The sequence below is a fragment of the Monomorium pharaonis genome, chromosome 6 (genome assembly GCF_013373865.1).
Source record: "Monomorium pharaonis isolate MP-MQ-018 chromosome 6, ASM1337386v2, whole genome shotgun sequence".
Lineage (NCBI taxonomy): Eukaryota > Metazoa > Arthropoda > Insecta > Hymenoptera > Formicidae > Monomorium > Monomorium pharaonis.
Genome location: NC_050472.1, coordinates 26,393,416 through 26,681,773, shown reverse-complemented (window position 1 = coordinate 26,681,773; position 288,358 = coordinate 26,393,416). Strand labels below are relative to the sequence as shown.

Sequence of the window (288,358 nt, the reverse complement as noted above, 5' to 3'; positions counted from 1 at the left end):
AACTTTATAGAAACATGTTGTATGCGTCCCAAACTATATGAGAATTACGTTAAAATAAATAGATCTGTCGATATTCGATGAGCACTTGACGTGTAGCCTTAAAAATTCAAGTTTTTCGGGCAAAATAATTGTTTAAAAAATGTTATAAATAATTATAACGCCCGAACTTTATAGAAACATGTTGTATGCGTCCCAAACTATATGAGAATTACGTTAAAATAAATAGATCCGTCGATATTCGATGAGCACTTGACGTGTAGCCTTAAAAATTCAAGTTTTTCGGGCAAAATAATTGTTTAAAAAATGTTTTAATTAATTATAACACCCAAACTTTATAGAAACATGTTGTACGCGTCCCAAACAATATGAGAATTACGTTAAAATAAATAGATCTGTCGATATTCGATGAGCACTTGACGTGTAGCCTTAAAAATTCAAGCTTTTTGGGAAAAATAATTGTTTAAAAAATGTTTTAATTAATTATAACACCATATCTTTTTAAAAAACTATTGTACGCGTCCGAAACTATATGAGAATTACGTTAAAATAAATAGATCTGTCGATATTCGATGAGCACTTGACGTGTAGCCTTAAAAATTCAAGTTTTTCGGGCAAAATAATTGTTTAAAAAATGTTTTAATTAATTATAACACCCAAACTTTATAGAAACATGTTGTACGCGTCCCAAACAATATGAGAATTACGTTAAAATAAATAGATCTGTCGATATTCGATGAGCACTTGACGTGTAGCCTTAAAAATTCAAGTTTTTTGGGAAAAATAATTGTTTAAAAAATGTTTTAATTAATTATAACACCATATCTTTTTAAAAAACTATTGTACGCGTCCGGAACTATATGAGAATTACGTTAAAATAAATAGATTTGTCGATATTCGATTAACACTTGACGTGTAGCCTTAAAAATTCAAGTTTTTCAGGCCTAATAATTGTTTAAAAAATGTTATATTTAATTATAACGCCCGAACTTTATAGAAACATGTTGTATGCGTCCCAAACTATATGAGAATTACGTTAAAATAAATAGATCTGTCGATATTCGATGAGCACTTGACGTGTAGCCTTAAAAATTCAAGTTTTTCGGGCAAAATAATTGTTTAAAAAATGTTATAATTAATTATAACGCCCGAACTTTATAGAAACATGTTGTATGCGTCCCAAACTGTATGAGAATTACGTTAAAATAAATAGATCCGTCGATATTCGATGAGCACTTGACGTGTAGCCTTAAAAATTCAAGTTTTTCGGGCAAAATAATTGTTTAAAAAATGTTTTAATTAATTATAACACCCAAACTTTATAGAAACATGTTGTACGCGTCCCAAACAATATGAGAATTACGTTAAAATAAATAGATCTGTCGATATTCGATGAGCACTTGACGTGTAGTCTTAAAAATTCAAGTTTTTTGGGAAAAATAATTGTTTAAAAAATGTTTTAATTAATTATAACACCCAAACTTTATAGAAACATGTTGTACGCGTCCGGAACTATATGAGAATTACGTTTAAATAAATAGATCTGTCGATATTCGATGAGCACTTGACGTGTAGCCTTAAAAATTCAAGTTTTTCGGGCAAAATAATTGTTTAAAAAATGTGTTAATTAATTATAACACTCAAACTTTATAGAAACATGTTGTACGCGTCCCAAACTATATGAGAATTACGTTAAAATAAATAGATCCGTCGATATTCGATGAGCACTTGACGTGTAGCCTTAAAAATTCAAGTTTTTCGGGCAAAATAATTGTTTAAAAAATGTTTTAATTAATTATAACACCCAAACTTTATAGAAACATGTTGTACGCGTCCCAAACAATATGAGAATTACGTTAAAATAAATAGATCTATCGAAATTCGATGAGCACTTGACGTGTAGCCTTAAAAATTCAAGTTTTTCGGGCAAAATAATTGTTTAAAAAAGGTTTAATTAATTATAACACCCAAACTTTATAGAAACATGTTGTACGCGTCCCAAACTATATGACAATTACGTTAAAATAAATAGATCTGTCGATATTCGATGAGCACTTGACGTGTAGCCTTAAAAATTCAAGTTTTTCGGGCAAAATAATTGTTTAAAAAATGTTTTAATTAATTATAACATCATATCTTTTTAAAAAACTATTGTACGCGTCCAGGACTATATGAAAAATGCTTTAAAATAAATAGATCTGTCGATATTCGATTAGCATTTCACGTCTAGCTTTCAAAATTCAAGTTTTCCTGGCAAAATAATTGTTTAAAAAATGTTTTAATTAATTATAAGCCAATATTTTTCTTTTAAACTATTGTGCGCGTCCGGAATTATATGAAAATTACGTTAGAATAAATAAATCTGTCGAAATTCGATGAGCACTTGACGTGTAGGCTTAAAAATTCAAGTTTTTCGGGCAAAATAATTGTTTAAAAAAATGTTTTAATTAATTATAACACCATATCTTTTTAAAAAACTATTGTACGCGTCCAGGACTATATGAAAAATGCTTTAAAATAAATAGATCTATCGAAATTCGATGAGCACTTGACGTGTAGCCTTAAAAATTCAAGTTTTTCGGGCAAAATAATTGTTTAAAAAAGGTTTAATTAATTATAACACCCAAACTTTATAGAAACATGTTGTACGCGTCCCAAACTATATGACAATTACGTTAAAATAAATAGATCTGTCGATATTCGATGAGCACTTGACGTGTAGCCTTAAAAATTCAAGTTTTTCGGGCAAAATAATTGTTTAAAAAATGTTTTAATTAATTATAACACCATATCTTTTTAAAAAACTATTGTACGCGTCCAGGACTATATGAAAAATGCTTTAAAATAAATAGATCTGTCGATATTCGATTAGCATTTCACGTCTAGCTTTCAAAATTCAAGTTTTCCTGGCAAAATAATTGTTTAAAAAATGTTTTAATTAATTATAAGCCAATATTTTTCTTTTAAACTATTGTGCGCGTCCGGAACTATATGAAAATTACGTTAGAATAAATAAATCTGTCGAAATTCGATGAGCACTTGACGTGTAGGCTTAAAATTCAAGTTTTTCGGACAAAATAATTGTTTAAAAAATGTTTTAATTAATTATAACACCATATCTTTTTAAAAAACTATTGTACGCGTCCAGGACTATATGAAAAATGCTTTAAAATAAATAGATCTATCGAAATTCGATGAGCACTTGACGTGTAGCCTTAAAAATTCAAGTTTTTCGGGCAAAATAATTGTTTAAAAAAGGTTTAATTAATTATAACACCCAACTTTATAGAAACATGTTGTACGCGTCCCAAACTATATGACAATTACGTTAAAATAAATAGATCTGTCGATATTCGATGAGCACTTGACGTGCAGCCTTAGAAATTCAAGTTTTTCGGGCAAAATAATTGTTTAAAAAATGTTTTAATTAATTATAACACCATATCTTTTTAAAAAACTATTGCACGCGTCCAGGACTATATGAGAATTACGTTAAAATAAATAGATCTGTCGATATTCGATGAGCACTTGACGTGCAGCCTTAAAAATTCAAGTTTTTCGGGCAAAATAATTGTTTACAAAATGTTTTAATTAATTATAACACCCGAACTTTATAGAAACATGTTGTACGCGTCCCAAACTATATGAGAATTACGTTAAAATAAATAGATCTGTCGATATTCGATGAGCACTTGACGTGCAGCCTTAAAAATTCAAGTTTTTCGGGCAAAATAATTGTTTAAAAAATGTTTTAATTAATTATATCACCTAAACTTTATAGAAACATATTGTACGCGTCCCGAACTATACGAGAATTGCGTTAAAATAAACAGATCTGTCGATATTTGAATAGCACTTGACGTGTAGCCTTAAAAATTCAAGTTTTTCGGGCAAAATAATTGTTTAAAAAATGTTATAATTAATTATAACGCCCGAACTTTATAGAAACATGTTGTACGCGTCCCAAACTATATAAGAATTACGTTAAAATAAATAGATCTGTCGATATTCGATGAGCACTTGACGTGTAGCCTTAAAAATTCAAGTTTTTCGGGCAAAATAATTGTTTAAAAAATGTTTTAATTAATTATATCACCTAAACTTTATAGAAACATATTGTACGCGTCCCAAACTATATGAGAATTACGTTAAAATAAATAGATCTGTCGATATTCGATGAGCACTTGACGTGTAGCCTTAAAAATTCAAGTTTTTTGGGAAAAATAATTGTTTAAAAAATGTTTTAATTAATTATAACACCATATCTTTTTAAAAAACTATTGTACGCGTCCGAAACTATATGAGAATTACGTTAAAATAAATAGATCTGTCGATATTCGATTAACACTTGACGTGTAGCCTTAAAAATTCAAGTTTTTCAGGCCTAATAATTGTTTAAAAAATGTTATATTTAATTATAACGCCCGAACTTTATAGAAACATGTTGTATGCGTCCCAAACTATATGAGAATTACGTTAAAATAAATAGATCTATCGAAATTCGATTAGCACTTCACGTTTAGCCTTCAAAATTCAAGTTTTTTTAACAGAATAATTGTTTAAAATATGTTTTAATTAATTATATCACGGGAACTTTTTAGAAATTTATTGTACGCGTTCGGAACTATGTGAAAACTGCGTTAAAATAACAAGCAATATTACCTTTTAAAAAAAAGGTAAAAAAAGGCGCCAAGTGTCTGTGTGCGCTTCTAAGAAAAAAACTATTATATTAGATAATTATATTAGAGAAATTATTTTATTATTCTATTGTTTTATTATCTTATTGTCTGCTGTACAAAAAGAATGATATGAAGTAAATGCGCCAACTATGCGTCAACATTGAAACGGAAAAAAGATAGACCAAGTACATAAACGCGTGCTTTCAAAAATAAATTTAAGATCAATACAATTAGCTAATTATATTTAAAAAAAGCCATTAAATAATTAAATGATTATAATCAACCAACAGGATTATAGAAAAGCAAAAACTTGGCGTGCCCGGCTTGCATTTTTTCTATATTTTCAAGACTTTATATTATTGATATTAATAAATATATTCACAAGAATGCGATTAATGTGGCTTGGGTTTTGTTTTACTATCTATCAATTTTTGCTTGATTATCAGTTATTATTGATAACATTTCCATTTGTTAAATAACTTTTAGATAGACTTTATAAGATTTTTTTAAGTCTTTTTACCAAATATATTTGGCTAATTAATCTCATTAGATTTTTAAATGTGTTTATGTTTTTGATGGGTTATCATTTTATTATTTTATTTGTACAAATAATTTAAAAAATTTTTTAATAGATTGTATAAGATTTTTCTAAGTCTTTTTTCAAATATACTTGTCTAATTGTATTGATCTTGTCCCATTTTCGAATGCGTTTATGTACTTGACATATTTTCTTTGTAAAATTATTGATGGGTTATCATTTTTTCATTATTTTATTTGTACAAATAATTTCTATATTTTTATTGTTTAACATTAATGGTTTATTGCGATTTAACGATCCGGGACGCCAAGTTTTTGCTTCACTATAATCCCGTTAGTTGATTTTAATCATTCAATTATTTGAATGTCAAGCCCGTTTATTATTAAATATTTTAATAAAAAATTATAATAAATAAATTTTGTATAAATATTATTATAATTGGCGCATTTATTCATTAAGACAATCTCGACAACGACTGTAAAGTAGCAACGGGTCGATTAATGTGTTAGATTGCCATTCAAAGAATTTTAGTATAATTAATTAATTTTAGTTAACAATAATTGCGTACTCACGCACGATCATTTTACTTATTCAATTATATATTCCTTATTCTATTATATACTTTTTTTTCTTTTAAATTCTGTTTTGTGTCTCATTCTCTTTTTCAAGATAGGATTATATAAAAATGTAACATTTATATGATGTACAAAGAAAAAAGAAAAATAATTAAAAAGACTCGAAATACCTAAGCCATAAATCACATAAATTATAAATAAATAAAATAATTGTTAAAAACTAACTTGTTTAGAATTAGTTAATATTAACTTAACTAAGTAAAAAGTTAATATCTTTTCAAATTTATTATTTTATTTTTAACATTAAAATTTTTAACTGTTTTTACTGCATAATATAATATTAGTATCATTGAATAAAAAATAAAAATAAAATTAATGTAATTCTAAAAATATTTTTATCAGGACGACATTTACCTTTTTCGTGAGACCGAGTCGTCGATGTAGTATCAGCGCAAAACGGAGATGTGGAACTGCGTAGCCTCGATAATTTTACATTCTCTTCTAAGGGCTGAGTTGGCACCTTTGTTTAATTTGCCACTCTAATGTCTCTCTTCTCCATTGTTTTGTCTTTAGCCCTTGCAATCTTCACCCGTTACCCTGGGCAGGGATCCTTGGCAGGTGCTGGCTCCCCGGACCAGGGAGCCCCTGGAATCTGCGGTGGGCAGGGGTTGATTCAATTCCCCTGATAGGACTATCCATAAGGAGTTCCTACCCGCTACCCGGATGGTATAATACAAATATAAACAAATCCTAAAATATATTACAATCGAAATTACCTATGTATACCTATATATAGCTATATATAGGCAAATTCCAATAGTATTTCTACCTATCATATTCGCACTTTCAAATCAATTACACGCGCTTTCCGTTTGTACAATTATTATTACATAGTTTATATATTATAACGCAGATTTAAAAAATTATACATAAAAAATTTAATTATATTTATTATTACTAAACTTGCGATCTACATATTATTGTTAATATTTCATTTAATAATTTTAACTATCGAATTATGTCTCCTTGTTCCCGCTTACATGTACAACATACTTCTTATGTATGTGTGTTTGCCCCCCCCCCCACTTTTTTTTTTTTTTTTATAGAGGAGGAAATCTTCAAAAGACTCTCCGAAAGACCAGGAGAGTGTAGGATTCAACGGAAGGCACGTCGGACGAAAAGCCTCACCGCCGCCTACCTACTAAAACCTCCTCTTTCCTATAACATGACCTAACAGGAAAAGTCTGAAACAGATGGATTTCGACCAAAGATCACTCAGAGACAGGCCCTTGACGCGGATAGATGCCAGAGACACTCATCGCGGAAACGAGAAGTGTGGAGGCATGAAAAAATAAGTCGCGAAAATACGAGACGACGTAAGGCGCGCGGCGAAATAAGATTTAGTTTCTTAAATTTATTTTTAATTATTCACGATTTTCCAAAATATTTCATTCTATTGTGCGTTTATTACGAACGTTTCTATTTTTTTATTTTAGATAAAAACAGCTGAGAATAATGAGCGGTATTACTTAATCGAGTTGTATCGTGAGAATTATCAGAAAAGCCCTTTTAGTCCATTTACATGAACGGCACTCCCGAAGCAAACGCACGACGCGACGAACCGGCTGCTGTTCGTTTATTTTTATTTTATTCTATATTTATTATCTATTTTATTATATATGAGATTTAAAATCATATACAGCAGTATTAGACAAAGATTAGATGCCCAGAGACACTCTTCGCAAAGACGAGAAGTGTGGAGGCGTGGAAAAACAAGTCACCAAATCACGAGACGACGTAAGGCGCGCGGCGAAATAGGTTTTCGTTTCGACGACCGCCCAGAGACAGGCTATCGACGCGGATAGATGCCCAAAGACAGGCATCGAGAACGGGAAGGATAACAGGATTGCGACGATCCGCCCAGAGACAGGCTCTCGACGCGGATAGATGCCCAAAGACAGGCATCGTGGAAAGGAGACGTGTGGAGATATGGAAAATCACGAGACGACGTAAGGCGCGCGGCGAAATAGGTTTTAGTTTCGACGACCGCCCAGAGACAGGCTATCGACGCGGATAGATGCCTAGAGAGATTGGCATCGGGAACGGGAAGGATAACAGGATTGCGACGATCCGCCCAGAGACAGGCTCTCGACGCGGATAGATGCCCAAAGACAGGCATCGTGGAAAGGAGACGTGGAAGTATGGAAAATCACGAGACGACGTAAGGCGCGCGGCGAAATAGGTTTTAATTTCGACGACCGCCCAGAGACAGGCTATCGACGCGGATAGATGCCTAGAGAGATTGGCATCGGGAACGGGAAGGATAACAGGATTGCGACGATCCGCCCAGAGACAGGCTCTCGACGCGGATAGATGCCCAAAGACAGGCATCGTGGAAAGGAGACGTGGAAGTATGGAAAATCACGAGACGACGTAAGGCGCGCGGCGAAATAGGTTTTAATTTCGACGACCGCCCAGAGACAGGCTATCGACGCGGATAGATGCCTAGAGAGATTGGCATCGGGAACGGGAAGGATAACAGGATTGCGACGATCCGCCCAGAGACAGGCTCTCGACGCGGATAGATGCCCAAAGACAGGCATCGTGGAAAGGAGACGTGTGGAGATATGGAAAATCACGAGACGACGTAAGGCGCGCGGCGAAATAGGTTTTAGTTTCGACGACCGCCCAGAGACAGGCTATCGACGCGGATAGATGCCTAGAGAGATTGGCATCGGGAACGGGAAGGATAACAGGATTGCGACGATCCGCCCAGAGACAGGCTCTCGACGCGGATAGATGCCCAAAGACAGGCATCGTGGAAAGGAGACGTGGAAGTATGGAAAATCACGAGACGACGTAAGGCGCGCGGCGAAATAGGTTTAATTTCGACGACCGCCCAGAGACAGGCTATCGACGCGGATAGATGCCTAGAGAGATTGGCATCGGGAACGGGAAGGATAACAGGATTGCGACGATCCGCCCAGAGACAGGCTCTCGACGCGGATAGATGCCCAAAGACAGGCATCGTGGAAAGGAGACGTGGAAGTATGGAAAATCACGAGACGACGTAAGGCGCGCGGCGAAATAGGTTTTAATTTCGACGACCGCCCAGAGACAGGCTATCGACGCGGATAGATGCCTAGAGAGATTGGCATCGGGAACGGGAAGGATAACAGGATTGCGACGATCCGCCCAGAGACAGGCTCTCGACGCGGATAGATGCCCAAAGACAGGCATCGTGGAAAGGAGACGTGTGGAGGTATGGAAAATCACGAGACGACGTAAGGCGCGCGGCGAAATAGGTTTTAATTTCGACGACCGCCCAGAGACAGGCTATCGACGCGGATAGATGCCTAGAGAGATTGGCATCGGGAACGGGAAGGATAACAGGATTGCGACGATCCGCCCAGAGACAGGCTCTCGACGCGGATAGATGCCCAAAGACAGGCATCGTGGAAAGGAGACGTGTGGAGGTATGGAAAATCACGAGACGACGTAAGGCGCGCGGCGAAATAGGTTTTAATTTCGACGACCGCCCAGAGACAGGCTATCGACGCGGATAGATGCCTAGAGAGATTGGCATCGGGAACGGGAAGGATAATAGGATTGCGACGATCCGCCCAGAGACAGGCTCTCGACGCGGATAGATGCCCAAAGACAGGCATCGTGGAAAGGAGACGTGTGGAGGTATGGAAAATCACGAGACGACGTAAGGCGCGCGGCGAAATAGGTTTTAGTTTCGACGACCGCCCAGAGACAGGCTATCGACGCGGATAGATGCCTAGAGAGATTGGCATCGGGAACGGGAAGGATAACAGGATTGCGACGATCCGCCCAGAGACAGGCTCTCGACGCGGATAGATGCCCAAAGACAGGCATCGTGGAAAGGAGACGTGTGGAGGTATGGAAAATCACGAGACGACGTAAGGCGCGCGGCGAAATAGGTTTTAGTTTCGACGACCGCCCAGAGACAGGCTATCGACGCGGATAGATGCCTAGAGAGATTGGCATCGGGAACGGGAAGGATAACAGGATTGCGACGATCCGCCCAGAGACAGGCTCTCGACGCGGATAGATGCCCAAAGACAGGCATCGTGGAAAGGAGACGTGTGGAAGTATGGAAAATCACGAGACGACGTAAGGCGCGCGGCGAAATAGGTTTTAATTTCGACGACCGCCCAGAGACAGGCTATCGACGCGGATAGATGCCTAGAGAGATTGGCATCGGGAACGGGAAGGATAACAGGATTGCGACGATCCGCCCAGAGACAGGCTCTCGACGCGGATAGATGCCCAAAGACAGGCATCGTGGAAAGGAGACGTGTGGAGGTATGGAAAATCACGAGACGACGTAAGGCGCGCGGCGAAATAGGTTTTAATTTCGACGACCGCCCAGAGACAGGCTATCGACGCGGATAGATGCCTAGAGAGATTGGCATCGGGAACGGGAAGGATAACAGGATTGCGACGATCCGCCCAGAGACAGGCTCTCGACGCGGATAGATGCCCAAAGACAGGCATCGTGGAAAGGAGACGTGTGGAGGTATGGAAAATCACGAGACGACGTAAGGCGCGCGGCGAAATAGGTTTTAATTTCGACGACCGCCCAGAGACAGGCTATCGACGCGGATAGATGCCTAGAGAGATTGGCATCGGGAACGGGAAGGATAATAGGATTGCGACGATCCGCCCAGAGACAGGCTCTCGACGCGGATAGATGCCCAAAGACAGGCATCGTGGAAAGGAGACGTGTGGAGGTATGGAAAATCACGAGACGACGTAAGGCGCGCGGCGAAATAGGTTTTAGTTTCGACGACCGCCCAGAGACAGGCTATCGACGCGGATAGATGCCTAGAGAGATTGGCATCGGGAACGGGAAGGATAACAGGATTGCGACGATCCGCCCAGAGACAGGCTCTCGACGCGGATAGATGCCCAAAGACAGGCATCGTGGAAAGGAGACGTGTGGAGGTATGGAAAATCACGAGACGACGTAAGGCGCGCGGCGAAATAGGTTTTAGTTTCGACGACCGCCCAGAGACAGGCTATCGACGCGGATAGATGCCTAGAGAGATTGGCATCGGGAACGGGAAGGATAACAGGATTGCGACGATCCGCCCAGAGACAGGCTCTCGACGCGGATAGATGCCCAAAGACAGGCATCGTGGAAAGGAGACGTGTGGAAGTATGGAAAATCACGAGACGACGTAAGGCGCGCGGCGAAATAGGTTTTAGTTTCATAAATTTATTGTTACTTATTTACGATTTTCCAAAATATTTCATTTTATTGCGCGTTTATTACTAACGTTGCTATTTTTTTATTTTAGATAAAAACAGCTGAGGATAATGAGCGGTATTACTTAATCGAGTTGTATCGTGAGAATTATCAGAAAAGCCCTTTTAGTCCATTTACATGAACGGCACTCCCGAAGCAAACGCACGACGCGACAAACCGGCTGCGGTTCGTTTATTTTTATTTTAATCGGCGACGAGACTATTCGATCGAAACACTCGGCTTCATCACTCATATCCATCGTTGACAGTAATGCTTACTGCCTCGTAACGACCCGATGGCAAATCAAATAAAAATATAAAGTTAAAGAATTTGAACGCATTAAGTTCAATAAAACGCAATGCCTCTTGCAACCAGAAAGAGGCTAAAGAGAAAATTTAACTATCAGACGAATAATCAATCACGATTACAAGATGAAAAATTGAAAATTTAAGGCAGAGACGTTCTCGATTAATCGCTGATTATTTTTAATTACCCCTAATTATTAGTCGCTCAATTTGTAATATTTAATTGTAATTATTAATTAAACAATTAATTGAATTTTGTCTAATACTGCTGTATATGATTTTAAATCTTATAAACTTTTCATCTCAATTTTGATTCGTTATTACTTATTATGTTTATTCTCAAACGCTATTTCATGTAAATGTTCAGAAATAGCGATGTGAGGTTCAAAGAGAATACTTAAATAATTTTTATTAAAATTAATACGATAATTTTATCTTATTTATATATTTAGTTTTAATGAAGTTTTAATGAAATTTCTTTATCTGTAAAAATATATACTTTTTAAAAATTACATTATTGCTTTATTTTGGTCTACAACAAGAGAATCTTGGTGCTAAATAATAATTTTTCTGTAAACTTAATATTTGTAGCATATATAATCCGCGCCGATTAATCAGTCTTAAAACAGTTATTAGTTAAATACTATGATGCACTAAATTAGCTCGGTGCTGTGATGCATCTATAAGGTTCCCCCCTTTCCCGAATTATTGCGAATAATTTATTGCTAGAAATAATTTCTTAGTCAGGATGACCAGTCCTGACAGAGATACTATTTTTTGCAATACTATAAATAGTTTATTGCGAGAAATAATTCCTCAACCAAGATTGGTCAGTCCTGGCTAAGGTATGTATTATTTCCCCAATAATTAATTTACAGCTTTTGCGAAAAATAACACCTCAATTAGAATGGCCAGTCCTGATTGAGGTATTAGTTTTTCGCAATAATTATTGCCAATAGTTTAGAAAAAGAAAGAAATTTTATAGATGCTCCTGAGTACCGATATCTAAGTAGTAGGGGTGTTTCAAGATTGAAAAAAGTGGCGAATAGTTCATAACCTGGAAATATTAAATTCACTAAAAAATATATAATTAAAAAAATATTTCTATAAATTGTTCTTTGTCAGCGAAAATTATATACGCTACAAATATTAAGTTTACAGAAAAATTATTATTTAACACCAAAATTCTCTTGCTGTAAACCAAATAAAGCAATAATGTAATTTTTAAAAAGTATATATTTTTACATGTAAAGAAATATCATTAAAACCTAAATACATGAATAAGATAAAATTATTAATTTAAATAGAAATTATTTATTCTCTTTGAATCTCACATCACTATTTCTGAACATTTACATGAAATGCGTTTGAGAATAAACATAATAAGTAACAACAAATCAAGATTGAGATAAAAAGTTTATGAGATTTAAAATCATATACAGCAGTATTAGACAAAGATTAGATGCCCAGAGACACTCTTCGCAAAGACGAGAAGTGTGGAGGCATGGAAAAACAAGTCGCCAAATCACGACGATCGTCCATAGGAGCCATCGACGCGATTAGATGCCCAGAGACACTCTTCGCAAAAACGAGAAGTGTGGAGGCATGGAAAAACAAGTCGCCAAATCACGACGATCGTCCATAGGAGCCATCGACGCGATTAGATGCCCAGAGACACTCTTCGCAAAAACGAGAAGTGTGGAGGCATGGAAAAACAAGTCGCCAAATCACGACGATCGTCCATAGGAGCCATCGACGCGATTAGATGCCCAGAGACACTCTTCGCAAAAACGAGAAGTGTGGAGGCATGGAAAAACAAGTCGCCAAATCACGACGATCGTCCATAGGAGCCATCGACGCGATTAGATGCCCAGAGACACTCTTCGCAAAAACGAGAAGTGTGGAGGCATGGAAAAACAAGTCGCCAAATCACGACGATCGTCCATAGGAGCCATCGACGCGATTAGATGCCCAGAGACACTCTTCGCAAAAACGAGAAGTGTGGAGGCATGGAAAAACAAGTCGCCAAATCACGACGATCGTCCATAGGAGCCATCGACGCGATTAGATGCCCAGAGACACTCTTCGCAAAAACGAGAAGTGTGGAGGCATGGAAAAACAAGTCGCCAAATCACGACGATCGTCCATAGGAGCCATCGACGCGATTAGATGCCCAGAGACACTCTTCGCAAAAACGAGAAGTGTGGAGGCATGGAAAAACAAGTCGCCAAATCACGACGATCGTCCATAGGAGCCATCGACGCGATTAGATGCCCAGAGACACTCTTCGCAAAAACGAGAAGTGTGGAGGCATGGAAAAACAAGTCGCCAAATCACGACGATCGTCCATAGGAGCCATCGACGCGATTAGATGCCCAGAGACACTCTTCGCAAAAACGAGAAGTGTGGAGGCATGGAAAAACAAGTCGCCAAATCACGACGATCGTCCATAGGAGCCATCGACGCGATTAGATGCCCAGAGACACTCTTCGCAAAAACGAGAAGTGTGGAGGCATGGAAAAACAAGTCGCCAAATCACGACGATCGTCCATAGGAGTCATCGACGCGATTAGATGCCCAGAGACACTCTTCGCAAAAACGAGAAGTGTGGAGGCATGGAAAAACAAGTCGCCAAATCACGACGATCGTCCATAGGAGCCATCGACGCGATTAGATGCCCAGAGACACTCTTCGCAAAAACGAGAAGTGTGGAGGCATGGAAAAACAAGTCGCCAAATCACGACGATCGTCCATAGGAGCCATCGACGCGATTAGATGCCCAGAGACACTCTTCGCAAAAACGAGAAGTGTGGAGGCATGGAAAAACAAGTCGCCAAATCACGACGATCGTCCATAGGAGCCATCGACGCGATTAGATGCCCAGAGACACTCTTCGCAAAAACGAGAAGTGTGGAGGCATGGAAAAACAAGTCGCCAAATCACGACGATCGTCCATAGGAGTCATCGACGCGATTAGATGCCCAGAGACACTCTTCGCAAAAACGAGAAGTGTGGAGGCATGGAAAAACAAGTCGCCAAATCACGACGATCGTCCATAGGAGCCATCGACGCGATTAGATGCCCAGAGACACTCTTCGCAGAGACGAGAAGTGTGGAGGCATGGAAAAACAAGTCGCCAAATCACGAAACGACGTAAGGCCACCACAGCATTCAGCCGCCCGATGAATCGGAGCGTTACCGGAGTTACCACGAGGAGGTAGCTGGGTGACTTGGTCGTGAGAGGCTTAGTGGACCTTACGAGAGGTCTTTATTGCGCATCACTCCCCGACAATGATACCCCCCAAGAGTTTACCTAAAGGAACGTCCAGCCTCCGTGACACCCATACGACGTGGTTCTCAGGCCACTAGGATCTGTGGATCCCAACAACGAACACCAGCCCGCCGCACTGGACTTCGTAAAGCCAGGACAGCTGTTAAACCTTCGCTGCAAGGGCACGTTTCCTTAGGAGAGCGAGAGTACATGCTTACTCTCTGACTACATTAGCTCTCCTTCGGGCAACTTGCAGTATAGACGCAATTGCGGCACTCTCCCCGAAGGGACGCCACGTACGCCTAGAATAAGAGCTCAGAGCAGTTCAGCCACAGGCTAATAAACTACTCCTGCTCCGACTGGGTCGTTGGTCTAGTGTACTTAGTCCGAGTTAATCTCAGACACAATGCCACGAAAGAACGCCGATCAGGTCTACTCAAGAGAAGGACGCGTCCCGACCCCGAGCCCAAAGAATCCGCAGAGCGGGTATCAAGAGCCCGAGAGGAGCGCCTCCGAGTACCATTGTCAACTCCCTTCTTATTATAATGCTTAATCTTAATATAATGCTACATATCACTGATATAAATTTTTAATGTATTTGTCACATCTACTAATAAGAAGGAACCCTTAAGATATAAATCCATTTTCGGTTGTGGCCCCTGCATTCAAGCCCTCGGGGTACTAAGCCCTCCTACGACGACAAGGTCGTACTTGTCCCTCCACCACCCCCGTCGATTCTTAGTCGACGGTCCCCTTTTCTTTAAATGTGTTTTCTTTATTTTATTGTTATTTTTTGTTACATAATTCAATAATACAACATAGTAAAATAAATTTACAGCAAATGCATAAAGAATACAGTATAATTTTACAATATATTTATTACAATTTATATAAGCTAGAATTTATTTTATATCAAATATTAAAAATAAAATTAATAAATTACATATTATAAAATATTTTACAATACATTTTACAATATATTTTCACCACATTACATAAAAGCGACGTAATAAATACAACAATATTAAAATTCACCATTTGTATTAAATATTCTGGTATTGAAGAATAAAGATATAAACAAAGAATGAAAGTTTAGAAACAAAATTAGAAGAAAATTAAGAACAAACATTAAAATATTTAGAAAATATAAAGTGAAAAGTATATAAATTTAACATGCTAATTTAATAAATTGTGATGTGTTATCGTATATCATGTTCTGATTTTCTGTAATATATCGGGCATTAGTATATAATTTTTAATTACATAACATCATAACAACAACAATCATATAATTTTTAATTACACAGATTGTTTCTATAAAATTAAAAAAAGCATTTACACGTTGAATTACATAAATTTATATCTATTTACATAGAGTATTCTGCTTATCCGTTTTCTATCTATTTTCTAATACCTATTTATTTTTTACATATTTCTATATATTAATATTTCTACCTATTCGTATGATTAATTATAGCGGCTGTTATTACCCCAGAAAGAAATAAAATTTTAAAAGGAAGTTTAAAACATTTCAAGTTTATAGTTAAATTTAGTTGATCGGCATTTATTTTATTCTATTTTAGTTATTTGACGGAATTTATCAGAGACGAAACGGCGCGCAGTTTCTAATTGTGCGCATACGTGCAAGATACATTATATATTTTTTATTATACTTGTAATTTATATTTGATGATGTTGAACACATACCTAACCCTCGCCGAGACTGCGACGGCGTCGAAAAAAAATTATTTAATAAATTAAATATGCATGATAAGTTAATGTATATCATTCATTCAGGATTAAATGTTAAATCCTGATCTGTTTTAGTCAATCCACTTTAAAGCAATAGATCCATGAAATAAATATGATATCTAAATGTTATTTATTATTGCAGCATTATAGCAAACATTTCTACATTATATATGAAGTACAATTTTGTCACAGATCTATTACTCCAATTTTAAAAGTTTATTCATCACTCACCGATCGATGCGCAGCGGCAGAGATATTCAGCAACGTCGCTACGATGATTCTATAACAAACAAATGCAAAGTCTAAATTAAACCACAACAGAAATAAACATTTAATATTGAAAAAAAAAACGGTTTGCAACTCTGTACTTGTGTTCATTAAGTACAAATTAAATTCAAATTAAAACAGAGCTCGCGACTATTAATATTAGATGAGAGATAATTGTTACGGGTCTAAAATTTTTATTTTTCGATTATTTATATAATCATTGTATAATCAATATTTTTCGAAAAAAAAAGAAGAGTTTATAAAATTAAAGTTGTGTAAAACTTTACGTGACGTTATATTCTTTATAATTTATCAAGGAAAAACCGAATAGAAAGAAAACTAATAATTCTATGCAAATAATAATCATACTCACCCCAAGGTTGCTCTGCCGGGGCCCGATGCCCTTCCTGGACCTCCTCCTCCTCTCAGAACAGGCTGTCCTTTTTTGTCACGAGATACTCGCGAAAAACACTCGCGAGAAACACTCGCGATTATTAAAGTTATAATCGCGCGAGGACTAATTAATCGTCAAAATGTCTTTTGCGCGACATCCCAATGTGTCACCCCACGTTTATAACTCCCACAATATGATTTCCAGTTCGGAGAATGCTCCGTGGGATCAGCACCTTGAGTCGACGAGTACGGATCACAACGGAACTAACACGAAACGTCAAGCACCGCGCAGAAGAATACAAAATTACAATCGTATTAAGATCGTAATTAAGAATTCTCACTGTTTCTCACTGACAGCGTCATGCGGTTTTACCAGCGTTTAGGCGTATCCATCGGTCCAGCTTAACTCACCTCGTACGCGAAGCGCACTTGGTGCGAGAACGTCGCAAGAAGCAACGCCTCCATGAGCATCCCATACTATCGAGACCTCGAAAGTGCCACCCTCGAAAGTATCTCTCGAACTAAGAAATCATTCTAATGGGAGTTATGCGAAAAGTCCTTTCAGTCCTTTTGTTAACGGCACTCCCGAAGCAAACGCGCGACACGACGAGCCGGCTACGGTTCGTTTTCAATTCAATCTGTCGGCACTCCCGAACCGCGTTAACGCGGCGCGACGAATCACAATTTTACAATCGACGACGTGCAATAGGTGCAATGGGTACAGTTAGCTTCCCCCATAGGCATTCAAGCCCTCGAGGTACTGAGCCTTCCCACCACGACAAGGTCGTACCCGTGGGAAGGAAGATTTCTTCTGAACCTCTATGCAAACTTTAATTCGCTTAGAAAAGAAAAAAAAACGAATGCCAACCATATATCAGACTATCACTGTGAACCAAAAGGATATAGATACTTGAACAAGTTTTTTTACCAAAATATTTGACGTGTAATATGCATAGATATTATAGTCATGGCCATAGATATTGTAGAAATAATTAAACGCCAAGTAATCTATTTTACATTTTATACATTGTCTGATAAGTGAACTTTATGGTTTTCTTTATTTCATAGAGCTTTGTTGCAACCTTACATTTTAGATATCACAATAAGCGGAATTAGTTTATAGCATTAAATATTTATAACAACGATCATATCGAAGCAGATATTTCGAGATTCTCGAAGAAATAACACAATATTATTAATGATTAAAAGATTAAGCTGCGTGCGAATGAGCTGTTAAATTACGAATTATTTAATTCGTAATCCGCTAAATAATAATTCGCTAAATCCTCGCCAAATATTTTCTTTGTATTTTAATTAAGTTATTGCTGTATATTTACAGCAGTACTCGAGAATGCTTTGAAAAAACGTTGTTTTTTATAGAATATGTATGACAAATTAAAAAAAAATGATTATGTGAAAAAAATGAAAAAACAATCCTTCAGATATCTGACGTTCAAAAAAATTATTTTTAGTAATTGAGATCCGGGAGCGATCCGTTTATCTGACAGGGAAGAATCTTTATATCAAAGTAGAACAAATTTTATCAAAAGGATCAAATATAGAATAATCCAGAATTTTTAATTAAACACCCGAGATGTTAGTGCTAATAATGAGTTGTATTATATAATGCAATTATAAAATAGGACGAATCGCGGAAATTAGAATTTTGTCGCTTGTCATAAATGCTCGACTGTCCGTCTTTTCACTGTCATTGCTTGCGATCTTTTGCCTATTGTCTCGCGCGTTTCGCAGTCTATCCCTTCCTTCGGTCAAAAATCGTAGATAATAATACGCAGCCTCAACGTATTTGTACAATTATATTACTCAAATAATACAAAATATGATTCAACCATTGCGTTAATTTTAATTTTACATACCGATGGATAAAATTAGATCTTTTTTGATATAATTTGATCTATAATTTGATCCTTGATATAAAGATTCCTAGCTGGGTCAAAATATTCGCACGCATATGGAAATGTAAGATGAAAAACTTTTAACAACTGCGTTTATCGAAATGTGTTACTGCCAGGGCGATCCTTGAGATCAATGATGTTAGAAGAAAGATTATTTGTTAATAATGTCGAGGCCTGGGAGTGATCTACTTAACTCACAGTTACCGCACGCACATAATTATGTAAAATGAAGAATGTTTAACAAATATTTTTGCATTTTGTACTGTTAAATGTACAACTGCAATAACAATGAAGCATCCGCGCGCACATAATGTATATAGTATACTATTAATTCTTATCATAATTTTGCAAAACACTTTTGCAAGAATAGTTTAATTGGTTTCAACCGGTTTTGTATACGAACTTTAACTTCGATCTTGCATACTAATCATGTTTTACAAGTATGCATTATAAGCATTTATACTTTATGGATATAGCATGAAACATAATCAAATAATCGTAAACATATATAACACGTAAATGTTTATGCACGTTCAGACGGTGGTGGACGATCGAAAAACACTACTTGAAACGACGGGATAAGGTTCGCTCCAGGTTCACTCAGGTTCCTCTTTGATAATAGCTTCTTGAAGTTTCGTCGAGTTTTGAAAATCAAAACTATACACGAATTGATGATTATATTATCATCTTCAGTATTATCAATTAGATATTATCAATCTTTAGTAAAATTATAACACCTAGCAACAGTCGATAAAATCACCAACGAATTTACTGCCAACTATTATTGATACAAAAAAAATTTAATTTTCTAAAAAATTAAATTAAAATAAGTAATGGCATACATTCTCAATTAAAAATTGTTATTTTGAGTTGTTAAAAGCAATTAGATTTGTGAAATTTTACTGTAAAGAAGCGCTCGTAACATCTACGTAATTGGTATCACATGGTATCGTAAGGTTATCCCTAGTTACGCTGAAGCTCCTTCCTATAATTATTAAAAATGGGTAATACCGCAGCGAAAATAGAAACAAAGTCGGAAGATAAGAAAAAACTGAAACCTTGCTGCGCCTGTCCTGAAACCAAAAAAGCGAGAGACGCATGGTGTGTAATACAATTTTTACAAAATTGTTCACGATTATAGGTTAAGAATGTTGCTGTTTCATTTATTGAACAGAACTTATTAATTTATATTTTAATACAAATTCATCGACGATGGTTATATATATTTTAAGATTGTGTCTAAAATTAATCAAAGAAAACTAATATTTATTTTTTCCGTAAAATATTCTATATATTAGAAGGCTTTGTGTCATAAAATTGTGTCTTATTGTTTTAAGTATTATAGAGAAAGGGGAGGAAAATTGCGGCGATCTCATAGAAGCACATAAAACTTGTATGCGATCAATGGGATTTAACATTTAAGACATAGAAGAATAATAACTCCAAGATGTCTTTGTTCCAAGGAGCCCCAAGAACATACCTAAGAACAAAGAATCTAGAGAAATCTCAGGTTATAAGCATATTTACATACTTAGGTACATATGTCTCTTTGTAAATAATTTTCAGTTGAAACTTGATAAAGAATAAAGTATTATATATTATGATGCTACAAAACAATTTAATTTAAATAAATTGGTTTTGTTTTGAATGAACTTCTAAGAACATGATGTAGATGTTACAACGTAACTATATGTAAGAAATAAAAATCATACTCATCTTTTCAATAAAATTTTTTCCCCATTTATTTTCATCGAAACAGGACGAGAGTATAATGAGCAAAGCCATATTGGGAATTCTAACAAAGCATATATTTTAATTTAATGTGTAGCTATAATGTGAAGGTTTTACTCCTGCATAACAATTCCACAGCTTAATTTTCCTGAACACTCCAAATAATGAACAGATTCTTAAATCGATACATGGCGAAATCTCTGATACTATAATATTTTATTAAAATTTATCGGTTTCGATAGTTTTTTTTTTTACAGCCAGTCAATAATGTTATTGCGATGTGGTCCTACTGGGCTGAAAGACAAAACTTGCATTTGACTGGTGCACCATAAATATCGAAGCTATAAAACAACGTGGTGCGACATTTCCGCAAGACATTGCGTCCTCCCATAGTGTCGCAAATATATTTTTAACTATAATAAATAGATCTTAGATATATCAGTACAATTTATGAAATATGATAAGTGTAATATAATAAGAATTCACTAAAACTCATATAATCGTCAAGTGTATAATATAAATAACAAGTAATGGACTTTTTTCATCTATCCTCTCATTCACAGCATTGCATTGGACTTACGAGCTAAGACATAAGTAGCCTAAAGTCGATTGGATAATTAAATAGAATATTTATAATTAATATGAAAGTAGTTGTACTTTGTGTGGGCAAGTGAAATACGATATAACGAAGAGTGTGCAGATGATAATATATATATATATGTGTGTGTGTGTGTATGTGTGTGTAGTATATATATAATTTATGAAAATGTGGTTTTTTTTGGTCACTTTTGCAGACACTCCAGATTCCTTCATAGAAATGTTTTAGCAATCAAAATGCATCAAAGAATATCTTTCGTATTGTTATATAAAATTTGTCGTAAGGTATACACCGTACGGCTCTCGGCACTTTTTATATTGACTAAAAGTCGACAACGCTTTGATGGAAATCTTTGTCAGATTGTAGGATGTGGAACGAGACAAGTGCTGGGAACACCGTGTTGTGATGATTCTGGAGCGTTTCCAAGAGTGCATCTATTAGACGTGAATGATTAGCGTCGTATTGATAACAGCATCACAGCTACGAAAGTCTCAGTTTCTAAGCTCTGCCACGGTTTTTTCGATGGTGCAACCGATCGGTACAAGACGATTGGTCGACTAAGGATTAGCACAGCCTGTTCGGTGCGACGAAAATTGAGCAGAACATTTTGGACAAGAAATGACAATCGATTTAACACTATCATTCTCACGGAGGCCTTTATCACCTCCCGTTTGTTTCAATCTGATAATTCTCTTTGGAAAAATTTACACGCACTTAGTACGACAAATTTTTAGTTAAGATTAAGGACTTTCTCCATTCAGAAATAAATACTCGTTTACAGCGACGCGACGAAGAGCCTTTTTTGATATTTAAATACTAGCTCCGCAAAATTGTTCACCGCGTCACAGGCTTCGCACGGGCACAATGATTTCGAGAAGTCAGTCCATCGTTAACGGCTAAAGAGAGATGCAAGAATATATCGTTAAATAATATGATCTGCAATCTATATGTAATGTACTACAATGGAATAAGTCTGCTAGCAGTAAAAGAACATAGGACATCGCGGTCACGTAATTTGAAGGATGTCGGATAAGATTGGTTTGAGGCAGTAGTCTATAGTCTTTGCCCAAGGCTTGATCATTTCTCGGACCAGCAACTCTCACCTGTCTTGAGGAACTCGCATTGATCGTAACACTTTACTTTGCTGAAATAAAAAGAAATAGGCGCGAAAAGTGAAATAAATGCGTCGTAAGTATTATTAATAAGAGGTTTTTCGTATTATTAATAAGGCATTTATATTACCTGATACTGCGTTTCTGTATCCATAGTGCCGGTTACAGCCACAACTTGATACTGTCTGGCTTTCATTGCCGCGGTGGACTTTCGTATGAGTCTCATCGCGCCGGGCGCACTACTCGTGCTATTGAAATATGCCATTTGCGCCGGGCTATGACTCGGATCCAGCACCAGCATGGTTATTGAACCGTCTCTTATCTGCTCTACGCCCATAATCGTTCTGCTGTGTCCTGAATTTATTGACATTGATTGTGTTAGTTTTGCTTTCTAATTTCCGAAAGATACGTAAAAAAAACATTTACCTTGATGTTGAAGATAAAGAGGTGGTTTGAATTCTTCGCACCGTTGAAAATATTGCAGGACCCAATTAAATAACTCGGGATGGCCACCATCCGCGCTGGTAGGTCTATGAAAGTCCACCAGTTGACACCTGTACGAAGCCAGGGAGAGAAAAGTGTGCGTCATATGACTTGACGAGCAATCGCGATTAAGGAACTTACTTTATCCTCAAACTAGACAGCAGCGTGAATACCTCCGTGGCGCCGATCCACTTCCTAGTGTTAACGAGTTTACCGCCGAGCTGCTCCGCGCCTTGAATATCAAAGCCCTGTGCCCACGCCCACTCGATCATCTTCTGCAATCTCGAGATCGACGGCATAGAGCTGCGTAGAGGATTCTCTGTAGAGCTGTTGCCACCGGCTCCCGAGCTCCATGCTTTGTAAACTAGATCATTGTATCCTGTGTGTTGCAAGAGAGACGAGATTAGCATCTGCATATTTCTGTAACCACAGCCCCAGCCCTTATCGCCATAAGTTGATGCATAATGGTCCACAGTGGAACACATCCAGGTATTTACTACGTTACTGCAAGCCTGACTAATGGCTCGTACTTTCGGGACCAGCCCTACAAGAGAGCAAATAATGTTGCAAAGATTCTCAGATAAGGGTTCTTGGCTCTTTGTACAATTTACATTGCAAATCGTCGTTCTTACCGCGTGTACAAGAACTACCGTCGTCGATACCGCTGCTCTCGGCGACTCTGAGCTCGATCTGCCTCTCGAAGAAATCGGCCACCGTCATTTCGCCCGCATACACAGCCCGCTGCATATTGGTGACACTTTGTTCTCTAAAGTTACCCTGATTATCCATACCATACTGCGCCCTGAGCATCTCGAATTCACGCTGTTCGCGCAGTTTTCTCACTTCCTTTTCTCTTCTCTCCATATCCTTCGCTAGCATACGATCGGTCGACACGTCCGGTGTCATGGGCGACGGCGTGCTCTTCTTGTTGAAGTGTTCTTCGATGTGTGCCATTAGGTCGTCATTATTTTTAAATAATGTACTAAGACATACTGGACAGGCAGGCGTTGAGTCACTACCGACAGTAGCTGTATCGGATTGCGAGCTTGTTCCGTTTGCAGGACTAACAACAATAAATTGTCATTAAACATTGTCATTAAATTATCTCATAAAAATACTACTTAAAAATATATAAGTAAATGTGTTGTACCTAAGTATATCTTTGTGCTCAATATTGACATGTAATTCAAGATCAGAAGAATTTGGAAAAGACGTAACGCAAAGAGGGCAGTTGAAGACTCCATCCCGGGATGGCGGCGATTCCGGTGGGAAGGATGGCGAGGTGAGATCAAAGTGTTGGCGATTGATATGCTCTTCGAGCCTCAACGGACTGTCGGAACTATAGGGGCACATTGGGCACTCTTGCACTGGAAGTTTTGGGGAAGCGTGCGAGCGCAGTTGCAGATTTAGGCCTGAACGCAGCGGGGAACCTTGACCCGCCGCACCTTCCAACACTAAACAATAAATCATATCTTGTTGTTCTCATTCACTTCCTGGTTAAAATTTTTCTTAGAATTTTTGTACAAATTGGACCACTTTGTACAAGTACTAAAAAAGTCTACATCTTTTCTTAAAATTTTTGATATATAGAAATTTTACTCTAAAATAATTGTGCAACTCTGATATTTTTGACAATCTTGAAAGAAGTTTTCACAGGTGTGTCCTCATAAACCAATACAATTTGAACATGTGTATATTCGTTACCTGCATTGGCATTGTTACTGTTGTTATTATTGTTATTGTTATTCATGTTGGGATTCGCCACTTGGACATCTGACTTCCTCGACGACTGCTGTTGTTGCTGCAGCAGCTGCTGTTGTTGTTGCTGCTGATGTTGCTGTTGCTTGATGCGCTGCGCCAGAGAGCTGCCCCAACCGTTCTGCAGATGAGGTGGTCGCAGGGACATGGATGGTGAGAGCGCCCTGCACTCATCACGCCTGTTGTGCTCATCCATCAGCGAGTCGTCGTCGATGAATGCCATCATGTCACTCTCCGGGGTGCTGTAAACATATACAAGCGATAGCGATGATCTCTACCTGCAACGATGTTTATATATAGGATGCCGCGAGTACTGTCGTCGCCAAGTATCGCGAGTATCGCGAAGTATGTTTCAGTTACATTTCAGTCAACAAATTCTCCTCGTGTTCCACGACGCGTTGTCGCTTCCTCGCCGTTGGCCACATGAATAAATTCTGCCCAACTACGCTGACACTCGCACTTTTCGTCCTATCTTGTCGAGACGGATCCTGCAACCTCCTCATACTCATCCTGGGACCCCTGTACATTTTGTTGACGATGACACAGCCAATTACTGTATTATTCGATTCGGTGTTGTAATAAACAGGTACTTAAAGCATTCGAGCTGTGATTAGCTGTGATTGCTTCGTTTACTCGTTTGGCGGGAATTAAAATGTTGGTAACGTTGCGAGTAATTTACCAACGGTAACTTTATTACCGATAATGTCGATTTACTGGCGCGTCGGTAAATTGTTAGTAAATATTATACAAATTTATTATTCGAGCAACACTCACGTCAATAAAATGATAATATCAATATACAATAATCGTTGGTTATCATATATTATTGTAGAGAAATCTATATAAATATATTTGTATTTTTATCTATAAATGTGAACATCATCGGATTTTAGGAAAGTTATTGATCAGTAGTGACATCTTTCGTTTAATTTCGCAATTTATTTATCTCGGTGTTTAAATTACGCGTAATTTATCAAGTAATCATCACAAATATGATTTTAGCTGATCGAAAATGTCATGAGTGAAGGAGACATGTGGATAAATATGATCCCCGAGTTACATATTGAGATTTTTAGTCGAGATTTTTGCAACACATTATTTAATAAAGAAATGTATATTTCCAATCTATTTAATATTAAACAGATGCAGCGTACAAGAAGCATAATTAGAAAAAAATGTTACTTTATACGGAAAGAACAATTTTGCTAAAATATAGAAAATAATTACGTTGAATCATTATCATCATTTATAGCAATATCATCATACTTAAACATTCGATATTATTTTGATAATCCTGAATATAAAATTATTCTAATCTGCAATTAGATAAAAAATTTCAGATTCGAGTAAAATTGGTCTTTCCAAATGTTCTTTTGCATCAAACGCACCTCGGAGTCAAGTAGTCCAGGTGAGCGCTATTGACGTGAACCAACATCTCCGTGGGCGAGATCTCGCCCAGGTCGCAGAACGGGCAGTTGGCGGCGCCCTGGAGATGGTACTGCACCATGTGCGAGCGCATCTCCTCGTCGTTGAAACCCTCCAGGCCGCAGATCTCGCACGTGTAGTTCATCTCCGGCGGTTTGCTGGACGCCATTTTCGAGATGTCCGAGGTAGCGGCCTTCCAGAACCTTTGCCAGAAGATTCAATCAAACATCATTAAAGAGGAAACGTGCAAGGATGTACGGCGTCGATCGACTTACCGCCGCTAATAAATTTAGCACCGATTAATCGCGCGCGCTACCCGACGACGACGGGTATTAATTCGACATTTCCGTCCTGGGGTTATTCGGGATAAATAATGAAGGAATGGTAACGGCAGATCGAATAACAATCCGATGGCAATCTCTATGTAAATACCGTTCATTTGCACCTGACTCTATTACCTATATTGATTGAAATTGAAAGCAATAATAAATTTTATGTACCGCCTATCGCAATTCACACACGCTGTATAGTGAAAACAATTTATTATATATTTGTAAAACAAACTAAATAACATTAACCTTTACGTGATTTTTATGTACATATTAACATTAAATAAATAAGAAAAAGTTATGTAAGTAGAATTGTTGCCAGTTATCCAATTCTTTTTTCTCATCCCTTAGTTTTATCCACTTTGGCCTATTCTTCTTCGGAAGAGCGAAGAAGAAGTTAAATAGAAAACGTTTCCGGAGAAACATTTCCGCCACGATCGAACGAGAGGCAGGATAACGGAACGAGGATGAGGTTGCGAGTCGTAATTTTTAAATCCATTTACAGCACCGCGATAAGTTTACGACAGCCAGTTTGACACGCGACTTTAATTAGCTTCTTTCGATAATCGAACAACCTCGGGATCGGCAAGCAAATCTGCAACTTCCGGATAATTTGTTCGTGTCTTCCGGAATCGATTCCACGAAATTGATCAACATCAATTAGATTAATAGCAGAGAATTAATAAAAAAACTCGATCAAAACTTCGTTCGCGCATATTCTGGAATAAAATATCGAAGACCAAATTTAATTAGATTGAGTGAAAGGCGAATCGCTATAGATCGAACCGTTTAACACGCGCACTTTGTGTAACACTATCGATATATTTTAACTCCGAAAGCACCATCAGAGTAGAAACAGTCGTTTCGGCTCTTCCTGAGCCTCTAAAATTTACGGTGGTGTAAAATATACGAATGTGAACACTTGGGAAATTTTATCGAGGCGACATCGACGATCTTTCGCTTTTCCCTCAGGAGCGCAATCGAACGAGGGTCCGCATGAAATTAAGTTCGACGCGATACGCTAGCAACATAATAATTATATAGCGAATTGCAATTAATTATTCCCAAATTCTTTTCCATATGGACAGTGTCTTAAAAGTACACGGCAATCGATACGGAATTGAAACGCGATTGGGATGATCGCAGCTTCCAGGTGATCTACACTACGATCGGTTCACTGTCGGTGGTGTAATCAACGGTCGGACTGGAAGCACTATCATCATCATCATCATCATCATCATCATCATCATCATTATTATCATCATCATTGTCCGTTCACTCGAATCGAATCACGCTACAGCTAAGGGCTTCCTCTCACCTCGGCGATTTCACCCCCACGGCTGTCAGCCGCGCGTCGTCTAATGCCGTATCGCGACGTCGTCGGTGCGGCGAGTTAATCGATGGCCTCTCGCCAGCCGAAGGCCAGCTACGGGTCCGCGGCAGTCCATAACTCGTTTCCCGCGACAGATGGAAGACCGAGTCTCGCGATCAGCGGCGACGGCGGCGGCGACGGTGGCAGCGTCGTCGTCGACGCGGCCACGACGACGAGGACGCGTGTCTAACGTCGCCGCCGTCTCGCGTCAGCGGCAGCGGTTGCGGACGAAGGGTGAGAGAGGAAGTCGTCGCGGGTCTTTTTATTTGCTCGCCCTCTCCGGTGAAACTAGGCCATCAAGTGAGAAAACGGTCGCCGCTGTAGAGTCGAGTTGACCTATTTCCATGGGTACGCGTGCACTCGGAAGCCGGATCGTTCGCCTTCACCTTCGTAGCACCCGAGGGGGTAAACTTCCGTCCGTCCTTCCTTCCTGCCCACCCGGCGCTCTTCCGCGCTACACACACACTTCTCGTTCGCTCGTTCGAGTTTCACTCACCGAACTGTCGGATCGATCATTCGCGCTCTCCTCGTGGTAGGCCCGCGGAAGCGGGACCGCCGATCGCCTAACGCGCCGCCCCGTCACTCGGCTCCATATGACAGCAGCCAGTTCCGTCCCGTCCGTCTGTCCGTCCGACGATTTTACGACTCGCTTCCCCTCGCGCAGGTGGTACCCGCCACCCGCTGCTGGTCGCGCTCCGATGCCACCCCCGGCGACGACGCTTCCAGCGCCGCTCGGCACCCTACGTCGGGGTACGCCGTCGATAACGGCGGTTGTCCCGCATGAGGGTGGCTTGCGAGAAATCCGACACGCTATACCGGCGAAACTATCGATCGTATAGTTATAGTAGAAATATTAATTTTGACTACATTAATTAAAAAATCTTATCGTTTTAATAGAAAATACGTGCAACACATACAGAGAAATACTCGTATATAGAGAAAAGATAATATTTCTTAAAAACAGAAATAACAATAAAATTTAGAAAAAGTAAATGTAAACTAAAGAGCGTATCTCTTCTATCAGATATAATGTAATTGTTTCTATAATATTGTTTTATATTCTGTAATAATTAAAATTCAAGTAATAAGATCGTTCAAAATATACTCTGAATCATAGTAATTTAATATTTTTAAACTTGAAAAGAGTATAAATTAAGAAATGCAAAAGTTTATCTTAATCATCTTAAATCAATGTTACTTGTCAATTTCAAGTCAAATAATATAAATGTATTTTAAAAGCATTAACAAGAAGATATTCTTTATAAAAATGACTATTACTTAGAAGACGAAAACTAAAAAAATGAGTAACTTTTTCTCAGCCTGAGAATGATATTTTTCTGTGCGTAGAATTAATATTTTTTCTGTCTGCTATACGTGACACTTTTTTCCAAACACTTTTTAAACGGAGAGACAATTGTATAACGGGAAAACGCTTGCGTACGTTTCAATCGGCGCAATCTCCGGTGCCTCGAAGAACGGCGGCGCTCATTGTCGCGCGTTCCAATTCTTTCGATTGTCCCGTCGTGGTATTGTCTTTCCACGCTCGAACTTTCCGTAATGACAAGTCGGCGCAAAAGAAGCCCCGCATTATCCAAATAGCGGAACGAGACGAGAGATTGTAGCTCTCCTGCGTCTCGCTTTGGACGACGATGCTGTGCCGCGTCGTCGTCGGGGATGGTTGGCGCGTCGCCCGCCGTCATTATCTTCCGCCCCGGTCGCCGATGTCGCGGTACAACTTCACACAAACGGGCACGCCGCGACGCATCGGGATTCCGCGCGTGACACATTCGCGCGCAGGGAATTGGCTTTCTCACGCCCGCGACAACACCCGTCTTTGCGCCTCATCGACATGCAGCCGACGACGACGGTCGCGAGATACCGAGGCATTCGACAAACGTTTACCCCTTCCTCCGCCCCTATTTATTCAGCCTCTTTCTTCCCCACGATAAAGAATAGATGATCCAGAATGAACTGAGGGGAATTTATCTGACTTCAGTTTTTCGCTAAATAAAATAATCAATTTTACGCTATAACAATATCCTGCATGATACCATGATTTTAAAATATAATCAGTATTTTACAATGCGTTTTTAAACTTTTGTTAACTTTTTATATATTTTTAATGTGTCTTTTAACGTTTTATTTTTCCGCTATCTCTCTTATCTCGCTCAATTTACTCTAAAAGTAATTTGTTTATTCTAATGAAAATTTTTTTCTCTTTCGCAGTCTTTGTAGAGACATTATTATATTTAATTTGTGAACAAGAGAAATTACGTGACAATCGGCGACAATTCTTTCTCGCATTGACGATCAAAATTCACGTCCCGCCCGCTAGATGCATACAACGCCGTCCAATTAGCCGACGCGTCTGCACGAAGATTAATTAATAACCATTCCGAGTACTTGAGCGAGTTAAATCGAGTCCGACCAAGTCCCGCGTTGTACCGGGCTGTGTTCTTGGTATTAGATCGCTCCGATAGAAAGATCATCGAGGATGTTTGTCTAAAGACTCTAAAGGGAATAAATAGACAAGTTAAATAAAATGCAAAAAAAAAAGAAATAAAAAAGTATTCATTATTTTGTAACATAAATATTTTTCAATACAATTTTAAAGACAAATCTAGGTCGATATCAAAATTCAAAAATTATCTTTTCTTTCTAATTATTTTGTACATCATACATGACTAATTAATAGGATTTCTTGCCATTTCGTGTGAAACCGCATTACAGCATGTCAGAGTCGCTCGTCGTTAATATGAAACGACGTCAGTTAATATGAAGCGATCTTCACAAATTAGCTGCATCCTCCCGCGTGGAGTAAGGATCCTTATGGTACATCTCGTTCGATAAGGTTGAACCGGTATGCATTCGCGGCGACTCCGATCGCGTTCGGCGATCGACGAAACTGGTTTCCCCGGAATTGGCATTCGCAAACGGATTTTTGGTAAGACGCTCTCTCGAATCTTCGTCGAGTAATTGCGTCCTCGCACGTCTTTCCTCGAACGTCTCTATCAGACGATAACACGAACGCACGGGGATCGACGGAATTTCGAGATCGACATCCAGGCGACGAGTTCAAGCGGTCGCAAGCGGAAACAGAACGAATAGTCCCGTGGACGGGATCGATCCGGCCGTCGTTGAAACCCGTCATTTAATTTTGATAAGCAAGTCACCGGTAGTTTGATGATCGATCTTTCACGGCTAGTTTCGTTCGGTTTCCATGAGCGAACATCGCCGGAGGACTACATTCTTACGCGTACCAATCGGCGATCGCCGGCAAGCGAGACGACTGATTCGTTGTCGCGTCGTTACTCATTGTTAATTACTTATGCGCGACAGGTAGGTGGTGTGGATACTCGGATAAGGTAAGTCCGTCCGGTAGGCACGTCGGAGGTCCATCCGAGCTGCGGTCCAGCGCTTGAATATTTATACGATAATGCGCGATTAACATAGCGGACGTGCCTTGGGAGAGCTTCGATCGCGTAACCGGTCGCCCGGTTTGCTTTACGTGACTGCTGAGTGTCAGGAACCGACTCGGGACTGCATTTGTACTAGGAATCCCAGAAGAATAACGGACAAACGTCCAGTTTTCGAACCTGGTGTCGAGAACGTAAACTTCTCTACGAAAGTAGTTCCTGTTATCGATTGAACAGTGTTATGCTAAGAATATGTTAATCCGTAAAATTAAAGAAACAAGATATTCGTGGCTGGAATAAAATTGCGCATTTTAGATTTAAATTACTTGAAATTAGTGGGGCAACTTACTTTTGCATAACACCCGCCAATTGTGCAACGCAACGTAGCAAATGACACACCGCGCTGCTGTTATTTACATCGGCGCGGTAGAATAACGGCCTCTCCCCTTTTAAAGGGACAGAGCGTAAAAAGGAAAGAAAGAGAGAGAGAGAGAGAGAGAGAGAGAGAGAGAGAGAGAGAGAGAGAGAGACGAGATTAAAAGAGGACCGAGAGGTACCGCGTGGACCGACCGGTCGTCCGCTGCCCACGTGCGGATTGAAGGCGATTTATCGGCGGAATAAATTAATAAATTACGCTCCGAGAGTCCGCTCCGATCGGTCAATCAAATATCCAGAGACGATGGGGAACGTGTCTTCGGACACCATCGGGGACTGGTGAGGTATCGATAAAAAATGGGCAATCCTCCGCGGTTCGGACCTCAGATCGCGGTGACAAATCGCGAAGCGCATAGAAAAATGCAGGCTACGTAGTTCGACGTAACAGTTGTTGACCCCGTTTAATTGAACCGTAAAACTGTGCAACGTGCTGGTAGATATAATCGTGAGTGATGCCAGGGCCTAATCTTATCTGGCGGAAGAATCCGTTTTGTTCGGGACGAACGCGAGGGCGAAATGTTGGTCTATAAACACGCGGGATTATTCGTACGCGGGACGTCACGTTCTCTCGCCGACGCGGCGGAGCATCGATATCGAAAATGTATTACGGAGATTTACTTGGCGGCGTTATCAGCGGAAGTCACTGTTCCAGGGTTATCGGCTTTCCTCCTTCTCGGAAATACAGTGCGCCCCACTCGAAAGCGAGGCGCACGAGACAGCACAAATGGACCGCGGCGACATCAGATTTATGGGCGCGGACTGATTTTCGTCTGACCTGCGTGCTCTCGGCTCGAGACGGATAAGCATTCGAGGAGAGATACTGCAGCCGGAGAACGGTCAAGTGGTCCATTACGTCCTCTTTTACTCTCTTTTTCCTTCTCGCATCAACGGGGCGACTTTGCTACTTGCCTGCGTAACAAAGAACTCACCACGAGAACTCGCCGTTAAGGAACGTAAGGGCTAGGGGAAGGAGAAAGAGGAAAAGAGAAAAAAAAATACGGCGCGGGGTACCGTGCGGGTATACAGTCGAAGATGTCACAATAGTGAGTTGCACCGCGTGACAGCCGTACGCGCCACGCGTTTCTTCCCTCCCACACACACGCAATTCCTCTCTCTCTCTCTCTCTTTCACGCAATACGCACCGCCGTCGCTCCTTCTCTTGCCCTTCCCCGCGCCCTCGTCGTCCCCAAGTCCCCCGCCGTGTTGGTGGTGAGCCGGGTCCCAACTCTAACTCCTCGTTCGTTTCTTCCTCTCACCCACTCACTCAGTAAAAAGCTCAACTCGTGGCACTTACGAGCCACGAGAAAAGCTCAGTCGCTCGCGAGCTGCGTTCGAGTGCACATCTCGGTCCCTCGTGCGAGTGCCACGCGTGTCTCGTCTCGACATGTGACTCTCTCGCCCTCCGTGAGGCTGCCCGACGTCTTTTTCTTCTTCTTTCTTTCCTTCCTCTTCCCTCCTTCCTTCTCTCTTTCTCTTTTTTTTTTCTCTATTCACGGTGGAACGCGCTTACGGTGGTGAGATGAGGTGACCGCGTTACGCAGGGATTCGGGAGAAGGGTGGTTCACATACAAGGGTGCACGAATCTCGAGAAAATGCGCTGCTCGATGATAACGCTGATGATAATGGCGGTCGCGACGATCCTCGTGCCGGCTGCTGGGAATCCTTTCCTCGACGCAGCGCAAGGTAAATAATTATTCATCCTTCTTCCACGCGAGATTTGCAAAGAAACAAATTAATCAAACGGATCTAGATAAACGGAAAGACTGACGATTTAATTTTTGTAATTATAAATGAACGAGTGATCGAGTTAAAATTAAGAAGAAAATCGAATTCCAGATGAACGAATAAGTGAATTAAATGTATAACGATCCGGTGCTTCTGCTAAGCTATAAATTTCTAATTCATCTGTTTTCGGAAAATACGGATTATCCTAAAATCAAAAATTTCGATTGGAAAACCTGCCGATAGAGACTACAATTATTTCAATTCATAGCAAATATAATAGCGAATATTTTAATTGAAAAATGGTTAATGGAATTATCAAAAACAACGCTTTTAATGTTAAAATCGGTAGATTCCATTAAAGATATATTATTAAGGTATTAACTACAAATGTGATTGAATTCGAATTTGAATCGAATTAATTCATAGAATACATAAATTTGTATCAACATTTCGTAGATCTATATGTTTAATATTTAATAGAATTTAGAACAGAATTAAACATTTTTACGTTCCTAATAAAGTGCATTAAAATACTATCACTTCAATGGTAATATTTCAATTTATAGAATATATATATGTATTTAATGCTCATTTATTATTATAATAACATCTTATACGCTTAAATATAAATTTTTACTTAATACATCATTGTAATTCTTCTTCTAAAACTCTTGCAATTAATTCTCTCGTCTATTAAAAATAATATATAAAATCGTTGAAAACACTTTATTACGTTTAAATTAGCGTGTAATGTGAATTCGGCGAAATTTGATTCAAATTCGATTCGATTAGATTCGACTTTGTAAATACTTGATTCGTATATTATTAACTGTAATTTTTCTTTCGCTCACGAGAACTACTTTTTTGACGATGAGTTATCATATCGCCAAACGGACCGCCGATTATATTTTTAAGATCGCCTGGCGCGATTCTGTCGCACGTCTCGATGGTGCGCTTCTGCGCGGCGTGCGCAAAAATATGAGCCCCGGGACAGATTCATTGAACCCATTTCTCGTGTGAGAGCGTTCGTCATCAGAGGGCAAGAAGATATCAACGACAACTTCCCGCCACATGTGCGCACACGAGCGCCTTCGCCGCTCCTCCTCCAATCTCTCCTGCGATCCCGTCCCGTCGCGCTGATTTTTTCCGTGCCTGCTTGTGCACCCTGTCTCACCCGCGCGCCGCGTGGCGATTTTTAATATATATATCTCTCTCTCTCTGTTTCTTTCTCTCTCGCCTTGCTCGAGTTGGAAACTTCTCCCGAGAGCTGGAGACTCGGGATAGAATTTTTTTATCCGAGCCGAGAACTTTGAGTTCTCACAGATCTGTCGCGCGGCAAGCTCCGCTTCCTTCCGCGACATAATTACCCCATTAGAATTTCTCCGGTCGACACTTAAAACAGTTTAATCAAACATCTGTTATTTATTTATTTTTTTCGTAAAAACAATTGAGACAAGACTTCTCGTTTGCATTTGCGCCTGTGACGACGCATACGTTTATCCTTGAATGAAATAAATGCTGGGAATTGCGAAAAGAAATTGAGACTTGTTTGCAGATGAGAGATCCTGTAAAGTTTCTTTGATATAGAGATTAAAGAAGTGTGAGCTCAGAACATGGAATACCTACTTAAAAAAAAAAAAAAAAAAAAAAAAGAGCACTCTTACTTGCCGCACAGTCGACCTGTGTCGCAATTATCGCCGGCAAATATATACAGGCTAGCGCAAGATAACGTGAATGTTAACGATATTACGCATGTTTTCGCATTTTGTCCTCGATAATCGTAAATCTAGCATGATCTCGCACGAATTGCACACTCCCTCGTCTTTAATTATTTTTATCGAGTTGAAATGTCCCGTTTTCTGAGTAGTGGCGCATTTTTTTCCCCTCCTCTTTCTCTCTCTCTCTCTCTCTCTCTGTCTCTCTCCGTTCCTACATCTCTCTGTGGTCCCTTTAATCTTTCCTGAAATTTACACGGTGCACGTGCATGCGTGCATGTGAACAAGGTGTCGCTAACGGTCCCTGGCCTCTCCACCTTCGGCCCGGCTCGAAGGCGTATTTGCGCGTATGTACAATAAGAGAAAAGAGGAGAAGCATACGTATAAGCGGAGGCATTGGCAGCATAAGTGTATTCACAGAGCCAAAGGTGATAACGCGTCTCGATTCTCCCGCTCACTCGCAGTTCGTTCAATTGCACTTATCGATGCGCAATGGGGGGAATAGCGCGACTCGTGGTACAATCTAAGTGGACTAGTGTCTGAGAGAAAGAAATTCTACGCGCATGGGGGCTTTATAAAATCAAACATCCCGCATTCAAGTGTCGAATGTATAAATAGAGGACGGAAACTGATTCTCCGCTCCATTCACAGGCTGAATTTTATCTTAACATCCTTGTCTTCAATTCCAGCCTCGAATCGAATTTTAAATTAGATTGCAATTTAAAACGCTTAGGGCGTCTGTGAATGTAAGCGCGCGGGGTGAAAAATATTACGGCATTATTGGGTCGTTCTCATAAATCAGCCGCGATAGATCTTCCATTCATCATTCACAGCTCTTCCGTTCTCAGCGCATTCAGCGCGATACCGCGTGTAAACAGCGATGTAATAGACATCACCGACAACGACGCGGATGCAATTTACATGGAACGCGAATTGCATCCATGTGTCGCAAATGATTAACACGTTACGCGTGTCGGTTTTGACGATTACGCAGGAACGCAGAAGCAATTTATTTACACGACTGGAAAATGTACGTAATCCGTACATATCTGCTGGCACGTGCGTTACAAAATTTTGCCGCTTGATTTATGACTACACAGCACGCGCGTGAATGATTATAAGGTCCGTACAGCGTTACGTAATTATTCTATCCTAATGATATACGGGCACGACACCTTTGCCGTGTTGGAGAAAAAAGGGAGATTGAACGTTGAAGGAAAACAGCAATTCGATCCGCGTTAATAAAATTTCACGTGTTTTCCTCTTTCTCTCTCTTGCTCTCTTGCTTTTTTACCGCATTAATTATTTTCTCATTTATTATGACTTCTAATTTTATTTTATTTTAATTTCCATTTTCATTTTTATTTTTGCTTATGTATTTCTTAATTTTTATTATTTTCCTTTTTGTTTTCGTGTATGTGTGTGCGTAACTTCTTTCTATATTGATTGATTTGTTCTCTACTCTAGGACACTCTGTCTGACTCTTTCTGCCAACGATATGATTTAACGTTTATTACGTTATTATTGCGTGAGATTGCAACTTTCGCGCGTTTGCATAAATAATGACACAAATTATTTGACGGGGAAACGGCTATCGCGACTTTTTAACGACTCAATCGCGACGACTGATAGAGTAATGCTAAACGTGCCGCTCGCAATCGTAATGACGCCCATTGGGAATTGATCAGTTATGGGGAATGGACGGGGAGAGAGGGGGGGAGGCGTGCAAAAACCTGCCGGCCGGTGATCGTTTTACAGGGACCGCGTAAAAGGCGACGGCGGGATAATTGGCAGCTTGTCGCATTACATACGTACGCACGTAATCCGCGCCTTTTAACGCGCCGAGGCCGAGAGTGTCGATCATAATGATTCCCGGGGTGTAAATTTGACGCGCGGCGGCTTCTAGGCGCGTAAAACCGCTTGCCGGCCATTCGACAATGTCGAGCGTGTAATTTTCGCGCGCGTATCTCTCTCTCTCTCTCTCTCTCTCTCTCTTTCTCTCTCTCGCAGCGATTGGAAATTAGAGCGGCGGCGACGGCGGCGACTTACGCAAGCCGTAATATGCATAATGTATATACGAACGCGCGCACCCACAGTCGCACTCACTCGCCGATCTCGCCGATCGAAATCGATATTCTTAATTAGCCATTAACATCCGCTCATCGCCGCCTCCGATACGCCCTCGTGGACCGATCAATGCATTATTATGCGTCAGCCTATAAGTTTTCCAAGTAATTCCGATACTAGCAGATCCGGGGGAGTTTCGCGACTAATGGCGCTCAATGAGCCATTATACCTTACATTAAAAGCGCTGCGCTGCGAGAGCCCACATTAAAAAATTACATATTAATTTCCTGAAATTGGCACACGCATTATATCAATATTGATTATACGAGTTTGCAAGCGCGAGACGAAATTACATACTGTTAATTCATTATTGCGAATAAATACAGAAATTTCTGTTTCGTAATTACGTGTGTCGAGAAGAGGTCTGAAAAAATTATTTATACCGGTTTCAATTTTTCATCTTAATGCCGCCACCGTGTGTCTTTGTATAAAAGTTTCGTAAGTTTCGTACACCATCACCCACGTACCTGATAATTTTCGTATCGATTGTATGTACGTATATCACTCATTTGACGACCGACAATTAAATCGACAGCACGCATCAATTCGGCATTTAAAAGTATTTTGAGAACACGTGTTTAATATCGCACGTGTGCTGCAGTATTTTGGTTGATCGAACTCTCTTAAATCTCTCGCAAAGGAGATTTCTTTCTTTCTCTCGTTTCTTCTTCTTCGATTGGTTTCTCTTTCTTTTTTTACGAGCGGACCTCCTTTCAACAAATTCGACAATAAAACGCGATCGAAAGCGTCGTCGGTAAACAGCCGCGATATCTCATTCCGCTCACGTAATAGAAAATAATAAATGACAACGATTAGCTGTAATAATGATTATCCGCAAAATGGTGATGTAAATATGGAAATGAGAGAGGGAAAGGAAGAAAGACAGTGACGGTCGGGGACGCATGACGAAGCGAATGCGAGAGGAGGCGACGGCTTGGGCGAGCATGTAAACTGCATGTTTTCTTCGAGCGTGGAGAACTTCCTTCGATTTGTCTCTCTTTGTATAGTAGCGTCACGTACAACCGTGAAGAAAAAAATTCAAGATTTATAGATTAGTATAATTACGTTTGTAAATAAACGATATTATGCATTGTTACATTTATTATGTGAATGAAGCGTTAATTATATTATATAATTGCTGACTGTATAAAATGTGCATCAAAATTAATTTGAAGTAAAGTAATATAAAGATAATAAAACAATTCCAAATTATTATTATCTTTTTTAAAGTATAATACTTGTTGTCTATATTTTTACTTTTATACAAATATTCAATATTTAACGAGAGAACGTAAGTATATACAACGAATCAAATATCACCTTCTCCTACAAGTACAATCTGATGATGCATTAAAATTGATTGACAGAACGATAAAGACGTGAATCATGGTGGTTACAGTCATATATACTATATCAATTTCAAAAGATAAATTGCGCGTTCTACAATGTGAGAGACGTTGATCGTAATTAGGGAGGATTTTTTGTGAATTCTACGGCGACACCCAATGGTGTTCTCCGGAGGACCGGTTGTCGCAAACTTTTTGCCGGAAGGAAAAAAAAGAAAGGAAACAGCAGACCTCGAGGGACAGACAAAAAGAGAGAGAGAGAGAGAGAGAGAGAGAGAGAGAGAGAGAGAGAGAGAGAGAGAGAACAAACGAAGGGGTTAAAAGAGAGAAGGATTGCCAGAAGCCTCCGAAAGATTCTCCACCATGAAGATTACTTATATGTACTTCTCCGTCGATATATACCCGTTCATGGTGTATAACTGCGCGAGAGGAGAGATAAATAAACACATAAAACCCCGTGACAGCTTCACGCCGGATAAAAACATGTCGAGAGACACGTATCTCTCGATTCCCTTCTTCTTATCTTCCCCGTAACCCTTCTCCCCGTTGCCGACGGTCCCTGCGTTGTCGATTTCCTCCTTCTCTTTCTCTCGTCTTCGCGCCGTAAAATGCACCGGGCTTGCTCGGGCGCGAGTTTGATGACTGTATTAATTACGTATAGTACAATTTCTCCGGCCCCGGTGCGCGCATCGTTGCTGCCTGCCAGCAGCATCTAATTATGCCCTCGCGGAGTATTATATCGCGTCTACACTCGCGGATAACGACGCGTATCGTAATTGCCGATAATGGCAAAACAGATTGAGAAGGTATATGGATTCGCGAAGGCCGAGAATTGATTATGGGCGCGATTAATGAGTGTCAGCCGGATCGGCAATGGACGGACAACGTCTGTTATTCGAAGAATAATATTCATTTTCAAACCCAATCCCATTTAGTCTCTGCAAAAGAATTCATTCATCTCTCGTGAAGATTAAGCATTCAATTTCGTGAGAACATATTCCTCTCGACTTGTCTCAATTCTGTCTACTTTTACTCGCGATCGAAGAAAAAATTGTTTCTCTATTTAAAATCCCTATTTGCAAAAAGAATTGGCACTTGTATTAAAGCACACAGAAAAATATGAATCTATTATATTTATTGCAAAAAAAAAAAAACAATTATTACTCAATTAATTTTTTTCTTCTGAATAATGGTTATCAACGGTTTTAATTGATGATTGTAGTTTTAAGACCATTTATCAAGAAGATATTCTTTGCAAAGATAACCGCTACATGAAAGAAGAAAACTAATAAAAAATAAATATAATTTTGAAGATGAGATACTTTTTTTTTACCGTGAGAATGATATTTATTCCGACTGTATGATGCATTCGCAGTTTTTGCGAAGAGCTTTTCCTGACTGTCTTGAGTCAGCGTGCGGACAAGTCATATCCGTTGATAGCAGTGTGGTGGAATTATGCGGAGTTTTTTTTTCTTTTACGACGATGTCGCAGCCGAAAGACACAGCTGCGAATGCAGTTACGCGGTCGTGTTGTACGCGACGGCGGAGCCGGGCAGCATGCGCGAGGGAACGAACGAATGTTGCACGACACATTCCCGTCGATCGACGTCACCTCGGGTCGCTCGTTTAAATTCGTTAAGGAAACGCGCGCGCCTCGTTCCGAGAAGGATTCGCGACGAAGCGGAGAAGCGTCGTCGATTCGCCATAAATTACGCGTGCGGAGACGCGCTTATTGTCTCGGGACACGCGTGGACCAACATACCGATCTAACCGATCGTCCTCCGAGCGGACAGGATGCTATCGGACACGCAGGACACATAAATGATATCGATACGTAGATGTGTATTGCACAGATAACGCGATGCATTATTAATATCGCGATCTCGACTTTAATTATACCGTCTGGCAGTCGGGGAGACTTGTATTACCTTCCATCGCGATTATTAATATATAAATAACGATATTTTTACGACGTGGAGTCCCGTTAGAGAGGTCGGTTTAGAAGCTGTTAATGCAAAATCGTATGCACCGCGTATAAATTTAGACGAGCCGTTTGAGGATTACGGCGCACAGACGGATTTACTGCAGATGAAATCTGTCATTATCGGCGCGGGGCATCAGCGGCGCAAAGTGTGTCTGTGCATTAGGCGCGTTCGACGTGGTTAAAACGGTGTTTGAAAAACAAAGAGGAGAAAAGCGAGAAACAAAGCCGTAGAAAAAAACGTTGAATTAAATTTACAACACGTCCGCGGAGGCACAGCATTATAATCGTGCAACGTGTAATTCACGGAATACACGAGAGACGAACGTGCGCGATGATCGTTCTCGGAGAGATTCGCGAGTGTTATATTGTCGCAGGCGGTTGCGTTTCCTATTTTGTTATGCTAATGTTAGGCGAGACGACGGACGAGCTCCCCCGTCTCATCGGGCACATTAATGGCGTTTAAAATGCCACTGGTCTCGCTCTCGTGGAATCCTGTGTTAGTCAAATTAAACGGTCCACTTTATTAGGCGCTGTTTGCCACTTCTCGGCGCGCCATCCATCGCCGTCGATTCCTCTCCACAAGTCTATTTTTATTACGTTAATTATACACTGATCAACAAAATTATATATCGTATATGTAAATTTGTGTCAAAATTTTGCATAATTTCCAATGTTGCAGAATTCCATACTTTCGAATGAATTTTGGCAATTTCAATTATCTTTTTTTTTTCACAAAACGGCATAATCTTAAAGCTTAACCCGTCACAATAATAATTTTTTATGCAGCTTTGCTGCATTACACCTGCTGTGGAAAAAATCGCGAAGACTTTTTGTTACTTGCATATTATAGCGGGATATTTTCCCTTTATTTTGAGTGATTGTTCATTGCTGTGATTTTAAAAAAATGCTTTTTAAAAAATAAAAAGATAATAATTTTTCGTGGTTTTGTACTTATTTGAAATTATGCAAAATTTTGACACAAATTTACGTATGCAATAATTTTGTTGACCAGTGTATAATCGAAGAATTTTCTTTACAAAAATCAAATAAGTCCATTTTTTTAATTTGGGTGAAATCACATCTTGAACAATTTTGTTCTGGCAAAAATCATAAACAGCTTGTTCTTTTTATAGTTTCAGAGAAAAATTACTGTATTTATACAATGGAATCTGAAGATATGGAAAGATTTTATTTCTCGAAAATAATATTTATATGTAATATTTTTGACTTGTTTGGATTTTGTATTGGGAAACCTTTCGATTTCTCCCTCGTACTGTTTCTTATCTTATCAGAATCCGAATATTTTCTTTCTACGTACGTAAATATTCTTTCTTGGATAAATTTTAATGCAGCGTCTCTAACTGTTCTGTATTGCGTTTTACAAGACGCACGATTTGAATTGCGTTCGTCGATCCGATGTTTCCCGTCAAAGTCACGAACATTTCGGCTTCTCGGGTAGCGCGCAACGGGTGGGATAAAGTGAAGGGGGCCCCGCAGTTTAGATCGGTGTAAACGCCGGATGGCCGCGAACGACGCCGGCTATTTTTGTGTCGTCCGCAACAGGAGCCACAAAACGGCGCGTTTAAAGGCGCGACGCACTTGTCGCTGCGAATTTCACGTGGAAAACGTCAAGGCCCTTTGCGGCGAGGATTCGATTAAAGGCCCGTCTTCGAACGACCCGAGACGCGAGTTTTTACGATCGGCGAGGTAGTCGCGAATGCACTTGCATGCGTAATGAGTAAGAGAAAAAAAAGAGGAAGGGAATAAAATAAAATTTCCGAGTGCGGTCGAAGTCACGAGGCGATAAACGGGCAGAGTGGTAAGTTTCGACACTCTATAATAGTAACCGCGTTGAGAGAGCGCGGAGAATATGACATTCAACCGCTACAAATCATCCGTGGCTGATATATTTTAGGAACGGACGTGAATAACTCGGTGACAAACGGATAAGTGCCAGGTGTCGGTGACCGAAACCGATATCTAGCCAAACATTCGTAATTTATACTGTAATAGGAGAACGTTCCTCGAGACCCTCAAACACCCTCCTGTTTGCTCGGAAATGCAAACGATTCCCCCTAGCATGATTGCATACTCCCCATTTCCCGACGATATGGCTGCAATTAAATAATATTCTTTGGAAATGTCGTAAAGTTTAAACGATCTCGCATTCTTTAATTTTACAAATGAATACTTCGAGTAACGGTTCTGGAACTTATTTTATACTATAAATAAGTCAATACTGTTCAATTTTCTTTGGAGATTATATCGATTGTAAAAAAAAAAAAAAGAATTCGCTCCACACTTGTGTACGTGCACGTAATCGGAATCGAACGATTCTTCGAAATGACGAGAGAAAGGGAGGGCGAGACAGTCACAATTTGCTGTTAATTGGTATCTATTAGCTTCATTGTAACGCAGTGTATACGTGTCGGCGACCCTTACGATTTCGGTCGCCATTCAAAGCATCCCCCCCTCCTTTCACACGACTCACTTTGATCGAACCCGCATGTTAACCCCGTAAAGTCGTTAAAGATCTTTCACGTCAAACGTCGACACGCTGGGAGGAGCCGTTGACAACCATTCACGTCAGAAATGTAGAAACAGGAATAAGCGCGTGGTGCATTACATATGATTACGTCACAATCGAGGCGCTGTAAGGGGAACGAACTGTCCGAACGAATCGAAAATCAATCTTTCTCTCGAAATGACATGCAGGTTCAAAATTCATCGTTAAATATGGAGGAAGGTTCTCAGAAGAAAGGACGGAATATCTTGCTCGATTGTTCGATCCAAGTGACGTACCGGACATTTCCCCTCCCGGTCATTTAATAATTGAAGACGTTGAGAAGAAAGGGGACACGGAATGCTTCTCGACTGCACGCCACTGCAATCGCTAGATGGAACGGAAACTTCAATATTTAAGACCACCAACGAGAGAGAAACGTCCGCGGCAAACGTCTTGACTTTCTGTTCTACTTTATTTTATGTTCTTTTAAAAAATGTTACGCAAATACAGTCGTTTCGCCGTTGTTGCTGTTATTTGGTGAATGCAAAATTATCGCGTTATAAAAATGTAAAGAAAAACATTGTTAAATATTAAAAAATCAAATTTAAACCAATTGTTTGAGTTAAATATAGTATTTTTCAACTTGCATATGTGTCAAAATTTATTATTTTACAAAATGTGCAATTAAAAAAGCAACTTCGTCTAATTCATTTTTAGTTTATTTACTTAACTTCAAAGTGAGCAGCGTTCATATTAATGTATGCAACTGGTAAATAATTTGAGTCAAATTTAATATTTCTTAAGTAAAATTATAACTCTATTATAATTTTAATTAAATTAACGATATTGAGTAGGAGCAATAGCGACCTATTGGAATAATTTTTGAAAATAACTTGTCAAATTGGATAGAATTCGACACTAATTAAACAGCGTGATCTCTTGTAATTTTATACGGATAAAATAATTCAGATAAAAATAATAAGCGAGAATGCGTGTGAGCTCCGATCTTTGTAAATCAGGGTCTTCAAATCTAAACTGTATGTGAGGTCCCCCGGGGGTCCAAAGTTTTGACACTACGTACCTCTTGTGGACCCTTGAAAACGGATCCTTTCTCTTCCTCTCTCTCTGCCACTCTTATGCTGACGTAATGCAGGACACGCGTCTGTTTCGTGTCGGTGGAAAAGCGGAGAAAAGGTTCTTGAGAGCGTGCTCGAAGTTCACCAGATTGTATATTAGTTTCCATCTGTTTTCTTGAATGCGTAAAGCTAATATCTGTCCTTCTGTTTCTGTTGCAGAGATGTCCTGCTGCTCGCTGGCTGCTGGATCCTGTCGAAATGTATGCTCTAAGGTATGCATTTTTAATAAGTATGATAATACACATATAACTGTCTTAATATTTTACATTGAAGGGGAACGGTCGTGATCACCGAGCGATTCACAAAATCTAAAATCGAGATTGTAAATTCAAAATTAATAATCGAGTATAAAGATGCGCTTTTTTCATCGCGATAAGAAATCAACCGTGACCCCCCACACCGCGGAATCTATTAATTATGCGCGGGAGGAGGAACTCTGTGGGAATTTCAAAAAGACAATCTTGATAGCCGTAATCATCCGAATGCGATATCGCGCGGTTGATAAATATCCGTAGACTGAACCCGAGACGATAAAGGACACGAAGTATGTCGTGTCCGCGGATATATTAGGATCCGGAAAATAAAAGCGGAACGGTAAGGGGGGGAGAGAGAGAGAGAGAGAGAGAGAGAGAGAGAGAGAGAGAGAGAGAGAGAGAGAGAGAGAGAAAGAGTGGAAATGGATAGGTGAAAAAAAACGAAAAGGATACCTCGTTGCTTCCTTCGATGAGGGTTTCTCGACGTAGGGTGCGTCCCGGCTGTAACTTCTTTAAAGGTGACTGCGGGGGCCTCCTCTTCCGAAGATAATATCGGAGACAACGCACACACCGGGTGCCTGCTGCGAGATTTACGCGGGACCCCTCCTGGACGCCCCGCGGGCTCATTCATACGCAAATATTACGAATTGACGCGTTGAACACGGTGGACGTACCCGCGTGTTATCAATGATATCGTGTCTCCGTGCAGTTTATTCGGCAAGGAGTAGGGAGGAGAATGTCAGGTAACGTTTCGTTGATTTCTGATTACGGTATGGCGCATATGAAAATATATCTTGTGTCCAGGATATTTTATTGCTGCGGAGATCGCGATGTAAATTTACTCGCGATATCAATATGTTTCGAAAATTCACCTGAAAATAAAGAAATAAAATCAGTTGTGAAAATTACAGAGATATCGAGCAGAATTTCTTATAAAAACTTTTTGACATGACTTTTCTTGCCGTTCTTGGTTTCTTACATCTCAATGCACGATTAAAATGTGAGGCACGAGGCAACGCGAGGTGCAGAAAAACTTTGAGAAAGCTGTCTCTCCGGATCGTCTTGCTTGACTACAGATGAGCGTTTCCTTCTTGGCCATTTAGCAGCAAAATAACCGGAAATCATGACGAAAGCTCCGAGATATGTGACAAGTTATTCTTGAGATGGACAGGAAACACGTTTCTTCGTCGAGAACACGTGGTGATTTTTTTCTTTTTATTCGGATCAGCTGTATTTTTATTGCTTCTTCATCTGCAACAGAAAATCTATTTTTGACGAATTAATCCAAATTATCATAAATATTTCTATTAATGTAAAAAATTTTGTAACATGTAAATTTTGTTAAAGGTAATTCCAAATAATATATTTTTATATTAGAAAAATAAATCAAAAGCATAGTACGTTTCAAATAACTTTCAATAACTGATAGTATTTTTAATCTCTGCTAAAGCTGGCGTACGTACAATGGTTCGTTGTATATTGAAAAGAATTGCAAATGATTGATTTAATTAGCCCACCGACACCTCACAGTCGTTTGTGGCATCGTTCGGGAGTTCGGCAAATGAGAGCACGGAGCAAATTATGAAAGCTCGTAGCTCTATTTCGGTATCTTTTGATCTCGGCTTTCGCTCGGAGGCCGTCTGATTTATCTGGTCCGAGATACATCGCTGTTTCAAAGTAACGTTCAACATTTTTGGGTTTTGGCGAACGACAATATTTTATAATGTCAATTTCAATCGCGATATTGAAAACAAAGAAACAGATGTATTATTTTTCATCTCGTGATATTTTTCATAATTCATTATTATTCGAGAATTGCTTTATTAAATATTTATGCTTAGCAGAAAATATAAATTTGTTATCATTAGGATATTTCTCGATGTCAAATACGCTGCAAAAAATTTGCCAGTTGAAAATACAACCCCGTTCAACGTGGCGACGTGACCCGGCTGCGCATACCTCCCAGAATATACCGCGACGGAAATACGTACGTCGTTTTCTCAGCCTCGCATCACTTTCACCTCTAACATTTACAATAGCCTAACTAAGTAGAAATATTTTGCACTTATTGAAAATTATTTGAAATGTACTTGAAAGGTTATTTTCAGTTTATAAAATCAATTTGTTTTTGTACAGTCAATAGAAGCGCAGAGACACCTCGAATATTTAACATAGTTTATTCATAATGCATCATTATATTAATCAAAATGTAATGCGATTTGGTCAAAGCTGTGTGTGCAAATTAATTTAAAAAATTATTGCTACTCTAAAAAAATATACATGAACAAGTGATCGATGATTTACGTTTTGCGGTCGAATGTGACCTTTGACTGGGCCTATTGCCAGCACCCGTCCGGACCCAACACATGTTGATGGATGGTCGTAACTCTTGACCATGATGGACATACCAAGTGGATCCGGCGTGTCCTCGCGGAGAACACCGATTGAATCCGGAATGAGGACGAAGCACGCGAACGATATCTGGCTCCCTAGAGCAATTGTCATTCAGCGACGGGCAACAGGAAATCGCGGAGCCCGCGCGTTGCATTCGTGTCCTTTATTTTTAATAGCCTCTAATGCGCCGTATCACATTTCGAATTTGGGAACTCCTCGACTGACTCGATTCGGTTAAAGAAGTTAACGCCTCGAAATCCAATTCGTCGGAATGATTTACACATTTATGCAATACGTTTCTTTTCTCTCTGTCGCTACTTTATTATCATTTATAATATTTTGCCTTCCAAAATGTAATTTTAGATTTCCGAGAGACATGACTTTCTGAAATATAATTCTTACTCATAACCTTTCTTTGTAACTTTATCGCAACACGTATGCCTTCGTTAAAATAACTTTGTTCGCAATTTCATACAGATATCCTTGGTAGTCCTGGGCGCAGAGATCGAAGCAAGGGAAAACGCCACTCAACGTCTACTGGAGTTTTGTTCCATGGAGCTGGTGAGTTACCACATTTTTATTCCTAAGATTCGATCCCACGCGATCGACACCCGCTTATTCTCTTCATTCAGCTCAGATCTAGATCGGAAGCCTCCCGACAATGGGCATCTTAAACGATTCAGGATGTTTGTAACGCGATCCATGTTTCTTTATTTCACGGTGACGATTTTATGGAAAGATGATCTCGGGATTCGTGATCGTGCAATCGAGCGATTGTGCCACTTTACGTTTTTTCATCATTTTCTTCTTTCTTTTTCTTTTCTCTTTTTTGTAACTATCATTCTTCACGTTCGAATCTTTTTTTTTTTTTCAGTTGGATTTTTGGTCCTGCGTGAACACGACGTTAAATGGTAAGTATTCTTCTAATATCTCTAGTTACTCAAGTGTACAATGTTGCCACAAAATATCAAAGGATTCGAATTTTTATAGAGCTTAAAAGGAACGAAAATTGGACGGGTCGAGGATGCTGCCGTCTCGCTCAGAATCCAACATGTCGTACGACCTGTGCTCTGTCCGGTTCCACAAACGATTTAAATGAATCCTGCCGACCGAGCGACGAACCTGAGTTTTTCTTCTGTCTAGAAAAGCGCGAAGATGCCGAACGATGCTGCAGCAATGTCTCCAATGACACGTGCAGGGCCATATGCAAGGATATCTTTTACAAGCCTGGCAAGCAATCTAGCCTGAAGCTGTACAGCAGCAAGGGTTGCTTTCATCAGGTCCCTAAGTGCCTGAAGAGCGTAGCCGAAGTGAAGCATGCCGAGGATCCAAAGCAGCGTTAGTTAACATTTCGTTAGTTTACATAAAGGATCAGGATTTGATTTACATCAAGATAATTATCAATAATTATCGAATGTTAGTCCTGTAATTAAAATAGTAAATATGTTAAAAAAAAAATATCGCATTTTTTTAATTATGAAAATATTGTTCTTATTTTTTTAAGACAAAATTAATTAATCTATTTATATATTTTAAATAATCGACTAACTCGACAGCGAACAACTGTTTATTAAAGATATTTGTTATAAATTTTTGCTAATTCTGTCTCTGCAGATTTGCATTGTTGTGAAGAAGCGACGACTCCGGTGTGCCTGGACACGTGTCGCAAAACTCTTCACATCGCGACGACTGACCAGGAGATCATGGACGCTCTGGCGGAGAAGTGCAGTCCTGTGTTACCACAATCGCCAATGTGGAGTTGCTTGTTGAAATCGGGCTCGACGAAGCCGACACGATTACCCCTGGATGCTGGTAAGCTGGCGTGCTGCACGAAAGCGACGAGGCCCACTTGTCAGAGTTTGTGCTGGCGAGCCTTTCAGGCGGACTGGGAAATCGCCTGGAAACAACTGGACGCACTGTGCCTCTCATCCAGTTTAGAAGGTGAACTGAGAAGATGTCTCGAAGACGCAGATGACTCCTGCGAGATGGGCTGTTCCGGGTTGTCTTACTGTGCGCGGTTTAACGACAGACCTACGACTTTGTTTAGGTAAAAACCATGAATGCGAATAAAATCTGGTTACGTCAATAATTTGCAAATTCAGCGATTTAGAATTGAGTGTCAAAATTCTGATAATTTTTGATGAGTTCATAAATTAAATTTCATCAAAATTAATTCTAATTGACTAAAATAAAAATTAATGTTTCTTACGAAACTTGCGCTTGTCACAATTAAATATTTAATTTTTTGTTAGAACGTGCACGACTGCGGCCGACGAAGCGGCCAAATGGGAGGCTGATCATTGGTCCCGAGGAGATATTATTCGCGGATTAGGTGTGCCCGTACGTGTCGCCACTTCCTGTCCGGTAGAGACTCTACGTGCAGTGGCTTGTCTTCTGCAGCTGCGACCTTGTGAAACTAGAATCCATGAGACGCGTCTCTGTCGCGAGGATTGTTTAGAGCTGATGGCAAGTTGCGTGGACTGGAGCGCGGTCACTGGACCTCACACGGCGGCTACTTTGTGCTCCAAATTGTCGCCGGGCAGACCGGATGCGCCATGCGTCTCGTTAAGACCGTTTCTGAACAATCCGCAAGATGACGAAGCTGTGGTCCATCCCGATGAGGACATCACGACACCCTGCAAGCGGAATCCTTGCCCGCAGGATCAGCTCTGCGTGCTCCAGCCGAACGGCGCCAAGATATATCGTTGCGTGCCGGCCTGTTCCCTCGGCGAGATGTCGAAGCAATTAGTGCCGGTCGGATCCTGGATCCAGATTCCGCGATTTGATCAGCAGGGTTGTCTAAACATCTGCCAATGCACCACACGCGGTCTGGAAAAGTGTCGCACACTCAATTGCTTCAACTTTAAATCTTGTTGGGTGCACGATCGTTTCATTCAACACAAGGCCAACTTTTATCTCGAGTGCAATCCCTGTCATTGCTTCGAAGGTGAATTCACGTGCTCGAAAAGGAGCTGCGGCGAGCTGCGAGCACCGTCTTTACCCTGTGACTGTCCGGCTCATTACGTTCCGGTCTGCGGCAGGTTGGGCTTTACCTTCGCTTCCGCCTGCTTGGCAAAGTGCGCCGAGTTGTCAGCCACCGAGGTGGAATTCGGAAGTTGTTCCAGCAGAGATCCCTGCATATCCAATCCTTGCGATAGCTCGGAAAGATGCGTCCGTAGACCCAGAGTCTGCCTGTCTCGTTTGCACAAACCGTGTCGGCAATACGAATGTGTGCCAATAGATTGTAATTTGCGCGATGAGTCCAGCGGACCAGTCTGCGACCGGGAGAATCGTCAATATCCTTCCGTGTGTACAATGATCCGAGCTGGAGCTACCCTGAGTTACAGGGGACCTTGTCTAAAAGGGTGCAGCCTTCGAGGTCCGGTATGCGGCATCAACGGTGAGGTTTATGCTAACGAATGTGCGGCTTGGGCCGAAAGGGTCGTTGTGGATTACCAAGGGCCTTGCGTCGCTGTCGGTCTCATAGGAGATCAGGCAAAACCTCGTTGTAGCGACGCCGTGCAATGTCCCACCTTAGAGGAACCGTATTGCATCGGAGTTACCCCTCCTGGTGCTTGTTGTCCCGTCTGCGGAGGAGCGGCAAGATTGTTCTACTCGAAGAAACAGGTGGGTACTCTTAAGATTTCTTGCAGATTTTCGAATTATCCTTTAAATTAGTATTGTTCCGAGATATATTTTTTGTAAGTTACAATGTCGATCAATTCGTATAAACTTTTAACGGATTGAGTTTTTTCTGATTATCTGTTTTGTTTTTTTTTTACAGCTGGACAGAATCTATTACATGATGGATGAAGAAGCCGACAAGGACTCCGTCACCTTAGAGGCTCTCCTGGTCGCTCTAAGTCGCCAATTACAAGTGGCGCAATGTGCTGTTCGTGGCATAATGACGCCCGATCGCGATATCTTTATCGTCGTACAGCCCGTTATCAAGAAGTTGTCGGCGCTGCAATTGCGAGCTTGCGTAACGGAAACGGAGAAGCTCGTCACTAGAATTTCGGAGAGAAGTCCTCGCATCGCGGCCGAAGTTCCTTTAGGTTCGCTGACCAGAGCCGAAATAGTCCACGGTTACGTTTCTAGTGCCATGAAAATTCGTGCTTGGCTCGCGACGGTTATCGTTACCACTTTCTTGCTAAATATTTTATCCTAAATTACGATCACACGCCAAAAGGAAAATAAGATCCACTATATTCTGACAAATTCGAAGCATTTAAAGATATATTTCTTATTGATTGCGTGAAATATCAGAGATTTATTATCGTCATCGAAAAGTAGCTGCAATTATGAGCGATTAATCTGCCTTGTTTCTGGCATTGAAAGTTTTTACCTAATCGCGATGTCATTCGCGGCGACGAATGTCTACAGCGTGTCTCGTGTCTGTGATTCTTCTAGTGCCTTCTAATAGCGTACTGCAGAATGTATTTTTAGTTATCAATTAATATTGCCAAAGAGGAAAGAGTATATAATGAGAATGGATGTACAAAAATATAGAATTTTCTGTGCGCGTAATCCGTAATTTCGTTGCGGGTAATAGAGAATGCTCATTATAAATTATAAATAAAAAGACTCTTCGTTATAATTCTTAAGTTATATACGTATATCAGACTACGTATTGATCGATATACGTACAATAGCATATCGTGTGTTCATATATGTGATTTTTATGCAAAATTTCAAAGTATCTTTCAAAGAAACAATCTTATTCTCTTGAGTATTGTTATTAGTTTTTTTTTAATTGGTAAAGTCAATCTCAATTTTAATAAGTATTCAACTGCTATGAATGTATGATTTTTTTGGTGTATGCTGCACAAACATGGTTTTACGCTGTTGAGCGTTTGAATTTTTATTATAGAATAAATTAATACAATACAACTCTTTAAGGAAACAATGTGAGTGCTCGCATTTTATTTATGAATATGCGAAAACTTGGATTGCCTGCAGTGGTTTGTGCCAATGATATAAATAATGCTCTTACAGACGTTAAGTATATTTTGTTATTATATTGTCTGTTAAAGACAGTCAAGTTTTGCATGTATAATAAATTTCTAAACTTTTACCATATACATCATGTGTATAGCATGTTATTATTCTTGTAGCGCACCTTGTCAAAATGATCCCAAAATTTTATAAAACTTTGTATCGACCTCGCGATGCGGTGTGAGCGCCAGACGCTTGTAGTTTGATGAGTTCTTCTTTAATGAGTCGAGATACTTCTGCCTTGGCCTTGCTGACCGCTAGTTCGCTCGTCGATTCTATTGCCAAGTATAACTTTCTCTCGCCTTCAGGTGGCGTTTTTCCAGGTGCAATATACGTTCCTCGTACTGTCAGACCCGCCTCGGAATATTCTGAGATCTGAGCAAGAGCCTCCTTGCTCGTGACTCGCCATCTCGCTTGTTGTGGGAAGTCATTGATCTCAAGCTCTTCTTCATACTTGCGGAATGTCTGCTCACCTGGTTCCACGTCGCTTTCTACGAGATCTTCCTCGCGTGGCTGATAATTTAATTTAGTATTCAGTTTCGCCGCTAATTGCTCCGCAACTGTCTTTGCCTGTGTGGAAAAAAAAATTTATTTACAATAAAGTTACAGTATACAGTAACAATAAAACGAAAATTCGAATTTTACCGTAATGAGATTTGTAGGTCCTGCACCCTTAAGTATAGCTTCTGCTGCTTGTTGAGTAGCGCCTTTTGCCTCGGCGCCCAGATTCTTGGCAATGTTTATCTTTGATGCTAATCTTCTGGCCAATTCCAGCTTATCAGTAGCACTAGGTATCGGTTGACCGGGTACGGTAATATTGGTCGCGGTCGGTTTGGCTATTTCACGAACTGTTCGCTTAGGCGCGAGCATACTCTCGATCTGTTGATCAATATCATTTTCTATATCCTCGTCGTCGGAATCTTGTAGTCCCAAGGCTGCTTTCTGAAATTTCTTCTTCTCATTTGCCAAAGCGGCTTCTGATTCGTCGAATTTGAATCCTTTGCCACTAAAACCACCTCCGGTATGAACTTTCTTTCCATCCGCGGCTTGACGGGCTTTGTAACCTTCCCATAATTGACGTAAAGGTTCTGGAACGGGTACACCCGCCAACTCGTGCGCACGTAAAATATCGCCGGCATAACGTTCTTGTTCCGATGTAATAAAAGTATACGCGTATCTTAAGAGAAAATACATCGTAATAAATTTAAAATAAAAAAAGCATTTTATATAAGAAATTCAAATTTTTTATATAAATTCAAAGATAGCTGTCTTACCCTTTATTTCCGGCTCGACCAGTTCTACCACATCTATGCACGTAATCCTCATAGTGATTAGGGCAATCGTAATTGACAACTAATACCAAATGCTTGACGTCTAAGCCTCTAGCGGCGACGGATGTGGCCACGAGCAATTTTGTTCGTCCTGCTTTAAAGTCCAATATGGTTGAATCTCGATCGCATTGATCTATACCGCCGTGAAGGGACATGCAAGAATACGAAGCCTTCATAAGATCCTTGAGCAATGTATCTGCGTTCTCTTGCTTATCGACGAATATAATAGTGGAGCCTTTGTCTTGATAATGTCCAAGAATTTCAAGCAACTTGTAGAATTTCTGATCTTCCTCAAGTACAACGACATGCTGTTCCACATCCTTGCAAACGATGGAACGTCCACCGACCTGTACCTCGACTGGTCTCGTTAGTATTCTCCTAGCTAACGCCTCCATTTGTCGCGGAAACGTCGCGCTAAATAGCACCGTTTGTCTATCCGGTCTCACATTCTCCATAATACGCATTACTTGCGGCTCAAAACCCATGTCAAACATTCTGTCAGCCTCATCAAGCACTACATATGTTACTCGACGTAAATTGGTCACTCGTCCGCTGTTAGCAGCAAGCATGTCGATCATCCTTCCTGGAGTGCATACAATGATTTCAGCTCCTCTCTTAAGTTCTGCTATTTGCTCGGAAATGCCAGTTCCACCGTAAACGCACACGTGTGAAAGACCCAAAGATTTTGTAAATTTTTTCGAATCTCTGCCGATTTGCATGCATAATTCTCTGGTTGGTGTCATAATCAACGCGATCGGTCCGTCACCATCAGCCAACGGTGGCTGATCGAGTATATGGCGAAACATCGGCAAAAGAAAAGCTAGCGTTTTTCCGCTACCTGTTTTTGCAATACCTATGAGATCGCGACCGGACATGATCGCTGGAATTGCCTGGCATTGAATGGGCGTTGGTTTCTCATAACCGAGTTTCTTTAACACTTCTAATTCTTTTTTTGTTACACCACATTGCGCCCAAGACTTGATGGGCTTGGGACAACCTTTTCCTTTTACTCGAATGCCTTCCAATTCTTCCTTGTACACTTCCACCTCTTCTGGTGTCATTCTTGCTGCAAGTATATATTATATATATATATAATATATGTAATATTTATTCACATATATAAACACAGATCACTTAAAAATATATAGTCATACCAATTTCAGGGACTTCAACGTAGAAAGACTTTCGAAATGGTTGGTACTCTGTTGTAGCATGATCAACTTTAGCTAATTCTCGCTTTTGTTTGTTTGCTATGCCAGCTGCGGTTTCGTGAAGATTCTCACTCTCTTCCTCGCTCGAATATTCCAATCCATCTTGATTCTGTTCAATCAATTCTCCTTTCTGTTTCTGCACTTTCTTCTTAGCCACTCCAGTCACAATGACAACACCACCGCTCTGCGACGCAGAATTAGTGCCATTGTTGGCATTTTTTGGAGCTTTGTTGTCAAATTTATTTACTTTCCTAACTTCCTCTTGAACCTATTATTAGAATCAATTAGATGTATAGATAGAGTCGACTTAAATATACAAATTATAGCAATACTTACCTCTGCCATAAAAGCATCAAGTGGATCAATCTCCTCCTCATCTTTTACCTCTTCTTTCACTTCCTCAATTTCTTCTTTTACACCTTCCTCTTTTGCATCTTTGTTATTCTGTACCACAGGAGTCTCTTCGTCACTATCATCCTCAAGGGACCATTTTTTCATGGGTAGCTGAAGATTTGCCAAAATAGATGTCTTACCGTCTTTTTTGGTCGCTTCTAATTCTTTCTTCTTCCTTTCTGCACGCCATCTTTCTATTCTCTCCCTTCTTTTTTGCATTTCTAATTCCAGCCTTTTTTGCTCTTCCTCCTATTATATCAATTGTCATATATAATGCTTGTGCTCTACTTTATGTAATTTTTTAAGACTTACCTTGTCCAACTTTGTGTGATCAAAAGGTAATTCCTCATTGTCCCCCTTGTCTTTATCCTTTCTATCGCGTGAGCGAGACCTGTTTGATCGTTCTTTGCCAGAGCGTGAGGATTTCGAGCCTGTAAGACGCTTTTCTTTACTGTCTCCACTAGCATACCGAGAACAATCAATGTTAATTAATTATTTTATGTTACAATTATCATCAAAAACATCTGCCATAAATTTATAAACAAAGAAGAGAGTGTGAACACCATAAACAATTGTTTCAAATAAATGAAACTTCTTTTTTGAAAATATACCGTTTTCTCTCGCGATCTCTATCCCTGTCAGAACGCTCTCTTCTATCGCTCCTGTCTCTATCTCTATCTCGTGAACGACTCCTCCGTTCTCGATGTCGTCCTTTATCTCTGTCTCTTTCGCGCTCCCTGCTTCTGGATCGTCGTCGTTTTTTCTCAGGTTCGCCCGATCTCGATCTCGATCTCGATCTTGATCTTGACCTCGACCTTCGCCGGTGGTGCCTGTTCCCACGCAAACAATTATATGTTAATTAAGTTCATTTAACGAATCATCCGAAATAAAAATGAAATGCGTATCATAACCTCAATTATGAGTGTCACTTACTTGTCGCTACTTCGCACCATGTTCGATTACAGATCTGTTATATTATTGTATTTAAATACACACAAACCTTTAAAACTCTATCGCGCACGCATTTATTCTTTATATTAATTAATATTCATGAACGTTAATTTAGGAAATATTGGAACTTAGCTCCTAACCGCAACCGTTTGTTTCTATGGTAAGAGTGGGTAAGAGCAGAGAGCACATTTTGTGCACATAGAGGCGCTGATGGATGGAAACACCTATGCCTAGGACCGGTTGGTTGTTCCAAAACTTCTTTGTAAATTTACCTACCAGGTAAGCACGTGTCTATCTTGGGCTGTTTTCCTTTTAGGGAACACAATCGACACAAGTATTGTTCTATCTTTATTACTCATTGAACATAAAAAAAGATAGAACGATGCTTGTGTCGATTGTGTTCCCTAAAAGGAAAGCAGCCTTGATATATCTTCATTTCTTTTTTAAATAAATAAAGACAAACATATATTTTTCTGATAGGTAAGTTTACCAAGAAGTTGGAACAACCGACCCCTAAAACGACGGGATGACTCTTAGGGTTTCTCTCTGGTATTTCACAAAGTACGAACTTGACGTACGTGTGTGTATATATATATATATATATATATATATATATAAATTCTTTATATCGGTATATATAAATTAAAAAATGTATATACCTATGCTGTATGCGTGTAATAGCGCGCACGCACGCACACGATGTATACACGCCACATAACACAAACTAAATTATATGTAAATTGATTCTTCGATTTCAGAATCGAAGATGAGATCAGATCATTAGGTGATGATATCCCGAATTTATTGCCAATGTGTAATAAGGGTAATTTCGAGACGAGTCATGTGACTGAGATGGTTTAATTCTCGCAGTTGTTGCAATACAAAACTGAACTCGATGTGGCTGAATGGTTGATGATGATAACTGGAACGCAGAACGATACTCTGCAAGGACTTGGTTCTAAAATCGCATTTGCTTTGCAAAAGGTAATTCATCGTATTTTAATAATTACATACTCGGTTCTACACGCATATAATCAATATATACTGCCTTGAATTGGCATTATGCCTCTTGGATCTTGGCAATAGCTGCATCCTTTTATTGGTGTATGGTGGGCGATACTCACAAAGCACTAGATTGTTGTGGTAGAGTTTAGATGACACTCTGAAGGATATGGAAGATATACTTCTCGTAAACTTGGCGTTTTTACTCAGTTCACAAAATTATTTCCACGAGGCTCTTGAGATCGCTCAGATAGCGCTCTCAATAGCACTCTTCATAATCAATCATTACATTGTTGCTAATCTTTATGCTGCTTTGATAAATTAAATATTACTTTATTAGATACAAGTTATTATACAGCTGTGATCAAAATATCAGGCATCTTAAATTTTTTAAAATATTTTTAACTGCAAAGGTTAAAGCATAAATACAGAAATTAAAATGTGAATTATTCTTTGTTTCAAGAATCCTTTAAACTTGTGTTGTAATGCTAGTAACCAATAAAAAATAATTAAAGTTGGATGCAATACATTATTCGTAACACCGTTATTGTTACTTTTTTGTTGATAATATGATAATATTGTTACATTTTTATGTAACAAATTCAGTTTACTTTTATTGTTGTTTTAACTCTGGTTGGTAGTCTTTTAAATGTTTAAAAATATTTGGTACTTTTTATTTTAAACTGTATATTTTGATATACATTATTGTCAATGATGAAAGTTTACTCTGTGTGTGTGTGTGTGTGTGTGTGTGTGTGTGTGTGTGTGTGTGTGTGTGTGTGTGTGTGTGTGTGTGTGTACACACACACACATATATAAAGTCAACTACAAATTTTTAGTTTTTATTGATAGAGAAATTGAAACGCATTTCGAATAATGACATTAATCTTTAAAAACAATGTTGATAAAACATTGTTTTTAAAGATATAAAATATTGATAAAACATTGTTTCGATATAATTTCCGCGTTTACAAATTGCGTTTAAATTTTTATAAAGATAAGTATATAAAAATATTAATGTGAATTATAAAGAATTAGAAAACAATTTTTAGATAAATTATTAGATAAATTTTATATAAAAGAAAGCTTATATATATTATATAGTTTGGAGTTTTAAGTTTCAATATTAATTTTTAAATAATATATTTTAAAATTAATATTTTACTTTAATATCACAAAAAGATAAGATAAAGAATCATTACTTTCTAAATAATGGTATTAAATTATTTTTTACCAAAAATAACGATAACGTAGTAACGCATTATTTTTTTAAAGTAACATTTCTAATCTTGAAAATAACCCAAATAATAGAATTCCAGATGAATAAAAAAATATTTTTACGTAATAGTTTTGGCCTTAACTGTATAATGAAACAGAGATTTAACTATTCGTATTAACTAGTATTTTTTTTACAGGGTGACTTCGAGTGCTGCAAGTTTCTATAGATTTTCGCTTGAACTTGACCCAAATTTTGAGCCTGCTATTACAAGGTTGCGAGTAATACTATGTTTTTTATTATTTGATGATAAAAAATTCGCAATGAGTGAGATATTGCGAAATATTTTATAATACGACTTTTTACAAACTGTTAATGTGAAATAATTTGATGACAGTGCCTTTTTATGTTAATACATAATATTTAAAAAATGTACGTAAGTATTAAAAACAAGGAAGAAACAATTATGTAGCAACATGACGCTACGTTATTATGTGTATTACAAAAAATTTTAAATGAAGGGAAAAAATAGTAATGACAGATATTTAATTGTTAAATTATTACAGAATTTTATGGACTGATAAGATACTTATATTTTCACATCAAATTTTTAAGTTTAATATTTCAGGATACAAAACAAATGAAAAATGAGCACTTTTAGATGTATTGTTTATCTGTTATTGTAGATATTGTTTATCTCATATGAATGTGATAACTTCTTGTGATCATGAAGCAATATATTATTAAAATGTAAAAACCATTAAATAAAAAATAAATTTTGCAATGATTTGACTTATGTTAGTAAAATTACTGCAATAGTTGCTGATCATTAGTGACGGTTTGATAAAAATTTTAGAATAATAAGACTTTAAAATAATAAATTGCAAATTGATACTTTCTAGATTTAATTTTTATATAGATTTGATTAAAATATTTTTTACTTAAAATGTATTAAGTTTTGTAAGTACATATATCAATTTACTGACTAGTGTAAGTATCAGTTTGAATCTCGCGAGGCAGCGAAATAAAGGTCCAAAAGTCTCTATATAATTTATAGCAGCACATTACGAATTATCATATGTTAATCGATACTTTTATTATTCATATTTAACCCACTCATTATTCATATTTAACCCAACAGTCAATAAATCATATATATGAAGTATTTGTAAGTTGATGCAGACACTTTTGGTATGAAATACGATAAATTTTATTGAATCGCCCTCTCATTAATTTATTGTATAAATGACAGCGTAAATATATGTCTTTTAATCAATATAATTTTATTTTTGAATAATAGCAATTTTTTTCTAAATCATATTGTTTAAAATCTATCGTATTTAGGTAAAACTATCCCTACTTTCGATTTAAATTATACATTTTTTATTGTCAGAATGTTAAAGTTTTCTAAGTTTTGCATTCTAATTATAAGAGCAAAATGTATTGGATATTTGGTATTAGAAATATAAAATTTCAAAATATAAGCTTTTACTTTTGTTCACATTATGAAATTATTACTATCTACGAGATCTGTTCAGCATTAGAAAAATACGCCTTGCCATTGGAATTAATTTCTTATTTCTTGTTTCAGTATTAAAAGATTCTAATATGCTATTGCAATTATTTTTATTTAAGGCGTTACAAATATTAATGAAAAGTATTTAATTAATCAACTTGGTGATAATTTTCTTTTAAAACAGCAATATTTTATCTCTCATCACATTTATCACATAACATTTTGTTCCACATGTACATGATATATATTCAAATAATTGATTTAATAAAAATTCACTCACCGATTGCTGTCGCTGCTTCTGCTGCTGATGCTGCTGCTGCTGCTACTGCTACATTTCTTTTCCGGTTTTGATTCTGAAAACGTGATAAATATTATTCCTAAACTCAAACACAAAAACAGGTAAAGAAATGTATCACTTGAAAAAATAATATTATTTAATACCGAGTCGCTCGATCCATGGATGCCGCTTTCTGCTGACATCAGCCTGCTATTCTCGAATCGCACATTAATAACGATCGCCTGATACTTTATTCGGCACTCCCGATATTACGGATAATATATCTCACACGAGTAAAACGTAAACTGCGCGCGAGAATTTCACTTGGCGCGACCGTTACATTTGGAAAAATACGTTAAAAGTACGGCACGTCAAGACACTGAACAGAAGTAAATCAATTCGCTCTCAGAGTTTTGTATCTCTAGCTGTATGATTGCGCGACGACTAGTAAAGTTTTAATTATTATTGGCACGATCGACATTCTACGACTAGTCTAGCACTTCACTTAATTCGCACTCGCGATACCGAACGTATTCCCTTCGAGCAAACTCTTTGGTCGAATGCGCACGCGAACACTTTACACGAAACTAAAGGCAAACGCACGATGCCGCGCTTTACACGTGAATACTCTGTTACGTTACGATCTCACAAGTCTCACACACACATGCCTCGCGGGTCGTCTGTTAGCGCGACGGCATTCTAAACACAACACCGTACCTGCGCACGATGAATTCTGAACGCGAGACTGCGCGAGACACGCACGAAATCAACGGAACGTCCGTCCGATGCGTCCGACCGGCGCTGGAGCGCGGAGCAACATGGCGGCGGCAGCGGCGTACGTGACTCAGCGGTAGTCGGCGCAGGCGCGGCGGTCAACCGCCTAGCAGCGCCGAGTGGCGCCGACTAGCGCCGAGTACCGCCGAGTCTGCCTGCCAGCAGTCACGTACGCCACTCCAGCGCCGGTCGGACGTTCCGTCGACTCCGTGCGTGTCTCGCGTTCAGAATTCATTGTGTGCAGGTACGGTGCGAGGTCGTACGTAGCCGAGGTCGTGTTCGCGTGCGCATTCGAGCAAAAGGTTTGCTCGAAGGGGATACGTTCCGTACAATATCGCGAGTGCCAATTAAGTGCGTTACTAGTCGTGCGAGCATACGAAATATAAAATTATCGAAACGAATTTATCTCCGTTCATTGTATCTCGACGCGTAATTTCAATTTATTTATTAGCAATAAATTAGTAAATGAATATATAAATGAATTGTTATAATTTATCTCGATTTTTATAGGTATAAAATGGTATTAGATGTAATTATTGAAAAACTATCTCCAATTCGCAAGGATACATTAAGATTAACTAGAGAACTCGCGTATTTGGACGAGATTTTGAAAAAAGGTGCTAAAAAAGCTCGTAACAAACTGTTGGACAAAAATTAAAAAAAGTTTTACATAACAATAATATGCCGGATGTGAAAAACATAATATTGCAGAAATTGTGTAGAACAATTATTTATTATTAATAAATTATTCGTAAAAAATATACTAATTTTTTATCTACAATTATACATACCTTGATATACTTAATTCGGTTTATTATCTCATGTCAATAACTAATTTGCCTCTTAAATAACTTTGCTTTAATCTGTCATATGCCTGTGAGAAATCTTGGAAAGCATGCTGAACAACAGGCATGATCTGCAAATGATAGAATATAAGATAAAAAATCTTTAATAGAATAAACGCGCGTCAGAAATTCTCAGAACACACCTCTCCGTTTTCCACCAGCTTCTGGAGAACATTGATCCCTGTCTGGGAAGGCATAAAAATCTCCATTTAACACAGCTTTTGTTTCACACATTTGGAATATTAAATTTTAGAAGATCCCCATTCCTCGCCATATCCATAATCAGCCCATTATGATCGACATTTTTTTAAAAGAGGCGAGTTTAATGGTATATAAGTATCGTGCGGATATCCCTTCATTCTGACATGCTCTGGTCCTTGATTTGCACAATCTAAGATCATGTCGTATCTGCATGAAAATAAGACAGTTGTATATATATTGCATTTATTTCAATACAATGTATTTTAGTTTACAAAGTTACTTACGGTCCTTCTGAACTAATTTCTGCGTCGGCACTATCTTGCTTGTAAACATTGACAACATCAGCACCTAAATTCTGCCGTATCTCGACAGTGTCACTACTGCAAGTGCTAATTACCTTAAATTTAATATTAATTATTTATATGCTTCATGTGTCACAGATCTTAATGTAATATATGCAATAAAATATTTACACGCATGTTCCAAGCTTTCAACAATTGTATAGCCAAGGTACCAACACCTCCCGAGCCTGCCGTAACTAAAATGCGTTTATTCAGTTTTGTAACTATTGCTGTTTTATAACATAGCCCACCTGTTATCCATAGTGCGGACCATGCGGTCAGTCCAGCATACAGAATACTTGCAGCCTCGATATAAGACAATTTGCAGGGACGTGGATTAACTTTGTGAGAAAAACAAGTATTGCTTAACATGATTGCAAGTTATTTGGCTTGATAAATATTTAATATATACATAAATGAAACGTGTCTTACTAAGTTACTGTCAACGACAACGTAATTCGCGTGACAGCCCTGGTGAAAATGTAAAATCGGTAAGTCGAATATAAAGGAAGAGGAATAAAAGCGTTAGCAAACCTTCTACGAAGTGTACATTGAAACAATGAAATGTAAAAGAAGTGTTAACGCTTCTTTTACATTTCATTGTTTCAATTTACACTTCGTAGAAGGTTTGTTAACGCTTCTATTACTTTCCCTTTACATTCAACTTACGCTCTTACTCTCCCTTTACATTCGATTTACGCTCCAACTTTACATTTTCATCAGAGAGCCTTGCTGTTTGATCGGAATCACTCCCCAAACTTTCTCGCCAAGCTTGAGTCTGTCCCCTATAGCTAATCCTTTTGATACAACTACTCCTGCAAAGTCTCTACCTAGTGTCAATGGCAAATCCATTTCTTCAAATGTTCCAAAGGCCAAATTCTTAGTTTTCCATATGGTATTTAAAAGAGTATTGCCGTAACCATCTGTAACAAAATATATACTTTTTAATCATAATTCTTAAACTATACAGAATTATATGAGTCTTTTACTATAAAGTAGCAATTAAAAATTAATAAAAAATCTTATTAAAATACTATATTGTAGCACATAAAGTACCAGTCATCACGACGTCAATAGGATTCACACTAGCGGCAGAGAATTTTCACCAAGACGTCAGCAGGATTCATGATCACTGGCATTCTGACGTTGGAAAGTTTTAAGCCCTCCAGACAGTTATATGAATGTATCTGCCAAGCTTGCATCTTGTTATCTAGGTTTTCGTTTAAATCGGCCGACAACTTTGATAGAGAACGAAAATGTATCGTTCGAAAAGTGCATCTCAATCTCATAATCACCGTTTGTAGCATCTCTCTTGCTAATATGACGCTGAACTAATTTTCTTTTGCGAGTCTCTACCGAGTGAATATTTATATGCCTTTAAGATGCTCTTCAGATTTTTTTTGTTAGAGAAAAGGACATTGGCTTGCTTTATTGCGACCAGATACCCTTAAAATTGCTTAAAATGTTACAGAAATCGGAGGTTATAGAAATACGTAAACACAATAGGGTTTTCTAGGTTAGAATTCGTGCTCACTTTTGAACTCTTGACTGTGATACAAATTCTTATGCATTTTCAGAATTGCATAGATGATAAAAATATAGAATTGTATAGATTATAAAAAAATCATCATGATGATGGAAGGGAAAATTGCGTGTCATTGTTTATATCATCAATCTTAAGATTGATTGTCGGTCTCTCGACCTGTCTCGGCCCTTTGAGAGACCGGCAGTATATACATTCATTTCTGAAATTAATAATACTACGTAGCATAAAACGTCGATGATTCGAGTCTGTGCTAAGAGCTGTTGCTTTTCATGCACGCGAAATTGAATGTGCAAGAAACGGCTATCATATAATTTCATTTACGATTACAGAGCGAACAACGAGGCCACTCAATTAATCAGCAAGCGAAACCAGTATCAATGTTGCATTAAAAAGCGCTAGGTTAGCTTGAAAAAATTGATTGTAAATTCATTGTTGTGACAAAATAAATTGGAAAACTTCCGAAAGATTTGAAAAAAATTGAAAAGCTCGTTGGCCATTTCAGCAACTCAAGAGCTTATGGACAGTCATAATAAATTTAAAAAAATCAAAAAATTTTTTAAAGTTTAATCTAAAAGTATAACATATTAGAAATTTTCCTTGAAAGTTTCAAGTCGATCCGATTAATATTCACGAAAATATAAACCTTTATGTGATATGAAAAGCTTGTCCATGAACAGAGGATTTTATTTTCAATGATTACATCTTATTTTTACGAGTAAAAAATAGTCGATTTTTTAAGCAAAAATCGTATAACTTTGACTTTAAATTGTTGTTATTTCGTGAAAATTCCATGTTTGTTTAAATCCTTTGTTCAACGACAACAGAAAGTAAGGTACTGACAAAATCCGTTTGGTTTTTTGATTTCATATCAATGAAAAAATTATTACGTATTTTACAGATGTTACTCTTTTATACGTAAAAGTTTTTAAATAAATAAGCTCATTCAGGTAAAAAAAAAATTTACAAAAATTTCTTTTTATCGCTTTCCTGACTGCTCATAAGCCCTTAAAAAAAATATATATTTTTACATATACATATTAACTGCGAAACGTTGCTGAAATACGTATTGTTTTCGAGATCAGAACACAAATCGAGCGTTAATAACGCATTTCATGGGCTATCCAATTCTGTGTTGACCTGTAATCTGTGTATTTGCATTTGGCATATTATTGTTTTAATTTGAAGTATTCATCGCTTGCCTGAAAGTAAAATTTTTTTTCGATATCATACGATTACGATATCTCGCGTCGAAATCTTATATTGTTTACAACTCGTCTTCGACGATAGATTTACAGCAAGGATTTCTAGGAAATCGCATTCGGCAGTTTAATTTCGAGTGTCGACGCTTGTCCGAATTGTTTTCCATAAAGAAAAGTTTTTGCCTTGGCAATGGCACTGGAACGCGTCGCGAGGCATATTTTTATTTTCCTGGAAATGCTGATATTCAAACTGACCAATCAGCTACTCTCCCCAATTTGTCCCCCCTCCACTGTAGCGAATGACTCATCAGTCCCATCGCGGATACGCGGGAGTGAGGTTGCGTTAGGTTTACGCTCCGCGATCGCGCGTTTTTTTCGACCGTTGGAAGTGAATATCGCGAACAACCGATGGTCGCCTTAGTAATTTACTAATTAGTAGTGTTTGTTAGTCCGCGCAAAGTATGAAAAACAGAGCAACATCGCGTGAAATGCGTAGAAAATATTCCGTAGTGCGATGTGCGTCGCGCGCCACACGTCGTGTCTCGGCTCGCAGTGTCCGTTGATTATTCAAAAGTGATTTCTTGCCCTCTTGGTATCGTTGATATGTTAATTGAGATTTCAAAAAACAGGGCTTTCGAGGTTTGCTCGCGTTTACGTTACGGTTACGGTCAGTCTCTTTTTCTCGAAAAGTGCGTCCATACTAAGGTGACCTTCGCGAGCCGTTTGCCCTTCCTATTACTTCCGAGATTTCGCTAGATACCTCAGTCCCGTTGGAACAATGTCTGAAATCATATTACTTATTTCGTGATCGTTGCATTAATCTGTTCATCTATTGAATATCGCGAATACAACGGCGATTAACTTGGTGTGTTTCTCAGTCCGCGCAAGGTATGGAAAAAAAGCGACGTGTGTGAAGTACGCGGAAAATGTTCGTTAGTATGAAGTGAATCGTATGCGGTCCGTACGTCGCGTTTCAGTTTTTGTCCGTTGCTCGTCCGAAGATGGTTCGTTCGTCCGTTCTTTTTCGTTCCGTCTATATATCAATCGAGATCTCAAAAACGATGCTGGAGCCGGACTTGTGTCTTATCGCTAGTTTTTATTCTCTCGAGAAATACATTCGCATCGAGATGGCCAGCGTGTCGTTCTCTCTTCGCGTTGCTCTCAAACTTTCGACGTGTGCACTTCGCTCCCGTGGAGTCTGCGAAAACGGAATATTTATCGGAATACCGAGTGCTTTCGTGTTTTTTTCGCCTTTATTTTACAAGTGGAATATCGGGAGTGAATCGAATTGAACGTCGAACGATCGTTCCGTGCGTTTTCCGGTGTGCGCGATTGTCTTGGTGATAATGGAAGGAGACAAAACCGGAAGCAGAGAGAGAAACGGAAGGAGACAAATCCGGAAGCAGAGAGCGACGTTATCGGCTGGTGAAGTGAGTTTGTTCTGCCTGTTTATTTATTGTTGATTTTTGAGTATATGGGACTCTTGAGCTAATAGTTGCTTCGTAATTATAGAATAGTAAAAAATGTGACCTTTTATTTATTTATTTTTTAAAGCCTCTGCATTTATAAAATGTAAATCTCGAGCTACATAGTTCATAAATCCCAAATACTCTTTTTCTAAATTTATTAATAATATTGTTTAAATTAATACTTCAAATTGATTTTCTAATAATTGTATTACTACACTTTCACGTATGTCGATAACCCCATTGGTAACAATGAAATCACATGGTCATTAACCGATCGTGCAGATAAAAATCTTTTTTACATAAAAAAATTTTTTAATGCAAAAAAAGGCATTACTAGATTTCCAAATAAAAATAAATAAACAGTAACGTTTAGCTTAATTTTATTATTATGAATTAGTGTTGTTTCCTTGTTCGGTAAAGTAGCGCCAAGTTCTTTTTACATATTTTTTATTTTAATTAATTTTTTTATTTTGTACTATTACTTCTTTAATTCTTTGTGATTAAATTTTGTGTTCCATTAAAATGTATTTGAGTTGAAATAGAAAAAATCTTATAAAAATGAAAATAGAAAAATACATATCTATTATTTGAATTGCGTTAGAACATACAATTTAATGATGTCATTATTTTTAAGATTTTTTTTTAAGTTATTGGATTTTTTGTTACAATAGAGTTTTAATTTTTTTTATTGAGAATCTCTGTCACATACAGGATGAGTTTTAATGGCTGTCTTAACTTTTTACCATGAGAGATGGAATTACCAACTGTAATTTTAGTACATGTACGGCATTTGCACATGCATATGTCGTACATGTTGGTACTAAGATTGCAGTCGGTAATTCCATTTCTCATGGTAAACAGTTGGGACAGCCATTAAAACTTACCCTGGTATACTTAGCATCTTAAACGGTCAATAACCATGCGATTTCATTATTACCGATGCGATAATGTAGAATTATCAATATATATGTATATGCATGGAAATATAATAGAATTAATATAAAATTAATTTATATAATATAAACAATTTTATTGTAACAAATTTTATAAAATATTTACATAATGAAATTAATTTAAAAAATATTTATTACAAAATGCATTAATATATAATTTTTGTGATATTTATTAATGAAATATATTCATAATTAAGAGTCATATATAAAAATATATAATTTTTGTGATATTTATTAATGAAATACATTCATAATTAAGAGTCATATATAAAAATATATAATTTTTGTGATATTTATTAATGAAATACATTCATAATTAAGAGTCATATATAAAAAAAAATATTTTTTGTAATATTTATTAATGAAATACATTCATAATTAAGAGTCATGTTATAAAAATAGATATCGGTATCGAGCTAAAATTATTGTCGTAAAAATGTATATTTTTGTAATAAATAATATTGTTGCTTGGTTTGTAATATTCGTATTGTATTATATTATACTATGTATTTAACATTATAAAATATTTAGTAATCTCTCGGGATTTAAAGTCGAATTATAGATCTAATATTAAATTAAAGAGAGATTAGCTGTAGTAAATAAAACTTTTAGAGAGATAATCTATCAATTAAAATATATTAGCGATTCATTCGCAATTTATTCGCTTTAACAAATTAATTAACTATAAGTCAATTGTTTGCGTGCTTCGCGAATAAATGTACTGAACGTTTCATCGTTGTCGATTAATAATTTCGCCGGAAATCGAACAATTTCCGCCGCGAAATCAGCATCATTTCGCGGTGTAATAATTCGCTTTCACGAAGGGCATCCTCGTCACGGTACCCTTGTAGGTTTTCCCTCGAACCTCGACCAAAACTCCGCCACCGAATTGCGCCAAATCCGGTGGTATATAACCCATGGCGATCGGCCGGCCCAAGGTCGGACTTGGTCCACCGGAAGTGACGCTGCCCACACGCTCACCTTCCGGCGTCAGTATAGGCGCGCCTTCCCTGGCAGGTGGTCCTTGACCCAGTAAAAGCCCGACGCGTTTCTTCGTTGGCCCCGTCTTGATCTGTGAAAGTATTCGTTGCGCGCCTGGGAAGTTTGCTTCGGCCCTTCGTCGTTTCGCTGTAACCAAAAGGAAGATAAATATATATTTTTTTTTACAACTGCAATACATATCCACGTTACAAAGTTATAGAAAATTAAATTAAATTAAATGCGAATGATGGAGTTACAGTATTATTTTACTATTTAGAAGCGGTTTTAAAATAGTAATTGTTGTATTCGCGCGGGAGGATTTATTAGTGATCTTTGCGAGATCATACCGACTAGCCATGTGAGAGCAGCTTCGACTGGTGTGGTGTTCTCGTTGATGTCGTGACCGTATAAACAAAGTCCAGCCTCCAGTCTGCAAAAGTTAGCAGAAAATATCAGTACTTCTATCATTATTCCTCTATTGTTTGCTGTTTATTATCTTTACATATTATTCACATATTATCTTTGAAAAATGTATATTTGCCTGTCTACCAATCTACCTTAGGCTATCTCTAGCTCCTAAACCAGCTAGTTTCACGTCAGGAATCTGTAGGATCTTTTCGACTAGATTAATCGCGTCATTCGCAGGTACCGAGATCTCAAAGCCGTCCTCTCCGGTGTATCCGCACCGCGAAATTCTAACGGGGTTCCCCGACACCTCGGTTTTCACACTGTTCATAAACTTCAGGGTATGAAGATCGATCTTTACCAAGGATTGGAGGACCGTCGCCGACGTAGGGCCTTGAAGAGCTATTAGACCTTGCTCAAGGGGATCCAAGAAGTCAATATACACATTTTTGTCAATCCTCTTAAAGTCTTCCTGAAAATAGAGAAATATTTGTAAACACATTTTGATCGAGGAAATTCTAAGAAATTTCTCTCTTTGTGGAGCATGCGAATTTTTACCTGACGCTCCAAGAGAAGCCGACTATCCTCGTCCCGCCTTCCTGCGTTAGACACCACGAAATATTTGTCTTCATCGTCTTTAGTAATGATGAGATCATCTAAAATTCCACCCTTGTCGTTGGTGAAAACTGTCAAGGTCGCGGCGCCTTTATTTAAATTCTTGAGATCACACGTGGTCAGCGATTCCAAGTACTCGCCGGCATCTCTGCCGAAAACGCGCGTTTGCAGCATGTGGCCCACGTCGAATAGCGATGCGAACGATCGGGTGTGCAGATGAGAGGCGGCGATCGCCTCTCGATACTGTACCGGCAGCAGCCATCCGGCAAAATTGACGATCTTGCCTGCATATTTATCGAATATACTTTAATATTAATAACGCATCTGAGAATTTGTAACTTGCCTTGCTTTTCTACGTGAAGATCATAAAGACAGGTTTTGCGGGCGTCACTGACAGTCGACGTTGACGATAGCCGACGACTTTCCCGACAAGTCGTTTCGACGGCTGTACGAGGTATCGCGGAATCGACCAAACAATTCGAACGCGACGTCGAACCAAGTCTCTCCTTGACCCTCGACACCATGGCGACGCTGCAGGTGTCACGTACGCGTCCTCCTAGCACTTCGCTTAGGCATTTCTCGAGATTGTCACAGACGACGAATTTACCGCGAGCGACGAAACGAAGCATGATGCTTCTCTCTTAATGTCTTATCACTCACTAACTTGAATAATTCCGTGTAGCTCAATGGTAAGCTGCTCTGTGCGAAGCTGTGATGACCCCGCGTGATATTTACTGCTGCCAGACTCGGATATAGAAGGCTTTAAGGTTAATTTGGAATGTGAAACTACTTGCTTCTTATATATTTGTTACTTTTTTATCGAAATTGACAAACTCCAAAAGAAATAAGAAACATAAAAGGAACAGGAAGCAAAGAGCATTACAGATTAGCCTTTAAAACTGAAACATTCGGAAGAAATAAGAGAAAGTACCATTTCTCGCTCAGAGCGGAGCTTTGGCTTAGTAATATTTTCATATATCAATTATTAAATATATTTTTCAGTTATATAAAGTGTGTGCCAATATTATTGTTGTTGCATTTAAAACTGATAGACTGATGGATTGCTTCAAAAACTTATTGCGAAAAACATTCCAACCAGGATTAAACATTCAGGTTTGACGAGATAGAAGGCAGTTTTATAGGCACGCAATATGTTATATAAATTGATCTTTTTAGAAATTTAATTACTCAAATCATTTATGAGTTTTGACGTTATCGATTCGCTAATCCTCTTATATCGTCCTCTATTATTTTATGCAAATTTATATGAAATAAATAAACCCTTTTTTTTATTTTGCAAAATCTTGGACGTTTTAAATAAATGATAAATAAGGGGAAAATAATGAGATTCGTCGCGTGTGTTCTCTTGGGAAATTGACAATAAAGAAGCCGTCCCTGCAAGTTGTTTAACTACTTGATATCGTTACATGTTATAACATTTCTGTTTACGCCTTCTGTTATCAGCAAGCAGTTATTTGTATCTTTATACGTAAGAGGGGTCATGGTACTAAAATCATGTGATAAAAAAGCTATTATCAAATGCCTTATGGGATTATGGGAAACTAGTTGGTAGTCACGAGACTTGGAATGCTTATTAAATTTTTATTGTACCACGTAATAATAATATTAATAATAATAATAATAATAATCATGATCATCATCGCAATAATAAATTGTGATAATAATGACAATAATAAATGGTAGTAATAATAATAATAATAATAATCATTTATCATTGTAATAATAATAATAGTTCCGTAATAATAATAATAATAATAATAATGATACTTCATCATCGTCGATAATAATCCAATGACAAATGTCAATATTTATATAGTAGCGTGTCGAACGGAGAAACGACCTTAAAAAACGAAGATAGTATCAATGTTCGTTCGTACATTTTGTTTTTTTAGCTTCCGCCGTTTTTTATCTTCTCGCTCGCTCTCTTTAGGATCTCTTCTACCTCTCGCTCTCGCATCTTCCACACGCGCATTCTCACTCGACTTCGCTTCCTCTTTTATTTAATCTTTTTTTTCGCTTTTAATCTCCCCTTTTCTCTCACACACACGCACACTTTCTCCCTCTGTCTCGTGTCTTACACAATTGATGCAAAATGTCCCTGCACAGTCCGACGAATGTGTGTGTGTGTACGTTTTCCCGGTTATTCTCTTTAAATCAATCCTCACGATCGCATTTTGCTCGACGCTTTCCTCATTTTTTTTCCACCATTCCTCCCCGAAATTCGCTAGATTTCACTTTTTTTTCTCTTTTTAAATCCTTGCACGTGTTGACACATTCACTCACACTGGTAAATCGGGTTGGTAGTGGAGGGGCCGGGGGGGGGGAGGTCGGGTTGGCTGTGTAAGGGGCGGGGGTTGATAGGGACTGGTGAGGGGATGGAGAAAAACGGGATATATCCGCGGGATTTGTACCGCACGTAAGAATGCTGTAATCAGGCAGAGGATCGTAGGGTAAATGGGGCTGGGAAGTTGTAGTACTAATGAGAAGAACGAATACGTTGCGGTGAAAAAAATAAGGCGTCAACGACATCGCGGGTCCGTCGATCGATGACAATTTCGATTTTCTCTTTCGAGTCGCTCGGTGATGTTTAACCGCGAACAATCGTTCTCGATCGAGGGACGCGTAGACGCCGCGAGCGTCGGAAAATCTAACAACGATCTATACGATCGCGAGGGAAGAACTGAAACTGTGACGGTGCGATCTGTGCGCTACAGAAAAAAGTATATAATAACTATAATGTTGCCTCGTGTTTCTACGCGATTTTTGTTTCCGCTGTTCCGACTGAATTTTTTGTTTTCTTTTTTTAAAATTCAAATTCCTGCTTTTTTTTTGCTTATTTTTGTAACCTGTAAACCTGTAAACTATTGCTGTCCCGAGCTACTTTTTGCCTCCTGTCGCCTCTCCTCCTCACCGCTCGAGTCCCCCAAGCGCGTCGATCTGCCGACAAGAAATTTTCCCAAATCTGGGCCCGTCCTCCACTGGGATCGGACCCGAGGCACTCGTTCTGGTTGTCCGAAAGTCGCTCGATCGCGTAACATTCCGACAGGATCGTCGCGCTGGGGAACACGTTCGCACGTCTCGTACGCTTTGCGTGTGTTGGTTCATGTATGTACGTACATACGAACATACATACATACATACATACATATATGTATATTTTATATATAGATATATATTCGGCTATTTGCTTTTTTTTCTCTTGGTCCTGGTACAAAGGAAACGAGAATCACTCTCTTTTTTTAATCTTCCAAAAGAAAAATTCCATTATTTCGAAAAATGCAAAGAAGTCGCCCATTTCGTATAAATTTTGGAATACCTCGAAAACTTTACGATCTCAAAAAACTTTTTGCTCCTACGTTTCATTTGGCCGTGACTTGATTTTTCTATTGACTTTTCATTGGAGGGGAGGGGGACTCTGTTTTGTTGCCTGTCGACATGCAATGTGCAATCACCATCGAGAAATTCTCTCTCGCTCTTTCTCTCTCTCTCACACACACATACATTACCTTTCTCCCTTTCTTTCGTGCTGTCTCGCGCGCTTTTTTTCTCATTTACGCTTCCTATATGTATACCTCGAGTTCGATAATTTCGTCTAAAATTCCATTTTCGCCTTAACTATACACAATAATCATAATATATAATAATAATAATAATCACGATTCGAATACATCATCGATCATTTTTCCGAATATAGATACAATAATTTCTTATTTTTCATCGTTTTTCTAATCCTTGCTCTCCCGCGCTCTCTCTCTCTCTCTCTTTCTCTCTCTCTCTTTCACACACTCTCCCTCTCTTTCTCTCTCTCTCTCTCTCTTGCAATTACATCTTGCAATAATAATCGTTTAGGTCGTCGTATATCTATACATATACATATACATATACATATATATATATAATTTATAAAATGAAAATAGGTACAATTTTGGACGCTTTTCTTCGTCGAAAAAACGCTCCGAAAATTTTATTTTCGCTTAATAATGCCCATCGGTTGCGATTCTAGTCCACTTGGTAGTAAAATTTTGTTTATTCTCCTATCTCACACATACACTTATATCCCATTTTCTCATACTTAATCTTTCATTCGCTCTCACTCTCTTTTTCTCTTCCCAATACATCTTTCACTCTCGCATTCTCGCGCTTTGCTTTCTTATCAACGAACATACGCATTGACGCACTCTTCCGTTTGCTCATCTCACAACATTCCACTCGCAGGCAAACCCTTGCTCTCATTCACAAAATTGCAGCGATAGTCGCCCTCGCGATATTATATCTGCCTTTCCGCCGCTAATTTCTAAAAAAGACCTTAAATTTAGGCTGGCCGATCGCGTGCTTCCGGAATCGACGAGCTTCCGTTCTTGCGCTTACGAAGGAACGAATTTCACGATCGGGAGAATTTTTCACATTTTGACTCACCGCATATTTACAATTTAACTGCGGGTCGAATTTCTTCCATTCGTCTCCCGTTCTCATATAACTATCCGAGCCGTTAATTAACGATTATATCGTAGTCGCGTGAAAGGTCGTCCAACCGGAAGTCGTGAGGCACGAAGAATTTTATTCTCGCTTATAAACTTTTCATTCCGCCTTATCTTCGATCTACACGCCCGCGAATCGGCCTCGCGATCTTGTCGAAATGATCTCCGTAGTTCGAATCTCTCTTTATCGAACGCGGTTCCTCGATTACGCCTTGCCGTATAAACGTGAAATTTCTTTCGTAAAAGACTTTACATCTCGCAGAAAAATTTCATTTCATGTATTGGAATTTCTTAAGAGGATTTGGAATTTTGCGAGAAAGTTTTTGCGCGAAGATCACTTCACCAAGCGCGAAGCCGACTCGCTCCGCAGACATTAACATCTAACAAACTCTTAATCCTCGATCGTAAGCCTAAAGGATGTTTCAAGGATCGGATCTTTTCCCATCCTCGATTTCGCGTTGATTACCTGTTTTTTTTTCTCGCGATCATCGATCGTGCAGTGTTCAATGGCGTCTATGCGCGAGCGCGCGTCGCGGCGCGCATAGACGCGTGCGTTTGTTCATTAGATTTCTTACTTACAATCTAATTACACATCGAAAGTAATGTCGCAGTAAATGCTCCGACGTGGAGTTTTCTATCGTATTTTGATATGTTCGAGAGAACTGTCGACATTTTGTCGAGGCCTTTCCTCGCGCTGGCATCGTGCGTCTGAAAACGTTGAAAATTTGAGAGAAACTCTTTGGAAAAATATCTACGTTCGAAATGGCTGTTACTTCTGTCGAAAGTGTTGTTTTTGAAAATCGTTAGAAAAGGCCTCGAGAAAGCGTCGTATACTTTTTCCAACAAATTTTGCGCCACGTAAATCAAGCACATCTTTCGAGCATCCTAAGTACGGAGCATGATCGAAATGTGGAGACTGATCGACAAGAATTGAGCATGTTTCTCGGCTAAGGAGAGCGTAGCGACGGAGGGCGAACCGGAGAACCTGAAAAGAAATCGGATTGGTATCTCGCATTCCGCGTAGACGTGAGAATAATGGGCCTCTCGAACTTTAGAGCGAAGCCCCCGACAGTTTTTACTCACAGTCGCTGTTTGCCCGTCGTCGCTATGCCCGGAAAGATTAATTGACGGTCGATCGAGCGACCAGTAAGATTGATTCCAATAGCTATCGATACACGCTAATTTTGAATTCTCATCGAACACTGCCCACGCACGCGAGACGGAATCGGATCGTCGCGCACGTGGTAGGGAAAAGACTAGATTTTTTTCCGAATTTCGAATTTTTTTCCTTCCACGCGTGCCCGGAGCTCCTTTCATCGCATAGAAGCACCCTTTCATTTCATCGACGTATTTATCATTATCATCATCAACAATAACAAAAAGAACGTTCCTAGAGATACGCATCGGTTTGTAAATAATGCGTATTTTTGTGCAAAAAGGCTCTCGCGATTTCACAATTTGGATCTCGCTCTTCCACCGTTAGTCGCAATCATCGACCATTCTCGTTCTCATCTAGTAAGATATTTAATCTTCACATCGTAATCAATGAGACATCCTACGCAATGCGGAACTTGCTCGTAACCGAAAGAGATTGGTATGAATATAATTGTATGACATGCTTTCCTCCTTTCTCTTCATCTCTCTCTCTCTCTTTCTCTCCCTCTCTCTCTCTCTTTCTCCTTCTTACTACATTGTATTTGTTTTTTTGTTTCCGTACTTCTTTTCCGCGCGTCAATCATTTCCGAAATTCGAAATTGTATATACGTAGCTCGCGACGTGCATTGGTGCTTTGAGGATCCCATAGCTTCTCTAATTGCAACCAGAAAACGCGACCAGAACGACCAGCGAGGAGAAGAATTGTTCTTCTCGCTTCGTCATCCTTTGTCGCGATTTCTGGTTTCTTTAGCTCGTCATCGCACCTCTTGGACATTAATCGTCCATCTCAAATCGCGCACACCGCTTTCCGTCTCGATCGGTTAACTCCGTATTTGATACTGCCGCACATTAATTCGACAATGATAGAATTTCGAGTGATTGAGATGTAACAATTGCATAATTAATTTCAACAACGTGTTATTTTGCCATTATACAAAATCATAAAGAAATCTTTTTTTTCTCTAACGTGAATCTGTAACACTTTCGAAAGATCCTAATTTCGAATTAATTCCAAGTCCTCGAATTTATTGATAATTAATGAGAATGGATAATTAGTGCGACAGCAACTAATTAAACGAAGCGCGTTCGAGACGGAAAGGGCAATCAAAATAGTTATCTCGCCGATCGACAATAAGGGACGCATTAAGAGTCGATAGCGATAACTAATAATAATGGTAATAGTACTAATAGCATTAACTGATAATAACTAATGGCATTAACTAATAACGAATATCGCCGGACGTACGAACGCGCCATATCGAGATCAATGTAATATTAATTTCACACTTTAGATCACATACATATTTTTATATACTTAGAAATATATCTCGAAGTATCGAATTTGCTTGAACATATATTCAAAATTCCGATACGTCGAACGATAAAAAAGAGAAAGATTTTTGTAACAGCATTCTCCGCGCTTGCGAGTTAAGCGTTTGTACGCCCGGTACTTCATTGACAAGGTAATAATAGTAGGTAACGATAAAATTTAATAAATGCACGTGTCCTAAACTCCATGTGACAATCGTCAGCGTATTTTAAAGATTCGACACATTGTCTTGCCTCTTTTCTCTCTCTCTCTCTTTCTCTCTCTCTCTCTCTCTCAGGCAAAAGAAGCCGTCGTCGATCGCGAGGAACCACATGTACGAAAGATGAATTACGAAACAAAAAAAGGATGTGAAGAAGGGAACTAATCACGGTCGAATTGACATAAAGAGAACTAGACATGTATCACATCGATTTACCTAATGTACCATACGCGAACGAAGACAGAACAGTTTACAACACGGATTCTAATACATACGATGCTGATAATATAATAATAATTATAATAATATTAATAATTAATAATATTGTTTTAATAATAACATATAATATATAACATAATATAATAATAATAATTAATAATAATAATAATAATAGCGATATACTAACGATTTCCTAGCGACAGCGGTAGCAGTAAGTGTAATAGTAGGAGTGATGGTAGTGTTGGCACTACACTATTATGTAATAGTTGCGGCAGGCCAAACCTGCGTGAGTGTATGCGTCTAAGGCATGAGAGGAAAATAAAAAGGAAGATCGTAACAAAAATAAGTTGAAGTGTGACTTAAATTTAACATGACCTTACGTCTCGGCGGACTGCAATTAATTTTCGTATAAATCGAGGACTCAATCTATATATGAATAGTAACTAAAGAACCGTAGTTTGTATACCATTGCGTGTATTATATGTGCGTGTATATGCGCGTGTGTGCGTGCACGTGTGCAAGTTGACCTACTTTACCCCAGAATGAGTGCAGCACTGGATGAGAGGTGGGGGGAGGGGGCGCGCTAATTAACGTAACGGCTACGCTTAACAAATTAATTAATTAATAATAGACAGTAACTAACCGTAAAAATCTCTCTAGCTTGCTTCATCGTTTTTAAACCAATTCTGACTAGCAAACGTAAATTCGACGAGCTCGCTCGCCGAACGTCGCGTTTCCCACCACGCTTTTCCCTCTTTTCTCCCTCTCCCCGAGTTTTTCTCTTACCGATTAAATTTTTTTTCTTTAATAAATAGGAACTCTCTCATAGCGAGACCGAAAGTAATCGTCACGTAGAGACTAAAAGCGTGGTCTTTAATAATCTCGCGGTTCGGCGAACGAAAACGTTGCGAAGAGAAGATTAGGGAGTACGTATGATGTGGGACATGGAAGAAATAAAATTCAATCCTCGCGACTCGTCGATTCGAACGAGCTTGATTTATCTCCGCGGCGACGAGGGATTTACACGTGTAAAGTGAGATCGAGATTAGTCCCCGTACTCTTCGTCTTCTAAACGAGGAAAGTGCACTGGTGTTGTACGTAAAAAAGGGGGGTATAAGGAGGAACATAAAAATTTGAATAACTTCTACGATACACATGCGCGATACACATGCGCGATACGTAAATTAAAAAAAGAAGATCGAGAAAACGAGAGTCGAATTCGATATACCTAGCGTAAGGAAAAACGAAGAAAAACATATAAATCTCAATTAACGACAATTTGCCTCCGTCATCTCCGTCTTTCTCAGTCGTGCGATACCACGCGCATAACTAAAAAGAAAAAAAAAATTAACAAACATAATGAAAACCAATCTCGCGCGATCGTTAACAACAATAAAATTTCGATGCCTAATTGTCTATGATATAATTATTATTATTATTGCGATAATAGTAATAATAATAAAGGAAGAGAGAAGGAATTAAATGTTCGAAAACGCGGTATCGTTTTCCGTTTTCTACTTTTTGTACAAAATATTTATTCCCTAAGTAACGTAATAGCACTTAATCAGTGTGAGTTTTGTATGTACGCGTGTTTCGTGTGCACGTGTATAATTACAAAAAGAAAAGGAGCCGCGTGAAGAAGGAAAAGAAAAAAAAAGAGAATCTCGAAACGTGGCTTCTCTTCCCTTACTACCGCTTCTCGTCGATTCACTTAAAAAATTATTATTTTGTAACATATTATGGCTTCGACGATCTGAACTTTAAACCGAGGCATTGCTCCCTGGATTTTTTTCTTTCTCTTTCTCCCCTCCCTTTTGTTTCTCTATAAAATACGCCTCCAATTGCCCTCTGGCAATCTCATTGTAATAATAATAATAATGATAATAATTAATAACTAATAGTAATCATAATAATCGTAGGTTAACCGCGGTATCGAAAGGCTGGGGCTCGCTTGACGGGCTCTCGACTCGTTTTCGATTTTACTTTTTTTCTCCATTTTACGTTCCAAGCTTTTTGCCATATTTTCGCCGATCGAGAATCGATTTTTCTTCAAGCGTATCGAAACGTACGTGCGAGATCCCGCCCGGCAGCCTCGCCGGGAAAGCGTGAGGGTGGGTATCTTTATATGCAAAAGGAAAAACTCGACGGAACAACAACAATCGAAGCTTCATGAAAGATCCATTCGCACCGTACATTCATCTTTTTTTGCTTTTTGAAAGTTTGTCATTTTTGCTTATACAAGGATCGGCCCGGATCCTGGCCGGCGGTTTGACACAACGAAAAGAGGCTACGTTTTGTCAGCAACGCGGATATTTCCTCGTGTACGGTCCCGCCATCCCGCCGACTCCACAGATTGCGTCTCCAGCACCATATTTCGTTTTCTTTTTCCTTCTCCTCCCCTTTTTTTTAATTCGTCGATTCTCTTTGTTTCCCTCTTCATCTTTTCTCTGCGTGCCGAGTGAAATATGCGCTCGCGCAATCCCATGGAAAATTTTTTCCTCTCGAGTCTCCTCTTTCCATCTCTTTCTCTCTCTCTTCTCTCTCTCTCTCTTTCTTTCCGTCTCCTCCTTTCTTCTTTCTCGCATTAAATAAGTACCGATTTCGCCTGTCCGAGCTGACACCCGTCTCGGCTTTGTACCCTCTTTTGACTAGAATTGAATTTCGAACGGAGGATCGGTCCCTCTCTTCCCCCCCCTTTCTCTCTCTCTCTCTCTCTCTCTCTCTCTTTCTCTGTCACGATCTTCTCGGAGACTCGAGATCATTTTTCCCTCCCTCCCTTGCTTTCTTTCCTTTCTGTCGAACGCTGCTGGCCGGCGGGACCGGAAGTGCGTCGGTGTGTTTGCCCAAAAGGGGACTTCGACCAAACTCAATCGATACCATTAAACCTGCACGCGCATCCTCGTCGCGCTCTTCGGCGCGGAAAGATTTGTGCAGATGGTCGTGCACATTTTTAGAGTCACCCTCGTCGCGACGAGGCTGCGCGTCAAAAATTAACGATAACTTGCGCTGTATTACTTACGTAACTAACTGTACGTAAAAGTCTGAATTCTGAAACTTAACGTTCGCTTTTTTTTCAAAGTCCAGGTCAAGTCGCGCTCCGTCCCATTGAGCGAAATGCACCGTTAGAATAACAATAAAAGTTGAATCATTTTCGCAAAGAATTTTCAGAAATTTTTCGGAAACATTTTTTGAGAACTAAATCGATAATCTCTCTATAAGCCAACTCCAGAATTCTTCTTTGTTAAAAATGGAAAAGCTTGCCCGACATCTTTTTTAATTTTCTCCAATGAGAGACGGAGCGTGGCTCTGTCGCTGGACTCGCAACCAAGTTTCTAGCGAACGGACGTGAGACAACATTGTATATGGGGGATGAGTGGTTGGGGCGGTAGGTGAAGGGGGATGCTTTGTTCCTGCGGGAGCGTGATGAAGTGGATTGGTTCGCCGGTAGGGACGGGTGGTAGGGTATTTTGTATTGTGTAGAAAAACAACGCTGTAAGTGAAATAACTTAACGTTGCACTTTAAAGACCAATAAAGTAACAGGGGGTGCGGGACACCTGAACACGCGTTGCCCGAACGTACGCGGTCGCGATCTTGTTGTGAGCGAACTGAAACGATCCTAAAGCCGAAACAACCGATCGTCCGAGGAGTCGGACTTGGCGTTTTCCTCTTTTTGCGTTTTTTTTTTCCACTGTTGAGTACTCGGCGGATAATTTCGATCTGGAATCCCGGCTCGCGTGTTCAGGTCACCCTCCGATCCGCGCCCGAGTCCCAGAGTCCCCGCTCGTTGATCTCCGTAGTGAGTGCCTCCGCGATTTCTTTATTGGATAGAGGCGGTGCGCGCGGTATGCGCGGCGCTACCGCTCGGCTCTTACTTATATACTGGAGTACGTGTAATTAATAATTATTCATGTGTGTATGCGGTACGGTTAACTGTTAATTAAGTCTTGAATGATTACTGTAATTAATTAATTGTTATCAGTTAGTTAAATATGGCTCCACCGTGCAATCGTCTATCTCTCTCTTTCTCCCGCTTATCTCTCTCTCTTCATCGCGTCCTATTTTCTTCTTCTTCGTCAAGCTTTCTCGCGCCTATCTCTCAGAGTATACAACGTACACGTTGGCTAAACTACAGACACTTAGTACACTTATTAGCATATTTATTTGTTAAATGTCGATTGAATCGTGAAAGGAAAGGTTGCGAGCGACCGGTTTGGTGAGGTTGGGAAGATTTTTAAAAATTTTGCTTTTAGGATAAGTTTTCTCTCGATAACGCGATCGAATCTTTTTGCATCGGTCGTTCGAAATGTCGAAAAAATCGGATCATAGGGAGGGAGAGCAAACGCTTAGCCAAACCGTGGGTCCGGAAGAGGTTCCGGTAGGAAGTTGCGCACGAAATGAATCCGGTATACTTCCGGTCGTGCCACTACCCGATTAACGGTAGATGGTGTACGACAAGATTCTGCAGACACTGAAAAAGACCACGTGCTTCCCGTATACTTACTTATTTAACTGTTTAACTGCGGTACACTGTGATTACTGTCCTACTATAGCACTACTAATTGTGAGTTATACTTGAGAACTGTTTGTTTACTGTAACGGAAAACCCTGACGAAGGCACCCACTCAGCGGACGGTATACTAGTAGTTTCTTACACGTTTTCGTGTTTCTATGTTTTTTTTTTTTTTTTTTTTTTTTTAAGCCGATTTGTATTTACGCTTTTGACAAATTTCGCAATTTTTCACAAGCGATAATTTCACTTCGTCTTTCGCGCGATTATCGTTGTTCTCTTTCCTTTTTTTTTTGTCGATTTAACGCCAAATAAACGGACTCGGCTTTTCACCTCGGGCACGCATGCGGGGGGTTGCTCGGGTTCAGGTTGAAAGAAACACATTCTCCTGAACGGAAGTATGAAGAATATTTTGAAAAGAGTATCGCCTCGCCGCGGGGAGACCACGCGATACGATCGAGCCGATAATCGGCACGTTGCGTTTGCGCGATCTATCCGTGACGAGACAGCGCGATGGGTCCGCACGCTCGTCGCCGTCGACCATTATCTATTGTTGTATGGATTGATTGGGATCATGGCAGTCGCTACTTCTTCACGACTTCGATCGATTCGATAAGGTTTGGAGTCTCTGGATGCTCTCCGTTCCCGATATTTCCCTACTTCTCTCATTCTTCCCATCCGCTCGGTAGCCGAGATAAGAATCCACACTTTCGTCACACATCTAACGTTAAACGTTAACGGCACCTGATTCTCATCCCTTCGATTGGCACTGAATGCCAATAGAATTCTCCTTAGGAGAGATAAGAATAGGAATCAGAGAGAGAGTCACGTTTAATGTTAAAAATGTCGAGAATGTGGACTAAAGTTATTAATTTTGCTTACCGAACGTCGCATTTAGACGCCAAATTTCCAAGTCGGATTGTCTCGGCTACCTTGATTGTTTCGATCTGCCAGGAGCCTCAGAATTTTGCCGGTTTGCCAAATAGTTTTCGCGGTCGTTGAAATCTCCGTGTGTACCTGTCTCTCTTTCTCTCCCTCGCGCGTTTTTCCCCGTTGACTCGCCGCCGTCATCTCTCTCGAAGTGTTCTCTCTCTGGGGCCAGGACGAACGCGTGTGTAGTGTGTGTGCGTGTGTGAATATGGTGGTCGATTCGACTCGCTGAACGGCGGGACCCACCGCCTTAACAACTATGGCTCTTTCATTTATATAGTGGACATTTAAACAACTTATTCCGGTTTTTAATCACGGAGGCTCGGTCAGGGTCACCGCGTGAAGACGCGAATGCCGCCGAGGCGCTCGCACTGCTAGACTGTCGGTTTTATCATATGCTGCGCACTTACGATACACACTGCCGCGAATAATATGCACATACGTCGTGCGTCGTGCCGTTTGCAATCCCAACGGATATCGCCGTGCTGCAATCACAAGCTGCCTGCACCGGCAAAACTCCATAGCGCTGGGCGTGAGCGCGCGCGCGCGAGCGCGCGATCGTACGTGATATGTATCCGCGCGTCGTGAGATTATTTCATTAAAAAATTAAAACCCGATCGAAAACAAACCAACGGTTTTTGCTTGTAAAGCCGCACTTGAACAACGGCCCTTATGCAATTGCCGCTGCTACATTCCTCTTGGTTGTGTGTTCCTCATGTGGTTATTATTACACCTTTCGTTATCGCGTCTCGGGGAAACAGGGGTCTCTCTCGCGGTGGCATCCAAGGTGCCTTTCTCTTTCTCGCCGATCAAAGGGCTTTCAACTTGGTTCGCCACTTTGTCGCGCAAATCTTTTTCTTATCCTCTTTCGCTTGTCATTGACTTGAAATTCTCTGGCACCTCGCCACCTGTCCATCGTCGGGACTCAAGCCCGACTAAGAGGCCGCCCACACGTCACATCCGGGTACTCTCGTGTCAAGTCCGGGACGCGTTTTGGGCGTGCGCACTCGCGCGTGTACGCACGCGAGTACGCACGCACACGTTCATTATCGGTACTGCATCCAAACGTATGCCAAAGGCCGCGAAATTTTGCTGCGTTTCTACATATTATCACGTAGCACTACGAGCACAAACGCGTGTGCCGTTTCACATCATGCCGCGAATTTTGCTCTTTGCGTCTCAAATTACCGTGAAAAAATCGATCAATATCATTTTTTTTCCAACGGCGCCCGAGAAGAACGCGTCTCCGCTTGAGAAGCGAGGAGGGCCTTCCCCCCTCTCTCTCTCTCTCTCTCGCGAGAGAGAGAGAGAGAGAGAGAGAGAGAGAGAAAGGAAACCGCCGAGCTTTTCTCAGGCGAATCGGCGTTTCCTGCATGACGCGCGCGAAAATATAACGTTGTTCCGAGGCCGAATCGATATATCTTTTTAAAAATTCTTTTTTGGACAATTTACAAAATTAATTGGCTTTACATATCCGTAGCAAGTGTGTAATTAAGTGTAGACAAAGTGTGCTTCAAGTGTGTAGGAAGTGTAAGATTGTATTCTTGTACAGTGTATTATGCGGGTGAACACGCGCGCACGCACGCACGCATGCACGCGTGCTCGTGTATTGAGAAATGTTTGAGCGCGCGGGGTTGCACGCTCGTCAATCAGGGCAACTTCGATTTAGCTTGTGTGTAAGGTGTGTCGTCGCGGCGCGGGAGATATCGCGCCTAATCTCGCGAGGTGTTTTCTGTTTGCGTTGGTTCCTGTCACTGTTGTCACCTGTATTTGTTCCTTTACCAATTCTACCGCGGTCGCGGGCGCATCTGCACGCGCGTATCCGCGGATTTTCCGTTTGATTCGTGTTAGGTCGAGTCGTATTTGTAAGTGTGTATGCGCTGGGAGTATGCACCAGCGCATCCGGGCTATGGCACTTTTTAGATTATTTAAACATTTAGCAAATTTACATGGAAGAGATTAAGATTATGGGTAGGGCCGATTTTGCAGACGACGTCGCGCTGTAGATTTTCTTTATTATATATATATATATATACCTCTCTGTATATATATTTATTTATTATAATTATCATCATTGTGGGGCCCCTTTTCGACTACTTAGTCGCGTTTCCACGAGCGGGCTACGGTCGGGCACTTGTGGCTTCGGGTCGTCCGTGACGCCTCTTTTCTTCGGGGGTTTTTCCTCTCCGGATTCTCCCGTCGTCAGGCGTTTGTGAGCCTCCGTCTCTTCTTTCGTATCTCGTCGCTGCTCACAGCCGCTTTTTTATCTCTGCTTCGCATCTCTCCCTGCGCGGCTCGCCGCCTCTCTCGGCGACGAAGACGGACGACCCAACCGTCTGTTACTCTCCTTAGATTTTCCACGGTCTTTCGCGCTTTATCCGCTTCCGCTTTATGGCCGCGAGTTCGCCTCTTGCGTCTCGCGGCTCGCGGATGCCGTGTACATGTCCCGCCGTCTCCTCTCTTCTCCTCTCCTCTCCTCTCCTCTCCTCTTCTCTTCTTCGTCTTCGTAGGGCCCGAAAATCTCACGCGGGCGCGTTTGCGCCACCGACCCCCTTACGAGTTACGGGCATATGTAAATCAATATATTTGTAAATTATTTTTTTGTAGCTTTTTTTCGCGGGGGTGACCCGCGATTTTTTTATTATTATTACTTTTCTTTATCTTTATCCTCGCTTACTTCTCAGTTGATTACAGAACATACACTACTAGATCTATTGTTTAACGCGCTTGTGTGTGTGTTTTTTTTTTGCATTACCTTTCGTTTAAATTTAAAATTATGGTACACGTTCGCGGGGCACGGGCCGGCGCCTCGGGAAATCTTCTTTCTCGCGCGGGGTGTTATCGCGATCAGCGGAAAGTCGGCGAAAACCCACCCCGCCGATCGCTTTACCGATTGAAAAAGCAACCCTCGGCGCACGGCAGGATGCACCGGTCGAAAACAGTCGTCTGTCAATCGTTTCATGTGACCGCGATCATCATGAAGGATCTCGACGTGATGGTGGCGGTAGTGTTTTTGTATTGTTTTGTCGTTGTTGTTTTATTAAAATTTTTTTTTGTAATGGTGATGGTGAGATGATGGTGGTAACTAGTAACACTGACCTTTCCATCCTTTATTCCGTTCTAATTTCGCTCTTTCGCGCTCCTACTACCTGTTTCGTGCACCGTTCTCGATATCTCTCGACGCTCTCGATTAAGGACCGTGAAATGAAATTACGATTCACCTGAAAGTCATTATCGGATGACACCGCTAATTCCAAAGAGAATTTGCTTCGCGCTTCGGTCCGCGCGATACGTGCTATAACAACTCTCTCCGCCTAACTAAATTCTATTTCATTCGCTCAATCGTCCATTCTCGATCTTGCCGCGCGATATTGACCGGCATTCCCCTTTTTGTTAAACGAATTTCCGAATCTCTCTATTTTGCACTCGAATTTTGCATCCGCTCTCTTTCAGATTTTCTCAAATATCTCTTTCATTCTCGATTTTATGCAGCACGCTCGCATCTCTCGCACAGAAGCGCTTCAAACTTTTGCCTACGCTAACCTACACCACGTGTTTCATTTTGTTTGCGAGTTTTTTTTTATCATCTGAAAAGCAACACGCGATTTTTTTATCCGTGAAAATTTCTCGAAAAAATCGATCCCTATGGTGTTGGGTGGGCGTCGAAATGTGCGACGATTGTGTTTTTGACGTTTTCCTATTGTAGCTGTACAATCCATCGCAATGCCGTGTGGTGTGTCTGTGTGTAAGTGTATATGGTGTATTAGTGTCGAGAAAAAAAAAGAATTTCCCGATCGGTGATGCCCGAGAGACAGCGAACGCTGCCGCACGCGACCCTCCCTCGGAGATGTGAAATCCATCCCCTCTCGGGGCGACGACGAGGTCGGGGAGGGCGGTAGCGATCGCCGATCGTCACGGACACGCGCCGACAACGAACAGAAGCTCCGGTTCGATAAGAAACGATTATCATTGGTTGCGTGAACGAGGTGTATGCACTCGTCCAGGCTTTAGGTATTTACATAGAAACTAACCCTATTTCGCATTATGTACGTTCGTTTAAGTTACCAGTAAATTCTCAGTTTATGCTTGTGATATCAAGGTGTATTTACATACTACTTAATCCGAGGAAAAAACGCCCTGTAACGCAAAAACTTTAATAATAACGATCAATGAATCGACCCGCGGTTGCGATCGCCGGAACTCGAGGAGGTTCGCTAACTTTACTTTCTCCCTCGCAAAAAAAATCAAGGTAAATTCAGAAAAAGATTATAAATTTTCCTAAAATTTCCGAATTTAAGCTTTGCGAAATATCAATTCCAATGGCGAGGAGAACGCTTTCGAGAGGTTGACAATTTTGCAAACTTTTCGAAAGAAAACGTATCCGTCGAGTTCCGATCGCGAGGCGAGTGCGATCGTTAAATGTAGCTTTGACGATGAATTCTTTAGTGATCTTTTCATCTCTCGTCCCGATGGTCAAAAAGCCTGGCTATCCGGCGGCTTCTCGGCGCGTGTCTTTTACGTTCAACGAAGATGACGACGTTAGGTTATTTTCGTAATTGGCGAACAAATGGACATGAAAGATGGGAAGGACGTATCATACGTCATGGGAAAATTTTTTACGTTAGATAATTTCTCACAGTTCGTTCACCCGGAAAACGTGATTTCTAAACGTAGGCGAGAGAAAAGATTTTGCCAGTTATACTCGTAGGCGAAATTTTATTTGACTGAATTTGAAAGATCTACATTTTGGAGAAACAAGATGAAGGGAGAATTTTCAGATGGAAAGCGAGAGGATTGAGGGGGGTGATGTTAAAAAATGAGCCGGTCAAGAAACGGAAAAGTTTCGTCGAGAGTCTCTGAAAGGAAACAACAACAACAACAGTAACACGGTCGACGTTGATGTCCAAAGATGTGTACAATTTCGGCACGCTACCAATCAATTTCGCACTCTATTAGTCCAAATTCGAAGAAACGAAAAAATCGAATCGTGTCATAGGTGAATGCCCATCGACTTTTCAATGCACTTTAGCCTTTTTCTTCGTTTCTTTCCCCCCAAAACAACTTCTTAAAATTTTAGTCGGCTTTTTTTTTACTTTCTTTTGGAAACTCGCGTTTTTGTGCTCCGAAAAATTTTCTTTTAACGAAACGTCAAATGTGATTCTCTCCGGTGTGTCTTACGGTCAGCGTCTCGTCTTCATCTCGTCTGGTCTCATCGAAAGATAACCCCACCGAAAGTACGAACGATTCTGAAGCTTAGTCAAAGATTCGGAGAGGTGGACAGGACGACGGGAGATTTGGTCGGCTTTGGAGATTGACGGGGCCACGTCGTGAAGAAGGAGTATTTCAGGGGAGGGTAAAGGGGCTGGCTCGAGTCTCTAAAAGTTCGCTCCACGATCAAACCTACGGACTTTTATCTCTTCATATTCTTCCTCTCCCTCGTCATCCTCATCTTCGTATCATTTTCTTTTTGTTCCTTTGTTTTTTTGTTCATCCACCTTCTTTATTTCCTATTCGTCTTCTTCTTATTCTTCATCCTAAGTATTGCGAGAACGTAAGGGTATATTGCAAGTAAAAGTTCAAAACGACGCAAGAAGTTTTACGCGTTTCAGATTATATTACCCGGAAATAAAAAAATATTTCGCTTATAACGATCACAGGACCTCAGATTACCTGAAGCACGCCATTCTAAAATCTCACTCTCGTCTTCGCATTCGCTCCTCCTTGATGCTCACGAAGCATTCACGTTTACTCGATCAGCCCATTCGCTCGACGGCGCGCCCGCGCGTCTACGTCGGTCCCAAGGTCGTTGATTCGTACGATCATTCGCATCATTCGTTCTTTCCCTCGGTCTCTCTCTCTCTCTCTCTCTCCCTTTCTCGCGTTCGCACCTGTCCTCCTCTACCTTCTCGACCTGTGCTGTCGCATTCTCACGTCGACAATGCTTGGGATCGCGTAAAACCTACGGGGGCGCGCGCTCCGCATTCGCTCGTATTTCCCTTTCGCCTAACTATCCTAGTCTCATAGACCCTATATTCATTATTTATAATATTTATATATATAATATATATAATATTTAGCATTTAGTTTTTTTTATTTCTCTCTTCTTCGTCGCGTGCTTTGCTCACGAAAAATGCTCGCTCTTTCACGCTTACCGCACTTACCTTTAGTTAAACGTGTAAGTGTGAATGGGTTTCGCCCGTTTTTTTTTGTCTCTGTCATACTCTTCATACTCTGTATGTATATATAATATATATAATATAACTGTTTGTAATAACTATATTTTGTTTGTTCGCTTATGAGCTAATAGTTTTCGTGCTATCGACGAGCACAAGTTGCGCGCAATTATATTCTTCACCTTAAAAGTGTGCTGCTGATGAGTTTTGTAATATATGTATTGTACATGTGTACATATGTGTATGTATGTGTATTTACGTGTATCTGTGTATTCTCGTGTGTGTGCGTACGTATCTGTTCCGACGTGTTACGTCCGACGACGACGACGACGTTCGTCGTTTCTCGTCCGCGAGCTGTCAACGTCGCTTTGTCGTCGTTCGCGCGCGAAACGTTGATCGCAAGTGAGAGAACGTCCGTACGGTTTGCGTCGTCGTTCGTCTGTCTCTTTTACACACACACGGAGAAGGGGATTTCGGTACGTATATATAATTAACAACCGTATAACGCGAGACGATGTCCGCGACCACTCGTTGGTGGTGAAACTCGTTCGTCGCGTTGACCGCGCGACGCACACGCATCACTGATGAGCCTGCTTATGTGGATGTTATTGATGTGTGTGCGCGATTCGCTTTTTAAGCATCACGGGAGCTTTTACGATTTAGGGGGGGGGGCTTTAGTGGGGTGGAACCTTTTAAGCGCGGTTCAGCGGAGATAGACGTGTCTATGTATAATATTTATATATAGTTTAGGTTTGTTGAGCCTGGTCAGCACGAAACGGTCGAGGATCGCCCGTTGGACCCTCGGTACCGTCGCGCGCCGCTCGATCGGCTCTTGTACTAAAAGATCATAGTACCTTGGAGTGCACCCTGGACCACCCCGAAACGGGATGACGTCCGGGATGACTTAGTGCTGTTGGTTTTTTTTTTTTAAGCAGCTTCTCGTTAGTTATTATGGCACGTTTCGGAAGTCGAGGCGGCGGTACGGCAGTGGCGACGTGTCCTGAGAGAATCCTAACGGAGACGACATGTACGAAAACGCCGTCGCGGAGTCCGTTCGGCAGATCCTTGGGTCCAGGACCGATGTAGGAACAAAGACGCGGAACCGCGCGCGGGAAATCGCGCGGGGAATCGCGAGAAACATGACCGTCGCCACTGCGATCCTGTCCGCCTCGCGCCGTGCAACGGTTTCGCTATACACGTACGTATACTCTCACTCTCCTCCTCCTCCTCCTCCCTTCGTCTGGGGCGGCGCGCCTCATCCGGAGAGTTCGTCAACCGAGGGTGTGATCACCCTTGATCAATTTCCGGCTGAGGTCCCGGCCACGTATCGGTTCTATCCGAGTAGGAAGACACCGAAGTACACAATTCCTTCTCACGAAGTCCTTCTGTTTGACGTTTTTTCGTACTGCTGAGACAGCGAGTGAAATTCTGGTGACCGCACTTGGGCGCAGGGGCGAATTACAGGGATGTAATCGCTTTTACGCGTGCTCGGAGTTACCGATCATTTCGTCGGCTTTCCTCTTGACGCCACGGTCTTCAGGGTGCTGCTGTTGTTGTTGCTGCTGTTGTTGATGATGACCGATGGAGGACGGGCCCTGCTGCTGCTGCTGCTGGTGCTGATCGTGCAGCGGCGTCGAGCGCTCCGTCGACGATTGCGACTGCTGGTTCATGCGCTCGTTCTGCAGGGCCGTCTGATCCGACGCCCAAGGGGTCCACTCGTCTCAGTAGTAACTGAATTTTCATGGTTGCTGATTGCTCTGTTGATTGACGACATGCTGAGCCAGAGTAAAACTCAGGGCGCGCGGGTCGCCGCCGTGAAGCCTGAGGGCCTGCTCTAATCGTTGCTCCTGTAGCCGTAGCGCCTCTCCTGAAAGGTTGTCGAACGTCGATGTCTCGTTAGCTTTCATTGCGAATCGCAACTCTAAAAAAAAGTCTCGAGTACCGACATGGATACTGCGGATGCGGCAATAGCGTGTTGTCGCAAACGATTTCTTTGATATTACTTACCGAGATCCGGCGTCAAAGTATCTTGTTGGGACATTTGTTGATTCGTATGGTGTCCCGGCATGCCGGAGGTGCTGCCTCCGTTATGCTGTCCCAAATGATGCCTCACGTCGCCGCCCACCGCGGAACTTGCCGCGGCTGCCGCCGCTTGAGATACCTGTGTACAAAGATTGAGAAAAGGTTGAGAGGCGGAAAGGAATTGCGAAACGTTCAGTTTTCATTTTTATTTCGAATCGTCTCTTCGTCGAGTAAGAAAATATAACTTATGCGTTAGTCAGTGTTATAACATACTTTCTGAATACTCAAAATAGTTGTAGATTGCAAAATATATGTTTTCTGTATATATGACTTCGTGTGACCAATAAATTCTGTATAAGAAGTTAGAGTTTCTTTCTTACCGCCAGTCTCAGAGCAGCTTCGGCCTGGGAACGGAGCAGAGCTTCCGCCTGGTGCATCCTTAGCGCCTGCTCCGGTCCGCTCGCTTGCACTCCCTGCTGCTGGGGTCCCGTCGATCCTTGAGTACTGCCGCTCATGTCACCGTTATTGCCCATTCTCATAGCCGCCGCCAACGACGCCATGTCAACCGGCGAGAGATTAGGCGACACGGAATTTTGCAATCCTAACAGAAATATCGCTTTTACATTTCGCTTCGAAAGTAATTTAAAGTTTCTAAAAATAACCCTGCGCTTTTCGAATTTTTTCTAAATGAAAAATATATAAACATTCGTCTTTTTTTATAACTTTAAACTTTAAACCTTTCATAACATTTCGTACAATTTGTTTCAGAATCTTGGATTATCGTCGAGTGAATTACTGCGATCTGCGAAACACGTGTCAAGGAGGATCGTTTGCAAATGTGTCCCGTGCTAACTTTGATCGTGGGAAGAGAGGGAGGAGGAGAGAAAGGGGAGAATACGACGGCGGTAAGGAATTCTGATATTTGTTTTTCCTATTGCTGTTTCTTCGCCTGAGTTTCTCGGCGAATTACGACTCTCAGCGTTTCGCGAAAGAAACTGCGTGAGCGATAAATTTCGTTAAATTAACTCACGGGCATATCACACGAGGTATCGATAATTGTCCATCGCATTTCTGCAACGTTCAGAAACGTCGTTTCCCTTTCCCGGCAACGAATGCAGCCGTGTCGAACGTACTCGCAATCGCTCGGGTTCCCGAGCGAAGACGCGAGAAAAGCGGGTAACACGGGAACGCAACATAGTTCGTGCGGAGAAACAACATTGTAAATCAAGTTTTATCGGTAATAATTAGAACGGAGCTATCGGCTTTCCCCTCTGCAATTTCACGTTGATAAGTGATAACGCAGAGTCGCACGAAGATTCGCGCGTCGCACGCTTGATCGGTTCGCTAGATCGGCACGACTAGTTCTTGCTAAACATGATTTTATTACGTCACTTATTTGTTTTCTTTCTTACCCGCTGACACCGCAGCCATGACAGCCATACGTTGTTGCTGCGATTGCATCTCGTCGTGATATTGCTGCGCCGAACCCGGTTGACTTCCCGTTCGCAGTATCTCGCTAAGTTTGTTGCCGCTCGGTCCCGGCGACGCCATATTGTTATTGTTATTATTGTTGTTGTTGTTCAGTAGACCGGTGCCTGCGCAAAAATCTGCTCTCGTCAGTATGTACAGGGTGATGGACGGGCAAGGTTTTCACGCACATTTTACTAGCCTAACTAGGTAGCATGTCATCATTCCGCGTTGGTATATATACAATATACAAATTGGCACGCTAGAGCGTTAAAAAGGCAACATTCCCGAAGTGGGAGCCGCCGTAATAGCAGACCGTAGTGAGCGCCGTTCACATGAGAGAATTATTACTCAGACCAGAAATTCGTAAATATTTTATTTCGACTCAAGCATATATATTCATATATATATATTTAGCTTACGTGTACTACAATAAATTCACTAATGATACTTCACAACAGAGTTATGTCATTAACGAAATCAGGGAAAAAAAAGAGGAATAACGGCGAGGTTACAAACTGTGTGCTCGAGCAAATGCGACACAACATTATATATCTATTATATCTAGATACTTGGTGGGCGTTCGTTTGTAAGTAGTAGACGTAGAACAAGTATCGTAGCGTACCAGGTTCACTACCGGCCGAGGACAGTCTTCCGTTGCCGCTACTGCTGTCGGAATGGGCCGACGGCGACGGGCACATTGGTGGTTGTTGCAAATTTTGCGGGCCTCCCGACTGACTTCCCCCCAACACGCCCAAACCCGCTCCTGTACAGCGTAAAGATGTTATATTAGAGCATCGTTCGGCCATCGGCGTCGTGCAATGTCGTATTTTTGCTTTTTTAATGATGCGACGGATTATTCGACGCCCTCGATTTCTTAACGTTAACATTAGAGAAAGAACGCTTGTTTATACCTAAACTCGAACTCGCGAGAATCTCCCTCTCCCGCCTCTCGGCGGCCGCGCGACTCAGCACGTACTGCGCCGCGAATTGATGCTTCGGGTCCATCCTCATATGTTCCATGTGGCTCAGGAGACCTGACACACCAGAGGAAAACGAACGTGGTCATAGTATAGAAAGACGATTGTATTGGTCGCGCGTATATACGAACGATAAGTGGCATTTGGTGTAAACGTGTACGTTATACTCCACAGAATGAAAATCATAAGTTTACAGCACAGAATGAAACTGAACTGTGTTTACTTTCAACTTGGAAGTCCGAGCTACCGTCGTCGGGCTCCGATCGGCCCGCCGATTCGCGATTACGTGGGCTAAATACTTACCGCTCTCGTGAGTGAAGACGGCTTGGCACACCGAGCACGGCCACATCCTGAGGCTCGTGCTAAGTTGACTGGTCTCAGGATGGCAGGCCAGATGCTTCCTAAGGCTACCCTCGTTGACGTAGTGCTTCCCGCACACTGGGCATGGGTGGTTGGCGGTCCGTCGCTTCGCTAGGTAAACCCCGGCAACGGAGGTTGTGCAGTCAGCGGAGGGAACAATAGGGCGACACAATTTCAAGGTCAATGCCAAGCAGGATAAAGCGTCCCAAGGAACGAAAGCCGCCTCCTCCTCACCAAACTCCTCCACCATCCTCATGTTTTCTCTCTCTCTCTCTCTCTCTCTCTCTCTCACTCTCTCTCTCTCTCTTTCTCTCTTTTTTTTCCTCCCCCACCTTATTTCTCACGCACTCGCGTGCACGCGCGCGCGTACGTACGCACAGATTCCGGTCGACCTCGAAGGCGAAGGGAGACCTTACGGACGCGGATAGCCAAGGACCAGAAGAGAGCACTGACCTCGGGCACGCAGAGTACTCCGTTGGCCGGCGCCGTCGCCACCGCGCTGCTAACTCCCTTTCACGAGCAAGGTCGCTGGCCCAAAAAGCCAGGATGCACACAGACGTACTCGCGCCCGTTGCACGTACGCGAACGTACAGAGAAAAAAAAAAACTTAAAATTCTTCGAAAAATGTGCCGCTATTTCTCACAATAGAAAAAATATCATTCTTCTTCTTGTCAATCTTTGTCGACTTTTTAGCTTTATCTCTATGTCCATGCGCTTTGAATAACGATAACATTGCTCGACGTGTATTCGCAACACACGTGATCCGTTAGCGTTCACATTTCAAATGCCGACCATGTCGATCATTGTGACAGACCACCGTGCCGACACTCACAATCAAGAGAATAAAACGCCGATTCCTCGTTTTAAAGTTGAACGAAGAAGCAGAGTAGGTTGACTTTTGTTCTCTCTGTACGTCCGCGAGTCTGCACACGTATCGCGCACGCATGTGTCAAGGCACGCATAGAGGTTGAACGAGACACCCTCGAAGCACCGTGTACATGTATTAGCGAGTAGTATACCCAAGTATTAGTCGACGAGTGTACCAAATGCTACACGCCTTTCCCGCCCAGGCGAAAATAGTACGAAGAAGTGAACAAGGACAATGTGTGCGTAGTATCGCCCGCGCCAAAGCAAGTTTTTGGGATGGATGCGAAACGTACTTAAAGACTAAAGAACGAGAACCACCCTTCGTGTCTCGACGAGCGGTTGCTCTACCTCCCTCTTAGTCTTACTCACGATTAACGTCGCCGCTCTCGTGTCTATGTCGGTCTCTCACTTTCTCTTTCTCGGAAGCCCTTAAGGGGCTCCCCGCGATCCCGGTTAAGGATTCCGGCTAAGAATTAAATGCGGTTAGAGCGTACAGTGCCAAGTCTCTCGCCCGGAAAGTTACCGGGCGCGAGCGCGAGCAAGATTTGGTGTTAAGTTCGTTGATTAGTCAGTATGGAACACGACACGGTCAAGGTTTCGTTCTCAAGCTCGCTTCATGCAACGATGCACTCCGCTTATGAGACTTCCGACGGCTGAATTCCAGTTAATCGATCGATTATGGTTAACGGAAAATTAGTAGGTGCGCGAAATGGAGAGAAAATAGTAAGCAACGCGTGGGGAAAGGAGAGAGACATAGACGATCGGCCGAGAGGGCGGTTGTTACGCGATTTCTCAATACTTACTGGCAACTCCGGAGGCGTTCGGGTCCTTGTGGGTGTGCTTCATGTGCTCCATCAACGCCTCGCCGCCGAGGAAGAGCTTGTGGCATACTGGACAGCTGGTTGCGTTCGGGCCGCCGATCAGGGCGGCGTGTTGCTGGAACACAACACGCTGTTGCAACTCCTTTTTTGGGGGCCCGGAAGAGGAAGTACCGCAAGCAGGCACACGCGGCGCACCGGTAGTAGAGAGCCGACCCAGAGAATACCACCACAGAGTTGCGAACCAGAAGCGCAGGACAGGCAGGGCACAGAACAGAACGATTGACCAGTGAGAGTTAAGGCACCAATAAACCGCCGCCACCACAGACTACTCTTTTGCACAGGGAATTCATGTCGAGTGTGTCTGGTAGGAACTTTGTGGTATCGCGCCCTGGCTGGGTTTCCAGTCGGTCAAGTGCGATTTAAAAAAAAAAATCGAAACAAAAAAAGACGAAATTTTCTCTCATCGATCTTCTTTCAGTGATCCATTTGCTGCCGCAATTTATTCACTGCATATCAAACGGAAAACGTGTTTACTTTTTAAAAATATTTTTACTTTGCTCCTGAAATATCTTATGATGCGTTGCAATTAATAAAGTGAATGAATTTCTGATAATGCTTTAAAAGAATTATATTTTACGTTCGGCAAATGGTTAGATTGCGGCAAGTGTGAATCGTCGGCAAGAATATTTGCAAAAATTACAACTAGCTCTTGGAACATTTACAGAGGATAGGAGAAAGGCGTAAAAATCCGATATTATTGGAATTACATTCGTAATTTCCAACGTATCGTTGTTTGTGGATACTGTGCTCATATTCACGTTCTTCTTAAACACGTTTGTGCTAATTTAAATTTTATAATTTCGGAAATTCGCGAATGCAAAAATAGAGATGTAGGAAGAGTCTTGACCGATTAAAAATGTTATCTTTAATTGCCAGATCAGAGCACTCGGTTCGGGTGTAGGGGGAAGAATGTAGGAGGAAAGGGGAAGGAATATAGTGATTGGGGAACTTGAAGCGAAGCCTAGACAGACAAATATGTGGAAGCGTGGGGTCTGCGAGAACGATCGGAGCGGATTAATCCTTAATCGCGATTAGGGATTTCATCGACTAATGCTGTCGGCATCGACCTCGTAGTCGCGTATGCGTATGTACGATACCTAAAGGCCGATGCCAGACGTTGCGGTGCGAAAACAAAGCGAGCACTTTCATCGACCTTGGACCTCCGATCGACCCCGTGCGACCTCACCCATGAACGGGAATGCGAAGCATGGAATGACTAGCTTGTACCATACATCAGTTTTAACTGCCATGATCGCTGCTAGCACATCTTCGGCTCGCATCTGCATTCCTTTGCATTTTTTTTCTTTTCTCTGCTTCGCGTGCGTTAACGTTAAATAGGGCTCTATTGCGCGATTTATCTCGCCGAATTTGATGTGCTACCAATGATCATATTAAAATCAGGATTAAAATGAAATCATAAATGAAATTCGACGTCCTCAATGCCAGATAGAATGATTGTTTTTTTTTCCTTCTTCATTCTCTGGCTTGTCACCAATTCGCACCAATCGTATTAGCCTCGTGTCTTTTTTTTACGTCCCCCCTTTTATCCGTCTCTCTTCTTTCTTTTCCTCTTTTTCTATCCGACACGCGAAGGTTGCTTGCACGCATACAAGGCGGTAGGTGTACACGCGCTCGAGGAAAAACATGGCGGCGATCGTACCTTGCTCGAAAGAGTGCTTAAAACGGCAGTACGCAGTAGGAAGAAAAATAAAAAGGCGCGAAAGAAGGAGAAGGTTGTGAACGGGCAGGAACGGGCTAAAACGAGACCGGACGGCAATGACCCCAAAGAGTTTCGGGGTCCCCCGTACCTCTCTTCCTTCCTGTTCTCGCTTCTCCTGACTTCGCGACTTCTTCTTTTCCCCATACTTTCACGCCTCTTCCCTCTCTCCCTCCCAGATACCGCGGCCCTGGATCTTTCTCTGTCGATCGTCTCTCTTTTTATTCCGGACCTGGGACAATCGCGAACGCGTTGAGGCAACGCAGCGGGATAAGGCTAAAACGAGTTCTGACGGCAATGACCTCGGAATTTTTTAAACATCGTCTTTTTCTCACACGTTTTCTATTTCTTCCATCTCCATTTTATCGCCATGATTCTTCGCTTTTCGCATCTTAAATGCAAATGTATCTTTGCTTTTATAGATTTTTTATCTTTGCGTCGAAAGAACGAGAAAGAAAGAAAAAGAGATGTAGCTTCTTTATAAGTGCATACGTGCTCATCTAAAGCCTCTTCGTACTACTTCTTCCTTTCCTCGACATTTTTAACGACATGCCAGATGCGAGTGCAATCCTGATTTTCTGCCGACTCTTCCCGCTCGCAAATAAGCGAGACGGTATGCCGCGAAGTCTGTGGGAAAAGAGAGGGCATACCAATCGGACGATAATCGCCCCTGTCGCATTCATTTCAGTTTCCTCCTTCCGGTTTTCCATCCGACTCCGTTTCATCGTTCGCGTATACGCGCGTGTTCTCGCGCGTGTTTCTTGTCGCTTGGCTCGACTCCACTCTTGTCCCGCGAGATAAACTCGAGAGTGGGTGGCCGACCGCCGGCATACTTATGCCTTCTATCTCTCCTTTTTTATCCCAAACCTGGGGCAGTCGCGAGCGCGTTGAGAAGTCGGCGACGAGGACGGCGCGGCGTCGCTGGCCGTACCGCCGCCACCGCCACCGCCGCCGCCGCCGCTGTTGCATGTAAGTTATTCTCGGAGGGAGGCTGCGGTCCCTAGGTTCGACGCCCCGACCTGGCCCAACTGGAAAAAACCGGTTTCTTCGTCGCGCTCTTCCTTTTTTGCTTGCATCCTCGCTTTTTGCGCCGCGAGTGCCTCGACTTCTCTGACGCTCTTTCTCTTCCATCTTGTTCGCCACGGTCGCTCTTTCTCTCTCTCTCTCTCTCTCTCTTTTATCTTTCTCACTCTCTTTTCTCTCTCTCTCTCTCTCTTTCTCTCTTCTCTTTCTTTTTTCTCTCTATTTCGCTCTCGCTCTCTTCTTGTTTCTCCAGCTTATTCTCTCCGACTCGGGCGAGAGAGTGGACGTGGCGTGGGCGAATCCCCGAGGGACTTTATGATCCGCCATGACCAGATTCATCTCTCTCGCGAGGCTGTATGCGCGCGCTGTTCGCTGCACGCCGTGCAACTCGCTACTATTCCCAATTCCATACTTCCTGGTTCCTAAGAGGTTCCATGCAGTAACATCTGCTGGAGCCGTCGGTTTTCTGTGTTGCGCCTCGATAGAAATACGAAAATTCCATTGCAATCGGTTCTGTGTGCATTCTTTATTCTGCTTTCTTTATTATCTGCTTCGAAATATTACGATCTTATCGTCGAAGGCGAGGCGAATATGGAAGAGAGAAGCCTTCAATTTGCTTATTTGTAACGAGAATTGAAAGCATTGCACGTGTTTGTGCATTGAAATAATTCGTATATTCGCAAATAATCTTGTTTTTGTTGGCCAAATAAATTTTTAGCGACGCTAAACAATATCTAGAGATAATCGATAATTGCTGAATAATGCGAGAGGGAATACAACGTTCGACAAAGCGACAATGGTATTTTTAACATTGTGCTGTAAATAATTATATCGGCTTTCGATGTAACTGAGATTAAGTATTTGATGGTTCTCCATCCGATTTAGCGACGGTGATTATAATTTTAATCGGGTCCCTTGTTCGTCAGGCATTGAACACATGATTGGTCGACTGTTCAGCTGACGCGATCACGCTTACTCCCTCAGATTTTTTCGCACCCTATCGCCGATTGGTTCCTCGATTTTTCCGGCGATCCCGGTCATAGATTATCCGTTCCTCGAGGCCTGACGCGGGCCCGGGTCAGGGAGTGGCGTAAAAAGGAAGTGGGTGTGAGCACACGCGTAGCGGTGCGTGACGTCGGCCACGATGTGGCCATTTTGTGTTCATAGAGACGGGACCATCTTTGATTGAGGATCGAGACCTCGTTAGTAGAGCGGCTCTATTAGAACAAATCAAGACGAGAGACTTTTTTATGTCTGTGCGCAATCAATACGATATTATCCGTTATTTGCAACGTTCAAATGTGCCGATCGTTCACAGTAACGATACATACATCATACTTTAACCGCGTATTCTCGCAATTAGAATCGAAGAAAATGTAATTTAAATGAAAATGCCAGTTATAAATGATTTAAACTGATCGATGATGTCGTTTGTACGTTAAGTCTATGTTTATATGCATTATCGACTTATTATTAATTTTAATATGATATTGACTTTTATCAGAGCTGATTTTTTCTTTAACTTTTATAAATGTGGGCGCGCTATAGCAATCAACTGATAACATTAAAAATATTTTACGTTATACGTTTACGTAATACGAACAGTTGTAGTTTTTTAAATTTCCTTTTTAATAAAAACTTAAAGAATTTATTAATTTCTCTACTTGAAAACAATTATTATAATTAAATTTAATGTTTAATCTGAATCTGAAAAATGTAATTAATTTTTGTTTTATAACCGGAAAATGGGAATGATGAATTTATTATTATTTTACAACTAAATATGTTTACGTTCACAGAGAAGCGGAATTGTACGATTTTAATAATTCAAGACAAAATAAGTCGCTACATTTTCTCTGAAATAATTTAAGTTTATTTTCTTTATGTTTGAAAATTTATGATTTCTTGAAATTACGGCATTTTATTTTCTCAAAAAAAAAAAAAAGTAATAATATTGAATTAATTAGTATAAGATTTTTTTTATTAAAATATTTCTCCTAAAAAGCATTAAATTTAATATAGTTTATAATGATATAATAGTTTATAATAATAGTCTATCGTAATTAATTAATTAGAAATTTTATCGAAAATCGTATCAAAATTAATTAGAAATATGAGGAACCAGGATATTTGGCGCGCATTCACATATAATATTATTATATTGCGTTAAATATATCGGCGGCGATGTTTGACTGGCACACGACTCTAGTTCCGGTTGCATACGACGCGTTGTTGTATATACAGTCTTGTTAACATTGGCGCAGCGAGACTCGGAGTCGGTAGGCAATGACACGACTCCGTGTGTTACGTTATTCTCTCTCGAGACGCGAGCACGTCGAATATTAGAAGGAAACACGATCATTCCTTACCAATACTTAACAATTATTAATTCGCGCAATGAACTGACTTTCATATTTTACAACTCTTAAGTAAGGAAGCGACGGGGATTTGACGAAACGGATATTTTGCGCGGTCAATATCATTTCAAAGTGGGAATTGAGAATTATGAATTATTATTTTGTAATATTCAAGCGATTCATTAATGTTCTCGAATCTCTCTGTACTTCTTGAGCGTTAATATGTATATAATTCACAGTTAAAATTTTTCGTCTTATCTATTATATTTGGCACCCGAGAGCGCGAAGTAATGCACTCAATATAAAATGATACACCGTTTATTAACAATTGATTTGCAAACGGTAAAATATATTCGATGTACATGTATGTATTTCGTAGTGATATTAATTTGACATATCGCTCCTTTTTTAAATAATATATGATACATTTGACATATTGTTGTGCATACAGAACCGCATGTCTCTGTTTACCTTTGCGCGAGAGTCGGCAGGTAATGACGCGAGTCGCGCGGACTGCATTATTTTTCGAGATATTATCGCGAGACAAGCATTAGGAATACGCGATTATATTTCCTATGAATAATTATCAGTCTTGATTAATCGTGTATCGTATCGTGCATGAATAAAATTGGTAACGTCAGATTTTTCCCTCGTTAATAAGTATGAGTGCATCGATTCAGAGAGCAAATTAAATCAAGTCAAGCAGTATCGCGACGCCTTTAATTAGTCATAGTTAAACTTGAATTTTAATATTTTCCATCAGCGTAACGTAATTTCGGCGTTTATACGTGTCGACTATCTATTAAAATTTTCCCTATTAAAAATTCTTCCGTTGCATAATTGACGAGATGTGTCATTTTTTTCTAATAGTATTTTTTCAATAACTATTATGAAAGCTAATTTACGGAGATATGCGCGCGCGATCATAATTAGCTGTCGTTTTCGCGAGTGTATAAGGCGAGTGCTACGAAGAAATCTGAGAGAAAGAGACCCGGGAAAGTTTATCCGGCAACCTTGGGGGTTTATTATTTTATACTTGAAATGATCACTCATAATTATACCTGTTTTATGTACACAATTATTTGTTGAAATATCAGTTTACATTTTTATTTTAGCGTCGCTACAATTTGGATGTATTTTTACTTTGAAATTCAATGTAGTCTGCAACTGAGCGCGGTTTACAACTCCACGTCGATTTTATAATTGTTTCGTTTTCCACGATTTTACAAATTAGTGTAGCTAGTTATTTACAATGCATTTTAAAAACGGATGCGGCGGATAATTGACAATGCACGTGCTCCTCTCTTTTCCTCGGGCGGCGATAAAGTCCGAAGGCCGTTTTGTACGCGGTTCGCAATTCTTTTCTCCCGTCCTCCCATCGTTCCTTCTTTTTTTTTCCCTTCGCCGCCCGCCGTCTTTCCTTGGGCTTTTTTAGCAGTGACGAGGCCGCGAGACTCGCCGGCAGACAACCTTCGGAACGATACTTGGGCTGTTCGTTCGGCTCCAGCGCGGCCCGCGGAATCCGCTAAGAGATATTCACCGGCTTGCTCATCTCCTTCTCTCTTGTCCGAAAGAAGGAGCACATTCTCCCTCCCTCGCTTGCTCGCTCGCTCGCTTGCTTGCGCGAGCGTTATTTTCTTGAGAACGCTTTGTCTCCCGATAAGGAAGGTACCAGAAATTCTTGATTTCCTTTCTCCGTTCGCGTCTGACTCACAGCTGCTTTCGGAGCTTTCGGTCGAACGATGAGAAGAACACAAACAACGCAAAAGTCCAAAGGATTTATAAAAGATATCGAAAGTATCTTTGAGAGAACTCCTAGAGATTTTTGTTTCGCTCAAGAATAATTTTCTCGCGTTAATACAATCATGTTCAGAGATATTAAATAATTACATGATGTTTCATCTCCTCTTCGTGATTATTTTATTTCCAGACGTGAGAAAAAAAAATATAACAGAAAGACGTATGCGATCGATAGGAATTAATATGCGTCGCTAGTCACCCCGCGACTCGTTCTTCATCGCCACCCCGTGTTATTAATCCACTTCCAAGAGTCGCGCGCTGATAATTCGCGTGTAACACACGTACGTGAAAATCAGTCGCTGACGCGAGGCGAGAATGAGGGAGAAAAAAAGCGAATGTACCTAACGCCGACAAGGGTTGACGACGGAGCACCCTCCGTGTTGTGCCAATAGGAGGCTCGGATCGACCCCGAACGCGTTCGACTAGACGAGCGGAAAAAAAAGGAGCGCGAAGGGGCGTCGGTACAATGGGGGTACAAATCCCACCCTATCGGAAACGCCACGGGAATGATTTCATTAGTGTCCGCGTTGATGATCGAATGTGGAGAGAAAAAAAAAAGAAACGGAAAGAGTCACAGAGGCGGAGTCGAAAAAATTAATGCCTTAGGGTGAGAGAGAAATTAAGAAGGCAGGCTCGAAACGCGTTAACGAGAAAATGGACTCGCGAAAATAAAAATTACGCGAGTTAAAGTAATCGGAAAAATAATCCAAGTTAATGCGAAAATTGCGATAAACGTAGGGACAGTTTAAGAATTTTTTACAGTGATTTTTTCCTGTCGTACAAAAAGATTGAACGGAAAAATCGCGAAACAGTGCGAGACTCTCGTAAGACCGAACCGGATTTTCGAGGGGTTATGTCGCGAAAGAGCCGGCCCACTTTTCTATTTTAATGCCGCAAAAGAGACAAAGAGTGAAAAGTCCTTTCTGGAGATTCGCCAGCCGGTGATGTTTACCGACGAAAAAGAGAGAAAAAGAGAGAGGGAGAAAGAAAGAGGGCGTACTTGGAATCAGAGAAGAGAGAGGTACCTTGCTTAATTAGAAGAGCATCCCGAAATTAAGAAGCGGCAATTAGCCGCGATCGACAGACGAAAGCGTTCGTGTCGCACTCTTCGGTGATACATCATCGTACATCTCCATGACTGTTGCTATTACGATTGTTGCGACACGAGGCATTAACGAATTGCATACTCATGATCGTGACATAGGAAAAGAAGGAACAAGAGCCGGATTGTAATCATTTTACGCGTCCTCGCGACGCGAGATCAGTCGGCGGATACTCTCTGTCTGTATTCTGCAAATATACAATTTCACGTGACGTGCCGTATTAATTAAATTGGTAACGTGTATCAGACGCATGTGAAAAAAGCGAAGCGTCGTCATAATTTCGCGCCATAATGCTATCATAATTTCGCGTATTTTACGAGAAAACTGCGTAAACTGGCGAGGATGTGCGTGTACGTATGCTGTGTGTGTGTTTGTGTTTGTGTATGAATGATGTGTGCGTAGATGCGTGTGTGTCTCGCGCGAATGGATCATGATAATGAAAATCGGAGACCACAATTTTACAGATGCGATGAACAGAAGCACATGTAAACGCGTCGCGGAACGAGTTGAAATTACAGTCGAAAGGAATTCCCATAGGCTTTCCCATATATTGACCCGATCATTTTACCTTTAATCGTTGCCATGGGTACTTCGAACACTGCACAAAGAGACCAGCATGAAATGGAGATCAATTTGAATTAATGTGATACCATTAAATCGTCAGTCATAGGTTTAGATTTTCAGGAGTGTTGTTCATATCAATCGTGTGTGCACGCTCTCGCGAAAGAAATTGAAAAAAAAAAACACCGTGTAAATACCGCGAGAACGGTAATTAATTAGCGTTGGCGAAAATACGGCGCGATAAGCGGGTAAAACCACCTGCATCCCACGCGCAAACAGATTTACATTTATCGCAGGTGATTAATCCGTACGCGACCAACGAGAATCGCGCGTTTGTAAAAAAAAAAAAATTTAGCGTTAAACGTGATACAACTGCCGCGCGGTTTTTAGTACAGCGAAGGGAGAGAGAGAGAGAGAGAGAGAGAAGGGATGAATCTCCGTGGCGAGAGAAAATAAATCTAATGGCTAACGAGTTTTTACCGAGCCGCGCGCCGGGGCAATTAAGAAGAAGGGGGGTGGAGGAGGGTCCGGAGAACGGAGGGATGACAGGGAGGCCACGGAGGTGAGTCGGGAGAAGGTCGGGAGATATGCGAGGAAGGTCCACGATGGTAAGACGGTAGAAAAGAGGGCTGTGTATCGTGTTGCACGACATTCAACCCTTGTATCGCTAAACTACGGATAAATAAGAAGGCTGCGCGCCACGTGAAAGCGGTTGAGAGCCACGAAGGGGAGGAGAAGAAAGAAAGAGCGAAAAGATCAGGGTTGTTCGAATCCGCGAGAATCTTGGCGTTCACAAATTGACATTCTCATTTACGGTCAAATTCGCGTTCTGTCGAGATCACTCGGACGAATCTACCAAGATAAAAGTCTCACGGTAGATATGAAATATAAAAAGGAGAGAAAGCTCGCGCTTTCGCGCGAGCATGTACTCCGAGGTCGGGAGATTTTATATTCTGATCACAGGAGAAGAAATTTCAACGTGGAAACGAGCTCTCTCGCATGGTCCAGTGGCGCGAAATTTAGAAGTCGTGGGTGTATTAACCGGAAAACATATCGCGGCAGTGTATCGTTGCGATGATCCGAGCCGAGCTGGGAGGGGTAAGAGGGGTAAATAGTTAATAGGATATACCGAAAAAGAGAGAGAGAGAGAGAGAGAGAAAGAGAGAAGAGAAGGACGAGAAGGCGGAAAGGGGGAGGAAAAGGAGGAGGTGTGTAGGTACCATAGACAAGTTTCTATGCCCGGGCTACCGATCGTTCTCTATAATACATTTACGCTCCGGCCTATTATAATATTGTACTCCGGGTGTATTGTCTTTCTTAGCGGGATAATGTTTCGTCGACACGCCAGGCCCCGACCTGGAGCGTAACTCTTTCATTTCCCCTTACTCTCCGCCGTTACTTCCTCTTTCTTCGTTGCCTCGCTTTCTCTCTGCGTCTCGAGCTATCTCGTGTTCCGGTATTGCTTTCCCTCTCTCTCTCTCTCTCTTTCTCTCTTTCTCTTGCTGTTTTTTTTTAAACAACGATCCATTAGCTATCGGGGTAGCAGCCCGGCGCGAAGGAGACGGGCGGCTAGGCGGTCTGAAATAGCGAAAACAATTTCAAGAAATCTGCCCCGGCGAAAATTCGATTAGCCGCGGAAGATGGGCTCGAGCTCTCCATTTGTTTCGTTTCGTTTTATTTCTAGCGGGCGTACTCTGTTTCTGTCGCGCGCGTTCGCGCTCACGCTCGCGCTCGTACCGGCGGCTTTTAATTACTTCGCCGCTGTGCTCGCCGTAAGATCTTCTCTCCCCTTCTTCCCGCTCTCTTCTCTACGTCTTCTCCATTTCTTCTCGTCGCTTCCCGTGGTTTTTCTTCCTCCGTTTAACGCGAGCTACGTGCATCCTGATGTTTTTGCCGATAAGCCTGGACAACGCCGCCCTTCTAGCGGCGTCGTAGCTTCAAGATACGTTGCCGCATATTTCGTATTAGTATTTAATCTGACGCATTGATCTCGCGCGCATAAGCCAGCTATTCAGGAATAGTTTTGCACAGGGCGAGCCCTCTGCCATCGGGAAGGCTCATCAAGGCCGTCCGTCACACGTAAAAAAAAAAGCGAAGGATTAAATAACTCGACTGCAAAAAATATTCTCATTAGTGCGAGGATTATCGCACGGCGCGGCATAAAAAACCGGTGTGGCGTAATAGGGTCGTCATTATTCGCGTCAGAGTTCATTCTTTCGTAGCTGTGCATTTTTAGGAGGAAAAAAAATTGGTAGGCTTATAAAAGGCGGGGGCCGTCGACGTGATTTCACGGGTGATTTATCGGGGATCGTGCGGGGGACGGTAACGGGATAATCTGAAGGCTTTAGCCGTGGATTAGGTTTCAATTAGAGAAGCCCGATGAGCCGAGCGTTAAAAGAACGATATTTATTGCCTGGGCCGCGTCCGACGTGTGAACGGATTAAGCTCGCGTAAGCCTGGACGCGCCGCACCTGATTCCGCGACTCTCGTGAATCGAACGTTTTCGAAAGACGACGATAATCTACATGTTGCGCGTGTTCGATCATCTGGTATTTTAACCCTCGGCTTTTATGGTAAAAATTTGTTTCACGTGGCAGATGTATTATTAGATGTATTATTATTATTGTTTTACCAATCGTTACGTAATTGACAGACGACATAATTAAAAAAAAAAAAGATACGAACGCAAATTTATCTTGGGGCGAGGAGAAAGGAAGAAGAGAAGATGAAGGAAAGGCACGAAGGAGAGGGATAGGAGCGCCTTGCGTACAGGCCGACAGATGCCTTCCCACGTTTTTTCGTTGAGACATGTGCCCGGCGCGGAAGGCGAAAGGGTTGAGAAATTCAGTTGCCGGCCGGGTAGGGCGGCGACGGCAAAAAACTGCCCTACGATACAAGATTCCGCCGGTAATCGCTGCGAGCCGCGATTCCACGCGAGCGAAGGGTGAATTCGATTAACGGGCACGGGGGTCATGGTCTTTTTTTTCAGATCAGACCGCGTTCTTTTTTTTTTTAAACCTCTGTCCCTCTAATAACCGGTCGGTGCCACGCACCCTTGGCCACCGTGAAGCTCGTGCGTGTGTAAACAACGATTGTTCATTCACGGCGACTCGTATGAGAAAATCCTCCGGTCTATGTCGCTTGTAATGCACTGTGTCAAAGAGCTTTTCGCCCCCTCGTGACGTCTTTGTTCGTCGAATTTCTGTCGGGGGCGTCATTTATTATTCCCCACGATCAGTTTCTTCGAGTTTCGTCCTGTTGTCGTCTCTGTTAGAGAATCGCTGTAATTTTTACGAATTTGAGCGACAATCTCTTTTTTTTTCGATTTTCTCGAATCGATTGACTCGTGTTGATTCCGTGATGATAAGCGCTGTGTGAGAATTTGGTGGCAAAAGCAAGCCCAAGCACCCCGCGAAAGATCCCAGAGGAATTATCCAAAGCTCTCGATATATGTTTGTTATTTTGATAGAATAAATATACGCTATCTACAAAAGGCGAAGACTATGAATCATGGTACGATTATTTATAGGCTGGGACGTGCTTGGATCTGAATTTTCTATTCGCAAGCTTGATGTTTGCCGTAAGGTATGCGTTTAAGCTCGACACGTCCGTCGCATCTCTGACGACGACGACGACGACGACGACGAACGACGACTGTTTTAACTTGCTTGAGACTTGCATCGATTATATAGGGAGCCCTCGAAACGGAACAAAGGAAACGGCGGACAAAGAGCGTTTAAACGGGAATCCATCTGTACAAGTATCGAGAGGCAAGCGTGAACCCACCACCACCACATATGCGTGCGTACGAGTAACGAGTAACGTGTCGCGCGAGAAAGAGTTAATGTAAGAGATTTCGGTCGTTAGATGAGCGATTAAAGCGGAGAAGTGAATGTACACGCGCGATTACACACCGAAATCGAGCGATCATTCTTTACTCTTTTTTTTTTTCTTCATTTCCGGTTAATTACCGGCACCGCGTATCAGCGAATTTGCGAGTTGGACGTCGGATTTGGTACATACATGACTGACCTTCGACGTATGGGTACGGAGGCTGGACTCCGTGGCGAAACCCTTGCCGCAGATGTTGCAGTGAAACGGCCGGTTCTTCGCTCGCTCCACCTGAGCGTCGTGATTCCTCAGGTGTTGCTGCAAATTCGACAGTTGGATGAAGGCCCGCCCGCAGTCCGGTAAATGGCACTTGTACGGTCGTTCACCTGCGATCAGATACCGTAAGGCGTATTAGAATTTCGTGCGGCTGTGCACGAGCGTACGTAAATTGTGTTACGGTAGAACACGTAACGGCCCCGTACACGCTCGATCGGGAAATTCGCACCAGTCATGCCATGCGATTTTCCTGGGGATCGTTCGAAATTCGAAATTTAATCTTCCATCGAAAGATGAACAATATGCATATCCATAAATTCTTTTTATCGTCAATCTATCGCGCGTGACAATTTTTATAATATTCGATAGAAATCTTTTTTTAAACTTTTGAACTTTATTTTTAAATATGTTTTCATTTTTCGATGGATTATTCGTAGTTATATTTATTATAGTGGTCGCAATGTGCTTTTCTATTATTCGCAATCATGCATAAAATATTCGTGTACCTAAGTCGTTTATACCGTTTACTTTTGATTGGCGTGTAAAAGTAGGTATCATCCGTATAGCGTATCGTACATTCAATATTAACTTTGTCCTCGCGGTCTGGCGCGACGAAGATTGATGAAGAGATTGAAACGTCATTAATGACTCGTTTGTCAGCTCGCCAAGTATGTCTCTCACTCCTCGGCACTCGCGCTCTTAAAAGGTGTACGAGGCTACGTGGAAAAACGCGCTTAGGAAGTGAATTGGCTGGTCAGTGACTCTCGGGCACTTTTTTTCCGGGGCTTTTTTTTACGGGCATGCAACAGGTTTCTACATCTACATCGAAGAGTAGGTGGGAAGAAAAATACCGCATTTTTCTCCGCGCCGGGCAGAAAGGCGCGGACGGCGCCGGCTACTGCGCAAATTGGAGGCGGCTAACGCGCAAATATTTCCCATGCAAATGGGCGCGATGTTATTTATTGCACGGTCTTGGAAAATATCCGTTTGCTTCAAAATACGAATATTTTAGCGTCCCCTCCTCTGCCCCTCGCCCGCGTAATAATAATGATAAAGTAACGTAGAGCCTCTCGATCGTTTAATCACCTCGATCGATCGGCATTCGAGAGGCAGACTTCAGCTGCCGTTGCGTTTTTATTGCGTTTTTTCTCCTCTCCATGGCTCGCCGTTTGTCTCGAGTGGACTCGATTCTAATTCCCACAAGCGATTGGCTCAATTTAACTTTTATTAATATCGACATTCTTCCCCAATCCTTTTTACCCCGGGCATTTGTTCCTTCTACTCTCTCGCTCTACCTCCTTTACCTCTCCCTTTCTCTCGCTTTTTCTCTCTCGCCTACCTCTTCCTCTTACTCTCAGTCGTTCTACGGGATTCATCTTTTATTCAGTCGCGTGATTCATCGGAGAATTTCATCGTGTTCGATTTAATAAAAATAACTCGAGCGAGCAAAATTAGATTCTACAATCTTTTGTCGTGTGTTGGCATTTGAAACTTTCGAGCTTAAAAACAAAACGCGATTGAAATGCATTTTTAAGCGTAAACGTTTCTTTTTTTTTTTTGCTACGAAAGCTAATGGAAGCCTCTTTATGCGCGATACGAGATAAAAGTAGCTGGATTTTAGAATGATACGGTATTGCATCGGCAAGTCTGTTATTAAATGAAACGATTTCCTGGAGGAAACAAGCGGGCGGGTGTGATCGTTCCTATTTATTTCCCACCTGAAATAAGTGCAATGGGAAGAAGACACCTTTGTATCGGCAAAGGTTTTCACATGAGATGGGGAACGCGTTGCCGCATTTGCGTTAATCTTATTTATGATAAGAATCCACTTCCGCGTATATTCGTACTCATGCAAATTCAATTCAAATTGACGATCACTTATCGTTCGAATAATTAACTAAAATATGCGCCTCGCGCATTCATAAATACATGTACGGAAAACTGTTAGACCTCCTCTCTAAGGAGGTCACCTTGTTTTTATTACCAGTGTATTAAAACACATTTAATTACGACAGGAAACATACGGTCTTCCTCACGAGTGACCAAGTCTCTTTTTTTCTTTTATTGAAAGAAAGTAAGTACTATTCTTTTACGCGGAGAAAATAATTACGTAATAAGGGCACGTTCTCGTCCAAGAAGAAAGAAAAACGTTAGAAAAAGCGCTATTGGAATTTTTATGAAGGGACACTTGGCTTTTTCCCTCTTACCTGATACCGTATGTTTTCTGTCGCGCTACAATTAAAAACGTATTAATACACCGGTTATAACAACAGTGACGTCGGGGGGAAGCCTAGTGGTTTCTTATTGTCGGCGCTTAATTGCCGGTTGAAACATTTATTTGTAGAACGATGAGCTCGCCCACGTGTACGCTCGCACATACGTAATATTCGCCTTTTTTGTGCGCGTTGACGTTACCGGAAGCAACGATGGTAGGAACAAACGCGGCGAGAAGGGTTACAAAGTGAGCACACCTCTCTCTTTCTCCCGTTCATAAAAGGGAAATAATGACATAGAACACACACTACAGTCGGTCATTCGTTTCCACGAAAACATTAAGTTTTCCTGCACTATTATGCGATAAACGTTGCGCTGACACGACGTCGTGCATTCTCGCGTGATAATAAAAAATAAATAAATAAAAAAGCACATTGCGCTAACATGTACTGTACATAGCATTGGTATTTCAAGCGTGCAATTGGCATTCATTTTTTGCTACCTCGTTTATCGTTTAATCGACCGTGTCATTCGTTAAGGTGTTAATTTGTAAATGCGCAATACGATAAAATATGATTTGAACAATCTCTCGTTAATCAATTTTTTTTTAATTATTAAGTTTCTGCCAATATGCGAAATCAAAGCGACAGCACGATCGATGATTAATGACGTGAAAAATGGATGATTCTTTGGGTTGGAATAAGCGATGCATTTTTTAAAAATAATGAGAAGTAATTCCTCATTTTAATATAATAGCTTCGCCCATTTTATATAATAATTCGCGTGGTCTCGCTACGAAGAGTTATGATTAAATTTAAAATCTCGCGTGCGAAACGAAAGGACAAGAGATGGAACAACATAGGGGAGAGAAAGAGGGATAGAGGGAGAGAGGGAGGGAGGGAGGGAGGGATCGCTCGAGGTTGCCTTGTCGAAGGGTCTAGCCCCAACTCTTTGAAACCCCCTTTGTCGACTGCAGGAATTACGAATTATAAAGAACTTTTGATGAATCGGTGCACTTTGGCATTCAGCCCGATATTCGACATTGGATTTCTCTGAAATTTTACGAACCCCAGCTATCCCCTCATATGCAGTAGGGCAAAAGTGTTACAATAATACTAAATAATGGTTATTGATTACTAAAAATTATAATTTTGAATAATAAGTTACAGTTTAAAAAAGATTGTATTTTTTCCTTTGATATTTCGCGCTTTAACATTTCGAAATATCGTCTGGCTTGGACAGCCATAGGTAAAATATAATATTTGCCGCCACACATTGCATTTTCGTGCGAACCATAAATTCTATCCGTCATTTCGGGGCCCGGACAATTTCAATTTTATTCCATTAAAAATCGTGATCATTGTTGCACGAACGAATTTATCGCGCCAGACATTCTACACGAATTTCAACATTTAATTTTGACGTACGGTTACTACCCTCGAGTTACTCCCCTCCTTTTCTCTCCGTTCGCTCGACTTGCCTGGCTCTCTAGCTCTCTCTTTTCCTCTTCGCCAACACCCTCCAATTCTCTCGCACTCTCCCTCCCCCTCCCCCTCTCTCTCTTTCTCTCTCATTCTTTCCTCTCACACCGTTCTCTCTCTACCTCTAGCGTGAGCGCAAATCATTTTCGAAATATCAAACACCTCTGACAGAACGTCCAATGATTTCCCACCCCGTTCGCCCTTTCGCCGCATAGCGACCCTTTGACGCCGGCCGCACCTGCGACTCTTTTCGCGAGAGATCTCGCGTTCGCCAGCCGCCACCGACCGGCCGGCCGACTAGCTGTTCGCGAGATTTTCGGTGCATTTTTTTTCCGCGGCGCCGATACATCTCGCCGCACCACTCGTCAAAATCACCGGGCACGCGAAAGTAGGTAGAAAGCCCGGTAAAAAGCTCGCACGTGGTTGGACGTGTGAGCACGAAACAGCCCGTGGAATCGCCACCTCCCTCCTTTCTACCTTTCCACCACCTCGGTCTGACCGCTGGTGTATGTGTGCTTGAACGTCCCGCACACCCGTGCGTCCCGGGTCTTTCGCACCGGATGAATGTTATATGCCGGGTGGATGGCCAACCACCCCCCTCGCGCGCGCTCGACCACCCCCTTCGCAGCCCGCGGCCCGGCTCGGCTCGGCCCAGCCCGGCACGGCCCTACCGCCCTGCCGCGCACGCGGCCCACTACACGTCCACGGCAGAAAATTAATGTCCCCTGCAATCCATGTATAATGCATTCGCATTTCGTTCAACGAACAAATGAACGCACCGCTAGAAAATTTACGTCCCATCTCGCTTACGGCCGAGCGTCTTTTCTCTTGTTTCGAGCTCTCCCCTCCTCCCTCCTCCTCTCTCTCTCTCTTTCTCTCTTTCTCCTCTTTATCTTTCTCTCCCTCGTTCCAATCTCTCTGCCTTTCGCTCTATCTATCCCTCGCACGGGAATTCGCGAGCGGAAACGCGCCGGCCCTGACCAACTCGCGGCCGCGCTCGCTCGTTCTCTCTTCCTGTCGCGCGTTTCGCAATCTCCCGCTTTCCCTCCCCCTTTACCTCTTCCCCGGCTCTCTTCCCGCCCGATCCCCTCGTCCCGTACTCCCGGCGTCATCGAAATTCCGGCTGGAAATCATTAAATTGCACGCACTCACACGCACGTGCGTCGTTCGCACTGATGGCCCCTCTCCTGACGAGTCCCCTTCACCTCAACCACCCCCGCTCTTTCGCTCTTGCGACCTTCTATGACACTCGTCGAACTATCCACACGAGTGATACCTCGAATTTTGGCGTGTGTGCCTGGGGTGTGGGGCGTCGATTCTGGCGAATACGTACTGTTTCCCGGGAAAAATTGACGATGACAGCGATGGCGCGCGAAAGGCGGAGAATGAATTTACGCAATTATCGGGAGCGACGCAATATTTCATGCTACCCTCTATATATTCTCCAATATTCGCGAGATAAAAACGACCCCTTTGACAATGTCGAAAAGGTGAGCAAAATCGTTGGAACAGACAAAGTTGCGAATAGAAATTCAATCGATAGAGAAATATTTGGAGATATCTCGATTTGTAGCGTATCGCGAAGGCTCGGAGAACTGTATTATATAAACTCAGTTACAACATTGTTATCAAGAATCGTGAATGAAACTATTTCGCTTATCAGTGTATTTCAGCCGATTTTCGTTTGATCAACGTATCTCTTGAAGTAGCACACTTTGCGTTAAGATATAGATATGGCGTTCGAAGGATATTCTAGCGCGATATTAAAGCTTTGCTAGCTTAGCTGCACTTTTCTATGTACATATAATAATATATAGATACATAATTACGCTTCAAGGGATAGCGGGATAATGCAGATAATGCAGATAACGCGGACAGATTTTGCCTTACCTTCACGACGGAATCGGAATAATGATTAATGACGACTCCGAGAGTCTCGTTAGATAAGAAAAAGAGCGCGAGAGTAACACTTAAATGCTAAACAATAACGTCGTCAGGCGGTTACGTGACGAAGAGAGCGGTCTGAACTTTGTACTTTGCGTCTTTTGGGGCCACGTCGGTCGCGTTATTCAAGCGGCGATTAATGGCGGGATTCGTGCGAGTCCTAGGTGCAAAGTGGCCGTTAAAAAATTCAAGTTTCTCATTTACGCGCGTGGATTGCATTAACCTTGGTTCGGCGGGAAAGTATTTTCGGAAGAGGCGGTCTGCAGCCCGCCTCGGCGCGTTGCTAATTAAAGCGCGCTTATCCGCGCTGCTCTCGCTAAAGCGAGAGTCGAAAAGCGATTAAACTTCAAATTTAGCCTAAAAGTACGACGGTAATGTGACAGCCTCCATTAATTTTCTTACATGTCCGGGAATCGTTGATGCTCTTTCCTACACCGATGCAGTGGGATCGATGGAGGAAGCGATTGTTCGCGATGATATAAAAAGACTTGAGTTGCGGCAAAGACGCTCGTCGGGTGTACCGGGGATTTCCTGGGGGCTCGGGGGGGCGACTCGGCATCTCTATCACGCGTAAATTAAATTAGCCGCGCGGGTTAGTAAATTCGCGTGCTAGTAAACGTCATTCGCGCGCTCGCGCCGCAACAAAAATAGAGAATTAATTATTTAGACGAGTTATGGGCGCGCCGCGTTTATTGGTCTACATTAATTACGGTTTCGCTAGCCTGGCCAGTGCGAGAGCCGAACAATTGAGTCGTTGTGTTTTGATAATTATTCCCGTGACAGTCATTAATAATCAAGCGTGCAATATAGCCATATAATTAACTGCTATACCGGAACCGCCTTTTGCCACCCTGGCAGCCTCTTCGAGCCACCCCCCTCCCCAAACGAATTCTTTCATTTTCCGAAAAACTCCGGTGAAACACAACGGATTCTGTCCATTTTAAAGAGACTTCGCTACATTGTGGACGAACGTAGACTAGAAATCCAAATCTTTAGAAAGATTATTATTAATATCAATTAAAAGTTTATTGAATAAAAGAGGGAAAGAAAAAAAGGAAAGTTTTAAAAGTTTATCGCATAAAAGATACGTTAAACAAGAAAGTGAGAACTCTCTATCAATTATATTCAGAAAATAAGCTGCTGACTACACAGAGAGTGTTAAAATGCGGTAAGCGGTAAATGACCATTTCGACCCTTTGATACTAATTCGTTCGCGAAAACTGTCACCGAGAGGTGTGTGTCCACTTCGTGGGAAGCTCGCGCGCGGGATGGTCAGCGTCGGACAGATTAAATTACTTTCCGCGAGAATCATTATCGGGAGGTACCATCAGATTTATCGAAAGAAGAGCGCGGCAGCATTATCGTGGACGCGTCTGGAAATTTATAGGGTCCGGAATTACCATGAAACCGGCGTTAGTGCCACGTTCGGCATAGCGTATATTGCGCTAGGCGAACATGTTACCGGGCACATAGAGTTCGAATGAGAGCGAGAGAGTGTGAGAGCGAGGAGAGAATGAGAGAAAGAGAAAGAGAGCTAGAGGGAGGAAGAGGGAGAGAATGCATCCCTTGCCCGAGCAATGCAGCCGAGCGTTTCACGCATGCATGGAAATCATTAAAATAAAATGGCCGATAACAAATGACTGTTGCAAAGAGGGGAGCCCTCCCGGTTGGTGGCCATCTTGGTTCACGTGACCGTCATCCGGGCAACCACGGGCACGCCACGCCCCTTTAATGATTTCTACCCCCTGGCGAATGTGCTGTACGTACGTGCGAAATTTCTCTCATGTATGTGTGTGTGTTTATTCAGGGGTACGGCGATGTGTGAGTGTATCCCCCGCATACGCGGGGTACAGTCATCATCAGTAGTCCAGGCAAAATCACCCTGGTACAGCCTCTTCCAAACTCATGCCGTCAGCGAACGTTCTCGAAACTGCATTTCGGGGTTGAAAGACCGGATTTTACGTTATTCGTTGGAGAAAGTGGCTGCACAGTACTTGCAGCATGATGAATTATGCACTTGAGAAATGTACGATGATTCAGTTGGACACATTTCCAACCAGTTTGATTGGTTGCCCGGTAGTAGTCGCGAAGCTGGCGCGAAGAAGTTTGCGCCGCGTCATGCGAGCGTCATCGTATTGAGTGAAACGAATTTGCAGACACCGAGACGAGTAGAACGATTACGATTATGTCGGTTCAGATTTCGATGCTACAAAAGATTCATGCGAGAGTCATTGTCATTTTATCCATATTGTCCAAGGTTGAATTCAGTAAAGTAATCGAGTCAGGTCGATACTTTGTGCTTTTGTGACCGCGAAAATAACCCGTAGAGATCGTTCTCGCGTGTTCGCCTGCGCCCGAAATAAGCGAGAGATTACAGGAGGATTCAATTCAATCTAGGTCCTAGACAGTGCGCTGGGGGGTAACGGTACGCTTGGGCCGTTGCATTTTGCAATTCCTCGTCGTCGTCGTTGTCGTCGTCGTCGTCACCGCTGCCGACGTCAACGTCGTGCGGGCACGGCGCCCGAAAGTTCAAGGTTCGCCGGTACATACAGTCAGCCGAGTCGAAGTGAATTTTCGAGTCGATAGCGGGCAGGCAGGCGGGCGAGCAAGTTCGGGGAATCTAGTCTCGGCCCGGCGGCGGATACTCCGTTTGATGATGCGGGTAAGGCACGCGGGCAAGCGTTCGGGAATCGCGGCCGAGCGCAGCAAAGGGCGGTAATAGTTGATCAATAATCCTGTAACTTGGTTAGGCGCGCGTTTATTTTGCCGAATGCGACCTATTCGCTCGGCCGAACGTCAGCCGGCCATATTAAGCGGCCATGAAAGTTTTATGAGGCAAAGATTACTGCCGAGTCTCTCCCATTTTATCCCACGTGTCGTTATTACCCCCGTCTGCCGCGTCGCCACCCCTCCCTCCTCCCGCCTTTTACGCCGCGTCGCGTTTTTCCCGACTGGGAAACGAGCTCTCTTTCGTAATGTTCGCGACCAAACGCGACCAGTTATCGTTTGATACCCCGCGTAGTTTAAACGATTTCAGAGGAATTATTTCTCTAAGCGAAATGCTTGAAAATAGAATTAAAATAATTAAAAAATAATTCATCGCACGTCGATCGCGTTGTCTGATATTAATCCGCGCCACGATGAATATAGATGACTTGAAAAAAGATCAAATTCGCGCTATGAAGTATCGGCAGCTTTGCAAACCGAAATAAACTGACGAGTTTGATGCGGTTACCTCGAACGGCAAAGAGAGGTTATTATCGTGCGAAATCGCGAATATTCGCGAGCAAGGTCGTTCAACGCTCGAAGGTGCACCGCGATTCTTTCTACGACGACGATGATGCCAACGAACTTCCTGTTGTTGCCGGTTAGTCTGGTCGTGTGCGGGTGGAACATTATTCGGGCATATGGTAGTCCCTTTTCTCTCTCTATCTTTCTTTTGCTTTCCTTCTCTCTTTCACCCACGCTCTCGCTGTCCTACCCTCTCGAAGAGCGGTTCACCTGCCTTGCCCGAAACTCTTTACCTCTTATTTTTTATTTCCTTCTTTTTTAACCGATGCCTTCGCTTTTCGGGCTATCCACATCGGGGTTACCGACCCGGTTGAGACCCGTAATCCTTCCTCATCAGTGTGGCACGCTTATTTCTACGCATCGCGGCCGATGAACCCTTTTTTTCTGTGATCGGTTACGATCCCGTAAGTCGATCGACCGGCACGTGGAATAATCGGAATCGCGACAGATTCGACGCCCTCCTCCTTTGATCTTATCCGTGACTTCGATTATGTTTCTGTTACGATACTGTCGCGGTGTCTGTTGCCGAATTAAAAAATCTGCGTTCGAATAATGGAATTCGTATTTGCAATGATATACTTGTAACTGTGATCATCAATGACTATTCACTTTCTTTCGGTGATTCTAATTAAGAAGACAGTACTCTCATATATTATCATTGAAAGGCAATTCATACATCACATGATTAATATAGTTGTAAATATAGCATTGAAATTCATTATTCACTATCTTTCGGTGAATAAAACACTGATTCCGATTTAGGGAGCGTGTCGGTAGGTTTAGGGGAACTCGAAGGTTAAGGTTGGAATTGAGAGACTGCAGCCAGGTACGCCGGTACCGTTTTCGTTTCCACTTCCGCAGACAAAAAACTTCATCGAGCAGAATACTTTGCTGACAACTTTTCTCCTTCGTCGTCGTCACCGTCGCGCAACGAGCTCTAATTTCGAGCCGGCCCGTAATTTTTCTCGCGGGCTCAGCCGAGCATAATTTATTCCCGATGCCTGATGAGACCCATTGTCGCCGAGACGATGCCGGCGTTCGCTCGTTCGCTCGCTCGCTCACTGTCGGTGGCGAAAAGGGGTTGAGAACGAGTCGAGTCGAGCGGGGAGGGTCCGCGGAAACGAGGGTTTGAAGTGGTCGCCGCGATCATAGTCAAGGAGAAAGAGAGAGAGAGAGAGAGAGAGAAAAAAAGAGGACGAATTATATAAGACACCGGAAGAGGAGTACAACACGCGGCGCCTGCTTCCATCCGCATCCGTCCGAGAATAGTTAACGATCATTTCTGGATGCAGGACAAGATCATCGCCCCTTTCCCCTAACGACAATCTCTCGTCGCTTAACAGGCATTTCGTCGAGACCTTTTTTTCTTTATCTCTCTTTCTCTTTCTCTCTCATTCTCGTAGGACGACGAACCTCGAGTCATTAGGCAGACCAGAGTAAAAAGGGGTAAAAATTAATGTCTCAGAACGAACGCTCGGCCTGTCGAGTGGCCGGAGCTAAGTCCTGATGGCCCTCGTGTCTTTACGATTTTTCATCGCGAGCCATTTGTTCGTAAGATCCTGGACGGCTATACTCTCTCTTTCTCTCCACCCCAAGTTGCCAGTTGAACGACCTTTGATTCCTCGATGAGGTTGACGTACAACTGAATTAATAACGAGCCACCATTCCGAACGGTTCTAATTATAGATAAAATTTGATTCGTAAATGAAAAATTTGCCAGGATATAAGATCGCCTTGTTTTCAGAATATAAAACCTCGAATAGAACGGGAATGTTATTATAGAGTGCCGTATGCGTTTGAGAAATGAACGTTTGTGCGAGAAAGCGAGTTCAGTCGCGAGCTCGAGCTCGCGCGCGCATCGTCGAAACCGTCGTACACGCGCCTTCAAGCCTGTCGCACACAGCGAAACGTAGATACGTTCACGTAGGTAGAGCGTGCATCGTGCTGCTCACGCACGCACACGTACACGCATACACACACAGGACTGGGCCCCGAAGTTTCCGACGTAAGACGGGCCGGAGATCCGCCGCGCTCTCGTATGCCGTATGGCGCGATTCCGCGCGCGTTGCCTCCCACACATGCCGTGTAGAAAGTTTACTAGATGGAAATCTATATCTTATTTTACGGCCGGCCGTGCTCAATATTCTTGACCCGCCGGCCTCGAGAGCGGCCGATATAAATGGTCCGCGTAAATCTTTCCAGTCCGAGGTTCTCGGCGGCGCCGATAAAGAGATGCGCATCTCTTCGCGTCGCGGAGTTGGAAAATATTATCGGCGCTATATTATCGCGAAACTTAGGATTCGCGAGTTTTTAAGCGGCTTCGGATCAATTATATATTCTCAAGAGCTGAGGAAGATATACGTGCATTTTCTTTGCATTAGTTGAAATATTGTATATTGTGCAAGTTCAACATACATTTGACAGATCTGCGAGAGTCCCGTTTTATTCAAGGCTCTTTTATCGCGATGAATAAATTAGTCGTCCGTAAAGACTAAATCTATGCCGCATCGTAATCTCAGACGGGTAGCGATTAATATTACTAAGTCATTAATAATATCAATAAAATACTGACGTTTAATACGCGATCGTGCACAGATTCGCAATGTTTTGCAAATCGCAATGGGTCCCCGCGATAATCGCGCTGCTGCATCGGCGGTATCTATTTGTTCCACTTAAAGATGCATTTTTATTCCCGGTTGTCGGCGCGGCACGGGGAACGGTTCTCATTTTGTATGGCTTTCATTCTCTTTATTGGATTATTGGACGGCCGATGCGATAGCGCGCGGGCGCGTCATCGGTAATCGGAGTAATTGCAGATGCAAAATAAATATACGTCGTCTCGTCTCGTTGGCGGCGTGGATTACCTCTCTCTCTCTCTCTCTCTCTTTTGCGCGCGCGCGCTGCTAATAACTCGATAACGCGGAAAAGGAGAAAGAAAAAAAAAATAGGATGAAAAGAGAGAAACGTTTGAGCTCCGCCAGGCAGTCGTCGTGACATTTGTCGGCGCGAAGTTATTGCATCCGAGGCTGAGGAGCATTAAGTATCCTTAACCCACTGACCGGTTCTCTCGGCGGCGCGTTAAAACGTGATAGCGCCTACGCGCGCGCGAGCGCGCGCTCGAGGATCGTATCTGATTTTGCGCAAAAAGTCCGGCTTTCGTGCCAGATTAGAAAGTTAATCTACATTTCGTTAGATGTAACACCGTTCACCGCAGCGGCGGCGGTGGCGGCGCGGCGTAATTACACACACGGCGCGTATCGTGCGAGACAAATACGACGGGAAGGTTGGGCCTGTAGTCGCGAATTCCCGAGTTTATGCGATACGTGTTCGAATTTCATCTCTCCGCGGAGAACCCTTTCCTCCCGTCTGCCATTTACGGCGATTTTTATATACGCCATGCGAACAAAAATATCGCGGATATTGTTATTAATGGCGTGTATTCGCTGATAACGAATAACATCCATTAGCGAAGCACTTAGTGAAAATTCAATTGCGAATAAATAAATAACTGCGAAATGTTATTTTGGTGCGCTCGGCGCATCTATTTATATACACATTTTTGAAAAGCGCGTTTCACGATGAAAATAATGAGATTTTGAAAACGTAGTTTTTCGTAGAATAATTAATCCACGCCGGAAGAGGCCAGCGCGGATATTTTATTTGTATTTCAAATATTCCTTTTGTTCCCAACGATGTACTTATGTTTCGTTGTGGAGAGGGATTTTCGTCTCGCTAGGAGAATCTCGAAGGAGCGTCTCCGCTCCGCGAAAGGGTTGTGAAAGTAAGTCAGTAAAGCGAGGGTGAACTTTCGGCCGAATTCAAAGATTAAAACGGCGGTGTCTCTTTAAGCGTCTTTCTCGAATCGAGAATCGAGAGGCTCGTCGCCTCTGGATTTCGTCCCGATTCACCGCCGGACGGAGTTCGGCTGTCATTTTTAATTTTCACTTCCAAAAGTGCAAAACGTTTATTTACAAAATCGTGCGAGCGTTAATAGCGAGAAGAAGCGGCGTCGCGCTGCTATAAATGATGAATTCAAAACTAGAGAATGAAAACTTAACGCGACCTTGCTTTTTATACTTCGACGAATACTTATTACTTCTAGCTGCATCTCGGACTATTCTATATCAGCTGCGTGCGATAAGATAGCCGCGGAAAAAAATCACTCTCATGGCAACAATCTCAGGACGCGCTGCGGATTTGCGTGTTGCGGAAAAAGTGAACGCGCCTTGAAAAACGTCCGTGGAGAATACGTATAATGATGAAATATACTATCATACTATATCGTCTGCCTCTCGTCGAGTTTCGTCGTGTATTAAAAGCGCGTATACTCTCGCTCACGTATTTTACGATTTTGCTTCTTTAACTTTAATTAAATTATGAAACTGACACGTTTTGATACGGCAGTGCTAAAATACCAAAAGTATCCGATATTAAGGCGCAATCCGATTATTAAATCGGCTCGTGCATTAAACGCGGGCTATTCGCGAGGAGCGTTAAATTCCATCTAAAAGTATCTCACTTCCTTTCTTCATAACTGAACTCCGTCGAGTGCTCTCGGGAGTCACGTGATTTGTCCGGCTAGGCGAGCTCTCGCGGTTTCCCTTCCCATTAAATTTTAATTAACTGCGGGTGGGAAAAAACGAAGTAAGTGCACTATACCCCACAATATGCATACTATAGCCCACGTTTTGCCATCCCGCGTAATTAGTTTCATCGACCACTAAGGCCGTACAAGGTGTTGGACAAAAAGGTAGGAGACTCGCCGAGTCTCCGTGAAAAAGGACTTAACCGTTGTTCCCCGTTTGAGAAGTAATTCGAGAACGCGGTACTTGTACTCCGCAATCGTTCCTTCGTATAATTAAGAGTGCTACGAAAAATTAAAAAAAAAAAAGGAAAAATAGAAGCGATATATAGCTAGTCATAATTTCAACTCTGTGAAAGTCAGACTCGACTTTAGCGATCGAAACATTCATAGTTTCGCGTTTCTATTTTTTTCAATTCGCAGAATTTTTATCGCCACGATGACGCGCAAAAAATGTCAATTTACCGGCTATTCGTTTCGCCATTCGGATCTGTCAACAGAACGCCGTGCAAACATTGCACCGAGATTCCTTATCTCGTATCACAAACAGCCGTGCGGTGACAATCGGCGCGCGGGCGGCGAGCTCGCGACGCGAGTCGGAAAAATTGCCAAGGCGATCGTGCTCCCATCGTCATCATCGTTTCGTCGCGGTCTCATAATCGACAGCGGAAGCGATCGCACCCCCCGCAACAGAGCAGTAGGGCCGCTAAAAAAAGATTGGCGGGGTCAGCCCATTGTCGAATCATTTCGTTCGATACGATCCAAGGTTGCGGGGGAAAAAAAGCGTAGGCGTATATATCGTTTCCCTTCTCCGCGCGCGCTAGAGTCTCTATTCAAATTAACCCTTACGGAAAAAATGCGGAAGGGTTGGTAGAAAATTAGAATGGGCCGATGCGCGCGTCGATATGCTATGCATATGCGCCGTGACTGTACGTTCGTTTCTTCGACCACGGACCATACGGTGTTCTTCCCGGCTTAATCACTTTTCTTTTTTCTTCCCCCCTCACCTCCTCCCCGGTATATTTCTCATCTATATTTCTCATCGGAGAATTTACCGATATTATAACGGTTGTCGAAAGCGGAACGTAGCAGGAGAGAAACGAAGCAATTCAATTATTTAAGTAGTGTTTTAAGATAATATTTTTCTAAATGTAATTTCGTAGTTGATGCATTATAATTGTATCTCAGTGTAACGACATATTTTATACAAAGTCAATCGCGCACGAAGAAAGATCGCGAAGTTATAAACTTCAATGTCACCCGATAATCGTGTCTTTTTAACGCCGCTATGGCGCGGCGCGGCGGCGGAGCTGAAGTCAAGTGTGTTAATTACTAAACACGGGCCGGTTACATCGCTCGCAAAATTGCATGAATGCATGAATTCTGGCGTACGAGTAATTTACGAGTATGCCGCGCTCCAAACGCGAGGCCGGTATTAGAACTAACGCTCGTTCTGTTAAAACATTCATGGCGAGGCTATAGGTTAGCTGGCTGATTAGCCTGCGATATTAATCAACGAAAATTAATCAACTTCCGGATTTAGAATATTCTCGAAATGCGAAAAGATATTTTGCCGATGTAATTTCACTTGCGAATCTCCGCGGAACGGTGACCGTCGAAAAAAAAAGAATAGCTCGGACGGAGGGAGCCCGTTTTACCCGCGATTTGCCGCTTTCCTCCGTCGTCATCTCGCTTGTAATTTTTATTTCCGCGTGCTCAAAGCGTCGCCGTGCCGTTGTTTAATCTTTCATTCCGCGCCATTTGTGATAAAGGGACCACTGGCGTCGCTCTTTTCCGCGGTGCTCTCGGCCTCCGGGACCCCCGCTCCCCCTCGCGCCGGTTTCTCGTCGCTTTGATTTTTCTCGAGACGTCCGCCGAGAGGCATTCCGCCGCATGAATTCTTAACCGGCGAAATTAGCGAATTAAAAGTGCGAGAGGGATGGAAAAACGCACGCGGACCCGGAATAAGCTGCCATCGAGGAGGGCCGAGGAAGGAAGGAAGGGTTTGGCGAAAGGAGGATTCGGTGAAGAGGAGGGAGGGGGAGAGGGTTGCTAAATCTAGGAACGTTCGTCCTTTTTCTCGTTTTACCGTGGCACCTCGTAAATACGGATATGCAGGCTCGTTCTCAAACTGTTCCGCGCAGAAGCGGGGGACGCAGGTCGACGAGGCGGAAGCCTTAATTTTTATTCATGCGCCGACGAAACGGCAATTTTTCGCAGTATTAAGTGGGCTTTAAAATTGTCCGGTCAATTTCTCGGGCAGGACGTGCTCCTTTTTTCAAGCACCGCTATCATCGTCGAACGGCGGCGACGCCCCCTCGGCAAGCCTGATGGTCCCCTTTCCCAACGCGCGCACTCTTCGCGAGGTCCTTCCGATGGACGCGAAATCGCGTTGCTCCGTTCTGCGGGAATCCTTTACAAATTACATCCAATGAGAGCAACGTAGCTAGTAGCTGCGTAGTCGCTCGGGGGCGAATGCCGATGTGTTATCGGTAACGTGGCCATTAACGCGCATCGGCGTCTTTCATAGTGCGGATTACACGCTCATAGACGGATCATTAGGTCATAGATGTTACCAAATGGACGCCCAGATTACGGGCTTTCGTAGCGTTTAACAATCGCGATACCCTCCTCCCCCGCCGTTGTAGTCCTTTGAGATTGTTCCGCGCCATTCTATCTGCGCTGCTTTTCGAGCGGCGATTTTCGCAGCCAACACACGCACCTAGTTAGCGGCTCCGGGAAAACCGATTAGTCCCTGACGCGTAGGGCGGTCGATCATTAGATTTTGGCCGGGAAATTGAGTTTTGCCCGTTGCCGAAGGGATAATCTTTGGTAGCCTCTGGCCTGCTATGTGCTCTCTCTCTCTCTCTCTCCCTCTATCTCGATCTCTCTTTCTCTCTCCGGGTGCATCCTGATCGTCGCATACGTTCACGGACGCATACACGTGTGCGTATGTGTGTACGTGTGTGAATATATATATACTACCGCGTTCACGCGCTCGCGCGGTCGTGCGCACTTGCGACGGTGGCGGCACATAACTTCGGTTCCATTATTGAGCGATCGGGCGATCGAAAAATTCCCGCGCTTTTTCGCACGCGGCCGCCCCGGTGGGGCGAGCCGGACCTTCATTGGCTCGGCCGTTTGGTCATCCTTGCGCGTCGCTGATGCGAGAGGGGGTGAACGGACTCGCTCACCCTCGTTCTCGTTCTCTCTCTCTCTCTCTCTCTCCCTCTTTCTCTCTCCCTCTCCCTCTCCCTTACACTCCGCACCCTCGCCAGGTATTTGTCTAGGCTACAGATATTGACCAGCTATCGATATCGTGGACACTCGTCGATATTATATTCTCCGTGCCGCCTGCTCTCTCTCCCTCTTCTGTATCCGTTCTTTCGTTTCGCTCTCCCACCCCATGGATTTTACCGGCCGTGCGTCCTCTCGTGTAAATTTCGGTTAATGAATTATATGTATAATATATAGACACGCATGCATATATATGCGCGCGAACGATGTAACTCGTGTGCATATTTGCGGAGCAAATGGAACGACGGGGTGGGGAAGAGGGCACGTCGGCATGCCGGCGAATTCCCGCCGATTTTTGAACGCGAACGACCAATCGCCGCGTGCCCCGCCGCGCCAGAATTTCATCGAAATGAGAAATCAATACGCGGTGCAAACGCTATAACGGGATTGTTCCGTTGCAAAAATTCGCGCGGTTTCCGAGTATGCCGCTTTGCATTCGCATTACTTCGATATTAATTAGTGCGTGCCAATGTATCATTGTTTTCCCCATTTGTATGTATATTTATATATTTCTTTTATTACATATACGTGATCTTGCGCCGTATGAGAATGGAAGAATTAAATAAAGTTAACAAAAAATTAAATAAATATAATTTTGTTAATTGTAATTTTTGTGATTTCAATGCAAAGTACAATCTAGTGAATGTATTTTACGTAACTTTTAATATCTTTGCGTTTCTATATTTTATCTTTCATACTTATTTAAAAATGTCATACTTTTATTTTAAAATCTCCTACTAATGAACACTGATAAAAAGTAAAATTGCTATTTAAGATCAACAAATGCGAATTATCAGGCGCTTGTTCGGCAAGAAATAACATTTATGATTTACAGGGAGTCAACAAGCTCGTTGAGTTTGCATGTTGTATGGGTATAAATTTTGCACCGTCCAATCATTTATCCTTAAGACGTTCAAAAATAGAAATATTTCGATTCGCGGCTAAACTTGGCTCCGAGCGCTTGCGGCTCGTCACGAGATACCGTTGCAAGGTTTTGCACCCTCTCCCTCGGTGCAGCCGAGGTCGGGGGCTGCACATACGGGTGCATTTAAAACATTTTATCGGTAGAAGTGTAGAAATCCAAAGCGACCCTTTACATACGCGCATACACCCTCAACTCGAGCACAACCCTGCGGAGGAGGAGAAAGAGGAGGAGAGGAGGAGGAGGAGGAGGAGGACGATGACGAAGGGTAGGATATGTAGGGAAGGGCGGTTATTAATGTAAGGGGTGGCTGAGCAGTAGTTATTTGGTCGTGGGTGGTCGCAATGGAGAGCGAGAGAAAGAGATCGACAGGAAGGGGGGGGGGAGAAAGAGGGAGAGAGAGAGAGAGAGAGAGAGAGAGAGAGAGAGAGAGAGAGAGAGAGAGAGAGAGAGAGAGAGAGAGAGAGAGAGAGAGATGTGGAACAAGAAGACGAGAGGTCGAGAGATGGGCCGGCTAAAATCAATGCGAGTCTTTCTTTCGTTGCTATTTACGGTTTAAGAAACGACAGACTCGGTCAAAGCGGCGCAGCGCGGTACGCAGCGAGGAAGTAAAAAGATAATCGCCAACATGGAAAACTAAAAGTTACACTAGATATTCTCGACAAATTCGTTACATCTGCCTTTATAAACCGCTCACACGGAAACTCGGCTCGAGCCGCATCGCGTCGAAACGCATTGCGAGTTTATCTCCTATATATCTGCAGATCTGCAGATCTGCATTATCACTGCGAGACGTGATTGTCTCTTCCTGAATCGACTTTGAGACAGAGATTTTGAGAGAGCGACTCGACGATTAGTTACGTCGGCAGAGAAACATCCGAGGATCCGTTTACTTTGTCAACGAGCCTCTCCTCGGATCGATTGTTACTCGGGGGGGTTTCGTATCTCTCTTTCGCTCTCTGCACCGATTCGTATACGATTCGATTAAATAGCTCGAATACCCGACGCGGGGCGATCTTTCTCTCGTTCTTTGTTTTTTTTTCGCTGCCTCGCCAAAGCAAATCTTCGTTAAGGTCAACGAGATTTTTCCAAGGGGCCAGCAGCAGTAGTCGTGCGCGGCGCGCGCTGACCGTTCGTTCGCTTGCGAGGCTAATACCTTCCGAGTGACTACGCTCATCCCTTAATGAAATTCTTTCTGCCCGGACGCGACCCATTGCCTTTGCAGCCAGATCGGGTTTTCTCATTATTGCAAATCCTTCGTGCCCGGCGCGTCCGGCCTGGTCGGGCGATGTTGTTTTAGTCGCGCGAGCTTTTACGCGAGCTCTACGGATGCATTCGTTATCCGAATATGCGTATCGGAAGCCTCGCGGGGCGCGAAAGAGCAGTACGCGGGGATAATAGAGGATGCATTCGTTGATTCGTTCGTTCGTTTGTTCGTTCGTTCGTTCGTTCGTTCGTTCGTTCGTTCGTTCGTTCGTTCGTTCGTTCGTTCGTTCGTTCGTTCGACCGTATCTACGGTAGCGGTAGGAATATTTTACTTGCACGCATGTTGCATGCACAAAGCAATTTCGCACCGGCGCGCATTGAAGTTAGTCACAATCGGGACGCATGATTGCCCGTACAGACAATAACTGCATATTAATTTATTGATTATTGGCTATAGCCCGGGCGATATAGTATTCATAGAATTTACTATAACAGCAATATATATTGGTGCACTAATTTATTGACCAATAACTCGGCGCGAGTTCTATAACGACGACGAGCCCTGGGCAGCAGCGTTTTGTGGTGGGGCACCAGGGCTTAACGCGTATTATTCTGCATTAATTTACGGGCGGTGCCGATTACCGCGGTGGTCGACTTTAATCGGGCGTAATCGAGGAAAAAGCTCGTGCACCAACCCGATGTCGTTAACAATAATAGCAGCAACAACAACAACAAGATATAGAGAGCGAGCCACTCACCCGTATGCAGTCGTGTGTGCTGCTGCACGTGGCTGAGCTGCTTGAACCTGCGGTCGCAGTAGCTGCATTTGTATGGCTTCTCGCCGGTGTGGACCCTGATGTGCTGCACGAGCTGGTGATTGCTGGAGAACGATTTGAGGCACTGCTGGCACTGGTGCGGCTTAACTTCGTTGCTGCCGATCATGCCGCCCGGTCCGACGCCGACGCCGACACCGACACCCAAACCGGCCAGGCCGCCGGCGACGCCGCCGCCGGGCCTCGCCGTCAGTGCACCCGCGCTCAGCTCCCTCGCGTGCATCTGCATCGCGCTCTTGTGCATGAAGATCTGCGAGAAGAACTGCCGGGGTTAGTTGGTACGCTGTACTTTTCGCCGAGCAATGGGGGATGGCAGATCGACCCTGACCGCCGCATAGATTCTCGTAGTCGATCGCCATCGCTTTTGCATTGCCGAAACCGAAGGGGTTACCTCGCCTCTTCTGGGGCTCTCTATCGAGCGTCTTACAAAAGCTTTAAATGCGGTAGGTCGTTTAGCTTTCGGATTAAAACGAGGCGAGGTAACCTCGAGGTAAGAATACTGTATCATGGAACCGACTTTCATCAATATAAACAAGTTATTTAGTAAACAAATTAAATACAAGCTTAATTTTAAAATTGTATATTCTATAATATTCAGATAGGAAAAATCTTGCGATGCAATCATCGTTGAAAAGTCTGCTGTTCCAAGATACTACATCTTTTCCGCAGTTTCGGCACAGATTTCAAAACACGCGCGGTTCGATCGATCCTCGTATTTCCTCTGTTTGCACTAGTTTTTTGCAAATATATTAAGATTATAGCACGCCAGCACTGCTACGAGAAAACGCGCGAAATCGTATCGCGGCGTTATATCGTCTAATCCGAGTCGTGGTAGTGACGGTTGAACTTGGCGATTAGAAGTTACCAAGGTCGTGGTACTGCAAGGCCGAGAGCCAACGTTTATAATCGCGGAACGAAGGTGCGCTGTGCAACTTGACCTACTGACCGATACTACACAAGCTCCGAAACCAGCGTGAGGACTTGGAGCCCGACGAAATTTGTAGCGCAGCTCGTTCCCAGAGCTTGATTTAGATTATCGTTATAGCGCGCGTGTGTTTCACGCGACGCGCGATCGAGACATAATTTTACGATCTTTGCAATGCATATACGGTCTGCGATACTCGTACATTAAATCTATCACGTGTCTCTGAACGTTCAATGTCTGTCACGTTTTTTGCAATTGCTTAGCTTATGCTTACGGTTTGGTATCGGCTTCGCTTCCATCGATCTCGACTCAACGGCGAGAATCTCGTTCGAAAAAAGAAAAAAATCGCGTTCGCGCGGCGGTGCCTATACGAGAGCACGGTTCAATCACTACTCCGGTTTCTTCCTGAGCGCCGTGAGGAAGAACCGCAACTGATAGATCCGGGCCGCGTAGCCGGTAGAGGAACGTTCAATTTCGGGTTCTCCTCGTTCGGGGAACAGGTGTTGCGCCAGCAACACCGCGGGTGTGGGTGTAGGTGAACGAACGAAAGGGTTAACGTTAAGGCTGTACAGTCCACGGCAAGAGTGGTCGGGCGAGGGGAGATTCGGCGCGGGGTGATAGAAGGGCCGAAAACTTGGCGGAATTAAAGACGAGGGAGGGAAGGCGGGAGGAGAGGGGCGAGGAGATGGACTCGCAAAGACGGCGGAGGATTTTATTAAAATATGTTAAAACTGTAATTAAAATCGAAAAATCTCGTGAGAAGTTTTAAGAATCTTAGGTCACCCCTTTCGCGACGACGAGAGGAGAGGAGCACCGGGCTCCGTGAGAGCGAGAGGGGAAGGGGCGGTCGGGCGGGACGAAGAGAGAATTGAAATTGTCACCGGGGGTTCTCAAGTTTCCGCGAGTTCAACCCTTTCCCCCGTACGCCGCCGTTCGACGTGACTGCGGATACTTGACGGGGTGACGACGATCTCGGGCGCTCGCTGGGCATCCCTGGACTCTTTAATCCCCGTGGGAGAGGGAGAGGCTGCCCGACAGCGATTTTATTCCGCGTTTTTTTCCTCGCTTTTTTTCTACCTCCGGCCGAACAACACGGCACGGCCGGCTGTTGTTCGTCACCGATTTGAATGAAATTGCTCCTGTTTTGCGGTACTCGTGCGGACGGGGAAATGTTTCGACAAACGGTACGTTGATACCTAACGAGCATTGAGTTGCGTTTGCATCGATTTCGTAGAACACGGGAGATATTAAAGAGTCATTAATGCCTGCAGAAATAATATCTTGAGCATGGCAGAGATAATACATTATAATTGCTTTAATTTGTGTAAAGGAAGGTGAGCTAGGAGAAATGCATCTGTATGTATAATCGAGTATACTTTTGTATATTCGTGTGTTGCGTAATCTCAATCCGCTTGTTCGATAATTTTAAGGTGTAATTGCTTGCCAACACGAGTTTTCCCTTTCGAATTCTTTGCCCCTCGTGAACGGACTTTCACGATGATTAACCGGGAGCCAGGACAGAAGGGTTCGTGAAAAAACGGTTTGACGCCGTGGCTAAATCCCATCGCGATTTTTTAATGACTGTCTCGAGTGTCCCGTTGAGATTTCTTTAAACTTTGAACATTTCGCCGATTAAATGACTTCTACCTATGCATACTGATAGTTACTGATTTTTTTGCATATTCGCATTTAAATATATGCATAAAACGTAGAAATAAAAAAAAATGTATTGGAAGTTTACTTAATTTTGATAAATGTTTTTTAATTAAAAATGTATGATTAAATTATAATTAAATGGGAGAAGTACTATGATTTTTTGACGGCTATCGGCATACGAACAATGTCGGTTATTATTCTCCGTGAAAGTTTTTCGTCAGAGTTTCGGGCAGAACGCCGCGGCTTTCTTAAATTTCAAAACTACGCGGTCATTAATCAAATTTTTATCTCCTGGCAGACGGAAAATTGCGTCCCGACGCCCGACCATACTGGCTGGTTTGAATCTTTTTTTCTGATTTATCGCCGTCGCCAGTCGCGGGAAAAAAAAAGAGAAAGAAAGAGGAGAGAAGTCGCGGTCGCGCCGGGGCCCGCGACGAGAAATGTAAAGAGGAAGAAGAAAACGGAAAGAAGAGAGTTTTGGCCCGCGGGCCGGCGGCTTAATGTCCTTAATAATGGAAAAATATATCAAATGACACCCACTGTATTTCCTTAGGAGCATCTCCCGTTCCGATTCCACTCGTTCCGTTCTCTACCCGTTCTCTCTACCCCTGGCGATATTTCATATTTTCGTGTCTGTCGCTCTTGTCTGCCATTTTTTATTAACTCTTGAATCGCTTATTAAACTCTATCCGTGCTCACTCCCCGAAGGATCGCGACTATTTTCAGTTTTTACATGACTTATTAACGCGCGCGATAAGGGACTGCTTCGCCTCTTATTTCGTGTCTGTTTTATTTCGACGAGTCATCTTTGACACAGTTGCGCCGGTGAGGCGACTCACCGCGGGATTCTCGCATGAAAAATGCACGACCCCGTTTCCCTTGCTGTTCGAATCGGATGTTTCGTACCTCGCGTCGGCAGGTCTCCTTCTGATGCTGATGCTCGAAGGGATCGTTAGCATTTCAGGAGGAGCCGACGTGCAACCCTTCCTTCCTTCCTTTTTTCCCCCCTTCTTTTCTCTCTCTCTTTCTCTCTCTTTCTCTTTCTCCCCTTTTACCGTGAGTTACGTCCGTGAGTAACGTCGGGCCACTCGAAGTGGGCTACTTTATACACTTGGAATACAAAGCGAAGGTCTCACCTGCTGACCATATGCCTTCTCTCCACGCGCGCACACGCGCACACGCACACGCGGTGCCCTCCGTCCACCCACGCACGCTGGCAGCGTGCAGCGGCAGCTCACATATGGTATACCGTTGCCTGTAGATACGCGTGTACATGTGCGCGTGTATATGACGTACGTGCGCGTACGTGTACGGAGACAACGTCCAATCTAACCTAGCATGACCTGACTCATTCGCGGACCTATACCTACCTACCTATCTATCTAAACTACCGCCGCGAATAGTGTGTATTGTAATATAAAGGGAAAAGGGGGAGAACCGTATCACTCTCTCTCCCTCCGCCTCGGTTCCCTGTAATTGTCAGCTTTAATCCGACTGAATCGTTGCACGTTGATCCACCGCGAGGTATGTTGTCCGTTTCCGGTCAGCACAGACAATCGTTCGCCGATCAGCTGCTTAAAAAGGAGTATCTGGCTATTTGATTTCCGCGGAACCGATTCTTGCGGTCTGTCCTGTCTCGCTACCATCTCCCCCGTTTCCCCCTCTTACTTTTTGCATCTGTCTAATTTTAGAGTCGAATATATACTCCAATTCCGATGTTTTATTATATCTCATTGAGATTCGTTCTGTATCTAAATGAATTATTTAATTATAGTTGTAGAATAATTTATATCTATTAGTTTTACTCTATTAGTTTTAATATTTAATAAAAAGTTACCTTGATTATAAAGATAGCAAGAGTCATAAACATTATTTTATGGGAAAAAAATAGAAAAAAATATGTTGGCTGAATATAAAAAAAATGAAATTTTTAAACTGTAAACATCAAAGGGGTTACTTTCTTTTTATTTCTTTCTGCTACGGTAGGCAAAATCGGGCTTCCTGTTTCGCGTCGGCGGATAGGATCAAATAACACGACGCGGCACATCGAAATTAAGGATGCCGAAAGGTAGTCGTTATCCTCCGGCTTGTGTGGGGTAGGCCGGTAGAGGAAAGAGAAAAAAAAGAGAAAAGAAACGTGCAGGCCGCGAGATCGCGCGATAGCGAAGCTATCGATCGCATTAATGCATTGGCGGATAGCGCTAGCCGAGCCCAATGTCAAGAGTGGCAGGATTGCCAGGCGAATATATCGACGATCGAGCGAAAGTCTATCAATGATCGGCCGACCTTGCGGTCTTGTCCCGACGTCGCTGGTAACGCTATATTCGACTCGGTTTGTATGACTCGACTCGGTATAATGGATAACACAGGGTCGCCGTTTCCATCGGGAAACTAATCGGGGACAACGCGGCGCGACGAGAGAGCGAGAAGAGCGACGTCTACTTTCGCGCGACTTTTGCGCGAAAAAACAATTTCAATCGGAAAGTTTTCCAACACGAGCCGCGGCCAACTTCCCGGAGGGGCGATCAAATATGCAACGGCTCATTTTTAGCGCGGCTTCTCGAAAGTGTTAATTATTAACGGGCGCTTTCGGCCGTGTCGATATTTTCGGAAATATCTGCACGCTCGTCGCGTGGAAGTGATTTCCAGCGTGACACGTGACACCTTAAAGACGAGGGATCTGAACGATCGAAGATTGTACAGCGGCGTGTGTGTGGCTAGGTACGAAATGGGTTTGCGTTTCGATCGCACGACGATTGTCTGGCGAACACCCTCCGTTTAACGGCGGGTAAAGGCACTCTCGCGGGTATAACTATAATTCGAATCACGTAGATAATTTAATAAATGGTCATCATGCAGCGATCACCACCTTATGATTAATCGTCGGATTAAGTACACCTAGGGATAGTTATACCCTATCTGTAAATTCTACTTGTCGTGAATTCTCTTCCCCTTCAATTGACAAGTCGTTAACGAGTCACTGATTTATCTCGAACCGGTTCATCTGTGATTTTTATCTCAGTATTAATTTTTAATATTTTATTTTTGTGTTAACATCATATTATTATTATTATTATTATCATTAAAGATTTATAGCACGTTTTTATTTTTAAATATACCATAGGTATTTCTCAGAGTTTATATTTATTAGATTCATCAACTCGAAAGTAGTTATCTGGAAAGATAAAGTTTACATTGCATAAATTTTTTCACTGATCCAAAATTCATCCTATTTTTGTTTCGAAGATTTCGAGGTCTCAATTTCTATAATTGAAACAAATTATGATTCACTTATTCATAGTACCGATATGAACAAATGGTGTACAGAAAATACTTCAGATGAACGTAAAAAATACGGTAACTATTCCCGGGTTACACGTAGCTTATTTAGCACCAACAGAGGTCTAATCGTTCTTTTTTTTTTACCGGCCTACCCCACACAAGTCGGAGGATAACGACTATCTTTCGGCATGACAAACGCACCCCCGGGGATAAGGTATCCTGTGGCGCCACGTGGTCGCCGCTCTCTTGGCGTGAATTTTCGATCCTCGGCCTCAAACTAGCCATGGAATATATCCATCAATAATTACCTGAGGCGGCAAGTGGTGATGAGGATGCTGATACGCCGGCGGTACGTACGACGGGTGGCTCGACGGATGGTTGTGGGGATGAGGTCGGGGATGGTTTTGATGCTGGGCTTGCGGCGGGAGCGGTTGGGGCGCGGGGGGCGGTGTCCAAGGCCCGTGGTTCGGCCCGTGGCTTTCATTGGTGCCATACATCTTCAGGGAAGAATTTCGAGCACGTAACTTGAAGAGTTCCACCCGCCCTGATCCGCGCGCGACGACACGAAAGGCCTCGGCACTGCCGGCATGATAGCGAGCGCTCGCGCGCTCCTCGGCCACTCGACACGGAATTTAAAGTCGCGTCCCGGAGCTGTTTCAGCGTGCGAGAATGTCTGTCCCTTCGTTGCCGTTCGTGACTTTCAAGTTTGCGTCGCGATTAACGAAACATGTATGTATAGATATATGTACAATATAGAACAAGTTCACTTCGCTATTGTTGCCAAGTTCACAGAGGGTAGTTTTCCACAAGGTGGTGTACGACTAGAATGGATCTCGGTCGAGCCGACGACCGTAGGATCTACGGTGTTTGGTCCCTGACTAGCTGAACACAGACTGTTGACCGTTATTGCGCTCGCGTAATATTCGTCCGCTGCGAACGCGGTGCGTGCGGACCGGCTCTTCGATTGCCATTGTTCCGATCAATCTCACCCGCCGATCTTTTTCTCAAACGGCGGCTCCTCATTGTGCGTGTTTCACGTTTCGATGTCGGGGCGAGGCCTCTCCGGATCTCGACGGGGCCTTACGTAATCGAGAATGGGGAAATTGCCGCGTGAGGGAACGATAGCGGCTGCCTTCGCATGCGTTTGCGGAACCCCATGGTCTCTCTCTCACTCACTCCCTCTCTTTCTCTCTCTCTCTCTCTCTCTCTCTTTCTCTCACTTTGTCTTACAATGACGCGTGTGAAAGATATCGTTTGTCGTTCGCCGCGATTACTTTCCCGATCGGCCAATTAATGCCCGCGCGGTCCATGAGTGTTGCGCAAGCGGCAGACCGTAAAGCCCGACGATCGTCGGACCTTCTCATTAGGCCTCTCGTTGAGATTCCCTTTGACGAGGGACACCGCGGCGGTGAGGTCTGTCGCGACACGCTCGCTGGCGAACGGACCTTACCCCGATCGACCCGACGCTCGACCGATCATCATCCTTTGCGCAACGGTACTGCTGATGATTGCGTAAGCACGTGCCACGGCCTTGCACTCGCGAACAAAGTCCTTGGCGCCAAAAGCTATCAATTGCTTCGCCGCGAACGATCGAGAGAAGGAGGAGGAGGAGGAGGATTTCTTTCTTCGTTAATTCTTCATGCACTTTTATCCGCAACTCTTTTCTCCTTGTTTCCCCCTCGAGTCAACAAAAAAACCTTTGTTTCCGTTTTCCTAAATTTCGATTTGTCGAATCACGCGCGAATCCACACGATTAATCAACTAGATTCTCCTTCGTTGCGAGTTTCTTTAGGATTTCGATAATCTCGCTGCGTCTCGAGTCCACACGCGGTACCATACTACTTTCGTTCGCCACGCTCGTTGGTGCGATCGGGTATCGTGTGACGGCGACGGCGGCGGCTGGACGGGGGGCTCGCGCAACGCGAGATGTCCGAGGAGTACAGTTGGTCACGAGGAGACGAATCACGACGTCCGGCAAGAAACTATCACTTTTTCCGGCCGGGAAGAGTTTTTTTATATGCACCCGAGGGGGTAGGACCGGATGCGGAGGCGCGGACGTAGCGCTGTACGCGAGCGTGCGGTGTCTCTCGCGAACTAAACCGGCTTAAAGGGGGGGACACGGCGATTTCTTGGTCTCCGTCCGTGCCATGCGTGCGCTAAACGGGGGACGATGGAGGAAAAAAGCGTGCCGTCAGCGCGCGCGGTGGAAAGGCGCGCTGATAAGGCGGCCGCGGTGAACGAAAAATCCGTCGTTGGCTACTCGAGGAGATATCGATTGAAATAACATACGATGTATATTCCCCGCGGGGGGAAAGCGGACCCGCCAATCGGTACGAGCGACACGACGGAAACGGCCAATCGCGCCCGCACAGCTTTATGCCGTTCTTACGCCGAGCTATCTCTTCTCTTTCACGCAACCCCCCTTCGCTAGGCTGGACCCCCTGCCCGCCTGCCTGCTTGCCTGCCTGCCTGCCTGCCTGCCTGCCTGCTTGCCTGCCTGCCTGCCTGCCTGCTTGCCCGCCGCCGCCGCCGCCGCCGCCGCGACTCCTCGTCATACGCGTCCTTCTCCTCGCCTCCTGCCTCTCCTGGCCGTCTTGTCCTCGTACCCGTTTCTACTCCACCGCCGTTACTTCTCTTCCTCCACCCTCTGCTCGCTCGCGGGCGCGCGACCGGAGAGAGGAGAACGAGAGAGAAAGGCGCGTACGCGCGCGGTTCGAGCGGGCAGTGTGCGAGAGGGGGACGACGATCCGGCCGGTTCAGGAAGTGTTGCGCGCCGATCGAGGTGTCATCCTCGACCCGATGGATTTTTCCACTTGCGTCTCCGTGCATTTTTCTCCACGTCATCGAGAAAGATAATGATCCTCCTCCGTTAAGCTTTCCCCTCCCCTTCCCCCGTCCGTCCCCCTTGCCTCGCCGCTCTATCTCGCCCACACGACTCTCGCCCCGGAACTCGTACGAGGACGAGGAAGTCGGATTCAGAGGGTGACGCGTTCGCACCACGAACGGTGCGCTACACAATCGGGGGATGCGGAAATTATCGTCAAATTACGTGCAAGGGGATAATTTGAGTTGCGTCTTGCCGCGGAAGCATCGACCTTTGCAGACTCGATGGGATGGTTTCATGGTGGAAGGGTTCCGGGGAAGGATGAAATTCTCTCTCTCCCCCTCTCTCTTCTCCCTCCCTTTCCCTCTCTCGTGCTCTTACATACGTTATAATATTCCATTATATCTGTATAATATATATTAATACAGGTATTGATTATCTGATTACGGCTAATTTCCGAGTGGAAAGTCCGATATTAAGCTTTAATTAATTGCGAATCACGCCGAATGATTTTGGACTAATTTAAGGACTACATGCCATCGGCCCTTTCGGGCTACCCGATAAGCTCCACGGTGAAGTGAGCCATTCAATTCCTGGCACCTTACCAATCATTCCGCCATTCGTGCATGATGCATATATCTAATGAAATGTGCGAAGATAACGAACTCGGTCGATATCGGAATAAAAACGCGCACGGGGATAGGGAAGCGGTCTCCCAATCGATTTTCGCAAAAGCACGTGAACCGTCTTCGTAATTCGTTAATAGTAATTTCGGTAACCGTTCTTATTCATCTTTATAAAATATAATTCCATTAAAAGAGTCATTCGTTGCATTTATAAATATATGCTCAGCTTCAATTGTGTTAGAAATTATGATATATTCCATATTTAATTTCAAATAGCACAAATTTCCTCTTGACTTAAATATTAAAGAATTTAATTAATTAATTTAACTAATTATCGCTAAATCCTATTAATTGCTCATATCTAACGCTGTGTATTATAATATTTGCAATTGTATTTGGTCGACAATTCGCATTTGAGATTCGGTCGGTCGGATTTTTCAGTTTCCAATGGATTTCTTTCGTCACGCGTTTCGCGCGTTCGCCATGCTCTTCCCTGCCTTCGGCGATTTATTTTGGGCGTGGAGTCGCGAAGGTTAACGGCGTAGAAAAGTGCGTGCTAAAAGCGCGTCCGCCTAGAGAAGAGAGAGAGAAAAAAACAGGGCGGAGTCTGCGATGGAGACTCTTCGCCTATCCATCATGGCTGCTTTATCAGTGACGCGACGCGATAAGGCGCTCGCCACACACGCGCGCGCGTACGTGCGTGTCCGTGAGAATCTTCAATGGGGCCGGAAGAAGGGAACACGTGACACGGCCATATCTCTTTCTCTCTCTCTCTCTCTCTCTCTCTCTCTCGGCTAATCTTTTTTTTCTCTTATTTCAAGAGATGGACGCGAGAGGGATTGCAAAAGTCCCGAAAGTTGTTCCCGGACCGGAAACTTTCAATCGGATTATCCGCATCGGCGAGATCTCCGTTCTCAGCTAGATGAAGGTCGACTTAACGAGACGAATAAAAAAATTTGGAAAAAGTTGACTATCTGCTGACTGCTCAATATTAAGAAAAAAAAAACAAAAAAAAAAACAGAATATTGCAACACGAGTATTGCTTTAAATATATGTCTGTTATCTTTAGACACTTTGTGAAAATATTTTCGTTACATCATATTTATTTTTGCAATTCACACTTTGATATCTGTTTAAAAATTTTAGTTTGCGTTGCATTATTCAGGCCTGCTTCATTACCATCGCATTATTCAATATTTTACTCTTCCGATAAATATTAAAAAATGATAAATGATATATTGTTGCTGTGTTACGTATGTGTGTGCGTGTGTATGAATCTTGAAATACTTTAGATTTCACATTAAATATGATTGCACATATTTTTCAGTCCACACGTACCCCTAAAAAAGAGTTTAGTAATAGCTGCCAAAAGTAACGCTCGTTATATATTCAGTCATGTAACCAAAAATAATTTTACTTTTCTAAATTGTTAGTGAATATTACCAAAACGGTTGGTTATATTATTATATTTGGTAATGTTTGCTAAAGATTTAGAAAAGTAAAATTATTTTTGGATATATTAACTGAATATTTAATTGACATTATTTCACTCAATATCTGGTAGCGATTATTAAAATTTTTTCAACGTTCGCGAAAGTAATCGCAATTTTCTGAAGAATAGAATGAGTGGTTGAATAGTTGTAACGTATGATAAGTCTCGCAATAATAAAGTTGTTAAATAGCACGGCGACGGAAAGTTGTGTGGAAAACTGAAGGAGAGAAAGAGAGAACTGCAACGACCATAAACGAGCCGCGCAGCGTGTGGCGATATATAGCAAAGTAGCCGTGGAGAAAGTGTATCGGAGATATCGAGTAATATAAGACGATCGAGATATTGCATTCAGAGTCCGCCGGTGTTTTCAGTGCGTTATTAAAGGTTGCGCAAAAATAAATCGCGTAATTTCATAGCGATCTTTCTCACATTTTTTTTCGACCGTCTCGTTTTTCATACACGTAAACACGCGTGAAGAGGATAGAAGTACCGAGTACGCAGATCGCGACGTATCAATTAAGTCCATTAATTCACTGTCAGTAATAAGACCGGTTAAGCGGTGATTTCAGTCTGAACGAGTTCGATCCGAGCGGACTCGCCGATCGGGAATTATTTTGCGTCGCTAATAGCCCATTGGATTACGTTACTAATGTCTCACGTCTACTGGGCGTGTTAAATATGATTGAATTATTAATGCATTCCTTTCTGCGTGCGCTAGAAGAAGGAGATTTATCGGGATATCGTCGCGGCGAACAAAGTGTCGCGTGTGCCGGGCGGACATTATGAATGCGTGTCGAAATAATCGGTCGGGCTCGCCCGCGTTTTAATTTAAGAGCGATTTACGGATGTTTATTTGATCGCGCGTTTACGTATATCGTGGTATCGTCGGCCGATCGTGCGATCATCGCGCGGATAAGGAGCGGGGCCATTAACTCCGCAAATACCCCGGTATACATACCATATATCGCAGCAATGAGAGAATGTGCGCTCGACCGCGCGCGTTGTTCGCAGTCAATACTTTTCCCCATTGTGCGGCTGCGGCGCCGTGTACGCGGGGAATAAGAAAGGCGCGGAACCGCGAGGGGAGAAAAAAGAGCGAGGAAAGAACGAAAGCGGTTAGAGCGGGAGAGGGTGGAGGGAGGCGGCGGCAAAAAGAAGACGCCACCGCGTGAAGGCCGAGGCGCGCATTCTCGTCGCCACCCCTTCGCGAAATTACTGACCACGGGCAACGCGAGCGGCGCGGAAAGAAAGAAAGAAAGAAAGAAAGAAAGAATAAAGGAAGAAGAAAAGAAAAGAAAGAACGCGGGTGCAACGGGGATAAAAAGAAGTCGAGCACGAGCGTCGGTCGAGATCGGAGATGCGGGGAAAGGAGCGAATTGGTGATAGGCGGGGGAGAGGGAGGGGAAGAGGAGGAGGGCAGAATATCGCAATAAAAATAAACTGCTGTTCTAGGGGCTGAAAGGCCGGCGGAGTTGCAGCAGTGGGCTCGGGCGAGGGGATGCGTACCGCGTGAGAGAAAAAGAGAAACAAGTGGAAGATGAAGGGAGTTGATGGCAGAAGGAGAAAGAGAGCGGCGAAAGAAGGCAGCAGCGGTGGCGGCGGCGGCGGTGGTGGCGGCGGTCGTTCGCGGCAGGCGGGGAGGAAAATAAGGGGAATAACGAAAGAAGCAAATAAGAGTCTCTGTGTGAGCCTCTTCTTCCTCCACCGCCGCCGCCTCCACTATACACCGCTCTGCCTTCGCTTCGCGTTCCCTCCTTCGTGGTGGGAGGCAATGAACAAGAAGGCGCGAACGGGGTGTGCGGGGCAGAGTAGAAAGGCCGAGCGAGAGAAAGAAAGAAGCGGGGAAAGAAGAAGAAAAGAGAGAGAAAGAAAAAAATAAAAGTCCAGCAGGCCTTGGCTGCTGCACTCGTCGACGGCCGCGTTGCCAAGTCTCATTTGTTTATCTAGTTCTCCAGCATCCCGTCTCCCGAGGCTCCGGAAAAAAAAAGAAAAAATAAATCTCACGATTCTCAGAGTCAAATTTTGCACTCGCGCCCGCAAGTTATGCGATGCATCCGCCATCAACGATGATGTAACTCGCGCGTGGCTCGGTCGAAAGGATTTCGAGTCTTTCCGCTGGATTATAAATGCAACAAATAGAGTCGTGTCGTAAGAACAAGACAGCTCATAAACGATGCTACAATTAACTACCGTGCCCTTGTCAAGGCAATCAAAAGTAAATGAATTAATTCGCGTGACTCAATTGCACGCGCGCGCGCGCATGTCACTCACGAGGATTATGCGACCGAGCGTTCCGCAATGTATAACTATGGTTTATGCTTTCGAGCGATCTCGGGTGCCGTTGATCTTCGCCGGTAACGGAAATCACCGGGGAAGATCACGCGGGTGGCGATGAGGGGAGGAATCTGCGCCAGTGATGTCTACGGATAGTCAACACGTGAGACACTTAAACTTTATGCGCAATCTGATTACTCGAATAACGGAAAGCCCTGGTTGCGTTTTATCGTTTATCTAGATCACTTATAGGGCGATTTACATACGCCGCGCATTTACGCACGATCCATTTGTTAAGTATCTATAGGTCGTTCGGCGATCGGTATAGTTGAGAAAAAAAAACAGCGGTAATTTGTATTGTCGTCTCGATGGACCATTCAAGTCGATCTTTTCCTTTCGGAAAACCAAAAGGTGCGTCTGGAAAATCGGTACTTGATTTCAACCTCTTGCGATCTCGTCGCGTAGACTTGTCAACTTTCTGAGTCATCGTGCGTGCACGAATTCACGCATGCACACACGTCGGTCGTCCGCACGCATGCGTTTGCAACGTGCACGCGTATAAATATGTATATACACGCCGCGCGTACAACCGATCGCGCGCGGAGTCGCCGTGCTCCTTCGTCCGTCCCTCTCTTCCCGTCCCTCTCCTCGCGTCCTCCCTTTTCCTCCGATTGCCCCCGTTACCCCGGGGCCCTCGTGCACTTACAAACGTTTGCATACAAATATACCGGGTATCTCGATGGGTGGTATGCTGATTAGGGAATCCACGCGCAAATTCTTCCATTATTTATGGATCCTCATTTTTAGGACGGCGGCGTTACGCCTCGCCGCCTCGTCCGGCCGCCCGGCTCGGTCGGAGTAATTTAACATTTCTCTACTCCGGGATATTTTAGTTTTAATCGCTGTATATCGATTCGCGGGCGGCGCGGCGCGGCGCGGCCGGCAAACGGTCGACGCTGCCGGCGATGCGGATAGGGCGCTTGTTTCAGCGGAACGGAAGAACGGGCCACGTGACGACCGGAAATCGTCAGCTGGATCTCTTATCGCTCCTTCCTTCGCGATTATTCGCGACATCGATTCGCCCGCAGACGATCGAGGACACGCACGGAAGTCTCAAGCCTCCTCTCTCGCGACCGTCTTCTCGCGTTCTCCTTGCTCTTTCGCTTCACACGCGGAATTTTTCCAGCGGTAATCACGCGTTCGATATTTCCGCATTCTTTCCAGAGTTACGAACGGGGACGTCGCGGCCGTGCAACACGTATTGTGGGAGATGTACGCGGCTGCATTCTTACGCTGCAATTGTTTCGGCTTCGCCCTCAACGAGAGTTGCATCACGACCGCGCGCGTTACACGAACGTCATCCCGCCGATAATGCGGTCCAAGCGATATTCCGATCGTCGACGGACTATTTCCCGCCCGCGTAGGAATCCTTAATAAACCTCGTTTCTCGCTTGTATATATTAATAACGACGAGTCGAGTAGGCGACGTCGTATATAGCGCGCGCACCGAGGTAATGTGTGCGTTGGAAATATAAAAGTTGTTGCGACGCGCGAGCATTAATTATACAATGCATTTTAGAATTCAGTTTTTTTCTTCCGGTAGAGGAGGAGAGGTCACGCTAATAAATGCTACAGGGGACCGACAATCCAACGCAACGGCGTACGCGCACAAAGTTTGCGACGAGAGCGAGTTGTTGTTGTCGTCGTTGCCGCACTTTCGGTACGGCAAGAAAAAGGGCAAATAGTACCGGATTTAAGAACCGGCTGCATCCGTGCAAGACCGTGTCAGATTACGCGCCGGTTCTCCGTCCTACCCGGCCTGGTATCCCCCTTTTCCCTCCCCGTTCCTGCCCGCGCCTGGTCTCTCTCCGCTCATGAGATTGCGCTGCGCTCCGCAAGAAAACCGCAGCGACGCCGGGCTGCGCGCGGCTGGTAAACGAGCCACGATAAATGGACTTCGATATTAATTAAGCCGACGGCGTTCAGCTGACGCGACGCGACCGACTACGTTACAAATCGGCACGTACGGCGCGAGTCGCTCCGTTTTTATTCGCGGCGGTGATGGAAGTCGCGTCGCAATGGCAGGCAGGCGGGGCTCTCTTTCGCATTCACGCGTACGCGGACGGTAATGCGATTCCGCAGTCTGAAACTCCGCGTTTCAATCGCTCTCCTCCCCGCCTTTCTCTCTCTCTCTCTCTCTCTTCTTTTCCCACGTCGCCGCCATCGCGAGATGGCCAGCGACGAAATTCTACTTTCACGCTCGCAGACGCGCGAGAGAGAGAGAGGCTGCGAAGGTCTGGTGGGATTCTCGCCGCCGCCGTTGCCGTCGCCGTTGCCGGCGTCACACGGACGTCGTCGTCATATCGGTCGGCCCCGCTTGTGGCAGTAACCTTGCGCTCTCGCGTCACGTCTTTTTTTTTATCATATCAAACGTATGCTAACAGTCGGCGTGACGCGCGACGGGACGGGGCGGGCGCGGCGATCGCGGTCGCGGCTGCGGCAAGGTAAGACAATATGAGCGGGCTTGTCGGTGGTCAGTACCGCCGGTACAGTCTGTAGAAAATCATTCCTCTCCTCGCTCTCCTTCCTCCTCGACTCTTTGTTTTCGTTTCCTGCGCGCTTACTCCTATACGGCCGGGGTACGCGTACAGTGCACGCTAGCTCGCGAGAAACGGGCCTCTTTCAGAACTACCTACTACCGGCGACAGCTGGAGCTCGGAGGCTCCCCCTCCCCCCCTCCCTCCTCCCCGATAAAAGCGTAGAAAAGATAGGGAAGAAGATCGCGGATCGATCGATCGCGCGGAACAGGAGAATTACCTCGAGTGTAATTAACGTCAGGCCGCGAGACGTATAGAGCGCGACGGGCGCAATAAATTAGCGTGGGCTCTCGCGCGCGGAAATGCAAATATCGAAAGTATCGCCGTTGCCAATGTTGGCACGCCGGCCACGTTTGCGAGTCGGTCGATCGGGCCGCGGCGATGTGGCATTAACGTCTCGATATCCGCGCAACCTTGACCGAGTACGCGACCGATTGCTGAATCCTCGACACTGGAGACGACCCTGACGGGCGTCGCGTCGGTGAGAAATCGCTTATTCGCGCGCGTTCGGCCATGGGCGACGAGCGAGTTCTTCGCTATCTTATCGCCGCATTATCCGCGCGAAAATCCGAGAATTTTCTCAAGAATAACATTGCCGACGACTTTAATATATCGCTTGACTTTGTAGAGAAAACCGCGCGTTAATGCGTTTTGCGATATATTTTTTTTTCTCTCTTTTCAAGGCGGCCTCTTGTTGCGCTGCGAGTTGCTGATGAAAGAAAGCCGGCGAACTGTCTTTGATAATCTCTAATTTATTTTAATGACGCCGAAGCGTGACTCTCCGGGGGAGAGAAGGAGAGAGAGAAAGAGAGAGAGAGAGAGAGAGAGACTCGGCGAGACTTCGGGAGAATGCCGAACGCCTCCGACGCCGCTCTACGTTGTCGGAGGTCAGGTTCACCAGCCGCGCGCGCGATGCGCTCGATCTCTTTCTTCACTCCTCGTTCTCGATGCGCGAACGGAGCTCGAAAGATCAGCGCGATTACAGCTGCGATAATCTTTTTTTTTTTGTCGAGTTGCGGAAGACGTAAGAAGCAGAAGAATGTTGCAAAATACGCGCGATAAAATTTCGAGGCGCGCGAGCTGAAAAGTCTGACTTTGAGAAATAGGTCGAAAATTATCAATGCATAAAAATATTACGCGGGGCGTTATCTTTATCGTAATTCGCGGTATTTATGGTAGTATTTTTTCTCCAAGTAGGCGCTCAGCTTTTTTTTTAATGCGTTTTATATAATGCCTGCGGTAGAATATACGCGTTATTTAACATTAACTGATCTTCGACGGAGGCAAAGTTGTAAAGCATGAATGAGAATAACGATTGAACATTGACACGATTTCGTGAGTGGCGGCCGAGGTGCGAAATGTCGTGACGCCATGTGACGAAGGCCGCCGTAACAACGCGTTCCTGCGAAGGTCTCCCCGCGCGCGAGCGAGGGATCAACGTTCCCAGGACGTAAGAGGATAGTCAAAAGTAACACCGAGTCAAATCGTGTGGAATCCGAAGGCCCCGAGAGCGCTGCACATCGTGCACGGCTCACGGTCGAGCCGTCCGCAAGCGGCGCGCCTAGCAGAGAGAGAACGCAGGATGCTGGCCGCTGCATCTTGCATATATGTATGTTTTATGTCAGCGTGCATTCTGCATTCGCGCCGTTGCCACATCCTCGAGTTCTCTCTCTCTCTTTCTCTCTCTCTCTCTCTCTCTTTGCTTCTTTCCGCGCCAGCCTCTCGTTCCGTCCTCCTTTTCTCCGCGCGACGTGTCTTTTCTTCTCATTAAATCCCGTCCTCTTCGTCCTCTCCCGCCTTTCGTCTTTTCTATCTTTTCTTCAGTTCCACCCGCGCTTCGCGAATCGCGAGACGGCGACGGCGATGGCGATGTCAACGAACTCGGAAAAGCGAACGCTCGCACCGAAAAAGGGGAATCCATGACGGCGGGACGGGGGGAGGAGAGGGAAAGCGTATTACAATATAGCGTCGGTATGCTTAATAGATCGCTTGTCGAGATAAATAACTGCTCGAGCGATGCCGAACGAAACATTAAGCAGCGCCGAGTACAAGCTTCGATTGTTGCCCGCCGTTGATCAACCGCGACGATGTAACGAGATGACTAGCCTAGCGCGGACCGACCATTTTTCCTCCGCTCGTAGAGAGCCGCGGGAGCTCGTTACGTCGTCCGAACAAAACGAACCTTATACCGTGCGGTTTTTTCGCGCTGTTCTTAGGTAACTCAAATCTCTCCCCTCGGTACTCGAGAACGTATCTTAACGAAATTCCCACGGGAAACGCGCGGGAAGGGAGGGTTGGCTTTTTGCCAGCGAAATCATTTTTATTCGTACGATCCGTGAGCTACACGCGTGTGGCATCTTTCCCCTATCTTTGTTTCTCGCCCCGTTCGATCCTCGCTTCTTTTATTATTTTAATTAAAGTTTTAAAAGTTTCCTTTTTTTATTCTCAATCTGGAGAAGATGTATTATGTATTTTCTTCTTATTTTACAGTATAAATATTTTCGCAGAGTTTATTAACACATGAGTAATTTCTATCTTCCATTCTTTCTCTCTCTCTCTCTCTCTCTCTCATTCTCTTTTTTCTCTTTAATTCTCTTTCTTCCACAAACTCTCCGTGCCTCTCACTCTCAGCTCTCATTTGCTTCTACACGCGAGCGATCTGGTCGTCTAAACGGTGCCGCCCGCCGCGTCAGCTTGAGAGAGCCGCGAAAAATACCGATACATAGTATTACGTGGAACTTGTATAGCCAAGCCCATGCACACGAAACCGTCCGGGACAAGTTTCTTGCCGACTGGCAAGTGACGGAGGCGTCACGGGAGGTCGATCAGTCCGTCTCGACGTTGGAGTAGGTCGAGACGCGCCTCGTGTCTCCCCGCATGATCGGTACGAGAAACATTCGATCGACATTGTCGATCGTGATCTAAATATCCGTACTCGTGTGGTCCATATTTAACAGCAGATGTGACAATCCAATTACGAGTTTTATTTATCATATCACGAAAATGGTATGTCAGCTTTGTCGTTGTTAAGAAAGACGTACGTAAGCCATTCGGCGCTAAGTATAGAATATGCGCGAATCAAAATACACTAGATCGACGTTTTAAGTCCACGAGGCTTTTATAGATTTATTCGCATAATTCGGAATAATTTCATTAGAGAACGGATTTAGGAAAGCGCGAAAACGTGAAGAGGATTGAGAGGAGTGCCGGCGAGTCGAGTATTCTCTTTGTTCGGGAAGAACACAGAGAGGAACGCGGGAATATACGAGAGGTGCGAATTTCGCGAAGGTGTAAAGCTTTCACGAACGACATATAAATGAGAGAGCATCTTTTTCTTCTGAGGTATCTCGCGTCATCCAGCGGACAAGTGTCGTTCGCGCTCGAAGGAGCGCGGCGTCCTCGTACCGGAATGTGTGGCCGTGTGCGGTACGCGCGATCCTAAGGAAGGACATGTTCGACGTGGGGTCGCGGTCTTAAGGCTAAGTGGCCGGTTTCGGTGAATGCGAATGACGAAGGAGCGTGTGGACGGCAAGGAGCAAAGACGTCAATGTCGCCGCGTGGTCGGCTGGTTCCGCTCGCGACTCCGGAACTACCCGGCTAGTTAAGTCATGTTGGCCTCACAATGGAGCAAATCCGGAAATGAAACGAGATGCCGGGACACATTCGCTCGCCGTCCAGTCGCTCCCCCTTTCCCTTCGCGCCAATGATGCCAGGCTTACACGCAGTCAATGGAGGGACCGGTCAAGTACCAGTTTATTTGTTTACCTTTTCCATCACTTTTTGTCGTGGAAGGTGAGCGAGTAACTTGACTTGCATCCCTATTGACTTCGTGTATTCATGGTGTTTTCCGTGTTGCCTCTTACCTCTCGTGCGCGAGTCTCTACAGTGGGTGGATCACAGTTAAATCGCGGTGGTAGGAGCTAGGTAAAAAGATCACAAAATATGGCACACTGTTGCCCGAGTTCATCGTTCGGCACTTCGCGGCGCGGCTGGTCGCTCTGGTGGGGGCGACGGATCCGTTGGGGGAGGATGACGAAGAAGAAGATGAGGAAGAAAATGAAGATGGGGAGGGGGGAAGGAGCCGAGAAAATGGGGGAGAGGAGAACTAGGAAGGAACGTTTGGAGAACACACGACAGAATTGAAATACGTAGAAACGGGACAGAAAGGAACGGAGAACGAGACGAGACGACGAGAGGATCTACTGAGCGCACTGTCAGCTGTCAAACGCGCGCACGTTGTCGATAGTCTTCTTCTTTCACAAGCGTTACCGCCATTCAGCCTGATACGAGATAGATCGACACCTTCGAGGCTCTCTCGCGGTCCCCCCGAAAGTCCCCACGTTAGCCCTCGAAGACGAACACGTTACGGTTTCTTCGTGAAATTTTTCCTACAGTGACGATCGAAAACTGTTCCACTTCTTTCGATCTTTTCTTTCAAGAATCCATTGTCTTTCCATCGGTCTCCTCACTAATAGACTTCTCTCCCAATGATCTATCACTCGTTGCTTCTGTTTTTTTATTGTCCAGATTTTATCCTTGTTTTTTTTTTTTTTACCGAATTAACAGTGCGTGGGAGAGAAAAAGGAGATGGTGATGAAGCGGGAAACGTCACTGGCCCTCGTGGTCGGTACTATCGTGATCTTCGTAATAGTGATGGTCGTCGTCGTCGTCGTTGTCGTTGTCGTTGTCGGCGTCGCAGTCGTCGTCGTCGTCGTTGTCGGCGTCGGCGTCGTCGTCGTCGTCTTCCTCGCACTCTCGTCTCCCCGTATGTGTGTGTGACGCGGTGCGCGCGTGGTGTCGCGTAAAGTTGATCGTGCGTGCGCACCTTGTGCTTCGTTAAAGAGTCTTTTCCGTATAAAATGCTGGGGCGCCGGCGAGAATCGGTTTGGCCGTCGCCGCGTAGGCTTCATGCCGGCGTCCTCGTCGTGGATTGGCCGCACATCGTACGGTGGGGAGCACTGGCGCGAAGGTCCGAAGGTAGAGTACTCGCCTCGAGAAGCCACCAGAGCGGATCCAGGAGAGTATAAGAGTGGGGTAGCGCCTGCTGCTATTGCCGGCAACGCACGCTCTATGTACAGGGGGTTTCAGGGACGGCTAGGGTTGCATAGATCTACAACGATGACGCTAGATTGAATCCAAGGATCACGCTCGAAATCGTTTGAAAGTCGAGCAGGTTTTTACAGGATTTGAAGACGATTTGAAGCGATTCCGCAAGTAGATGAATAGTCTCGTTGTACGATCGTGATAGTTTGCGCATTAATCGATTTGAATAAACGTCAACTTGATCAAGTCGCCATCGAGACGACTCGTGATCATGCCGGCGAAGAGCGTTCCATTGGTTTCGGGAGCGGCATAGAACGCCTAGTTCGGACACCGCCGAAAATAGTGGTTGGCACGGAGGGAGTTCCTAATCTGGAAGTAGTATGCGATCGACCAATGGTCTTCCGTTGAATTTGGGACCGTGCTCTAGTGGGGACGTAGGCGCATAGTAACGCCGACGAGATAAATCTAGTGGGGATAAAGGCCCGTAGAAGACCCATGGAGCGCACTCGCCGGAGCGGACCTTCTTCCTGCGTCCATCGGCGGGACAAGGACACGATCAAAATCAGAGAGAGAGAGAGAGAGAGACGGACAGACGGAGCGAGAGAGAAGGAAAGCGTAAAAAAAGTCGAAGTATCTATCCGAGAGCGTCTATCCCTGTCTTTTTTCTCTCTCCTTTTCTCCTCTGCATCTCGTAGTTTCGCTCGAACTTTTTCCATCCTTGTCTCGCGTTCGCTTTGCACATGTCGCTGTCTCTTTGTCGACCCCCCCCATCCTCTCTCTTTTTCTCTCTCTTTTCATCTATTGCTGTCTACCTTTCGTCCTTCTCATTCTCTCCCTCCGCTCTGACGCTCGGGAACAGCCAGGCTATTCACCCACGCATGCACGAGATGACGATGATGATGATGATGCCGGGAACGCTGGCTGCTGCAACATGCAGGCTCCGAACGGTCGCTACTTTTCCGTTTGCCCGCGCATCGTTTTAGTTACTTCGAGTGTAAAAATGTACGACGATAAAATTTACACGTAAACGGAGAAGTATCTTAATTTTGCAAATTTTCAGATTGTAATTAATTCGCAGCGTATCGGCATGCACTATTCTTAATTGGCAATTATCGCAGTTACTCGATTTTCTATTTTCACCGTGGCAGTGTATCTCAATATACAAATTGCTCGATATCTTTAAGATACTTTTCAGGGTCTTTCGATAAAGGCACCCTCTCTTTCGCGGAAATCGCGAGTTATTTTTTTTTACTGACCGAGTTAATTTCGCGACCGCGAGACGATCGCGGTCTCCCCTCTTTCTAATCGTCTGGCCTCCATTTTTAATCTCGAAGGATAAAGAAACGTCGACCTCTCTGTCATATCTTTAGCGATTTTTTCTTTTTGCTCGCGGTGTGCAACGGTGCGAGTGACATTGGTTCCACCACGCCGTTGTTGTCGGCGTCGTCGCCATCGTCGCCGCCGTCGTTGAACGGCCTCGCTGACACAGATTCCGAATCGGCTATTTTTTCCTCCGGCCTGCTCGCGCTTTTTTATCTCTGCTTCTTGGTGCGCATTTTTGTTCCCCGCGCCTCCCTGTTCACGGAGATCGCTCGTTCGCTCGCTTTCCTTTTCTCTCCCCATGCGCCCTTCTTTTTTTTTCATTCGCGTCCTCCTCTCCCTCGCATTCTCAGTCAGATCCTGACCTACGACTACGTTCGGGCCAGCATCTGAATTTCGACGGTTCGAACTGGTCGGCCCGTTCGAGCGAGTGGCAATCTCTTCGGGATAATTCGGGTAATTTGTAATATATTAATAATGAATTTTTATTATATTTTATTCACCATATTTCCATTAGATAAAACTTTGAAAAATTATCTCATTTAAGTATGTTAAATAATTTATAGGCGTTGGTGAATTAGGTATCTTAAACTTTTTATTTTTTTAGATTATATCAATTTCTTTTAATTTGTTTAGCCTTTGTCTTAGATCAAATCAATTCTGATAATAATAATAATTTCGCAAATGTTTCGTTTGTTCTAAGATAATTTTTTATAGTATATATAATAGTTTCGTCACAACTTATTTGGAGGAACTCTTCCTCTCTCTCCCTCTCTCTCTCTTTCTCTCTCTCTCTCTTTCTCTCTCTTCAATATATATGTATCTATCTGATTGCATTAGGTTTACGTGTGTGTACAGAAAATCGCGAAAACTGCGGTCGTTTTAGCTGCACTGCATTTCGACGTTCAGGTCCGAGTGCACGCAAAATGCACAGATATATCTGTCTCGCTATCACCGCGAGGACGGAACTCCCCGACGGGGGACTCTATCCTCCTCTCGCTTCCTCCCGCGCACGCTTCCCTCTCTCTATCCTTCTCGCTCTTTTTCTCCTTTCTTCCCGCGCTCTCGCAGCCAGATCCTGACCTACGACTACGCTTTCGTGCGAGCGCGCGAATTTCGTCCGAAAGTCGACGCGGCCGAAGGAGCGGATTCGCGGACCTCCGAGGTCACGGAGCGACAGTGGGGATCCGAGGCCGTAGGTCCACGAGGGGGACTGCGACGTAAAGAAAGAGGGCAGACGAGAGGGAGATCGAAGTAGGTGGTTGGAGGTGGACGTAGTGCTGAGGGGGACGAGGAGAACGTCCAGGAGGATGCGGTGGTGGCGGAGGACTAAGCGACATGGCTCACGGCGGGATACAGGAGGCGAGAGGGGAAGGGGAAATGGAGAAAGAGAGAGAGAGAGAGAGATAGAGAGAAGATTCGACGAGGAAGAAGATGGACGAAGAAGAAGAAGAGAAGGAGGAGGAGGTGGTGGAGGAGGAGGAAGAAGAAGATGAAGAAGAAGAAGAGAAGGATGAAGAAGAAGAAGAAGAAGAAGAAGAAGGGGGCTGATCCAACGGCAATATACACACAGAGCGGCGCAGACCGCGGCAAAACTCTGCAGTTTTGCTCTGTTCGATTTTGCAAACTTATATTTAGAAGGGCAACGATCTTTTGCCGCGCTCGCGGCGGCCTCAGCGAGAAAGAGAGGAGAGAAGAGAGGAGAAGAGAAGAGAGGTTCTCGGATACGCGCGCGGTCTCTTTCTCTTTCTCTCTCTTTCTCACATAAGACGGACCTCGGGATTTCTCGGCCACGAGAGAGCCACGAAATGGCAACTCTCGTTTCCATTGCGTTTTGTGCGTGCCCATCAGTTTTTTTCTGCCAGTTAACCGTATCTCTTTTCATCCCTCCCTCCTTTCTTCATCCCTCATCTCCTCTGTTACGAATTTTTCTTTGTCTCGGTAGCATCGTCATTATCTCGCGTCGGCGTCAGCGATCCCGATCCTTTCGGTTCGACGGGTTCGAAATACCGTTGCCGAGCTTTAACCGAGCGACGCCGCTCTTACAGACGTGGTAAGAAACCATTTTAGTCGCTCGTATAATCATCACGCGAAATACTCGTAATATGAAATCTATAAAATTGTAGTAGAATTTAAAATTAGCCCGCGTATCGAATGTGAATTTATTCGCGAGTCACGAGCATATTATCGCGGGAATTATTGACATTGATGAATTTATAGAAGAGCGATATACGCTGATGACGTACTTCGATATAGTTTTGTACCGCATACCCTGACCGAAAACGTTATGGTCTTCCTTACGTTGCCCTATAATCGTGCATGCATTATGGGAAACTTTGAGGTCAGTCACCTCGGCAAAGTATGTGTATTTCGTCGTCGCCTTTGCTCGCTCACTCGCGGCGAGTTTCGCGCTGCAGGCTCGCATGCCCCGCTCAATAACGAATTCGCCGGTTCGTCGCGCGAATACGTGCCGCTAATTGACATAATTGCCCGCGCAACAAATATTCGCGTGGGCCACCGGAAAAGTTTCGCCGGGTCTATTATCAGAGAAACCGATGTTTTGCGACGCTCACCCCTTTGTTTTCTTGTCTTCTTCGCCGCGTAATGTGTGTAATCGTTACGGAAATACCGAGACTATTGTTGATATATGCATACGTCATTAAAAAGGAGTTCGCGCTTCTGGAATAGCCTGTGTATTTTTGTCCTGAGCGCGATAATCGCGCAACACGTGTCTCCCCGTCTCTCGTTCCACTCCGCGTATTATCGCAAATTCCCGCGAAAGTCTCGGGCGAAATTCGTTCGTGTCGTTCGATTTCCCCGCGAATGGGATATTTCCGCGATGTGCACGTGCTAAAACGTAATATAAAGCGGCGAATACGCGCGCGGCGTGCGCGGGCGGATTTCGCTCTGTGTCGTGGAACAAGGTTCTCTCTCTCTCTCTCTCTCTCTCGGCCGGCCGCCCCTGCGAGCGCAATCTTATCGTGGAGCAGCGCGCTGCACTCTCGCTGCACGGCTGCAGAGAGGAGAGCGCGCGGAGTCAACGAACGATAAAAAAAAGCACGAAGAATAAACTCCGTTCCGCGCGCGCGCCTCCCCCCCCCCCTTCCCTGCGCTCTTCCTTCTCTCGCGCACAACGGGAGAGCTCCTCTCTCTACTCCTTGCCGTCTGTGTATGCACGCGTGTGTATGTGTTGTAACCTCTCTCGGACGTGTGTGGGCGCGAATGCTGCTCTCTTCCCTTTCTTTCTTCCCTCCTCTCTCTTTCTTTCGCCGCTGCACGTCCTCCTCCCCGCGTTCCTCGTCGCCCCCGCGGCCTCGCCGCTCTTCTCTTTTCCTTCTTTTTCTCCGTGGCTTGTTTGGGGTAGGTCAACGCGGCGAAGCCGCGTACGCAAGACCAGGCCGGGGGCCCGCACGTCTGACGTCGCGACGCACGTCTTCCACCTTTTCCTCTCTGTTCGTCCGTAGGTCGATTCTTTGTACCGATCACGCGGTTTTGACATGTCATTTGCGAACGGTAGTCGCGCGTGCTTTGATGCAGTCCGCTCGCGCGGAATGCACCCACGCGGTTTCGATTACTCGCGAAAACGGAATGGAAAGTCATTAGGCGCCGCGGCGTATCATCGTATCGTTCTACTGCAAAGATTTCGGGTCTTTTGCGAGCACCATAGTAGTCAGTATTATTGCAGTTCTACCGTTTCATCGATTCCCCCTTCGTCAATTAACAGACGGATTTATCCCTCGTGACTTTTTCGCGCTATTTTCTTTCTGACTTTACATTTTATTTAGTTATGTTTACGCGAAACGACGTCGCTCGAAGTCGCTCTCTTTACTTTCAGACGTTTTCGTAAGAAACACTTCTCGGATCCGAGAAAATTAGATTTCTGAAACAAATCTCCATCGCCATTATCACTCGCCGTTTCTTCCTCGCAGATTCACCGACTTTTGCGAGCGATCGAACGCATTCGATTAAGCCGTTTTCGAAGAGGCCGCGGATGCGCGCGCGTTATTGTTGCCGATCATGCGATCCGAAAATCATAGAAAATTACTGAAAAGCCAAGAAACTCCGTGACGATCCGCTCGGGACTGAGCAAAAGGGGGGTAAAACGGGGAGGGGGAGAGGAAGGGAGGGCACCCCTCGTCTTGAGACGTCGTAATTCTGTCTTTGCCGTAACGGCTATCCGGCACGGAACTTGACCCCCTTCTCTCCTCTCCCGCCATCCGCCCTTTCGGTTTTCTTCCTCGACTCGAAACAGAACAACCCTACCCCACCTCCCTCTGCCTTTCCCCGGTAACCAGAAGGGTTACTACGCCGAGAGAGAAAGAGCGGTGAAACAATGACACGCGCGCGAGAACCGTTATTTAAATAGTACACGGGAACCTTCCGGGCATGAGGAGGAAAAAAAAAGGCTCGCGCTCCTCCGAGGGACGCAACGTGAGAAAGACTCCTCGGGATTTGCATGCCGGAGCGAGACGTATCCACGCCGGCAAATAGATAATACGCGGTTCTTTCCGTTTTCTTTTTCTTTTTTTGCCATCGCGGTGAGAGAAGCGAGAGGAACGCTCCAGCCATTATTTGATCGTTTTGCATCTCGTCGTCGCGCTCGACTCGAGTATATTAAATCATATACTTTGCGACTATCGTTACGCTTTGCGATCCTACGTTTTACTAATTTTCTCCGTCATATCTTAAAATTATTAGAAATGTGTCGATTCGCGTAGCGATCGAAAGTGAGTTATTAAATTTCTATCGCGAATCTTTTCCCATTTTCTATTTAATTATTTAATCAAAAGTTAATACGTATTTTCAAAAATGATGAAGATCGACGTTAGAACGTTGTTAGACACCGGTACGGTCGGTCTTCAAACACATAATGATAATGATAGTACGTCAACGATAATTTATATTGGTCGCAAAGCAGCTTGGTCTCTTTCGAATTTTCTTTTCCTTCTGCCCACTTTCTCACCCTCCTCTTCCTTCCTCACGGTTCTGGTTTCTCCTAGCAGCTGTCAGCTCGATCCGAAATCATAGTCCCGGATCGATCAAGGGTGAATCGTGGTCTGGATGCAATAGTCGTTGCCCCGAACGAACCGGTTTAACGCGCGTTGAAAGAGCGAATTGGGGAGAAGCGCGGGCAAAAAATTCATTTGAATCGGCCGACCCGAGTCGGGCAGAGGCGTCGAAATAATTGGATTTTAATTTTCGAGGTAGCGCGAGGTTGAAACAAAAAAACGCGGGTGCACCCCCGGTCCTGAGAACGATTCCCCGCGAATGTTTATGTAATATCGCGGCGCACTCGTCTCATCCTCTCTACTCCGCGGAACCCTTCATCTTTCCCACGAGCTCACAATAAATCCTCAAGTGTCCCGAAATTTTTTTATCAGAGTGGCGTCATCGTCGGAGACAACGGCTGTGAACGCACTCTCATGTATTATTTTTATCAATCCTTAATTAAACAATTTCGTTTAATTGGATTTTGCTATTAAAGATTTTAAGATTATAGATTTTAATTAAAGCACACGTGGCTCCTTCAGATCTCCCCGTGAGACTGTGTTACCCTAATTCGTAGTTTCGAATCGATTTAATTGTACGCAGCGATCTTTCTTCATGTTATTCTTACAGGATTGATTTAGCAGCGTCAGACAAAGTCCGTAGCGGATTAATAAGTCTCGAGATTTGAGAGTTAAAAATCAAGTTTTGGCCTATCGAAAGCGCCCGTATCAATCATCATCGCTTGAACAGAATGAAAGGACGATGGCTCGGTCCCCGCGAACGGTGCGTGGGGATGGCACAAAGGAGGCGAATGTTTTAATTAAATCTCGGGGAAACGTGGAAACTTCGCCATCGCTCGGCGTTTTTGCGATTTTCCGAAAGTTTTGCTTCGCGCGCGCGGCGCGGGACGGCTTTTAAGGTGGCGATGGAAGAAAAGGAAGGACGAGGTGGAACACGGCGGGAGGACGAGGTGCCCCGGCAACCCCCTCTCGCATCTCTCCCTTCCTCCCCCTCCCCCTCCCACCGTCTCCCTCCACTTCTTCCTGTTACCTTTTCCGCCGTCACTCCGACCGCCGCTATCGCCGCTAAAATAAAAGAAGCCGCAAAAACAAAAGAGCGCTGCGGCTACTTAACGAAACAAATTGTTGTTTCGTCCTGGGGGTTGAGAATTTTAAAGTTTCTCCAGCGTGGGAAGGGGAGAGAGTATCTCGCCTTTTTACCGCGCTGCACTCTTCTCCTTTCCCGGGACCTCACGCTCCGTTCATCAGTCGACAGTTTAACGTAATTCGGGACTCGTTAGTGACGCTTTCTTTTCCCGTACTTTCGTGCTTGCAAAGTAGCGCTAAAAGAAACCGCGATATACATCTCGCGTCGTCGTTGACGCGAACGTACGACGTAAACTGACTGATCGGATACACGAACATTCGATCTGGTCATTCGACCGAAAAATTGCCGCTTTATCGATGTGTAGGTACTTTCTCGTCGCGTGTGCTTAACCACCAGTTCTCAAAACGTCGCGGTGCGAAACGCATTTCGCCGCATACCGCACGTCATCCGTTAAATCTTTAGGGTGATGTAACGACGCGCTCGTTAGTACGAGCGCGAGCGAGAACGAGGATCGTTCGAACCGCCGTTGGCGGTCAGTTACGAGTAAGTAAGACTATTTCACAATGCACAGGAACAAGGCGACACATTCAGCTGACGAGGTGCAAAATGAAACGGCGATACACATACGAACATGCCAGCGGGTAAAAAAAAGTAAGACAACATCAAGATCAAAATGACGAACAGATATAAACGAGCAAAGCAGTCGAGATGCAAACTGAACGAGAACGATTCCAGAGGAATTCGCGCGGAAGCGAAATTATAATCGGGCAGAATATAACGAACTGAACGATGCTACATATCTGTGATAAACGAAAATTAATTTCTACGAAAAACGAAAGAAAAATAAATGTCATTGGACGAGATGAGACGCATCGCGTCTGCGATCGACGTGCAGGATCGACAAGTGCAAATAAAATGTAAAAAAAAAAAGAGAAAAACAACTGCGATAAAATCTCGGCCGTTGGTAAGAGAAAGCGAAGAACTTAAATAAGGAACGCGCGCAGTGGGCAAGGAGAGCATTAATAAAAGGGATTTTGTGAACGGGCTGAGTGTTCAACTCACTCGCTGCAGGGTGGACCAGCATTCCTCGAGGGTGCGTTCGCTGATGTTGCCCATTCCTCCACCACCGCCGGCACCTACTGCACCTCCAAGCCCCGCCGCAGAGGCACGAGACTATCAGGCAAGATAGGATAGCTCATGTTAGTCGCCGATCCTCGACGTCCTTTTTGGCGCTACTAACCGTCTCTACTACAAAGCTTTTTTTCGTCGGATAGTAGTCCGCGACTGCTACTTTGAATGTAAAAACAAACGCGCGTTCCGCCATGGCAGTGACAAGCCAAAGAACGGCGTGAGAAAATGAGTATTTCTATTTCGTACGCAGAAATAGTTACTCGATCAAGGTCGATCAGGTGTAAATTAATATTCGCGATAATAATCATTCGACAATGTAAAACGAGATTTCTACAAAAGTGTCGGCAATATACCGACGTTCGCGGAACGTCTCTCCATGCGAAGCTCTAAGGCTCTTTCGGTTCTTCTCACGATATTTATAGTATCTCTAATTACAAATCGCCGATGCTCAGACTTGCTTACGCGATCTTAAAGTTCCGCTATCTGTCGGGAGATACGATGATTTTTCCTTTCTTTCTCTCTCTCATACACTCTTTCGCGCTCCAGCTCTTTTTCTCTTGCATTCACACGCTCTCCTTTTCTCTCTTTCTCTCTCTCTCTCTCTTTCTCCCATCGTATCGAGCCTCTGCAGCCCATACCGTCGCAGAAACACGGCGCGATATTTTCTTGGTAACATCTTCCCGGCGTACCGTATGACGTATGCGTATGGTATTATCTGTGTTGCGCGGGTCAAGAACCCCGAGAGACGACGTATCTGCATCTTCCCGCATTGGTGTGCGTGGGCCGCGTTCGCATTTGCGGACCGCACTGCTACTTTGACGTGTGCGTGCTTTCTCGGTCTCTCTCTCTCTCTCTCTCTCTCTCTCTCTCTCTCTCTCTCTCTCTCTCTCTCTCTCTCTCTCTCTCTCTCTCTCTCCCTCCCTCCCTCCCTCCCTCCCTCTCTCTCTCTTTCTCTACTCTCTCACTCACTCTCACTCTCTCTATTGCTCACTCTCACTCGCAAACTCTCTCTCTCTCTCTCTCTCTCTCTTTCTCTCTCCCTCCTTCTCTTTCTCTCTGTCGCTCTCGCGTATGTGAGCGTGTAAGTCGGTACGATGTAGTAAGTCAATGTACTCTGTTGGCATGCGTGTGTGCGTGTACGCGCGTTTGTGTATCTGTGCGAACCGTGGTCAGCGTATCTGGGTACAGTCGCGTAATCAAACCGACGAAATTGTCGATGACATGTGATTCTGTAACGCTAAGATGACGTTAAATTAACGTAAAAGCCATCGTGTTCGAATTCCGCTGATTTTCCGCGCAAACGTTGTACGCAAACATTAGCGTTACACGGATGATAAATTAGAAGCGGCGTTATGGTATGCCGTTCGGCGAGAATTTGCGTCAGTAGTAACGCACGTTCTAACTTGGCGCCTCATTTTTGCGCGAGACAGTAAACTTTCGCAAAGCGTTAAAACCGCGCGCTATTTACACGTATACGAGTGCCGACATGTGGGAGGGACCTTGATAGCTCGCGATACTTAGGGCCCGTCAACGCTGTCGTCCGACGACAACGTCGTTGAATAAATATTTTTCCCCGCGAGGAGAGAAACCTCGCTCGAAAGTATTGTCCGGCGTCTGTCCGCATGCGAGTGAATGACCCTATTTATCGGTGCGTTATGTATTTTTATCGCGGTTGCCTCGCCCTAGTTATTTATCGCAGAGCTCTCCTCTGCAGTGGATACGGAGAGTCGCGGGACACATTCGTCCGTTTCTCTCGCGCGAGCGGAAGATAATAGAAAAAGATATGTATGCACGCGCGTGCACAATGTGCGCGTGGAACGGAGGAGATATTGACGTTCTTTTTTTTTTCATCTCCGATTCGCGAATGTAAAACTCGGGGACTGCGTCGTATATTGCTTCTCACCTGCAACTCGTTGACGAGCTTCTCCGTGAGCGTGGCGTCGTGAGAGTCCTGGCTGGTGGCACCCGGACTCAGCATGGAGTTCTGTGAATTCTGCTGTTGATTGCCCGACATGTTCATACCGGCGAGACCGCCATTCTGAGCGATTGTACCGGCCATGTTGAGCGCCTGCTGCTGAAGATTTTGGGTGAGATTTTGCGCCTGCTGTAGATTCTGCGTGAGATTTTGCGCCTGCTGTTGTAACGCTTGCTGGTTGAGCGCCTGGCCAAGATTCTGCGTGAGGTTCTGCGCCTGCTGCTGCAGCGTTTGGGACAAATTTTGCGCTTGACTTTGGATGTTCTGTTGTAGACTTTGGCTCGCCTGGCTTAGATTTTGCGGTTGGTTGAGCAGTTGTTGTTGCTGTTGCGGCGACAGATTCGGCGTCAAGCTCTGTGCCAAATTATGCTGTAGGGTTTGTCCAAGATTTTGCTGCATATTTTGCGTAAGCGCTTGGGTTAGCGCCTGGCCCAGATTCTGATTAAGCGCCTGAGCCGCCTGGACGGCCTGAACCGCCAAGGACGGACTCGACGCTTGCGACATGGTCTGTGCCTGGGCGAGACTGTGCAGACTCTGAGCCATGCTGGAAGCAATGGCGCCCTGATGATCTGCCTGCGGCGACGGCGTCGTTGGTGCTGGGGAAGACTGATGCTGCGGGCCTTGATTAGTCTGATTCATCGACAACGCGTGCTGCTGTTGTTGCTGCTGCATTTGCTGTTGCGGACTCGCGGTTTGACCGCCAAGGGTCGCGTTCGCGTTCTGCTGTACCTGCGAAACTGCAGTCTGCTGTTGCTGCTGCTGTTGCTGTTGCTGCTGCTGCTGCTGCTGCTGCTGCTGTTGTTGCTGCTGCTGCTGCTGCTGCCCGAGCGGACTATGCAGTTGCTGGACCTGCTGCTGGTGCGTCGAATTTGAGATGGGACTGTGCTGTAGTCCGGGTGAATGTTGAGGCGGACCGCGTTGCGGCTGCTGCCAGTAATCCGACATTTTAAATACGTGCTGGCGTAGCGCGTGGAGATTCGCGGCTGCCGCGGTGACAGCCGACGCTTGGATCTCCATGGGTTCGGAGTCGTTTTCAAGGTCGGGTTCCGGCGAGCTGCAAGGATCCTCGTCCTCCTCCTCGTCCTCCCGCTCGGTGATGTCCTCGTCTTCTTCGTCGTGAATTCTTGTGGACCGGTCCGGCTCGGGTCCGGGCGGTCCTCCGCCAGCAACAACAGCAACACCACCGGCGCTTCCGCCGCCGCCGCCACCTCCACCGCCACTTCCGCCGCCGCCGCCACCTCCTCCGCCGCCGCCTCCTCCGCCACCTCCTATCCCACCCCCCGAATCGCCAGAGTGGAGATGATTCCCCGGGTGATGCTGATGATGATGCTGCTGTGGTAGGTGATGGTGAGGACGCGACTCTGGATTTTGGTTGTGCTGCTGCTGCGGATGCTGCGGCTGCTGCTGTTGTTGCGGCTGTTGCTGTTGCTGCTGCGGCGGCTGCTGTTGCTGATGGTGATGCTGCGGCTGCTGGTGGTCTAGCTGGCCGAAGTCTGGTTGGGCTTGCGTCTGGGCACGCAGGTCCAGGGCCGCCGTCGCGTCCGAAATTTTGAGGCCTTCGCGAGAAGCCCGGGCTACCCCCTTCCGGCGCAGCTTGCCCGCTTTTTCGCACCCCTTCCGGTAAGCAGCTCGACGGCCGGCACACCTCTGCGCTCGCCGCCGTTCCTTCCTACCTTTCTCCTCGCTCGGCCGCTGCTTTCAGCCTCGGGATCGTCGTAACGATAACGATCCTCGCGCAGCGCCGAGCTTCGACGTGGGCGGCGGGCAACGTCAGTTACTCGCCACCTGCTGCGACTTCCCGGCCCTGCTACCTACCGCCTGGCTCATGAAACTTCCTCTTATGATTCTTCCACTCCCTCTTCCGGGTCCTCTCCCAGATCTCCTCTTCTTCTTTATCGTGCCTCCCCTAAGTCGTTGCTGTCGCTGTCGGTTGCGATGCCTCTTGCGAGAGCACCGCTGGTCGGTGATTGTACGTCCGTAATGCGTCCTTTATCGTGATGACTTTTTCTAATACGCACGCAGATAGCTGTTGCACTGCATACGTTATTCTCCGTTCGCGATACGGTCGATGGTCCTCTTCTTTCTTTTCTTCTTTTTATTTTTCTCCCCTTCTTCTGTGTGGCATATGACTGTGTATGCGTGTAAATATGTGTGTGTGTATGTATGTGTGTGAATGTGCTTTATATGTTGCTTTGCGTGAGTTGTTGCGCGCGCGAGCGAACGTTCTCCAGCAAATAGGAGAACGGTCTATTTTCCTTCGTCTATCTAACTTAAATTCTAGCGTACACTTAAGTTCAGGTTAAAATTCAGGATTGCCCAGCCCGGACGGTGTGAACGAGAAGGATAGTCTACGCGGACGCGAGTCGTTTGTCGGTTGGAAAGGCTTCCGCTCCTCTTCGGGGTGAGAAATCGCACTCGCGGATGATTACTGCTCGTCCCGTTTTGCCCTGAGTATTTTAGCCCCGTTATGTTGGATGTGCGTGCGTGGTGTGTGTGCGTGCGTGCGTGTGTGTGTGTGTGTACCCGAACGCGCTCGAACAGGCTCGAAAAGTTGGTGTTGGCTGTCGCGCGCGTCGGCTTGATTCGGTGAATCCGTGTGAATTCTTTTAAGCGGGACGAGAGCGTCTCTCTCCGGGATTTCCGTCACTCCGTTTCTGCTTCCGCCTATCTTCCTCCGAGCTTCCTTTTCTTCCAAGCTGCTTCGTCGCGTCCGTCGATGACTCCTCCTCGAAATGCGACTCTAGCGTTTTAACTCTTTAAAAGGAATTCTATTCGATTATCGATCACCGCTCGTCGTTACCGATATCGTCGATGGTAGTTGTGGTTGCTTCTTATTATCGTTTAGGTTTAATTAATATTGCACTTAGGTACACTCGTTTTTGAACACACTGAAATATATATGTATGAGCGCGGGGTTCTCTCTCTCGAGCTTTCTTTCCGATTCTTGCTTGTCTCTCTTTCTCTCTTTCCTTCGCTCTTTCGCTCTATCTCTCTCGATCTTTGTCTCTCTATCTGCGCTCTCGTAGCTACTCTCCCGATCTTTCTCTCTTCTCTCGCTATCTTCGCAATTCGCTAATCACTTTCTTCTTTGCAACCCCGCTTCTACTCGTTCGGCTCTCGGTCTTCTTACGCTCTTCTGCTCTTCTGCTTCTGCTTTGCTCGTCTTATTCTGCTTCTTCCGCTTTGTCCAGTCTTCCTCTCCTGCGCGGGAATCTCTCGCTGCAACGCGTCTCCCGCTCGAAGCTGTAATCCAGAAAAAGAAAATACATTTTTGCATTCGACGTCACACACGACAATGTTTAACATTAACACTATAACTACAATTTTTTCAACGTCGTAGGCAATCGTTTCACACGTTTTCGCTCGATTGAGAAAACGAATTCAAACATCAATCAGACGTTTAAATTAGAAGTTCAAAGTTATTTTAAAAGTATTTGACCATTCGAAGGATGTCACAATATTCACTGTGACTCTCGGAATATTAAGATTCGATTATAGATTCGATAATATTAAGATGTAAAACGTCTTGACTGATCCCCGGTACGTGACAGCGACGTTATTTAAAACTGATTTTAAAATTGATTTTTGCTAGATGACACTGCCTAAACTCAGCTGTCGCGACTATGTCGAAAATATCGAGTGCCGAATAACGCGACGTGAATCGAGTTAGAAGAATCCTAATAAAATTTTGCGATATCAGGAAGATATCAGCCTGGAGATTTTATAATCCTATGGCGAGGTTTAACATTATAAATCGCGGCGCTCTTTCGACTGACGTTTATGAAGGGTTACACTTCTGGACGCGACACAAACAATAATTTCAACCAGCACTGTCAGAAGCACGCACTAATTACGCGGCATGGTAAATTTCGTCCATTTGACACATCCAGCTCTCGTGTCGATAATTTAACGTTACACAAAAATTTATGCCCTCCTTTTCGTTACACAGATTTTCGTCGACTGACGCGAATTTTCCAGTTTTCCGGTCTCGCGTTTTAGAAAAGTAAGTCGGCTCGAAAGCGAAGAAAAAAAAAAAACGCCAACGTCTTTTGCCGTCGCGTGATGCGCGGTATCATTGACAACGCCAGGGGAAGATTACGGGATACGTAATGTAAAAATTCAGGATCGGTGTGGAGAACTGAAAAGGTTTGCAACTGAAAGAGAGTAAAGTGTCGATAAATCAAATATTTATTCAAATAAAAGTAATGCCAGTATAACAATGAGCAATAAATCGGAATACAGTGAATAGGATAAAAATAAATGTCCGGAGCACTGAATATTCTCAGAAATGTATAGAGTTGTGATTTTACATTGACGTAACGTTACTGCGAGTAACGCGATGTCGCACTATAATACCACCGATACGTAGAGTTGCGTTTCACCATGATTTCTTTTTTCCCCCGTTTTTACCATTTATCGCTCCTCCTTCATTAAATCGAGAATTTATATTTGCGCCGCTATATTTCCCGAACTACGTCGTTATATTCCGAATTATTTTCGAGCACGCGGTCGAATTTTTTCACCGGCTGGGTTGTCATTGAGAGATGAATAGGGTCGACGCGTTGACGACGATGTCAATGAAATGCCAAATAATTTGTTGCGACGTGTGCCCGGTTTACACGACGTGACGAGCATTGTCGGCTGCCTGGTGAATTAACGGCCCGAAATGATCACGCACGCGGGTATTCGCATAATCGCTAACTCGTTTACTCGCGACACACGGTGATTCGTTACGTTTATTGTTCGCCGTATAATTCCGCGAGACCGCGGACGTCAAGCTGATGATGCGCGTGACCGATTTCGACGAGGTTTCGAGATATTGCCGAACTGAAATTGCCTCGAGCCTGTATGCCTTCTCGTTGTTCGCTTCCTAGCGATCTTACCGAAGCACATCGTATCACACCGGAAATCGAGAGGGGAAGCTCGAAGCGTGTGCGATCGCGACGAAACACTGTCGAGACGGCGACGATGACGTACCGGGCATGTCAGGATTCGAAACAGGGAATAGGAGGGGGTGGTCAGTGTGGTGGTCTCGGGCCGAAAGTGGGGAAAACTGACTAAAATGACACGAAAGTAGAAAAAGAGGAAAGAGTAAGCAGGCGCGTCGACGATGGGAGTTTAGAGATTTAATCGGGCCTAAGATGCACGGAGGATGTGTCGCAACGCCAAGTGTCGCGTTACGTGCACACAACTCGCGGCACACAAGTTCGCGGCCGGCCGCAGGATATCGTTGTCGACAGAAAGAAGATCCGGAAGATCCCTTACTGGAGAGATCCAAGAGTGCGGATGTCAGATGGGTAGATGCGGCGGCGGTCGACGATGGTCGGTAATACGCGTAATATAATCGTTGCACCTCGGTCCGGCTGCTCGCGACCTTCGTGCACGGTATCGGCCAAGACACTGTTCTTCCTCTTCGAAGGACGACGGTACGATAACGACAACGACGACGAAGACGGCGATGACTACGACGACGACAACGACGACGACGACGACGACGACGACGACGACGACGACGACGTACGACGGGGGGAAAAAGCTCTCTCCTCTTCCGCGTTCGAGTCCTTGACGGAGGAGGAACCGAAACTGACTCGGGTCTGCGGCTCGCGAGAAACGCTAAGTCCTTCTCCGTCGGGGGCCGGTGGTGGCGCGCTTCTCAGACCGCGTGCGTCTGACTAAAAGCCACCCCCTCGTGCCTTAAAGAACGCGTGTTCGGGTAGGGGCGTTGTCTTAGGTGGTGCGCGGCCGCGAAATTTCTGGCCACCTCGGGGCGCCTTCGCCGTACGCCGTTTCTTACCGCGGCGATATCGTACCCGGGTCCGACGGGCCCGGGCGCGGGCCCAGGTTACCGTGGACCGACTCGTGACCCCGGCCGCGTCCACCCACGACGAAAATCTACCTCTGGGAGGACGAAAAACTGAAGCCGTCGTAGGACAGGAGTTTTCAAGCTACCCCTCTTTTCCTTTGCCCCCACCAGACACGACGCCGAGGCGCGCGCTCTATCTCCCCCTTTTCCTCAAACTCTCCTCACTCTTCACCCCGCGCCCAGGTGGGTGGGGGATTCTCCGCCGCCGACTCCGCCGACGCCTCGTACGGGGGTAAGCGTCGTAAGGGGTGAGAGAAAGAGAAGAGAGGGGCTGCACTCCGTCTCCGTTTCGCCCGGCCAAGAAAACCCTCCCGGAAGGAGGGTAGGAGAGAGGAGTCGTAAGAACCGATTATCTGTCTCTGTCTATCTCGATCGCTATCTTACACCTCGCGGTTACGTTCCTACGGCGTACGTAAGTATGCGCGGCTAGGGCTAGCGGACTCTCGAACCGTGTACTCTTTTTGTTAAATGTTCGCCCTTGAAAACTTTTCGCCCAACCGTCGCGGATCATCTCCGTCCGTAACCGTCACGTAAACTCACTTGGACCTTACGCGGACCCTTCTCTCTCTCGCGAATCAACCAATTCTCTCGAATTTAATATAGCGAGATATATACGTCTCGAGACGCGCGATATGCGAACGCCACGAATCGGGCTACTCGACTAACCGAAAAATTGTGTAGGGGGCTTTTGTATAAGGGGGTGTGTAACAGTCTGAGGTACGAATAAAAAAGAAGGGGGACCGTCGTATAAAAATGGCCTCCTCCCTCGTGTCCCGTATGGCAACGCACGCGTGACTAATCGCGGGGGAGTGGGGTTGGCTTTTCTTTTTTCTCCCTCTTTACGAATTGTCCAAGTTACGCGGCTCGCACGATTTCGTACGCCCGATTATTAATGCACCAAGTTTACTTGCAACTCGAACGCGATCTGCAGTTGATTAAGTGTCGCGCGGCCATCGATCGAGCCGGGAAAGCGGATTCGAATACATCAGATCACTCTGGCCATCCGTCATCCGACACTCTTCCTTCCCTCCCCCTGCATTTTGAAAGTCAAATCGCGATTTAAACATGGATCATCGACCTTGCGGAGGACGTCGACTTTCCAGTGGACGCGCTGATGCTCATTTCGCGGCGAAGGGTGGTCGATGGTCATCCGGCTCGTCTTACGCACCCTCCTCGCCAAAGTAGACAACCAAGCTATCCCTTCCTACCCTTCTTCTCCCTCCTTTCCCTCCTCTCTCTCTCTCTCTCTCTCTCTCTCTCTCTCTCTCTCTCTCTCTCTCTCTCTCTCTCTCTCTCTCTCTCACTCGAGCTCTCATCTAACGTAGCCGCCCCACCATCGTATTAAGCTCCTATTTCTCCCTTCTCTGCCAACGTCTTTCCCCTCTCTGCTCGCTCCTTCGTCTGTCTCTCTCTCGCTGCCGGTTTTCGTAGCTGAAGCTCGCTTACGCCACCCAACACCCTTTCCTACATCCTTTTCTCTCCCTTCTTTCCCTCCCTTTCTCGGCTGTCTCGACTCGTGCTCCCCACCAGCCAAGCAACCCCCACGCGCCGCTTTTTTACGCTGGCCTCGTCCTTTTTTCCACGTGGTATACACGTGGAAGTATGAGTTCGGAGGGTGGGGAGGCGCGACCCCTTTTTTTCTTTAACCTGCCTCTAGCATTCACGCGAGAGAACCCCGCTGATCGTCCGAGACGACGCAATAACGCGTCCACCCTTTCGTCCTTTTGTCTCTCTCTTTCCTCCCTCTCCGGTTGGGGAAGAGCAGCGGCGGCAAGAAAGGAGCAAAGAAAAGAACGTCGCGTAGCGTGGCGTCGCGTCGTGTTGCGTTGCGTCGCGTCGCGTCCCTCCATACCACATCGTGTCCACCCTATTCGTGTCTCTTGTCCAACGCGCGTGCGACGAGGGTGGACCGTCACGCGAAAAAAGTTAGCCAATGAGTCGGCCGCCCCACGATGGTGAAAAAATCGAGTGACCTTCGTGCGACGCACGTGCGATGCGAGGCGCGCGCTAACTTTCTTTGTCGGCGCGATGGACCATAGACAAATTTTTTTTGCTTCTTAAAGAGATATTCTACGAAGACTATCTCGCTATATCCGATGTGAGATCGATTATTGTGATGTATAGTACACCTTGCGTGGCCCGTATATGCTCGACCACAATTAGAAAGAGACAAGGAATTAAGGCACAACTCATTAATTTTGCTTAATATTTGTCGCGAATCTCTTCATAAAAAGGAGAATAAAGTAATTTTTCAAGTTCTTTAGAGCATCGTAATGAAAAAGAAAAAGATTCAAGAATACATAAAATATAATTTGCTTAGATGCATTTTTGTAATAAATAGGGAAAATTAGTCCTAGACATTCGCGAGTTATGCAATGATGTAATTTCGCAAAGCTCAAGCGTAGAAATATCCAATTTATCGGATGCCCTACTGGCGGAAGACGGGAACAGGACGCAAGTAACGCATTTCCGACACGAGGGTCTCCGGCACGAAAATGGCCCGGGCGCGATCGCGATCGAACTTCCGTTCGCGGCAGGCTGCCGCCGTGGTAAGAATTTCGGCTCGGCTCGCATGCGGGTGGAGAGGAGGGACTCTCTCGCTCGTACACACTTTGCTACGCGCGAGTGTGTTCCTCCGAAAATAAGTACGTAGAGCGCATTGGGCAATCGAGGCTCACTTTAAATTACAAATGAAGCGGCCGGCGTACGCGAGGATAAAAACAGGTGAGAATCGAGCCTTCGCGCTCGGTAAAATGGGGTGGGCGGATTGTCAGGTACGTACACGCGTGTGAGTGAATGCGTGCGTGCGTGCTGCGTATGTAACGTATGTACGGATGTACGTGCGTTACGTACGCGGCGTTTTAGATCTCAATCCCGATCCCGATTCCCCCTTGATCCCGATCGGCAGCTGGACTCGAGAAACCGACCAACGGACGGACGGATACTTGCTGCGTACGAGTTTGTTGCACGTGCAGCACTTGCAATTCTGACGGCCAGTTGTCCGGCTCCGCGCTCTGCGAATCGAGCCGATCGACTACCCCGATAGGACGTATACGCCTTTGCGTAGGAAGACATTTGTCTTCTGGGCTTGATCCTGCCTACTTTGGATTGTCCGCCTTCTTCATCGCGAATGAAGGCGAGGGAGTAGCGCGTGGAAATGTGTCGACGAAGGTGGTCGTCAGATGGTGGAAACGCTGCTGGGATATTTGTTAGCCCATTTCGAATTTTTCAGTCCCCGTATTAAAAATGACAAGGCCGTTACCTCTATTCTCGATTAGAAATTTCAATCGACGAAATTTTATTATATCCAACCTTTAGAACGTTTTCTTAATAGAAATTAATAGAAAATGAATGTATAAACGATAGCAATGCCAATATGTAGAATATATTAAGAATTTTATTGAAAGTCTGAGAGAGTTATTTGACACGATTAATATGGCCGAGATTAAATATCCGTTTTCAATTTTCACATTTCTATAACGAGAGAGAGTCTGTCACGTAAAAAGATTTCCAGCGCAACTTTAATTTGCTCGGACTTTTGTCTTTTCGCAGGCGTACGCTTTGCTGCTCGTGTGAAGTAGCCCCGTCGCAACCCCCGAACGGAAGAACCACCCCGTGGCGAGGTGACGCCTGGCGGCGAAATAAGGTACGAGGAAACGAACGAGTGGAGAAAAGGGTGAGTCGTCTGTAAGGTTTTTGTCCGTGCTAACTTTTGAATATCGATTAGAGGAGCGAGCAGAATGGTAAATGCGAGCAGATGTGTGATCACATGATACATCTAATTATAATAGACACGAAACTGCTATGGCAAATATCGAAATAAGATTTAAGCTTTGCGAAAAACATCTGAAAATATTGTACAAAAAAGTCGGAGAGATTGCGCTCTCTCGACGTCTTTTCGACACTTTTACATTCTTCGAGAAGAGATTTCGTTTAAAATTTACGCGGAAATAAATAGCAAAATTACGTCGCAAACAATAAATCTGTGTAGTTCTGGCTCGAATTCAGATTCGAAATTCATATAAGATGCAAGAAAGGCAACGTTCGCGTTTCTTACGTGACGACGACGGAAGCGCGAGCGGATACATCCTCGTAATCGCAGCGTAGTCGAACAATTGAACTCACCGAGATCCGTTACATCGGTATCAATCCACGACCACCTTCACGCGCGTTATCATATTACCGTGGCGGACACGCCGCGACACGCGGAGGGAATGAGGGGGGCGGCACACACTATACTTTACACAGCGGGAAATGAGATTAGGATCGTCGCGACGACGGTCGCGATTCTCGTCGAATCGGCGAATCGGGAGGAACGTGCAGCACGCGAGCCATCGAAACTGACGGCCCGGATTAAGAATTCTAACGGTAGGAGTAGCCGGTCGGCTGTAGGATGAAATGAGCGACGCGTCCGGCGCATTACGCAATGAAAGAAACAAATGAAGCTTAATAGAAAAACTGCCCGCGCTAGAAAAACCCATTCCGTCGTGCACTTAGTACAGCTGCGTCAGAAAGTGCATCGGCTGTTCTTTCTCCCCTCATCGTCGTCGTCGTCGTCGACGACGAGACGACGCGCTTCCTCACGACGAAGCGATTTAATGTCTACTTTGAAAAAACTTTGCTGCTTTAACTATATTATATATTTAACGTCGGGAGGGTTTAAATAAAATTTGTTTTCCTCTCGGCGGGAAATCGCGCCAAATTATTCGAACACAGGTATCGACGTTCCTTCAATTTGCGGAATATAATATCGAACGAAGGCGGAGCCAAATCGATGGAACGGCGCGCGCGGAAAGTCAGCGATCCGGAAAACGCATACGGGCGACCGCGAGACAACTCGTGAATTTTTTAGATCCGTTTGGACGGACGGGCTAATTAACAGTAATCGAGCAAACGTGTAGAATCGGCTCGCCGCTGACCGGTGTACTTTGTTCGGGTTCTAAATTTGATTTACATTAAATATGAGAGAACGCTCGTCGGGACGGTGCGTGCAATGCATGCGCGCGCGAGCGGGGCCGTATCGCCGCATTAAATATAACCAAACGCGGCAAACGAGCGTAATGAATCAAATTATTTCGGACCGCGTCGCGGTCGGGGGAATAATTTACCCCGCGTGAAAAGGACAAAAGCGCTTAAAAAGGATGAATTGTAGACTCGGCTTCGAGTTGGCGCGTACACGCGGCGTGTCGTGTGCCGCCCGGCTGTTTAGACAACCGATCCCGTCGATAATCGATATCCGCCGATTCTAGATAATTTAGGATGTCACAAATGCGCGCCGGCGGATCAAAGGCCAGCCGCGTACACGTGCGTACGTCGCGCGTGCATGCTCAAGTCCGAGACTCGACGGCACGGACACGGAGGAGAAGCCCGGCCGCCGCGAAACGCGTCGCATCTATTTTTCCCGACTGTACCACCACTGTCGTCTGCGGCTGTGTCAATAGAAGCCAATCTAAGTACATATGCACACACATACGTAATGCAGCTCGCCGCACATACACACTGCGGACTCGTGATGCAATCGTGTGTCTCGTGCCTCGCGCAGTTTCGACATTCTCTTTGCCCCGCGCTATGCGTAAAGTGTGTGCTAATGAATTCCGCGATCGAGCCGATCTGTCGATACGGACCTGAAATTTTAATCGTCCGGTTCACGGTCGAGCGATCTCGATTCCCGGCTTTCCTAAATCGCATCCCTAATCGCGATTTAGCGCGGCTCAATCCGTAGCGAGTAGTGGTATCCTATCGCACTCGTGTTTTCTGAGACTTTATGCGAAGAGAACCGCGAGAGAGATAAGATAAGCGTGCGCGGATCCAGGATCAAGGTGACGAAGATAGTGTCGTGACTTTGCGCGGCGCATCGCGACAATCGTTCCGGAAAAAAACTGACGCGCCTCGCGCGTTATCGGAAAAATATACCACGCACCGTTCTTCGCGAGCGAAAGCGTAAAATTCACAACGTTTTCAAGTCCGGAGAACCGTCAAGGCGCGCGCCCGTCAGAAATATCATCTCGTATTTCACGTGAAAATATCTACGAGCGCGCCCCGTAATCGTATTAAATTTAATTTTTAAAAGCGCCGATTGCCGAATCGCGACTACGCGCGCGTCGACGTAAAACGTCTTCGGCAGAGCGAATTGTGTCTTGAATTATTTGCAAATCGTTTTTAATCGTTCAAATTGACGGCGAAGAAAGAACGAAATAATTGATCGGGCACACCGTACGACACGGTGCTGATGTAACGGTGACGATGAAAATACAAAGGCATGGTACGAAATACATGGTATACGATTAAATTTTGTAACATCGATGACAGCGAGAAACGATGAATTTTCTTTTTAATGATTTAGAATTATAAACACGACGAGCGGGTCTCGTTTATTTTGCAGCGAAGCCCGTCGCGGGCAGATCCGGGCAACGGACGACGGGAGTCATGAAAGATGGCAGACGCCGGTCGATGATTGCGAATATTTTTGCCTGCGCAGTCAGTACTTTCCGCCTCGTATATTTGCCGTAAAGTACGAGGGGGGGGGGGGGTGAGCGGGACGAAATATATACATAGAAAGATCGTTAATCAAAGCGACTGGGAGCTCTGGTCCGGGATACCCGGCCGGCGCGGCGCGGCGCGGCGGAGCGAACGGCGAGTTTTGCCATTTTTGGGGGGGAAAATTTTCCGCGGAAATCATTGACGTCGCCCGGGTCATCGACGAGCTCTACCCGGCGGACCGAACAGCTACACGTACACGCGCATACGAGGGCAATGTGTCCACGTGTGTGTATCAGGGTACACAACGTGGGAGGCCTGTGTCTCGTATATCGGGGTGGTAGTTCCCGCAGAGAACGGCGTGCGACGGCCTCCCATTGGCCTCCCATTGGCCGGTCCGGGGGTGGCTCGCTGCAGTCATCGATTCAGGCAGTCATTGGCTGACTCGGCCCCGGCCGCCATTTTGAATGACTCCGGGATCAATACGCGGGGTGCGGAAAAAAAGTGCATGCAGGCCCACCGCCGCCCCCGGTTCCCTCGGCCGTATCTCACCGCCGTTCTATCTCCGTTCGCACGCCACCGCCGTTCTCCCTCGCTCTCTCTATCTATCAACCGGTTCATGCAACCACCGACACCGTTGCACCACCTCCTCTTTCCACCCAGGGGCACCCTAACGCCTTTCCGCCGCCGACTACCGCACCCCTTCTCTTCCCGCCCGTCGTTACCCGCTCTTCCTCGGATGGCATCCCCGGCGCAACAACGCCAACCATCGACAACCCAGTCGAATCGGGGGAAGGGGGGTGGGCAGTTTGCATGCATGTACGCGTGGAGGAACGCATGCATGTACGGCGATACACATACGGCCAGCTTGAAAATCATCGAAAAAATACTCGGCGAAAGCGGGGTTGCCGGTGTTTCGCCGTGGCGCCGCCGCCGCCGCCGTCGTTACCACCGCCATCCCCCGGCCGTTGCCACCGCCGCCGCCGCCGCGTTCCATCGTCATTTTCTTCTCCCCCCCGGGGTTTGTGTCGAGAGTATATGCGATTCTCTCCCGCTCGCTCTTTCTCGCGCGCGTATGCGTTGCTACGTTGCACGCTACGTTTTCAACACAGGCCAACTCGTCGGGAAATAGGAAATTTGAAATCGAAGCTCCGCCGCTCGCCCGAGCCCACCCTCTTCCCTCTTTCTCCCGCATCACCCTTGATCATCGGTGCAGCTCCCGGGCCTGGCACCAGACCCGGGGGTGCGTCATCGAACTCGGGAAATAGAATGATTCCGCGCGCTCTTTGTCTCGGCAATCCGCGACTCCCTCGCCCTCCCCCTCTTTTTTTACATTTTTTTCCCCGCCGTTTTTTTTTTGCGAGCAAAGCGGAAAATTTGCTCTGTTCGACATCGTGAAATAATTATTAATCCGACAAAGAGAACTTTGCATGGAAAATAATTCGCTACGTTGTCACAAATGTATTGTCGTGAATCAGAATCGCATGCAGTTAGCGGTAAACGCAACGACCATCTTTTGTATAATTTTGTTGGTTTTTTTTTTTAAGTTTATCCAGCATTCGTTACTATTTAAATGCCGGCAGTGATCCGGTGGAGAATTAAAACCAAATAGAAATTTATTCGCACACAAAATCGAAATAAAACAACTCTCGCGAAAGAATTCGCGATAAACGCATGCATCGCATCGGTCTGTGCTGCCGTTGCGAGAAATTTGTTTCGAGATACGTTTGAAATGTTCGCCCCGCGACAGGCCGACCATCAGGTCGTTGCATACTACTTAATAATCTGCGAATTATAATGGTAATGTACATAACAACGATTCTCCACCGGGTAACAGTAGTCATTACGGTAGTCGCTATTATTACGGACACTTTCGCGTTTAACTGTTTTACCGTAATAAGCCGTGGCCGTTCGGGAGACAGAGAGAGAGAGAGAGAGAGAGAGAGAGAGAGAGAGAGAGAGAGAGAGAGAGAGAATAGCGAGCGATAGCAGGCAGGCCGCGGCCCGCGCGAAAGTATGCATTACACCGCGGCTAAGTTTTATAGCGGCCACCGTTGTTAGGTGGTGCCGCGCGCGCGCGCGCGCGCGCGCTCACGAGAGAGAGAAGACTGTCATTACGGAGTAACTTGCGAAACGATTGCCTTTGGACGTAATGTTATTTGCACGATACGGATTTAAGTGGCAGTGTTGGAAGATTTATCGTTCCGTTTATGACACGCCGCTAAATGCGCCGTGCACGAGTGATCTTCGTTCCGCCAAGTCGGAAGTCGGAACCTTCTCTCCCGACGAATCGCGACCGGAAGAGAAGAGAATCCGCTCGAGGGAGAGAGGCGTGGACGTGGTCCAACTTTTCTCTCGCGAGCGGTTTCGCGACTTCGGAACGAGGATCTCGCGTTTGAATAATTGACCGAGAAAAATTGTGACATATACATGTAGGCATGCGACATGCAAAAGATCGATATTCAGTTAGCTGGTTGGGTACTTACGTTTGGAACCGAACTAACTGAAACAAGGACATAAGGCTTCTCTTGGTAGCAACGACTTTTAGATCACATTTTTAGTTATTAAGAATTTTATCGTTTTTTTTCATTTTTCGCTTTTAAATTTACGTTTAAAATCTAAAGTTTCTCAAAACTTGTTAAAAATATACTTTAGTCATATCTTTACAATTTACTTTGTAGGCGTCTAAAGTGTTATCTTTTTCTGTTTGTTTCTTTCCCCCCTGTGTCTCTCGTTTGTTCCTTCGACAGTGTAGGTGTACTCTTCTTCTTTAAGGCAATGCTTTTGTTTCAATTTTGTTTCTTCTCTTTTTTTGGTGCTTTTTTTCGCGTATTTTTCTTGATTTTCTCCTTTTTCTTCTTCTTCTAATCGTCGTCTTCGTAATCGTCGTAATTTCGAAATCAGGATTGCTCGAAAGTGTGTGTTTTTAGCTTCTCTAAATTACTTAGGTCCTTTCGGCAAAACTTAAGAGGAGTTGTTCAGACGTTATGTTTCACAGACAGAAATCGGTGAGTATTGTTTCGGAAACGGCGAAATTAATTTTTCAATGAAATAATTATGACAACACACATAACAACACAGTGCGACGCGTCTGGAACAGAAAAGAAAAGGGGGGCGGCACCGCCCGGCAGCCCCCCAGTACGTCTTCGTTACGATCGGTCCGCCGAATTACTTTCGATCGACGATGGGTCCTGTTCGCGGTGATTCACCGCGAAAGGATCCACCGATTGCTTCGTCTTATTAACGCGATATTTTTATGTTTATTCTTTTCGGTAATGCGAGACGGTACGGTTACGTTAGAGTCGGAATTTCGCGTTTCGTTTCGAAACGGTTTAAGGAGGGACCTGAGAAGCGTATGAGCGACGACAGGGTACAACTATCATGGCAGATTTCGAACGAATCCTATTGCTGAGATTAACATTTTCATTCTAATTCAAGATTGAGTCAATTACTAATTTTGAGTTAAATATTGAAGTGTGAAAAAGTAAAAAGTACAAAAAAAATGAAAAATGAAAATTAAAATTTGTAAAAAATTTGAAAGAAGCAAATCAAATCACGAAATCTTGAAGTATAATTCTTGAAAATAATTAGAAGGGTCGCTCGGTGTCGATGACCCCTTGCGCTACTAGTCGAAATGAAATTCCAAGATACCATCTTAGATAATGAAATAAAAAAATCGTTAAAATGAAAGAAACACTTTATCCATGCAGATTACCCAAGGGATCTGGCATCATCGATAGTCGTACCCACGGTCGAGGCATCCCCCGAGTCCACATCGGCGTCGGTCTAAGGCCATTCGAATCTCCCGCGCGACAAAAGGAAAAACCTTTGGTATAAGAAGGGGGCCACGTGACTCGAGGAACGAATAAGCGTCTTTGCCACCCCCGCCGCGACGTCCTCGCCCGCCCCCTCCACCTTCTCTCTTTCCCCTTCTAGAGAGGCGCGCGGCGTCGCTCCTTGCGCGTCGTGGTAAGACGCGTCGGGACGCTGCCTCCGTCCTTCTCGCGCCCTCGTAAGCTCCCTGTCTCACGTCCTTTCTCCCTCTCCCTCTTTCTATCTGGTCGCGCTCTCTCCATCCTCGTGCTTTCCCGGACTTTTCTCCCCCACGTGCTTCTCGCGAGTCGGCAGTGTCTGCTGGCACGTCGCGGGGTGGCGATCTTGAGTAGAAAAGGACTCTTCTCGGAGTTCGCTGCTCCTCCACGTCCTCCTTCCCGCTCTCCTTCGGCGCTCTCTCGCTTCTCCCTTTCTCGCGAGATCGTCTTTCGGTCTTCGCCTCTCTTTCGCCTCCCTTCGATAGGTCTCTCGTTCCTTAGCGTGGTACTCTCCTCGGATCTCGCCTCCTCGGGGGAAGCGCCGCCGGTGAGAAGCCGCCCCCCAAGCCGTTCCCGGTCCCTCCTTTCTCTCGCGTACACGCGGACTTATTAGAGCGCGGCGCGAGGTCTTTCGCGTACGAGCACCTCCGCGATCGCGGCACGCGTTCCCGAGGAATCGTCACGGCACGGCCCGCCGCGTTTACGCGGATATTTCCGCAGGATTTCGGTAACCTTTGATAGAGGCATTGCGAGCATCCCCGTGTCTGAGTAGCAACTGCGCCGTGGCCCCGTGCCGGGCACCCCCACCTCACCTCCTCGCCGCCTCTATTGCACCACACGCCGCCCGCCGCCTAAACCGTGCCGAAGCGAGCCACCAACCCTCTCTCGGACGCGCGCTGGCCCTCCACCCGCGCTCTATCTCGCTCCCTCACCGGTTTCCTGCCGCCACCGATCGCGCTCTCGCACATTCGCCCGCACGCCCGTCCATCCGTCCGTTCGTCCGTCCATCCAACCGCTCCCGCGCGCGCTCCTGTCCTCCTTCTCTCTCGCTCTCTCTCTCCTCTCTTTCGCGTTCTCCCGCGCACGGCCGTGCTTCGTCTCGCTTTCTCTTTCCGCCCGGTCGGACCACGAACCGGCATTCGCTCGGTTACTCGGACGCGCGCCTTCCTCTTTCGCCGTCTTCCTCGCGCCACCCCCCGCCCGCGCCCCAGAGCAGGACGATGTGCGCTGTGTGCGATGCGCTGCGCTCCGGCAGGCCGTTACTTGCCTGTACGCGTGTGTGCGTTTATGCGCTTGGCGCTCTGCGCGCGGCCGTGCCCAGCCCGGCGCGCGCGCGGCGCTGCGTTGCGTGGCTAGGCGCACCGAGGCGTCAGGTGGATGACGCCATGTACGCGTCGCGCAGCAGAGGCCGTTTGTAATGATGGTAAACCGGCCAACTCCTCTCTCTCGAAATCCGGATAAGTTTTCATGGCCAGCGGCGCTGAGACCGCTACGAAAACGATCGCGTTGACACCGCGTCCCACACCTCGGCAGAGGGTGCGAATGCGATTTGGATAATTTAGTCGCGGGAATTAGGCGCGGATACTACCGCCTAATTTTTGCCCGGGCTCCCCTTCTCTCTCTCTCTCTCTCTTTTTCTCTCACTCTATTCATCTCACGCCGCTTGTAGACTATAAGAGGAGATAGTTTTCTCTCCAAGATATAACGATGCTTTATAAATTTCTTAAGGCTCGCGATAGAGGTGGATTAATCGCAATTGTTTCGTTGCTAATTAAAGTTATTTTTTAACTTTAGAAACAATCTGAATTCTTGATAATTACCCGTGATAAATATCCGTGGTAGGCTGACGATAATCCGCTGTAGGAACTTCTTATTATTAAAGGGGAAGACGCTTTCTCAAGTTTAAACGTGAGTTAACCGAACAGTTAGCGCCAGTTTGGCATTCGCAAGATCGATATTTTCGATGAGTATATCCTTGAAGCTACTCGATTCGCGTCCAACGATCGTTTTCAGTAGACATCGCGGAAGAAAGAAGAAACGACGATGGCGTCCAATAAGAAACGGTTCGACGATTGTATTCTCGAGTATTCAATTATAGGTTTTGCGCGATTTAACGATAGTTAAAGTAGCAGCCTTCGCAATATCTCCAACACTCCATTCCAGGGACGATAGAACGGCTGGTAAACGATGAGGGGTGGCTTCTCTGTCGCTACCCAATAACGATTTGGAGGCGTTATCGTGGCTTTACATCCCTTTGGCCCTGCCGTGACAGTAAGGTTAGCACGCCGTTGTTGCATACACGCCAGAATGGAGTTCACGATCATCGTGTATTTCGAATCATGGCACTGACCACAGTACACCCTACGCTACTTTACAACGGGGAGATAGGCGAAAAGATAATAGCGTTAAAAAAAGTATCTCCTCTTTTTCCACAATTTTTAAATAATACCAAATTTGTAATTTATTTATTTTTTTTTTTTAGCAAAGATGTGTTTACAAAGTTGTAATTTTTTTATCGATACAATAATTTCTTTCAAAGTTTATTGAAAGTTGAAATATTTGCAATTTATTTGGTAATAAAGATTTTTGCGAATTAAATTGTAATGCATATCTCAAGTCGAAAGGACGGCTTTTAATCTCTGTAGAGGTACGACTTGCCTGGCACGTCGATCGGTATACTCCGTCTCAGTCTCTCGCATGCAATAACAATTTGGAGGCGTTCGTGCGGCTTTACATGCTTCGGTACCACCGTGACAATAAGGTTAACACAGCAGCATTGCGTACGCGACGTAACCGGGTACGTACACCATCGTATTTCGAATCCTAGCGCTGACCGCAGCTCGCTCCATCGCGCTTCCACGGGGGTTGCTCGGCCGCCCCCAGGTCGGCGTGCCTCGCCTCTGGAAATTCTCCAGCGGCATTCCCTAGCGCGAGCCTTTCGTCGATAGAGAGGCTGGATCTTATTACGACCTGCAGACTACGCGTCGAGGTATGATTTCATTGCATATGATGCGGGGACTGGGGATCGATCTGTTCCGAGGGCCGGAACCGAACGTTTTCAATTTGCTCTCGCCACGGCTGTATTTTCCGCCGGCGAAACTTTTGCATCCGTAAACAAAATATTCAATATCGTAAAATGGAAAATCGTGTTTCCCGATTTTATCAACGGAATTACATATCAATATTTTAATACGAGGACCATAGTTATAAAATACAAAAATATATTGATGAGGGATACACATGAAATGGAAAAAAATGAATAAATGAAAAAATTGTATAAACGAAAAATGTATAAATAATTGTAAAAATGTTGAAAAGGTTTGTAACTGGTATCAAATTTCGAGATATCGTCGAACCGTTTTCTCTCGTTTTTTTCTCTCATCTCCGAGACATCAACCGCGACGAACGCTTCTTCCGCAGGAAGACACGGCTCAAAGGGAGGGAACCGCGGTAAGGAAGGGTGGCCGCTGTTGAAAAAGAGGGATCCCGACGATCCTTTCGTCTCCCTACCTACTACGGCGGCTCCTCGTAATTGTATCGATTGTCTTAGGGCGACACTACGATCGACCGTTACACGCCACGAAAGGTGCGCCGGTACGCGTACCGTTTCTCTTGCATCGCGACCTATCCCCCTTTCTTCGGTAAGCACGGGGTAACCCGGCTTTGTCGTTTCGCTTGATCGAAAAATAAAAATTCCTAACCGGATGAAAGTTTGACCTGAATCTTTTGTGGACGGCGCGGTATGGGAGGGGGGGGGGAAGGGTGAGTAAGGGGCAGCTCGCAGACACAATGCGCTGACGAAATTTGCATATACGTGAACGGCCAACGACGACGACGACGACGACGACGACGATGGCATGTGGTACATCGCATGGGCTACTCTTCTTCTCTTTCGAGACAGGGGTAGGCCGCAGGAGGGTCGATAAAAGAGGAAAAAATTGGATTTCGTCGCCTCCATCGTCGATGCGTACGCTACGACGTACTCAATCGGGATACAAAGAAGGACAAGGGCCGACGAAGGGCCCAGGTAGATAGGACCGGCTGACTCCGGACAAGGGGATGAATCCGACTTTTTTTTTCCATCCCCTTTTTCGCCCCTCGTTGTACCCGTCCCATCGCCCATCGGGTAATCATAATAATGAGAGGAGAAAGACCGGTTGACCATCGGGCGGCCCGAGGGGCGATAAAACAATCGCGGCTCATTTTTTGTCGCGGCAGCTGCATCCAGCGCGGCGGCATCAACCGCGATTGTCGGGTACGATCACGACCCTTGGACATTGTGCGGGCCAGATTTTCGATTTGTCGACGCATCGCCCTTCTTGGGTCGTTTTGATAAGTTTCAAAACGCGGCGTCAAAGAAAAATAAAAGGTTTGTCGATTCAACTGTTGTTTGAGATGCTCACGTAACGTAATAAATACTGCAATTGAGAGATCAGTTTCGATTAAATATAATATATTAAAAGTGGAAAATTATTGATCTAATTTAAACGATGCGCGCCGTCGACGTTGGCCTCGTCACGGGAGATCGATTCATCGTAAGCGGGACGAAAGCCCGAGAGAGGATCGAGAACGTCCTCCCGTCAGAGGGATGGCGATTCGTTGGACACCCTCTTGGCTAGTCGCCTAATGATCGGCGGAGGAATCGTGATGGCGAGCGGGTGAAGAGAGAGAGAGAGAGAGAGAGAGAGAGAGAGAGAGATGGGTAGAGAGAGTTGCGGGAAGAGGTCGATAGCTGACGTTCTAGGTAATTAGTAAAAACAAAGGAGCCTGGCCGAGAGAAGGAATCGAGAAATGGTCGTCGGAGGCGAACATAAGAGACAAGCTGAAAGAGAAGCAGAAGATCGCGTCAGGATGGCGATGGGGGCGGCGGTGGGTAGACGCGAGATAAAATCTAAATGAGAAAGTAATCCCTCGACGTTGATGAGGAAACGAGCGAGAGGCGGAAGCGGCGACGGCCCGAGGGGCGGAGGGGGGGAGGCGCGAGAACGAGGGGGCGACGGAAGGCGGGTGAGAAACGATCTCTCCTAGGCACTTCCTTTTTCGTCCTAGGTCATGGCACCTAGGCGCTCTCGTCCGTTGTGCAGTGGCCTTCCGCGATGTAAACACCTAGCGCATCACAGTCGGCCAGCCGGTGTGCTATCGGGCTAAGCGCTCGGGCTTAACCTAACCCAACCCAGCGTGTCGACGACCACCACCGCCGCCGCCGCCGCCGCTGCCGCACGTCCGGCGTATGTAGGTGGCCCTATCGATTCCTACCTCGAGAAAATAACGGGGATCTCTCACGACGAAGAGAGAGAGAGGGAGAGAGCCCGCAAAGTTATTTCGCGAAAGTTCCGCGAAACGGACTCCTTTTCGCAACCCTTTCTCCCTCTCTCACGTTTCGTTTGGTAACCGTCGTCACTGCTACTCGCTTCGTACCCTCTCGGTTGAAAGGGTTGAGAGCGAAAGGCTCGCGGGTAATCAAATGAAAACAAAAATCGCGAAACCAACCTCTCGACCGACCGGCAGGAGGAAGAAAGTTATACGGCCAACTCTCGCCTTTTTCGCCGCAATTTGCGGCCGATTCAGCCGTGAATCTCGGTCTCCCTGCCTCGTTGAAACGGCTCCTCGCGTATTTCCCTACTCTCCCCGTGGACGGCCGCTGCGAAGGTCAATGTTCCCTTCGTCGAGCCGATGCATCTCTCACCGCGCTCGCGGGCGGCTAATCGCGTTCACAAACGATCAATCGCGTTCGAGTTATTATGCTCCAATTTTCAGCTTGATCGTGATACGTTTTGTTAACGCGCTATTCCGCGTGCTACTCGGGTCTTCCCCTGATTTAATAAACACACGGTACTCCAAGTTAATCTTACGCCGGCTGGAAATAGACAAGCTTCCGCACGCGATTCCTTCCGCTCGTCCTTCGCCGAGGTCGGCGACGGCGACAGCGTGAACGACGTTGGCCCAGATTTCATGAGGTTAAATTGTTAACAGTCGTTCTCTCTTGCGAGGGCGGAGGTTCTCGTTTCGTTCGTGGATTTTTCAACGTTCTCGGAAATCGCGTGACCGACCGACTCATCGAGGAAACGACACGAGAGGCGGAGGAGGGCGGCGGTAGATCGGGAGGCTGGGGAGTGCGAAGTAAGAGAGACAGAGAGAGGACAATCCGTTTATTAAGTGTTCCATATGGGCCAGATGTCTATCCTTCGCGCACGTAACACGTGGATAATCGAAAGAGCCGAAGCGAGCCGAGCTGCCGATCACCAACGGCATATGCCGCGATCTCCCGAGAGAGCAGCTGTGGCCCGCATCAGAATGTATCGACAAGGTAAAGTGCAATCTCGGAAGATTATCATGCCGAAATACGTGCCGTAACACGTGTGGCTTCCTACGATGGAGCTCCATGTCGACACTCTTTTTCGCGGGGACACGTTAATGAAAATATTCCCGCGTTAATTAATTAATTAATTTATTTATATGTATATTATTGTTTTTCATTTATATATACTATATGTAATTATAACATACGAAAGTGCGCGCGCGATGTATTTGGAAGTTGAAATCGCGAATTCTTTAAATATTTGTCGTGCTCTTCAAATATTATGCGTAAATATACTAATGGAGTTTATTCGACATATAATGTTGTTTTGACAATATCGATGCTATTTTATATTCCGCCTGGAAAAAATTCGAAACTGTTGTCGCAGTCGCCTCGATGCTGCGACACTTATACGTGGATCGCGCGTTCAAGTAAGTAAAGTAAGATAATCGCGGACTATTTCGACCATTTCACCCGTCTCCCGAGGTCATCGTCGCCCGGCCTCATTGTTCGGGTCTCCTCCCTTTGTGCGCGCGTGTCTGGTCTGTTTTCGGGAACGGAACAAAGGGCGTGCGGAAAGGTGGTGCCGAAAAAAGGAGACTGAGGGAACTTAAGGGCGCCATTGTCCGCCAAATATCTAGGAAGAATGCGAGCGGACTGATTTCGCTGCGGCGCGCCGTTCTGCTCCCATTACGAAAAATAATAATTAGCCGGGCGTCTTTTGTGCGCCGCTTGACCGGGGGAGGGGGAGGAGGGACATTCTTTTCAGCGGCTCTTCTTCTCACACACGACGAGAAACGCGCTTATGGCATTCCTCTCCGGGTCCCTGTGTCAATAATCTTCGTTCGGGGTTTCGTACGCGCGTCGATTCTCGGCGCATTCTTGGCACGACGCGCGCCGTTTGCGAGGCGCGTCAACTTTGTTTATCTATATAAAGTCGCGTCGTTGATTAAGTTCGCGGTAAAGTCAGGCCGACGGGAGGGAGAGGGGAAGAAGCGCGAGAGGGAGAATACGGTTAAGATCCAGCAATGTTTCAAACTGTACGCGGCGTAAACCACCGTTGGCCGACTCGGCTCCGTCCCTTATCGCACGTGGTTGCGAGAGCCCGAGAAGTCCTTACTCGCGCTCTTATAATGAAATTCGCCGCGGTGAAGAAAGTTTTAAAAGTGCAAAAGTGCGCCGAGAGACAAAAGAGCGACAGGCGGGGAGCCTGACAGGGAGGACGAGATTTAGGAGGATCATAAATCGAGGCGATGTCTTGGCGTCGCGAGAACCTCGAGGAGATTAGAGAGGAGGCGGCCTCTCTCTCTCTCCCTCTCTCTCTCTTTTTCTCTCTCTTTCTTTTTCTCTAGTTTCTCTTTTTCTCTCTTTCTTTTCCTATCTCGAAAAAAGAATCATCGCGGAAACTTTGTTTTGTTAGTGACAGTTTTATCTGTGCCTCCTATTTCACTGTAAAGAAAATGCGAGAGACAAGCAGAAGATTTGTTAATTTCCTGACACGCGGCACAATTCGTGGGTCATAAGATTACTCGGCAGTCAGATCTATTTGATTTATTGTTATTTTGTCGATAATTAACGATGCCGTGAACGTAAGAAGCGAAATATCGCCAATTTCTCAACGGCAGAAAAGCGATACGCTTGTTTTTAATTGAAAGCAAAGTCTGTGGATTTTTAATTAAGAAAATTCTATCACTCTCTTTCTTTCTTTCTCTCTCTCTCTCTCTCTCTCTCTCTCTCTCTCTCTCTCTTCTTACTCAAGATCTACTTCCGCCGGTCCATCTATCCGCCCATCCATCCGTCTATCGAGTACTGCCTGTTCCTCGGAGGCTCCTCAAACAGTTTTATAATTGATTTCATTTTCATTTATTTTAGCACGACCCCCCTCCCCTTTTCCCTCCTCGTCGGCTCTCGCTCGCTCTCTCGTCATCTCGCTGTGCCTTGAGAAGACGGTGTCACCCCCTTGTCCTCCCCTTCTCTCTTCCAGTAGCACCCCGCCGTCGCCGCGACCTCACGCCGCAATCAATTTAATGTTTTAATTAAGAGAGTATCCGTGAAAAATTAGATTTTAATCGGATCGCACCTTTCCATCGGCGCCCTTCCGCAGTTCTCTCTATTTATTTTGGGGCGGTGCCCTTTAATAAATAATTTTAATTGCTCTAGTCTTTTCAAGACAGGACTCTCGAGCGTCACTCGTCTCTCTTTCTCGTTCTCTCTCTCTCTCCCCCTTCCGTCAGCGGTGATTTTCGGTGTGTCCAATCTTCGCCGACCGATCTGATTAAATCCCACGTACATACTATGTATACGGTGACACGGTATCTATATGCACTCTCACGTTTACGCGGTTAAATATATATTTTGTTCTTCTTTAATAACATAAGTAGAGCGAAGCTTGTTACTTTCGCAACATCTTCGTCGGCATTTGGCAAAAGATGTTGTTTTAAACGACGACTTTTTGTCTGTTTGGTTCACGTCCGTCCGTGTATGTCAAACCGCGTCGCGTTCCGCGTAAACGACAGAGAAAAAGAGGAGAGAGAGAGAGGGGGGGGGGAAGAAAGCCGTACGTGCGTGTTTTAATTACAACGCAAACGAAATTTAATTAATGCCGTTGCCTCGTTGGCAGCGCGGGGGAGGCGCGACGCTCTCGCGCGTTCGTCCGCATGCGATCGATGGATTGTCCTCGAACGGCCAAATCAGTTGCGAAACGAAGCTCCCGCGCCGTCGCCCGGCTAGCCGCGTTCGGCGCGGTCTAAAAAAGAAAAAGGTAGGAGAGAGAAGGTCCACCATTTTCCGCGGCTATTCTCGAGTGTTATGCAACCGTCGACCGATGCGTTTGGCCGGGCAGAGCTTTATGGCCGAAGCTCGCACGCGCAAAAATGTTTGTTTTAACTTTGCTGCCCGCCTACCCGTCGCCCCCGGTCCGCATCCCTTCTTCTTTCCCTTCCCGTCCTCTATTCAGCCCCCGAACGCAGCCTTGAATTATTCGGAATGCTAGAAAATCCGTAAAATTAGACGCTTTTCCGTGCATCTCTGTCTCCCCCCCCCTCTCTCTCTCTTTTTCTTTCTTGCTGTCTCGCTCGTTATTCTATTGCGATGGAAAAGTTGGCCAAACGAGCGGACTTTTCTAGCGTTATTGTAGCATAAATGCGCGTCGATCTTGCTGACGGATTAATCGATGAGTCGAAATTAACCCGCGGGTATTCGCGTCATGAAACAGGCGTTGCTGCAAGTTAAAATAGCGCGTACGTAATAAACGTAAATTTGTACTTTTATCGGGTTTAATATTTCAGGATAAAAACGGAGGTTGGATTTATTTATAGAAAGACAATTTGCATAATCGTTGTCTTAATGAGAAAATTGCGTTTGATCTGAGAATATAACGACGAGGCTGCGCGTCGTCGGTGACTAAACGACCGGCAACAATGAGAATTGCGCATTTAGAAGTCGATCCATCTCTTTTCTCGGATCGAAGCTGTACCGATGCTTTTAAGATATTTCCATTTGTAAGTCGCGGCATTAAACAACGGGCATCCCTCTTCGGCAATGCTAATGGAAATCGTCTTAAAAAGTTGCCGCATGGCCCTGGGGATGCCACCTGCGAAATTTCGAAATCTTCCAGCACGTTTCGGTAGGCGTATTCCCACTGGAACGCCCAAAAGGAAACGTGAGAGAGAGAGAGAGAGAGAAAGAGAGAGAGAGAATCGAGTAGCACGAGGCTCGCCCTTTTCATATTTTTCACCCTCCATTTTTACGCCATCTTTCGTCAGCAACGGCCCACCCTCTCTGTATTTTCCCCGACCCTTTTCCACGCTCTTTCCCTTTTCTCCCTCTTTCTCGTATAACCTCTCTCTCTGTCCCTTTAAACTCCCCCTCTCGCTCTGTAACGTCCACCGTCCTTCTCCATTCGTTACATGGCTCTTCCATTGTTTTGATCAATAAAGCGCAATTGAAATGACTTTGTGGGACGGATACTCTTTTTTCATAACTGAATACAATCAAAAGGTACATTGTACATATCAAACGGTAGCGAATCGATCAAACGCGGATGATTTTTTTTTCTTTTTTTTTTGCGTCGGAGAGCCGGGCTTCAAGAGGCAATTTTCATTATTCAGATCATGAACGACAGCTTTTAGACTACTTAAATTTCAGTAGTCGAGAGATAAGAGAGGACGAGAAGGAACTTTTTCTCCTGAAAAGAAAGGAAAAAGTCTAATTTCCGGCTCGCAATTGCACGATTCAATCTGTCGTAAGGATAATGGAATCTCATGTAAAAGAAGAAATTTCTCTCTTCTCCTCCTTTTCACGACGAATTGAGAGCTACATTTTTTGTTTCAACAAGCTCTGTCGCATAACAACCCTTTTTTCAATAATTATATTTTCCATTGATTTTATTTGCCTATTACATTTTGTAACAAAACAAACAGTCTGCCATTGCATTTTATCGAAAAATTCATAAAGTATTAAATTTTTGCGGCTTTATGAACATTTTATATACCGTCAAGCCGGTTCTTCCATTTTATCCATTTTGATTCATTTAATTGGCTAAATATTTTTTTAAATCACGTTATTCGTTTATGAATAGACGAAATTGGATAAATTTTAATGCCGAGCGCGACTCGAATTAGCGGCGCCTTTTCATAATAATAAATCTACTTTTATCGCATGTATATATTCCCCTCCCCTCCAGGGAAATAGTATTAATCCATCCTTTTAATTGCTGAAAATAGCTATGTCCATTATCGGGGATACTATGAATTATTATTAGCCTTTTCGCGCGCCATATTTCATAACGCGATGAAAATCATTTTACGCGACACACTTGTAATCTCGTCTGTACTGTTAATACATATTGCGACACGAATTATTCACAAAACTTTTATATTTAACTGAAAGAAATTAAAATTGCGTCTCGAAATAATGGGCGTCTCTTCCATATATTATCAAGGTGTATATATGTTAAAGATAGAAACTCTCTCCCCGCATTGCTTCTAGCGCGTTCGGAATGAGAAGCGCTAAAAAAATATTGTTATTAAGATTGCGGCGGTTATACGGCGGTGGGAAGACAAAAGCGGGGAACGAGCTTTAAGGGAATCACTCGATCTCTTTTTTTTCCTGTCCCCGCTCATCATCGCGGAGCAGGCAACGAGTATTCTTCTCGCGGTGTGCAGGGAGTAATTATTTTTCCGGCCCTCATTCTCATGGCAGGCTGGTCCCATTCTCCACCCTCCTCGCACCCTCGTGCCGAGGATCCTCCTCGCGCTTTCGGGAAGAAAGAAAATGTAAGGGTGACTCGGGCTCGAGCCGGAGCCGACCCTTACGTCGGGGACGAAGCGTCGTACCGCGAGTAATTCGAACGGGAGAAAAGAAATTAGCGAAATTAAACGTCAGGCCGTGCCTCGGCGGCTCGAAAGGATCGAAGGGCGGCACGACAAACCTTTCCCTTCCCTCCCCCTCTCTCCCACGTCCTTCCTTCGCGTCCACTTTCCATCGGGCACAGACTATTTGCGATTAATTATTCGAGAGCGTGGAGCGAGAGAAACACGACGAATAGGTGAGAGCGAGCGGGAGGACCTGGACGGAGCAAAAGAGAATCCGAGAAGTATTCCGCTCCGATAGCATGAAATCACGAGCATCAGGATACATCGCACTTGAGTAAAGGGCTACAGCTAAACGCGCGCGGCCGTACGATTGACATTACGTGCATGCGTGCGTGTGTATGTGTGTTACATTCGTTCGGCCATCATTTCGATTGAAACGTTCGAGAGAGAGAAAGAGAGACCGATGTTTCGACCCTTGCAAACGAGAGAGAGGTATTTCAACGTGATCAACGGGTACATCAGATCCCCGTTGTTTAAATGGGAAAATTAAAACTTATCATTATTGGGAATTTCACGAGCGCGTTAACGTCACACCGATGAACGTTCTACAGTTTCACTCGTAATTACGAGAGGGAACATTTTGTCCCGAGCCACTCCTCGTGTTACACGAGTGAGTGCACCTTTTTTTTAATTTAAGAGCGGATTAATAAAATTTAATGAAATTAATAAAATAACACTGTGATAAAAAAATTCAAAAAATTCGAAAACCCGAGGGAATAGAAACTCTACACTATAGTTTCGCGCTCGAATTTTTCTACGACGACGGCGAAGTCGGCGACGTCCTGCAGCCCCTGCAACGATCGATCCGATATTCGTCAGCGAGCGATTCCACGCGACGAAAAGCGATTCGCGAGTGTATTTTTAGTCGGTGCGCGCACGTCGCGCGTATAACTCATATATTTGTTAAAACCTCCCCGGACAAAAGCAGCAGCAGCAGCAGCAGCACCTCGTAAATGGAATTAATCTGTCGATGCGTACCGTGCGTCCATTTAATATCCATCACGCGTTCATCACTGCAGAAGCGATCCAGCCGCCGGTGCTCGTGCCCGCACGTTGCGAGGTTGCTCGTTTCCTCCTCTCTCTTTTACCCCTTTTGCCGCGGTTCGTCTTTCCTTCCCGCGGCGTCCGTCTCTCGCCATCGAGGTCGCGCGCGGGGGGGTTGAGCTCGCCGAAAACTTCTAATTTCGTGGAATCCGCGACGATGACCGGCCGACGATGACAAATTTTGTGCGTAGCATCTTAATGCGCCGCGCGCCCGTCGAAAACTGACCCCGCAGCTGGCCGCCTTAAAAAAGGGGGGCAGAAGGGCCTTTCGGTCCTACGGGAGAGGGATGGCCCATCTCGCACGGGGTCCTCGCGAACGCGCCACGGGGAGGGGCAGAGAAGGGAGGCGAGCATCACGGTGTCCAGGATTCTTTCATTTTTTTCGCCCGTCTCTTTCTCTCTTCCGTTCCCGTACGAGCGTTATATTTCGTCTTCCCTCCCGACAGACGCGTATCTCGAGATGGGTTGAACCTGTTTAAGGGCTGTGTTTAAAGATCGAATCAAAGGGCGATGGAAGGGTCGGTGAATGTATCTCCTGGAAACGCGCTATTGTAATTGTAACATCATCGTTCTCATGCCGCTGATTCGCGTCGGGACTATTGTGGGACGAACTCGTTTATTTATACTTTTCAACGGGAAAGAAAGCGCAAGAGTTTTTCTCCTGGATTCTGCGTGTGGGAAAGTGGCCAGTGTGTGCGTTCAGGCGCGTTCAGTTAGCCATTTTCACAAGGGATTTTTCGGTACAACGATTTTAATATTCCGCGTACAATGTAAAGTATTTGTAATTGCGTGTATATAAAAAAAAAAAAGAATATTTATATTTATATAATACATGTAAAAGAGCAGGATCGAGCGAAGCAATTTATCGAGTCAAGCCAATAATCCGCATTGATATCGATACTGGGCTTTCTCGTTGTAATTTTTCGCTATGAAAAACACGAAGCAAAGAAGAGGCGCGGGTGAAATAATATTTCCGGGAGATATTTTTTTTCCAAACTCATCTCGCTTTTATTCTCAGCATACAACTCACAATACATATGCCGTCAGATTATTTATTGACACACGTACACTTCACCGTTTCCCCGATACACTTTATTTGTTCTTTATTATTTATTGCCGTCGAAATTCTGCGCATTGTTTTCCAAAACACTGCAACTAATCACCACCAGCACCACCAGCATCACCACCACCACCATCACCACCTCGCCCTCTTCCTCCTCTTCCTCCTCCTCCGCATCCCAAAACCTCACACCAACCCTCTTGCTATTTCTCCGTACACCACCACCTTTGTCCCCCGGCCCCGTTCTCCCTCTGGCACCTATTCGATCGATCGTTCCGCACGACCCTGCCACGGATTGTCTACGGTCGATCCTCGATACCTCGTCGGTTTTCGAGGTAGCTACGTCGACACTCTCGGCATGTTCGTCGAGGAAGCTGGGGCGGCAGAACAGCAGCATCAGTATCAGGCGGCGGCAACAGCAACGATAGCCCGTTAGCGACAGCAGTAGGATTCAAAGCGAGTTTTCGGCGAGAAACGAAAAACGGCGATCGCGAGGGTGAAACGTGAGATTTTCGACGGGCGAAAATCTCGCCGTCACCCTCCCGTGCCGCCACCGTCTTTTGTTTCTTTTTTTTTGTTAGTAGTTTTTGCGTCAAAAGCGTACCCGGCAGAGTTTCTGCAAGCAAGGAACATTATTAGTGCTTGTTAAGGTCGAGCGTTGAAAGAATTCAACGAAGCGAGACGCCGGCGTTTCCAAGTCGCTTTTTGCGAATCGTACATAGATTCGATATCTGCGATAGAACGACGCGCACGTTGGCCGGAATACTATTCGAGCATGAAACGTATACACAGAATATATCTCGCTCATTGTCGCATAACTCTACAAACTAGTCAAATACACATCGTGTAAATTTAAATAAGCGGCAGTAATTGTAATTAATTGTAATAATTATTTCACTGTTAATTCGATAATTGAGTTGCTCGATTCTTACACATCTCGTTAATTAAATTTACATCTCTGTCCGAGAGAGATGTTAATTTTGATAGAAATTTTTATCGTCTATTCTGTGTTTTTTTTAATTTTATTCAAACTGAGAGAAAAAAAGATATTCTGAAAAGATCTCCTCGCGTTATTTCCGCGTCGCTTCTCGCCAGCGTCTCCTTCAGCGTGTTGGTATAGCGATAGCAGATGTATATAGAGCGCCATATACAGTCACTCGATTCACAGGCATGTGCATCGGCTTTTCCTACCTTCACAGAAACGATAGTCGAACTTCCACAAGTCCACCGTTCAGGTCTCCCTCGTAACCATCGTAATCATCATCCTCGTCGTTGTTGCCGTCGTCGTCGTCGTCGTCCTTTTCCTCCTCGGCATTCTTTTCTATTCGCAGCTTGTTTTTCCAGTTCATTCGACGCGGTGTTTCACGCGTCTTTTCTTTTCGCGCGTCACCCACTTTTCTCCTCGATCGTTTAGATTTCCACGTCTCACCGTGTACCGATCGACTTGTGCATCGCGATCACTCTCACGATCGATCGAGGAGCCTTGTCTCGCGCGCGCGCGCACGCGCGCGGACGCGCGTGCGTGTTTCCTCTCCGCGGGCGGATTCGCGCGCGAATCGCGATCGAGCGCAAATCGGCGAGTGTCCGTGCCGACTACAGACGCGCACCCGGGACTGTCGGGCGAGTTTTCCGAGGACTCTCTAACGATCCTTTTCCGTCTCTCTGTGCTGGTCACCCTCGCATCGGATGCCACCCGATCTTTCTCCGTGTGAATTCGTCCTCTTTTATCGCGGTTCTCTCTCTCTCTCTCTCTCTCTCTCTCTGCCTCCGTCGAGCCACAAAGAGATCCAATTAACAGATCGACGTTCGCCGCTTTTGCTCCGGACGCGGCGGATCGTCGATTCTCTATTCGCGCATCGCTCCCGTCTTGGAAGAATTGGATAAGCGGGACGACGCAATTGCGGCGCGTCGGCGATTCGTCGCAATGCCAACCGGATGCGGATTATCGGAGGCCTCGGCGCATGCGAGTCGTCTCGTTCTCGTTCTCGTTCTCTCGTGTCCAGCTCTCGGTACACCCGTTACAACACCGTTCGGCGTACCAAAGTCCCGGCATGTATATTCCTGCGGTCCTCCGGACTCGACGCGGCGACTCGGCGACTCGGCGATCGATCATCGACCGAAACGCCTCTCGATTCGAACGGATTCTTCGTGGGCAAGAAATCAATCTCTCCTCGGACAATGCTTGGTCTCTCTCTCTCTCTCTCTCTCTCCCTTCGACTCCCTCCCTTTCTCTCACCGAAACCCTTCCGAAAATTCGATTTTCTCACTGAATCTATGAAACGTATCTCCCCACCAGGATCGTCGCGAGGAGAGAAGGGACTTACCGGGTGTCCCGAACGATACCGATGACTCGCACGTGCGTATACGTGCGTGCTGGCGCGACGACCGGTACTCGCGATAATTCGCGGAGACGCACTCTCTCACACACACGCACACACTGCATGCCACTTTTAAGAGATAGAAGAGTATCCGGGAGCGGATGTGCGAGTCGGCTGATCAGGTGGTCCCTTCTTTCGGCCCTTTTCCTTGTGGCACCGCGAGCTTTCGATCGCGAACGGACGAGAGAGAGAGAAGAGCGGGAGCTCCTCCTGTTGCGCGGGAGCGCGTCACTGAAATCGTCTATGTATCTTTCGATCTTTATCACCGCGCGATCTCTCCTTCTCCTCCTCCCTCTCTCCCTTTGTCTCTCGTCGCTCTATTTTCTCTCTCTTTCTCTCTCTTCTCCCTCCTTATCTCTTTGCGGGCTCCCTCTCCGGACCGTCGTTTTCTCCCTTTCGACGATCGGTATCGCACGCGTGCGTGCTCGCGCGAGGCTCACGACGACGGGGACGCGCGCTCGCTCGCGGACCGACTTGGATATTTCTGCGGATTTATTGCGGCGCGACTTAGAAATGCATCTAATGCGGTGCACGCCGCATAGAGTGCATGCATGCACCTTGGCGGGGAGGGCGAGAGCCGCGGCGGAGGAGCAAGTCGGAGCCAGAGTCGGCGGAGCCGAGCCGAGTCGAGTCGAGTCGAGTCGAATCGCGGCCCGCGGCGCGATCGGCGCATGCGCCGCCGATAGAGACTCGCGCGAGAGCGTGTGTATACGCTCCGTACTCGCGCGAGCGATCTCTAGGCGAGCTAACGCGAGCTAGCGAGAACGCGGGCGGACAGCGGGGTACCTTCGCAACGCGTCGCATTCACTGGCGTGGAGTCCGGGGCATCAACCGGACTGACTAATGCTGAGCTTCGCTCTGAGTGCCGCCGAAAAACTAACAAACGTTACGAAAATTTCAGAAGGTTTTACATTTTTTTTTTTTTTTTTTTGTTATATTAACGCCTTGTCATTATATTCAGAGGGACGGAATGAAAAATTTCTAGTCATTACTACTTATTACTATTCATTCATTTTCCCGTTGGAACGACGATTATCGTTTCTGCCGCGTAAGGTCGCCCGCGGCGTGAGTCAGCGGCGTGCAAAAATCGTCGAAACGGGTCAACGGATTTCGCCGGTGTAAGCGGGAAGGTTCCCCGCCTCGAGGAGGTCCACCAGCGTGTGTACGCGTAATTCACGGGGCGCGATTAGCGTACGGACGAGGTAACCGCGAAACTCCCCGCGGAGGCGACCGTTCTCGCTCGCACAGGCTCGCAGGCCACCCACGTCAGTAATTCCGCGCGCGCGGCCTGTTGGCGATCTGGAAAAGCGCTAAAATATCCCCGATGTATGTACTCGCGGGAGAGAATATTACCGCCGTTGAATTCTCTCGCCCGCGCCACCGATGCGCCGCGACGCACACACCTGAGTACGTACGTACGTGTGTGTTTGTGTCCACGCGTGTACCGCGTTACCGTGTGTTTCCATGTCCGAAGCGTAGCCTATCCCGTAACGTTATAACGATGGTATGGAGAGGGCTGCTCTCCGGCGTTTCTCTTTCCGCCGTCTTTCCTCGGTTGCAGTGGGTGGAAGAGGAAGGAGGAGAAAGAAGAGGAGGAGGAGGAGGAGAACGACGGGGAGAGTAGCCGTCGGGTGTTTGGCCCCCCGCTAGGTACGACACTGCGCGATTTTTTGACGACCGATGAAAGTTACTCGCGAGATATTCTATTTTAAACTTTCGGCCAACAGCGGCCGCCGCCGCTGCCATCGTCGTTGCAACGCGCCTTCGCGCTCTTGGCTTGCATCTCTCCCTCCTTTTCTCGCTTCCTCTTCTTCCAGACTTCTTCTTCTACTATCTGTCCTCCTCTCATCCTCCTTTTGCCGCTCTCTCGGTGCAAGAGACTTCCTACATCGCGATAATTCCTGAAAAGGAGGGAGCCATTTTGCGCGGTGCGGTGCGGCAGCGCGCCACGGACCGTCGCTTTGATTCTGCGTTTTGTCGACGCTGGAAGAGAAAGGGAGAGAAGAGACCGTTCGTCATCGACGAGGAGGAAAACGCTACGCTAGCCATTGTTTTTTTCCGTTTGGCTGAATGATTTATCAGGATCCGGATCGATCTCTGGTTGCGAGGGGAAGGTGGGGGAGGAGGTCAAAACCGCGCGACGCGGTTGCAAACTGAAACAAAACGGCAGGCTTTATTATTAACCTCCCTCTTCCCACCCCCAACCCTCTGTGCCCCCTTACATCCCTTCGTTGCATTGTAATCGTTTGCGAACGTTTGATCGCGTTATAAAAAATCCAATACTTTTTGTTTGCCGCAAAATACAATACGCGAAGTCCGATAACATTTTCGATAACCGCTTTTAATTGCGCTCTGTTGTTTGACGCCGGTATTGTTCCGCGTTGCATTGCCTCTATGTTAATCAAGAGAAAAAGCGGCGCGCGCGAAAATGTTTAGGCGCACGTTTCGGAGAATGACCAGTGCTGCAACTCGGTTACATGGTGCGAAGTGCCACGCTCCCTTCTCCTCCTCCTCCTCCTCTGCCTTCATCTCCTGCCCCCGCGTTCTCCTCCCGCGTCCTCCTCTTTCGCGATCGATCGTGCACGTTGCACTCGCGTTGGTGATCTCGAGAGTGCAGGGGAAACGAAACTGTCTCACTGCATCGTGCGAAATTCGCTGTTAATCCGCTCGACACTCCGAACTAAAACCAGTCTTATGGCGAGTCACGTTTATTCCTCACCGTGTATTATTTAAGACTACCGTTTGAGAAGCTGGCTCTTAAAATAGCGGAAAGTGGAAAAGATTTTCTTTTTCTTTTGTTACTTCTCTCAAGCTTAATAATGAGAAGAAAAGAGAATCGGGAAACCGTTATGCATTTATGCACCAAAAATGAATCGAGTTTCTCAGGCAATCGAATATAGTACACTGTTTATTTTTTTCTCAGTTTAATTTAATTAGGGGCGCGCTTGCGCGCGCCGTTTGCAACGCGGAAAATAATTACGGGCGATAAATTAATTAAAGAGAGAGAACGCGCGCGGCGGGGGAAGCGAATTCCACGTTCGCTGGGATCCGCAGCGCGGATAAAAAATATTAATTGATACCGTCCGCCGGCGAAAGGAACGCGCATTCGATATTCGCATATCCGATGCGAATTCCCGGCGGGCACCGGCGCTGAGGTAGCCGAAAAATAATTTTCAGCTGCCTCGCGCGCACGGGATATGCCGCGCACACACGCACACGCACACGCGCTCGCGCGGATGATCCGTTGCGTCCGTGGGGTCCCGCGGTGCCTTTTTCTTTTTTCATCAGCTACACCCCCTCCTGGACTACTCTCGATGTACCTCCCCCAGTGCCCCGCGCCACCACTGTTACCGCCACCGCCACCGCCGCGTTCGAACGCGCCACCCCCGCGCGGGATGCGCGGCGCGCCGCGCCGGCCGCTTTTGTTTTCCTCTATTTTCCGGTTTTTCCGGGTGGGCCACACCGGACACACGCCGGTGGCGGCGGCGACGGCCGGTGGTGTATGGCGCAACAAGTAGCAGATTATAAAAATCACTCGACGGCTCGGGGGCGTGCTCGGGGGGAGAAAAAAAAAAGTACGAGGTACGAGAGGGAAAAAAAAGCGCGCGAGCGTCGAGCGAAGGCACGCCGTTGGTGAAAGCGGGATGGCGCGAGTGAGGGTGAGAACGGTCGGAAGAGAGATCGCGGGATCGTGAGAGCGACGAGAACGAGCATCGCGAGTGGGAACGAGAGAGGAACGAAAGACCGGTGTGGTACGTGAAGAGCGCGGGGGATGCGGGGAGGACGATGGGGGAGGCAGAGGGGGATACACGGCGAATGAAAGAGGTCCGGTCGGAAGAGGGAGAGCGAGAGGGAGAGCGCGCGAGAGAGATGCGGGCGTAGGTACACATTTACCTATACATATGTATGTTTCCACCCGCCGCGTTCTCCGCTGCCTTCTCTGTCCTCCTCTTCCTCCTCCTCCTCCTCCTCTGACCCCGCAGTTCCGCGCTCTCCCGATCGCACTCTCTCTCTCGCTCTCCTTGGCCGAGCTGTAGCTCTTTCTCTTTCTTTCTCTTTCTCTTCGCCATCCTCCTCTCTCTTTGCTTTCTCGTTTACTCGCTCTTTCCCTCCCTCTCTCTCTCTCTCTCTCTCTCTTATCCGCTCATACTTCGGCTTTCGGTCTCCCGCGCTCTTTCCGCCCGCGTATAAGCCGTGCGTGGCGATTTACATTAAACGCCGGTCCGTTTCCCTCCGCCGTTTCGCGGGAACACGCACGAGTGCTGGTGGTTTGAGAGAAGCGAGGGGGAGGGGGAGGGGAAGGGAGGGTGAGAAGAGGCTTCTCTCTTTCTCGCGCGGCTCTTGTTGCGTTCGGGGGGAAAATCGTCCGAAAATACGTGGATGCAACGAGGAGGAGGAGTAGGCGACGTGCACGCGAGCACTGGGACCTCCACCCTTCTTTCGCTGGAAAAAGAGGACTCTTCTCGCATGTTGGACGCACCTCTCGATTTCGTCTCCGCGTTCTCGGAGAAGATCGCGTTGACGCCGACGTACTCGAGCGGAGCACTCGCGGCGAGTGCCGCTCGTTTGAAGGGCACTCGACGATTTCTCGGACGTCGAAACGATCGCGCGCCACGGGGTGGCAGAGGCCGTTTGAACCTGTCGTTATACCGTCGTCAGTGGTTCGATTAAATTCGCCTTTAATTGTTTAAACATTTCCCTCACGGGCGTGTCTCGCGCTTTATTGTCTCGCGTAATTCTTTACGAGAACGGAAGTCGGAGAGCGACTCGCACGCGTTGAAAGGTCTCGACCGAATCGACCGGAGAGATCTCGAGATCGCGAGCTCTCCTTCCCAATCCGGTCCGCGGCGCGGCGGGTTTCTTTTGAGAAAAAACGCGCGCGTGAATTTATCGACGTGCGCGCGCGGGCTTTGTCCGCAGCGCGACGCGTCACATCGATGCATTCGCCATGCATGCACCGACGGCGGACTTTATACGCGCTGGCCCTCGTCCTTTCCGATCTCCAGTTGATCGATTTTCCGCGGGGTCGACGACCCCCGCGCGCTTTCTCTCTCTCTCTCTTTCGTTCTCTCGAACCCCTCTCGTCGCTCGCGTTCGCATTTCGGCGCGCGCGAAGAAGAAAGGAAAGGCGCGCACTTTCGGCAGCGAACGCCGGACGCACACACGCCGGCCATATTTATCGAATGGACTAGGAATGCACTAGGATGCGCTAGATGAAACTATATATTTACTAGGGAACGCGATCAATACTCACAATTCCTGATGGGACCGAACATTATCTCGCCGCTCGGCCGCTCGTATGCCCCGTTGTTGTCCACGGTTATTTCCACGTTCCGTTAAACCGCCCGCGGTGTCGAACGCTCTCGATTAAAGCATTGTTTTCTTGCTGAAAGCGAATTTTTCACCTCCTTTCCTCGTCGATGGGCTCTTCAATATTTCAGCATCGATTAATAATTAAAAAGGGACGCGAGCGCCGTGTAAAAATGACATGTTACATTAATGTAATAAAACGGGCAGCTGTTAAATTAAATTCACAGCATTTATTCGATGTAATGTGCGCATTGGGAATTCTTCTAATTCTACGCCAATATCCTCGAATTACAGACAAAGTCGCCGTAACGACTTTTTCTGTCTCGCTTGAGCGTTCGACATCACAGGTATCGCCGACCTAACCGCCGAGATTTTAATGAATAAAAATATATTCCACGGTTCCCTTACGTGTTTATTGTTGCATGAACTTAAAATTGTACGTCGCCGGAGCGTAAATAATCGAGTTTACACGCGACGCGGAACCAGCGTGCCGCGACCGAATTAGTCGGCAAATGAAAATATTTCGCCGCGACCGTCGAAATATATTGTTACAAATAACGAACATCCGAGCATCCTGACGGGCAGTTTTTATCTGATTCGCGTACGCGTCGCGCTCGCATACGATTAAATCGTATTTCAAGCGATGACTGGCGACTATTTCCGAATCGCTGTGCGCCACGGCGAATTTTATATCCCCGTCCAAACACCGGGGCGGGATAATAGTTTTAACAAAGTTTATTAGTTGAGCTCATTGCTATTATTGTATGCAGTGAACGGCACATACTCTCCCCGGGTTCTCTGATGAATTAAGAAACTCGTAGAAGGTCAACGGCGACCCATTTCTTCGGGAGATTCACGGATTATCAATTGATTTGGAGAGAGAGAGAGAGAGAGAGAGAGAGAGAGAGAGAGAAAGAGAGAGAGAGAGATAGTTAACAGCTTAAAATCGACAATCAGGCGTCACCGTTTATGCGAACCGAGAGCGAACGCGATGCGAAATGGATTCAAGATGATGAGCTATAACGTCCGGTGCAAATGGCAGTAGCCGCGGGAGAGGAACGCAACGCGAATAACGGGCGATAAAGATCAGATATTATTTCAGTAGAATCTTAGGGCAACAATCGTTTGGCATCGGATCCTGGCATTTTTTCAGTCGCGCGCACGCGATTCGCGGTCGTCAAAAGTCCGTCCGTTCGAGTAGCCAGCGGCGCCTGATCGCCATCTTGGCCGTGTGACGAGTGTTCGCCCCGATATATTTTTCGCGGCCGCGTAAGAATAAATTGCATCGCGTTCGGGCGTCGTGATCGACTCTCTCGGCTGGCCGTTGCCAAGACCCGGAAAAAGGAGAGGCGGGTTTTCTAGAACAACTAAAAATAGCGCGCGCACTCTCGCGAAAATAAAATGGCAGTTCTACGCAGGCGGTGGCCGACGGATGAACAAGGTAGGACGGGGAAGCGAGGAGGGAAAAAGAGGAAGAGACGAAGAAGAAGAAGAAGAAGAAGTAGGAGGAGGAGGAGGAGGAGGCGGCGGCGGCGGCGGCAGCTTGGTTAAAGAGAGGCAATAGGAAAAAAAGGAGGCAAAGCATCTAAAATTGGCGGGACTGACTTTGCCAATACGCGGCGATGGCGGGTTCCTACGGCGAGTACCGGTTGGGAGACTTCGGTCTCTGGACCTAGGGAGTAGGATGTGTCTAGGAAAACAAAGAGGGAAAAAAGTCGCGGAGTGGGGAAGGCGGACGGACGAATGGATCCTCTCTGTTTCTCTCTCTTTCTCTCTCTCTTTCTCTCGTGAGCCTGAGAAAGCGCGAACGCCCGGTGCGATACCGGGAGATACGGCCGCGGTGTACATACGACGTATAAAGAGCATGGGATAGCTTTATTACGGATTACAATGCGACGCGGCTCGGCCCCGAAGATCCCACGATAATGACATCGCGTTATCGTGGAAGCGTATCTTCGGCCGCGACGAGAGCGGAATATGCCGGCCGTGGTGACGGTAATGATATCGATATCGCGGCCGGAGATCGAGAATACGATCTACTATCTGGGCGGTCGCGCGACGCGTCGCGCGTTTAATATACTCTGCATCCTCGAGCGGGAATAACGCGCCGGACGAAACACCTTTTCGCGCGTAATAAAAATGAAAGGCGACTTTGCGCAGCGGCGACCGAGTAGCACCTGAGGCGTTGACTTGTCCATTTGAAACGAGGGCCACTTATCTCAATGGTCAGACTTTGCCGCTGACAACTTTCGTGGGACGAAAAGTGAGATGCGCATATTTGCATTTTAATAAAATAACTTTCGATGAGTGTCGAACGCGTAAAATGGACACTTTTTATATGTATAAGGAAGTGGATAGATGTGATAAAAAAAAAACAAGACGTTATTTGGTTTTCTCGGAGAGGCCTTTATTCATTTCATTATGCTTGACAGAATCTGCTGATATAATTTTTATTACTAGTAGAACATGAAATTTGAAGTTTTTTTTTTACAAAATACGTAAAGAACTCAGGCATATTCGTCTAATTTTGCAACGGAAATCGTGTGTACGTGGTAAATGTTCCATAGTTTTCCCGTCTGAATCATCATTTATCTCTGACGCAAGTTGCAGCCGGATTTTCAAAGCATGCAAAAAGATCGCAAACGAAAAGAAGTGAGCCCCCTTTGCGTCGAGTTTCCTCACCGAGTCTCGTTCGCGTGTGGACGTTGCATCTAAAAGAGCTTCAGGGAGAAGAGGGATGAAAAATAGTGCTATCCAAAGGCAGAGAAAGAGAGAATATTTAAGTCGTAGGGGAGAGTAGGGAGTAGCAAGAGAGCAGAAAAAGAGCGAGGAAGAAAGAGAGAACCGTCGACCTTGATGAAAATAACTCGTCGAACTGACCATACCTCTTGCACATGAAGTTAAAAAGTGCATGCAGTCTCGCTGCACAGAGGAGATCCTTCAAAACGTGCGGCTTGGCGTTTTGGCTTAATCGTTCGTCGGAAGCCTGTGCGTGTCCGTTCGGCGATTTAACACCGTCCAACGTCCTGAACAACGAGAGAGCGTCCTGATAATTTAACCGTTGCACGTAATTGACCTCTATGTTCTATAGACCTTTGTTCTGCTGATGATGCTTGTTACCGCTTTGATCGGTTATTCGGGGTATTTCCAGCCATTTGGGATCGTGACGCGACGCTCAATATCTTTCTCGCCTCGCGGGGAGAAAAAGAAACGTTCTTGTACGCGGAGTTGAATTTATGGCTCGGTGCGTGGCTTGGAGGATATCGAGTGGCGCGGCTGGTCGTGGAAAGGATTTCGCGTGTAAGAGAGGCTCGAGAGACCGTGAGAGGTGAACGTGGGTGGGTTGGGAGCAAAGATCGAACGACCTCAGCTCGGACACGAACCCAGAGGTAGTCGCGTTATCGACGTCGTTTTACAGGCGCCATGGTGACCGATAGCACTTTAACTACCAACAGTTGAACACATTGTGAAAACAATTTGATTGCAGTACCACATGGTTTGCTTCCCGACTGTCTTTTTTCTCACTTCAATATTATTTAAATTACAATTTAAGTTATATTTGATTAAGTAATAACTTCCAAGTCTCCTTGTTACGTTAGACTATAGTGTTACCAATACTATTCTATAAAAGATTCAGTAATCGTGTTCGTAATTTGTTCATCATTTTGTAATTAACTCTAACTGACTCGCGATCGAATTTCGATGACAATGGCTGGCGCAAAAACAATTCGAACGCAACAAATGAAAAAATCAACAACGGATATTCTTACGAATCGGCAAAACGAGGATGTGCCAATAAATCGACAGTGTCCCATTAATATCGTTGAATATCGTGTGACACTGAGCCCGCGCGAAACCCTCATCATTGCGCCGGATTTTGCACAACAATGCAACGGGATTTGCGCTGCGAACGAGTTTTTACTATCATCAGTCATCAGGCGAACGGCGAGATCTCATATTTACCTAGCATTGCAGTAGAGCGTGTGCGCTCGCGCAGATAAATCATCATCGTCTGGTATTGCGCGGGGCATATAAATATAAACACGAACCTGTCATCACCACCACTACTGCTACCACCACCACCCTACAGCTCCGAGGGCGAGCATTTTTTATCTCGTGTTTCGATACCGCTGCGTCCCCTGTTACCGTCCCACGTGGCGACTCCGACAAAACAGATTGTAAAAAAGGTATCCTAGAAAAAAAAAAACACTTAAGGGTGTCATGATTAAGGGTTAGTTAAAAAGGGTTCGAAGAAAAAAAGATCGAGGGTCGCGGTGCTTTTCCTCCTGGTGGCAGGTTGCGTTTTTTTTTTACTATCGATTTTTATCCACCTGGCTGAAAAACCTGCCCGGGATGTTGTGTGTCGCGGTTCCGAAGGGAGGCTGGCCTGTTTTTTCGTCGCGTTTTTTCATCCCTCGGAACAAGGTGCGCTCTTGCAAAGTGCACAAGTTTCATCGAAGCTCGAAAGTAACGTGACGTCTTTATCTGGATAATAAGGGAGATAATAAGGCTTGATATAATTATGTAATAAATAATCGGATATCGCGGACTTGCTAATTACGACGTTTAATCAATAGCGCGTTTCCTATCTCGTTGCCTTTACTTCGGACCGCTTTTCGCGTAGATTAGGAGGATCCGATTCGATTCGTTCGAAGTACGTCAACACAAAGGCAGTCGCGTCGCTGTCTTAACGTCCACTTCGCTCGCTGAAAATTCAAAATTACCCGAGGCAGAGTCTCGCCGCCGTGTACTCTGTAAATTAAATAACATTGCAATGGGTTAACGAAGTGTAGACTCTGTCGCTCGGACGCCTATCAGGGCGCCCACCCCCTCGGGTTCTAGGGGTCCCCCCCTCGTCCTCCGACGCTCGTTTCGCCCCTTCTCCACGATTTACCATCTAAGTGTCGTCCTCCTCGTCCCCACTCGGCGGCCTATTTTACCCCACTTTCCCGTCTTTTCCCCTCTTTCGCCCAAGGCTGGCCATACACCCTCCCACCCCCACGACTTATCCCTACCCTGGGGTCTCACCCCCTGAGGAAAAATAAGCGGCCGGACACCTTACCGGTCTTCGCTAGCTAGGCCACGATTGGTCGTTTGTAATCTGCAGGTAAAGTCTACGACATCTCGGACTTATCGAAAATGTAACAAATGGTAGTTAAACTGTAGGCAGAAAATGTTACGACGTTATCAAGTACCTGTATATGTACCAGACGAACTTGTTTTATGGTTGGATCGAAGATTTTATAAGCACTAATGAGCTACATTAAATTAAAGAATTTATTAGAAAAAGATAGCAAGAATCATCGAAGGATGACATTTTTTAATTAGCATTATTGCAGCATATACATTATATTTAACGTGATAACAATCTTTAATATTATCTTTCAAATTGTATACAATATACATATTTTTTAATTTGATAAATCCAATGAAACGCTAATCGAACGCAATTGAGTGTCCGCGTCTTTCCAGTACTTTACTCGACAAACGTTATACAGTTTGGCTTAGCAACGTTAACATATTTATTTATTGCTTGGCGCAAGTGAATTACGTGATGTATTTAGTGCGCGGCCGATTAACGATTTAAAATATTTATTTTCTAGTTAACTCTGATTTGTTTGCGGTGTTGGCGCGAAAAAGAGCGAACCTTGCCGGAGAGAGATACTGCTCTGTTAAATGATAATTATATGCGCAGGTAATCAACATCGATCTCGCAGAATAAAAGGCAAACCGCGTGTCGCAAATGTTTGGCATATATATATATATATATATGTATGTATGCGCGATCGACAGGAGACGGTCGTTCGCTGACCGCACGCTTCCGTTCATGAAATTTCGTTAACCATTTCGTTTAATTATTTGCGCGCGTTGAAAAGTTAAACGGCAGATTTTTGCTCGCGCCGTCCCGCTTATCGACAGAACGCAAACACGAGCACCGGTCAATTTTTTATTTATGTCCCTACTATTTTATCGGATGACCGCGCCATTAACGTCGGCCACGGCGACAATTTTTGTTCGGCGTCGGTGAAATAAATCGGTGGCTGGGGAACGTTTTATTCCTTTTTTTTTCTTTATTGAAACACATAAATTTCGCGAATAAAAAAAGTTTCTCTCTTGTAGCAACGTTCGGAAAAGAGTCCTTGAGTTCCCGAGTGAGTTAAGAGTGACAGGCTTCTGTGGCATGTATCCGAGCCGAGAACTCGACCGAAAATCGAAATGCAAATGTCCCAGGACCGTCTCTCTCCCCGGAGGGCTCTCTAAATCTCTCGCACGTTTACCGGCCGGCTCGCTTGTTTATTTTTTAATTAAAGTCTTCCGCGGAGGCAGCTTCTCCTGGAGCGGTGGCGGGATTAAAAAAGGTCCCCCGGAGTTATTAAGCTAATAATGTGTCTCGTGCCGCGTGCCGTACCTTCCGTGCGTAGATACGGAACGACGAGGCAAGATAGAGAGGGAGGAAGATCAAAAGAGGAAGGGAGTGAAAGGGACGGAAGAGGGTCGCGTGGAGGAAAAAAGGTTGGCCTGCGATGGTTTAGGCGAGAGGATAAAGAGAGAGGAGACGAAAAGGCGGCTGGAGAGAGAGGATTGAGAGGCAGCGTGGGAAGATAGTCGGTCGACGAAAAAAAAAAAGAGAGAAAGTCCACAGGGCGCAAAAAATCACTTCGGCACGCGTGCACACCCCTGCCTTGATCCTTCCATCGGGACGATCCTCTTCAACGGTTGCGAAAGTTTGCGAAAACGACGACTCGGCTTTCCGAAGTGACCTGACGCCTCGGCATGTGGACGGGCGGTCAGTTCGTGCGGCTTTTCATGTATAGCGCTAAAGTTTCCGTCGAACGTCACTCCTCGACCTTGTGAAAAATAAATGCAGTCAGATTTACTCCATCCGGATGAAACGTGTGACGAGTCTTCGTCGCGTCTATTTAAGAGATTTTATTTTTTTTTAATTAGAAATGATTGATTGAAATTATGCAAACAATTATATAGACAAAAAATCAATTAAAATGTCTAAATGAATTAAAATTATCGTTGAATATAAATGTAAAAGATATTAAATATTACTGGTTTATTTTCTTTGCAAAAGGCTACTTTGAAATCTACGTTTGCAATCAAAAGCATCTAGAGAGTCAGAAACGCTTTATGTAATCCGTTACTCCATAAAGTTTATGCAGCTGATGTACACGCTAAACAATTGTATTTCGAAGAAACTCGACAATATAATTGGTGTAAACAAAATTGGTGCACAAAATTTTCGCAAAAGACTATAATGCACTCCAAAGATGAGAAACCTTTCAATTGTGAATGTTTCCGACATAGTCCTGATTACATCCTTTATAACAAAGAATTTATATCCCATTTTCCTCGCCTGTGATGCAAGCGCGCGCGTTTGTCGCTATTGTGGATATTTCTGAGACAAGCTCGCGCATAGAAAGATTATAGATAGGATGAAGAGAATAGGAAAGAATAGCCGGACTTTGTATCACAGTAGAGCGTGAAATGAACTTTCTATTATTAGAAATTTACGTAAAATTTTTCGTCGCGATTATTTCGTAATCGCTCCGGATAGACGCTGAGAGAAATAAAAGGTCAAAGTGAGAACGACGGGAAATAAAATTCTTGGCAAATTTTGAATTCTCTCTGCAATATATAAAGGAAATTACATAGTACAATTTATCCAGAGGTGAATCATAAATCATTAAAAAAAAAATTTGAAAAAATATACATATATTCAATGAATATACGTATTTTAAATATAATAATGATGACAGTGAATGCTCTCTGAAATACAAATCAATAGGTTTCGCAGATATTATATAATAATTATTACACTTAGGAGATTAAAAAAATAAAGAAAAAAGTAGTATTACATAAATTTATTAATTACAAGTACAGATGCAACAATTCGCGTTGCAATAGAAGTAGATTTCCACGAAGCCGTCGTGAGCGCAAAGAAGTCGCACAACGACGTCGAGACGGAGGAACGAGCGAGAAACGAGAAAACGAAGGCCGAAAGGAGCTGCAAAGAATGGCCGGAGGCTGTGGAAGGATGGAGGAAGGAAGGAAGGAAGGAAGGTCCGCTCGGCTGTATCTCACCCCCTCGGCCCACCCGTTCCTCCTCCGTCGCCCTCTTGCCTCTTCCTGGCCGTCATCTCCGGGGCGATTTTCCACGGCACCTAAGAGAAGGGGCCAATGAGACGCTGGGCGTCGGTATTGATCCGAGGCGTCGTCCAGGAGACGCCCGCTCCAAGACGCCCGGCTTGCCCGGCGCGAGAGAGCGGCCCCGCAGTACGAGATAAAAGGACGAAAGCCGCTCCTGGAGACGAGCCGCGGGTCCTTCCGCTTTCCGTGTGTCCTGCACGTCCGCATGAAACCTCATATATGATCCGGCATGGCCCGTGCTCTCTCCCGTCTCCCCTTGACGACCGTGGTACACGTTACGCAGGACGCCGTGCCGGCGACGCGAGTCCTTTGTTGACGGTAATCCTGGCATGGCCGTCGCGTCGGCTGACCGAAAAGTGTGTCGACCGTTTTCACATCGGTCTCTAGGTATGCGGCAATATCTTTTTTTTTTTTTTCGAGCGAATTATTTTCCGCCATTCAATTGAAGCGATATCCATTTTATTCGTTTGCTTGAACAAGTAAAAAAACCGAGAGAAGATACTTTTCATATTATTCTATGATAATTAAATTACATCTATATTAATAATTCTTTATTTTATTGTACCATGACATTAAATTAGCGCAATAATTTTTAGCAAATTTCTCACATCGTGGTTTAATGAACCATGAGTGTCATGAACGTTGGATCACAAAGTAACTTTTGTCTTCTTAAAATATCATGAAATATGTAATAAATATTTTTCTCTCATAATGAAATATTGCAAATTACGATGCTTGAAAGCTCGTAAGGATTTTTGTCGAGCATGATTTGGCTCAGAGAGCCCGATCACTCGTCTAGATCGAACCTCATATAGTTTGGTGCGTTTAAAATTAATTATATACTCCGTTATCAATCACATCCGGTTGCCGTGGCAACCTAGCATCCCTTGCCATATCACCACGGGTCTCTTCAATAGCGTGGGCTCGCTCTCGTTCGTGTATGACGAGTATACCCGACGAACAAATGCTGCACCGAATTGGCGAAAACACTTCCATCCCGCTCGAGAAAACACCGTCGACACCTTTCCCGGCCAAATGAAACGAAAACATGTAACGCGAATGACAGAGTGGAACATAAAATCATCGCTCATCCGCGCGCGTCAGGTCGTTTCTCGTAATCAGTCAACTTCGCACTTTGTTAACATCGTTTTCGTATGAAACGGCGTCTGTTATTCGTTTATATTCTTCTTTGCATATATTTGTAGTGTCTTTAAAAGCTTTTATAGTATTATTATTATTATTATTTCGCAATGATTTTACGATTACTTATTATTTTAAGTCGATCAAAAATAATTTATGCGATTAATAATCGGGCGAAACCATCTCTCGGCGAAAACTTTTCATTGTTTTTTTATTCGAACGCGAATAAAAGTCTCGCGCTACGTGAAAAGATTTTTTTTCGCGTTTTTGTTTTCTCCCGTCATGTCGAGAGAACGCCAAAATATCCGACAGACTCATAGTGCGAGGCGGCGACGCTATTCCGCAATCCGCACGACGATCTTGGCCGGTGTGTGAAAGGATACCCGAAGGAATTTCCAATGTACGTGCGATGCCTAAGCTTTCAGTGCGCGCGGGTGGCGCGCGTCGGGACGCCGTTCCTTTTATTTTCCTTCAATTTCCTTCCTTTCAGGTTTCCCATCAGCCTTTCCATTAATATTAAAACAGGAGCGTAGCCTCGCGAGGGCTGTTTCAAAGAGGGTGGCGGTGGTGTTTCAGGCCGCGCACGGCTCTGTCGAGGTACTAACCGGCAAGGACGAGGGTGGGGAGTGAAGGACCACAGCGAGGGCGGGCTAAGGGGCGTTCGGCTCGTTTTTCATCTTGATCTTCTAGAGTTACCAATTTGAACCAGCTAGACCTATCATCTCGCCCCGCTATTCTCGTCTCTTTATTGCAGATCGCGTAGATAGGTGTACTTAATTTTAAGCGCAAGTTTCTAAGAAAAATTCTTTATAGATATGTGTGAAGAGAGAGAGAGAGAGAGAGAGAGAGAGAGAGAGAGAGAGAGAGGAGAGAGAGAGAGAGAGAGAGAGAGAGAGAGAGAGAGAGGAGAGGAGGAGAGAGAGAGGAGAGAGAGAGAGAGAGAGAGAGAGAGAGAGAGAGAGAGAGAGAGAGAGAGAGATGAGAGAGGAAAGAAATAGCGTTTCGTTTTAGTAGTAGAAGTTAATTAATATTCTGAAATGTATGGCGTAACGCGTAATTGCGGTTATTGTATCTATCTTCGGAATCGACCGAAGAAACTCGGCAAAGACGTTTCGTGGGAAAGCCTCCGGGTTTCTTGGTAGCCGGTAGCTCGCGATTATTTATCGTGACCTGACCCTTTCTTACGCAACCCTCGCCGTGGGCAACCCTTCGGGATAGACCAACGGTCAGCGAACCCCCGTTTCGGCATTATGGGAACCGGTTTTTCGAATGCGCGCGTACGGCTGCAATTTTTCCGGAGAATTTTTATCGCGAACCCGTTCGACCAGTCGACCGAACGTGTGTCCAGGTGGTCACTTCCTGGCCACCCCAGTCTGGGTCATTCTTAACTCCCCTTCGTCGTCCTCTTCGTTGCCGGCTACTTCTCAATTCCGTGGCACGATTTGCGAGGATGCTAAATGCGCTTCATGAATCTTCTGTCACGTTTTCCATTGCCGCCAATAAGTAGAACGTTACCGATTTTAACGAGGATATTTTTAGCAGCTTTTTGAAAATAATATTATTTCACCGATTGTATCTATTGGATACTGCACACGGGAAAATGATTTCAATATGACCGAGGGGGAAAAACACGGGGGAAAAATGACTGTCTGGAAAATGCAATTTATCGTATCAATGACGTCAAAACTTTCAACCTCTGATTTTTCGAGCTACATCCTGCTTCACCTGTAATTAATCAGGCTTATCGTATTACCAAATCGAAACTTATATGGATAAATATTCAGCCGGATATCCACCGCGCATAATACGAGCGGTTGATTTTATGGGTAATATATATGAGAGCGGGAAGTTCGGTAATTAATGGCTTTTATTCGAGAGCGGCGAACGAGTGAAATAAACTCGATCGCAAGTAATTCGAACGTCGTGCCAGTCTATATAAAGCCTTATAAAATCTCTTTGCGCTTCGATAGTTTCGACAATGGAGTTTAATTAAGTTCTTCGCTAGCCTAGGTGTTATTTTATTTTTTCCCGCATGATCATGCGTATTTTTATATCTCAACGGCACGTCAAATAACTCTCAAACCGATCAGATGACAGATCAAACTTGCGAATATACATTTTGATTACGATTTGATACCCGTGGCGGAATTTTCATCCGTGGCGCATTAACGTTCCACGTCGCCATTAATCTTGATACTCGGCCGCGATGCCCGCCGCTTTTTGTCCTCATGCCCGAAACTAATGTGCGCGATTTCACGTCTGACAGGACGTTGAGAAGGTTAGCTCGCCTCTTCAGTGTTTTACATTTGCATTGGATGGCAAGCGGCACGGGGTGGCGGCGGCGGCGGCGGCGGCAGCGGAAGGCGGTGGCAAGAGGTGGCGGAGAAGGACGAGGTGGTTGGGGGGTGATGTTTTGTAAGATCTGCTCGAGAGACCATTCGTCTTAGTATCTGCCTCGGGGGGCGGTGAAATATAAGCTAGATCTACGAGAAAGATAAATGAATCCATCCTCCCGCCTTCCGCCACCCCCCGCCGCCGCCCATTTCCATCCTTACCTTCCTTCCACCCTGCCGACGCTACCCTTTCGCAAGAGAAGAGAAAACCACCCGGGACAAGAGTATCGTTCTCGCGGCTTCCTCCTTCCCTCCGTAGGAACACGTAAAAAGGAGGGCACGCCTCGATTACGCCGATTATAATGACTTATCCGTCGCGTCGTGGCGCGTGTGCCATTTGCGGGACGACGTCGCGAGTAGCGCAATTAATCATATCAAATTACGGCGTCCGTACGTATGAGAAGCGTGCAATAAATACAACGCGGAGATAAATCGAGAGAACGAAGGCGGATGACGAGCGTCCTGAAAGTAGGCCGACAGGTGGAAAGAAGGCGAAACGGTGCGCAAGGTGCGTAAAAAAGCAAGGCGCAACCGTCGTGGAACGAGATTCAATGCCGGAGGGACGGCGCGCGGACGACAGCGGAAGAGGAAGAAGAAGGGAGAAAAAAAGGAAGAGACAATTCCGGTGGTGAAGAAGAAGCCGCGACGACGGCTTTGCGTCTGGCGGCGAAGTCGGCGCCCGTCCTCTTTCTTCCTCCTACCGGATAAGCATCGCTTTGCATACGATCGCCATTTTGCGGGGAGCATAATTTAAATTTCGTTCTATTGTTTTGTCGCTCTTCTTACCCCCCTCTCGGCCCAACCATCCTTGGTGCGGAGTTTCGAGTCGCCGGCTCCGGGGGCCACCCTCGCCCCACCTTCTTCGTCACGCAACCCTTCGTGCACCATCGCGCCGTGCCTTCGTGCAACCCCCTTCGTGCCGTCGCCGCCGCCGCCGCCGCCACCGCCACCGGCATGATGGTGTTGCCGTACCCCAGCGGCAGCGGCAGCGGCGGCCATTTGCATGAAATTAGAATCAGAATTTTCTTGCCGGAAAATTGGCCCCTCGCCGCCCAGCCATCTCGGCCGTGACTGCGAAAATTTTAATTAATTCGTCGCCAACCACGTTGTCGAGCAGCGTTCAAGATTTAGGCTCCATCCGCAACATCCGAGGGGTTTTGATTTCGTCCTATCGTTCGAACGGGATAAAATTTTTCGATCTTCTCTTGCCTTGTATTAAACATATATATCGTATACGTTAATATACAAATATACAAGAATATTCTCTCAAAAGGAATTAAATAGATTATGCATGTACACACGCTGAATGTACACAGTTACATTCTGCGACTCGTGTGTACATTATTACATTTTCTGCAGAAGCAATACTGTCCAAGTCGTGTTATACTCGACGATTTTCATCTGAAGCGAATCTGATTCAAATGAAAATCTTCGCAATTTACCTTGGATTTTTCAAGGCGACCTGCATTTATTTTATATAAATACGATTTATTAATTTTAAACGGCGCGTCGCGTAATTAGGACACAACGGCGATACTCGCGGCCGTGTGTGCCGGCTGTAAGTATCTCACCGTCGTATTAACGCTCGCAAGCTCGTTATCTTCCGCGAAAGGCACGATAGACCCTTGGCTCTAGCGAAAGGCAATGTACGGCTCCGCCGTGGAAGAGGAGAGGACCCGCGGAGCGTTTCATAGCGTTTAGCCTTTATGGCGTGCGGTTCTCTGCAGCCATCTCCCGAGGTAGGTAGCTCGTCGTCGGGAGACCCCCCTGCTCCCGTCCACCCCCGTGCACCGGTCCTCAACCTCGGGCTCTCCTCTCTCTCCCTCTCTCTCTCTCTTCCTCTTTCTCTTTCTCTTTCTCTCGCAAGCTTGGCTCCACAAGCTACGGCGGCGCTACGCCGCGGGAACAATGGACCGAAATAAATAGCCCGTCTTTCGTCTTTTGTTTCTTGGGAGTCCATTGTTGCCACCCGTAGATAAGAAAACAAGAGACTCTGTCGCCGTGTTTACGAGCCCCGGCCCCGGGGCTCTCTCCTGGATGCTGCGGCCCCCTTTTTGCCTCGGCACAACGGCACGGTAGTACACACCGCCACCTCCGGCCACCGCCGTCACCGCTGCCGCGATACCGCCACCGCCACCGCCTTCGCTGCCGCCTCCGTCGCCACCACCTTCCACCTACGCGCGCTGCTTCTTCCTTCGCAGCCACCTCATCTCATTTCTCTTTCTCCCTCTATCTCTCTTTCTCTCTTCATTTTGTCTTTCGTAATCCTTCTTCGCGCGTCGCGCGACGTTCTTCGAGATCCGGCTGACACTACACCGCCGTCACTGCTTCATTCCACCTGTCTGCTAGACACCGTAAAACTGTACGAAATTCACGTTCGTAGATTTGAGGCCTCGAGACCGGTCGAAGTTGCCCCAACGTCCGTTACATTGACTCGAATGATCTATCTTTTAGTTTTCACGTTAAAGCGACGGAGAACGTCCCTTCGTTGGCTTACATTCGACTTGACGCAGCGCATCTAATTGTCTTCTTTCAGAAGTAGATTAAAAGAGGAAACTATTCGCGGGAACATATAATCTCTAAGGTATTAAAATTATGAAGCGCATTTCTCTCCCTTCGTTATTTACCAAAATGGAATGAATGAATGTTTTTGTTCAAATATGATTTGAATGAACATACGAAAGATCTCGGATAAAACGTGCCGATGGTAGAGGAACGGCGCAGATCAAAAATCTGAATTGGCTGCAGCCATCTCGCGAACAAATTTAATCAAATAAAACTTTCCTGAATTATAACTATCATAATTTCGTTCTGTATAAAACAGAAATTCCCCCAATTAAATGATTTTCTCAACTTCGAGTTAATAGCTGACGGTTTCTACGCGATCGCTGACAATTTCAGTTTAACGGCGAAAGATTTCGCGGAACAAATTCCTGATTTAACGCATATTAATATGCAGGTAACATATATGTATATACACGTGTCCTTTTTTTATCGTGCATTACATTCGGAATATCATCAAAGATGACATTTAACGATTTCTGTCGCGCTCACGCTCTGCATCGCGATTCTTGCGTTTTCGCAAGGGCTGGAGGAAAAAGGGGGCAGAGGGGAGAGAGGGCACCAGTCCTTTATTTCGGCGCAACAATAGAAAAGAATCAATGTCGTAGAATGGTTTGGCGGTGGTATTGCGAGCGGGGCATTCACGAGCGTTCCGGGCCGGTGTGTGTCGGCCCATGCACGCGCGCGCACCCCTGGACACACTGGACATCGGACAGCCAGCCGTGGTCCCGTTGGCCGGGGGAGCCTAATTTCGAAAACGGTAAACTGGTTTGTCCAGTTTCCACCTTTATTCACCTCCTTCAGCCTTTCTTCCTTCCTTCCTTCCGCGCTGCGCGCTTGTAGGGTCGCCGGGACTGGACCCAAAAAGAGGAGGACACCGGGGAACGGGGGAGGGGGGGACCGACGTAGCGACGGTCACTTTTTCGATTCGGGGTCCAGTCGGTCAGTTTTCATTGGACACACGACACTGGTCATAGTTACGATTTTTCGCGACGATCGGTCGTGTCACGAAAAGTGCGACTTCTTTGGATTCTTTGCGGACTCGCATAAGGGAGGGTGTCCCTCGTGACAGTGATATGTGCTCTTGTGAAACTTGTAAATTGTTGAGAATGTTGATGCAAAATTGCTGCTCGAATTAAAACGATTAACTCCAATTTTTTTTTGACACGTTGAAAAAAATTTTATACCGACATATATATATATATATATATTTGAGAAGATAATTAAAGTAACTTTCTATATCTTTAGATGAAAAATGCTATTATTGAGAAAGACATTCGAGGGAGTCTCGTTCGAATTGTTGCTTGTTCTTCGAGACGGAAGGAAGCTGCGAATGAGGCCGAAGTTTGGTGGAAATTCGCGACAGAGACAAAAAGGGTTCTTGGAGTTTCTTCCTGACTCCTCGATCTCCATTCGTGCACCCTCGCGCGATTCTCCCACTTTCCTCGAGGCTTCTGCGTTCCGAGGAACTCGGTGTAATTCAAATTCGGTTAATTCCGGTGATTTTTCAAAGTTTCATTAGACACCGCCGGGCGGCTGCAGGAGGTGGCAGGGGGGACGGCCGGAGGAGACGTAGCCCCCGCGGGTGAAGTATAGCCCCATACTTTACTCTGCGGTCGGCGAAGGCGTCTTAGGCAACTAAGGAATCCTGGAATAACAGGACTTGCGAGCACGAGGCGATGGTGGGTGGATAAGGGAGAACGTGGAAAAGGAGGAGGAGGAGGAGAAGGAAGAGGAGGAGGAGGAGGAGGAGGGAGGAATATAAGGGAGATGGGTTACACCGAGGCAAAGGATTGCCGCGCGTGGTTTAGGCGGGGGCGCGGCGAGAGGGCACGGCCGGAAGGAGATCTGAAATTGAAGCTACCTCGATTTAGATTAGACGAATTTATATCGCTCGCCGGGAAAATCGCTTGCGGCACCCCTTCCCCCCTTTCAGCGAACGGTTGGAAGTCGCTTTCTTTAGACAAAATGGAGATTTTGAGAGTGATTTCCTTCATTCATTAATCTTACATTCTTAAATACGAAATGCATCCAGAGATAATCAGTTTACGAAATTTGCTCTGTTCCACTTGTCTTTGAGTATAGATTTTAAAATCTATAAAAAAATTGAGAAGAATATCGATAGAATTTTTATGAATATGATATATACATCGGAATGTACTGAAAGATGATTCGCATAGTTTTAGTTTTTGTGCCGAGTGAAATCCAACGACTGTAATAGATGCTTGTTCTGCAATCTGCCATAATTTAAGCTCGTCATAAATATCGTATAAATTATAGTCCGATTACTTGCGAGACTTTCCGGTTGCTCGCCGGTCATCATCGTAATGAGGCCACCGGGTGGCGGGATTTTTTCTCTCCCGGAACGTATGCGGGCGAAAGGCGGCGGGCGTGCATGCGTGCACATGACGCGACATCTGGCCTCTTCCGATGAATCGTGATTTTTTCACCTAGTTTCCTGGATTTTTCAGCACGACTTCCTCCCCGGTGTCCTTCCGGTCACCTTGCCGGGGCACCTCGTCAAACTGGCGACGACGATTGTCTGCTCCGCACGGATGATGGTCCCGCCTCTGTCGTCGCTCTGTCGCGAACGCCACGTGTCGTCGCTCCCATCGTAAATAAGTCACGATAGAAACGGCTTGACAATTTTCTGCCGAGACGGCACGGAGGGTGGTAACTTTGTAGCATTCATCGTCGACGACGGGGAGCAACCCCTTCGCGTGCCAGCCATGGTCATTCCACCATCTTCCTATACGTTACGAGGGCCAGGAAAGTACTGAAATTACGTTAAATTGCTTCGGAAGGCGGTTCCACCCCCGCGTGGCGTCGGCGCGAGCCACGCGAAAGAAGCACCCGTGGTGCAATTGTCGTGCGCGAATAATACGTCTCGCGGTTACCGTACCGCGCGATTGGCACATTGCGGCCGTTTTGCCTTCCTTCGGGATCGCGGACAAGTTTCTACGAAAAGCGAATTCATTAAATGCGATACGAAGGGGGATGCAATTACAGGCAGTAAGGGTGAGACACGACGAGGGGTCATTACGCGATCCTGAAGAAACGCGACGGCGGCGCGGCGGCTGGCGCGCGAAAATTCGCTGACGCCAGCTGCTTCCCTGTCGAAAGAATTTCCTCGAGGATCGTTCCGGAGGGTGGCATTCCCTTTCGCCCCTTTCTCCCCTCCCACCTCCGCCTTTGCTCCCGTCCAACGGCTTCGCGCAGTCGAGAGGAGTCCTTGGCGAGGGATGGTTTTAATGATTTTTGGGGGTTGCCAGGAATGGCACCCTTTCTACGGACAGGCGAAGGCGGGCGCGGAGTACGGGGAATTTTTAAGCCCTTACTTTCGGTAGGAACCCTCTTCTCCGGTACTCTCGTCGTAGCCCTTTCTCCGCAGCTTTTACCCCGGCGAGAAAACCTGGGGGTGGTTTGTTTCGGCAGTACGGCGAAGGGCGGGCGACGGGTGATCGGGGGAGACGGAAGAGAAAGACTTGTAGTCCGGGGGGTGGTTTAGTCGGTCCTGCGCGAAAGATGGCTGGCAAAATGGAGGGATCTCTTTCTATTATGCCTCGTCCCTTGGCACCGGTCTCTCTATACGCTTCGAAGAACTCCCTTATCGATCTCCGAAAAACGGGACACGCGGTACGGAAAGGAGAAAGAGTCGCCGTCGAGGTCTTTGATCACCGACAAAACCAGCGACAGTGTATTCTTCTTCCCAGGCTTGATTTCTAATCATTTTGTCACAGAAAATATCATACTTCTATCATTTAAATCTTAAAATCTCCTTTCCGATTCTACATAAAATATGTTTTCTTCTATTTTCTTCCTGACAGAAAAGTCGAATCAATGATACGTCTCCTTTCCAAGTAAAATTAAACACAGGCAATCTAAATTAAAGTTCGCTTACATTTTTATTAGTTTACATATAAATATACGTGATGAAACGAATGACGTAATGAAATTATTAAAATAATCTTCTTTAATTTGAGATATTTAATTTTGTTGAGAAAAGGGGCCATGTAATTGATTCGTACGTTAAACTTCCGTCAGGAAGCTGTCAGAAAGAAGAAAATAGAAAAGAACATATTTTATGCAGGATCGGAATGGAATTTTAAGATTTATTTTCGAGCAATAGATGAGCAGTGAAGAATATGTAATCTATTCTCTTACTTTTAAAAAAAATTTTAAATCAAATATTTGCAGAAATAAAGTCTTTGTAATACGTGAATGAATACTCGGTGGTCGGAAATGGTGGCAGCATCAGCACTGCTGCTTTTAACAGACAGGTAGTTTTAAAATCTGGAACGAGCGCATTTTCGCATAACTTCTTCTAAAGCAATTACAATCGCGCCATATGGAAGGCAAAATTTTTGTCGGGACCGCGGTATCTCATTTTTCGCGGCCGCAATTCGCTCGCGCGTGCTAGTTGAGGAGATTAAAAAAAAAAGGAGACGAAACTCCGAGAAAGTCTCGGGCCGTGCGTTGATGATGAAGCGCGGAAAACGGCTACGGAAAAGCGCCGTGCGATTTTCCTCTTCGCAGCCTCCTCTCCTCCTCCTTCTCTTCCCTCTCCTTCTCTTCCTTCATCTCGTCCTCCTCCTGTCGGGAAAGCGGCGGGGAGGAGTGCGCGGAAAGTCGCCTTCATTAGTAAACTTTCGTTTAAAATTTCTGCCGTTCCGTGAGTAAGGGGCGGAGGAGGGGGGAGAGGGACGAGGAACGACGCCAAGCAAAAACAAACGCGCCCCTCCACCCAAACTCGATTTTAACTTTCGAGATATAATTAATTTTTCGAGACCGCGCGTGGCCCCGCGCGTGTATCATCGCTGAGAAAAAGAGGATACGGAACGAAAGGAACGAACCAGTCGTAATTATCTCGAGACGGTTTTACCCAACGGATGAAATGAATAGTCCGTTGGGTTTTAGCGCTCTTTAACATCGTCGCTTTGTCGCTCTCTCTACCAATTTTATAATACTGGAAACTATGAGCACGATGATATTTTGAAACTCTTTATTAATCCCGTTAGACCGTAATGAATTTAGCAATTCCGGGAATCATTTAAATTTTAAATTACTCGTAATTTGTTTCGCAGATGTTATATAAAACGTACTTATTAAATTTAAAAGGATATAAATATTGTAGCAATAAAGTAAGGGAGAGGAGTTAAAGCCAAGTGGTGGAGTTTCACGTGTGCATCGTGTCTATAAATTTGATGCGCGTAGTTTCTTTAATATGCATATGATTTATATTGCAACAGAGTGGAGAAGCTTTGAGAGATGAAATAGAGGAACGCGTTGAACGAAAATAAAGAAAAAGATCGCTTTTACTTGGCACGTCATGAATTTTGTAACTTGCGTCGCTTCGGTAGTACTCTCATTCTCGAAGCGACCAGGGTGTGCGCCATGAAATAAATAGTAACGGAATCCTGTGCGAACTCACCACAACTACCATCTCACGCCATACGACGTGAGAACCCATAAACCAGGAATAACAAGCCGAGAGACGAGAAACCACCGGAGCTTCTCGCATATACACGTCGAAAAAGTAGCGGCATGGTCGAAGTGTTTGCATAACGTATACGGCGCAAAAATATTATCCGTGCGTAACTCGAGAATATTACTCCCGTGCAGCATTCAAGGAGGACGAGGGACGACGACGATTGTTAAGTAGAAAAAAACGCGGGCCTGCATGGGCTTATGTTTCTTACACGAAGAACGTTGATTGTTAAATTAGATTTATCATTTCTCTAATTATTCTCGTAATTATGTCTCTTAAAAGGCCCTCCTCTCCCTGTAAAGTTTACCCAAATATTTGCGAACGTAAATTTATTTACGGAGCAAAATGAGCCCAGATAATCGCGACGTTAGATGATGCTGCAATGAATAAAAGTGGACTCTTAAGTGTACGAGGCAAGATGAACGGTGCGATGTCGAATAATTATTGCGAAAATCGCCGGGATTAATTATGCAGGAATTCTATTTCTCGTGCGAGTCTTAAAGAATATCTACCCTCGTATTCGTTCTGTCGTAAGGAAATCCTGATGATAATAATTTATCGGTATTTTTGCGTCCGGGAGAGACCGACCATTCTTACGGGGTGACGTTCTCGCGCTTACGATGTGAAAATCGAATTATTATCGGCGATCCTTGGCTTAATTCGATAACCGTTCGTTCGGAGAAAGCGAAGAATGATCTTTCCGTCTCTCCTACTCCGTTCTTCTGTTTTCCCTTTCTCTCATCTCGTGACTCGGCTCGTTCTATAGCGGGTTAGCAGCCATCGCGAAGTGCCCGCTGAATTATTCACAGGGATGAAATATTGTTAAAGTGAGGTTTGTATGCAATTTTAATGCAAAAACGGTCGGCCAGGGTGGAAAGGATATTCTTCGGATATCGCCTCATCGATTTCGCTGATCGTTAAGCCTCGTTCGTCGCGAATTTCAGGATGAGTTTTGCATTTTAATGAAAACCTAAGAAACGCTACATTTCTAATTCTAATATTTGTTTCGAGTCTCGCACAGAGAATTATTGCGTAATTGCGTAAATGCGTGATTCACTCTTTAATAATATTTGTTTGCAATTTAAACTCTCCAGTTCGATGGTTTACGAATTTTTCTGTATAATACTCGATCGACGCGCGTTTCATGGTTAGATGCATCGGTTGTCGTGACATAAAAGTTGAATATTACGAAATCAAGAAAATTTTGCGAGAAAGTGTAGGCGGAGGGAAAGAAGACAAAGTATATGAAACCGGTGACGATGGTGACGACTACGATGGCGCAGTGGCCGGCGTGGCGGAGACGAGAGCTCGCGTGACTCGAGAGAGAAAGAGAGCCGAGGATGCACGCACAGCGAGGTTTCTGCGGGCCTCCGCATTAAAACGAGAGGCGAATTCGAGTCTGGCAAAGTTTTAAATGATTTTCACCGAAGTTGCCTCGCGAGTTGGTTTATTAGGAAAAGTCAATTTGCCCAGAGAGCTGAGCGAACGAGCGAGATCGACGTTGAGCGAGAGAGGCGAAAGGAAAGAGCGAGAAAGAGCGGGAGGAGAGAGGACGAGGGAGAGAAACGATGCTTTAGCAATGAGGAAAAGGAAGAGAGGGTGAGAGTGAGAAAGAGAGAGACTCGACTACCAGTACAGGTCGGAAAAGTCCTACAAAATTACGACGTTGCATTTCTCCTTTCGCGTAACGCCCACGCCGGGGCGGGTACAGCGCTCGACATCGACGGTGACCAGGGATGCTGCTTACCTCTGAGAGACGTTCACGTAGGTGCGGAGAAATTTAAGGCACCTCGCGCCGCGAAACGCGAGGTGCAAAGTTCAACGAGGAGTAAATTGCTAATTGGAACTACAGTTATTATAAAATAATTCAAGTCTTTGCAGAAACACACAGATGTATTTTATAAAAAAATTTTTTTTTTTCGATAAAAACTTGAGCTTTTGTTGAAAATTAATCAATAATGTTTTATAATACGTAATATTATATAGTAATTAAATAGAATATGAAGAAGAATATGTTAAAGGTGAAATCTTCGTATAAAGAAAAAACACATTGTCAATATAGTATTTTTATTAACATGAAAAATAAACGCTACATTCCTGCAGGTGTTGAATAACAATGTTATTCAACACGGTACAGATCAATTATACAACCATTGCCTTTGTGAGGCATACATCTACGGTTGCGGAATCAGCGCCGAGTACGTAAACAAGCACTCTGGAAAAACTCGTTGAAATCGCTTTTCCCTCCGGCATAAAACGCGAGTCTCTTACGTGAAACAAGAGCCGGGAAGTCAGAGTCAATTTGACCCCTGGGCTCCGCTGACCGTTCGCATCCCTGTGCAGTTAACGCGAACATGCCGGAAAGGGTGACACGGATATACAAGCAAAAAGTGATATTTCGCCAAGCGGATACCGCTCTCTCGGGAAGGATAAACCGGACAAGTTTATAAGCGGGAATCGTGTTAATTATACTCGTCTGGGATGCGTTATATACGTAATTTAGAATATTTGAAGACGTTTGATCGTCGGATCACGATGACGTTACGCGTAGATCGAAAAGATCGAACACCGGGTAGCGAGATGAAATCGATCGATGGACTTTGAAACGTCCGCCGATTCCCGCGACGGAAAGAAGGCAAAAGAAGAGTACGACGGATAACTGTCGAGGGTGGCAAGCTGAGAAGCACTTGTTCGCAGAAGCCAGGTTCACGCGCGGCGAGAAGAGAAGAGCGCGAGAGATAGAGAGAAAGAGAAAGAGAGATACATGTGAGAGGAAGAGAAAGAGAAAGATGGTATAGAGAGAGAAAGGGCGGGAAAGAGACAGAGCGAGAAGGAGAGAGGTCCAGGAGCGGGTCCACCAGGCTTGCTCCTCAGTGAGGGTGGCTCCTCTGAATCAATAAGAACTGTTTCCCCCGCGGATACCCATCCCCGTCCACCCCAACCTCCCGTCTCCCCTCAGCTCTCTTCCCTGTTGCCCCGTTCGTCGCCTCGTTCGTGGCACCCCTACAGGCCGACCTACCACCTTCAGCGCTGCTCCTCAGTTTTCTCCCCTTTTTCCTTTTATTACCGCGAGGAGGAAGAGGTGGGTGGGTCGACCCCGGAGGCGGGAGCGGCCATCTTTATTTCTCTCCTACCCTTCACCTCGACCTCCTCTTTCTCCTCCGTCTTCTCCTTTCGTCTCCTCCATCTACCGGGGTAGGTCCTACGACCTCCATCCGTCTTGCCTCGCCGAGCTCCCCCTTTCTCTCCCTCTGACTCTTTCTTGCCCGCTTCTCTCGCCCACTGACGTGCGAGCTCGACCTTTTGGAAACGAGAGCCGCTTCCAACGGTGTCTTTCCACCTCTTCTTATTCTTACCACCCTCCATGCCCTCCCTACCGACGTGCCGTCTATCCGGCGCCCTTCCTTCGTCCTACGCGCCCCTGTCCTCTCTTCCTTCGAGATATTTCAGCAGTTTTCTATAGATCGCGCTTGACGGAGCCAAAAGTGGTAGCTAAAAAGTAAACTATAAATAAACTTATTCTCGCGTAGAAAGAAACTTATGTCTTTAGATAATTACATCGGTGAATTTTGTTTTTCTAAATTATTTTTTTTAATAATTATTTTCATCCAATTATCAATCTTGAACGAGCGTTAAACAATTGCTATGTTTTGTGCAATACCGACGAACATAAAGAAGCTGAACTCGTCTATCATTATTAGTGGCTACAGAATGTAATGCCGCGGCGCGGTGGTCAAAGAAAACCGCCATGCCAGATTGGGAAAAGTGAGTTTACAAAGGTGGTTATGCATCATCGTTACTGACATTTTAAAGGATTAAGCATACTTCGTGCATCTTCTCGTCATTTCCGGGAGCGAATTAGACACGCGATTGCAGCGTTAGCTCTATCATGCGTTTCGACTAATTTATTAGTCTATTTCGATTACGTACGATGCTATAATTATTCGCGTCAAAAAGTTATCGCACTTTTTACTATTAAATTTTAATTTCCAATTTTATTTCAAATAACAATTAATGTCGAACTTACAAAGAAAAGGAAAAAAATGTTTTCAGATATGACGAAGAGAACATTTCCCGGACAAAATCTCGATTTATACTGCGGATTTTCTCTCTCCCTCCGCCTTATCCCTCCGACTACCAACAACTCGCTATTAGTTCCCCCCATAATCACGAAATCCCATCGAGGGCCAAGATCCCGAGAGATCATCCCGCGGCTCGTAATCGCCGGGATCTTCGACGACGTACCACAGGTGTCCGCACGGTCAGAGCGGAAGCGCGGATACGGTGCTGCCGGTGGTAGTGGTGGTTGCCGAGGAAGGTGGTGGAATCAGTGGAAAGAGGGATCGAAAGAGAGGAGCAAGGGATGACGAGAGAGAGAGAGAGAGAGAGAGAGAGAGAGAGAGAGAGAGAGAGAGAGAGAGAGAGAGAGAGAGAGAGAGAGAGAGAAACAGAGGACGCAGGGCCGTAGAGTGTTGGAGACAGTTGCCGCGGTGTTGCCGGATCAATTTCGGTGGACCGCAGACACAAACTGTTTCAGTGGACTCAATCGAGCGGTTCTATCGTTTGCCCGTTCCTTCTCTTCGTCTCCTCTCACGTCTCCCTCGCACCTGTCGCAGCATCCGCGACGTCTCGCTCGCGCGCGAGGATCAATTCTCTGCCGCCGCCACCGCCGCCGCCGTCGCGTTCGTCTTGCCGTCTCTTCTCTCTCGCGTCTCTCTCTCCTCTTTCCGCTTTGTCCTGACCGCAACATTATCTCCCGCTGCGTGTCGTTTCACATCCACAAACAGACAGTTTTGAAATTTATCCATGTTCTATTATCATCATCAGAGGCTCTTAAGATATTCTTGTAAGAAAAATTGTAAGATCTCTCTTTTGCGATCGCGACATAGCTAGAATGTTCACTTCTCTTTAGCGTTGATATTTAATGCGTCTTGTTTTACACTAAGCCTAATCTCAATAAACTGTTCTCCGACAAAATCCAGCGCACTTTTCCCTCGGCGTTATTTTTTTGTCGTGTCTTTTGCTTCTAAAGGAAATCCAGGAGACAACTGAGTCCGAGTAAATGGTGGATAATCAACTTATTTCAAGAGCAAACAGAGTGCTTTGCCGCGATATACGTAGGGGTCTTGTGGACCACTGAGGGGTAGATGTGGCGGTACGTAGCACATCACTATACGCGCGCGCGTCTTTAATTAAGCACTTTCTGCCTTCTAATTTCTGAGCGCCAACTTTTTCGCGCACGTTTCACACGACTCGCATAGTTATTAAGATTTTCACCTTGAGACAGCTGTCTCGCTACATATCTATTGATCTTGCAATTAAGCAGAAAATAATTTAATTGCTACCACGTGTTCTTGGCAACTGGAAAATATGCAAAAATTTATAAACAAACTTTAAATTTCCCGAAAGTTTTAGATTAATTAATCGTTAATTTCTACGGAATTTCGTAAATGCGTTGATAATAGCTTTACACATACACCTCTTATTGTAATCAATCTTTCAGTTGACTTTTTTATTTGTAAAAGCGATGGCGAAGGGACGAAGTCAATCGGATCGATTTAATATGCGTCCAACTGCCATCGAGGAGGAAGACGACGACAATAATTGGATTATCGGTGCCATCTTAAATCGTGGGCGTCGAGGGTTGATATTCGACGTTCGAAGGGTTGATTTCGTGCGTAAGGATTTAGGTAGGAGTGAGGGTGATTGACGACGCATGAGAGAGAGCGAGGGAGATAATGTGAAGAAGAGGAAGACAAGAGGGATGACACATCGTGAAGAGAAAGAGAGAGAGAAAGAGAGGGTGTGTGTGAGCGCGCGCGTATGTCTCTAGATTCAATTAATATATTCTTTCGAAAAGCAAGCCTTTCGAGGAGAAAGACAGATGGAATGAAACAAAATTTAGCTAGCGGGTTGCGCGGAGGACGAAGGATAGGAAGGGAAGAGGAGAGTCGCGAGTTCGACCAAGAAGGCGGAGGGTGGCCAAAAGGTGAAGGTGGTAACCTCCTCTAGATCTGCTCGCCCGCGAGGGGCGGCTGAACGTAATTAAAGAAGGAGGCGGAACACCGTCTTACAGTCCCCCCTGCCCTCCTCCCGCTGCACTTATTCCAGATACGGAAAATATAGGGTGGGCGAGCTCTCTTCATAGCGATGTAAGCGGGAGTTGTACCTACGAAAGCGGGATAACGGAGGCTGCGGGAGGACGAGCGAGTTGGGGGTTGGTGAGGCGGGCGGGGCAGCGAAAGACTTCGTTGTTTCCAGAACATTTTACTCCGTTTCCTCCGGCTGGCGCCTGCTGTCGGCCTCTCAAAGGACGAATTCGAGTTCGCCGTCTTCCTCCTCGCTCTCTATCCCGTTGTCCTCCCGGTCTCTACCCTTCCTCCCTCCCCCTTATCCCTTTCTCGCGCCCCGTACCCTTCTCTCAAAGCACTCAGTAATTCCCAGCAGCCCTCTCCTTCGAGAATCTTACGCTTGAAAATTTTCCTCTCACGAAGATTTTCATAAGTTTCCTTGCTTTTGCGTCGCGACCTCCGGTGAAGGGTCAGAAGATAATATCGTTGTAAATTATTTCATGACTATTATCTATATTTATTAAGTTTTTTAAATTATAGATATTAATATTTTAATTTTCTCGAACGCGTAGATAATGAATCACCTAGCGGAAAAATTTATCGTAGATATTTGTCGAAGTGTTTAATCTTCTTGTTTATACAATGTATATAATTGCACAGTAATCGATAATGATAATTATCAGTGTTGCATGCGTGCACGTTTTTACATTTAAAAATAAAACAAAGATACATATACATATTATCTAATTTGCATTAACATTATCAATTCTCTCTTTTTAGGACTCGGGTAAGCAAACCTGCTTTTAACTTTTAATTACGCCCGTACGACGGGGTAGCGCGTAGATGCGATTTTAATTAGAAAACTCCATGTTTATTAAATTAAAAACATCTTACATTTTAACGAGACTATCTCGGGGCGGGGACTTGGAGCGTTCCGCAATCTGCCGGTAGATTTTAACCGCGCGCGTTGCAATTGCAATGGTCACCGGTGTTCATTAGCGTATACGCCGAAATGGAACGACCTTCGCCGGTTTAGCGCTTACGTTTGAGCTTCGGTCGCGTTAACCGACGATCAACAGATCAGGCAAATCGTATTTGCCGAAATATCGAGGCCATCCTCCGATTCATCCTCGTATTAATTCTTGCCGGCGACGACTTTGCGGCACGGTCGCCGCACACGATACGGGATACGCAGTCGTCGTACATCCGCACACATACTCGCGCGCTATCATTATATGAAGAAAGTTCGCCCGGTCCGCGAAGAACAAAAGCGTCGGCAGGGGCCGTCCAATTAGCACGTAGCACTGCCTTACCGTCCTCCATCGTCGAACGGCTCTAAGACGTCTTTTCTCTGGCCGAGGATCGATAGATGTGTGTGCGTGAGCGTGTCTGTCTGTGTACATATCTTTCTGTACGGGTCTCTCGGTGTGTGTGCATAAGCGAAGAACGGCGAAGGGTGGTAAAGAGGGTGGCAAGCGCGGGGGCGCCGAGAAAGAGAGAGCGCGAGCCGGTGAGCCGTTGGCGCGAGAGAGGTAGAATGAGGCGAGATAGAGGCAGCGAGCGCGCGGTCCGCCCCTCGGGGGTTGATATTTAAATCTCCCCTTTTCTAATTTCTCCCCTCTCGGCCCGCGCGGCCCCCTCAGCCCGCCTCTGGTACTCCGTTCCGCTTGCCCACCCTCTTCCATCCAGCCACCCCCGTATGCCCCCTGCCCGCCTGTCCCTCGTCTCTACATCCGCCACCCACTCTCCATTTCCAAGCGGCTCCGCCAGCGCCGGCCGCCATCATGAAAATATTAAGAACTCGGGAAAATGGCTGCCCCCACCCGCGAGCTAAGGAAAAGCTGGGGTCTCTCTCGCACCCCGTCTCTCGTGTTACCGTTCCATTCTCTTCCTCTTTCCCTTCGTCCCTCTCCATCTTTCTCTCTTCTCTCGACACGAGCGTGCACGCGCGTCTACGGACACGTACTACATGGACGCCGACATCGGTGGCGAGGACTGACGGCCCGGGGCGGCGGGGAGGAAGGTTGATACCGGTACCAAGGGGTAGTAGGAGTGCACCGCACCTTCGCGAAGGGGCTGCAGCCAGCCAGACTTTCCGGGCAGAAACTCGTTTTCTCACCGGCAACTTCGTTCGCCTTCGTCTTCTCCCACCTCCAGCAACGGCAGCTTCTTCGTTGGTGGCTCGCTCGTCGTTGGAGTTCTTCACGAGTTCAGTCGCTGCACGCACGGACAATCTTGTCTGTCGCTCTTGTACGCCGATCGATAAAAATTTATCGTCTCGAACCATGTAGCATGTCAGAGATGATTGCGTGATCACGTACAGATGCATCTATATAATATTTAATTAATCTTTCTTTTAAAGATTAATTACATTAGTCTCGCGTAGGTCTTTTACGTCATACGTAAACGTCACTTTGCATGTTTTTTTTTTTATTGAAAGATAATATGTTCGTTCCGTATTAATACGACTAATAATATAGGCTCTAAGGAAATGAATCAAAGGAATTGAAGGAAGTATCAAATTAATGTTAAACTCACTTTGACTAGAGGAACCTAGGTGTCCCGAATAGATTCGTGTCATTAATAAAAGATCTGATCTCTCGAGCGTGAGCCAGGGCACTCGGAATAAAAGATGCTGTAGGAGTATCTGGTGTACGTTATTTTTATTTCATGTCCCTTTGCGCTGTGTGAATTGCAAAGAGGAAGGGGCGCGAACGCGGAAGAAGCAGCGTCGTCCTTTCGTGAAAAGAATAAAAAAATGACGTGCCTCGGGTCGCCCACTCCGTGATTTTCTCGTCACCAAGAGAGCAAACGCACCCGGTGCGCGGTCCGGATGAATGGGGTATGAGTTTGTCCCACATTCGGGCTCTCTCTCTCTCTCTCTCTCTCTCTCTCTCTCTCTCTGCCTCTGCACACTCCCTTTCGGCGCGGGTGTATGCGCGCACGTGTGTGTATGCATGAATGCATGCGGGCGCGCGTGTGTGTGTGTGTGAACGCGAGAGTTGTACTATGCGTACGTGCGTTTGCTCGTCTACGGATTACCTCGAGCCGCGCGACGTGAAGCACACGTGGGCCACGTGTATATACGTGTGCCGCCACCACGTCGCGTTCCGCGACCGAGATTAATTACGACGATCGAATTATAAACTATCGGTAAATGGCATTTTCGAAGCGCGTGGCCGCGAAAAACAATCGGCCGCGGCCGCGTGAAAAACCACTTTTCCAACGAGAGAGAAATGGCAAGTTAATTATTTTTAAATCGCTTTAACGCGCCTGTGTAATGAGAGAAGATTGATGCACGCTAACCAAACGGTGTAAATGCGGTGTAATTAGTTTTTACTCAGTACACCGCACCGGTGATTTACTTGTCGCTCGATAACGCTCATTAAAAAGGTAAAACTCCCGCCGTTCTCTATTCATCATTCTTTGTTTCTTCAACAACGGTACGCTCGTGATTTTATTTATTTGTCCCCGCGCCGAGAATTTTTGCGAACTCGTCCCTTACGGCAGTTAGAATCAATTAATATGCAAGCAACATAGAATTACTATTTGATTCAATTTAATTAACTCGATATAGAAATTCAGATTAATTTAATATTTGCTTCAATAAATATGCATCAGTGACGTCGATGCAGAAATGCAATTTCCATTATGATAAACGCAGGTAATACAGTGTGTTCCCCTATTTACATTTATATAGAACTCGTAGAAAGTACTCGCGCGAAATATTCCCGGTATATCGACGCGACGAAATTTGCGTTACTGACGACGCCCTGTTGCGAACGATAATCACGCTTACAATGTCGGCATAGTTAACCCTTTTCGCGTAACGACCCGATTCACGACGGAGGGAGGAAGGAAGGAAGGAACTATCGTTCGGATAATCCTCCTTGGAGGAGGAACGTGGGAAAGAATAAGTTGAGTATATTTCCGTAAGTATACAATCTCTTAGGAACCCGTAGTCGATCCCTTTCAGCCAGCGTCGCTGCGTAACGTCCCGGGTAATACGTCTTCGTCAACGGGCGCCATCTTGCCCACCAAAGAGGGTGAGGAGGGTCACGGGGGTGCGGCTAGGTGGTTGGGAGCGATTAAGAAAATGAAGATAGATACTATAGGATAAAGGAGCCTGGAGGAAGGCACCCGTGACGATGGCGACGAGCAGGAAAGACGCGGGGAATTGAGCGGGGGAATGCAAGGGATGGCTGGCTGGCTGGCTGGCTGGCTGGCTGGGCGATCAGCAAGAAATAGCTTAGAAGAGGGCTTGATCGCGCGGAAGATTTCCGACACGTCGGTTTAATCATGCGGCATCATTCCAGGGCGCACTGCGATCAATTCCGTCCCTTCTTCGGCCGAATTTACCCCGACGTTGGCGCGCCACCGAAGATTTAGGGCTACTTCGACGCGTCATTCACGGGTGAAGCGGCTGATCGTTTTCGAGCCACGTGTTTTAGGGCGCGACGTTCCATACTTACAACAGACGACGATAGGAATCACAAAGTGGCCGAATCCCAGCAGATGGACGAGCATTAAATTTGTTCAAATTGTAACTTAACATGTTTTATGTAATTATTAGGAAAAGGGGAAAAAACAAATTCATTCTTGAAACCGTTTTATTTTATTGCATAGATGACTTTATTTTGAAATGAATATCTTTAAGATTTGTTACGCAAATTCCAAGAGCCAGAAATTTCGACAATCAATGTTGCTATAGATTAATACAGCTGAAGCATGAATTGGTGGCATAATTACAAACGCGCAGATCGATCAGGAGCACAGCGACGTGTAACTTAATCGGGTCGTCGTTCTCTGGCCGTCGTAACGCTTGCACAACGAGCTATTCTGAAGAACGCTCCTGAGATAAGTTTGCGAAACGGCGCGGCGGCGAGCACGTCTCGGGGGTGAGCTCGGGGATGCGTCCCCGCGTCGAGCGGAAGAAGCCGAGAGTTCGAGTCGCGGGGAAATATGGTTGGCTCGCCATTCATCTTTTTATGAGGCACTTAAGTGAGGTAGCCATGGCAACGCCCGTAGTATCAGGAGCAATCGTAAAATTAAGTAATGAGAAGATAAGAAAATATCATCTTGCCCGGGTTCCGTGCGACCCTCCCGCCGCAACCATTCCGCCTTCACGCCGTCCGCTCTCTTTCTCTTCTCCCCTCTCTCCTCCTCTTTACGCCGCTCTCTTTCCACCCTCTTTATCCCGCTCGTTTTCTCCGCCCGCTCGCTTCCACGACGACGGTTGGAACAACCGTGGTGCCTTCGGGCGGTTACCGGTGGTTACCGGAGATGGTACCGTTGGTAGCCTGGTAAAGTGGCTCGAGGTTTCGAAGGGGCGCGATAGGGGGTGGGAAGGGGGCAAAAATGGCTAAAGTTTTGTCCGTACCCATCCCGGCCTGGGCGACGGAGTCGCGCGAGAATTTTCAGATAAACGAGGGCATTCTGTTCTGAAATTATGCTGCGACATCAGCGAAGAAGTCGGCGCCGCCCCTTAAACTCTCCGGCGAACCAGCTTCTCGCTCTCCCGTACTGAGGTACTTACCATTTTTCATAAAGCCGTTAGGCGAGGCACGTGTTGTGTTACGAGATGCTTTTAGGGCTGTGAGTTACGCGGTCGGTTCTCGATTATGCGGCGGGGTATCCGCGATCGAGATATCTTTGTGAGAAATATATGACGATATAATGTATGTTTGGTTTCCTTATAAGATCAGATCGCAAAAATATATATAAAAATTGCTTGATTAATTTTTTATTGTGCAGTTTATAAATATCAATACATTTAAATATATGTATGCGCTTTAAATTGTAATTATTATTGCAATAGATACGTAAAAATCAAAGATATTTTTATTATCAAATTAGCCATACGTTTAATTATTATGTGGATTAAAAGTATAGATTGAAATTCAACGATTATATGTAAGAAGTACTGCATATAGAACGTTCTGTCAATTATATAAAGCCGTTTTGATGAAAATAGCTTGTTATTTGCAAAAAGAAAAATTACACTCTTTTGCTGATACCAGATACCGTTTTGACATCTTTAGAACGCCAATTCTGAGGGACTAAATCGCAGATGGAGAACAAGTCGCTCGCATTATCGCCGTTAACGTTCGACATTAATGTTTTTGTCGGCGGTTTGTGGTCGGGTAGTAAACAAGTGATACACCCTCTTAACCCATCCCTCGGTGCTCGCGTAGACGGGGTTGCATGCGGCTCGCCCACCTCCGTTTCGCTCGTCTCTCTCCTCCCTCTTTCCCCCGCGCCTTTGGTTGAGTACCCCGTATTCGCGCCCCCGCGTCATCCGCTCTACTCTGCCTCCTTTCCTCTTTACTCCCCTCGCCATATCTACCCTCCCCTCTCTTTCCCCTTCATACGCGTGCACGATCTCTTTCTCTATCCGCGCTACTTCATGAAACGCGAATGTACACGTTACACCGCGCTTCGTGGCTCCGGTCCGTGTACCCTTGTAACGTAATCGTTTCCACTCCAAAAAGAGGCAAAGAGAGAAGCCAGGTAGAGAGACACGCGTACACACACACGTACGCTAATGGCCTCTTCAAAAATGTCATCCTCGCCTGGATCGTCTGACACTGACGGTGCGAGGCCACATACCAGAATGAATTTTATTCAGCTCTTTGAGGTGCATTCAAGAAACCAAGTGCAGATTTCGACAGAATAATTGTAACTTTGCAATGAACCAGATTGATATACGAGTCTCCAATTGCGAATTGGAAATGTATTAAATAATCACTGAATTATCAGATTCTAAATAGTTAAACCTCAAACGAGTTAATGAATGAAATGATTTTATTCTTTGTTTTACACTGAGAAAAAAAATGTTAATTTGACTAAATTTTTTAACTTGATTAAATTTCTTCAGTTCAAGTATTTATGCATTTAATTTAAATACAGAAGATACTCGAATTTCAATTTAACTATTTATATATTTGACTGAAATACATAAATAGTTGAATTGAAGAAATTTAATCAACTTGAAAAATTTAGTCGAGTTAACAATTTTTTTTTCTCAGTGTACTTTATTACATAATGCAATAAATTCATAGCGCGAAATTTAATAAAAATATATATAATGTAAAATATTATAACAGAGTGTGAACATTTGAAATTCCTCAACTCTGTGACATTCGAGGAACATGGCACTGCAGGGCGATAATATGAACGAGGCATCGAAGGTTGAAAATCTGATCACGAAATCCAATAATACGACAGGGGTGGGAAATTGCCGGCCAAGCACAGTTTCTCGAAAAGTTTTATGGGCCGAATTTTGAAAGTTCTCCGCGCACCACGGGCCCGGCGGCGTCGGGGTAGGTTGGCAGAAGGCTGGGGGTTGGCCTCGCGGAGTTTAAGAGGGTAGTTCGCGTGGCCGTAAATTTTCTCTTGCAGGATGGTTCCGGTTAGGTTAGCGGGGGGTGGAGAAGGGACCTTCGTTGGAAAGGCCGCGGGCGAACGCTCGCCTGCGCCACACACATATCTTTCCACCATCTTCTATCAATAATTCCTTGCGAAACTTACCGCGAACTTGCTAGCGCGCGATAATGCAGCGCGCGTTGCCGAAAAATCGCGCCGAAGGTAAATTTGCGGGCGATTTACCGCCGGTTTATCGTCAATCTTGCTCTTTGCGATTACGTAGTAAAAAGGGAACGATAAGCGCAATCGGTTGTCATAATCATAATTAACTGATTACCAATGCACAGTCAATAAAATCTCATGAAACGTCAGCATTGATGCAATAGTATTGATGCGACTTTCATCGAAATCGAGGCAGCGTCGATCAAAGAAAGGTATGTCGTGAAAGTAGAAAGGGACGCGGAGTTAATTTGCACGATTGGGCTACAAATCACTATCCGTATTTACTACCTTGTGCGGACGTCGTACGTCGGACGTGGCTGGAGCCACAAAGTCGGTCGTCTCCTGCAAACCCCTTTCTGGACGCTAGCAAAACACACAACCACCCTTTCTCCCCTCGTACTCTTCGTGCATGTACTTACGTACGTACGTCGCCGAGGACACTCGTCTCGTTGCACCCCTCCCCCCGTCCACCCCCGTTTCTGTACCCTCCTTTGCGAGGCAGCCACGACGGCGGACGTAATATGCAGATTCGTGAAATAAATGCTCGAAAGTTTCACTATAACTCTACGCGCAAAATCTCTAGCTCGTCCTGCGACCCCCACCCCCGACTGCCACCCCCTCTTTCCTTACCGCCCCTTGTAACCACTTCAGTCTCGCTTGCCTCCACACCCACGAGAAACGGAGCCCCCGACCCCCTTCTTGCCGTCCTTTCAGGACCATCCAGGAGCATCCGCATTATTTAGTGCTTCCGCATAGTCCGTGGAAAATGGTTGAGAAAGTTGCCGGAAAAACCGTGCGCCGCCTCGACCGTACCAAGATGGCTTCTGCATCCCCGCGACGTCCTCCGGTTTCCCGGTCGCCAATGCTTTTGTTGCCCCATTAATTCGAATAATTATTTCCAAACTGTCGCATAAAACTTCATCTTAGATTTTACTACATATGTCATTTGCAAAGTTTATTTCAATTTTTTACTAATCAGTTTACAGTAGAGGAGATGTCAAGAATTATTTAAAGTATATACGGAACAATTTTGCTAAATTTCTTGTAAATTTGGATAGACACAGATCTGAAAATAATTTCGACACTCCAATTAATTGCAGGAATGTTAGAAGATTTGTAGCCTTTACTCATCATGCTCGAGTTTTACGTAATTTGACGGTCCAGCAAAATTATTTTCAAATCTAGCTAAATTTTTAGATACTTTAGCAAAATTGTTCTTCTCATGTATTTTTGTTTACTTTCTAATTTAGCGGCGAAGTTCATTACTCTGTGCTAATAAAATGAGGAACTAGCATTAAATATTTTGATACGTCACAGCGTACACATGATATTCGGGTGACCACAATTGAGAGTCCATTACCTTACCCGGCAGGGGTTTCAGCTTTCACGAACCGAAGCTTTCACGCGGCTTGGGTAAACCGCTACGTGTCGGACGGGGGTAAACTTGGCCCATTTTTCCGGCGCTCATCCACCCGTGTAAATCAGGGCGGAAAAAAATCACCGGATTGACTCACTCGACACTCCCCGTTTTCTCTTTCTCTCCCGCTTTCTCTCTTTTTCTCTCTCGTTTTTCGCTCCGGCTTGCGACCCTCGCTTTTTTTTCTTTTTTTGTACCGAGAGCCCTCCAATAAACGCGGCCAATAAAAATAACGAGCGGCCACCCGCACGTACCTTTCCCACCCGTCTCTCTTTCCTGCTCTCTTTCTCTCGTGCACTCTTTCGCGCATAGTGGGAGTTGCGGTGGGTAGGGAGATGTTGCTTTAAACCGCAAGCCGCCAACGAGAGGATACAGAACTCTACCGCGTGTATCCTTTCGCAACTCGCTTTCTCTTTCTCCCTTCCTCCCTTCCTCCCCCAATTCATCCGTCGATGTCCCAAACCCCCGCGCTCCGAGATCGTTTCTACCGCTGGACGAAAAAAAATTGTCATTCGATTTTATTCCCTCCACCGCTAAATCCCAAACGCCGGGGCTCTCGACGTGCCGGTGGCATGCGTAACGGGATTTTATAGAACAGATTTTTTTTTTGTTATACCCATCATCCGCTTCTGATTGGATTGTCTGCGGTGCCTTGCTGAATGCATGTTTTTTTCGGACGCGAGACAGGACGCGTAAATTAAAAAAAAAGCATTTGTTTCGATTGAAAAACGAGATAAAAATTTCCTCGTTTAATATCGCGTTTTGCAATAAATAATGGTGAGATTTATTTCAAGCAAAGCGTAATTGTGATGCACGATAGACAAAATGAAAACAATTCTCGAATTTAGAAAATAAACACTTTTTTGTTGATGGAAATCGACCTGTTTTTTATTGACTGCGATAATCTCTCGTGATTTCGTCGACGATTGATTATAATTGCCGTCGTCGATGGGAAAACGTCATTAAGCTCGCAAGGCTCGCCAGGCTCGCGCGTCTTCGTATGATATTCCGCTCCTTCACTACAACACTGTCGCAACAAGTCCCTCGGGTGTGCGCGCGGACTTTTATTTCGTACTCGGCTCCGACTTCCGCGAAGTTTCCGGAGCGGATTTCGAAAAGGCTACTGTGCAAAGTCCGCAATACCCGCGGAGGCGAACTTTTCGGCTGGAACCGTGTACACGCGGGGCCACGTTAAACGCGCACACCATGGAGACACACGTGGAGGACCGTGACGAGGACAGTGGGAGGGAAGGACGCGCGTACAGCCGCACACGGGTAGACGAGGAGTGCTCGTGTACGCGTGCACACGTGCACCGGATGCAACGGCGCCGTCTTTATAGCTCCGGAAGAACTGCTGCACCGAAATTACGTGTGAAACTCTAGTATGTTAATTAATCCGAAAAGGATTACAGACAGATTGAAGAAAGCGATATTTATTTTGTTTTTGCGCAAAAGAGGTGTCTTCATGTTATAAGATTTAAGATTATTGCTCGATTTTCTTTAAATTGGTATTTTCTTTGTTAAAAAGTGACGTATAATTAAAAGTTACGCCAGTACACGTTAGGAAAATGAAGAAACGCTTGGTGCCAATAGGGTTGCTATCCGTCCTCTTTTCCCCGAACACTGTCCTCTTTTTTAGGGCATTTAGGATCGTCCGGGGAGATTTTTGTAAGTGTTGAAAATTTGCCCAGAAAAATATTTTAATTATTTATTTCCTTTATCGTGCTTTTTCCAACTCCTTAGGCACGACCCCTTATTGAGCGGCTTTTGTAATATTTATTATGTCTAATTAACGTACTCTCGTATATGTCCGGAGTTGCAATAGAAATGTCCGGGGGTTTTGGCTTGTAAGTTCTAGTTAAAAAATTTTAATATGGCAATCCTAGGTGCCAATCGTGTCGCGAAAATGCGCCAAGTTCTCGCATTTGTTTCGCCGTCGCAATTACCCTGATTAGAGATTCTGTACCGTTCACGGATGAGTCGCCGGGAGTCTCGTAGCTCAGAGGAACTAATCCACGTTTGCCCATGCTGGAAGACGCCACTGGCGATGCGCGATACTGCGCGCTCTCACGTTTGTTTCTAGTCTCGCGTTTCGTCTTCCCTTCGCGCTCTCCTCTCGGAGCACGGCTACAGCAGCCGGCTAATCCCCGCCTAGATTAAGATAACCCCGAAAAATGTTCAGCTAAGTCGCCAACTTCGCCCGCGCTTAAAACGTGAGAATCCCAGTCCCGGGCCCGGAGTGGCGGCGGCGGCGTCTTCGTCGTTGTCGCCGTCGTCGTCCTTTTGGTGAACCATTTCCCCGTGAAACCGTGAAAAGCATCCCTTCTTAACCGGCTTGGATACGCGCCCGTAAATTAGCCTCTTTTCCTCGGGACGGACGGATTTACTACATCGCCCGGCATCCGTCCGGCTCCCGTACATCGACGCGTGTTTACGCTCGGCGCGCTGAACGACGCCCGCCCCGGTGTGTGATCGATATTCTCCGGTCTTGCGACGACGTCGTTACTTCTTTGAGAAACGCGCGCAACAGCTCGTGAAACGGCGTCGCGCTTCCGCGACATTGCGCGGGAGATATTTGGCTGTCTTGTTAATTATAGCGCGCGACGACACGCGGCCGATCGAAGCTACACGTGGCTCCACGCGTCTCTCACAAGGATACCACGAACCCTGTATCTTCGCTTTGCGATGGGATTGAAATTGCCGTCACTAATTAAAGAGTTTCCTACACAAGACCAAACAATTTTCATTTTTAGATAGCAGAGAAACTTTATTTTTAAATTGTTCAGTGTGTAAATATAATAATTTTTTGGACATATATAATAGATTTTTAAAAAATGTAGGTTTTAATTAATATTTTGAGAATCTTAAAAAAAAACTCTTTAATTATTTTTATTATTCTTTTTAAATATGGATATTTTTACATACATATAATTTGATTAATTACAGCTCTTTTATGGACACCTGTTACTATTAAGAGCAAATAAAATTTACAATTAATTAGTTTTGTTAAAGCTTTGTTTTTGATTGCTGCTTCTCGAATTGTAAAATTAAAAATAATTGAATGGAATAATAATGCGTAAACAGAGTTTACGTAGCGCTGATTACGAGCTGCTTGTCGCCACGTGCAATGCTGGATCTATCGCGGTAGTGTATTATTGGGCTGGATGCAATGAAATTACTCGTTGTATCTCAGCAACGTGCGTCTTGACAGTGCTCGGCTAGATTGATGCGCATCGCAGGATGGGTCTCGAAGAATGAGTTTAGTTACCGCGATTACAGATTGAATCGATTGCTTATTATTAAACTAATGCACGTGTCTTTTCCTAACTCGTTTATTCCAAGCGTTGTCCATTTCCGGATTTCAATGTGACTCCAAATAACGGAGAGAATATTGTTACGTAATGCCGATAAAGATGACACTAATGGTACAGTAAGATGATATACTTTTACCGTTTTTCATTGTACAATTTTATTTTGGTAAGTTAAAATACGAAAACAATTCTAAAATATTTCTTTAAGTGTTAACATTTATATATATTTTATGTAGATTTAAATTGTTATTTTTTAATATTTTTTTAACATTAAAAAGACAATTAATTGGTAGTCAAACCACATGGTGTATTTCCGATACATTGCTCATTTGCTACAACGACACAATTTAAAAATTGTTGTTTTTAAATTATCTGTAAAAAGCAAAATTCTGATGAGAATTTAATATACTCAGTAAAGAGTTAATGATACTTTTATTTCTCTGCAATATCAGTAAATCGAATCGTTACACCGAAATTGTATTTAAAAATGAGATTACAAAATTGCAATGCCTCAAAATATTTAAATTGGAAAATTGTGTTTTTTAAATTATGTGATTGTGTAGCGAATTAGCGATATATAAGAGGGGAATATAAAGAGAAGTTTCAAGATAATTTGATATTTTTATATGTATACTTTTAACGTTTCTTTAGATTATACAGTTTTAAATATATAAAAATTAATTTTTAAAAATTAAAATAACATAAAAAAGGAATAATTTTGAATTACAAATTCTATTTTAATAAAGTTTTTTTAAAACTATATACTGTCTGAGGTTTACCTTTATTTTATCTTTATTTTATCTTTTCCAAAATAAATATATTTCTTACTAATTACATAGAACATTTGCTTATTTTCTATTTGTTATCAATTTTATAAAATATAGGTAAGATTAAAAATTAAACATTAAATAATTTTTTAGATAACTATTTAACAATAGACAATTTGAAGATAAAATATACATATAACACTTTTTAAGGTTAAAAAACTTTTAAAACTACTTATTTATATATATTCAAACAATAAATGATGTTTTATAGTAAATTACAGTCTATTCTTTTTATTATTTAAAATTATAAATTATATAAAATATATATAAGTTATATTTTGATAATCAAATGCAAGCTATATATTATATATTATTACCTTCACAAATATCCAAGTAGTTTTTCATAGGATAACATGGTCAAAAGATTATCAATGATATTTTTTTGATCATGTTAGCCTATGAAAAACTACTTGGATATTTGTGAAGGTAATAATATATAATATATAGCTTGCATTTGATTATCAAAATATAACTTATCAAAAGATAAACTAATTAAAAGATGATATTATATCATCTTTTTATATGAGTGATGTCTATTCCGAATTAGTTTGCTCGAAGATAAAAAGATTTTTGACCGTTTCCAATCGCATCGAAGTATTCGCAGTAGGCAGAATTGCAGTTCGGTATTAGTATTAATAATATTTGCTACAATTAACCAACCATACTGTAAGTAAAATTATACCATTGTTTCGGAAATATTCCATCGTAAGTATTAATGATGTTTAGCGTAATTAACCCACTACACCGCGATGGTAAATTACACGGTATGTTAATTATTGCAAACATCATTAATATTTAAAATAATATATAATTTGCAGCGGCCATTTTTTTTATTATTTTTCTTTTCGCATTAAAGAAATTGTCCGCCGTGTCCTTCCTTTGCTACATAATTACTGCAATCCGATTGGATGATTTTACTGTCGCAAAGTCCGCCGATATTTTAAGTGACGGTAAACCACCGTCGGTCGCCAAGTAGCCCGTGACGCTGCATTTAGTTGATAAATTCATCGACAATGGCACCGTTCATCCATCGGGGTGCGTTGCTATCGATCGACCGACCGTGCTTGACAACCATAATGCTTTCGCTCTCGTAAGTTTAATTATACCCGTCGTTCGGACAACATCGCCTCGCTCGATTAAGCGTGTCGCAAGAATCGTAAGCGCAAATGCATCGCTATCGCAAGCCACCACCAAACCAAGCGTCACGATAAAAATAGAAGCAGATTATATTAAGTTGACGTGAAAACTTTTTCTTTTAATTTTTGTCACAAAACGCTTTTATTTTTGTTTTTCTCTGAAATGTGTGGAATAATAATTTTTTAAATTATACTATGTTTATGAGAAATTTTTTTCTACACACATAGAAAAAACGGTTTTTGCTAAAGATCCTAAAAATTTAGTATACAAATTTGAAAAGAAATTTTGTTACACTATGAAAATAAATACATAGAATTCTTAAGTCTTAAGACTGCACAAATGACAAAACTTTTTACAGCATCGCTGATCATATTTGATCGTCCCATATAATTATTTTAATGATTCAAAATTATTCCACAAAATTACTTTTAGATCTATATCGAGTTAAATTTTTAGATACTGTAGCGAAGCCGTTTTTTTTGTGTATTGAATTACTAAAGAAGCAACTCAATTAAAACGATAGAGAGACTTAAGGTGGATTCTACGCGAATAAGGGTTGACGGTGACAAAAAGAAGGTCCGAAGGTAAAGTACCGGGCCGGCCGTTCTTCGGACAGGGCCAAGCCCTCCTCGACATATGTCGCGGTAAAAAATGGCCTCGGAAAAGGGACACCCGGGGCCACCGCAAGGGCCGGACGAGTAATAAAGTAATTTTATGAAGTGGTCGCCGACGTCCGTTCCCGTTGCGGGGGTTAGAACGGGTGAAAAATTGCCCAGGACTTGGTCCGGGGTTAGCGCATGGGAATATCGTAACTAAACCGCCCTTTAAGTGAAAACATACTGTCTTCGTTGCGACCCGACGTCGTCCTCTTTTCCTAAAAAATAGGTAGAAAAAAAGGGAGAAGAAAACTGGGGCCGGAAAGGGCGACTTTGTTCCACCGCGCAAGTCGTCCGCGCAAAAAGGGCAAACGCGATTCCCTTCTTTATACGAATTCCTCCCGAGTATGACGGCAAACCGGGGGAAGAAGAGAACTATGAATTTTTAATTAATCTCCAGAGATGAATGGCACAACGAAGTTACGGATGACGATACCCTACGTCTTTGTTGTAGTATTCATATATACGTCTCGATGATTGTCGATGTTTATTGCGCCATTAACGTCGAATGCGTGCGGTGCATAAAAGGGCGACTGAAGGGAATTATGATGAATACAAGATCCCGTGTCGAGACTCGTATTCCTTTTTTCTCTTCCGTATACCTGCCAGTCACGCCGCTCGTCTTCCCTCTCGACGCGTTACGTGATACTTCGCACGTAGGGATCATTGAACCCTTTGTTTTTCTCAAAATTCGTTCCGCATCTTTCTCGATTTAGTCGCGTTCTGTCACAATTTAAACAAGATTTATTCTTATCGTCTCTAATATTAGATTGCGGAGACGCGGCTTCGTTATGGAATCCTTGCTCGACCCGTGAATAAACTCGCGGAAAATGTTAGGTTTGTGTGTATGCACGGGCTTTTGTACGTATACAGTTTGCAAATACGTAAATAACTTTTCATCGTTGGTAAAATATCCAGCTCTAAATCGCGGCAGCGTTGATAAATGTTAATTATGCTGAATTAAATTTTTCCTTTCTATTCGCGTGACTAATTAATACAAATACAATCCGAAATAAGATGCATTTAATCTAAAAAGAGGATAATCTAATAAACAATTAAGATTAATGTCTCTCAAATCTAAAATTTTCTCCGCGAAGAATCGTTGAAATAAAATCAGATGGGATAACGATTTGTAATTGAGAAACGACTCGGTCCGCGGGCAGCGAAATAATAAATCAGAAAAAGCCACCAGCCGGGAGAGTGGCCCGTGCTCTTCGCCGCCACCCGCCTTTCGGTAACTTCGCCGGCTATTAGATTACGCCGGAGCATCTGCAGAATCTCGGCCCGGCGCCGTTAATTTTCGTTAAAAACCAAATGCCGCGCGGATGCGAGCACGCGGCGGTTCTTCCCGAACCCATCCCCTTTCGGCTCACGCCAACCTCTGCCCTTCCTTACCCCACCCGTCCGTCCGCCCGCAAGGGCTGTTTTCCCGGAGATAAGTAAGCACGGTTTTACATGGTTACCCGAACATTAACGCGGTCTTCCAGACTTCCATGAAGATTTAACGTCGCCGCGTTTGTTTCGCTTAAGTCGCACCGGGAGGGCCGCGTGCGACACTCGGCCCTTTATTTCGCGAGAAAGTCGGGGACATTTCATAGAGATTCATCGGCCGCCCCGGCTGTAGGACGCTGCTGCGAGCTCCTGGTAATTGAGGGCACGATGCACTAGCACCACTACGAGAGAAAATAAAATGCGAGAGGTACGAACGGATATAAATCGATTATATATTCTATCGAATTGAACAAAAAATAAATCTTTGAAGAAAAAATTGTATTTAAAGGGTTTCTAAAAATTAAAACCATTTTTTTACATTTGTATATAAGAAATAATTTTAACGCAGGATTTATTCACATCCTGCGTTTTTAACAATAATAAGCATACCTCTTAATGTTTACGCGTCGGCTTTTGTCAGTTAATTACGATATTACAAATTCAATGAACAAAAAAGCTTTGAAAAAGAAATATGAATGTGAATATAAATGTGCAATTGTAAATTATGAGTTTTAAATGCGAATTTTAATACTACTTTTGGTTTCGTGGTCATTCTCCATATGCCTTGCCGAGGGGCAAAAAGTTCGAGTCGCTGATCGTGTGAAGTCACCCCTTTGGCTATTGAGTTTACCCCATCTTGGGAAGATGTCGCTGCTAGTTTAATTCTTCATCCAGTGGTTTGTTTCTTGGCTAACTGTTAATTTTTAATGCAATCCTCTGCTGTCAAGTCTTAAATAAGACACAATATTTGCTCAGTTCAACTACATGATATTACGTAATAAATTGTAAATGAGGTATAAAAATTATGAGTGGATGCATTTTTAATAAGGTAACTGCTTTACTGCTTTTTCGCATCTTTGTAGGGCAAACACGAGCTTATCCACCGTGCAGATTTCATTAGAAGCGTTTTAACAGAGTTTTAAATTTATCATCCAATTCCCTAGAGCTTTACGAGCGCTCGTGTTTTACCCCTTTACTGCAGAAATGCTATATCCCTTTATCTCATGCCTTTTCCGGTATACCCTTTACTCTCTACGGTGTTAACTCCCTCATGAAACATATTAAATAAATTAATTTCAAGATTGACAAAAATACAAAACAACGAATCAGGTAGTTTGTATAGAAGTCCTTCAAAGTGAAAAACGAAATAAGAATTCTTGCATTTATTACAACGCGACGTTGCCTTTGACGACTTTTAATTAAACGATTAATGAAGCTCTGTTTTATCGCACGCATAATTAAAGTTTGCAGTGCAAATATAATTACAGAGAGGATTACACACCATCGAGATACCGTTGACACTTCAACGGCTGCGTGTGAAACAATGCTCTAACATTCCATATTTCTGCCGCCTCATTGAAAATGTCCTGGGGCTCTTTGGAAAAAAAAAGCAGCGGCCCACTTGACACTCCACGCGCGTTCTTTCTCCCTTTCGGCGCGTACAACTTGTCCATAAACGTTTCTAGACTAACTGGCACGTGCCACGTGCCACCGGTACGGCGAAATTTTTCGTGTCGGATGAGCGACGTGCGTGCGCGCGTGTATGTACGTACGTGTGTGTGTGTGTGTTCACGTATCTGGGCTGCCTGCCTTTTTTTTCCCGCTACCGCAGCCCCTGAATATCACCCTCCACGGGAGGGATGCTTTTTCTAACAGGTGGTGGCCCACAGCCGCGCTTTTTTCCCTCTCTCACCCCTCCGCGCATCTGTTTTCCCGGCGTTTTTTTTTCGCTTTTTTTTTTTACAGGTGCACCCATTATCCGCCGTTCCGCTTTCGCATCGGTATCCTATTCATTTTCCACGGACCGTGGCCGGCCGACTCTCTCGCTGACTGTCCCCGCACGTCGACGCTTTTCACTTAATTAAAGGTCATAAACTGGCCGACGCGACCGCCTTACAACGATGGCGGAAAAAAAGATGGAAAGGGGACGGAAAAAAAGTGGACGTCCACAAATTGCTCGTCTCGCTTTTTCCCCGTGGTTTTCCTCGCAGGAGGACCTTAAGTGGCATGAAAAGTTAATTACCGCACACACGACGAGCATAAAAAGCGACAGCGTAGAAACGCACTACCGCGTAATGTCGCTTTGAATACGAGTAAGTGGGAAAGCAATAAATAAGGACACTTGTGGGACAATCAGGAACCCTGACAGAGAGCCAATTATGCCAGCTATTTTTCAATATATTATATATTGTCCTTTAAACTTTCGCATTTCATATATCTTTTTTGTATCAAATAACATGTTTGAATATAATAATTTTAGATTTTATCAAAAGAATTTATTATTTCGGCTACAAAAAGAATAATTTGAAAGAAAAATTGTACTCGTCACCAACTGCAATTGAGTGCGATAAAAAGATGTTCACGTTATAACTAATTAAGAGTTTAAGATTTTAAAATCGAGGACGAGTACGATGAAGTTACATAAAGGCGTGCGAGACGTTAAAAGATATACACTTGATAGAATCGCATGCGTCGAGAGAAGATACGCCGCCCCGCTAAGATCTTATTACTTTATTGCCGCGCGGCCGTTAAGAGAAAAACGCCGTGGTCGCCGTTGCGGAGCAGCGGACGAATTCCATTCCATTAGAACAAAGACGGGGATTACCAGCCGGGCAGATTGCACCCCCGTTGCAAATGAAATCTCGGCTGAAACTTTTTCCGCGTTTAACCTCCTTCCCCCGCGCTAGAAAGCGATTCCCTCTCTCTCTCTCTCTCTCTCCCTCCTACCTCTCTTCTCGTCTTCGTGCTCTAGCCGCCGCCGTCGCGAGATGAAAGAAAACTTTTCACTTTCCACGCCGGGTTTGCTCGCGCGGTCTCCGTGGACCACGAAATCTTCTCCGCTCGCTCGCTTGCCGGATAAAAGGCTAGGGGAGGGGGGGTGACACCGCGGTAGGGGCGAGCGCTCCTTCTTTTCCGTAGGTGCTTTTCTTTAACGGCGTCCGTCGGAAAAGCCAAGAGTGGAGAGTCGATGCGCGCGGCGGTAGGGGATTCGAAAGGAAAAGAAGGAGAAGGAGGTAAGGAGAGTTTTTCTTTCTCTCTCTTTCTATCATCTCGGTTTGCCTCTCTCGCAAAAAGGGGTGGCAAGAGTGCGGATACTGAAACTTGGGTGGGGGTAAGACCGGCGGTTGGCGCCCCTTAACTACCCCTCACCGGGCAAATCAATAAAAATACGAAAGTGTTCTTCTTCAGGATACCGCTCGCGCGGACAGATCCTTTCGTTCGTCGCCCGACAGAAAGGAGAAACTGCGAGCTATGTGAATGTGGCGATTCTTAGATATGGGAAGGGAAGTGCGCCGTTCACAAATATATATTACACGGAAAGAACGGCTTTGCCGAAAAGAATCTAAAAATTTAGTTGAACACAGATGTAGAAATAATTTTGTGAGACCATTAAGATAATTATGTAAGAAGCTATCTAGCTGATTGCTACAGTGTCAAAGTTTTTTGCAGCATTGCTCGTCATGTTTGAACTTTTTTCATAATTATTTTCAGATTTGTATCTACTTAAATTTTTACACATTTCAGTTCTTTTCATGTAATGTAAAAGCCGAGAATTTTTTGACAATAAAAAAAAATATATAGTATTATTGATATTCTAAATCTTGATATAATGAGATACATCTTTACATATTAATATAGGTAAAAGGATTAATTGATAAGAAAATACACATCTTTTTTTCTTTGGTGTAAATAGAAATGTATATTTTATAAAAATATATTTTACACAAGAATCTTTGTTTAATAAACGGATACATTATAGAATATCGTTTACATTATTATTGTACAAGTATAAATTATTTCTATCTTTCTCGTTTACGTATATATTGTTTTCTCGCAAAAACGATTTCCATATGTACACTAATCTAAATGCATCTCATTAAACGGTCATCGGATCGAAAAGTATTCGGTAAATTGAACACGAAAAGTTGAAAGCCCCGCTTAAGTGGTTAGTCATTGTTTCTTCGTCGTTTTCTTCATCTTCCAAGTGCCGTGGCATGTGTTGCTCGCTACAAACAGCGCTCAAAGTTTGGCGGCGAGCGAGTCCCTCGGACGACCCTCGTGTCGTTTTCAAGTCGGTGCAAAGTACCTTCAAGTCGAGGATACTTGTAAGTCGAAGCATTCCGGAGGAGGCGAGACGGTGCGAGATGTTTGACTAGCGTCTTCATACGGGTAAGAAAGCTCTTCGCGATTACACGTGCAGTCTTAACATGTGTCTTGTAACATAAAAAAAAAGTAATGCGAGAATGATGGCAGTCGAGAGAGCAACGTTGATTAAATCAACGTTAGAAAAATATTAAATTTTAATAGTTTCTAGCATTACTTTTGAAAAAGTTTACTGAATTATTGAATTGACATATGAAAATTATTATTGTCATTATAAAACATAGATTGTAACAAATAATTAATTAAATAATATCGCAATTTATATACTTATATATACTGTGAGAAAATTTTATATCGAAAATTACTATGGTAATAAAAGCGCGGATTACCCAAAAAAAAAAGCAATTGTAAAATTATAAAGTGTAATAATTTTTGCTATATTTATTTTCAAATTGCCATAGTATATATATTTATACTGCTTGCAGTATAATTGAAATTTCTAATAATTCGTGACTGCTATCGTATATAATAATTTTTGATATAAAATTTTTTTTGTGTAGAATATTATTTGTGAAAATGTCAGTACTCTTGATAGTTTCAAGCGCAACGCGTAAACTCACGATTCTTTCGAGACTATATAGCGTATGCAGCGGATAAGTAATTTTTGTTTCGTCATACCGAGGTACCGTCTCTTTCAGTTTCGAGGCGAGCCATGGAAAAATCCATCCCCTTGCCGATAGGACGGGCGAGATAGCCGAGGGTGAATCTTAAAATACAACCCCTCCGAAGACTACCGACCCTGCTACCGCCGCCCCCGCTCTCCCATCTCCGGTTCCTTCGGCAACCCCCTTTGCGCGTATCTCTCTCCCTTCCCCCTCCTTGTTTCGGTGGTCGTACACCCTCGCGATCCGGCAAATCATCCGACGCTGCGTTCTTTTGTTCCTTCTTCCTGCCGTGAAAGATTTTCGCCAGATGGAAAAGCCGGAATACTTCGGAGTATTCGCGAAATGCCGGCATAAATTTATTCGTAAGAACTTCAATACGGCGTGCGAATTCAGCGTTAAATAGAAAAGATTGAAGATGTACTCTGTTCAACTTAGATAGCCTTTTCTTTATTCTAGGGCGCTATCGATTTATCATCTCGAAGACAACCATTTTCTTAGAATTAAGTATAACTTATCAGCGAGAAAAGTTAACTTAAAAATCGATAGAGAGTGACAGTTTTATTATTTCTCAGAAGTTTGGATTGGCTGATGTTTGAATAAGATTCAAGTCTTTGCTTGTTACATAATTGTTACCATTGGATTGTATAATTCTTACCCGCTGTTGCCACGCGCGAAAACCTCAATTGGCCAGAACTTGACTTGACGTCATTAAAGAAGGGGACAAAAATCCCGGGGCCCTTTGTTCCAAGCACGCCATTTTATCACTCCTCGCCTCCGTGCCAGACGAATACACCCCTCTTTCGGCATATTTCAAGTGACAAAAAGCATCCCTTCCGAGGACTGAGATTCATTTTCTAACCGTCCACCCTCTTCGTCTCGCCCTCACGTTGCATAACCAACGCCTCGCGCATTAATTGCCCTTATTCCGTGGCAAAAAGCGAGCAATATTTTTCAGCGTCATGTTATAAGTGTTATAATCTGATTACGCCAAGTTTTATTTTCACTTATTCTAGAGTCTCGGCCGAAAATGGTATCGAAAAGGTGCAGACGAGAAAATATTTCAGACACCTCATTGCTTTTTACGTAAACATATTGCGAGTTTATTTTATAAGTCCAAAAATTTATTTTAAAATATAGCTAAATTCCAGATTAGATGTTCAATTAATAACGACAATTCTGCGATATTTATATAAAAAGATGAAAACATGTATGTTACATTATATTTACTGATTTATATATGTAAAGTATACGCACAATGGACATGACGATGATTAGAAAATCAAGTGATAATAATATACGATAATACGATAAAGTCTCGAGGTAGGATTTCTCTAATCGGTAACTCAATTTAGAAACGATTTCAAACTTTACCAGTTCACGGAAAAGATGCTAAATTTGATTTCCGTTTCTTCCGAGTTCACGCAAGCTTCCAGGAAACGTCTCATCAGTATGAATTAGAAAGAATAATTTTAATATTTGCTATAAAATATTATTTCTCATTTATTCTTGTTTTTTTTTGGAAATCTAAATTTTAATTTTAATTAAGACGGTAAATAATATTTTTATGTTTTCCTTCTTTTTGTTATTCTCTCTCTCTCTCTCTCTCTCTCTTTCTCTTTCTTTTTTTCTTTTTTGCTAGTTGATTTTGAATAAATCATCTTGGAGAAATAAAATAAATGACTTAACATGTTGATAAAATATGAATAGAAATACATGTAAAAATATAAAAATCTACATTGAATTTTCTCATTCTCGAGCCACTTTGTAAGCATTCTATTTTGTTGCGGTTCAATTTCTGTCGTGTATATTTTAGGTATTAAGCGAGCCATCGGCCATTTTATTCGTCTTTCATTCCCTCGAGCCGCGCGTCGAGGGCCGGGGATGAGGCGGGTGGATCCGTAGTCGAGGGTGAGTCGACGTCAGAAAAACCACCCTCGTCCAATTCAGCCATCCTTCCACCCCCGGCTTTTCCAACCCCTTTTCACCATTCCGGTCCACTTCATGGCAGTCGATGACTGCTGGCTTGTTACGGAGGAGGGGGTGCTCTTTGAAAAAAAGTAAATCCCAAGTAAAATGGCCGTGTAACGTTTCCGCTCCTTTCTCCCTCGGTAGGAAAGAAGAGAGAAAGAGAGTTCATTTTCATGGAATTCAACCGGGTCAATTTATAAGACGCGATTCGGGCTTCGTCGAGGCGGCGTCTTTACGGAGTTCGGTTTTACTTTGAGATTAAGGGGCTTCCTCGAAACTTGCAATTTTAATTTTGCCTTAATCGCTCGTCCCGCTTAACCGTGGCGTGGATACGAGAGAAAACAAGCCTAGGTCACGACGATCCGCTCAGCAAAAATTGGTCCTATTAGTTCATCAGTAACTCTATAACTCTAAATTTAAGAGGGATTAAATATCCATATTTCGTTTAAAACTCTCTTGTCTACACTGAGCAAAAACAATTATTAACTTTTGTTGACTAAATTTTTCGACTTGATTAACTTTCTGCTGTATTTACGCGCACATTTAACTCCAATACATAAATACTTGAATTGGAGAAAATTTAATCAAGTTGTAAAATTTAGTCAGATTGACAACTTTTTTTCTCCGCGTGGGGTTTATGCACATCTTATACCGGCGTAAATGTGTTTCTAATCAATCCCTCTTTGAAAACCAATATTTTCTGCAATCGTGTAACGAACCGTCGCACGATAACTCGGAAAAGCTTGTCCGTCAGATAAATAAATATTTAGGCGGCGTCCGGAGCGTTCGAGTCGTCACGGCACAATGACATCCTGTCGATTTCGTCAGGAGCAAGCCACGGAGGACCTCTGTTTTCCTACAAAGAACGTGACCCGACTCGGCGACAGGATCAACGATCGCCGGCCGTTATGCGCGCGCGAGCGAGCGAGCGTTGTCGTCCCGCCGATCCGGCAAACGACGAACGGAATCAAAGCACTACCGAAGGGAGCTTAAAGCGGCACTATTGCGCATTCCAAGTGAAACTTTAAGTCGATCGCACGTATATACGGGAACTTGGCGCAAACTCAAATTTTGACGAAGGCATCGCGGCGCCTCCTCGCACTTTCCGACGGCCGGCGCCGCCGCGGATTTTTGCGTCGCTACGCGATCGTCTCCTACGTCGACGAATTAAGGAACCTCGCGTGGATCTTGTCACTCCGCGACGCCTGTTGAAATTCACGAATCGACGTACCCGTTCTTCGATAAACTCCTTGAACGCGAGACCGTGTGTACGCACATGTCCGGCACGGCGGAAGCTCTAACTTACCTTCGATATAGGACGCACGCTGGCCATTCCCCACCCCGTTTTATTTCTGCGGGGCCCTTTGATCGTTGCGAAAAAATCCGGAAACCCGTTTCTCAAAAGTGACCCTACCTGGCGGTAACGGAGCGCGGCCGAAGGGTCGTAGGAGAGGGAGAAACGTCGGAGGGTTGGAAAGAGAGGGAATGAGAAGAAGCAAGAAGGAAAGAGCAGGACGCGCGGCCCAAACGGCCCTTTCCGCATTAGCATAACCCTTACGGTTTGTCCACGTGTGCGCCGGTATGCCAGGGGGCCGTAGAACTGGTCAGGTAAGTTTTTTCGCACTTTTTAATTCCCGATGACCAGATGCCCGGCCGGCCTGCCGGCTTGCGCGTAGTAAAGGGGAGGGCGCCCGCTTCTTTGGCCTGACCTCAATGAGAGATGACCTCCCCTTCTTGGCCCCCGGATGACCCCATAAAAATCGCGGAACCGGTTCCCGGGATTTTTCGGACGTTTTAACGGCCGCGCGAGGTACGTACCGGCTGCGTACGAAGCTTCAGGTAAACGCACGTTACCTCGAGTGCCGATCGTTACGCTTCAACGTGACCGGCATGTGTTTCTTCCCTTGGTAACGTTCGGCGATACTTGAGAACCGAATAATTATACTCACTTTGGCATTCCCACAACGATCATCTGTATGGTCTTATCGGGCAATGAGTTTTTCTAATCATCGTAACAGTTTTTATATAAAAAGAAGTGAACCCTGAACATTTTTGTTAGAATTTTTATACGACTTGAAATATTTTGAAGAAATACTGAGAATGTTTTTTCTTAGAATTTTTATTTTCTTTAATTTTGTAGAATACTTATGTAAATTTTAGGATTGTTCTGCAATTTTTAAAAATGTGTGTATAATTTTATCTTTTTACACTTTTTAAGAAAATTTCTTATATCTTAGATTTCACAAATATTTAAAATATTTAAAAATTCTCAAAAAAGATATAAACTTTCTCAATATTTCTAAAGTGTTTCAATTCTCATAAAAACTCTGAAAGAATTTTTATGAGAGAGAAGAAAGGTAAGGTGAAAATAAAAAGAGATTTAGTTGTGAAAGGAATCAAAACTAAATTTCGAGATGAACAATAATTATTAAACTCTTGGTACAAGAAAATGATTTGCTTTGATGTAACGTAAAAAATATTCTCAACCAAAAATGTAGAAAAATAGAAGATATACATTTTTTCTTTATATTTTCTCTCTCTGTTTGAGAAATAGATTTTTAAAATTATATTCTGTAAAACGTTAAAAAGTACAAAGTCATAAAAATAAATAATTTTCTTTCTCCTCCCTCTTTGCTTTTTTATGATCTCTGTGTCACGATCTACATAAGTTTAGAAAATTTTGAATAGATCATCATAGAACAACGTTATTGTCGCAAAAGTGACAGCTTGCTTCATGAGAAATGCGTTGACACTTTATCTATGGGCTTCGGATGGACAATCGGCGTTCTCCCAAGACATGTCCTCCGAGGTAAGGCGAGCGTACGTCGAAAGGCGGGATAGCGAACGGAGACGGGGAGCGTAGGTAAGATAAATCGCGCGTATCAAAAGCATCCATTTCGGTGTCAGAGACTCAAGTTTCCAGAGTTCAGGAATCTCTCGAGAGGATCGACGGGCGGCGGGGGGCGGATGAGGTATGACCCGGTGAAGGTAATGGACTTAGGTACAGCGACCGCGTAGCTACAATGCGCGGCGTTACCGCGCGATGTGAAATTAAATCGATGCAATCGAACGACCCTCGTCGCGCTACCGCGTGACGCTTCACGGCCGATTTAGTTGACGTCTACATGCCGCGCTATCGACGACCGTGCGTTTACATCCAGGTAAACAATTGCGTGCATTGCAGGACTGTACCGCTAGAAAACGCGAAAACGCGATAACATTCGCAGTACTCGATTTGTCTATTAAAATATGGCGTAAGAAGAAAAAGAGAAAAAAGTATTGAAACTTGTATTATTTCCCTTATTCGTGTTACACATCTCGCCTGTAATCTTTCAAGGCTCAATCTTTAGTTTTGCGTTTTCGAAGTTATATCTCGAGATTATTTAAAGGATTATTGTATGCCGGCGCATATATTTTGACGTTTTGTTTGACTTTGACTCGCCGACATATTACGCGGATGGAATCGCGGCCATCGAGAAAATCTCCAGCGAAAGAAATTCGAAAACGGCGAAACACTTCGCAGTCGTTTGCTCCGGGAGAAGAAAAAGTCGAGCCCAGGGCGGTTCTCGATTCCCCTTCCCCGGGACATGGAGCCGGTGAGAACTGACGAGGGTGGGTGGGCCAGCGCGGGGGTTGACGAAGGAAGAGAGACGGCGAAGGCGGACGGAGACGGTGGTGGAAGGAGGGCGGCATTAATTACGGTCCTTTATTATAAAAACTGAACTCCCTCCGGCCAGGAGAGAACGAAGAGAGAGGCAGATAAGGAGGGAAAAAGCCCCCAACTCTCCGACGGCTACCGCACCCCGCGGCCCGCGTCCACCCTCTCTCGGTCCGGCCACCAATCCTTCCGACAACCCCGTGCCCCCGCCGCAGAACGTCTCCCTCTGTTCAATTTAAAATACTTAATCTGTCTTAGTCCGGAGCCGCGCGGGGTTGTCAAATGCAACTGTTGTCGTCGCCCGCGACGACTGTCTTGCAAGAGTTACGAATACGCTCTCAATACTTTTGTCTTGAAATATTAAGTGTAGAACTAAATCACAGACTAAATGGAAAAAAAATTCTATTTCCTCGTATAGGCGAAACGTAAAAGCATTATTTTTCGATTCATGAATCTCGACATCATGAAGACTGAAAATGATAAAGTTTAATCGAACATAAACCATTATATTTTACAAAATTTAAACTAATAATTAATAGAACAAGTTACAAAACAAAAACGTATATTTCTTCATTTGGATATAAAGTACACTTGTATATTCTTTTTATTATTATGTAAATTATAAGAAATTTTTTACGCACACATACATACATATGATAATTTGGCAAATTTATTACCATATAAAGACGAATTTTCTTTCATATGGTGTATCATAATATAATCGCATATATCTTTTAATAATATTTCGTGTGTAATTACATACATTGCACGTGCAGATTCGGTAATCAGACGGCACGGTGATCGTTGCAGTTGAGAACCATCGTGGAAAATAAGAAACGGGAAAATGGCGAGGATTTTAATTTGCATCCCCCCCTCCGCCCCTCTTGCACCCGACCACCTACCATCCCCGCGACTTACCACCCACCCGGCCTTGTCTTTTGCAGAGCTCGAGAGTCTAGCTACTTTCTCCGGAGGGGTGGTATAGAGAAGACAAGGGTAAGAGCGGGCCACGGGATGGCGACGCGCGGGGGCGAGAACAGCGAGGTCGACGCGGGGGAGCAAACGGTTGGAAATATCATAGCCGCACGCGCAGAACGAAATTACCGATTTGCCTTGGGCGTTCCTTCCTTTTTTCCGATTCCGCCGAGCTCTTCGCTCGGGTCCGCTAAGCTTCATCCTTCTTCCTTTATCCTTCTGCGTTCTTCCCCATGGTCTCTCGCCTCCTCCGGCAGGCCACCCTTCTTCCAAAGCCCCGGCATAGCAAATAACTTTCATAATTCTCGATTAGAAAGTTTTCCACCTCGAACCGAGAGTGGAGAAGGGGCATCGTCCTCTTTTTCGATCTCCGTCTTGCTTTCTTCCTACCGCCCATCTTCTTCAGCCGCCCTCTTTCTGTTTTTCCTCTCTCTTTCCTCCTCCTGCGCTTTTCTTCTCGCAGAGCCCTTTCTCTCGGCCGAGAGAGCCCACCAGCCGCGTCTCAAAGAAGGGAGATGAAAATCAAAATCGACTTCGATCCGAGTTCCGAGCCGTCGACCCTCATTACCCTTGGAATTCATCATTCCCGATCAGACCCTCTTAAATTCGACTTCCATTCGTCGTCGACGACGAATCGGATCGTGACGTTTTGGAATTTTTGACGCGCGACATTTCGCCGGACGTGATGTTTTTCACGGGCCGTGCCACGTCACCACATAAGCAAGACGTTAATTACATTCTCGCGAGGCGAAGAGTGGATAATGATGTTTGCAAAAGCTTAGCAAAGTTGGAGCACGCGGCAATTACACACTCGTAAACTGTTTTAACACTAGAAAGATGAGCTAGCTCGAGGTGTCTTTTCCGGTCACGATTTTTCAGGAGAGAAAGATGCGCTTTGCAATTATTTTTATTTCGTAGTAATACTTTGTACGTGAAATCGACGAGTCTTTGAAAGAATTCTCAATTTCATCTAGCAGTCAAAAGATTAGTATCACCGTCTACATTTCGGTGCCTTATTTGGCGTAAAATAATATTTGCGATAAATTATGGTTACGTATTTATACGACGCGGTCATCAAATGAGGTTTGTCTAAAAGCACGCCAAAACAATGCACTTTCAACGAGACTTGAATAAAGTTTCACAACGGCAGTTTCGAGGAGTTTGTGATCAAGACTGTACCGCGATCTTATTGAAGGCACCGAGCGAATGGTTCCTGGCTACGGTTGTAGGGTCAGCTCGAAGGGTCACTCGACATATGGCCCAGATCCTGGCCCCGCATTACGCAGCACGAATTCAATCCCCTCCTGATTTCGGACAATTCTTCCGAACACGCCTTTTTTATTCTCGCTCTCTTGCCACTTCTCTTCCTCTGCTCCAAGCAATAGCCGCTGAAAAAGGAGTTTTCGCCGCGTAGCACAGAGAACATATATTTTTCTTAGCGAAACTTACTGCTCAGCGATTTTTGATAGAGTCGATAAGAAGTTTACTTACCTCATAAAAAATTTTAATCGTTCTTTTGTTAAATGTTAACGTTTAATAACGGATCGTTTCGTTTTCATAAAGCAGATAAGAACACTGTGAAATATTGTTTTATCAAAAGATGAATCTCGTTTAGTTTTTATCAACAACGATCACGAACTTCGCGAAATATTCTGCCACGTATAATTAATCTCTATCAAATAAAACTTTGCCGGACTACAAATGTAAGTTATGTACGCTGAGTTTGCATGTCGCTACACATTAAATATTGCGCCTGAATAAGTGCGCGAGTGTCAGACTCGCGAGTGGAGAAACTACGAGACAGCGACAGCGCGGAATAAAGAGAAATCGAGAAAGGGAAGAAAGAGATCAAGGAGGCTGCCGCGCGCTGCCGGCATCTCGACCATAGTACCCACTTCGCTTCATTAATTTCTCGCAAAGACAGTGTCAGAGTCACGGGGGTTTTCCGGCTGCAGGGGCTCCTGGGGACCCGAGGCTCCTCTCTCCGGTCTCTTACGGTCTGGTATTTAAATTCAAAAACGAGAGCAAGCCAACCGACTCCTTTTCTCTCTTTTCTCATCGTCTTCGTCTCGCTCGCGGCGTTTCCTAATGTTTTTCCCTCGTTTCTCATCCTTCCTTCGAAGCGCACCTCCGCGCTACCGCGCCACCCCTGCCCACCTCCTTTCGCCTCCCGCGGGCCCCCGCTTGTCCGCCGACAGTACCACCCTCCGGCCACCCCCCGCAGCCACCTCGTTCCACGAAGGCTCAGTCAATAAAGTATTCTAAAAAGCCCGCGCGAATAAGAGCCGTCTTACTCTCCCTCTCTCCCCCTACCGCCATCCAGCAGCCATCCTCATCCCCCTTCTCGTTTCTAGCTAGCAATCCCCTTCACTCCTGCTACTTCTTCGTCCCTGGGCCACCCCGTTCGACCTCACCGTGACGAGGGGTGGCGAAGGAGGGGGAGGAGGAGGTGGAAAAATAGGGGTGGCAAAAAACGTCAATAATATCGGCAAGATGGAAGCTGCACGGATATTTTAAGGGAGTCTTACTCCTGTGGTTTTCACTCTTGCTTGTGAATTTGTCTCACTCTGCACTTCTAATTCTGTAAGGGGTTGTTCCGTATGCTCATATCCTTCTCACTTGCTTCCTCATCGAGGCATGACTGTCTTTTTCTTTTATCCTTTTCTTTTCCCTCTTTTTCTTTTTCTTCCTCTTCCTCTTCTTTTCCTCTTCTTTTCCTCTTAGCGCTAGTAAAGAGAATATTCCCTCTGGAAAATATTAATATTCTTTCACACCACTCGTGGCAGTTACCACGTGTCGCAATTTTAGCGGGATTTGCAGTCAAGTAGATTCATTACTTGTCGACGCTCAATGTTTTATGTTGTGTATTGGCGCGGATAATATAAATTAATTAGAATTATTTGCAAAATAAAGCGCTTCCAACATCGGAGGTAAGCCTGCTATATCGAAGCCACGTGCTAGCTGTTACGTGTTTCTTGTGGCTTCTTTCAAAGCGCTTTGTCACCAATATAACACCAACGCAAAATACTCGTTTACAGCGTAATTATCATAAAAGCCGCTCTTGTACAGTTTACTGCAAACTTTAGCTAACATTAATAGACTTCATTCAGTTCTATTAATAATAGAGGCACAGTACTTGCAGAGAGATTTATAAAACTCTATTATTTTTTATTTGAATAGACAAGAAGCGAGCTAATTTTTTTTTTATTCTAGCAAGGAGTCATACTTATACATTGCCATCATCATAGAATTAATTTTAATTATAGAAGTAAGCTCGACACAGGGGTTCCATTTATTCGATTTGAAATGAGTGGAGTGAGAAAAGCGAAGCTTGCGAGAAAAACAAAAAGGGGGAGGAAAGATGCTGAAACAACGATTGTCCTTGGAAATGAAGCTTAGTCGATCCACCCTCTGTTCGAACGTCCTAATGTAGCAGCCGTGTCGAATAATAATGGCCGTTGCCAATCCGGCAATATCACCTTTCTTTCTTTTTGAAAAAAATCTTTGTTTAAACTATAAAAATAAATTGTACTTTTATTTAAAAATTTAATTCGACGTTATTAATAAATTGCAATTAAAAATGTATTTATTAGAGCTATTTGGTCGGTCATAAAATTAATCAAATATAATTTCAAATTGGTATCGAAATTGTAAAGACGTCAACAAGGCATTCCTTTCTGCATTGAGAAAAAAGTTTGTCTAAATTTTCCAACTAGATTAAATTATTTCAGTTCAAGTATTACTTGTGCATTTAATTAAATACGTAAAATTATTGAACTTCAAGTATTTATACATTTAATTGAAATATACAAGTATTTGAACTGAGGAAATTCAGTCAAGTTGAAAAATTTAATCAAATTAATAATTTCTTTTTCAGTGTATTTTTCGTGTCACGCGAATATTCACACGGGTCTCAAAAATCGAATTAATTTTTCTATTATAAATTCGGTTAATATATCGCGTTCTCCATCGCGTATGTACACGCGCGCGGCGTAGTATCGTTCGGTAATTAGCGATGCTGAGAGGACGTAAGTACCTACCATCCTCCCACACCAGCGCCAGTATTCACCTTCTTCCTCCTCGCTGCCGCCACTCTCCTCCCCCGCAGCGCACCCAATAAATGGATGGATAGATAGATACCCTTACAAGGGAGCTGCATGCGGAGGTCGCGTTCAAAAGACCAAGAGCGAGCGTCCTTATTGGGTGGTAGGCTCTCTTGCGCGCGTACACAGAAACCATCCCCCTCTCTCCCCTTTGCTACCCCGCACGTCCGACATACCGACATGATCGTCGTGTGCGTGCCGTACACGTGCACGCTCACGTACGTACGCAAACAAACGTCCTGACGCGCGGCACGACGTACGCGTGGGAATATCATTACCTCAGTTGTGTGTTTTCCGTTAATTGCCATTATCGGCGGAACTTAGTTACAGGCTGCGTTCCCCCGTGACGCGGCTGCCGTCGCTACCGTCGCTGGCAGAAGACCCTTAAGAACGGACCGCGTACGGGCCGACCGATTGCTGTCTCTCACAATATCGACAAGTGTAGCTCGTAATGTATATTTTCAAACTGACCATTGTGTCATTAGAACCTTTTTTACTAGCTAGAGATAAATTAGCTTTGAGATAAGAAATTGCTTCGTTAATTAAGGGATACTCCGTTAATTATATCGACCGAGATATTGAATGGCACGGTTCCCGGGGGACGTTGGTCAAGGTGGTGGCGTTTGAAGAAATGTAATGATCCAAGACGAGCTCGTTGGCGAATTGCTTCTGGAAGCATGTAACGGAGTGAAACTATGGGAGAGTTAAATCGTCCAGCAAATGAACGCACTTTGTCGCTTCTATAGCAATAAGTTTGGCGAGTTGGCGAGAAGGCTATGGTGATAAATTGGCTCCGCGAGCGATTATGCGTTGCATAGAAGGAATGCACGACGTACATATTTCCTGGCCGATGAAGACCGCTAGACCGAAGAAAGCCCGGCGCAGCCGGGTGGTGCGCCTTTCTTTTATCGCTCCGACTCAGCTACCCTCCGTAAGAAAATTTCTCGAAGAAACGCAGGTCTTTCTCCCGCCATCGCCACTACCCCCCTCCCCCCGTTCCTCCCACTGCCACTTTCCACCCTCCCCTACCCCGACATCGCCGGCACCGCTGCCGCTCGTCCTCCTCCGACTCTGCCCCGCGCCACCCCCGTAGCACCCCCTGCCGCCTTGCCTCCTCTTCCGGTTCTTCCTGCGAACACAATGGAGCCCGAATCCATCTCGGACAACCTTACCACCCTCCCGCCTCCGCTTCACCCTTCTTTTTCTTCGTATCTCGGTGGAACAGCGTCGAGGAATAATTCCATTTTCTTGTGCGAGTACAATTTTGCTTTCAATTTATTTTCCCCCCTTTTTCCTTCCCTGGCTCGTTCTCTCGCCAACAGCCGCGGATCGCCTCTCGCTTCCTCTCTCCCTTTTCCCTCTCCCTCCACCACCACCTCACATCCCTCGCCTTTTCTCGTTCTCCTTTTTCTGCTTTCTCGCTCGCGCTCCTTCTTCGCGTTAGCTTTCGTTTCTTCCACGGCGAACCTTCTTTGCCACCTCTAACCTTCGTCGGCGGAGCTCGCCCCCTCCGACGTTCTCCTTCAGCCTCATCTCTCGCCTCTGCCCTCGCGTACTTTCACCACCCTCTTCAACCTCTTCGCACAGCCTCGCTGCTGTCCGTTTCTTTTCGTTCTAAACACTCCGTTTCTCTTTCTTTCCATCGCGGTACTTCCTTTTCCTTTAGTACTTCGTTTTCTCTTTCTCTTTCTATCTTTCTTCTCATCGACCTTCCGCACTCTTTCTTTTACATTTAGCTTTATCCTGCTACCACCCCTACGTCCCTCGCACCTTGCGACGCTCTTCGACCATTGTAATTATTAAACATTGCGAGAGCCAGCGGCAGTAACAAGCGTTTTATAACTATATGGGGAAGGGAGCAGTCGGGGGCGTCAGCCTTTTGTTGCTCTTTCCAAGAGAAGGCACGAAGAACGTGAAATCGACGCCCCGCGAGACGTGGCCTTGAAAGAGAGAAGCCTGCCCATCGCAAGAACCTTCCACGCCAACCGCGTCGTCAAAGAAGCCCGCTCCCGACGGGGGATTTTGCGTTAGGACGCGATTTATTGGAAACGCTTATTGAGAAACAAGGATAATATACCTCGGTTATTATACCACAGCAAAGTTATTTGCGTTTCTTTTTTTTTTTTGCATAAAAAAGTTACATAGAAGAGAGACAATTGCGTTAACACACAAACAATTTCTAGAAATCGCTATAAAAATTCATCGACACGCATCATTAATTTTTTAAGTTCTTTTTTTTTTTTACTTTCTTATACACTAGCCGTAGCGAAATATCTTTTCTCCGTCGTCTACACGCCTACTTTATTCCACTTGCATAGAAATGAAGTTTTCGACGTCAAGTTTGGAATGTTTGGTTTTTGGGAGCTTATGCGATTCTCCGCGCAACGGAAAGCGTAGGGAACTGGCTGGTGGGCATGCCGGTCTGATTAGCGGGCGAATCAAGCCTGGTTTCGTTTCATGCCCGCGAGCGAGAATTTCGTGGATGATCGTTCTCGTCTCAATCTGGGTTTTAATAATTCTACTGGCGGGAGGGGACGAACGGACGCGTACAGACGTACGGAAGAATTTGGGAAGCGAGTGAAGGGTGGCGAATAATTGCTGTGGGGTCGAGAGTGCTTTTTGCAATCTGACGGAGGTGATATCAATTGAATCTTTCGCATACTTGTACGAAATGTATATGTGTGTCTGCTCTATTAAATTTTTAAGAAGAATTATAATTAATTTTACGCAAAAACAGACGTTTAATTTTTTAAAAATAGGGCTGTTACTTTTTGACATAATTTATATTTTTTTCCTACTTGTATTTTATGTTTTCAATTAGAGTTACTTTTGACAAATTTTGAATATTCGAAGCTTTGAAACTTCAAATTCATTCGACGCCTTGAATATTGCTAAAATGAGAAAAACATAAATTGTTTGCGATATGTACAAAATATTATACAAAAATAATGTTAATATTAGAGAGTTTTTATTTAACACAATTTGTTGTTGTGTGTATGTCAAACAACAATAAATATTTCATGAAAGTTATGTGTATTTATATGTTTGTGCTATTAAAATCAGGGGTGAAACGGAAATTAATACTGGGGGATGAAATTTTTTGCAATTCGATGACTATAAATACTAAGGATAGATTAAAAAAAAACATACCCCTCGCATCAGTTACCTCTCACATCAGTTACCCTTCTCGTTAGCCACCCCTCATATCAGCCACCCCTCAAAGTTTTTTTTCCAACGTGATCGAGAACGCTATCTACCGCTTCTCGTTGCAACCCTTCCGTGCAGAGTTACCGACAAGAATCACACCAAGCTGGCATCTACAGTGGCTCGGAAAAAACGTCAAAAATTTTTAATATCGACTGCGTGTACGAGAGTTTAAGATACATTCCTTATTATATCACAGGAAAAAAATTGTATCTATTACAAGATACAAATTATTTTTAAATTGTCTATATATTTTTAAACTATCACTATCTGTACGTAATAAACACGTTCTTCTCATTATTATCTACAAATTTTGTGACATACTTTATTTATTTGTACATAGATTATTAGTGCTACAATTATTTGTTAAAAATAATTTGCAGATTTTGAGAAGAGATTTTTTATAAATTTTCTGCTATCTAAGTATGTAACTAAATTAAAGAGGGAAAAACTAAAGTAAACATTCTGTTAGAAATGATTGTAAATAATTGCAGAAATGAACGAAGAATACAAGAGGTAGCTATTAAGGGGATTAGTTAAATTTGAAGAGGAAATTTGCAGGTTTTCCATGTTCAAGTATTATCCGTTCAGTTCGAAGTGCAAGATTTAGGGTCACTTAATGGTCTATAAAGTATAAAAGCTTTATTACGTTTATTTCTTTTGACAATTGCTATTTTTTTATTACTGCAATTAAGTTGCCTGTACATCTTGATTACGTTATTTCAGACCGTTTGTTTCTTATTACGATTATTTAGGTAGAAAAATATCTATTTTTTAGAAACAATTTTTATACGTTAAATCTTATAACAATTATCACCGTCACGATAAACGTAACAGTTGAAATAAATTTTCTTTGGGCTCAGTCATCGTCCATATTTTACCAGGCTGTTGATTTCACGAGGGGTCAAGTAGGCCCCGCCTAAGGCCTTGATGGGCCTGGCGCAGGAGGGTGCCCTCGGCCGAAGGGCGTTACCATTTCCAGATAATTCTTTAGATAATCTTTCGGTGTGTCGAAAAGCAGGTCACGGAACGGCTCACCCATCTCGCAATCATTCTCCGGCATTCGTCGGGAATCAGCCCCGATGACGATCTCGTTTTCTGCGCTTTCTCACGCCGCGCGTGCACGTACAGATAGGCTTCACCATTACGGGTGCATCAGTGCAGCGGGGAAATGCGAGTGCTGCGAGAACTGCGCACAAAGCATCGATAACCGCGTCCTGCCTGCGCTAGTCCTCTTTGCAATTTGCCCTGCTGCCGTAGATTGCACCTGCACACGGTCTATTACCGTGCAAGTTCGTCCGCGGGAGTAACGCTAGCTTCAAACCTTGGGTACCTCATCCTTCTCGCGATGTGCAGGGGAGGAGAAAGGGGAGAGAAAAGGGGGAGGGCGGGGAAGGGGCGTCCCTATTATAAGTTGCGAACAAACTTTACTTATATGCTCGCGACTACCATCCGCATGCGCGCTATCTCTTTCCATTCCTACCCCGGTGCAATCATCTATGTTCCCTCTCCCTCCCCCTGCCCTTTTCCCTTGCACGTTTCCCTCTTGCATCTGTTCTGTCACGAGATACTCTTCGATTTCTTCGCCAAAGAGGTATGTAACTCGAGATATTTCAAAAGCGATATCAACATTTTCCATGATTTCGCAGCGCGTAATATTTAATATTACAACTTTATTTTGAAACTTTATTTTAACATGCGTATCTACTTATCTTGACATAATATTCTCATTGATACGTTCGTCGGTTTTGCCATTAATTACACATTTTATTCAAATGTGTTTATTTCCATTCTTGTATATTAAAAATGTTTCATGTCGATATTTTTAGTGAAATTCATGCGTCATTACAGAAAGAAACTTAAAAGGATATATTTCTAGTCTGTTCTCGTCTAACACGAAAGAGAAGGAGAGAGAGAGAGAGAGAGAGAGAGAGAGAGAGAGAGAGAGAGAGAGAGAAAACGAGCGACCTATTTTGGGGAATTTTTTGAGAGAAAGAAAATTGTCGTAATTCTAATTTGAGTGATAAACGGACATGTATTCTACATATATGCAAAAGTTGAAGAAAGTTTTTGGAGAAATCGTGTCACTCAAGTTGAAAAATATATTCGTTTTTAAATTTCTGTAACTCAAAAAAACTAGTAAATTTAGTTGTAGCATAATTTGAAGACATTTATTAAGTTAAATATATACAAGTGGACATATAAAAGCGTAGAAAAATTCATGCAGCAATTTTTTTTAATTTTCCAAAAGTAGACAAACACTTTTATGCGCTCTAGATTAGAATATCCTCTTAAAGGGCGACAATGGCAGTTGTCCTCCGAGTTCACACCGTTGACTGAGCACTGACCAGCGGCGACTAGTTACGCCGGTAGCGGAAATGGACGGAGGGGTGTCGATGCCTCGGGGCGCTGACTGCTCTAATAGAAAGGCGCATAGAACTTGACCGTGTACATCTATACACACCGTTTTGCACGTATACGTCTTCATCCTCTCACTTTGTCTCTCTTTCTCTCTCTCTGTGTCTTACTCGCTCCGACGGCCTCTTGTTGAGCAAAATCTTGCCTCTAATGAGGTGTCGAATAATTGCTTATTAATGACCAACTGACCACACGCGAGAAATTTAGTCGTATTGTCGCCGGTGCGGCTAATGACGCGACGAAGAAAAGATGCTGACCACTGGTCACTGAACCGAGGGAGATCCCCCCTTTTGTGCTGTCGATCGCGAGATTTTTTCGCTCCGATTGCCATCGCTGTGAAACGAGGGGATTGCAACACGGCCGCTGCGAATTTTTATTCTTCCGCGTTTTGAATATTAATTAAATGCCGGCCAACGCAGCGACATTATTATTAAATGGCCTTTCTTTCCGTTCCGTTTAATTGACTCTTTTTATTCAAGGTTACAATAATAATGTTCATTACGCGTAACAATAACACGGATCGGCCGTTATTAATTCGAACGACCGAGCTGGAGCTTAAAAAGCGAATCAAGAAGTGCAGCAGCAGCAGCAGCAGCAAGCCGATATTATTGATCATACAAAAGTAATGAATCAATACATCGCGGGCAACGCGTTTTGTTTGCGGGTGCGATGGTTTACGGGCCGGGGGGCTGAATTATCGATAGGTAAGCAAACGGAATCCGGTTAATATTATTATTATATGGTCATGATACGGTCTATAAATATTGAAGCCCGGCAACAATTTAATGCATCACGTACGACGTGGCCCCCGGTACGTACCCGGTATACCCTGTGTGTCGATTTTAACACAGACGGGACTTATTCATGCGTCGTTCCGCCGAACTTGATGGAACTTAATTAAAGTTTCTTAATGAACGTCGGTAGCGCTACCCGTCGTTACCTTCCCGTCGGCGTGACGGCTCGTCGGAAGCTGCGTCGTTTTTATTCGAACGAAGGGAGAAATTCTTCCGTGTGTCGTAGAAAAAGAGGGAGCGACGACGACGACGATGGGAACGTGAAAGGGGGATAAAAGAAAAGGAAAAAGAAAAGGAAACGTCGCGGTCCGATACGTCCGCGATAAATCCTTTTCGTTGTGAGACATTTGAATCAAAAGGTAAATTTCGTTTGGAGGGCCGGCCCTAGTGCCAGCGCCGCATCTGCTTGTACACCCTGGACATTGTCCTGTCCCAGAAAATGTTTGAAAACTGGTCTAACTGGACGTTACGCCGATTCGTCGACACGAAAGACGGCCGCTGTCCGGCAAATCCGGTCGATCTTGTTTCGCGTCGAACCAGATGCCCCGCGAACAATGTGCCATCCTGAACGAACAATTTTCGAATTAGCGCTTTGATACTTCGGAATAAAAATCAGAGAAACGAATTCCGTCGGTCATTGATGTAGTTGTTGCTTCACACAAGAGCTTTGCCTGTGCAGATGCTATGATTAACGTTACATAAATTTTTTAATGAGATTTGAATTAAATACGTTGCAGTAATTAAGATGTTCTTAAATTGAAATAACATTGTCGTAATAACATAATGAGATGATAAAGATTACGTTAAGATTTTATTTGATATAAGAATTTTATTTTATAATTATACAATAAAAGAAAACTACAATTTTTAATCGCATTTTTCCAAATATCAGTAGTTTGTGTGTATTATATGATACTATGATATTTTGCTGCAATCTGTGGAAGCATGCAACTTTCACACAGATAGGGCAAGAACCTCGGACCCTTCTCTGGGTCAACGGGGCCCTCGGATTGACCCGGAACAGGTTTACGTCTCGTCTCCGTCGCTTCTTTTTTTCTTCCGCTTGCAAGTCCGAGTCAGATTGACCTACAGCCGATTGTCCATCTTCCTTGGTACGCTATCCGGTGCGAAACTGGTTTTCTTTCCCACATATCCGGGGGCCGCCGGTCACTCGGGGGGAGACAAGAGTGGGGTACGGCCACTGACCAAGTTCCTGGACACGACTCTCGCCCTTGGTCAGTTTACGATTTTATCCCGCGTTCGACAGTTTCGCGTGTGTGGACCTTTGAAATCATTCTCGCCAGTGACAATCCTTAGGTCGAGATTTATCTGGAAAAGGTGAATCAAAAATCAGAATACATGGACGCTTAAAGAGATCATCGGATAATTCAAAATTTTATTAAATAAGGGGATGGTGTTTTTATCAAATAACTTGAAATGTTTCAAACGCTGTTCGACTCAGCATGAAAAACACATTATTTAAAAATTATAATCGAATAAAACAATGTTTAATCTCGAAAAAATATCTCTTAATTTAGCATTTTTTTACATTTTTAACAATATACATTTATATTTAAAAAAATTGCATCTTTAATTCTTTAATTTCTTACCTAAGAACTGTATATAAATAGTGCATTGTTTATTATGATGATACTGTCTTTGCGCAATATCGCGCAATATCTGTTTTAGATCGTACATATTCAGTATTTGAATACTTTTTCTAACTAAGGATTACTGGTGTTAATAAATTTCTACTCGGTAGAAATTATTCCATTAAGCGAGAATAATAGCAACGCGTTCCATACGTTTATCATTGAGATTGAAGTGCGTTTGTGATAGGTGTATTAGGAATAAAGATTAAGCAAGAGAGCGCGAGCGCGAGAATGGTGTCGCTGCCCCCACCACCCTCGACTTCATCCCCTTTTCATTTCATACCAGGCCGTAAGTACGTACTTTGTACTACCCCGTAGGATCGTCAGGTTTTCCAAGTTCTCTCCCCTTTCGAGGGAAGCCACTCGAGGGCGGAGTCCCGGGTTGAAGCGGCCATACTGCCACCCCCGTCTTACCAGCCCTCTTCTAACCCCTCTGGCAAAATAAGGGATGAAAAACAGGACGAGGGCAACGGCGCTCCTACGAGGCGCTCAAGCAAGCCGCCTTGCTTACGAAAGCTCCGTCGTGAATTCACCCTCTATCAGGCCGATATTACCGCCCCATCGCCCGTAAATGTCAGAATTTAGAAAATCACTGGAGCGAGGTAATTAATTTTTCAGCATCTGGTAAGGGATGCGCCTTCCCCGGCACGTTCCTCCCCATAACAAAGCAGAATTACTCGCAGTTTATGTATAACTAATACGCACGTACAATTTGGAGAAAAGTTCGTTTAAGAAGATGAGACACGAGATTGTCGATTTCTTTATGATTTATACAATGTAATGTATGATTCGACAATATATTCAGCGTGTTCCGTACTGCGGTTTTGTCCTGTGTGCGTTCGCGTCTTCTTCAACGTCACGTCAAGTCAAGACGTGCCTCATCGACGATTGACTCAATTAGAACGCTTTTCATCTTAGAATCGATGTTCAGAGTCAAAGTGAATCGATTTCCCCTCATAACGCGATACTAACCGATAAGCGATCCGCGGAGCAGGAGCTACCTCGAAGATCGCCCACGGCTGTCGCCTTTTTCTCGAGAACTTGCTCGGTTAAAGCAGAAAAGCAGATCTGCCGCTTCATTTGCGTGGCTTTCGGCGGAGTTCTCGTATTCCTAGACCGTCCTCCGCGCGCGTTTCTGCCTCTCTCACTTCACAGACGATATTTCTCCGTGGAAGCTTCTCGTGGAGTGAATGCTCCTTAATTTCCTTTGAGCCGTTTGCTTCAGAGTAAAATCCGTCCCCCTTTCCGCCCTACCTCTACTCTCTATCCACCTTTCTAGCTGCTCCACGACGGTCCCTTACCAGCCTCGCCGTATAACCGTCCTCACCTCGACGCCGACGCCGAGCTTTCTCTTTCTCTCTCGCTTCCTCTCCCTCTCGCGCGCGTCCTAGGCAGCCGTTCCTTCTCCCTCTCAACCTTATTCTGTAATTTCGTTTACAAATGAAAGGGCCGCGAGCTACGACTTTGTACACCGGGTACGCGTCTGCAAACGTTCCAGTCCCGTGACTGCCAGGATACCCCCGCAATACACCTTGAAAAGCGGGCGCCGCCGCCGCCTGTGCTGCTTTCCTTATGTCGCTTTCTAGTACCCGATTCAGCGCAGCGGGCCTTCGAATCTCGACAAACGCCGCGCTCGGCGCTTCTGCTTCTGTCACTCGTCGAAATTATTCGAGTGCCGAGTTGCCGGAACGTCGCGTCGCGCATCGGCTACAGAAAATATCCCGACGTGTGTCTCGCCTCTGAAGTTCGTTCCTAATCTTTCCTAATTGTCCCGCTCGCTTCTATCGAATGTAGAATTGAATTATAGGCGGCTTTAAATTTGAATCAATTTGTACCTCACGTCTGCGCACGATACACATCGTTCTTCTGTCATTTTAAAAATTCTCGAGTATATTGAAGATTATTTTTTATATTTTTCGAGTTAAACTATTCGTCGCTCTCTCGTTTCGATCTCGATGGTGCAACTTTCCGTTCTAAATTTGCCGCGAGACCCCAAACGAACCGGAGAACAAACTGTCCGGTACTTTTGCGGCGCCGGCGAAAACCTCGGCAATGCGAGATGCCCTGCACGTTCGGCACGGCATTTTAATTCGCTGGGAATGCTGGCCGACCGCCAAACGTCCGCAGAGATTTCTTAATACCCGCCACAAATGCCTGGCGTTTGTGCCTTCGTCGCACGGAGGTTGAGGGTGGTCTCTCGCGCCGGCAGTGGTGCATGAATCTAGAGAGAGAGAGAGAGAGAGGGAGGGAGAAAGAGAGGGGGGAAGGGAGAATGGAAATGTAAGATGCAAACGTTGACATTTTATTCCGTTACTGTTTCTTATAATAAATTAATATTTCTATTTTTATAAATTTTCCTGAGACGAGATCAAACGGGAAATTGAAGGAAATTTTTTTATTACTCCACGATAAATCGCCGATGACAGATGAATACAGTAGACGAACAGAGAGAGATTTCGGAACGCGATCGCAATTCTGCATTCATGTCGGAAGGGTCTATAGAATTTTCACGGTCCAACTTTAGGCATCGATACACGGCGCGAGACGGGATTGTTATTCTGCAAGAAAATACGGCTGAATTTCGTGACCCCACACCCCAGCGCTGGGATACTTATGACGCCCTCGCGCGTACATAGTTGTTCGAAGCATCCTCTCGGTCTCTCTCTCTCTCTCTCTCTCTCTCTCTCTCTCTCTCTCTCTCTCTCTCTCTCTCTCTCTCTCTCTCTCTCTATCTCTCTCTTTCTCTCTTGCCTTTCTAGACGCGACCCCCTTATATACTCTCAAAACAACCAACCTCAAACCATGCCTTCTCGCTTGCTCGCGATCTCCCCCGTTCCGTCTCGCGGCCCCCTCGCCACTACCCCCGCTGACTTTCTGTCGTCGCTGGCTTTTGTCTCGGAGCGCGCATTGATTTCTGGGGCCAACTTCGCTTCGTTGCCGGCGTCGTTAAATTATAATCGCGAAACACCCGGCTGAAGTTGCAGACAAAGCCACTGAGGACGAGGACCTGGGCTGCAGGTTAGGACGGGTGCGCGAGCGGGGGTGGGAGGCCGCTTGGAAATGGAAGAGGACGGCGAAGTGGATGCTTCGATGTAGGGTGAGGGTGGTCGGATACCTCCCACAACTTTGGGATCCGTCGTCGATTCTCGCGGAAGGACCTCAAAGTGACTCCTCCTCGTAGCTGCAGGCTCCTTTTCATCGCCGACCCCCGTTAGAGCTGTATGCACAATATAAACCGAAGACGGAAGATAAAACATACTCACTCGGACTTGTTGATGGGCCACCGACGAGCCACGATTCGTTTGCGTTTGTTTCGTATTGAAATTGAAAGTTACCTCGTTGATACCATGCATAGGAAATGATAACAAGCTATTGCAAGAAATTCTCTTTAACCTGTTACTTCTTTATTAATTTTCTATTAACCTGGGTTATATTGATCTAAATGATTTTTTGATTATGCCTCAAATTCAGTTATGTACAAAAACATTTTTGGCCATATAAATTGTACAATTATATTTTTGTATGTTAAGAGAATGTGATAGACATATTAGAATCTTTTTAGTCTAAAAACTTTTTGAAAAACAATTGTTTATCAGTGATTTACACAGGAAAAAAATTTTAAATCTCAAATCTCCAATCATTGTCTCACAAGCAAAAATATAAAATCTTCCTTAAAAAATTTATTAATCTTGAATAGACATAACACTTGCTTACATGAATAATTTTGTATAATTTTATGAAGAAAAAAATATTCTCATTATTCAATAATAATTTTCATGGAATTGATAGGTAAAAATGTTGGATAAAAAATAACACCTTCAAACAAATTATAATCTTTTATGTTTATTTTTATCACCAAAACAATTATAGTATATTGTTTTCTTTAGGTGATTATTATAATACCGAGAAATAAAAATATAATATTTTTCTGATATTTAATTTTCTGAAAATTATAAAACTTTTTAAAGATGTTATATTCTTGCTTATATATGAGACAATAAATTGATACCAATTTTTTTCTGTCCCGCGGAGAAGTAAAGTAACAATTTGGATAAGCCATTAAATGAATAACATAAAGTAATTGTAATGGTCGTTTTTTAAAATTTCTCGTTGAAAGAGTGTCGAAAGAAACTCCATAAACAGATTCCTCACGTGTCGCTGATCTGTTCCTCAGACATCGCGGTTCGCTATTACATCACGGATCGAGAACGCGGCGGCGAAGCTGGACAAAGTTTGCGGCGTGCTGAAACTCACGTACGAATATTACGTAACTTCGGGGCGACTAGTTCCGACGACAATTAGGGCAAAATTGTAATTTACGTATGGACTGCGCTCCCATCGCGAATGAAAAAGACACGGAACTCGGAATGTTCCTGAGAAAATCGCGCTTGTTCCCCCTCGAATTTCGCTAATACGCTGCGAAATTCCTGCCGCTGGCATTTCTCGAGAAATTCTCCGGGACTGTTAGCGCGGAGTTGCGCGGAGACGCGGCGAAAGACACGACGAGATCTCGCGAGAGAGCACCGTGCTTCCGGTGCTTCCAAGGCGCCCGTGGAACATATCGTTACGACCGACGTGAGGGGTTCGGGCCCCGCTTCTTGAAACTGCCGGCGCCCCCTTTCCCGGAGCAAGATGCCTTAAATAAATGAAACTTCTAGTGCGTCGCGCAAGAACAGGCGGCACCGGCATATAAATTCTCTCGCACTGTAATTTCAAACTCAAACAGCAGCGCGGGGTCGACTCACCCCATTTGCGTTTCGCTGTCTCCCTCGCGCCTCCGCGTCCGCGCGTATTTTGCCGGTTACGGCTGGTTAGGACGTCGGAGGACGTCGGGAAAGGGGTGTCGAAGGATGGCTGAGATTTCGGCGGTGGTTTGCGCGCACGCGTTTGTGTGTACGTGTGTGCACACTCGCCCTCGATGACAGAGCGAGAGAACGGCGACGATAATGGTCCCGAGAAAAGGCCGCGACGTGCATCGACTATCGATGGCGGATTTCTAGGATGCGCGTATTTAGCGCGATCTTTGACGTCGAAGAGGACCGACCCAAAGTTTTCCGCGCGGAATTATGCGAGATATCGGGCTATCTGAAGGATCGGAGATCTGGAGAACGACCAAAAAGTGCTTCCGTAGCTTCCGCGCTCGGGGACAGCGCCCGGACATGTTTGATCGTAAAATTTCGCACCCTCTTCGAAATTCAACGTGGCAAGTCCGAGATGCGCGGTCCTAGGCACAGAGGACAGGGGGCGGGGACACGACGGGAGAGAGAAAGAGAAAGAGAAAGAGAGCGGCTCTTTCCGCAATGGCATAAATTCGTGAAGGCCTCTGGCTTGAACGCGCGAGAGCGCCACTTCGCTCGCCCGCCCCGTTCCTTGCAGTAATTTCGAGCAGCCCCGCCTAATCTCGTCCTAAAATCTAATTCCGCCAACAATTTCTAAGCCGGTCCATTAAAATTCTAAGCACAGTGCCGTAGGAGGCGGTCGGGCGCTCTCTTGCGCGCGGGACCAGGGGGAAGAGGGCAGGGGGATAGGAGGACGACGAGGAGGAAGTAAACTCGGGATGGAGTGGTACCGCCAACGATGGACGGGGGGGGTAGAGGCGCAGGCGGGAGATGGGAGATGGTTGCGCGCCCGGGGTGGTTGCCGGGGGGGGCGGCTGGGGTGGCTGAAACAATAAGAACGTTGCGGAGGCAGCAGCCCCAACCTTCCGCAACCCCCGCCATGCCGTAAGAACGCCGTAAAAGCTCGCCTCCGCGCGCTTTCATTGGCTGAGCCGGCGGCCAACGAGCGAGATATCGCGCAAATAGCGACGTCGTGCGCGACGAGTCGGAGAGAGAAAGAGAGAAGCCGCGGCGGAAAGAGGGAGGTTTGGGCGAGAGGAGAGAAAGAGAATGCTCTCCGTGGAACGGCATATAAGCATTCACGGTGCAGCCGCAGTAAAGGACGCTTTTCATTGAGCCGTCTTATTGTGTCGGTCGCGCTGAACTTCCCAACAACGTTAGCGCGACTGTTTGCCCGGCTACGCCCGCTATTTTCCTTTCCTTACGGCGAGCGGCGTCCTCTTTTTATTCCAGGTGATCGAGTTGTCGCCTGGAAACGAAGTATTTCGCAAGAACGTTTCTTTCGAACGTGCGTCCTAATGTTGCGATTACCAAAGCGGTCTCCTCGATCACTTGTTACCTTTTTATATTATAAAGTATTTCTTTGTACAAGTTTCTAATTTATTAGCGATCTTTGAGATCTCTGGAGATCAATCTCTGGAGATTTTTCTATTCGAAATTGTTCTTTTAAATAATAAGCAAGAGTGAACCTACTTTATTTCTGCTTATTGCGAATAAAGTTCCACAGTTCTTATATGATATTTATCAGTTTTTAGCAATTACTTTTGATCGATGTGTTCTCCGCTGTTAGCTGATAATTCTTCGTATACTCTCGTAGTAGTTACCCTTGGTAAATCAATTTCGGCCGAGCGCGGCGGAATTTTTCCTCGAGGACGCTGATGGTCTTCGCCGTCCAAGCGATTGTATCTTGTAGCGTCGGAAAGGATAGCGCCGTGATGAGGAAGATGGAAGGCGGAGGCGAGAGGACGATGGGAAACCTCCTTTGCGAACCTACGGGGCAAATGCAGGTTTCAGGTTGCTTCACGTGCACAATTACCGGGCACAGGATGGGCGCGGGCGGGAATGAAATTTCGTCTTGTGCAGCAGGAGCAAGCAAAGTGTGCGCACCCTCTCCGTTCTGCACGGCCTGGGGAATTGAGTTTCGCCACGAGAGAGCGAGAGGAGGCCTGGCGAGAGAGGAGACTCGGCGAGACGCTGGAGAAAGCGACGGAGGAAGAGAGAGAGAGAGAGAGAGAGAGAGAGAGAGAGAGAGAGAGAGAGAGAGAGAGAGAGAGAGAGAGAGAGAGAAGAGATCTCCGCCGGCTGGATGGGCTGGTGTAACACTGTTATTGCCAATAATGGCACGACTATGCGCGTGCATGTCTCATGGGCTGATCGAGAAATTGATTTGAAAAGAAACGCCCGCCATCGGGCCATCGACTGACGCCGCCGTTGCGAATGCGCGTATCAATTAGCGTAGCGACCGATTAATGCCGTTGCGATGTTCAGAAATTCGGCATTGTGATATATGTTACAAGTCAAGGATTCAAATCAATCTAACGTCAATATTCTCCGGTATATGTGTGAAAATAACAAAAATATACAAATCTCATTTCCGCGTGATCGCAGCATTGAAATCTAACGTCAGAGGTTTACTATTAGATTGCTCTTGATCTTTTTTCGCGCCCGGAATTAAATAATTCTCTGAGAAGTTTTTTACGGCGTTATACGCATGACATTCTCGAATATATTAGATTTAACAGCAGACATGTCAGATATCCATAAGCATTTGCAACATTAGAAGGATTAGGCTGCTCATTATCTTCGTCTACTGTTGCAGAAGTCTTGTCGAAATTGCGTAGGAAACAGCCCCTTGTTTCTTCGTCTTCTATCTACGGTTTCATCAGATTTACGTGAAAATTGTACAAGTGGGTGGAGGCAAATAACAGCAGTCACTTAAGCACATACATATGTGTGTGTGTGTGTGTGTCTCAATGTACGTATATGTGTATAAGTTTGAGACATATCATCTTTATGTTAAAAGTTACCTATACCGAAGATGTGCCATAAGTTTCTAATGCGCGCGTCGCGACGCCGGGCGCTTATTTTTGCGTCGCGCTGTCACTATTCATGGACTTTGCCAATCGCGCAGACAGCCGGTCGTTTGCTCGAAGTTCGACGACGCGTAATCCGCGACTCGAAGTAAATCGAATGAAGTCTCGAATTAAATACAACCCTCTCTCTGTATTCCGGGCACGGCAAAAGGGGACGCAAGAAGACGAGAAGAGAGAGAGCGAGAGAGAGAGAGACATAGGATGGGTGGCAGCAGGAGAAGAAGGAGGAGGAGGAGGAGGAGGAGAGTGGAAGAAGAGGACGAGCTGACTCGGGGTGAGACGAAGCGAAGCAAGGTTCCTTGTATTTAATTACCAACTCTAAGTCTCCAGCCGGGAATGAGGCAGCTCCCACCCGGGCGTACCTCTTCTTCGCCATCCATACACCTTCCCCTTGTCACCCCTTGCACCCCCTCGAACCATCCCCGCGAGCTTTTGTCTTAAACGACGCGGAGAATGCATTGGTTGTGGCATCATCGTTCTCTGTAAGGAAAATGGAAAAATAATAATCCTTTTCCGAGTTCCTGATTTATCTTCCTGAGTTATTTTTTGATAATTATTACATTTTATATCTTTTTTGTCCAAATAATTCTTATTAACAAGACATTTATTCAAATTATCCCAATTTTCAAATTTATTTAAAATTATAATTTTTGGAAATGAATTTGATTTAGTTTGGTTAAGAGTATAAGATTACAATCAAAAAAAGTAATAAAGTTTTTTATGGAATTTATTAATATTTTTTAGCATTGTATTTGTTCCAGGAAAAAAATAGTTTAAAATTATAGTTTAGAAAAAAATGTATGGTTTTCGTATCTATATTTATGCAGTCGATTGGCGCGCAGTCGATCAAACTGCAAGATTGCAACTTTGATTATAACAAGTGCACTAATAACATTATAATAAAGCTTATATAGTTGAACAATATCGATGCACCGGTGTGCATCATGTTTACGGTATTCCAAACATCGACTCAAGAATTTCAATGGAAACTCTGATAATCTTCCCTACGGTTTCTCAAGAATCTGCTTTGAAGCTTATAAAGTCACTCGCGGCCGCGGGCCCGCCGAGATCGCGATAATAATTTTTCATTCCCGGACAGCCGCTCCGGCCGCGCGAGGCTGACACGGCCTGAAAATTAGGCGGCACGTCTGGTGACATCAAAGAGCTCCCGGAGGCAGCAAAGAAGGCTTCCTGCCCCTTTTCATCCCTTAAATCCTACCCGAGCGGTATTTGCCGGGGCGACCCGGCCTCTCGCTTTCCATCATTAGAGGAAACGAGAGCGGATGAGACGGTGGGGGTGCGAGAGCGAGACGACGCCGAGCTACCCTCTATCTCAGCCACCTTCCTCCCTTCCTCATCTCGCCGCCTCTCCTGCTCGTCCTCCACCGCGTACTCCGTACACCCTACTCTACCCATCGTTCTCCCGGTGTGCTGGGTTCGCGCAAATATCGCCTTTCATATTCCTTCGAAGGAGCAGAAAATCGTTACGGTGCCTTTTGCGCGCGCGCTACGGGGGAAATACCTAACCGCCGCTGTCGTCGTTCCTTTTCCCTCGCACCCGGCCTCGCATTAGCCGGTCTCACCGCGCGCGGACCTCCACTCTCTCTGGGTGGGGGTGTAAGTAAGTAAAATCTCTCCCTTCCCGCCTTTCGTACCGCCCGCTGCCGTCACCGCCGCCGCCGCCGCCACCGCTCGCTCCCCATCTTTTGCGTCTATTTCTACCCTCTCTATCCATCTTGGTCTTTCTCTATTTCTCTTTCCGTCTCCGGCGAAGCTGCGCGAGCCTTCCGCTTTCTCTCTTCGACTTACGCCTCGCCTTCGTCGCTCTCCTCGCTCGCTCTTTCTCATCCTCCACCGTCGCCGACCCGATCCCCCTCTCTCTCCCCGGGAAGCCTCAACGGGGTTGCAGAACCGCCGGAGCCCGCTATTAACCCAACCCCCTCCTTCCAGTCGCTCTTTCTCATTCCAGCGTAACCTCCCGCACGGGCCCTTACTCTCGCTCTTTCTCCTTCGAACAGTCGACCCCCCTATCCCTTCTACCTCTCCTTCCCCGCGTCACCTAAGCGCGAACAAAGATGGCGGAAAACTAAACAACTAGGCGAGGGCGCAAGGAACTCTCGCTCGCCCTTTTATCGCGGCGAAATTGACCCCCATGCACATCGAAGAGGGGCGCCCGACCCTTCCTACCGAGTTTCTACACGCCGGCATCCTTCGAGAGGGTGGGCGGGAGCTGAAAACGAGGGATGGCAGGCGGTAGTTGCGGTTTCTGCGGTGCGCGGTCACGGATGGATACATTTCTTTTTTTTTTCTTTTATCGCCGATTACTTCTTGTGGCATCAATGGCTTTGGAGAATTTCGGGATTTTACGATCGTGAGCATTCTAAATGGAGAGTCAAGAGCTACTTGCACGTCCGCGCGTTTTATCAGACTTAATTATTATTTTATAACGAAAAAAATATATAAAGATGTTCTAGTAAAATTAAGTACGTTAAAGATATGGCAAATTAGATATATCATATTTTGTTGTTAAAAAGAAATATAGATTGTCGCCGGATTGTGACAATTAAATGTAAACATTTTGTAAGACATAGAACTGTTGAGTTGAGCGAAGCAGTTAGAAGCACAGATAGTCTCGAAGTTTTGAGAATATTTTTTTAAATTAATAACGTATGACTAATCAGGCTATCTCATGACAAAATGATTCATTCGTAAGTCCAGTCGAGGCAGCCGGTGTCCGAGTCTCAAAGGTCTCGTCAAGAAGGACCTGCGCTCGGCTGTCTTGAATAAATGATGCTTAATCTTCATATCAGAAAACCGGGTGAAGCAGCCGCGTGAGACTGCAAGGAAACGTCGACGAGGGGGAAGGGGGGGAACGATAGGATGACGGTAGGTCCCGTACACACACGTAAACGAGGTAGAGAAGGAAAGGAAGAGGATAGACTGGTGGTGTAGTGGAGGCGAGGCTAGGGGCGCCCAGGAAATTTCTAGAAACTTCAGGTTTAGCAATTAACGTCAGAAATTAACGACGCCCGCCTGCCTCGAGCGCAAAGCGCCGGAGAAATTAGTCTCGGAAATTCTCGTAAAATTTCTCGCTTGCTCGCGGGCTCCGGCAGCCCCCGCGCTCGTTCCCATCCCCCTTCCCCTGCAGGGACCCCATCCGACACCCTCGCGCGTCCCCCCCCTTCCCGCCCCCTCGTCGAAACGCCCACGTCTCGCTGTAGTTGAAGGTAACACGGTGTCGGCAGTCGAGGCGAGCGGTAACTTTCCGGAAATTTTCATTAAGCCTGACAGTAATGACGTCATCAGTCAGTCGGGGGCGACCTCATTTGGAATCGTTCGCATTCGAACCTAGCTTTCGACTTTGGTTCGCGACGTCCGCAAATCGTTCGCAACTGTAACCGGATGATCGAACACGCGTCCCCCCCATAGAGACACCGTTGAACTTTACACGTCGAAGAAAAATATTGTCGCCTGTGAACTAGATATATTTGCCAAATTATTATTTACATCTTACGATATAATTTATAATCGGGACAACATCGTAAAATATAGAAATATTTATTGTCTTTCCTTTAAGAAATTACATTGTCTCCAACGTAATTAGTGTTATTAAATTATCATTTTCGTGAACAAAGCAGTAGTAGAACGTATGTATTCGTACCGAGGTAACAAGAGGGTAGCGTTTAAACATGGTTCCCGTAGCCTGACCAAACGGTTAGGGGGGACGGGAGGAAGAGGAGAGTTTCCGCTGCACATCTCCGGATCGCGCGGTCAGATTAGCAGCGGCGATTCCGATAACCCGTCCGGTGCGGCGCGGCACGATTGCCGCCATAATCCTAAGAAAACAGAGACGGCAGGAACCTTCGTCGTGTCCGGCGAAGGATGTCCGGATAGGGCGATCCAGAAGGTGCACCTGCCCGCGGACGAGCATCGATCGACGTGCCTGGACCGGTCGGTGGATGAGGTCCTTTTCGACGGCGCGCGTTTCGGACTTATCGGTCCGGGACGGCGAACGACATATCCGTTTTCCCAAGTAATCTCGCGGCGCTTCGGGCGATTCTCAAACAATTCTATACATCTCGGAGTGTCGGAAGTGGCTGAAACCATGATATGGGGGAAGAGGCACGATCCGGAGGGGGGGTCGACGCAGCGTCATAAAGAAAGAGGTAGATAGGAACAAAGAGGGAGAGAGAGAGAAAGAGAGAGAGAGAGAAGAGGGATAAAAGCGAACGGAGATAGAGCGAATGAGACAGTTAGGAATAGAGAAACGTCATAAGAGAGCCCAATAGACAAACAAGACGGAATAAGAGACCTGCTGCGGCGAGGAGAAGGAGAAGCATATAGAAGGCGACGGTACGTGAAACACACAATACACCTTCGCGGTGGGTGGCTTATCTAAGAGTCCATGGCGTAGCCCCGGGGGTGCAGTAATAACCGGGAGGGCGGGCTGATACCGGGCTAAGAAATGATAACGGCACTCGCAAGCCAGCCACCATTTTCGAGTTATATTGCCTCGAAAGCCAAAAGCATGGCAGGACGGGGGGAGGGACGAGGGAGAGGCGAGAAGGTGAGGAGGGTAGACGGGAGAGGGTGAATTGCCTCAGCTAACACACAACCTACGACCGAGCCGCACCTCTCGCTCTTCTCGCCACCACCTTTCCCGTACCTATATTCACCGTTAGTCGTTGCTGGAAATCGGGCGCTATCTGGGGCCCACCTACCCCGCCAGATATACGCGCGCGACGCTCGTTTCAAATGCCTAGAGAAACGTTTCGCCTTCGAGAGCACCATCGACCTTCGCCGTTTCGATTCGCCCCGCGGGAATAACTTGGGGAGACACATCGGTTCCGATGCGACAACGATATTCGATTCCTTCGTGCCAGCCATGAATTTTCAGGTGGTTGCATCTTCGATGTTGCCCCGGAGTATTGCAAGGACGCCAGGGGGTTGGTAATCGCATGCCGGTGCGATATGTCACGCCGTTTTTTCTCCTCGCGCGAAATTCCACTTGGATTCGACTCCGAATTCGAATCGGGTCGAAGTACACCGGAATGCGGTTTGCCAGCGCTGCGATAATTTATTCAACGGCTTTGTGGTTTACCTCGATACTGCTCGAAAAATACGGAAACGTTCTACGCGATCAGCTAACCGTGATTTGGAGACCGTAACAAAACATAGAAGCAGTACATATTTTTATTTTTAAAATATCTTTGAAATAAGAAAAATCAATTATAGAATGTCCGATTGTGAGAGCAGTCAAAAAAATTCTCGCTGCAAACGTCATTTTCGATGACAAGATACGATAACGAAAAGATAATCTTCTTTGACACACAAAGCGCTTATTTTCTAAATTGTATACAATCGTGTCAGTCTAAAGATCAAGGACGGGTGGACGGAGTGAACCTACCTGCGGGCGAATCAAGAGAGACAAAGCCACAACGTGACCAATCTCGCCTGTGTTGAACTGCGGCTTGAACGGATGTTTTGCATTTTGCCCCCGACGGCTAATTTATGTGAGAGAAATGCCACCCTCGTTTCACACCCTCTTAGCCGGCTGGCCGAGCGTTTTATTTTCACTTAGACCACAGGAAAGACTCTCAAATCCCATTGCTACCTGGTCGGGCTGCTTTTACGCATTTTCTCTCGCAAATTACAAACTTTACAGCTCGATTTAGAATTGCATGTGAAATTTCGTCAAGAAAAATTCATCACAATTTTCTATTCTACAAACTCAACTAAAAAAAATAAAAAAATATACCTGTCGCAATAATTCATACAATTATGCAGACGATGAGAAGTCTGAATTAAAATAAACATCAATTTGAAAAACGACCGAGAAATTTCGTTTGCTTTAACAAAAAGCGGATTATTGTACAAAAGCTTGCGTTACATGAATTTATTACGAGTTTAATTTTCAGGCGATACGTACAGTGCTTATAAATATGTCAAATTTCAATGCGTCAGAAATTTTCCATGCAGCCGGCCAATTTAAACATCATATTAAAAATAAAGCGATTTTACTGAAAAAAAAAACATTGTACATCTCTCTTTTTCTCTTTCTCTCTTTCTTTCTGTATGCTTTCGCGTAATAGAAAGATTAAAAAGATTGTAGCCGAGTAATTCGAAGCGCGGTCAGGTTCGCGTGGAGTTAAAATTAATATGAGATTCACTGGCGCGCGGCGTGCTGCATATAAGAGAGTGAGAGAGAACGAGAGAGAGAGAGAGAGAGAAAGTGAGGGACGGGGGTATATTTAGCACAAAAAGCCTCTAATTTCCAACGAGGGTGTAAAAACGGGGTTGGCACCCGCGTAGGTATACGCGGACCGCTTGTTGGGTCTATAAAACGCCGCTTAGCTTTTTTACCTCCTACCCCGAAGGGGTGGTTTTAACCCCGTTAAGCTGTTTCCCGTCTTTTTCCGCGTTCCTTTTTTACACGACCGGTAAATTGAGCGCGCGGCCTCTTCCTCCTCTTTTCGCTTCCCTTCTGCGGCGCGTTATTCTCGACTTTTTTCTCGCTTTTTACACTCCTCGTTTACCCTTGCCTTATACTTTGCTACGAGAAATCTCGCCAAGCGGCTGCTGCGACCCAGATTTCGCATTTAAATGTTCTACCTCTCTCTTTCTCTTTTCGCATTTATTCTTCGTCGTTTTGTAAGGAACGTATAAAAGCACTTTAATTAATATGTCAGGTATAAAAGAACGAATAATTTATGTGTTATACACAAATTATTACGTATTAATGACTATATTGCACAAAATTTAACATTTTGTTTGAAAGATTGAATTGATATTTCAGAAATATTTTAGAGATATTTTCGCAATCTTTGTAAAAATTTTTAACGATTAAAAATTTATATTAAAGATCTCTGTAGGTAAATTGCATTATCACTTAAAAATTACAATTGTTAATAAATATTAAGTAAATTAATAAAGCACTTGGTATTTAATAAGTCTTTCAATAAAATGACTTATCGCCTATACTTGCTCTCAGCACTATGGTAAGTTTTCTTCGTGCTCAGCTTCGGTTTCTTTCGGCCGGTGCGGGCAGATAGGAAGTGCGAGATTAATAGACGAACAAATTAGCGCAAAGTTTGGCCGAGGTCCCCGCGTGCACCCGCGGCACTAATCCCGTGCATTAAAAGTTAACGTCGGGCTGGTACAGCCCGTGTGTCCTCCTGGCATTAGATTTCTGAGTTTCCCTGGCCGAGTTAGGGCAACACCAGATCTGCGTTTCAACTGGAAACTACGTTAGGGACAGATTCGAACCGATCCCACGCCAAGTGCTCGCGCGCGAGAGCCCGTACGTGTGCGCTGGACTGTGCGTATGTGTACACATGTGCACGAATATTTTGTACGTGTATGCTGTGGCCGGACCGAGAATGAGGAGACCGATTCGTCGCTGAAAAATAGTGCTTTACGCAGTCAAACGAAACTACCGGTTGATCTGCCGGCTCAGTTCGCGAAAGTAAAATATTTGCCGGGATGATCCCGTGTTTGATTCCCATGTAAATGTCCGTGCATTTCGTGCACTTGTTTTTTCAACGTCGGGGGTTAAACCTTTTCCAATTAAGATGGATGTCCGAGCGAATGTGAGCGCTCTGTTGATTTAATTTTTGCTAAGTGAGAACGTTATTTCTATTAAAAATACAAGATTTTGTGCGTTTATTATATTCGGATGAAAAACTTTGTATAAATTCTAAAACAGGCGAGAAGAACGTTAAGTTTAGATAGATCCAACTATCTGGATTCACGCGTTATATTATTTCGACGCTTTATCTAAGGCGCCGTTCGCCATTGTAACCGACTATCCCGGCCAGGTTAGGTGTGAGTAAGAAACTACCCTCAACATTAATCAACCGTCATCTTTGCCGGAAACCAACCAACCCTTCCCTATCGCCTCGGCCCCTCGTGTTTTTCCTCTTCGCCAGCCTTCCCTTAATAATCCTACTCTTCATTACGTTTCTAAAGAAAGAGGCAGAATTTTCGCCGAAATAATATTTTTTCTAAAAATTATATATTTCGGCGAATACGATTAATTCGTGAATATTTTTCACGTGCAAAGTATATTTGAGAATTATAGTTGCTTTATAATAAACTGATAAGGTTTTAACTTCTTTTAATCAAAAAATGAAATTAGTAGAAAAATAATTAAAAAGTTATTAAATAGAAAATACGTAATAGTACGTGTATTATTTGTAATTATACATAATAAACAGATGTATAAAAGGATCTTTTGTTCAAGTATCTAAAAATGTATCATATATATACAAATTTGAAAATAATTTTATTGAACCAAAATAATTATAAGGAAATTTAAAACATAATAATCAATGTTGAAAAAATTTTTGACATTTTAGCAATTAGGGTTATAAACTTTTAATAGTATAACCTGTATAACAAAATTATTTTTAGATTTGTATTCAAATAAAATTCTAGATTTTTTAACAAAATTTTTTATTTTGCACGTGTGTAAAATAAAATAAATTATACAATTTTTTTTATATAAAATTATATAATACATAAAATTATTAATCAATAGCTGGAACAAAATTTAATATTTTATAATGTGAAATATTGGATATCTGAATGTGACAAGATGCATGAAGGATCAAGGAGGTGATCTTCCGCTCTTCTTTGGAAAAGCGTCGATCGTTCCCCCAAGACGACACCAAGGATCAATCGGACGGGCAGGCGGGTGGAAGTAAGGATGCCTTGAATAATGACTCGGTTGGCATGCGAGGGGATGGGGTTTGCCAGTCGGGTGCGCCATCTTGCCTCGGCTCTCTACTTATAATTATTGATGTGGCCCGAACTTTATATAAACTCGAAACTCGTCTCCCTCGCACCGTCGGTTCGCCACCACCACCGCCACCTTCACTACCACCTTTACTACTACTATTACTACTACTACCGTTGCTACTACTACACGCTACGCGAAGAGAGCGGCACCAGCATCAGCAACCTGGAACCATCTCCACGCGGCGGGTAGAACCAACCCCCTGAGCCCCGGCCATCCCCTTCCTCCCCGTTCCCCTCCCCTCTTCGCTCTCCAACCAGGCGGCAGGAGGAAATTGTTGGAGTTTTCAAAGTCTGACGTGCAGGATATTATGAACGAGGGTATGGCGTCGTCGAGGAGGAGGAGAAGGTGGTGGAGTAGTAACCGGGGGTGCCTCCAGAGGGCTGGCGGGGACCGGGGACCGGCGGTTGGGCGAAGGGGTGACGGTGGTGCGGCGGTACCCAGGCAAAACTACCCGCCTCGGCTCACTCTTCTGCCTCCAGAACCACCCACCAGCCCATTCGTCTAGCTTAAACTATATTCCGACCTAACCTCCGCGCGTAGGGTACCTTCCTTCTCCGCCAACCCTACCTACCATCTGACAGCCAGGCGATACTTGCTCGAAGGCGATGCGCCGCCGATGCTTTTCGCACCCTTGTCGTTTCCTACATTCCCTCCCTCTCCCCCAAGCCTCTCCCCTTCTCCGTTTTCTCTCGCTCGTCCTCTTTCCATCACGCTTTCCGCTTCCTATTCTCTATTTTTACGCCAGGCTCATCCGGATGTCACGGGCGCGAGCGCGAGCTAAAATCGGAACAGCGCAACGGAAGTGGGGAAGGTTACAGCTCGTGTTGACGTATGTTTTGTATTCATTGTCCGTGTGTTATTTTAGGTTAAATGTCTGTTTTCCCGCGTCGAGGGTGTACCTGCATCGTCGCCTCGCGCCTCGCTCCCTCATGAATCCGTTCTTTCGCGCCGCACTGTAACATTCCTTCAAGGCTCGCCTCGGGAGTCTCAAAATTAGAGATATCAGTTTGCATAGATGAAGAGGAAACGGTCAGAGAACCGTGTACATTTGTGCTTTCATTTTTAATAAAAATTAACTGAGATTTTAGCTAAGAAATAATTGAGAAACTTGAGAATATTACAGATTTTTAATGCATTACAAATTGTAAACTAAAATTGTCTTCCACGTTGATGTAAAAAATGATGAATGACATTCTTGTTGTCTGTTAAGATAAGATGTAGGAAGTAATTCTGTGTTTCGATCTTTCGAAATAGTCAAGCATATCTACAAAATAAATGTATTATCGATAAAACTTTAGTATAATTCATTGTCGACTGTGTTGGCATTACACAGTCAAATCTCCCGAAGAAATATCAAGATATCACATTCTTTCTTCTTGCGATACTTTCTTTTTATTCGAACGGACAAAATTAAGTTCGACATTTCATTTCTTCGCGTCTTCTAAGCGTTACGGTGGCGCGTAACTCGTCGAGGTTGCGGAAACTTTTTGGATAGACGATTCGTCGTCGCGCGAAGTGTCACACTGACGGCGGAATATAGCTGAAGCACGTGTACGAGTATATTGTGGAGGGAGGTAGGATGGGGTATGAGTGCATGGTATATATCTATACAGTGTCTACAGGGGGTAGAAGTATAAGCTTTCCTCTCGCAAATGAGGTAATATATATACAAAAGCTAATACGACCGAAAGTTGCCAACTTGGATGAGTCTCTCCTCCGCATCCCTCTACCCGCCGCTTCTCCTTCCCCGCGCGCGGACTACCTCCTCTAAATATTTTAAAGGATCGTGACACTCGGGTCTATGAGTTGCCGTCCTTGGGGAGGGACGCTTGAAACTCAAAAGGCCGTCGGAGTGAAGGACAAAAATATCGCGAACTGTGACATTTGGACAGTTTCGTTTCGTAGAGTCCTTCAGATAAACGTAAGTGAACTATGTTAAACTATGTTAAAAAAGGACAAGGAGAAAAAGGAAATTAAAAGAGAACAATATACTAATGAAAGAGATTTAAAAATATAAATTTATGGTCATTATTGTTGTCTCCAACAAGGATGGAATCCTGTGTTATTATCTTGATATATTATATATTATTCACGAAACGTGTATAATCTCGTCTGTCGAACCCAAACAATTGCGATCAAAATGTAAATTAAATTGTAGAGAGTAAAACTAAGTTTATGTTACCTTATTTAGAATTGCCGTCAGTAAGAAAAGAAAACCGGCTTTATGCGGATAAATCGTGCAAGGCGCCACAAGCCAATTGAAATTACTGCGCCGAGAAACGCGGGAAGACATAGTGGCTAGGTAAGTAAGAGTAACGGGGAGAAGTGTTTCGAGGAGAGAAATCCACGTTCTCCAAAATGGCGCTGAATGGGCGCAATAAAACCGAAGGCTGTATTTTATCGGATACGTTAACAGCTTCGTAAATCAGTGCCCGGACCGTTTCGGGTTTAATGCGGCGCGTATCGCCCGACAATTTAAGACGAAGGCTTGCCGTGGTTGCGTCTTGGCCACGAAAATCGAAATCCGCGAAAGAATATTTTAAGTACCCTTTACTAATTACGTTATCGGTTTACTATCTGTTTGCAATGTATTGTAAAATTCGCTTAGAGCGCGCATCGTCGACTTGTTACATCGTTGTCATCGTTGGCGCAATTATTATTTATGATATGATGTATAGCACGTTCGAGCGGCAATTGTTATCGCCCGCATAATTATTGCCGCAATATATTGGCGAGTATTACGAGCATTCATTTTTTTTTTTACTATTTCTTGCGATTACGTAAATAAATTCGGCTATATACTTCTAATCGCATTCTTACATTCCTCATGTGATGTATGTTTTTCTAAAAGAAATGAGTAATAATACGTAACTTTCCCGCGTACAAGAATGCAGCGTAACTATGCAGATTGCAGCAAGAAGTCTCCCCGCAAGACATAGAATGCATTATTAACAACCGCAACGGCGAGAGTCGATCGATCCATCTCGATCGTCAAGCTTCGGAGTATTCAGCGCGAAGCGGCTTTTGTCGCTGACGGGGACGATTTCCTCGTCTCTCGCATCCTAAGACTAAGACTAGAAACTACGGGATCGTCTCGCCGGCAGATTCTCCCCCAGCCGTGCTTCTTTCACAATCAACTAGATTGAGAGCTCGCGGACGAAGTTAGATCAAACAAACGCGCGGGTGCAGCCGCGCGTATCGCGAATTGCGAATTCGCGCGAGCCGGGGAGAACGAAAGTGGAGAGATGCAGAGCATAATCTAGCCTGTTTGAGGAGAACTGCCGCCGACTGCAAGTTAGAACAAACTCTCAGCAACATATTCTCCAGGAACGTCGTCGTAGCCGGCAACCAATTCGCCAACGTCGCGACCAAACCATTCCCCTTACACCTCGTCCATGTCTCTTCCTTTTAGACGTTCAGACGTATCCTTTCGGACATTGCGCAATTAGATAAAATAATATCGTTCACCGTAAGCATAAACGCACGTGGGTAGCCACAGGTGAGGGCAGCGAATGGGTTTTTGCTCGTGATGCGAGATGTATTCGCTTCCACCAATTTTGCATACTCGACTTGAATAGAGAAGCGGGGCGTTGAACATTTTAGATCGCGCCCTGAAACTTTCGGATTATTTATATCTGGTTCAGTGACCAGTAATGAAATATTCATGCGATGAATCCCGTCCTATTGTCTCTCTCTCTCTCTGTAAGTATCTACGCAATTTATGCAACTCGAAGCTCGTACAGGACGCGGCGTATCTCTACGATGTAGATCACACACTGTAATATTTTTCATTTAAACGTATAAAAGCGAGTTTGATTTTGGAAAAAAACGGTGTGCAATATTCAGACATATTTCTAAAGCAATTGTAAAATAATTTATATTGTTAATTAAGCTTTAGCGTCTCTACGATATAGATTTGTCATTGATATGTAATATTTTTTGTATAAAAGCGAGCTTGACTTTAAAAATAGCGATTTGCAGTACTTAAATATATTTGTAACGCATCTATCAGACGTTTAATGAAACAAAGACTTTGTACATTGAAAATAATTTATATAATTAATCGAGTATCTCGGTACATGGCGTATTCTGCCAACATCGAGATTGGCGATCAATCCAACGACTACCGGCATTTTCCCTTCGCTCGCGTATCGCTAGCAATTAGATAAAGCAATATCCTGTGAGAGTAAATAGAAATAGAATTACTACAATTAATTTAAGCACACGATGAGAGTCGAGTTTAGAGAATCTACTTGATAATTTCAAATTCTAAGACGATTAAAATTATTAATTCAAGTTAAACGTATTTTGAACAGCATTTGAATTTTTTTAAAATTGAGATTTAATTTAATAAACTTGGAATTATGATATCGTCATTTATCATTTTATTTTGGTAGAACATTTGATAAATAATCGTTCAATTGTATAAATTCTTTATTTTTTGATTCTCTGTTTCTAATAAATCTTTTTCAAACAATAAAATCGCTGAGTGAATGAATTTCTACGCTTCTATAAACTCTTCTATGCAAACTGATAATATTCGCACAATAATTTATACAATTAGAAAATTAAATTATTTTTTCCAATTAGATAGTACGAAATTACAATATTTACTGTCGCTCTAAGTTATTAGAGATAGGTTTTTTCGTCGGTGACCGAATCAGGAAGATAGAGGCAGCGAAACTGATGGCTCATGAATATTCATTTCTTGCCGGTTTCTTACAGGTCGACGGGGGTGAGCACAGAACGGTGCAGCCAGGGCTGTACTTTTAAGCATGGGAGTGGGGGTTCTGGATCAATGCCGAGACCACGCCTCCTTCGTCTTACATCTTGCACCCTGTGTCTCCCCCCCAAACACCGTGGGCACCTTCCTTTCCTTTTGCTTTTCCACCCTCTTCCCTATCTTCATACCTCGCGGAAAATCCGCCCCGGACGTGCAAATACGTATATTAAAAGCAATAAAAACTATACTATATGTATAATACACAAAACTTTATTGATATTAATTGTACAATATTATGAAACAATTGAGAAAAATATATATTACGAAAATATATAACACATGCACAGAGATTTTTGGATTGAGATAGAAGAAAACAATATTGTAATCATTACAATGTATAGTGTGCGTAAAAAAATATATTTTTGTAAAAACATTCAAATAGGTTTTTTTACATAATTCTATATATATTATATTAAAAAAAAAAATTATACAAGTAATATGTGTGTGTGATGTATTTCTTCGGAATAATTGAGAAGGTAAAGATTAAAAAAAAAAAAAAAACAATTTTGTTTGCAAATGAACCTGAACATTCTATTTTTCTTATATGCATGAATTTATCTAATGCATTATTCATAAGTGCAATTTATAATAATATTTATTTAATGAATTCGGTGGATGCGCAATGACTCTGTTTCAAAACTGTTTTGAATTATTTGTATTTTTATACAAGTAATCTTTCACGATCTCAACAGTTTTTATTTTCCATCTTTCTTTTTTTATTTGACACTTGATAATTTATTTTTTATTTTATCATTGTTTTTATTATCATTCGTTTCTAATAAGTTACTTGAACATCTTTTGATCTACTGTTTTTAATTTTGCAATACTGCCTGATCATTAAATAATAAAAAACTTTTAAAAGTTTCAATGCAACAAAGTTCGTCTCTTATTCAGTTTCTTTCGTTTGTCTGAATTCATGTTACAATGGCAAGAGCAGCTTTTCAAATACAAAAGTTGTACGATAGTAGAGCGATTCAATCAAACGATTCGAGTTTATTGCATTGAAATGGAGTGAATGTATAGTATCGGGAGAATTTGCACACAGTCGAATTCATTATTGGAGATAATTTTTGTGTTATTAATACTGAAAACAAATTAAATAATTTAAACTATACACGCCCTTTAAAAAAAAATTATCAAATTTATGTGCGCGTGTCCGTTAGCATGTATTTTTGATAGTTATCAAATTCAAATATATTATTGCATCGCAGTAATAATGTGTGAATATTCGTTTTTAAAATATACTTTTTCTAAAGATAATCATCGTGTTATGCGAATCCTCTGATAGCTTAACGCACAGTGTTATTACAAGGCGCCGAGACAGATCCTAGCTTTGTGCACCTTCGCATACTGGCAATATCTCATTGCGACATTGCTGTTTCTCATCTCATCTCGTCGTCTCTTCTCCCTCGTTCCGTCCCACCTCATCCGAACTCAACGACTTCGTCGTTCCTAACTCGCGGGTCCCGTCTTGTCTCATCTCGTCTTCTCGTCATTTCCCGAAGCCAGAGGCCCCGGGCTGTTCTTTCCTTTCGGAAAGTGAAGACGAACCTACGCCGGTTTCATCCAATCAGAGTCACGCGAGCCTCTTCCACCGTCGTCCAAATCAAACAGTACGACTAATTACCGCCAGAATATACCACGAACTATCTCGACCGTAGATTACCCCGTTAATTATAACATCGATATTCATTTTGACACATGGTTTCTCTTAAAGGGACTTCAAAAGATATTGAAAAAACATTTTTACATTAAAAAAATAAGAATTTTAAAGTTTACTAATTTATATTTGCTATTCCACTAAGGAACTCAGTTAAACTCAGTTTTGAGACGTGACACGATTTCATAGTTGGGTTTTCAGAGTCAATTTAGTATTCGTAATGTATTCATCGTATTTGAAATCACGATTCAAGTGAGGAATTCAGATAATGTTTGTCTTGAGATAAAATTTAACTTTTTTTTCCGTCGTTAAGTAAATAATTTTTTTATAAAAAATTTATATGTATGTGTGCATGTATATTTTTTATTTTTATAAGAGTAAGATTATTTGTCTCCGAAAGTAATAGAAACAATATAAAAGAATATAAGAAATATATTTATGTAATTTTAATTGAAAAATTCAACATTATAAGTTTTATAATTATGGTCATCAAAAAGTATTAAATTAATTTTTTTAATATAAACGTTATTTTTTAAACGTACTTTAGACATTGTATGTATTCGTGTCTGTGTTGTGTGTTATAAATTTATAAAGTAAATATTTTAATTAAAATTTTAACTATTTTTTAAAACTTTTGCAAATTTGAAAAAATTGTATTTATATATTTTATTTCCTATATTTTATACTCTTATAATATTTCTTATATTATTTTCTATTATTTTGTATATTTGTTTAAACGGACTAATTTAGAATAGAAAGCGCACGTAATCGGGATTAACAGCAATTCTATAACAGCGGATCGATCGTTCGTCTGCGAACGAGTCACAGGTGTCTCAATCATTGTCACCGGCGGATCGACCGGTGCATGTCGATTGGCAATCGAATGTCGGTCAATCGGTCGGGCATTTCGCGCCGACGTTTGGCGCCTCGAGAGTGCCAAAGCTGTTCTGAATGGAAAATCAATAGGGTGAACGAAGAAGGGGGCGTGAATCCCCTTGCCGTTGTCTCTCTCTCTCTCTCTCTCTCTCTCTCTCTCTCTCTCTCTCTCTCTCCCCCACATAATCTTGCGGGTTTCAGAGCCAGAATCATTGTCCGAATCATTGTTGAAGGAATCCCGCATCCGATCAAATCACTGGGAGAGATCGCTGGCCACCTAAGTACGTCATTTGCGGCTAATAGCCAACCTCAGCCAGGCGATCTAATGCCCTATCATGGGATGCATCGATGTCGCGATCAATCGACAAGTCGATCGATCGTGTCCCATGAAGTTACGAGTTTCAGATTTGATGTCGCTATAAGACAGCAGTGTAATAATCGTGATGTGCAATTCAAATTTTATTTTTATTGAAACCGTATTTTCTGTAACTAGATACATAAATACAATGAAACAAATAAAACAAACTTATGATAAAGATACCACCTCAATTAACTTCGTAGAAATTTTATCATTAATCTCTTATTCATTATTTTATATCATAAAATTCATTAATTTTATTTCTACATTAATGACGAACATTTATAAAATCAAGATAGAAATTACATAAAGAGTGAAGGCAATCAATTATACATAAAAGATTGTACACTTTAATCAGTTAATTTTATAATTACTTTTCTACATTTACTGATATTTGTAAGTTGCCGAGAAATATTTTTATGTATTTATGCCACTATTAGAAACGTGATAGGACAATTTGGATAAATAAAGGATTAAATTGTGAGAGGTGTCTAGACGGGCTCAGTTTTCGACATCACCACTGAGCGGCAGCACTACCTATTTCAGCCAGGTTTCGAACCAACCACCCCTGATCTCTGTCCCCCGAAGGGTTGTTTCCAGCGAGTCGGGGATGATTTGCTTCGTTACCCGAGGAGCGGAGAACGACTCCAAGGATAATCGACCATGATCATCAGTTACGCGTACCCACGAGATCATGCAATCGCCACCGCGTAGTTTGCACCCCCCACATAATTATTCCGCAAATTCGATAAATCGACCCTTCTTCAAATGCCGCCGGCGATGTACGGTCAGTTTAATGACCTGGACAGGCATGACTAGCCATCTGACATAAAAAAAATTGCATCGAAAAGCTCGTACCAATGGTAAATTGCAAATCTTTAGTAGAAGTAATAATTTTTCACGAAACTTCCCACGGAGATACATTTTTAAAAATTACAATATTATATCGTGTCAAAAAGTAATCCATAAATTAATTAAGAACAAATCAAATTGTTGATAGTTTAATTTGTAGTAATAACTGAGCCAGTGACAAATAAAGAAAATTCAAATAATCCTTAAAAAGTAGCATTGTACGTTATATGTATGAATCGAAAATTGATTAAAAAAAATTTATTAATGTAAACATAAGACATTCGATGATTACCTGTAGCCTGTTATAGGAAAATATCGTAATAGAGAAATATCGTAATAGAGATAAAAATACGCTGTTACATCGCGCTTTAATCACTCGTCCAGAAACCACTTATTACGTTTCTGGATGAAACATAACTAATCCGCGATGCACAGTCGCGTCTAGACACGGGGACACGCGTAGTTTTGAATGTGATTTTCTCCGAACCGCGTCGTATTGTGCAATTTATCAGTGCAATTTACCGGCGGAGACAGTGCCGGGGAAATTGAAAAACTTTCACGGCCAATTCACGGCTGCTTTTAATAATGCGAATCAATTTAACGCGGGGAGATAGAGCGAATGCACGTCGAGTCGACGAAGTGTTTTTTCCACGTTGCCATTTCACGCGTCTATGGTATTTAATAAAACTTTGCCTGCGTTTGATTCAATGGCGCACAATTGGCCAGCAAACAGCAAATGTCTATTAAATGGACAGGGAGTAGAAAAAGAAAATTCATTAAAACGATGACCGTGTTCCATCTAAATACCTTTTTTACTTATTTAAAAATATTCATTTAAATTATAGAAAAGTTCTATAGGTTTTGCTGAAATATTTTAACATTATGATATGACGAGGAAATGAATGAAAGAGAAACATTCGTCTTCCTTTTTTGGACATTATTGTCGTCAAAAACACTGCGCGGTAAAATCTTTACGGTTAGAAGTTTAAGTGAAAAATTCGCTGAAGACTCCGCAGAATCGGATCGCGCGGATCCAGCGCACGCAGGCAGGCAGACAGGAACAGCCGTACCGACGATCAATAAGAAAGCTAGTCCCGCGAAGACGCGCCCGCAAATTCCCAGAGACGTAAGACCCGGGATACAGCGTGAGGAAGTATAACCAGTACACGTAGCCGCCGCGGGCGGCCCTTAGAAACGTAATTAATATTTATCCCACCCCCGACGTAGGAAAGCGCGGATCCAGCGACCCCGGCATTCCCGCCACCTCTCCGCCGCCGTCCACCCCGTCCCGTGACCCCTCTAAAATCCCAGCACGCTCCTTGTAAAATCTAATATCTGAGGAAGCGCCGTCGCGCGCGCAATTCGGGACTACCGTCCCTCTCTTCCTCCTGTTCTTCCTCGGCCTCGCATGGAGGCCTCTCCCCGAGCGCGGGGTTCCTTCCAGGTCGTCGTATGCCGCGCCTCGTAACGCAGGCAGTCAGAGTAGCAAGTGGCAAGACGAAGGCGCGAGGGAGAAGGACGGGTGAAGAGGAGAGACCGTCTCGGATGATGCGCACATGAGGATGATCAGGGCGCGCGCCGGGGGCTCCGACGAAACCGACACCGAAGAAGAGGAA

At 44.4% G+C, this 288,358-nt stretch overlaps 8 protein-coding genes, 5 long non-coding RNA genes and 1 pseudogene across 40 annotated transcripts; 4 read left to right on the top strand and 10 right to left on the bottom strand.

The window, feature by feature from the left end:
• Window positions 1-6,885: 6,885 nt before the first annotated feature.
• LOC118645914 lies at window positions 6,886-8,667 on the bottom strand. The gene is made up of 2 exons (XM_036287834.1): window positions 7,951-8,667; window positions 6,886-7,736 (listed from the first exon to the last, which is right to left on the bottom strand). The coding sequence occupies exons 1-2, from the start codon at window positions 8,178-8,180 to the stop codon at window positions 7,508-7,510; spliced, it is 459 nt and encodes a 152-aa protein (XP_036143727.1). The 5' UTR covers window positions 8,181-8,667; the 3' UTR covers window positions 6,886-7,507.
• A 5,859-nt stretch (window positions 8,668-14,526) lies between these two features.
• Window positions 14,527-20,695, top strand: LOC105833465 (cytochrome c oxidase copper chaperone). Its single transcript, XM_036287835.1, has 4 exons — window positions 14,527-14,856; window positions 19,547-19,549; window positions 19,907-20,072; window positions 20,309-20,695. Exons 3-4 carry the CDS (start codon window positions 19,972-19,974, stop codon window positions 20,391-20,393), a joined length of 186 nt encoding a protein of 61 aa, XP_036143728.1. The 5' UTR covers window positions 14,527-14,856; window positions 19,547-19,549; window positions 19,907-19,971; the 3' UTR covers window positions 20,394-20,695.
• Window positions 16,230-19,524, bottom strand: LOC118645915. The gene is made up of 2 exons (XR_004963554.1): window positions 17,036-19,524; window positions 16,230-16,675 (listed from the first exon to the last, which is right to left on the bottom strand). It is a non-coding gene; the product is annotated as an uncharacterized LOC118645915 (long non-coding RNA).
• Window positions 20,696-20,757: 62 nt separating the features above from the next.
• LOC105833445 (zinc finger-containing ubiquitin peptidase 1) lies at window positions 20,758-44,337 on the bottom strand. Of its 4 annotated transcripts, none has more exons than XM_012675192.3 (9): window positions 28,276-28,295; window positions 26,042-26,281; window positions 24,600-24,895; window positions 24,046-24,349; window positions 23,528-23,958; window positions 23,037-23,439; window positions 22,839-22,966; window positions 22,543-22,766; window positions 20,758-22,444 (listed from the first exon to the last, which is right to left on the bottom strand). In XM_012675192.3, exons 1-9 carry the CDS (start codon window positions 28,293-28,295, stop codon window positions 22,400-22,402), a joined length of 2,091 nt encoding a protein of 696 aa, XP_012530646.1. In that variant the 3' UTR covers window positions 20,758-22,399. The 4 variants fall into 4 exon arrangements, 3 of the variants coding, with proteins under 3 accessions (XP_012530646.1, XP_012530655.1, XP_012530661.1); XM_012675201.3 differs by lacking the exon at window positions 28,276-28,295 and adding an exon at window positions 44,115-44,337 and having other exon boundaries at window positions 22,400-22,444; XM_012675207.3 differs by lacking the exon at window positions 28,276-28,295 and adding an exon at window positions 27,726-28,267 and having other exon boundaries at window positions 22,400-22,444.
• Window positions 30,398-51,896, top strand: LOC105833432 (reversion-inducing cysteine-rich protein with Kazal motifs). Of its 2 annotated transcripts, XM_012675172.3 has the most exons (8): window positions 30,398-33,313; window positions 44,329-44,381; window positions 47,295-47,378; window positions 47,692-47,728; window positions 47,808-48,155; window positions 48,432-48,864; window positions 49,070-50,444; window positions 50,602-51,896. In XM_012675172.3, the coding sequence occupies exons 1-8, from the start codon at window positions 33,223-33,225 to the stop codon at window positions 50,983-50,985; spliced, it is 2,805 nt and encodes a 934-aa protein (XP_012530626.1). In that variant the 5' UTR covers window positions 30,398-33,222; the 3' UTR covers window positions 50,986-51,896. The 2 variants fall into 2 exon arrangements, with proteins under 2 accessions (XP_012530626.1, XP_036143726.1); XM_036287833.1 differs by lacking the exons at window positions 30,398-33,313; window positions 44,329-44,381 and adding an exon at window positions 45,536-45,623.
• LOC105833423 (probable ATP-dependent RNA helicase DDX46) lies at window positions 51,711-55,822 on the bottom strand. Its single transcript, XM_012675161.2, has 8 exons — window positions 55,681-55,822; window positions 55,359-55,577; window positions 55,060-55,207; window positions 54,691-54,996; window positions 54,298-54,622; window positions 53,087-54,209; window positions 52,458-52,989; window positions 51,711-52,382 (listed from the first exon to the last, which is right to left on the bottom strand). Exons 1-8 carry the CDS (start codon window positions 55,698-55,700, stop codon window positions 51,960-51,962), a joined length of 3,096 nt encoding a protein of 1,031 aa, XP_012530615.1. The 5' UTR covers window positions 55,701-55,822; the 3' UTR covers window positions 51,711-51,959.
• Window positions 55,823-55,839: 17 nt separating this feature from the next.
• Window positions 55,840-58,708, top strand: LOC105833472. Its single transcript, XR_001138807.3, has 4 exons — window positions 55,840-55,977; window positions 56,179-56,272; window positions 56,457-56,682; window positions 58,116-58,708. It is a non-coding gene; the product is annotated as an uncharacterized LOC105833472 (long non-coding RNA).
• Window positions 58,709-61,212: 2,504 nt separating this feature from the next.
• On the bottom strand, window positions 61,213-63,745 carry LOC118646227 (annotated as a pseudogene).
• A 3,622-nt stretch (window positions 63,746-67,367) lies between these two features.
• On the bottom strand, window positions 67,368-70,671 carry LOC105831786 (aminomethyltransferase, mitochondrial). Its single transcript, XM_036288674.1, has 5 exons — window positions 69,382-70,671; window positions 68,982-69,322; window positions 68,576-68,895; window positions 68,366-68,448; window positions 67,368-68,165 (listed from the first exon to the last, which is right to left on the bottom strand). Exons 1-5 carry the CDS (start codon window positions 69,665-69,667, stop codon window positions 67,828-67,830), a joined length of 1,368 nt encoding a protein of 455 aa, XP_036144567.1. The 5' UTR covers window positions 69,668-70,671; the 3' UTR covers window positions 67,368-67,827.
• A 2,164-nt stretch (window positions 70,672-72,835) lies between these two features.
• On the bottom strand, window positions 72,836-159,488 carry LOC105831787 (zinc finger protein 853). Of its 18 annotated transcripts, none has more exons than XM_036288656.1 (13): window positions 158,236-159,488; window positions 156,264-156,374; window positions 126,992-127,328; window positions 107,213-107,406; window positions 103,197-103,226; window positions 94,551-94,710; window positions 92,824-93,036; window positions 92,455-92,577; window positions 92,166-92,306; window positions 91,486-91,668; window positions 90,454-90,674; window positions 90,059-90,212; window positions 72,836-89,972 (listed from the first exon to the last, which is right to left on the bottom strand). In XM_036288656.1, the coding sequence occupies exons 1-13, from the start codon at window positions 159,322-159,324 to the stop codon at window positions 89,791-89,793; spliced, it is 3,138 nt and encodes a 1,045-aa protein (XP_036144549.1). In that variant the 5' UTR covers window positions 159,325-159,488; the 3' UTR covers window positions 72,836-89,790. The 18 variants fall into 18 exon arrangements, with proteins under 18 accessions (XP_036144549.1, XP_036144552.1, XP_036144556.1 ...); XM_036288659.1 differs by having other exon boundaries at window positions 91,486-91,680; window positions 92,824-93,024; XM_036288663.1 differs by having other exon boundaries at window positions 91,486-91,680; window positions 92,824-92,991.
• A 923-nt stretch (window positions 159,489-160,411) lies between these two features.
• On the bottom strand, window positions 160,412-191,123 carry LOC105837944. Of its 6 annotated transcripts, none has more exons than XR_004963749.1 (3): window positions 175,192-175,347; window positions 173,134-173,738; window positions 161,459-161,550 (listed from the first exon to the last, which is right to left on the bottom strand). XR_004963749.1 is itself a non-coding variant. In XM_012683150.3 (2 exons), the coding sequence occupies exons 1-2, from the start codon at window positions 163,198-163,200 to the stop codon at window positions 161,384-161,386; spliced, it is 177 nt and encodes a 58-aa protein (XP_012538604.1). In that variant the 5' UTR covers window positions 163,201-163,489; the 3' UTR covers window positions 160,412-161,383. The 6 variants fall into 6 exon arrangements, 1 of the variants encoding a protein (XP_012538604.1); XR_004963751.1 differs by having other exon boundaries at window positions 175,272-175,292; XR_004963750.1 differs by lacking the exon at window positions 175,192-175,347 and adding an exon at window positions 175,105-175,125.
• A 7,186-nt stretch (window positions 191,124-198,309) lies between these two features.
• LOC105828571 lies at window positions 198,310-201,277 on the bottom strand. Its single transcript, XR_003625867.2, has 2 exons — window positions 198,810-201,277; window positions 198,310-198,644 (listed from the first exon to the last, which is right to left on the bottom strand). It is a non-coding gene; the product is annotated as an uncharacterized LOC105828571 (long non-coding RNA).
• A 59,582-nt stretch (window positions 201,278-260,859) lies between these two features.
• Window positions 260,860-271,080, bottom strand: LOC118646171. The gene is made up of 2 exons (XR_004963730.1): window positions 269,727-271,080; window positions 260,860-261,379 (listed from the first exon to the last, which is right to left on the bottom strand). It is a non-coding gene; the product is annotated as an uncharacterized LOC118646171 (long non-coding RNA).
• Window positions 271,081-278,501: 7,421 nt separating this feature from the next.
• On the top strand, window positions 278,502-283,369 carry LOC118646173. Of its 2 annotated transcripts, XR_004963732.1 has the most exons (3): window positions 278,502-280,134; window positions 280,405-280,515; window positions 282,939-283,369. It is a non-coding gene; the product is annotated as an uncharacterized LOC118646173 (long non-coding RNA). The 2 variants fall into 2 exon arrangements; XR_004963731.1 differs by having other exon boundaries at window positions 280,405-283,369.
• Window positions 283,370-288,358: the final 4,989 nt, after the last annotated feature.

Bases quoted from the DNA above. Each gene is read 5' to 3' on its own strand.
- LOC105833445 (XM_012675192.3), bottom strand. From the start codon at position 28,295: ATGATCGATCCGACAGTTCG. The intron at 26,282-28,275 runs GTGAGTGAAACT...CTTCTGGCAAAG, and splicing joins ATGATCGATCCGACAGTTCG to GTTCTGGAAGGCCGCTACCT. The intron at 23,959-24,045 runs GTACAACACATT...TATTGTTGTTAG, and splicing joins GAGCACAAAGATATACTTAG to TCCTGCAAACGGAACAAGCT.
- LOC105833465 (XM_036287835.1), top strand. From the start codon at position 19,972: ATGGGTAATACCGCAGCGAAAATAGAAACAAAGTCGGAAGATAAGAAA. The intron at 20,073-20,308 runs GTGTGTAATACA...TATTGTTTTAAG, and splicing joins AAAAAAGCGAGAGACGCATG to TATTATAGAGAAAGGGGAGG.
- LOC105831787 (XM_036288669.1), bottom strand. From the start codon at position 159,324: ATGGAGATCCAAGCGTCGGCTGTCACCGCGGCAGCCGCGAATCTCCAC. The intron at 156,375-158,235 runs GTGAGAAGCAAT...CTTGCCTGATAG, and splicing joins AGCTCGTCAACGAGTTGCAG to TCTCGTGCCTCTGCGGCGGG. The intron at 127,329-156,263 runs GTGAGTTGAACA...TAACCCCGGCAG, and splicing joins GCTGGTCCACCCTGCAGCGA to TTCTTCTCGCAGATCTTCAT.
- LOC105833432 (XM_012675172.3), top strand. From the start codon at position 33,223: ATGCGCTGCTCGATGATAACGCTGATGATAATGGCGGTCGCGACGATC. The intron at 33,314-44,328 runs GTAAATAATTAT...TTTCTGTTGCAG, and splicing joins TTTCCTCGACGCAGCGCAAG to AGATGTCCTGCTGCTCGCTG. The intron at 47,379-47,691 runs GTGAGTTACCAC...TTTTTTTTTCAG, and splicing joins AGTTTTGTTCCATGGAGCTG to TTGGATTTTTGGTCCTGCGT.
- LOC105833423 (XM_012675161.2), bottom strand. From the start codon at position 55,700: ATGGTGCGAAGTAGCGACAA. The intron at 55,578-55,680 runs GTAAGTGACACT...GCGTGGGAACAG, and splicing joins ATGGTGCGAAGTAGCGACAA to GCACCACCGGCGAAGGTCGA. The intron at 54,997-55,059 runs GTAAGTCTTAAA...TTGATATAATAG, and splicing joins ATCACACAAAGTTGGACAAG to GAGGAAGAGCAAAAAAGGCT.
- LOC105831786 (XM_036288674.1), bottom strand. From the start codon at position 69,667: ATGCTTCGTTTCGTCGCTCGCGGTAAATTCGTCGTCTGTGACAATCTC. The intron at 69,323-69,381 runs GCAAGTTACAAA...ATAAATATGCAG, and splicing joins TCTTCACGTAGAAAAGCAAG to GCAAGATCGTCAATTTTGCC. The intron at 68,896-68,981 runs GTAAAAATTCGC...CTCTATTTTCAG, and splicing joins GGCTTCTCTTGGAGCGTCAG to GAAGACTTTAAGAGGATTGA.
- LOC118645914 (XM_036287834.1), bottom strand. From the start codon at position 8,180: ATGCCTGTCTTTGGGCATCTATCCGCGTCGAGAGCCTGTCTCTGGGCG. The intron at 7,737-7,950 runs CTATCCGCGTCG...GTCTTTGGGCAT, and splicing joins CGATGCCTGTCTTTGGGCAT to CTATCCGCGTCGAGAGCCTG.